Here is a 281,582-nt window from a genome sequence, read left to right on the forward strand (position 1 = left end):
ATCCCATCGAATAACAGCATCGTTTCAGGATGTATGATCCGCCCCCACCATCTGTATTCTGAAGAACATGCCTGTGCTAAGGGTCAACACTCCCCACTCATAACGATCAAAGTTCTGCATTCAACTGCACTCACTGTTAGGTCTCTCCAAAGCGGCAGACTCGGAGAATGTAGCAAGACCCGATGAATTCAGAACTCTGTTGAACTCAGAAAAGTGATTAGCAGTGGGAGAAGCAATGCATGAATGTGACTCCTTCAGTGGATAAGTGCTCTGATTTTAAAAAAAAGGGGAGGGAATGGAGGAGGTCTGGGAAGAGAAATCCTTCTTCAGAAATTCCCGAAACTTCAAGTCTGTTGACCAGTTTTTTTTTTAAATTGCATTCTTCCACTGAAGTACCAGTTAGAATTGATCACAGTTCTTAAAAGGTTTCCAAATGCGAACGGTTCCGCGAAAGTTCTCCCATGCAGTTAGTTACCTTATTCTATTACGTACAAGCTCATTTTTATCACTTTATTGACAGGACATTTTCACCTTGCAACTAATATTTGCACTTGTCATCGAACGAGAGCCTCTGCTGCTCTCAGAGAGCTTTATAGTGCTCACAGAGTCTAAAACGTGCTAAATTCTCTCCCCCCACATTGTAAATAGGTTTACAGCTTGGCCAAACACAAAGCCCCTTTCACAGAACACGGCTGGCTCTATCTTTGTGCCCCACAGCTGAATACAGCCCCAGTTAATTCTGGAATATCCAGCACTATGTTTAGAGCTGCCTGAACCGGCAGATCTGTCTGAAGCTACTAGAGATCACTTTGCTAATGTACAGTCCAAGGCGTCTCTTTCCACTCAGTAAACACATAACCCCTCCTCCAGCTGTCTGTGCCAGGGAACAGCCTTCATGTGCGAAGATATATCTCGATCTTGTGAAATGCACTCTCGAAAGAACTTGATTTCAAGAATTTTAATGGGCTTTTGCTATCTACGTTTCTGTGCGGAGGTGTCATTAGTGTGAGGAAGTGAAAAACTCTGTGCTACACTGTGACAGTTCCAGGATGAAACTGCAAACACACACCACGCTGAATAAGCAGTGCAAATCCACTAACGCCACAAGGTGTGAGTAACCTGTTGAAATCCACTTGTGATAAGGTTTGAGAGTTGCAATTATTATAGCTGCACTTTCCAACCAGGACTTTTCGTATGTAGTCTGAACTCATATAGTGTCAAGGAAAATTTACCCTGAAATGATTTAATTGTGGGATGTACTAACACAAGGCTAGTTAATTCCAATATTGCAGATGTAATGGTTGGTCTTTAATGCCCTTCCCTGATAGTACATTTGATTGGTGAGCATTTAATCAGCTGGGTGAATGGTAACCTCACCACCTCGATATCGGTGCCCACTTTATGTCTGAAGCAGGGATACTCATTGGTTGTGTTACACTTGAAGCCATTAGATTGGCTGATTTAATAACCTCCCCCTATGATTACTGGTCTTTATCCAGCAGAGGGTGAAGGTCTCACCAGGAAGGAGGCCAAAAAGAGATCAGAGAGGGAGGAGAGGGGAGCCCTCATTCTAAAGCACTGAGGGCCTGATCAAAGAACTAAGGAGTGGGAAGGGAGGGACTTTTGAAAGTCACTCACTCTTTTTTTTCAATTGTTCATGGAATTTTGGCATCACTGGCTGGGCCAGGAATTATTGTCTACCTGTCCTTGATACATGGACTCCCAGGAGCATTGGTTGTGGACAATGGGATATCATTGCAACTCAAGTAATTCCTAAAGTTGAATGACAACTCCATACCACTCATCGTCCAATGGTCTGGCGGAAAGTACAGTCCAAATCCTGAAGAATCAGTCTACAGCTTCACTAGATACCAAACTGTCTCACAGTTCCTGTTTGATTATTGGACCACCCCTCACGCAACTATAGGGATAGCTCCAGCGGAATTACTAATGGGAGAAAATTCCACACCAAGTTAAACCTAATATTCTCGGACCTGTTGAGGGTTGACACAGCAGCAGGAACACCAATGTGAGCCACATGCTTCCCGTAAGTGAGAGAGACAGTTTACTTCAGGGGATGAAGTTTAGTGTCGAAACCATGGAAATGACCTGAGGCAAGGTCAGCACAAGGTCAGGTCCCATGACATACAAAGTTTGGCTGGGTGACACTGCCCTGAACAAACATGTGGATCACCTGAAAGCTGCTACCTCACAAACAGGGCAGGAGCAAAACATTCCTGGTACCTCTGAAAAAGAAAACATGTCAGAAAATATAGTACTTCCACCTCAGACTAGAAATCTCCAAGATGGATGCCGCTTCAATATCATTAACGGCTAAAGAAGAGGAGGATACTCTCCCGAGACACTCTGGGTCTGAGAGACAAGCTATGGTCAGGTACACACTGCCTGGGTCTGATTCAGTGTCAGAGGAACCAGATGTGGGGTGAAAATGTCCCAGGAAAAGCTACAAGAAAAAGAGCATGTCTACAACCCGGACTTAGTAGGGGGAGGGATGGAGTGATTGGAACCAGGGCCAGGTGACTACACACTCCTTGCTTGGGGTTGTTAACTTGGGCTAATCAGGAAGCCCTGGCTGGCAGAGATAAGCATTGGAACTCAAGTAATTCCTTGTCATTATCGGATCTGGGTCTGAGCTAGCTGCTCAGAGCTTATGTAGTGTGCACATGTATATGAAGGGTGAGTTGCTGACTGAGTATCTGCCTTCTCAGAGTTATAGCTTCAAAAGTGGCAAGTAATACTTACGCCACCAGAGTGCCAGGAAATGACCAACACAAGAGAATCTAAACATCACCCCTTGTCATGCAATGGTAATACTATCACTGAATCCTCACTATCAACATCCTGTGGCTTACCAGAAACTGAACTGGGCTAGCCAAATAAATTCTGTGTCTATAACATCATGTCAGAGGTGAGAAATCCTGAAGCGAATAACTGATTTCCTGACTCCCCAGAGCCTGTCCACCATTTTCAAGGCAAGAGTTATGTGTGTGATGGAATATGCAGTTCCAACAACATTGGAAGCTGACACCATCCAGGACAAAGCAACCTGCTCACAGCTTTTCAATCATCATCCCCGAGTTTGCCGAGTGAACTCCATGCACGTGCAACCACTTTGATCCGGTGTGATCCGGTAGTGTGACAAATTTCTGTCCGCAAAGATATTGGTGGACCTTTATCACACCAAAGATGACTGCCAATCCTTCCTTCTCTATGTGGGCGCATTTGTGTTCAGCATCAGCTAAAGTCCTGGAAGCATACACTATCAGGCATTCCTCTCCATTGGGCCACTGGTGAGCCAAAACTACCCTGATACTGGACGAGGAGGCATCTCATCTCAGTAACACCTGTTATTGGGATTGTAGTGCCTGTTTGAAGTCCTGTTGGGCTTCAGCTAGTGGGCGCTTTGGCATAGTTACATCATTAATCCCACATACCAAATGGTTTCTCAGCATCTCATTCAGGGTTAACCCAAAATCACATGCCTCTCCTGGTCATTGTAACCTCATCAAATATCCTAACACAGAATCTCTTGGTTCTTGAACTGCTGAATAAAACTAAAAGCATCTCAGAATTAGAGGAAGGTTGGGTTTGTAATATTCCTTCGCTAAATCTGTCAATTCTTGAAAGGTTTTAGTATCCCGTGCCTCTAGGAATGTTCAGCTCCTAATAACCAAAAAAGCTGCAGGTCTGCAAGCAGTCAGTTGAGTAACTTATTTTCATCTGCCCCAATGTCATTTACCCAGAAAAATACTGCATTCTTTCCACATACCCAGGGCCTGTCTTCGAAGACAGGATCGAATGAGTCAAGCTTCCTGAATAACAGCATGATGCCAGAAATGCTTACCCTGACTCAAAGACAACTGTTGCGAGTGAATTTTCTTCAGGAGCACACTGTTTTCGCTCATCACCACTGAAATAACTCCAAGGAAGCAGGCATTCCGTGAGCATGTCACCCTTTATTTACACGTGCACAGTACATGGGCTCAGACCAGTCAGCTCTCAGCCAGTCTCTTGGATGAAGAAACTCTTGAATCTCCAGGGTTTTTGTTTTATTTGATGAAACCATACAAAATACAAACAGTTGACAATAAACAAAAAGCAGCAGTTTACAAAACAATATTATGTACAGGGGAAGGGGCAGGAAGGCCAAATCTCAAACCCCAACTGTTCAATCAATTAACAGGGAAATGAGGGCAAAACTCAATCCTCTCCTGGTTACATTGGCCAGCCAAGGCTCCCTGATTGGCCCAGGTTAACAACCTCATTCAAAGATTTCATACTCAATGAGATCCATTTGGCCCTGGTTCCAATCACTAGAAAGCCCAAGTCTGGATATTGTCCAAGAGATTGTTAGAGAATTTGACAGGCTAGACGTGTTAAGATTGTTTCCATCTGTGGGAGTATCTAGGTCCAGAGGCCAAGATCTCATTTAAGACACAGATGAGGAGGATCTTTTTCTTCTCTCAGAGGGTTGTGGATTCATTAGCACAGAGAACTGTTGAGGCTGGGTCATTAAGTATATTCATGGCTGAGATAGATTTTTTTTTTCTTTGGTTGAGGAATCTAGGCTCATGTGAAAAAGATGGCAAAGTAGAATTGAGGATGGTCAGATCAGCCACAATCTCATTGAATAGCAGAGCCGACACAATGGGCTGTATGGCCTACTTCTCCTCCTCCATCATATGGTCTTGCCATATTTGAAAATGGACTGGTTCAGTAACTGAGGAATTCCAAATGGTGCTGACATTGTGCAATCATCAGTGAACATCTGCTCTTCTGACCTTATGATGGATGGAAAATCATTGATGAAACAGCTGACGATGGTTGGGGACACTACCCTGAGAAATTCCTGCAGAGATGTCTTGGAGCTGAGATGACTGACCTCCAACAGCCACAATGATCTTGCTTTGTGCCAAGTATGACTCTAACTGAATTCAGCTCTTTTATCCATATTTAAACCAAGGCTGAGGTCCTGGAAGATTCTAGACTGGCCATCAGTGAGTAGGTTTTTGCTCAGCAAGTGCTATTACTGATAATAGGAAGTAGTCAGATCAGATGGCAATTGGCTGCATTGGAATTTTCCTGCTTGTGTGTACAGGATGTACGTAGTTGGGCAGGGCTGTTTTGCTGAGGTTGGGGTGGGGCCCATTTTGCTCAGGTCAAGTGTGTGACCAGGACAGGGGCTGGGGTGATAGGGTGAGTGGTCAAGGCTGTACTTGGCTGGGAGCAGTACCCTGGTCTGTGATTTCTGTCCTATCCTATTCTGTCAGGATTCCTTCCTGACTGAATATCAGTGTGCTGGCATCTCTGATGGGAGTGGCCTGCTGATGGGATAGGACATATGCAAACATAGTAATGGTCTCAGATATTGGCTGCAATGTTATGACTCCATTACAATGCTTACGTCAAGCATTTGCTTGACTTATACTGTGGGATAGCCCTCCAAACTTTGTAATGTTAGTTAGTAATATGCTTGGGAGACAAGAAATGAAGTAGATGCTAATAGGGTTAGATAAATTTGAGTTCAAAGAAGCTCATGGGAAACAGAGACACTAATATAGACCACTTGCACTGAATAGTCTATCTCTGTTTCAATTTCTATAGCACATCCACCAAAGCAATGGCTGATGGTCGGGAATTCTTGCAAAATTACCAAACATATAGGCCATATTTGTTACTTCTTTACGTTGAAACAGGAGGAAATCAATGCCAACTTGTGTTTACTTAGGACAGCACCCTGAACCCGACCCAAGTAGGGTCATGAGCTGAAATTTTGGGGTCACCAAATCTGCTAAGGATCTCTGCCCACCACTCACCCCACCCACCCCACCCCCAATGCTGCCACCACCTCCCCCTCACCCTGGTTTTTAAGGTCTTGTCCCTCACACACCCCGCTCTCCCAGGTCTTCTTCCACAACTCTCAGTTTTTACTGAGGCGTCACCGAAACTTTCAAGTCTTGGAGTGGGAAACATTTGGGAAATACTGGTGAAACTCATCTTGATGAAAGCCGTCCTGGGAGGTGGTGAATCAGCAGCAGTATTTTTCTTGACTCATATTGGAAATATAATTGTGAGGGACAGGATAACCTCTAAACCTCATCAAGCTCCCTAATGTCAGGAACTCTGGGTGAATTTCCCCTTCCTATCCTAATGACGGTTCAACCAAGTACAGCTACCTCAATACGAACTAAGGTTCCAATGTGTATGTTCTGGGATTGTATGATTCAGTGTTATTACTCCAGTGAGGCATCAGTTTAAAGTCAAGCTTCTTTACCACTTTATATTCTAGTTTACATTTTTGTTCAATGTCCCTTTTTCCCACTTGCATTTTCTCTTTTGTTGTCTCATTTTCTGATAAGTTTTTGTTCATTGTATTTATCCTTGTCTCTCACTCGTTTGATCTTATATCTTCTTTGTACTTTACTAATTTGGGACAATTACATCACATTTTACTTTGCTCTTCCTTTTAATCTCTAGCTTCCTTTCTTGTGGTCTGCTTTGTCTTTCTCGTTAGTTTGCTGAATCTTATCTTTTAATACTGCAGTTTTCTGACTCTTCTCCAAAATAACCCCTACTACCTCCTTCCCTTATTCCCCATTTCATTTCTCGGCAGTCCAGAGTTAGCTGAAAAACACTTTAACTGAAAGAGCAATACTGTGAGCTAAAGCAAACAAAAGATAGAGGCAAGTAGTTAGCTGGAGGAACCAATCAAATTCAGAGCAGCATTGTGCGGAGGCAGTAAAGGGCTTGAACTATATGCAGAGACAAATGGAAACAATTATACAGAGGCAAGAGCAGGGAGATTTACTATGTAGCTAGCTCAGTGAATATCAATGTGCTGTTAACATTTCAAAGTTTAACTTCTATATATAGAATTTTATTCACTGATTTGTGGTTACTTTTTGTCAAAGTCGTCAAGCATTTTGAATACATTTCATCCCTCTCCATCTTCCTCTACTCTCACCTCTCAATGTCCTTGATGTATTAGAAATGCTACCAACACACTTTCCCCTGAGGCAAATTTGAACCGATTCAATTTATTGTCTCGATCATGCAACTGAATAAATAGTGATCAGTTCATTATTCTTTTTACATAACACTGTAAACAGCAGAATTAGAGAAAGAAACTAAACATGATAAAATGTAATCAACTGAGGGGCATATGTATTAATGAATTAAACATTCAGAACCAAATGAGAGAGTTAGAAACATTTGTGGCTATGTGAATCTTATTTGCATAAGATGGAATTTAGTGTTCTTATTTATAATATTTTCGAGAGATGGATGGCAGTCTTTGTTAAGGATTGATTCACAACAGTAAAATTTAATACTTGTGCTAACACAGACTGCATATGGATAGAATTAATAACTAGGCAGGGAAATAGTTCAATTCTCATGTGCATTACAGACCAGCAAACATATGGAGATGAGCTAGAAGGGAAATCTGTAGACAGTAAAGAGCGATACGCAAAAACAACACACCAAAAATTTTGGTTATTCTAAATATTGCAAGAAGAAGGGTTTGGAGGGATATGGGCCAGGTGCTGGCAGGTGGGACTAGATTGGGTTGGGATATCTCATCAGCATGGACAAGTTGGACCAAAGGGTCTGTTTCCGTGCTGTACCTCTCTATGATTCTATGACTCTATAAATTGGAATAAAGGAACTTCCTGAGTCAAGGTGGGATTTACTTGTTCCAAAATTGCTTCTTGATTAGTGGAAAATAGTCAACTGTTGCTTGCACATTTCCTTTCCACAAACCAGGAAGCCAGCAGTTGAATGTTTGATCTAAATATTTTCCTAGCTGAGTTAATTTTCAGGCAGGCTTTTAAATGAATAGTCAACACATCCATTCAAAATATGTGGGAGACCAATTGGTTACATAGTCTGAGGTCCAATACCCATTGCTGGAGAGCATTAGGCAAAAAGAAATGAGAGATGGGAACACAGCTCATGCCTGTCCCATTTCTTTATCTGTTGAAAAGTCTCATTCACATGGGACCACTGGAGCTCTTACAAGGAATCTAAGGGCTTTCTTAGTTTTTTAATGACCTTGTTGAAGGCAGGAAGTGTACCAAAAAATGTTCTAGCTTGTTCTTGAATTGACACTCCAACTCACACCCCCCATTAGGTTTTATCTGCAAGTTTCAGAATGCACAGGGGCAAATAGTCAGTTCATGCAGCTCACCAATAAAATACTAGTCACGCCTGAACACAAAAGACCATCATGTCACCATATCTCACTACGTATTGGTCCCCGGTGCTTTCTCTATTACACCATTTTGATCTTAGATTTATCTATTCTCATTCATTAGATTTATATATTGGCCTCTACTTGGATTCTGAAAAGCTCTACACCCCAGCAATCCAACGTTTCCACTGCAGTCCCATCATCAACAACCCTATTTTCAGTCTTTTATCTTATTTTCTTCTAAAGTTTCAGACATTATATGCTTTATCTTACTATGCACCCAATAACCTCTACTGAAGAACATCAAGTACTGTTCCAGCCTTTTCCATGGCAAGTCAGGAATAACACTGGCATTCCTCATCTCCCTAGGCCTTGTCATTGCCTTTACTACCATCAAACACTTCATTTTCCCAAAATGTCTCTCCATGACAATCCATTCCTACACCACTGACCTTTAATGGTTCCTGGTATTACAAAGCTTTTACAAAACGACTTTTATTATTTTTTGTTGCTAGCTTGAATATTCATCTCTGCATTTGTATATTTCACATGCTCACTGTATCAAAGCAAATATGGGCCAGCAAATTGCTTGGTGCAAATTTGTTAATGGGTTATTTGTAATTAAGTGAATGTTAGAACTGATTAACTGCACAGTTGATTGAAGTTTACAATCACTAATTGGATCAGCTGGAATAATATAGTCAAAAGAATTGTGTCTTGTTTATAATTAGTATCTTCCTATAGGGGAAATGACCAATGTAATCAATGATTCTTTGAGAAGGAGGTCAGGTCATGCTGTAGGACTCACATTTTATGCTAAAGTAAAACTTTACGACCCACGTTTTTCAGATTCTGGGGTGGTATCTGAACATCTCCACAACAAGTCAGCAGGATCTCAGTAAACCTAGAGCACAGAGGGGCCTTGAATAGCCTGCAGAGAATGGGCGGATACATTTAAATGATATGGCCGTATTGACCATTTGATAGTATCCCCTCTGGGACTACCAGTTATATGAACCAAACAAACGGGGTGAGCATTGAAATGTTAAAGTGGTACCATGTGTCAGTGTATGCGTTAAGTTAATATTACTTAGGTAAGTGCAGGGTATGTGTGCAAAGGTACTATTCCTCGGTAAATGGAGGGTATTTGCGTAAATAGGAGTAAAAAAGTAACGGGGTGCTATCAGCTTCAAGAGATGTCTGATGCACTTGAGCTAAAAAAATTGAATCATGATGAAGAATGGAAGTTGGTGGGGATTAAAGGGGCTTTCTTAGTAGAACATATAAAGAAGGTTGAAGGAAGGATGATGAGAATCCCAAGTGGACTCCAGAATAGTAAAAGGAGTGATAGGACAAGCAGTTCAAAGGTTACAGATGAAAAGGCAATTGTGATATTATTATGTGTATGCCATCCTGCTTAGGACAAGTAGAGGTTAAAAGTTAACAAAAGAAAATAAAACATTGCAACCACATGACAAGCATCGAAGCAGAAAGCTTGCAAATACAGAGAGTGGCTGACGCTTTCCCTGGGGAGACTGGAGAGATGTTGATTAGGGTAATTTAGACAAAGAGGCCACCAAATATCAGAAATTTGGTGATGATATGCAGTTCAGGCAATTGTACAAGATTGTCTTTTGTCTTTATGCCTTTTGTTTTCTTTCTTTTTAAATTGTTAAATTGAACGAGTGTTGCAGAAATTGTGGTAAATATGAGGAAACTTCTGTTAATGTGGATGAATATGATAAAGGCTTTGGTGTGGACAATGTATGTGGATAAGTTTCTGTATGTTTTCTTCCCTAAAGGGCAGTTGTGCAACAAGGGTATCAGCACCTTATAAAAACGAACTTCACATCAAAGAATACGAGTTGGATTACAAGGAGAGTGCAATTACTTAAACAAACTAAATGTTTTAAGTTATAAGACTCAAGTTGTGATTCCTGGTCAAAAATCACAGCTTGATATAATTAGCTAAACATGTGGGAATTTTAACTCAGATATGCATTTACTCATGTGAGAACAGGGTAATTTTAAATGTTGGAAGTTCCTTATTGGAACTTGGGAAATAATTTGGGTCTGAAACAGTCTGAGTTTTAAGTTTAAATTGTTAAAAGGAAGTGTACTTGTCACAGAACCTTAAAAATAAGCTTAAAAACTTGAAATATTAGGGGAAAGTATTTTGAAACATTACTTTCACGTTTCCTCGAAAATTACTTGTTTAGATAATTGAAGTTGATGAACTAAAATAAATTAACTTGAGTTGGTATTCAAATCTGAAATTTTAAAAGATTCCAGGAAAGCTCTAAAACCATGCACATACACACACAATCTTAATGGTTTCTATGGGTACAAAAATAGAAAAGTTTCTGATTAAGAGAAATAAACTAAATATTGGACGGAATCTATTAGTTGAATAACAGTATTGAAAAGTGTGGTGCTGGGAAAGCACAACCAGTCAGGCAGCATCCAAGGAGCAGGAGAGCCAAAGTTTGAGCATGAGCTCTTCATCAGGAATAACATGGATGCTGCCTGACTGGCTGTGCTTTTCTAACACCACACTCTTCGACTCTGATCTGCAGTCCTCACTTTTTCCTAGCTGAATAACAGTGTTATTTAAAAATGAGATAACTTTGAATTTAAGAGTTATTTTTGAAGAAAAAAAATTGGGATAATCTAAGATACAGAACAAACAAGAAAAATGATATTACCTGATCAAATAGAAATATCTGACTTTTGTTTTGAAAGATATATTCATACTTTATTGGCCTATAAAATTTCCTCAAAACCAATGAGTGAGATAAAATGGTAATGAGTGAGATGTGTAAAACTTTATGAGAGGAAAATTATTGAGTTAACAAAAAACTCTCTGCTAGAAGGAGACTATAAAACATATTGCTGGAATTATAAAGTCATAGAGATGTATAGCATGGAAATAGACCCTTCGGGCCAACCTGTCCATGCCAACCAGATATCCCAACCCAATCTCATCCCACCTGCCAGGACCCAGCCCATATCCCTCCAAACCCTTCCTATTCATATACCCATCCAAATGCCTCTTAAATGTTGCAATTGTACCAGCCTCCACCACATCCTCTGGCAGCTCATTCCATACAAGTACCACCCTCTGCCTGAAACAGTTGACCCTTAGGTCTCTTTTATATCTATCCCCTCTCACCCTAAACCTATGCCCTCTCGTTCTGGACTCCCTGACCCCAGGGAAAAGACTTTGTCTATTTATCCTATCCATGCCCCTCATAATTTTGGAAACCTCTATAAAGTCACCTTTCAGCCTCCGACGCTCCAGGGAAAACAGCCCCAGCCTGTTCAGCCTCTTCCTATAGCTCAAATCGTCCAAGACTGGCAACATCCTTGTAAATCTTTTCTGAACCCTTACAAGTTTCACAACATCTTTCCGATAGGAAGGAGACCGGAATTGCACACAATATTCCAACAGTGGCCTAACCAATGTCCTGTACAGCCGCAACGTGACATCCCAACGCCTGTACTCAATACTCTGAACAATAAAGGAAAGCATACCAAACACCTTCTTCACTATCCTATCTACCTGCAACTCCACTTTCAAGGAGCAATGAACCTGCACTCCAAGGTCTCTTTGTTCAGCAACACTCCCTAGGACCCTACCATTAAGTGTATAAATCCTGCTAAGATTTGCTTTCCCAAAATGCAGCACCTCGCATTTATCTGAATTAAACTCCATCTGCCACTTCTCAGCCCATTGGCCCATCTGGTCCAGATCCTGTTGTAATCTGAGGTAACCCTCTTCACTGTCCACTACACCTCCAATTTTGGTGTCATCTGCAAACCTACTAACTGCACCTCTTATGCTCACATCCAAATCATTTATGTAAATAACAAAAAGGACCCAGCACCGATCCTTGTGGCACTCCACTGGTCACAGGCCTCCAGTCTGAAAAACAACCCACCACCATCACCCTCTGTCTTCTACCTTTGAGCCAGTTCTGTATCTAAATGGCTAGTTCTCCCTGTATTCCATGAGATCTAACCTTGCTAATCAGTCTCCCATGGGGAACCTTGTCGAATGCCTTACTGAAGTCCATATAGATCACATCTACTGCCCTGCCTTCATCAATTGATTCTCAAAACAAGGAGGAGTCACCTATGTGTGTATGAGGAGAGAAATCAGGAATTGAGCTGTTCAGAGATGAACTGCCTAAGAAGCTTACACCCCAAGACATGTGGATAGTAATGTGGAGTGCCCTTTATGAAGTGGAAGTACCTTTATGGGTTTTTAACAACTGTTTGGAAACATTGACTAAATCTGAAAGATCACTGTGTGTAAGCTTGGAGGGTTGTGCAGTTATAACCTGTACAGATAGACTTGACAAGGAAAAATATTAAAATGATGAGAATTATACTTTAATTTCCAGAAATGCTGCATTGCTCCCAATGGGCTCATGTCATGCTACAGGAATCACATGTTATCCCTGCCAAGAGGGAGGCCAGGAGCAGATCTCTTAATTGTCATATATCAGGTAAACCACAAAGCCAATGGCAACAGGAGGATAGCAGTGATGGTGAACACCTCCCTCATTTCTAAGGCACCCATCATGCACAGCAGCAGTGGCAGATATTTATATCCTGGGCAGTATAGGCTACTTAAAAAAGAAAAGGTGACAACTGCTAAAAACCCTGAGTGGTATTGGAATGGTTACAATTTCATTAAGATGCACCAATTCATCTCCACTCATGTACAAACTCGCACTAAAAGGGAAATACTGTCAAGAATTGTGTATTGAAATTATAACCCATTAGGATGCACTGATGTAAGATCTTTTAATTGAACAACATGTGGTTATTAGAAGATAATTCAATGTCCACTCCTGTTTGCCTCCCAAAGATGGCATGATAAGGATAGAGAACACAGAGCTGATTTTTCTGTAACTACATTAGGAGTGACCTATGATTTAAGTAGTTATAGACCATCTGCAATAACCACCCTGAGTCAATTGCTATGTGGAGAACAAATTGCCTCAGTCAATTGGCGACTAAAAATCATATAGCTCTTGGAGTACGCAAGTAAGAACAGAAAGAAATGGAGTGTGTTTTCAGTAGCACTCCTACGGGCAGAAACTCGTGGCAAATCTCATGGCAAATTATTGTGCTTCATGGTTAGCATAAGCAAGCACTAAATGCCTTCAATTTGTGGCCAAAGAAACAGAATATGAATTCACACTTGTAGATTTGCAAGAATCAGGGCTAGTCGAATGGGTGAACCCTATGTACAGATTCAAGACTTAAATAATAACATAGCATTGAACATTCTATTCAATTGAGAACTGCATCCACACATATAAACAGTGAGGAAGGAGGGGTGGTGTTTGAAAATCTCCTCAGCAGCACTGATACACAGAGCTCCATGCTAGGAATGGAACTTTACATAATCTACTCTCAGATGTTCCCAAAGAACGTGTTACATATCCAACTGTCTATCCTGAGTGAGATGTCCCTATGTTCACTTAAATTCTAGGCAAATTTATTCATTCCTGCAGCACTTTAATGCCTTTGATATGATTCCCACAATCTTTATAAGTATCCATTCAGGCTTAGGTAAGAGATAGAATAGTGGAATAGAATCCTTTACAGTGTGGAAGCAGACCATTCAGCTCATACCAACCCTTCAAAGAAAATCCTACCCCAACAACCCTGCATTTCCAATGGCTAATACACCTAACCTTCACATCTTTGGACTGTGGGGGGGAGAATGTGCAAACTCCACATAGACAGTTACCCAAAGCAGGAATTGAACCCAGGCCCCTAGCACTGTAAGGCAGCAGTGCTAACCAATGAGCCTCTCTGTTTCCCAGGACCTGAGAGTATTCCTTGATTCCATAGTAACATTTAATTCTCATATCTAATCTGTCAATTAGGCTAGCTATTCTTCATTAGTTTCCATCAGTCTTTCACCGTTGTTGGCTGAAACTCAACTCCTTTTCTTTCACATTTCTATCTGCCTTCCTGATTTCAACAGTCTCCTAAAAATCTTACCCTGTACCTTTGTCAACACACCCAAATCATCTTATTCAAAACAGATAATAACAGATCAGCAAACTCTTTCTAATCTTACCCAATTTTAATTTCAGTTGGAGTGATTATAAATGGAGATAGGTGAATACTGAGCTGCTGATTGTTGGCATCCAGTTTACACTGTCACACACAATGAAGATCAACTCTATGATCTTTCTTTTTCCCTCTTGTTCATTATCCATACTTTTCCTCTAACTTGTACAGAGATAGAAGCCATCTTTTTGCAAATAAAGAATACTCTTGAACCATAGTTTGTTATCAATAGCTATCCTTAAAAGACAGGGAAATCAACAAAGAAAAAACGGAGAATGAGTCAGTAATAATGGTGATAAACCAGGGACCTTATGCAAAGTATCTTTGAACACCTAGGTAAACTCAATTGTACTAACACTTCTGAAGTGCACTCCCTGGTGACCATGTTTTATTACATTCTGGGAAGTTATGCATCTATTGATTTAATCTAACTAAATAAAGTCATTACACAACAAAGCTATAGCATTATTTACAGAAGGTCATTGATCAACTAAGCCTTTGAGATAAGTGTAAAAGCGGAAAAGGGTAAAATTTATTGGATTTCTTTAATAATTCACAGAATTAAATTATGTCTTCTTCCCTGAGGTATTAACAAAGTTGAATATTGATGCAAAAATACAAATTACACCTATTCTACTTGAATCACTACAGGCCAGTTCAGTTATAAAGTGGGAAATGATTTTCCTTTAGAGCTTACATTCAGATAATACCAGGCAAAGTTACCCTGCTCAAATTCATCAACAGGAAGACTAATCGATTATGGTGATCAATCCTCATTTAAAGAAAATCAGCAAGCTGTCAGCAATTAATCAACACCAATGATTGAGAAATCCAGCAGCATTTCCTTGTGCTGAAGCATTTCATCCATCTTCAGCCAGAAGTGCCGAGTGCATATTCAATCTTAGCCTCCTCCTGAGATCCAAACATCACAGATTAACTAATTTAGTTCTCTCCATATGTTATCAAGAAAATAACTGAAGACACTGGATTCTGCAAAGGCTTTAGGCTCTGACCATCTGTGTCCTTGCCAACCTGTTGTAATGCAACTACAACAGGATCATCGAATCCCTACAGTGCGGAAAGGGGCCATTTGGACCATCGAGTCTGCACCGATTCTTCAGAGACTGTCCCACCCAAACCCAGCCCGTCCATTCCTGTAACCCCACATTTACATCCTGGCTAATCCACCTAGACTGCACATATCTGGACAATGGGATGAAAGCATAGCACCCAACAGAAACCAGAATCTTCAAACTCCACACAGTCACCCAAGACTGAAATTGAACCCAGATCCCTGGTGCTGTGAGGCTGTGCCACTGCAAGCCACTGTAATGCCCTGAACAGTGGCAACTACATGGATGTGTCCTGTCGACAGGAAGTGGAACAAACTCAACTCAGCCAGTTACTGCAGTATTGGTATTCATTAACAGCAAAATGATGGAAGTGGTTGTCGATAGTAGCATCAAGTCACACTTGTTTACTGACACTCGATTCTGCTTCTATGAAAGCCACTCAGTTCCTGACTTCACTAAAAGCTTGATCCAAATAGTGACACACAACTGATCTCAGGAAGGGGAAGTGAGAATGACTGCTTGAGACATCAAGGCATCATCAAGGAGCTATAGCAAAACTAGAGTCGATGAGAGTCAGAGAAGAAATCTGCACTGGTTAGAGTCATACTTAGCTTGAAGGAAGATAGTTGTGAATGTTGGATTTCAATAATCACAATCCCAGGACATCTCTACAGTAAATTCTGAAAGTAATGTCCAAGGCCTAACTATCTTCTGCTGCTTCACCAATAACTGTCCCTCCATCATCAGGGCTGAAGTGGAGATGTTCACTGATGATTTCACAATATCCAGCATCAAGCAGAACTCCTCAGATACTGAAGCAGTCTGTCTCCATGTGCAGCAGGATTTGGATCACATCCATTGTTTGGGCTAACAGGCAAGTAGCATTCACACCACAATCTTGCCAGACTACCAGCATATCCAACAAGAGAGACCACACCCCCTTGATGTTTGATTATCTCATAATCAATACTGAACTAGTTAGCATTGACAGAAAATTCAACCGGACCAGCAATGTAAATATTGTGACTACAAAAACAGGCCTTGTCTGGTCTGCTTGTGATCCCTGATCCATTATAATGTGGTTGACTCTTAACTGCCTGCTGAAATGGTCATGCAAACCTTTAAGATCAAAAGAAATAAGGGATAGCAACAAATGGGCAGTCCCATGCCACATCTCATGAATAAATTAATAAAAAAGAAAATTGCCTGGGTGAGTGTAGCTCCAACCATCATTAAAGCAGCTCAATGCTATTTAGACAAAACAGACATATCTGCCATCTTCAACATTTACCCATCACTACCAATGCACAGTGTGTACCATCAACTCTACAAAATACAATGCAGCAACTCATCCAGCTCCTTTGGCACTTTACAAACCCACCTTACTTTATCACCAGAATGACAAGGGAAGCAGATATTTGCGAGTCCTATAAGTATTCTCCAATTGCACACCGTCCTGCACTGGAACTATATTACCTTAAGTTCCCACTGACAGGGCCTTCATGGACTGTGTGCAGCAGAACCCTCCAGAAGCAGAGGTCAATGCAAGCAGCATGTGGGGACCCTCCAAGCCTATGTGAAGCTGTACAGCTTAGAGGAAACAGCGATATCATTGTACCTTCACTGTTGCTGGGTTAAAATCCTGAAACTCCATTCCAATACACTGCGGTTGTACTTCCAGCAAAAGGACTGCAATTGTTTAAGAAAGCAACATACTCTTACCTTCTCCAGGGCAACTGATGATGGGCAACAAATGCTCACTTAGTCAGCGATGCTCAAATCCCATTTGTTTGACAAATAGAAAAATGCAAAGTGCCACAGAGAGATTTAACAGCGAATCCAATAGCAGACAGGATAATAATCTGTAACATCTGGAGGAAATCAAAATTGTTAAAAAGAGAAACTTATCATGTTCTCTGAGGACCCTCCATGGTTCAAAATTGTTGCCTACTTGAAAATTGTAATAGTTAGGCCTCAGGTGAAAACATGTCCCTAAGTCTTTTTTTTCCTAATCTCCATCTCACTACTGCACTCATTCATACTGACAAACTAAGCAACAGTGAAATGAAAATTCTCTCCCAATGTCCATAGGAGACACTGCCATACTAATCAGTTGAAATAGTGACAAATGAAAGATGGCAAGCATTTTAGATATCTAAAAATTAAGATGGTTGATTAACGTGTTCTTTCACTCCACAGATGCTGTCTGGCCTCAACTGGCCTGCATGTGACTCCCATTGCACAGACCCACTGGGAAGTGGTTGACTCTTAACTGCCTTCTGAAATGGCCAAGCAAACCATTCAATTCAAGAGCATTACCTTTCCCCATTTTCCATTTTTGTTTTAGCAGATTAACTTTATTGTCTAAATCCAGTTAACCCATCATTGTTGTGTTTGCTATCTCTGAGTCCACCAATGTCCCAGCTGTAAAATTCTCATTCTCCTGATCAAATCTATCCGTAGTCTCACTCCTTCCTATCTCTGCAATCGCCTGCAGTGTAACAAACCTTTGTTTCCATCCCCACCCTCGGTGAATGCACCACTTCCTTCCACCCAGAACTGGTAGCGACATCTTCAACCATCTCAACGTAAGCATTGCAATTCCTTCCCAAAATCCTTCTGACTGACCACCTCATTCTCCTCCCTTTCACCAAAATTATTGTCACTAATGTATCCTGGTTTTGTTCAGTGAGTCAATTTTTGTTTGATTACATTCCCCAGTGAAGTGCTGTGTGAAGTACGTTAAAGGAATCACATAACCACTTGTTGGCTGAGCCACAAGTATTTCTGATATGTAGTTAATTTTCCACCACTCCACATTCTTACTGAAAATTCTCTCTCTGTCCTCTTAAAAAGAGCAGGTATCATGCTCAGACTGTGTCGCACCAGAAAGCAACTAGCTTCTCCATGTAGTCAGTCAAAGGGAAATGTGATTTGAGCATTTGAAAAGTGGCTGAGTTAGATGCCACTGTTTTGCTTTGCTCAAGTGAGAATGTTCCACAATCGTAGGTCATTCCTTATCACACCACGGTGAAGTTTCCACAAACAAAAATAAGGATGGGAAGGAAGGAAGCTTTGAATAGGAGTAGGCCTTTCAACCTACTGATGGTGCGAGTGACTGTCCTTGATGTCAAGGCAATACTTAACAAAGTATGGCACCTTGAGCCCTAGCAAAATTGAATTCAATGGGAATCAAGAGAAAGCACTTCGCTGGTTCCATCAGTTGTAGCACAAAGGAAGATGGTTGTTGGAAGCCAACCATCTCAGCCCCAGGACATCAGTGTCAGAGTTTTTCAGAGCAATATCCTGGGCCAGTTAGTTTTAAATATTTCATTAATGACTTGCCCTCTTTCACGAGGGCAGAAGTGAAATTGCTAGCTGTTGATTGCACTATGTTCATTCGCAGTCATAACTGCTCAGAACATGAAGCAGCCTATGCTCACATGTAGGTTAGGGCATGATAACTGACAAACAACATTTGCTCCATACAATTTTCAAGCAATGATTACTTCCATCAAGACAGGGTCTAACCAACTCCTACATAAATTTCATTGTATCACCATCTTCAAATTCCCCACCAACAACATTATGGGATCAATATTGGTCAGAAGCTTAACTGGACTGTCTATGTAAATGTAGAGGCTACAAGAGCAGGTCAGTAGATGGATATTCTGTGGTGAGTGACTCATCTCTAACTCCCCAAAACCTATCCATCGTTTACAAGATACAAGTGTGATGGAAAATGCTCCAATTGTCCAGTGAGTGCAACTCCAACATCCTGAAGAAGGACAAAACAACCGACTTGATTAGTTTCCCAACCACCAAATAAGCGCGGATTTTCTCCACTGTGACAGCAATGTGTACTACCTAAAAAAATCCACAACACCAGTCCTCTTCAACGGCATCTCCAAAACTGACAACCTCACTTACCTATAAATACAAGGTGCATGGAATGTTGTACATGATAAAAGTGATTGACAGAAGAATTTATAAATATTACAAATTTATTTAGTATTAATAGGTAAATTTAACAATCCTCACAGCACAAAAATGGTGTGTGTCAGAGTTACACCTTGTTTTACTAAGGGCTATGAATTTAATGTGCAATCTAGAGTTTACTACCACAAAATATGCATAAATATTAATCCAAAAGTCAACTTGCTTCAAATTATATTGATTTTGACTCTTTGAAATATTAAACCTGTTGAAAGCAACTGTATAAAGTCTATAAAATTGGCATTGAGTGATCATTTCCGGAGGAATGCTTCTCCAAGTTCCATCCCTTCTATTTTTAGCAACTGTTTTTTGTGTTGACAACAATGGGGCTGCAGTTGGGCAATGGTCTATGTGTTACGAGAAGAAGATGAAGCCACTGTTCAGGAATGTGTGTGTGTTTTTTTTTTCTTTTTTTCTGGGTTTAATTAACTCTTAAAAACATGAACCAGAGGAAGGTCAAAATTTTATATGAGCCAGGCAGCCTTACGCTCTCAGAAGACAAGCTGCTGAATTTCAACATTAGTAGCTTGGCTCATCATCCCTTTTTATTCAATGGGGAACATTCCTATTGTATGAAATGTTCACTTCAATCTCCACGTGGTCACTGAGTAGAAAAACATTGAGCAGTGAAAGTCAAGTGGGAGCAGGAAGGAATGAGATTACTTACTATTGTTCTAGCTATCTCTCCTTTTGATGTTAGGCTACCAAATATTAACATCAACGTGCAATGGAATTAAAGGAGTCCCACCAGGATGTGTTGCAACATTCTGAGATATTTCCAACCATGTCACAACACTGGTGCTGTTTATTCTGTGTAACTTAATCTTAACGGTTATGTTTTTTTAGCGTTCAAAAGTATTAATTTTTTTGGCACTATATTTTGATAAAATCTGTTCTTGGAAGGAAATCATCATGGGTTATTGTTTGGAAAACTTCTCGGAGATCAGGTCATGTTCAGTTGGTGAAAATGCAGTGGAAACTGTATTGGCACTTCAGGCAAAGTAAGGTCAAGTGAAATGTAACAGATCACCTGGCGACTCTTGTTTGGAATGAAGCATGGATTATTCTTACAGCAGCTGTGGCTCTGCGTCTGCAGCCCAAGGCTAAAGAAGGAGGTGGAAATAGAGCCAAATTCCTATCTCCTTATCGAGATCCTCTAATCTTTTCAGGAAATGCGTATGAATGGAAATCAGCTGAAAAAAATTGGATTTGACTTGCTGGCATCCATTTTAACCCTGGATGGGCATTATCGTGGCACCCACTTAATACCCTCCACATGAGGGTCCAGGCGCTTAATGGGCTGCTCCTCATTTCTACATTTAATGCAAGCTGTGATTGCTCTTGGTCACTGGTAGCTGCCAATCCAGGGGAATGGGGATGTGTGGGCTGGTGGGATAAGAGGCAGGACCTTCCATCAGACCTGACACAAAGGAACCCTGGAAATTTCATCCTGATGTTGGACAGGCTCGAGAGTGGGTACTTGAAAAGCACAGCAGGTCAGGCAGCACCCAAGGAGCAGGAGAATCGATGTTTTGGGCATAAGGCTAGCAACAGGCTACACAGTTCTAATAGGGAGGGGAGAGGGAAAAAAACTCGAATCACCCTCCAACATCAACTGGTTAAGCTCTCAATGCCAATTTAGAAATTGAGCTGGAGTCCTATGTACGTTATAGACCCTGATTAGCTTGTAACAATTAACAGGCCTCCTATCCAGGAGCCACAATGGAGGAAGCAACAAGTGAATTGCCATGATTTTTGTTATATGACCATTCAGTTCCCATTGAACAATAAAAGCTAAAATCAACACAGTGATACCGAACAGCCTTTCAGTGCCCCTTGTTCAGTCTACATTAAGATTGCCACTTATCAGAGTTTATCATATCCTGGTAATCTTCAGATTAAACATGTGATTTACACTGGTTATTCATTTGTGATGCACATCAATAAATAAAAAAATGATAGTTTGCAAAGAAATTTCAAACCAAGCACAAGGACTGGATAACATGCAATCAGATGACAAACCAGTGATTGTAGAATTATTCCTTGTTGACTCACATGCAAAACAGGATATTCCACAATTCATTTTCACATTCAACAAGGCAAAGTAATCAACTGTCATTTGCAGTAATGCGTAAACAGTCCAATCTGTGGAGGTGCGATATTATAATCGTTACAGCCTTGCCTAGATTTCTGGGAGGTATGACTGTAGGTTACTATACAACCACATTAGCTATTAAGACTAGACATGATTCAGTGCAAGGCCAGACTCACCCTCTGTCATTCATTTACCTAGATTTAGATAGTATGTCTTTTGGTGTTCAGACTCAGTAATGAGATATTCTGCATTTCTTGCAGAACATGCCAGCACTTGCACAAAGACACAGAAAACGAGATGATGTCAATGACAAAGCTAAACATATGATTCACCATTGATTTTCCATTAGATTTTTTGCTCTAAAAGAATTTCAAAATGCCTCGATCCAGTTTAACTTCCAATTAATTTCTGCTGTTACCCAACTGTTGTTTTGTTCAATTGCAAAGTTGATATATCCGTCCCACGGCAATTTCAATGAGATTTACAAACTCAGTCATGTTCTCAGGAAAATACGAACAAAACCCCAAATTCTCCTCTTTAGAAAGAAATGGGAAGATCAAACCATGCCTTATACAACACCTAGTGGCCACTTTGGCAAGGTTTGACAGGAAACAAAACATCAGTTTATTGTCTCAGTCTCGAGGTCAAGGAGACATTTTTAATGTTCCAGAAAGAAAAAAAAAGTAAGAAAAAACTTGAGAAAAAAAACATAGGAAATTTGATTTACAAAGCAAAATAAAAAGAGATGCTACCTGCATTGCAAATGCTCATTAGGAATGAAAAGTTTTGTATGTTTTGCACAAAGTGATTATCACATTGCATTAAACAGAAGTTAAAATAATTCACAGCCCAGATTCTTGTCTTGTTAGAATAGTGCTAATGACCTAAAACAAAAGAACAGAAAATGCTGGAGAAACTCAACAAGTTTGGCAGCATTTGTGGAGAGAGAACCAGAGTTAACATTTTGAGTCCAGTTCTTCAGAATTAATATTATGGCCTGGTGGATACGTTAATGATGGCAAGCTGGATTCCTAATCCCTTGAATATTCCTTCCTTAAGAAAGCCTTTAAAATATTTGTTTTTGTCACCATGTAAGTTTAATTGGGAAATTGTCACTGGCAAGGTGTGACGCCCATGTTCTTTCTGTATGTTTTAACCAATAATAATTCTAACAACTTTATATTTAATTATTTAATGGGTCTCTCCTACAAAAGGGGAATGCAGAGAGGTGTCAGTGTTCATAACAACTTTAATGGATAGCAAGGAAGAACAATATTTATGGAAAGTAACTGAGGCAGGGGTGACAATAGTGTGAGGGGCGGTGGTTCGGATGAGGGTGTGAGATGCCTGGAGAACAATAAATGAATGAAGCTGTGTTGTGTTGATCTGGAGTGTGCTGTGCAGAAGAATGCTGGAAAGTTTAGAGGCTTGGCATTAGGAAGTGTTATACCTCTCTCCTGTTATGCCCTACCGAAATTCTAGATCCTCTTGGTGCACTGCGTCCAGGTTGCTGCTGCTGATAAATGACGTCCTCAGCCACCTCCATCTCTGCATTTGATTGTCCAGGGAGGGTATAAAAGTGGAAGTGGTTTTACATTATTAATTAAGAAGCCAGTTACTGCAGTAAGGAGGGACAATATCTTGGAAGCATCTTTAACTTGGGCTTTATGGGTAGGCCTTAGGAACAAAAAGGGGGTAGACACATTGCTGGTAGTGTATGATAAGCACCCCAAACATTCAGCAATCAATAAATGACTAGTGTGTAGACAGTTCACAGAATAATAGGATAGTGATATAAGGTTATTTTAAATTGTGTAACACTAATTGGGGTAATTATTTTGTAAAGGATTTAGACAGGGCAGATTTCTTGAAATATATTCAGGAGAGGGTTTATGTCAACAGGTAGCTGATACAACAGGGACAATGTTGGAATTAATTCCTGGGTGCGAAGATGGACAGATGTTAAACTTGGCAACAGGACAGCATTTTAGTAATGTTGACCACATCTCTGTATGACTTACTGTTACAGAAAAGGAAAAAGATGATCAGTAATAAAGGGTTTTGGATTCAGCGGGGAGGCGGGTTTTATTAAACTAAGGCAGGATCTGGTCACAGAAGACTGGGAACAGCTACTTCTAGGAAATCCTACAGCAACCAATGGAGGCATTCAAAAAGTAATTAGGGACACTATATGCACAACATGTTCCCTTTAGAATGAAATGTAGGAGCAACACAACCAGAAAACCCTGAATACCTAAGGATATTCAGCACTGGATAAGTAATAAAGGAGAAATTCTAACAGATACAAAGTGAGCAAAGCAACAGAGGCTACTAATGGAGTATCATAAATGCATTAGGAAGTGTTATACCTCTCTCTAAGCATATTAATGGGAAGAGGATAATGAGAGAAGGAAGGCGGGCCCATTAGGGACCAAGCCGACAATCTGTGTGAGTGTGGAACTGGAGGACATTGGCAGGGAATTAAATGGATATTTCACATCTGCCTTCATCCAGGAAAAGAATAATGTAGATACAGAACTTGGAAAGATGGACTATGAGGTTCTTGAGTAGATTGACAGAAGGAGTGAGAAGGTACTGGAGCTTTTGTGAGGTTTAAATGTGGGCAAGTCCCCAGGTCCAGATGAGACATATCCCAGGCTGCTGTGGGATGTGAGGGAAGAAATTACTGTAGTTCTGACCCAAATTTTTAATTCTTCTCTGGCCACAGAAAAAGTGGCAGAGGGATGAAGGACAGCTAATGTGGTTTCTATTTTCAAGAAAATGTGTTGAGGTAAACTAGGGATTACAGACGAGTGACTATCTCATCAGAGATTTTCAAGGAGGTGGTCAGGTGTGTAGATGAGGTTAGTGTAGTTGATGTAGTTTTATATGGATTTCAACAAATCCTTTTGACAGGGTCCTACATGGAAGACTGTAAAAGAAGGTAAAAGCACATGGGATCCAGGGTAACTTAGTAAGTTATAACCAGAATTGGCTTTACGGTAGGAGACAGGTGGTGGTGGAAGAAGGCTGTTTGTGTGACTGGAGGCCAGTGTCCAGTATGTTGCCACAGAGATCAGTGCTGGCTCCCTTATTGTTTGTGATATATATTAAAAAATAATGTAGATGAGAATGTTGGGTGATGTTGACTACATTTGTCAAAGGTATAAAGATTGGTCAAGTGGTCATGAGTGAAGATGATGATCTTCAGTTACAGGAAGATACAGACAGGTTGGTCAGTTGTGTAAATCAGTGGCAGATAAAATTTAACCCTGAAATGTGTGAGATAATACACTTTGCAAGAAATAACAAGACAAGGGAGTACTCAATGAATGGTAGGAGACTCAGGAAGCTCAGAGCAACAGAAGAACCTTGGGAAGCTTGACCATAAATCCCTGAAGGCAGCAGGTCTGGTAAATAGAGTGGATAAGAAGACATTTGGGATGCTTGCTTTTATTGGTCATGGCATAGATTATAAGAGAAGGGAGTTATGTTGGGAGTTATGGTTAGGCCACAGCTGGAGTAATGTGTGCATTTCTGATAGCCTCAGAAGTGCTGGAGGGATTTCCAGAATGAATTCACCAGGATGTTGCCTGGTCTGATGAATTTTAGCTAGGAGGAGAAGTTGCTTAGGCTCAGCTTGTTTTCTTTGGAGTGGAGAAGGCTGAGGGGGTTACCTGACTGAGATATACAAGATTATGAGAGGCAAGGACAGGGTGGACAGAAAATAGCTGTTTTCCTCAGGGTCAATAAGGAGGGGATATAATTTTAATGTGAAGGAAGTTTGAGGAAAATCTTTTTCACCCAGAGGGTGGTGGGGGTCTGGAATGCTGTGCATGGGAGGGTAGGAAAGGCAGGAAACTTCACAATAACATTTGAGGCTAGCAGTCAAGTTGTGAAAGTGGGAAGAGTATAGATGGATCATACTTGATTGGCTGAAGACCCTCTTCTGTGCTACATTACTCTACCTCCCCCCATTTGGCAGAGTTCATCTCACTTCGATCCATTTGATCTCTCAGTACAACATCTATGTGGAAGTGAGAAAATCACGGAGCAGTCTTCCAAGATCTCCTCTCCATTCCTGTGATTAGTGCCACCTCTAAAATCCAAGAGTCCCCTTAATTATAAATCCCAGCCACCCTCCCTCCTGATTAACTAGGAAAGCAGGATGGTATCATTATGATGTTCACTCCTTCATAATTTGGCCAGGGAGCAAGTTGGGAAAATTATCTCAAGTTTTTGATCGGTAATATCAAGTTTCACTTTTTAAGTCTATAATAAACAATAAACTTTCAATAAACTGATAAGAAAGTTTATTACAGAACTACTAAAGATATGTTTTTAAAAGGTAATTAATGATGAAGTAAATAAAGTGGCAGAATTCTATTTTCTAAGATGTTGTCCAAAAGAAATTGTTGACAGACTGCAATGATATCAGTTTAGTCACAATTGCTTACTTTGATAGAAAAGATCATAGATAAATTTAGACAAGATAGAGCAACTATATTTAACATGTGCACAATTATTTTACAAACATTTATTTCCATCCAGTAATCAAGAAAATAAAATCAAGAAGTACACTCAGTCTGCATCTTGTCTTATTCATCAAGAAATGCGCTCGAAGGATATATGCAAATGTAATTTTAAGTGTCAGACATCCAGTAATCTGCATCTGGAGTCCCAATTAGCATCATCTAGTTAATGGCTAATATATTGGGCAGCAAGGTAAACAGTATCAAAGGAAAAATAATTTACATTTATATTGTACCTTTCATGCTCTGACAAGCCTCAAAGCACTTCATGGTCAATTAACTTAAAGTACAGGATCGTTGCCATGGAAGCAAGCAACAGGAGTGCAAATAACTACACTTTCAGATGCTATGAATGAATGTTAGCCTCCTATAATGGCTTAATGTTGGAAAAAGTGAAGATATCTGATTTAACTCACATCACAATGTATGTGTCTCTGGCTTTGATTCACTCTGTTTCCTTGATTACTTCCTCTAGTGAACAAGGTAGTACAAAATCTAATTGTTGTGGGTAGATTTAAACTGCCTGTGTCCACTCCATTTGTGGAAAATTGATCAGTATTAGCTGCTACCTGTCTTCCCACACTTTCTCTAATACTTTCTTTGCCAGCCTCCTTGTTCCGGTTTTCAAAAGACCTGGTAAGTCAGAGCTTACAATCACATGCTGATCTCAAAATTCATTGATTTCCTTAAGACCAATGAATTTAAAAAACTCCAAACAAGATTTAAAATTCCCAAAATCCACCATTTGTAGTTATTAAATCTATTCTGTCAAAGCATCTTTGGCTATGCTTTTGGATTCCGGTATGTTGCTATCTCCACTGCATTTTTCAGGCTTAGGCCAAACACCTCCGGCATAATCTTCCAAGGTCATTTGCATTGTTATCTTTGCGCCAATTAATTAAACTCCTCTCCTACTTCTTTAGTGTCATTCAAACTTCCTTTCCATGATGGTTTCAGACCATCTCTGAAACATAATATAAGACTGGAATACCACAAAAAAAATACATTTCATTGTTGTCATCGAATGGGACTTTTGATCTTCACTAGGATGGACAGCTGACCACATTTTCAACAAAAATGTTTTTGACAGGAGTGATTTGGTTGTGGCTACCTGGATTTTAGAATCCAAATTTGTAATTAATAATAACTTTTGTTTTGTTGCCTTTAAAGTAGTTCGGAGAATAGATCTTGAGTGGTTTTGGTTAAATCTTATGACTGAAGAATTTTATTCTGAATTCACTTCAGATATATTCACTGAGTATAATCAGTTAAATGAGCTGCAATATGACAGCTATAATTTGTCCAATTTTGATTCTCGAAGGAATGCCAACGCACTCGCAATTATGCAATTTTACTCAAATGACAGTATGAGGTGACTGTGGGATTCAACCTAAAGAGATCATTACCTCTTTGGGTACTTTTGAATAGTATTATTTACAATGCCAGACAAAAACAAGATAAAAATGTCTGAATCATAAATAATGAAGCAGAGTTGATACTGATGCTACAATGGTAAAGCTGCACTGTCCTCAGGAAGTCTCTGTACAAAGGTTCAGTTTTGGGTTCATGCATTTTTCTGAACAGTAATAAAATTTTATTGACTGAATCTAATGTCAAATCTACATCAGCATTTAAAAACAGTAAAAGATTCTCCAGAAGAGTTTTGACTTAAAAGACAAAGCTGTCTCTTCAAGTTATGATCATGCCATCGTGTAACCTTCAGCATTTGTTTTATTTCCAAAAAGCTGCCTTTTAACTTTTTTTTTTGCAGTTTCATTTTCAGAGACATTTTAATTGAATGGGGATTAGTGCTACCAAACAGAGTGGCAGTGAATGAAAGGGATTAAGTAAAGAGAAATAGGGAACTCATATTCAGCATAGGAGAGGCAATGGCCTAGTGGTATTTTTACTGGATTCTTAACCCAGAAACCCAGGTAATGTTCTGGGGACCCAGGTTTGAATCCTGCCACAGCAGATGGGGTGGCATGGTAGCTCAGTGGTTAGCACTGCTGCTTCACAGCACCAGGGACCCGGGCTCGGGTGACTGGGTGGAGTTCCTCCTGCAATCCAAAAATGTGCAGGTTAGGTGAATTGGCCATGCTAAAGTTGCCCATAGTGTTCAGGGATGTGTAGGTTACATGCATTAGTCAGGGTTAAATATTCTCACCAATCGAACTCTACTTATCTGGTCTGAGTTTAAACAATTAATTAAGATTGACAGTTAACAGTTCCCATTGCAACCCCATGACAAAAAAAAATCCTTAAGTGGTTAAAAGTGGTATCTGCTCCATTTTCATTTAGACGTCTGAAAATGGGTTACTCACAAAATATAAGCATTGATAATAAATATGTAGTCCCCAGTCTGTAAGTAACTGGATTTTAAATAATTGAAAATTACTTTTAAAAAGTAAACAGAAATATTACTTTGGCACTGGTTCTTAGTAAACGAAATATTTTTTAATATTTGAAAACTTCTAAATATTCCATGAATGTCTTTGAATCTAAATAAACAATCCACTTTGAAACACTTCCTCAAGCAGCTGCAGTTGGCAATCCTACTTAATCCTGGGATGTGGGTTCATAGCCAGTTTTGAGCCTGAGTCCCATCTCCCATGTCTGATGGCTTTTAATCAATGTGAAAAATTTTGGAAAATTGGTATATGCTCAACGAGTGCTTGAAACGTCATTTTTTGATAATGTTGATTTAGTTGATATCAGTTGAAGGAAAGCTGTAAATTCAGCCCTTTATACACATTAACTGACATACATTGGGTCTGGTCAGCAGTTGTCCCTCTTAAGGATGAATTCTACTCCAGGTCATGGGTTTCTGCCTTGGATCTTCATGTGACTGAGCAGAGCAATTTCTTCATTTACAGATCTCTGGGTGTTTGAGGTAGGACATCCCATGAAGTCGTGAGATCTGGAGTGGAAAATTTGTTTCTTTTCATTTCCTTCTCTACTACTCCTCTGAAAACTCTGTGTATATATCATATATGTTCATTGACATAGATATATGCATAAAGTATATATGAAGTACAATAGAAGCTATTTTAAACCATGACTTCAAAGTTCTACATATAATCTACTGAAGAGTTTGTGAATTATCAATAGAGTCTTTCAACAAACAGATGTGGCCTGACTGATTTCACACCAGTCCCTGGTTTGAGAATATTTCTGTATCCAACAACAAAAGACCACGCACACAAAGTGCTTCCTGGGACACAGGGGTCAGAATTTAATTTTTTTTTAGAAAGCATTGATGACTAAATGCCTGAGGATAGTCTTTGTGCCTTTTTTTTCTGTATGCATCAATCATTGTGGACCACCCACACACAGAATCATCTCTCTTATGCAATGAGATTTGTGTCTTTTTCTTCACAAGATCATTTCAGCAATCAGCTGCTGTTGCTTTTGGCTCAAGCTCGAAGCATTGGCTCGAGTATTAGATATTAATTTTTTTTCCCACTGGTGACATTAATCATACACATGATCATTTACTATTGAAGCCAATGAAGAATTGTCATGAGGGACTAAAATTCCTGCCTTGATTAAGTTTAACAAAATAATAGATGTGAGTATAAAGCAGTGGAACCTGCTTTTCATCCATGTCTGCTTCCTTTTAATGAAAGGAGCAAATCGATGAAATTTAAACGCAAATGTGCCTTTTATGTTCACCTGAGTGTGCAAGTGAGGCTACCTTTTAAATACCATTAACCCAGTTAATTATTATCCCCATTTTCAATAGAAAACAATTAAGGAATGTCTTGAAACTTTATCATGTGCCAGTACAGGTTAAAATCCCTATAAAACATAGTTAAGAGTCCTAAACTACTGTGCAGACCTCTGAAGTATAAAATATAACTCAATATACTGCAACAGGTCTGGGTATCTGCTGTTGTAGAAACTTATACAAATTGTTTTTCATTCTGTCGGGCTTTAGCAGAATTATAAGCAATACATTTCGAACATAATGTCAACAGATGTGCTTATAAGGAGTTGACATTCATTCAAAGTCTCTTTGACATCTTATACTTTAATTATATCATGAATTAATTAATTTTGATAGCATCTGCAAATTCCTTCCATTCGTTTAATTTAGTTTTGCTAGAACATTCAATGATAACTCCAAAGCATTTGAGGGGTTGAGTATTTTCAGTAAAATAAATGAAATCACAAAATATCCTGGATCTCTCTTCAGCAAAATTGAATATTTTGCTGAGGGTAATCCTGATAAATAGCAATGCTAACAACAGGTTGATCCAAAAAAAGCCACCCAGAAATGAATTAACATCTCATGATCTTGTGTATATTTGAACACTTCAAATTGATTTATGATATATTAATTGATTTAAAGACAACATCATTCATACAGTAAAAAAAATTAAAGGTCTAACCATTTTCTGTGTAAAGATAAGTGATTAGTTTAATTTTAGAAATGCATGTCCCTTTAAGGATCAACCGACAGCTCCACCACAGGGTGATATGATGGTCATTGGATTTGTGTTTGAGAGCTGAGTTCTGCGCCACAGGGACTGGAGTGCACTACATCTCCCTCTCCAACATTGTTTTGATTTAATCCTTCCCTTGTTATACCCACCTTTATGGTTATTTTGTTGTAGTGGCAATGGCCCTGGTGATCAATGCTTGTAATTTGTTTTTTTCAAAATTCTCAAATGTGATTAACTGAGATAGTGGATCTGCCGTGCTGAGATGGAATGGTAGAGCAGGCTCGAAGGGCTGAATGGCCTAATGTTGCTCCTTCTTTTTATATAATTCACCCTGAGGCCAGCTTCATGCAAAATGTTTACTCAACGTGTGTACATGATTGTGGGATCTTGAGCTACGCTGAAGGTAGTTTGTGCTGAAAGTTCTGTTGCCTTTTCTGCTAAGAAACACCTTTTTTCTGTGAGGGGTTACTCGGTCTAAGATGTGGTCTGCCCAGCACTCCGTTTTCTAGTAACTCTAAGTTAGATTACAAAGGCCCTGCATTGCGGGAGGAACATGCACATAATCCCTGTCACAAGTGACTGGCCAATAAAGACAATTAAAAAGTGCCCTTTAGCCAGAGGGGATCCAGAATTCAGAGCTCAGGTGGCACATGCATGTCATATCCAGGGCTTCATTCCAATTTGGAAAATGGTACCCAGAGGATGACACAGGAACATGTTGTCCACACACTAGCAAAGTGCAATGCTGATCCCTGGAGGTAGAAGGCAATGCTTGGTGTACTTAGACCAAAAGCAGGGGCCAGGGCAAAATTCGAGGGCTGTTCCAATTCTGCGATCCAGGGGATGAGGAGCAGGGGATGTGAATAGAGACCTGGATTAGGGAGATCAGTGGTGCAGGAGAGCGATAGCTTCGAGGGGTGGGTGTCCCTTTGGGCGCTACAATAATTCCAACAGGTGGATTGAAAGTTACTTCCCTCCTGGCTCAGCATTCTCTGAGCTTAGTGCAGCTGGTGAGTTTCACAAAGCTCAACAAACCTGACCAACCAAAGTCAAACTTTAAATGGTGAATAAGAATTAAGCATATAATATGTTTTAATAATTAAAGTGCCAACTCCTCTCCTTATAACGTATCTGTCACCTGCACCTTTCCACTAACTCCTCCACTGAAACTGGAGAGGGCTGATGTTGGGATTCAGGCTCTTCCCACCCACTCCAATATGACCGAACACATTTTTGGGATTAAAACTCCCCTCTGCTCATCCCTCGACCGATGACTGCAGAAGCAATTAATGATCCCAGCATTTTCTGAATTTATTTTTGATTCCCAGTATCCACTATGTAGATTTTTTAATAGTTTTTTCGTCTCAGTGCTGTAGATTAAACTTCTGTGATGGTGTTATGCTGACTTTGTTCTAGCAACAATAACGCAAATAAGGTGTGGACAACAGTTGAGGTGGAATATTATTGTGCTACGATTAGACTCATAGAGTCATACAGCATGGAAACAGACGCTTTGGTCCAACCAGTCCATGCCAAACATAATCCCAAACTAACCTAGTCCCACCTTCCTGCTCCTGGCCCAGGTCCCTCCAAACCTTTCCTATTCATGTTCTTATCTAAGCGTCTTTTAAATGTTGTAACTGTACCCACATCCACCACTTCCTCAGGAAGTCAATTCCACATGCAAACCATACATTGTGTAGACAATTTGCCCTTCATCTCGTTTTTAAATCTCTCTCCTCTCACCTTAAAAATATGCCCCCTAATCTTGAAATTGCCCATCCCAGGGAAGAGACACCCTCCATTAACCTTACCTATACCCTCATGATTTTTATAAACCTCTATAAGGCCACCTCTCAAGCTCCTCTGCTCCAGTGAAAATAGTCCCAGCCTATCCAGCCTTTCTTTATAACTCAAACCTTCCATACCTGACAACATTCTGGTATTATTGGAAAATGCTATCCTTCCATTATTTCTGGGAGGCTGATTTTGATAGAATTACCCAACAATTTCTTAACAAAACACCAAATTTTTATAATACTCAGTGGGTTTTGAAGTCAAATCAATTTCCACTTCAGACAGTTGAAATGGTTAATCAGTGACTCTTTATTTCCATTTTCTCCTCAGAGAACTAGTTGAGTTATTCTTTTCAGAGCTGCCACCCTTAAACTGTCACTGGGAGACCACCCAAGTTTCAACCTGCCTATGCATGAATTCATTGCTGTTTAAAAATTTACTGTGATCTCATGTTCAAATTAAAACATTATTTGGTGCAATGAAGATTAGGTAATGAAGAATCTCTATTTTGCTTTTGACACTATCATAATAAATAGATAACAAATGTGGAAGAACTGGTTCCAAAATGGGATGAGTCTAAATGTTGTGGTGCAAAGCACAGCAATATTAATATGTAAAATACCAGAAGAATATACTCTGTAAGAAATACCTCTAGATTATTACCATCTGTCAAATAAATTTAACATATCCCACAATAATTCAAGTAGCAAGTGATCAGAAAGGCATCTTTGCCTTGTAAAAAGTATTTGTCAATTTTATTCTTTGCCAAGTTCTTGCCTTTAATGCAATGGGGCAACCTGGTGGCTCAGTGGTTAGTACAGCTGCGTCACAGCACCAGGGACACAGGTTTGATTTCACTATAGGGTGACCGCCTGTGTGGAGTCTGCAGATTCTCCCTGTGTTTGTGTGGGTTTCCTCCAGTTTCCTCCCATAGGCCAAAGCTGTGCAGGTTAGGTGAATTGGCTATGCTAAATCACCCAAAATGTCCAGGGGTATGCAGGCTTATTGGGTTAGCCATGAGAAATGCAGGGTCACTGGGATAAGTTAGGGGTGTGGGCCTTGTTGGGCTTCTCTTCAGAGCATTGGTGTGAACCTAATGAGTCGAATGGCCTGCTTTCACAGTGCAGAGATTCTGTGAACAAATAGATTTTATTTTATTTTAGCTGTGTTTTTGCCAATCTTCTTTAGAAGCTATAACTCCTGATTGAAAGAACCCCTCAAGAAATCTCAGCAGAGATTTTAATTTATTAAAGCCTAATTTGACATTGTGAGTGATAAATGATTACTATTCTTGAAATTCTATTTCAAAACTTAACTTCTCATTCTCTCAAATCCAATCTGCTCGAACTATGACATTGATACGAAATCATCACAATTGGCAGTTAGGAGACAAAACTGAACAACTCACTTGTTACCCATTCCGACATCAAGGATATGCTCTGCTGGGGTCTTCCTTCTTCCTGCTCCAGTTTTGATTCAATAATCTTGAACATCACCAATATAAGGAATCATAGGAATGGGAGCAGGCTATTCAGCCTGTTGAACCTGTTTTACCACTTATCACAATCATGGCTGATTGAACACGTCAATGTTTTTTACTTATAGCATCCCCATAACCTTTTACCCCATTGATAATCAAAAACCAAACCGTGAGCTTCCAAGGAATCTGATGTAGATAATTCCAAAAGTTCACAACACTCTGAGTAAAACATTCTCTTCATTTCAATCTTAAGTATCTCCCACCATTTTAAAATTGTGGCCTCTGTACTAGGCTCTTCAACTAAGAGAAGCATTTAATCTTTATTTACTCTATCTATCCCTTCAAGTATCTTTCGGAGATGCCGGTGTTGGACTGGGGTGTACAAAGTTAAAAATCACACAACACCAGGTTATAGTCCAACAGGTTTAATTGGAAGCACACTAGCTTTCGGAGCAACGCTCCTTCATCAGGTGATTGTGGAGGGCTCGATCGTAACACAGAATTTATAGCAAAAATTTGCAGTGTGATGTAACTGAAATTATACAGAATTGATTGTCTGTTAAGCCTTTCATCTGTTAGAATACAGTGATAGTTTCACTTCTTTCATGTGTAAATCACAAAACCCTTTTTATTAAAGTTGCATTCTCGGGTTAGGCATTTGGTAAGGTTCCCCATGGTAGGCTCATTCAAAAGGTCAGGAGGAATGGGATACAGGGGAACTTAGCTGTCTGGATACAGAATTGGCTGGCCAACAGAAGACAGTGAGTGGTAGTAGAAGGAAAATATTCTGCCTGGAAGTCTGTGGTGAGTGGTGTTCCACAGGGCTTTGTCCTTGGGCCTCTACTGTTTGTAATTTTTATTAATGACTTGGATGAGGGGATTGAAGGATGGGTCAGCAAGTTTGCAGATGACACAAAGGTTGGAGGTATAGAGGGCTGTTGTAGGCTGCAGCAGGACATTGACAGGATGCAGAGATGGGCTGAGAGGTGGCAGATAGAGTTCAACCTGGATAAATGCGAGGTGATGCATTTTGGAAGGTCGAATTTGAAAGCTGAGTACAGGATTAAGGATAGGATTCTTGGCAGTGTGGAGGAAAAGAGGGATCTTGGTGTACAGATACATAGATCCCTTAAAATGGCCACCCAAGTGGACAAGGTTGTTAAGAAAGCATATGGTGTTTTGGCTTTCATTAACAGAGGGATTGAGTTTAAGAGTCGTGAGATCTTGTTGCAGCTCTATAACACTTTGGTTAGACCGCACTTGGAATACTGCGTCCAGTTCTGGTCGCCCTATTATCGGAAAGATTTGGATGCTTTGGAGAGGGTTCAGAGGAGGTTTACCAGGATGCTGCCTGGACTGGAGGGCTTATCTTATGAAGAGAGGTTGACTGAGCTCAGATTTTTTTCATTGGAGAAAAGGAGGAGAAGTGGGGACCTAATTGAGGTATACAAGATAATGAGATGCATAGATAGAGTCAATAGCCAGAGACTATTTACCAGGGCAGAAATGACTAACACGAGGGATCATAGTTTTAAGAGTTTGGAGGAAAGTATAGAGGGGATGTCAGAGGTGGTTCTTTACACAGAGTTGTGAGAGCATGGAATGCATTGCCAGCAGCAGTTGTGGAAGCAAGGTCATTGGGGATATTTAAGAGACTACTGGACATGCATATGGTCACAGAAATTTGAGGGTGCATACATGAGGATCAGTGGTCGCAACAACATTGTGGGCTGAAGGGCCTGTTCTGTCCTGTACTGTTCTATGTTCTAGAAATGAAATTCTATTTGGCTTAATTTCTCACAATGACATCTCAGAAACCTCCAGATGTTTGCTACCTGACCTCGAGCCTAGTTTCTCCACATCACTGGGTAGAGCAATATTTTATTAGATTGCGGCATTTGGTGAAAGGATTGATCATGCCTGATGAAGGGCCTCAATCCTGATGAAAGGCTTATGTCCGCAACGTCGATTCTCCTGCTCCTCGGATGCTGCCTGACTGGCTGTACTTTTCCAGGACCATACTCTTGAAAGGATGGATCAGTCTATTAGCCTTGCATCTCAGGTAGCATAATTCCAATCCCTATCCTTACACAGAGAAAGCACTTCTTTTTTTCAATAGACTCAACTTCACTCTCCTGTCCTACAGAAGAGCTTAAGGATTTTTATTTTCTGTAACCATGAACTTTGAGGCCAATTACTAATCTGAAATCTAAAGCCCTAATACTAAACCCTAATTCTAAAAGCATAATCTTAACTGTATAACTCTAATCCTAAAACCCACACACTAAAACTAAGTCTGTGGCATTAGCTCAGTATGAAGAGGATAAATTGACATGTTATAAAAAGTGGACAACATATTAAGCAACTGGAACAAAGCAGAACAAGCCTTGACCTAGTTCACTTAATAAGAACCAGAAGACAACATGAAATCATGCCTCACATGTATTTAGTACCAACCTTAACTGACACATGATTCGGAGATGCCGGTGTTGGACTGGGGTGTACAAAGTTAAAAATCACACAACACCAGGTTATAGTCCAACAGGTTTAATTGGAAGCACACTAGCTTTCGGAGCGACGCTCCTTCATCAGGTGATTCATGTATCCACAGCAATTTCCAATGGATGATTTTTATTCAAAGGAATCTAGGACACGAATGAGAATCTCCCAGATTTGGGGTGGAGCAACATTGAACTGATACTACATCGTACAACACAAAATAATTAGGGGGATTCTCTGCAAGCCAAGGCCTATTTAAGAAGAACTTGGCAGCAGTCTTGAGAAAAGAAAAGATATCAATTAACTAACAGTTCTAAGCTTAATATTAACCCAGAGTTTGAGAACTGTTTAACCACAATGAAGTTCTGATTGAGTTCAGCTCATTAAATTATGTAAAACTCTCCAAATATATGCTAGGTAATTAACAAATGTCATTGCCTCACCCAGAATGAAACCTATACTAAGCGCTCATGTGATGCAGTGGTGGTGCCCCTATCTCTGGTCCAGAAGGTCTGGCTCCTATGTTGTATATCATTACAAGTTGATGAAAATAACTTCCAGATCAAATAACTTAATCTATTCGTGATTTGAAGTCAATTCAAAATCCAGACATAACTACCATAAGGTGGCTTGCTGACTCATTTGTTTCAGGTCATCTGGAATTTAGAGGTTAGATCAAATGCAAAAATTACCTGAAAGAGACATTCCTGAGATGCATTTTGTTAAGTCTATGTCTGAAAATCACTACAATGGTATTGGTGAGTTGCTGGTACTACCTAGTCACCAACCATATAATTAAATGCAATTGTTAAATGCAACAAAAAAAGATCAACAGTGATCTTTTGAAAACAATGTAAATCTAAAGGGACTAGATTTCTATTGAAACATGGAAAATGTTCACCAATCTATATTGGGCTTGATTCACTCTGAATAGAGGAAGCAATTTTAAATATTTGATTACACTTCACACCAGAAATACTCTGCAATGTATTTATACTGAAACTGACTAGCCTTAAGACAGACAGAGACAGACACAGACACACATTTACCTCCCTTACAGCAAGGCATCCATGATGTATCCATGTCCACGCAACACCACTGTAAGAAAGACAGGACATTGGCTTTCTTTGTGTTCCAGTAGAAAACACAAAACTGACAATATGCTGTTTTTCCAATTATTCCTTAAGCCATCAGACTCATCACACCAGTAAGCAGGGATGAAATGTTTTGTCTCCTGGCTCACTCCTACAGGTTTTGTACATTATGGATAGATTTTCTCTCTCATTAGTGTAAATGTGAGCAATACCAAGTTGGGAAAACATAGAGAAAATTAAATGTTCAAAATCCCAAGTCTTAATTAAATTGCAAATTCTAAATAACACTATGTAGTTCCAACTACCTTATTTTCATGCATTTTAATGTTATTAAATCGGCAACTTGCTTTACTTAAATGCCACTTCCAATTCTCCTCTTCTTCCCCAAAAGAGACGTGCAAATTAATGACTCATAAATCAGTGGGAGTACCTGACTGCAGCTCACCAATTGCTTGGTCTGATCATCAACCGTTTCATCACCAGCACCTCCCTGTAAGCTCTACAGACATACCCTTGTTCACCCTTCATTCATGCAAACCACCAGCCTCACCTCATCATCATACACACCCTCCGAACAATTCAGCCTCTCAACACCTCACTCAACACTTCACGCTCAGGAACAGCTACAAATTGCAAGGTTGCATTGTTGCTTTGCATACACTCACCTCATGCACAGGATGCAACTTATGGCTCTTGCTTTCTTAGCACTCACTTACTTTGTGCCTACTTAGAGGTAGTCTCCATAGATTTCACATTGCTTTGTTAACATACACTCAATAACTTCAGCACTGACTTACAAGCTGTCAGCCTCTGTATACTTCCCATTGTTTTTTTAGTGCACAGGGTCTTTAGTGCTCAATTTGTGCTGCCAATCTGCATGTCTCCTGTTGTTGTTTAGTGAAGATGGACAGGCAGGCAACCTGTTACAGTGGGAAAGCACTGAGCAGTCACGAGGTAGACATGTAGATATGCCACACCATGCCACATCAACGTCACACTGGCAACTTGTCCTAACAACTATCACATTGCATGTGCTTCCATCAAATGGCCAGTCTGAAAGTGATAGGGGAGCGCAGTCCTTAGTCAGATCCAGGGCATTGGCCAAGATTACTCAGGCATTTAGTCCTACCAGTCCTAGGTAGGGCTGGGGCTGGGGATGAGGGTGGGGGTGGGGGGGATGCAGTAGAGGCATCAATCCAGGGGTGCACCAATTTTATTCCTGCAATGATTCAAAGGGAGGATTAAGTGTGTTGGAAGTGGGTAGGAGAGAACACAATGGTGATTCAGGAGCAGGAGGGGTGGTGTTCCGTCTCCAATGAGTGAGTGGGAAGTACAAAGGTCTGAAAGGATTAATAGTTTGGAAGGGATGAGCACTGTCGGGTGGACGTGCTACATGCAATAATGACAGTGGTAGTTTACGAGCTTTGGTGACAGGCTCATGCAGTGGCAGAGTGAGTGGTGCGATTTTTAAGGGTGAGGTCGCAAAAGGAAAATGGTAGCACCCCACATTGCAGAGAGCAGGAAATCATTGACATTCTTCCAGCACTGCTGGACATCCCACTTCACCCAGGATACAGGACTGATCTCAACTGCAACTGGGGTCCAGGTTGGCTTGGTTTGGTGGCTCGGGTGCCTGTGGCAGTCTGCAAGAAACGGCACTGCCTTCCGTCCCAGTACCCCATCCACCAAGATGTGCACATCCCTGTCTACGGAGTGGGGATTGAGCTTTCCTTTCCCTTCCCCTGGGCCATTACCTCACCAATAACCATCAAGCACCACGTGGTGAGGGGCATGTCCTGAAGTGGTGCAAAGCTGGGCTTTTATTTTGGTAAAAACAATGACTGCAGATGCTGGAAACCAGATTTTGGATTAGTGGTGCTGGAAGAGCACAGCAGTTCAGGCAGCATCCAAGGAGCAGCAAAATTGACGTTTCGGGCAAAAGCCCTTCATCAGGAATAAAGGCAGAGAGCCTGAAGCGTGGAGAGATAAGCTAGAGGAGGTGGGGGTGGGGAGAAAGTAGCATGGAGTACAATAGGTGAGTGGGGGAGGGGATGAAGGTGATAGGTCAGGGAGGAGGGTGAAGTGGATAGGTGGAAAAGAAGATAGGCAGGGGGACAGTGCTGAGCTGGAAGTTTGGAACTAGGGTGAGGTGGGGGAAGGGGAAATGAGGAAACTGTTGAAATCCACATTGATGCCCTGGGGTTTAAGTGTTCTGAGGCGGAAGATGAGGCGTTCTTCCTCCAGGCATCTGGTGGTGAGGGAGCGGCGGTGAAGGAGGCCCAGGACCTCCATGTCCTCGACAGAGTGGGAGGGGGAGTTGAAATGTTGGGCCACAGGGCAGTGTGGTTGATTGGTGCGGGTGTCCCGGAGATGTTCCCTAAAGCGCTCTGCTAAGAGGTGTCCAGTCTCCCCAATGTGGAGGAGACCGCTTCGGGAGCAACGGATGCAATAAATGATATTAGTGGATGTGCAGGTAAAACTTTGATGGATGTGGAAGGCTCCTTTAGGGCCTTGGATGGAGGTGAGGGAGGAGGTGTGGGCGCAGGTTTTGCAGTTCCTGCGGTGGCAGGGGAAATTGTCAGGATGGGAGGGTGGGTTGTAGGGGGGCGTGGACCTGACCAGGTAGTCACAGAGGGAACGGTCTTTGCGGAAGGCAGTAAGGGGTGGGGAGGGAAATATATTCCTGGTGGTGGGGTCCTTTTTGGAGGTGACGGAAATGTCGGCGGATAATTTGGTTTATGCGAAAGTTGGTAGGGTGGAAGGTGAGCACCAGGGGCGTTCTGTCCTTGTTATGGTTGGAGGGTTTATTTTGGTGCCAGCAGCATGCACTCAGGGATATTCCAGCTGTGCAAGCATTTGCACTTCTCCAGTCATCTGATTCCCTAAGAAAGGCCCCCTTTGTCCCAGTTGCTTAACTGATGACACAAAGAAAAGAGAGGGTTGTGTGAGAAAAGTCACCATGAGTCATGGTAGAATGTGCACTATGAATCCCACTCGATAACACTTTGACTGTCAATGAGAAAATCCATCCCATGAACCGACCTTCCAAGTTTGTATTTATCGTCACAAACAGAAACGCATTCAAAATATTAATACTGATAGTCACATGCGTTCATTCTAGCCTGAGTTGGAAGGTTGTGATTCAAGGTTGGAGTTAAGCACTTAATCTGAATATAAGCAATCCCACAATGCAGTAGGTAAAGCATTGACTTTTCATACAATAGCCTCGAATTCTCAACATTGTCAATGTGGGTGATTGATAAACGAAAAACTGATCACACTAATAATAGAGTGTTTGTGAGGTCAGGGATAAATCTGAAGTAAATTACCAGCCTGTGGTGGGTACTCAACCAGTAATACCACACAAATAATCCTTACTTTTTACTGTCTAATCATGCTTCTGGTAAGACGTTCAGATACATATGAAAGATCCAACAGTCCTCATTAACTACATGCATTTGATTCCCCTGGTCATGCTTAGAACTTGCAACATGACAACAAACACAAGTAAATTACCTTTCAGCTAATTTTGAAATTTATTGCGTGAAAATTGGCCACAGCATTTATTCAAACAACAATAACTCAAATGCAGTTACAAAGGTGGAATGTCATGAAAAGTATAAGCTACAGTATCAAATGCTGTTCAAGAATGAAAGTTCTGAATCTTAATCATCATAAACCAACAATTATAAGACAGTAGAAAAACTGACGCGAAAAGACAATGAACAAATTACTAACGTGCTTTCTGGTTTTCTATATGTTCGGCAGATAACATATACCATACAGAGTCAGCTTCTTATTAAGAAAGATGCCCTGATGTTTATTAAAAACACTAACTATTTACATGGCTACAATATCACAGACTGACACAAATATTCTGAGTTTTGTGAAGACTGATGTTGCTGCATGTTACATAGACATAGCTGACTGACTGAAGACACAATACTAACTCCAAGATACAGGGAGAGGTTTTGAAGATGAGACAGATACCTTCATAATGGAACATGACAAATGCAATATGAGTGTCTTAAAGGTACATGTCTGACTGATCTGGAATCTATATCATAATACACCATCCACCCCCATTCTCTTTAAAGAATGGGAACTTTTTTCCCAATAAGAAAGTGCAGAGATCCATGTTGATATAGTGTCTGCATAAATTAAGCTAACACCTTGGCAGACATACAACATGACCGGATCTAGTCTTTACAATATTTTCACAAGTATCACAATTTGACTTCAGTCAGTCTGTCATTGCAGGTAGATTTGTATAAATTGTCATCGTTACGTACTTGTCGTTGGTATAATATCTTGAGTAGATTTAACCCAGCTTTCAGAAAATCCTGGCAGACTGCTTTACATTTAATTAACATGCATTTCATGGTATCAATTGTTCATTCTGAAAGGCTGTTCAACTGAAAGGAGTGAAGAAAGTAGGTAATATATTGAATACTTGCACATGGCTAGGAAGGCTGCATTATAGAATCATCAAATCCATAGTATGGAAGTAGGCCATTCGGCCCATCGAGTCCGCATCAAATTCCAGACACTCACCATCCTCTGCTCAAAGAGCATCCCTCCCAAACTTACATCCTCCTGTCACCCCATGTTTCCCATGGCTAACTCACCTAGGCTCCACATCCAGTATGGGCAATTATGCATGGCCAATCCAGCGCGGGAATCTTTGGACTATGAGAAGAACCCAGAGCACCCAGAAAACACCCATGCAGACACTGAGGGAATATGAAAACTCCACACAGACAATCAGCCAAGGGTGGAATTGAACCTGGATCCCCGGCACTTTGAGGGAGCAGTGTTAATTACTGAGCCACCGTGCTACTTATTAATGCATTACTGAAGACTGTTGTTCAATGCAATTTGTTGAAGCATGTGAAATATAGTAAATTTTGTGATCAATGTGTTGACAACCATTGTACTGGTGGTATCTTTGTCATAGAAAGGAGAACTTTATATAATAATCAGTCACAGAATGTAATAGTGTCTGTGGACATGGAAAACATCAGCCTCAATCTTGCCCCACAGCTCGAAAGGAGTTTTCATTTGGAAGGACAGGTTCTCTCACTTGTTAAACTTGATGGAGTTGGCATATTTCACAGGCCTCGTTGATCCATGTCCTTACTAATAGAATGCCAGTATTACATCCCGGTGATCTTCCTGCTAAATTATGTATTTTTGTAGGGAAGGTCTTGAAGTTCGCAAAACTCGGATCACATGGGGATAGAATCTTACAGCAACCAGACACCTTTTTAAAGTCAGCTTTGTCTTGTAGTACAGGTATTGTATGTGAAACTTCTATTTCTGGCTCAAATGCAGATTTATGAGTAGGTTGATCCAAGGAAATTGATTTGGCTCATGTTGATCTGACAGTTTCACTGTTGAAAATAAATGCTACTGATATGAGCTGACAGAGATATGACTCCTGTTCATGTCTAGTTAGAACCATAGAAATATTATAGCACTGAAATGGGCCATTCAGCCCATCTTGTCATGCTGACACAAAGACACCCAGATGCCCTTTCTAATCCCATCTTCCTGCAGTTTACAGTACTTGAGATGGAGATCCAAATACTTTATTAAACAGTTTAGGTCTCTGTCTCCACTGCCACCAACTCAGAAAGCGAATTCCAGACACCCACCACCCTCTGCAGACAAACGCTTTTCCTCATATCTCCTTTAATCCTCCTGCCACTGAGCATGAATCTATGACCCCTGATTTTTAAACTCTCTACCTAATGAAACAGGTTAATCTTTGTCTACTCTATCTCAATCCCCACAATTCTATATACCTCTATCATGTCACCCCTCAGCCTTCTCTGTTCCAAGGAAAACAACTCCAATCTCTCCAATCTCTCCAATCACTCTTGTAGCCACACTTCTCCAGACCTGGCAAAATTCTAGCAAATGTTCTCTGCAGTCTATTTCCCTTCCACTAATGTGGTGACCAGAATTACACTCAATACTCCAGTTTTGGCCTCACCAGTATCTTATACAGTTTCATCATGATATCCCTACTCTTGTATTCTATACCTCAGCCAATGAAGGAGAGCATTCCGTATGACAATCTGCAGATAGTCAATGCAGGCAGTCAATCCACATAATATTTTGTAAATTTCACTTTGGAAATAGAACCAATCTGACTCACGATTGCGATACAGACAGACTCTGACCTCACACCTTTTATGCGTTGTCTGAGCTGAGATGTCACCTTTTGTCAGAAAACCTTAAGTTATCTCAAGAAGGCGACTTAAAAGAAGTTGTGGGATTTACATATTAATGAACTGAAGCCTGCAACCCACTCGAAAAGAGGAAAGACTTAACAACAATTCAGGTTTGTTCAATATATCATTTCAGTTTCATGGCATTGTAATCTTTTGCTGTAAATTCTGTGTTTTATGGTCCTGCTCCACAGCTACCTGCTGAAGGAGCAGCACTCCAAAAGCTAGTGCTTCCAAATAAACCTGTTGGGCTATAAGCTGGTGTTGTGCAATTTTTAACTTTGTCCACTGGTTCCTCAACATCATCTTATGGATCACGAGAACATGTAGATCTATACGTCCTGACAGACCAATAATAGGTGCTCCATCTGTTTCAGTGATGTGAAAGGTTTCACGTGTCTATCCCAAGGATTCATATTGGCGTTTAAGATGCATAATCTCATTGTTGGGATGTCGGCCCGCTGTAAACATTTAGCCTATTGTATGTCTACTGCACTATGACGTGTCAGTTTCATGAGTATGTCTCATATAATGTGTGCAATGTAATGATATTTACACATGCATCACTGTTGATTTTGACAGATAGTGCATGATGTCCATTGATATATTACTTAGATGGAGATGAAGGCTTTAGCTTTTCTGAAGACGTCCATGTGGTGTGGCAAGTTCACTGTATATACTGTCTGACTGGGGATTGTGAGCTGTAACATTGCAGGTACCTTTTGGATTTTGTTGACATGCTTCAGTGCCATGAACTTTGGAAAAATCTTTGACACTGATCCTCGGTTGGATTTCTTTCATCTATTCCTGTGGAGCACTGTGTGGTACTTGTGTTTCTCTGGCTGGGTTGTGCTAAAAGGTACAGGAAATCCAATGTCCTCTTGTAGAAAACAGCTTGCTTGTTTCACGAAATGCTGGACACTATCTTGGTGGATGAGACAAGCTACATTTCAAATGAGATTTGATTGTTTCACTGAAGCTGGTGATGGCAGCAATGGTTGTTCCGAAATCAAATACCTGCAGATGTTGCTAGCCTGTTTTGAAATTATATCCTTCTCCTAGCAGAGTGTTAATCATTTAAGAACATGAAAATATCAAATAATAAGACCAGAAGTAGGCCATCTGGCCCCTCCAGCCTGCTCCATCATTCAACAAGATCTTTTCGTGGCCTCAGCTCCACTTTCCCGCCTGCTCACCATAACCCTTAATTTCTTTACTGTTCAAACATCTATCTATCTTTACCTTAAAAACATTCAACTAGATAGCCTCAACTACTTCATAGATTCACAACCTTTAGGTAAGTAAGTTCCTCCTCAACTCAGTCCTTAATCTGTTCTCCCTTATTTTGAGGTTTTGCCCGCTAATTTCTAGTTTCACCCGCCAGAGGATATAACCTCTCTGCTTCTATTTTCTCTAATCTCTTTATAATTTTATATGTTCCAGTAAGATCTCTCCTCATTCTTCAAAATTCCAATGAGTGTATCCAAGTTTACTCAATGTCTCATCATAAACCAATCCTCTCAACTCTGGAATCAACCTAGTGAACCTCCTCTGCATCCCCTCCAGTTCCAGTACATCCTTTCTCAAGGAAGGAGATGAAAACTGCACGGTACTCTAAGTGTGGCCTCACCAGCATCCTATTCAACAGCAACGTGATCTATTTGTTGCTTAAGTTTACCCAGAAGTGTTTTTCTGAATTATTTGTTGTGTGTAAAGGCAATGACAGTATCCCTAACCTTTGCAGTTAAGTGAGCTTCAGTGAGCTCACATTCTGCAGTTTTGCGCCAACATTCATGTATGAACTGGTTGATTGTTGGGGTGGTGTCTATATGACGTGTTCTTTTGTTATTTTTGCACTATTTGAGAAAAAGAAGTTGGTGGAATCAACAGAGTGAGGACTTGATAATATCGAAAGCTTCCTGGTTCGGTGTTTTATTTTTGTATTTTGTTCCAAATTGCTTTCTCAGATAATGTTTTCTTTCAGTACTTCTAACTGCTCTTTTCCCTTAACGTGAGAAAGAGGTATGGCACTCATTTTTCTTCATACAGGACTGTAGCGTTTAGTTTTGATTGCAGTTCTATCTCCAGCTCTGAACTCGGGCAGATTAATTAAAGACATTCAAGAAAAAAAGATTTTTCATAACTGCCACATTGCTATTATCTCTTCAGCCAGTGTTGGCATTTCCTGCTGCAAACTAGCTGTCATAATTAGCTCTGAGGGCCCATTTACTGCCACAATCACTGCCAGCATGATATACTTTGTGCTTTTTAAAGTTATTCCACAGAGAATTGGGCTCTTGTTGAGATAGATGTCTTGAAGTTTCTTTTGGAAAGGTATCATTTTAATCCAAAATTTTTGCCAGGGAATATTCAACTTTTGGGAAAGAGTTTATGAACATTTAGAGAGCAAATATTGATTCGGGATAATTTTGTGCAAGGAAAATCATGTTTCACAAACTTGATTGAGTTTTTTTAGGGAGTTACCAAAAAGATTGATGATGGTAGTGCAGTAGATGTTGTTTATTTGGATTTTAGTCAGGCTTTTGACAAGGTTCCATTGGTAAACTAATTAGTAAAGTTATGTCACATGGGATTCAGGGTGAGCATGCCAATTGGATACATAATTGGCTTAATGGCAGGAGATAGACAGTAATAGTGGAGGGTTTCTTTTCAGACTTAGTAAGTTTGCGAATAACGCCAAAAGTGGTGGCATACTAAACAGTGAAGAAGGTTTTCTAAGATTACAGAGGGATCTTGATCAAATAGGTTAATGGGCTGAAAAATGGCAGCTGGAGTTCAATCTGGATAGCTGTGAGGCATTGCACCTTTGTACAACGTACAAGGATAGGCCTTATACAATTCATGGTTGACCCCGGGGTAGTGTAATGGAACAGAGGGATCTATGGGTGCAGGTACATAAATTTTTGAAGCTTGTATCATATACAGACTGGTTAAAAAGGCATCTGGCACCCTTGCCTTTATTGCTCAGTTCTTTGCGTATATGAGTTGGGAAATTATGTGGAGGTTGTACAGGACATTGGTGAGGCCTCTTCTGGAATACTATATCCAGTTTTGGTTGCTCAGTTATAGGAAGGATATTATCAAGCTGTAGAGGATTCAGAAGAGATTTACCAGGATGTTGGAGAGTATGGAAGGTTTGAGTTAAAAAGAAAGGCTGGGTAGGCTGGGACTTTCTTCATTGGATCATAGGAGGTTGAGAGACGACCTGATAGATGTTTATAAAATAATGAGAGGTGTAGATAGAGTTAATGGTGGCTGTCTTTTCCCTAGGGTGGGGGTGAGGGGTTCAAGACAAGGGGGCACATTTTTAAGATGAGAAGAGAGATTTAAAAAAGAAATGAGGGGCAATTTTTTACACAGAGGGTAGCTCGTGTGTGGAATGAATTTCCAGAGAAAGTGGTGGATGCAGATATAGTTACAGGACATTTGGATAGATACATGAATAGGAAAGGTTTGGAGGGATATGGGCCAGGAGCAGACAGGTGGGAGTACTTTAGTATGGGATTGCACTCAGCATGGAGTGGTTGAAGCAAAGAGACTGTTTCCGTGCTCCATAACTCTATGACTCTATGATTTTATGAGAAAGGACCTGTTTAAAATAATAGGTTGTTGATCCAAAACCAGAAAGGACAAAGCCTTTAAATTTCTAAACAAAAACCAAACACACTCCACAAAGACATTGAACACCTAATCTCTGACTCCACATTAGAGAACGGGACAATGGCATCCACTGGTCAGGACAGAGTCCATTGAAAGGCCATTGACACATTGCATAACGTTCAAGATCAGGAGTTCCCATTGTTTTGCAATACCTGCAATACAAGGAGTGGAAAAACGATAAGCATGCAAACCAAGTTTTCTGTCGAGTGGGCTAATCAGTTCCGGTTTGACTTTGCATCTGATGAGAACAGTCAGAAAACAATGTAACTGGGGCAGCCTCAGAAACGAAAGGATTGAACTGTGGAGAAAGGAAGGAAGAAGCACAGAGTGCACAACTCTACAAGGGTGGTACATCCAAGCAGTTTCTCTCTCTGTCCCCCTCTAGGCAATTGGGACCAAAGGAAGTTGCATACCCTGTAGACTGCAGATTACTCAACTCACTGCCAGAGAGTTTCCCTGCATCACCTGTCCAAACCTTAGATAATTTTGGAAGATTAACAACCTGCGATCCCAGAGGATTCAGTTAAGTCAAGTCCAAGGGGAAGTAATCTGTTTTATTATGAGTCATATAAGAACATTTAGCATTGGTTATGTCATATTGAAATTCTTTGTATGTATTAAACATAGTCTTATTATTCAGAATCTGAAACGTGCATCAAATACATTATTCATATCGTTTTATAAAGTTACGTACAGAGCTTCAAACATAAAAAAGTGAGTTTGATTGTGACCAGAGAGGCTGGATGACCCTCTCACGATTGGAAGCACCAGACAGTTTACAGCAGTAAGTGCACAGAGCTACAATATCTCAGACTCACATATCATCTGGGTTCTGTGCTTATTGGTATTGCTGTATATTACAGACACAAAAGCTAACTAACTGAACACTACACTGATTCCACAACACAGAGTAAGTGACCAGAAGGGAGGCCTTTATATTGGAACATGACCTGTTATCATAAAGTATAACTATCTTAACCTGTTTGGTCTGGAAGCTATGCCATAAAACAATTATGTACAACTAACACATACACCGTAGACACCACACCTTCCCACCACCCCAACCATTCACTTTTCATCACCATCCTGTATCCCATATTTTCAAAGACCCTGGATTAAAATAAATGCATGTGCCATATTCTCAAATAAGTACAGCAAGTGAATAAGACACTGGAGGAAGAATGGTTTTAAATTTTTGGAATGTTATTTAAGTTTTGGGTCAAGAGGAACAAAGCCAAGAAAGTACTCTCACTGAGCAGTTAGGTATTACTGTTAGGGAAGGTGCTGTTAGGGCATGGAGGAAGAAAACTAGAAAATAATGGAAAGGAACAGAGATTAGATCAGTGGATAGAGAGATATGAATGGAACAAAATTAGAAACATCCTAAAAATTCCGAGTACTGATTGAGGAAACTAGGAGAAGTGATAAATGTAGCATTGGATTGTGTGGGCATCATTCAAACGACAACTAATGAAGTTGATGAGTTGTAAGTACATGTTTCCATATGAGGTTTAGACATTGCTGCATATACAGACACATGCTCAAACAAAGACAGTAATGTGATCTTAACATTCATGGTACCAATTATTCATGAATCATAGGAAAAGAAAGAATTGAGGGGCCATTGTAGTCCTGATTAAGTATAATACTGCAGTCCTAAACAGAAATAAGATATTAAATGGTCTGATGATAGAATTTATTTGCTTTGAATTAAGCTCCAATCAGAGGAGGAGGTAGATGATTAAATCAGTTGGTATATTATACAATTCCATTTCACTAAACAAGTGCTCAATGCTATCTGGCATCCTTGCAGAGTCTCCCTGCTGCCTCACAGCTGTTCATGATATGAGTATACATCGAAGGCACCAAATACAGACTGGGCAACTGCTTAGCAGAACACCTCTGCTCATCACCCCAACCTTCCAGTTACTGGTCCTTTTAATTCTCCATCTTGCTCCTATGCTGATCTTTCTGTCCGTGGCCTGTTACTGTATTCCAGTGAAACTCAAAACAAAATTGAGAACACAACCTAACTGAAAAGTACAGTTCTTTACTCAGCAAACCACTCAGCAACCTACAGTCCTCCGGCTACAACACTGTGCTCAACATGTTTAGATCATAACTTCTATCTCTGTCTCCTTCCATGGGTTTCTTTTATTGCTTTTGCTTTTTTTCTGACTTGGTCTTGATTTTTATTTCTCTTTCACTTTACGATTCTTTAAAATGTTTTCATGTAACAATTCACACCTCATTTGGACACAACATTTGTTTATTCATTATATCTCTGACCACTCTATTGCTGTTGCATGATGTAATCTTTTTTCATTTAATCTCCCCGGTGTCCATCTTTTCACAGACCTTCCTCTTTGTTTTCCTGCTCCCTCATCTCCTTCACTTCAAAAATCGCTATCACTTCTGTCCTTCTTCAGTTCTGATGAAAGATCATTGACCTGAAGTATTAATTCTGATTGTCTCCATTGATACTGCCTGACTTGATGAGTGTTTTTCACCATTTAATGTTCTTATTCCTTGATTTCTTATTGCTCCTGCACTAAACCCTGTCAAAGTTTAGATTAGATTAGATTACTTACAGTGTGAAAACAGGCCCTTCAGCCCAACAAGTCCACACCGACCCACCGAAGCGCAACCCACCCAGACCCATTCTCCTACATTTACCCCTGCACCTAACACTACGGACAATTTAGCATGGCCAATTCACCTGACTTGCACATTTTTGGACTGTGGGAGGAAACCGGAGCACCCGGAGGAAACCCATGCAAACACGGGGAGAATTTGCAAACTCCACACAGACAGTCACCTGAGGCAGGAATTGAACCCAGGTCTCTGGCGCCGTGAGGCAGCAGTGCTAACCACTGTGCCACTGTGCCGCCCACTTGGCTATTTGAAAGGAAAAGGGAACATTTATGGTGTGGGGAGATCAGGGGAGCAAGAGAAGCATGATTGTGCCATCTACAGCTTGTAGCAAAGAAATTGTGAGATATGGATAATTCAAGAAAGAGAACAAGTATTAAGTGCTCTCATCTTTGAGGTTTTAGCACAATTGCTGACTATCGCCATAGTCAAGATCACTGCAATTTAACCTGCACTGTCTCCTTCTTCGGGGTTAGCTCCTTCAGCCCTGCCTGTTGCCCACTGGAAAGCTATAGCCTCTGGTTTTGCACCACATTCTGCAAACAAAAGGAATATGTTTGAGTGTGGCGCAACACGTGAGAGTGTGGCGCAGTATGTGAGGTGCATCAATCATAGCGGAATAGTTGGCAACGTCTGCAAGCTGTGAAATGTGGGTGTGAAGCTTGAAGATGTGCTAATTATGTGAGGCTGAGGTGAGATGAGGCTATGAAGATGAAGTATGGGATATCACATCTCAGGAGGAATCCCCAAACATCACTTTGCACGTTAAGTCATTGAACTTCTTTCAGCACTTCATCCTAATTTTTCAGGGCTACAACACCAGTATTGAGCTGCACAGCTCCTGTTGATCTCTCAAAGTTGTCTGGAGGGCTTTATAACCCTCTTGAATCCTGTTAATGTTAATCCACTTTTCAACGCAAAAAAGATTAACGAGGGAACTACAGGCCATGAGGTTAATATCGGTGCAAGCCTGACATAAAATAAATTTCCAATTAGAAAATCAAGGAGAGCCAGCATGGATTTGTTGAAGGCAAGTCATACCTATTTAAGTTATTCAAATCCTTTGATCAGGTAACAGAGAAGGTCAATCAAGATAGTGCAATAGTTGTTGTGCATAAGGACATTTGAAACACATTTGACAAAATGCCACACAAGAGACTTATTAAGACAATGCAGCCAGCTTGTTGCACCACATCCACAAATATTCATTCCCTCTATCACCAACACTCAGTAGCAGCAGTGTGTACCACCTACAAGGTGCACTGCATATATTCACCAAGGCTTCTTAGATAGTATCTTCCAAACCCATAACAACTATGATCTAGAAGGACAAGGGCATCAAATATAAGGGAACACCACCACCTGCAGGATCTCTTCCAAGCCACTGACCATCATCATTATACTACTGCTGGACAAGTCAGATCTCAGAAGGAATATTGCTTGATAAGTCATGGTTTGTTCCTTTTGCTAATTTAATGTGGCAGTCTTTCACTAAAACAATAGGCTCCAGATTTGGATATAACAATGAAATGGATGTTTATTATGCAAAAGACAGAAAAACAAACAAAATAATCCAAAATACCTACATACACCACAAGTTAAATAATTTCAAACAACCAACAAAATAAAATCCAGTCAACATCCTAATACCATTACGTTATAGTTAACTAAAATCCAGAGACATTTTCCTTTCCTGGCAATTTTGTATGTTGACTTAACTACTCCTTTTCAGAGTCCTGTGAGTTGGGAAAACTTTACTCTTATACAACTGAGATCTTAGACTTTCCCAGTCTTGAATAACCAATTGGGTAGCGTGGTGGCTCAGTGGTTAGCACAGTGTCTCACAGTGCTAGGTACCCAGGTTTAATTCCACTATTGGGCGACCATTTGTGGGGAGCTTGCACATTCTCCCCATATGCGGGTTTCCTCCGGGTCCTCTGCTTTCCTCCCAAAGTCCAAAGATATGCAGGTTAGGTGGATTGGCCATGGAAAATGCCGGGTTACAGAGATAAAGTGGGTCTGGGTAGGATGCACTTCAAAGGGTTGGTGTGGACTCGATGGGCCAAATGGGCTGCTTCCACACGGTAGGTGTGCAGGTTTCTAACCAAACACACCAGTCTGAAAGTTTTCACAAACTGAAACCCATATACTGCACCTTAACAGTCCCGTAAATGATCTGAATGAACCCCTTTCTTTAGGAGAAACATCTTACATCAAACTCCAGTCAGGTGTCATTTGAATTAAATTCAGAAGCTCCTTAACTAAATTGTTTTTTAAAACACTTGTTCATCCTACCTTCTGATAATCTGGTGCCTTACCTTTTTTCCTTCTCCTGTCATAAAACCCCCAACACAAATTAGTTTTCAAAAGTACACTCCAGGCACTCTGAAGATAACACTTCTGGTTAACTGTTCTCTGACACAAACTAGCTTAAAATATTGGTCCAAAAAGACTGAACTAGTTAATTATTAAACACCTTCCCATAAAAAAGGTTAGCAACCATATGCCAGTAGTTGAACCAAACTCTAAAACAAATGACGTTAATATACATATAAATTTTACATCTTTCATCACTCTTGCAAATACATCACCAGGCATCACCAGTCAAAATGCTAGATCCCTCTCCCTAATAACATTGTGTGTCTAGCTACAGTACAGGGACTGCAGTGGTTCAAGAGCAGCTCACCACTGCCTTTTCAAGGAATGGGCAATAAACGCTGGCTCAGCCAGTATAGCCTATGTTCCAAGAAGATGTTTTTAAAAACTAAAGGAAGCTGCATTATAAAATTTGAAGATGATGTGAAATGTGATGAGGGATGGGGATAATTGTAGATCTCCATCGGACCACATCCAAGAAAACTGTAAAGGCCTTAGAAATTATATAATGGTGGCATTCCAGGATATTACCAGGCATGTGGGATTTCAGTTTTGAGCAAAGGTTGAGAATGATAGAGCTGTTTTCCCTAGAGTAAGAAGTTTAGGAGGTGATTTTACTTAAAATTACATGTAACATGTAACATAGAAACAGGCTATTCAGTCCAAGCAACTTGTTGTGCCAGCATTTATAGTCCATTCAGGCCTCCTCTCAACCTTTTCTATGTAACTCAGTTTCTTCCTGCTTATGCTTCTTCTTCAATGTGTCTATACTTTGTGTCTTAATTATTCTCTAAGGTAGCAAGTTCCACATTCTTACCATCTTCTCGGTAAAAATGTTTCTACTGATTTCTTATTTGTTTACTTGGTGACTCCTCTTTCAAAAGAAAATGGACCCAGCCTATTTTTTCCTTTATATTTGATATAACCTCAAAGTTTTCGTACCATCCCTGTAAACCTTCTCCAGGACATTTATATCCTTTCGATAATATACCAAGTGTAGGGAAACTTTGCGGAGCAGCAACCTCTGGCCTAGAAGCTTCTGGTTTTGGGTCCATCACCAGAAATTGTTGGTCATGGAAGACTTATTTGGTAATGTGGCCAAAGGGGTGGGCAGGCAATAAGAGGGAGATACTTCTGGTCTACTGTTCTGCAGAAGGCAAAGACAAACCCTATACTATTCTGCTCATAAGCATTGACCAACACAGGGCAAGTTCCTGACCCAACACTAGAAACAAGGACAGTATAAAAGATAAATTGACAATATGATAACCAGAACTCTGTATAATACTCCAACTGGAGTTTGACAAAGTTTCAATGCAAATTTAACAGAACGATATTTCAATCTTAGCCCTCTCGAACCAGGCCAGAGTGCTTATTTTGCTTGTTCATTAATATTAATTTTAGTGGTGTGTACGTTTATGCTCACCAATGATCCCTTTGTTCCTACAAAGAACAAAGAAAATTTACAGCCCAGGAACAGGACTCCAAGCCTAAATCAATCCAAATCCACTGTCTAACCTATTGCCCAATTCCTAAGCATCTGTATCCCTTTGCTCCCCATCTACTCATGCATCTGTCCAGACGCATCTTAAATGAACCTACTGTACCTGCCTCTACTACCTCTGTTGCCAATGTATTCCAGGCATCTACCACCCTCTGTGTAAAGTACTTGCTGCGTGTATCCCCCTTAAACTTTTCGCCTCTCACCTTGAAAGTGTGACCTCTCATTATTGAATCCTTCACCCTGGGGAAAAAAAACTTCCCTTCATGATTTTGTAGACCTCAATCAGGTTCCCCCTCAGTCTCCTTTTTTCTAATTAAAACAATGTTAGCCGACTCAACCTCTCTTCATAGCTAGCACCTTCCAAACCAGGCAACTTCCTCGTAAACCTTCTCTGCATCCTCTCCAAAGCGTCCACATTCTTTTGGTAATGTGGTGACCAGAACTGTACACAGTAATCTAAATGCAACCCAACCATTGTCTTGTACAATTTTAATATGACCTGCCAGCTCAATGCCCCATCCAATGAAGGCAAGCATACTATATGCCTTCTTCACCACTCTATCCACTTGTGCAGCAACCTTCAGGGTACAATGGACCTGAACTCCCAGATCTCTCTGCTGATCAACTTTTCCCAAGACTCTTCTGTTTACTGTATAATTCACTGTGGAATTAGACTTCCCAAAATGCATCACCTCACATTTTCCTGAATTGAACTCCATCTGCCACTTCTCTGTCCAACTCTCCAGTCTATCTATATTCTCCTGTATTCTCTGACAGTCCCCTATGCTTTCTGCTACTCCACCAATCTTCATGTCATCTGCAAACTTGCTGTTCATACCAGCAGTGCCCTCTTCCAGATCATTTATGTCTGTCACAAACAACAGTAGGCCCAGCACTGATCCCTGTGGAACACCTCTGATCACCTTTCTCCATTTAGAGAAACTCCCTTCAACTACTACTCTCTGTCTCCTAATGCTCAACCAGTTCTTTATCCACCGAGCTAGAACACCCTGCACATCATGTGACTTCACTTTCTCCATTAGTTTATCATGGGGAACCTTATCAAACGACTTCCTAAAGTTCATGTATATGACATCTCCTCTGCCTCATTCAAAATCTTATTATCCAAATAGTACATACCATCCATACTCTTCTTACCAAAATGTAATATCTTACATTTATCACTGTTTAAGGTCAATTATATGCCAATATGCAAGTTTTTTAAAAAACTTTCTTGAAACATGTGTGGTCTTTGGAATTAGAGAAACATAAAATCCCTACAGTGTGGAAACTCCACAGATATATTTAGTCCCTCCGTCCAAATATCATCTGCAAATTTAAAGACTTGTGTATTTGATTTGGAAGTGTAAATCATGAATGTAAATTGAGAGCAACCATAGTCCCAGCACTGCTCCGAGTCTTTACCCTACCTGCCCTCTTTTGAAGAGATCTAGTTATTCATATTGCGTTTTGTCCATGACTCCACATGCTTTGACCTTACTCCTTGGTGCATTATATGGTATCCTAAACTTGTGAAAGGCCCTTGTGAAAGCTAGACACATTTTATTTACTGAAATACTCTTGACAATTCTATTTGTTACCTCTTCAAACTAATCAATGATGTTGAGTAAGTGAGATTCTCCATTTTAAAATCCAAGCTGACTATTTACTTATATTAGCAATTTTTGAGAATGACTTGTAGCTCAGGTTGATGATAAATCTATAAGTTAGCTCACTGAACTTGAAGGTTTGTTTTCAGATGTTTTGTCACCATACTAGGTAACATTCTCAGTGAGAGTCTCTGGTGAAGTGCTGGTGATGGGTGATGTCATTTCCGGTTATTTGTTTCAAGGGAAGGTAGATAGGATATAAGTCAATGCATTTATTGAGAGAGAGGTGGGACATAGCACCAGTGCATCACCAGAGATTCTCACTGATGATGTTACCTGGTATGGTGATGAAACATCTGAAAACAAACCTTCAAGCTCAGCGAGCTTACTTACAGATTTATTCATTTATATATTATTGGTTTTCTAGATGATACTTGTTTTCTTTCAACAGAGATTGTATTATCTTGGATGTAAGTTTGCTCGCTGAGCTAGAAGATTCGTTTTCAGAAGTTTCATCACCATCCTAGATAACGTCAGTGAGCCTCCAGGTGAAGCCATTCTATTATCTTTCCCACAATCTGACTAAGCTGACTGGTCTATCGTTCGGTGAACATGTTCTATCTTCTACCTTAAATATTGGTATAACAGCTTCCTGGTTGAGATTTCCAACTAACACACACACTCACATACATACACCCACACAGATACAGACAAATATTCACACATACACCCACACAGTAATTGATGTCCACAAATGTGCAAAATGTAATTCAAAACATGATGAACATAAAGAAACCATCCATGAGTATTAATGGAACAGATCGCAGGCTATTGTTTAGTCCAGATTATTCAACAAGACTAAAGCTCCCAGTCCAGATTTGAACACATTCCAAATTCGTGCTTAAAAATCCTAATGAACCTTCACGAGCTCAATATTTTCTAAGCATAATCAAAATTCTTGTGTAAATAAGGCAGAATTATATTTCATCAAACATATGTTTTGGTAACTGAGTCACATCCTCCAAATCAAATGCTGTATACATAAATTTAATATAAAGTGATGTGTTTGCTTGCCAATGACAGATAATGTTACAAGCCTGCAGATAACAACTCAAGGTGGCACTGAATAAAAGAATTTAGCAGCAAAATTGTACTTTAACCATTTAGTTCTGAAGAAGTTCATGACCTGAACCATTAAGCCAAACTTTACTACAGGAAGCAGTAAAGTCAAATTGGGGAATGTTATTAGCTGATAGATATGTCTCTTTTTTAAAAAGTTCCCACTCGCATGGTTTCATTCCAGGCAAGTGGAGGCAGGGTGGGTTTGGGCAGGATAACAGGTCAACAAGTCAACAGGATAAAACATCCACCTCCGATTACTGCCACATCAACTCAGCTTTAGGGATGAATATCAGTCTGCCAAACCCTTAACCCCCACTCCCCCAACTCATCTATAATCCCCAAGGTTGCTTGCTGCTTCCTCAGACCCTCCATGCCACCTCATACTGACCTAGTGATGGTAATCAAGAAGGCACAGGCCAATACCCTTGGCACACGGGTTCAAATACCACTATGGTGACTGGTGGAATTTAAATTCAATTAATAAAACTTGGAATGGAAGCTTGTCTCAGTAACAGTGAATATGAGTATAACCTTATTAGTCGTAAAGAGGTCTGTTTAATTACATGCTTTCAGCAAGGGAATCTACTATCCTTAATTAGTGTAGTTATGTGTGATGCTTAACATCTGCCTATGCACCCCACGAGCCCAGAGGACTCAACATTGAGTTCTCCAATTTCAAATAAGCTCCCTCCCCATCCCTCGACTTCCTTCCCAGCCTCTTCCCATCCCTTCCACTCCTCCCGCCACCAACTGGATTCATTCCTCCCATTGGCCAACCAGATGGGAACCTCTATGTGTCTTCATCTATCCCCACTTCACCTCCCCCTTGATCTGCTGCTCCCTCCACACCCATCCCAAGTTCTGAGAAATGTCAACTTCTCCACCTCCTGATGCTGCCTGACTTGCTGTGTTCTTCCTGCCTCCTGCCTGTCAACTTTGGATTCCAACATCTGCAGTTTATTTGTTTCTTAAATGGCCCAGCATGCGATTCAGTTCAAGGGTAAATAGGGATGGGCAACCAAATGCTGGATCTTGTTAATAATGTCCAAATCCATGAAAGAAAAAAAAAGTCTCACTTCCCTTCTCATGCCCTTCATTTCCCTCTATATCCTCATACACTCCATGCCCTCCCATAATCCCTATGTCTCCATTGCCACTTACCCAAAATATGTCATGGACAGACCTCAGGGATGTCTTTGAAATGAATATTAAAAATATACATTTTTAACAATCTAATAGTGCTCTCATTCAAACAGGAGAAATAATCTGTCCTGTAAAATAGCCAGTTATGCAAATAAATTATTTCAATAGCGATTGTAAAAATAAGAAATATTTTTGATGTGTAGGTGCTAGTGTTGGAATGGGGTGGACAAAGTCAAAAATCACAAAGCACTGGGTTATTGTCCAACAGGTTTATTTAAAACTGTAATAATCTTTTCAGAAACAGCCAATCATTTAATAATCTCCTGGAAGTGTGAGACAAACCATTGAATCAGCTTCCTCCTATGGTAAGTGATTTATTAACTTCTGAAAATCAGACAAGTATTCATAATATGCTCAATTGTAATAATCACCCTTGAACTTCTAAACAATGAACCTCACTGAAATTGCAAAAAGCACACATAACTAAGTTTTCTTTTTTAAATTATATAGCAAGTGGTCCAATAATCAAAGTAATCCACCTGTTTTCTTTTTTCTTCGAAGTGAAAAACACTTTTACAGGACTGATTATTTAAATCACTTCAGATGATAAGACTCAGAAGCTATTTTTTCTTCAGTACTGAATGTATATGAACATTTTTCCCAATGTGTCTTAACATTTACACAATGCTGGTGATTGTAATCATTGACTTATCTTAATAGTACAAAGCCCGATACCAATCAATGCAATGAAAACACTTCTCACTTACAATGCAGAACTGGCTACCGAAACAGATTTATATGTGTGTGTTACAAAGCCTGTTCATTCAGGACTGAGAGATCATGCACTACATATTCTTATAGAGTAAGTCAAACTCTTCAAAAATCATCCCTTATAATGGAGCTAGCAAGGACAGGTACATTGCATATGCCTTTACCCTATGTCAATAAACAGTGCTGGAAAAGGGAATGGATGCCACCTGTCATGTCTAAAAAGGCTCCTAAGTTGAAAGTTGAGGACATTAGCTCAATTATCCTCTCTTCAATAGCTGATTAACTTGCTAGCACATGGAGTATTTCACTTTATAAAATAATTTCAGCTTATGTTGTTATTATCACAAATGGTCGGACTTGCTTTATTTAAAAAAAAACTCTGTTTATTTTGAAAATAAAACTATCTGAACATGAATGCAGATTTGTTCTGAGCATCTACATTTGGTGCTACAGAGAAGGATTTGTTAAGATGTGTGCCTGTCATAGCTCAATAGTTGGAGGTATATGAAAGAAGCAAGAGGTGGGTGTGGGGCTGGCACTGTTGGGAAGGTATGTGAAGGGGAGTTGAGCATCTGGGTGTCAGGCATGTGTCCTGAGTGCCAGGAAGTCTTGTGATGAGAGTTGTAGTCGGTGCATTGAGCAACATGAAAGGTCTGCACTCTGTTAGGTGGGAGATGTCATATGGTGGTGCATTTGGTGACTTTGACCACTCAAGTTAAGTAATTAGACCCCTGTGATCCTGTTGCCAGGAACAAACTCCAGCGGTTGACATTCCATGGAATGCTGCCTTTTCAGCCTGGCCCTTAAAGGTTTCCTAGATTCTCATGGACGTATGGGATCCTCCTACTGTCCCGCACCAGTAACATTCAACCATTGGTGTACATCAACAAAGATCCCTCTGTCTGTCACAAAATTCTGTTTGCTACAACCTACAGCAGTATTTTTGTGCAGCTTCCCTTTAAGAGACAGTCATCCTTCCATAGCAACTGATGTCTGAAAACAGTACTACCAGGACCCCTGACAGTACGCACAGTTTAGCAGCAATGTTTCCTAACAGACAGTGATCCTGAAGGCACACCAGCTAACGTCACAATCACACAGTGTTGGGGACAGAAAGGGGTGTTGTCCACTTTAAACATACATGGGCAGGTGGCTAATTATGACTCTCAGTCCCTCCAAAAAACTAAGCTGTCCTATTTGTGACTTTAAAGTTGCAGTTCACAGGAACATTTGTGAAGAGAGTCATGCTTGCAAAGCTCCTGGTTATTAACTAAAGGAAAGATTTGCATTTATGTATCTTGCACAACTTCAAGACATCCCAAAAACACTTACAGACTGTGACGTGGTCTTATAGTGTAGCCATTGTTAACATGGAGGAGCTAATTTGAGCACAATAAGCTACCATTAACAGTCCACATGATAATGAAAGGTAATCTCTTTTGTGCTGCTAGTTGATGGATGAATTTGGGACATTGAAACAAGGGAGATGTTGCCTGCTCTTCTTGTTGTGTGATATTATGTGCATATCCAAGATGACAGACAGATCCTCATTTTAAAGTTTCATCTGAAAGACAGCAGCTTTGAGAGTCCAGTGTTCCCTGCTGATTCAGCCTTGGCACTCATAACCTTCAGCCTCAGAGGAGAGAGTGTGACGATTATATCATGCTTGATACCTTAGCTAGAGAGGAGAAAGTGAGGACTGCAGGTGCTGGAGATCAGAGTCAAGAGTGTGGCACTGGAAAAGCACAGCAGGTCAGGCAGCATCCGAGGAGCAATAGAATCGACGTTTTGGGCATAAGTCCTTCATCACGATAAAGGGCTTATGCCTGAAATGTCGATTCTTCTGCTCCTCAGATGCTGCCTGACCTGCTGTGCTTTCCCAGCACCACACTCTCACCTTAGCTAGAGGGCAAGTTAGTCTTATTTGTTGTTTTAACATAACAAGCAGAATACTTGGCCTTTCAACCACAGAACCATCCCAACAAGCAGAAAAGAAAGTACTTTGCCAAATAAGTAGTAAAGAAGTACAAACCAAAAGAACACATCCTAAACCTGTGACTCCATCCCCCCATTTGGCGAGATCTCAGCCATGGTTATTCCATCAATGGGAAGTGCTGAGAATAGGGTAATCCTTTGCAGTGGAAAGGAAAGAAAAATGAAGATGACCAGCCACCACCGACTTGTTTCACGCACTTTCACTCCTATGTTCCAATTATGCAGTATGTGTGCTGTGAGGTCACATGAAGGGAATGAGTATAAACAACATCCAGGACAAAAAGAAAATCATAATTAATAGAAGCTAAAGGGCTAAATGGAGAGTTATCTTATGGATTGCAATCCTTCTCATTGTGAACTTCAGCTTATACATGACAACAACAAATCACTGCAGCCTTTTTAAAGTGGTTCCTCTCTGGTAAGAATGATAAATCAGCAAGTTAACCTCAAAGGCTTTGCAGCTGGGAAAACAATAGCAGGATTTAGTGCCAATGAACTACATCCTGTATTTTTATCCATGGTTGGATTTGATCATATTAATGGAAGGGCAACAACAGCTGAAGAGAGATTGCAATGTCTACAAGCGTAGGCTTGTCTGTAGCTTGCTGGCTCTAAATCAGCAGATTTAATGACTTGAAAACAGTGGGAACCCATTTATAACAGCATTCCAATACATCCATTGAAATCTCCTGGCACTGTATAAGATCCTAAGATCTGTATGCAGTTATTGTCAATAAGAAAGAGCTCTATCTTCTTTGCCACCACACTACAGTGTTTTTTACAAATTCCATGAATAACAAATTCATGCAATAATGCCAAATTAATTGTTCCTCAGATGGCAAGCACAGTCTTAAGACCCATAGCTTTAATCTGCTGGTGCCTGTTTGAATTTTATTTTTCTTAATAACTTTCTGCATTGAGAGTTTGAATTTCAATCATGAACAATGCTGCTTAGAGTTCTTCATGTGTTACTGTTGCTTTTCTATGCTATTGTGGGTCAAAAGTAGAGAATGCTGAAAATCTTATAGATATACATGAACATATTTAAATATGCTTAACTTTTCAACAATTGAAATCCAGCAATACTGTTCCATTTTGTATTTTGCTTTAATTAATGTCCTAAAGATTGGGTGGCACAGTGTATTATTCACAAGTCTCTGTGAGAGAAAAATAAACTGCTTATCTCTGTCTTAAATGGGTGACCTCTGATTTTTAAATAGTTGCCTCTAATTCTTCTTCCTTCCATAAGAAGAATCATCTATTTGTAAAGACCGTCTCTTTTTGTTTTCCTGTATAACTGATTGTGAACTGAAACAGGAAAAAAGGCCTATACAAACCAAGGTTTGTAGAGGAATTGCTGCACTTGTAAAAAGCAACTTACTGACTGAGTCATGTTAGCACTGTTATTTTGTTCAAGCAGTGAGGATGTCTGTTTATAGATGGGCTAGCACCAGAAGGGCATGTACAAAGTGAAATACAACCTGCATCGGCTTGCTGATTGGTGTGTGAAGTTGTGATCAGTTGCAGATGACAAAGGCCATTAGTCTGACAATAACAATCTGATTAGCTCCTTGATAATTCAATTGTTATTATGGTGTGCACAATAACAGTAGAGGTTGCACTGGGCAGATTACACATCTTTCTCTCCAACAAAGTATCTAGTACCTGAAGAAAGCTGGTTTGTTTTTCCTCACCTGTTGCTACAAGCTATGCCTTTTATTAAAGTAACTCAGAGACTTTGCAGTTAATGTAACAATCGCCTGTGTCTCTTGCGAAGAAATGAAACAAACCTCAAAAATAGAGATTGAAGAACAGAAAATCCTGGCAAGCAAAAGGTTCATCTCACCGACCTTTAAGAACTGGAGCTATTCAACACCACCACACTTATTGGTTTCTCTCCTTTTATTTTGCTTAATTTTGTGTGTGTGTGTGTGTACACACGCGATGGGGGAGGTGGTGACCTATCAGACATATAAGACGGAAATGTGTTGCCGGAAAAGCGCAGCAGGTCAGGCAGCATCCAGGGAACAGGAGAATCGACGTTTCGGGCATAAGCCCTTCTTCAGAAATGGGGAAAGTTTGTCCAGCAGGCTAAGATAAAAGGTAGGGAGGAGGGACTTGGGAGAGGGGCGTCGGAAATGTGATAGGTGGAAAGAGGTCAAGGTGAGGGTGATAGGTCAGACTGGGGTGGGGACGGAGAGGTCGGGAAGAAGATCTCAGGTTAGGAAGGCGGTGCTGAATTTGATGGATTTGACTGAGACAGGGTGGGGGGAGGGGAAATGAGGAAACTGGTGAAATCCGAGTTCATCCCTTGTTGTTGGAGGGTTCCTAGCCGGAAGATGAGGCGTTCTTCCTCCAACCATCGTTTTGTTGTGGTCTGACGATGGAGGAGTCCAAAGACCTGCATATCCTTGGTGGAGTGGGAGGGGGAATTGAAATGTTGAGCTACAGGGTGGTTGGGTTGGTTGGTCCGGGTGTCCCAGAGGTGTTCTCTGAAATGCTCCGCAAGTAGCCGGCCTGTCTCCCCAATATAGAGGAGGCCACACCGGGTGCAGAGGATGCAATAGATGATATGTGTGGAGGTGCAGGTGAATCTGTGGCGGATATGGAAGTTTCCTTTGGGGCCTTGGAGGGAGGTGAGGGGGGAGGTGTGGGCGCAAGTCTTGCACCTCCTGCGGTTGCAGGGGAAGGTGCCGGGAGTGAAGGTTGGGTTGGTGGGGGGTGTGGATCTGACGAGGGAGTCACGGAGGGAGTGGTCTTTACGGAATGCTGATAGGGGAGGGGAGGGAAATATATCCTTGGTGGTGGGGTCCGTTTGGAGGTAGCGGAAATGACGGCGGATGATGCGCTGTACATGGAGATTGGTGGGGTGGTAGGTGAGGACCAGTGGGGTTCTGTCCTGGTGGCGGTTGGAGGGGCAGGGTTCAAGGGCGGAGGAGCGGGAAGTGGAAGAGATGCGGTAGAGGGCATCGTCGACCACGTCGGGGGGGAAATTGCGGTCCTTGAAGAAGGAGGCCATCTGGGTTGTGCGTTTTTGGAACTGGTCCTCCTGGGAGCAGATGCGGCGGAGTCGAAGGAATTGGGAGAACGGGATGGCGTTTTTACAGGGGGCAGGATGGGAGGAGGTGTAGTCCAGGTAGCTGTGGGAGTCGGTCGGTTTGTAGTAGATGTCCGTGTTGATTCGGTCGCCTGAGATGGAAATAGAAAGGTCGAGGAAGGGGAGGGAGGAATCTGAGACTGTCCAGGTGAATTTGAGGTCGGGGTGGAAGGTGTTGGTGAAGTGGATGAACTGTTCAACTTCCTCGTGGGAGCACGAGGCGGCGCCAATACAGTCACCGATGTAGCGGAGGAAAAGGTGGGGGGTGGGGCCAGTGTAGTTGCGGAAGATGGATTGTTCCACATATCCTACGAAGAGGCAGGCATAGCTGGGGCCCATGCGGGTGCCCATGGCTACTCCTTTCGTTTGGAGGAAGTGGGAGGATTGGAAGGAGAAGTTGTTCAGGGTGAGGACCAGTTCAGTCAGTCGAAGGAGGGTGTCAGTGGAAGGGTACTGGTCGGTACGGCGGGAAAGAATAATGTTATTAGAGAGACTGTTATTTTGGAGGAGTTCAAAAATTCACTTCCTGAACTAATGGGAAATCATGTGAAAGAGAGTTAAAACTCCAAGATTAGCTGAAATGGCCAATGATTATGAGTTGGTCCATAAATCAAACTTTAGTTTCTGACATAAACTTCAAGCTGTGAAAGATGGAATTTGGGAAAAGAAAAATCCTTAGGTGGTAAGGGAAGATAAGATCTCACCGAAGCTTGTAAAGATAGTTTACTTCAGGGTATAAAGGAAACCCATGAGGGGGAAAACGAAATAAATACCCTCAGATCTTTTGTAAATTCATATCACTTTAACACATGAAATCACAGTGTTGGTGGTTTAAGAACTGGGAAGACTGATATGGTAAAGTAAGACAAGCCAATAGGGTTTATTAAAGTGGTAAAGGAGATCTCAGTGGAAGCTAAAGAGCTGCAAAAGAATGTACAACCTGATCAAGGGTTGGTGAATAAGAAACTACCAGATCTCTTCAAATAAATTACCTGTGTGGGTAAGGTTTACTCATGTGTACAGGGAGGAGTAGGTTAAAAAAAAATGTTAAGAGATGCAGGAGCAAGTTAACCATTGAGGAGAGATGATGTATGTAACTCAGAAGGAGTATTGCCAGAAAAAGTGGTAATACGTGAGAATTCATTGTGAGAAGAGCAGTTCCATTATCCAAAATGAGGTTTGAGAGTCGAGTGAAAAGTGATGGTATGACTAATAGAGAAATTCTCAGTTCCAGAGATACAGATGCTGGGCTATGGTGGACATTGGAGAAAGAGTAGCAGAGATGTAGACGATGGTGACATTGAATGTGGCTAAGAACAGATAAGGTGAGTGATGTCCTGCTTAAACCATGACAAATATAGGAAGAAGAAATTGTATGTGCAAAGATGTGTCAGGGTACGTACTATGAGTGGTGTTGGTTTCTTGCTGCTGTGCCATTACATTCATGGTGATGGACAACGTCCAACTGCGAAAGTACGGCTAGGCCTTAAAGATGGCTCCAGCTCCAACATTCCCAGGATATCCTGGCAGTGGCAAGTACTTTGACACAAAGGAGGTGGAAGAATACAGCTAGCACCAAATATGAAGGTTTTCATAAACGTATGATAGGTAGTTCATGAGGCAGGTTTCGGACAATTCATTTATGTATTCCTAAGTCTAGCTTTATTGTTTTTCCAAGCCAGATGATTTACAGACAGCTTTCAACCTAGTAAGTGAAACCTCCAGAAAAATGTGAGTCAACATGGGGATATGGATGTGAGTTCCAGTAACTTTTAGTTTTTGGTTCAGACCGGTTCTTGCTTGTTGACAATTTCATGAGTTTAGCTCAATATAGTCAGGTGACTAAATTAAGCCAGTGTTTTCCTTTCAAAAAAACAACATTTTGGACTATGAAAGGCATAAAAATCAAAGGACGGACATTTAAAAATTGATCGTCCATGTTTACAATTATATAACAATGGTATACTCTTAGATGATGCTAATCCTTCTCTTATAAACCTTCTTAGTAAGAATGTTTGAAAAAGTGAAATTCTCCCAGTATTCCTCTTCTACCAGAAGCAACAAGGTGCAAGACTGAGGGAGGAATTTTCTCTTCCTGGGAAGGGCTGGGGGAAGATGGTGGGAAGATCATAAGATCAGGTGGGTTGGCATTGGAGAGACCTCCACTCCTTTCCAATACCTCAGAAATTAAATTCTGGGCAAGAAGGTTGACTTCACCAATTCAATGCCATTTAAGGGTCTTTATTGGCTAACTAATGACCACTTAAGGCCCTCACACTGCCTGGGCTGTAATTAATTTAATGTAGGCAGGATGAGCAAGAGCTGGTCTTTTGGACTGGTGACCCAGTGTGGGAAGACTGTTGGGGGAGAGGTACCTCAAATTGTATTAATTTATACAAGATCCAGGGATCCAACCTCAGCAGGGATGTGATCTCTGAGACCTACAGCCCCCCTGACTTCACTTCAAACTCTGCTGCCCCGTTCCCCATCCCCCAGAGAGGTGGGGTTTGGGGTGGGGTGGTGGGGTGGAACTGTATACGCACATCCCAAACAACACTGACCCTTCTCGCCACAGGTTCTCCAAAGGGGGCCTGGGGACCGCAGTCATGGCTACATCCACGGCTCTGGAGATACCAGCGTCTGATTGGGTGTCAGCTCCAGTTGGATGAGGCTTCCCAGTCCAGCCTTATCATTCCAGCAGAAAGCTGAGGCAGCTGCCTGATTGATGCCCCATCCACCCGGCCTTTAGAACCTGGCAGGCTACGGGTTTACCTCCACTGAACTTTCCTGTTGGCAAAATACCATCCCAGGTTTGTACAGACAGATTGCTAGATTACCAAATTCATGTGCTGGTACAAAAGAACAACTGCAGAAACAACCACTGATACTTTTCCAGTCTTGAAAACCCTTGTTTCTGCTTGTCTCAGCAGATCCTGGAAACAGCTGCATTTTCGAATTGACTGACAGTTTGACTTGCTTCGAGTGCTGTGCAAATATAAAAAGTAGGAAACTCCTCAGGATTGGAGTGCTACCAGCTGTCACAATAATACATGAAAATTGTGTTCACTCCAGGCTCAATGGATACAGCTCAAAAAGCAAAAGAGTAAAAACAAACCTAATCAATTAGATGACTATGTCTTCCTCTATGTATAAAGTATGATACTGTGGTGTCACCTGTTTAAATGAAGGTCGTGTCTGCGTTGTGAAGGGAAAGTCCAGTTTGAGATCTTTAAACATGAATCAGTCTTTGTTTTACGAGTGATCTAACATGCAAATACCACAATAAAGAACAATGAAGACCTTCCACATCATTTCATCCACAAGTTTAAACTAAAAGTTATTAATGTTTGGTATCAATTGAAGTCAATCCTCTGCTGCCAGCAAAGACTCTCCCTAGCATTGATCTCGTTTTAGATTTCATCCATCTGCTTATTATTTTGTCACGATTAACAACTCCTTTCATTTCCTTTTTTCTCTTTTTCATCAGAAGAACACAGACAGATCAACATGACTTTATTCAGGAAATCAGCAATTCAAGCAAAGCAGGTCAAACTCCTTTCAGACTGAATTGGTCCAAATTTGGGTTCAGTCAATATTTCCAGTCCATTGACATGACACAGCCAACTTTCATGTGGTAGGGATGTTAATTAACAGATAAACAGTAGAAATATTTTGAAACAATTTAACTTTATTGAGTTTAACTTAACAGACAGGTGGAATACATCACAAATGATGCCTAGATATCACAAACAGCTTCATGTCTGGATTTACTGATGCTGCAAAGAGCACTTTGTTTAATCATGGTATTTTGTCATGAACCTCTGCTTTCACATCACACTTTAAATTGAGATTTATTGCCACTGGCTATGTCTTTAGAAGCTTTGCCAATAAAACAAAAACAGAACATGACCCAGCCCATAAGATACAGCTATCTTTTAAAATTAAGCTTAACACAGTTGTCAAAAGATTTATCTAATTCTTGCTTCCATTTTGTCTTCTTTATTCATGATTTGCACCATTCAACATCTAGAGTAAGGTGGTAATGGAATTAATCTAAGGCAATCTTTGCACCAGCTTACAGTCAGTCTGCTACCCACAGTCCACCCTTCCTTTTCGCCATGACAAAGCTGAGTTAACATATTAAGCCTACCTGAGATTGGGAATGAAACAGATGAGCAACCGTAAATTAAGTATGTATTTTACTGTTTCATGATGAAAATGTTGAAGTCTGAGCACATCTACTAAATACAAAGGCATAAAAAATAGGTCCAGAAATAGAGTAGAGTAGAATGGGACTCTCGTTCCTCAAACCTGCTTCACCATTCAATACCTGATCTTCAACCTTAACTCCATTTTCCTAACTACTCTTCATATCACTGAATTCACTTAGAGATTAGAGATTTACCAGTCTTAAATATGTTCAATCATGTACATCCAGGACCCCTTGAGCAGAGAATTCCAAAGATTGACAACTGTCTGTGTGAAGAAATTCCCCTCAGCTCTATTCAAAATGATCAACCCCTTAACCTGACACGGATGTTCCTTCGAGATTAGAGTGGTGCTGGAAAAGCACAGCAGGTCAGGCAGCATCCAAGGAGCAGGAAAATCAACATTTTGGGCAAAACCCCTTCATCAGGAATGATGGCAGGGAGCCTCTAGGGTGTAGAGATAAATGGGAGGGGGGTGGGGCTGGGGAGAAGGTAGCAAAGAGTACAATAGGTGGATGGGGGTGGGGATGGAGGTGATAGGTCAGAGAGGAGGGTGGGGAAGGTAGCAAAGAATACAATGGGTGGATGTGGGTGGGGATGAAAGTGATAGGTCAGAGAGGAGGTGGAGCGGATAGGTGGGAAGGAAGATTGGTAGGTAGGACAGGTCATGAGGATGGTGCTGAGCTGGAAGGTTCTTTAAAGACTGTAATTTCCCTTCCCACGTGGTTGAAGATGCCCTCCAACGCATCTCATCCACATCCCCCACCTCCGCCCTCAAACCCCACCTCTCCAACCATAACAAGGACAGAACGCCCCTGGTCCTCACCTTCTATCCTACCAACCTCCGCATAAACCGTATCATCCGCCGACATTTCCGCCACCTCCAAATGGACCCCACCACCAGGGATATATTTCCCTCCACACCCCTTTCTGATTTCTGCAAAGACCGTTCCCTCCGTGACTATCTGGTCAGGTCCACGCCCCCCCCACCCTCCCGTCCTGGCACCTTCCCCTGCCACCACAGGATTTGCAAAACCTGCGCCCACACCTTCCCCCTCACCTCCATCCAAGGCCCCAAAGGAGCCTTCCACATCCATCAAAGTTTTACCTGCACATCCACCAATATCATTTATTGTATCCATTGCTCATGATGTGGTCTCCTCTACATTGGGGAGACTGGGCGCCTTCTCGCACAGCACTTTAGGAAAAATTTCTGGGACATCTGCATCAATCAACCTCACCACCCTGTGGCCCAACATTTCAACTCCCCCTCCCACTCTGCCGAAGACATGCAGGTCCTGGGCCTCCTCCACCGCCGTTCCCTCACCACCCGGCGCCTGGAGGAAGAACGCCGCATCTTCCACCTTGGAACACTTCAACCCCAGGGCATCAATGTGGACTTCACCAGTTTCCTCATTTTCCCTCCCCCACCTCCCCAGATCCAACCTTCCAGTTCAGCACCATCCTTATGACCTGTCCTACCTGCCAATCTTCCTTCCCACCTATTTGCTCCCCCTCCTCTCTGACCTATCACCTTCATCCCCACCCCCATCCACCTATTGTACTCTTTGCTACATTCTCGCCAGCCCCATCCTCCTCCCATTTATCTCTCTACCGGGATGGCTCCCTGCCTTAATTCCTGATGAAGGGCTTTTGCCTAAAACATCGATTTTCCTGCTCCTCGGATGCTGCCTGACCTGCTGTGCTTTTCCAGCACCACTCTAATCTAGACTCTGATTTCCAGCATCTGTCTACTATGTTCCTTCTGTTCAAGACACCTCAATAGGAGAAAGAACCTTATACAGTCCCTACAACATATTCGACCAACTTACTTAGCCTCATATCATAGGACAAATGTTTCATCCCAGGATCCACACAAGTGAATCTTTATTATATGGCACCAATGCAAGCAATTCCTTTCTTAATTTTCCAAGTGTGGTCGCACCAAAACTCCGTACAATTGTAGGCAAGACTCTGTGTTTATTGTACTACAAACCCCAATGAAGGCCAACATGACATTCGGCTGCATTGTTTGCTGTACCTTCATGATATTTGATCTAAGTGATATATTTCAAAATTCCTCAATCCCTCTGGTGAGGCACTCTGATTATTCACATCACACCTTATCCCCTCAATCCCCCAACACCAACTAACAAGAGTAATCACCCACCATCCCATGGTTGACCAACAACTATTCAACACCAGGAGCAAATTTAATTGTTTTTGAGTGGGAACTCCGCTTTAGAGAACTGTTTGTCAGTCCAACATTATCCAGAACACTAACACCAATCCACAGAACAGCAGACTGGACAGGACCAGTTGGTTAAACAGTGGACAGGGCACGTGCTACATTTAACAAACCTTTTGTCTTCAAAGCTGCCAAAAAGAGAAGAGTAAAATCGAGCCCACAGAGTGTGGCATTTCTACAAAATCTTCAAAAGGAACCTTCTAAAGATTTTCTTTATTATGTACTTAATGTTTCACTTCAACACTTTGTGTTAATATTTTTCACCAGGTCAGTTTGTTTCCAAGCGGCGCTCGATAGACAAATTGTGGAATGTTCTCAATTATAATTTCAAAAGGCATGTGTATGATCATTTAAATATAACCAGCTCATAAAAGCCACACAGAAAGGCATTTTGAATGTTTATTGATGCTCTGTATATTCCGGCTTGAAATGTTGCATTGCTTAATGCCACACTTGGCATTCAGATCAGGCAGAGCTGTGTCATTAACAGTAAAAATGTTCAGTGCAAGATTTCCTTTCATTAATGCTCCAGTCTAAATTGTAAACAGGTTCAGTGAAACTCTCTTTCCTTTGACATTTGATTCTACTTCATACTTTTGGTTTCTTCTTGCACAGTTGTATCCTACTTGGTAAAAATTCTTAGCCAGGGAACCAAAGATGAAAGTCCAAAAATAAGCAGCAATTCAGACAGATTCTGGGATTGTAAGTTCATTGGAAGTCCACGGGAACAGGCATATATCTAGTGTGGCCCTGACTATGCTTTTGTGATCCTCAATCTTCCTCTGCTATTTGCACTCAGGAACTCAGGTATATCCAAGACCATGGAGGATCTACACTGTCATCTGTCCAGCTGGGGTTTACTTACAGTCCAAATATTTATGGTCCTTCATTTATGGATCAGATCTTCAGCTACTCCACCAGCCACTCCCATGAAAGAGCCAACTGTAACAACAACTTCAATTTCAGCAGAGTCATTAACAGAGAAAAACATCCCCACTGCTCCTTTGGGGTCTGTCAGATAAAAGCGGATGCCAACCCGAGGAGAAGACGTTAGACAGAGGGAGTGAGGTGACCAAAAACCTGTTCAAACAGTATGTTTTAAAGCGGTCTTAAAGAGATGAAGGAAGAGAAGGGGCAGAGAAATTTGAGAAGGAATCTGATCTAATCGGAAGAAATTATGTAATGCACAAGAGAGAAAAACAGGGAATTTTGAATGGTGCTGTAAGATATTACAGAAGGAAGAGGTGAGAGATCATTAGGGATTTTAAACTCAAAAGTGAGCATTTCAAATTGGAGGAGCTGGAAGCTACTGAAGGACAGGGTATTAGCAAGTGAGATTTTGCACAGGGACAGCAGAGTTTTGGATGGATTGAACTTTATGGAGACTATAAAGCCAGCCAGGAGAGTAGAACATAGAACATAGAACATAGAAGAATACAGCGCAGTACAGGCCCTTGGGCCCTCGATGTTGCGCCGATCCAAGCCCACCTAAACTACACTAACCCACTATCCTCCATATACCTATCCAATGCCCTCTTAAATGCCCATAAAGAGGGAGAGTCCACCACTGTTACTGGCAGGGCATTCCATGAACTAACGACTCGCTGAGTGAAGAACCTACCCCTAACATCAGTCCTATATCTACCCCCCCTTAATTTAAAGCTATGCCCCCTTGTAATACCCGACTCAATACGCGGGAAAAGGTTCATACTGTCGACCCTATCTAACCCCCTAATCATCTTGTACACCTCAATCAAGTCACCCCTAAACCTTCTTTTCTCTAGTGAAAACAGCCCCAAGTGCCTCAGGTTTTCCTCATACGATTTTCCTTCCATACCAGGCAACATCCTGGTAAACCTCCTCTGCACCCGTTCCAATGCCTCCACATCCTTCCTATAGTATGGCGACCAAAACTGCACACAATATTCCAGATGCGGCCGTACCAGAGTCTTATACAACTGCATCATGACCTCAGGACTCCGGAACTCAATTCCTCTACCAATAAAAGCCAGTACGCCATATGCCTTCCTCACCGCACTATTTACCTGGGTGGCAACTTTCAGAGATCTGTGTACATGGACACCAAGATCCCTCTGCTCATCCACACTACCAAGTATCCGACCATTAGCCCAGTACCCCATCTTTTTGTTATTCTTCCCAAAGTGAATCACCTCGCACTTAGCTACATTGAATTCCATCTGCCACCTTTCTGCCCAGCTCTGCAGCTTCTCTATATCCTGCTGTAACCTGCCACATGCTTCCTCACTGTCAACAACTCCTCCGACTTTCGTATCATCCGCAAACTTGCTCACCCAACCTTCTAACCCCTCTTCCAGGTCATTTATAAAAATGACAAACAGCAATGGTCCCAAAACAGATCCTTGCGGAACACCGCTAGTGACGGCACTCCATGAAGAAACTTTGCCATCAACTACTACCCTCTGTCTTCTTCCATCCAGCCAATTCCTAATCCAAACCTCCAACTCACCCTCAATGCCATATCTCCGTATTTTCTGCAGTAGCCTACCATGGGGAACCTTATCAAACGCCTTACTAAAATCCATATATACCACATCTACCGCTTTCCCCTCATCAACCTCCTTCGTCACCTTTTCAAAGAATTCAATAAGGTTTGTGAGGCACGACTTGCCCTTCACAAAACCATGCTGACTATCCTTGATCACATTATTCCTATCCAGATGTGCATAAATCCTATCCCTTACAATTCTCTCTAAGACTTTGCCCACAACAGAAGTGAGACTCACCGGCCTATAGTTACTAGGGCTATCCCTACTCCCCTTTTTGAACAAGGGAACCACATTTGCTATCCTCCAGTCTTCTGGGACTACTCCTGTAGACAAAGAGGACATAAAAATCAAGGCCAATGGCTCTGCAATCTCCTCCCTTGCTTCCCAGAGAATCCTAGGATAAATGCCATCAGGCCCAGGGGACTTATCTATTTTCACCTTTTCCAGGATTTCCAACACCTCTTCTCTACATACCTCAAAGCCATCCATTCTACTTATTTGTGACTCAGTATTCTCATCGACAACAATGCCCTGTTCCTGAGTAAATACTGAAGAAAAGTATTCATTCAGTGTCTCCCCAATCTCTTCCGCCTCCACACGCAACTTCCCCCTACTATCCTTGACTGGACCTATTCCTACCCTAGTCATTCTTTTATTCCTAACATACCTATAGAAAGCCTTAGGGTTTTCCCTAATCCTATCGACTAAGGACCTTTCATGTCCCCTCCTTGCTGCTTTTAGCTCTCTCTTCAGGTCCTTCCTGGCTACCCTATAACTCTCAATCGCCCCAATTGAACCTTCACGTCTCATCTTGAGATAGGCCGCCCTCTTCCATTTAACAAGGGATTCCAATTCCTTATTAAACCACGGCTCCCTCGCACGACCCTTTCCTTCCTGCCTGACAGGTACATAATTATCAAGGACACTCAATAGTTGCCCCTTGAACAAGTTCCACATATCATTTACACTCTTGCCTTGGAGTCTACTTTTCCAAGCCACACATCCTAAGTCATGCCTCACCGCATCATAATTTCCCTTACCCCAGCTATAATTCTTGCCCTGTAGTACACACTTATCCCTCTCCATCACGAGTGTAAAAATCACCGAATTATGGTCACTATCCCCAAAGTGCTCACCTACCTCTAATTCTAACACCTGGCCTGGTTCGTTACCCAGAACCAAATCCAGTATGGCCTCACCTCTTGTTGGCCTGTCTACATATTGTGTCAGGAAACTCTCCTGCACACATTGAACAAACACTGACCCATCTAACGAACTTGAGCTATAGCTTTCCCAATCAATATCAGGAAAGTTAAAGTCCCCCATAACAACCACCCTATTACTGTCACTCATCTCCTGAATCACCTTCCCAATCCTTTCTTCAATGATTCTAGGACTATTAGGAGGCCTGTAAAAGACTCCTAACAGGGTGACCTCACCTTTCCTATTCCTAACCTCAGCCCAAACTACCTCAGATGGCAAGTCCTCATCCATTGTCCTTTCCACCGCTGTAATACTATCTTTGACAAGCAATGCCACACCTCCCCCTCTTTTACCCCCACCTCTGACCCTACTAAAACATTTAAATCCCGGAACCTGCAACAGCCAATCCTGTCCCTGTTCTAGCCATGTCTCCGTAATAGCCACAACATCGAAGTCCCAGGTACCAACCAACGCTGCAAGTTCACCTACCTTATTTCGTATACTTCTTGCATTGAAGTATACACACTTCAAGCCACTTCCCTGTTTACAGGCACCCTCCTTGGAAATTGATGCCATGTTCCTCACCTCCCTACACTCCAGGCCCTGCACCCTGAAGCTACAATCTGGGTTCCCATGCCCCTGCCGAGTTAGTTTAAACCCCCCCCAAGAGCACTAGCAAACCTCCCCCCAAGGATACTGGTTCCCCTCAGGTTCAGGTGTAGACCATCCTGTTTATAGAGGTCCCACCGTCCCCAGAAAGAACCCCAGTTATCCAAAAACTGGAACCCCTCCCTCCTGCACCATCCCTGAAGCCACGCATTTAATTGTTCTCTCTCCCTATTCCTCGAATCTCTATCACGTGGCACGGGTAACAAACCAGAGACAACAACTCTGTTTGTTCTAACTCCGAGCTTCCAACCTAGCTCCCTGAAAGCCTGTCTAACATCCTCAGCACTCCTCCTACCTATGTCGTTGGTGCCAATGTGGACCACGACTTCGGGTTGCTCCCCCTCCCCCTCCAGGACCCGGAAAACACGATCAGAGACATCACGTACCCTTGCACCTGGGAGGCAACATACCAAACGTGAGTCTCTCTCGTTCCCACAAAACCGCCTATCTGTGCCACGAACTATCGAGTCCCCAATTACTACTGCTCTGCTCTTTTTCACCCTTCCCTTCTGAGTAACGGGGACAGGCTCCGTGCCAGAGACCTGAGCCCCGTTACTTACCCCTGGTAAGTCATCCCCCCCACAAGTATCCAAAACGGTATACTTGTTCTTGAGGGGAATGGCCGCAGGAGGTCCCTGCACTGGCTGCTTCCTCCCAGTCCCCCTCACTGTAACCCATCTATCTGCCATCTTTGGAGTTACTACTTCCCTATAACTCTGATCTATGACCCCCTCTGCCTCCCGAATGATCCTAAGTTCATCCAACTCCAGCTCCAGTTCCCTAACACGGTCTTGGAGGAGCTGGAGATGGGTGCACTTCCTGCAAGTGTAATCGGCAGGGACGTCGATGGCATCCCTCACCTCATACATGTATTGAAATAATCAAATTTGGAGACGTGCAACAGTCATGTCAAATGTCCATAAAGCTTATAAAGAGGTGGACATTTCAATTTTAGAAAGCAACATGGAATACTGACGCTGCATAAAATGGACTCCTGAGAGACAGGTAACTTTGATTGTGGATTTGGTACAGAGACAAATATCAATGAACATATCACTGCAAATTTAAAAAAACCTCAAATGATCTTTCCCCATGCTAATTGACTACCCCTCACCATTTCAATGTAAGAGATTTAAAATGATAATGGCTGCTACATTCACACACCTGACAATTATGATATTTCAAATAAAATCAAGGATAATCATAGCTGGAATCAAACATTTCCTATTTGGATGTTTTAATATTCATTCAGGGAATGTGTGCATCACTGGCTGGGACAGCTTTTGTGGTCCATCTCCAGTTGCCCTTGTCTATATCAGTTTCAGCCCATTGTGAGGGAAACAGACTATGTATGGAAAATGGTGAAGTTGTCATTACTTGACTGAAACTAGTGAGGCAATACCTTGTGAATTCCCACTGTCAGTGCAGTGGTTGATCTGGTGTACAAGAGCAAGAAAGAAGCCAAATCTTGTCCAGCAGAAGTGAGCAATCTGGCTTAAAAGTCACCTTTGTCAGTGGAGAGAGTCTCATTCATTTTACCTGCAAGATTATATTTCTTCACTGCAGGACCTTAGTCACAATCTCATCTGAAATAGACAGTGATTTCCAAACTCCATTGTCTCAAACGAATCAACAGAGAGTCCATCAGGCTTGGAATATTTAAACCACCATTTTAAGGATTATGTGAACAAGGGATTTGTTTTGTTTCACACTGTTGATAATCTGGATACCTATTACCTCTTAAGTAACCTTCTTGAGTTCTATAGGGGTGTCTGTCAGGTTAACATTTTGAGTGTTGCTAAAGATTGACATTAATCCTTCATTTTGATTTAAACTTAAAGCTTTCTGTATCTGTTCTTTTAAATCATAGCGCTCGAGGAATTAAAATACTCTTTTCCTAAAAAACTCTTACTGTTGCAATCAGTGGGAGATGGGAAAAGGGGGAAGTTGTCCAATATTCCTTCCCACCCATACCAGGCAGCAAAGGTTTTGATAAAGGTGCCATCACAGAGGCAGAGACAGTTGAGATTGCAGACGTGGTAGCATGGTGTATTTATGAGAGAGAGGACATGGAAATGAACCCTTCCTTCAAAACAATATAATGCAGAATAACATAAGCTAATTTCTTTATTAATTCAATATTGCAGGGCTCCATCAGATTCATCCTTGCACCTGAAAAAGGACATGAGAATTTCAGGTGCGTATTCTGCAATGCAATTCCATCGCCAACACCTGAAGAGCTGTTTCTAAAGCACGCTTCTTCTCTAATGTGGCATAAGAACGCAACTATCACATTATAGAAGAACTAACTATGTATATATATTTAACAGAACATAATCAAATAAGGACATTGCCACCTACACCAGCTGCACATTAATAAAATTCCTTCACCTTTAATTTGTTGATTTCTCTCCTCTGCCACTCACAAGAAGTAGGAACAGGAATAGACAGTGTAGCTATTGAGCAGGAAAATCGACATTTTAGGCAAAAGCCCTTCATCAGGAATAGAGGCAGGGAACCTCCAGGGTGGAGAGATAAATTGGGTGGGGAGTGGAGGGGAGAAGTAGCAAAGAGTACAATAGATGAATGGGGGTGGGGATGGAGGTGATTGGTCAGAGGGAGGGTGGAGCAGATAGGTGAGAAGGGAGATTGGCAAGTAGGACAGGTCATGAGGGCAGTCCACTCCACACCCCCCCACCCCCTCCCCATTTATCTCTCCACCCTGGAGGCTCCCTGCCTCTATTCCTGATGAAGGGCTTTTGCCCGAAACGCCGATTTTCCTGCTCCTCGGATGCTGCCTGACCTGCTGTGCTTTTCCAGCACCACTCTGATCTAAACTCTGGTTTCCAGCATCTGCAGTCTTCACTTTTGCCTAGTGTAGCTATTGAGCCTGTTCCACCATTCATTCTGATCATTGCTAATCTTAGGCTTCATCCAACCCACTCTCCAGATCTCTTAATACCTGAGAGACTGGAAATCCATGAACTTCCATGAACTTCAAGTACAGAGAATTCACAACACTGCTGAAGAAATTTCTCCTCATCTCAGCTTTAAACATTTCTCCTCTTACCCCGAGACAGAGCCCCACGTTGAAGATTCCCCAGCTAAGGCAAGTAACATTTAAGTGTCGACCCTGCCAAACCCCTTCACAATCTTGTATGTTTTAATAAAATTACCTTTCATTTTTCTAAACTTCAGAGAATATAAATGCAACTTACTCAACATCTCATCATAGGACAATCCTCTCATTCCTTGTACCAATCTATTGAACTCTCACCTGCATTGCCTTCAGTGTAAGTATAGTCTTTTGTTAATGCAGAGATCAAAGGTATTGCAGGTGTGGTTTCATCAAAGCCCAGTACTAGTGTTGCAAGTCATCTTTATTCCTGATCTCCAATCCCTTTGCAAACAGGCCAGCATACTATTTATCTCCTAAATTGATTGCTGCACCTGCCTGCTAACTCTCCTCATAAATATACCCTGTCGGTGTGATCATCAATATTGAGAAATTTTGTGTCCAGAGTGTTGGAAAAGGTCAGGCAGCATCCAAGGAGCAGGACAATTGACATTTCGGGCATAAGCCCTTCATCAGGAATACTGAAGAAACACAGATTTATAGGTTATGTTTGCAGCATTTAATAAGTATAGAGCAGATTCTAGAATGTTAAAACGTAAGCTATGGGAGCAACAATAGGACATTTGGCCCATCAGATCTGCTCTACTGGTCAGTGAGATCATGCCTGTCTTCTAAGCCTTAACTCCACTTTCATTCCTTATATCTGTCGGGGTTCTAGTTTGCACCTTTTAAAAATATTGTGCTTTTCTATTTTTACAACCAAAGTGAATAACCTCACACTTCCCCATGTTATTATCCATCTGCCTTTTTTTTTATCCTTTAAGGGCTGAATCTTATATTGTTGTGGCAAAGTTATGCTAAGTTGTTGGGAGGTTGTTTTTCTCTGTGAGGTCCAGTGGGTTTTGTTGCCATAGGCTATCAAACCTGTTTCATTAACTCTGCACACGGCATGCCTCAGTTCCAATTCTATCTTCATGTTACCATGTGGCATTCCCAGAACATCTCACAGCTGCCAAGATATCCCAGGATCTGTGGTGCCTGTACCATCTTTACAAGACCATTGTACACCTGGACAAGCAGCATCAAAAAGAAGAAAGTGAGGACTGAGAATCAGTGTCAAAAAGGGTGGTGCTGAAAGAGCACAGCGAGTCAGGCAGCATCCGAAGAGTAGGAGAGTCAACGTTTCAGGCATCAGTCCAGGGCAGTCATACACAGTTTGTAGTATTTGCTCTGGCCATGGCAGTCCAGGGAAATTTAGCCCACACTTTGTAGACAGGGAGCTGGAGCTCATGTTGGATGACATGTGGCACAGGTGGGGTATCCTCTTTCCCCAGGAGCATTCGAGGAGGCCATGTTAGCAGAGTGTGCTGGATAGCAAGAAAATGAATTTGTAGAATGTCTACAAGATGGCTTTTTGGAGCAGCTTATGGTGGAGCCCACGAGGGAACAGGCAATACTGGATTTAGTGTTGTGCAATGAGGCAGACTTGATAAGGGAGCTTAAGGTGAAGGTACCTTTAGAAGGCAGTGACCATAATATAATTGAATTTATTTTGCAACTTGAGCGGGAGGAGCTGGAATCAGAGGTAACAGCGTTACAGTTGAATAACGACATCTACAGAGGCATGAGGGAGGACCTGTCCAGAATTGACTGGGAGAGGACATTAGCAGTAAAGACAGTGGAACAGCAATGGCAAAAGTAATCCAGGAGATACAGATCCATCCTGAGGAAAAGAAATATACTAAAGGAAGGATGAGGCAACCATGGCTGATCAGGGAAGTCAGGGACAGCATAAAAGCAAAAGAGAAAGCATATAATGTGGCAAAGGGCAGTGGGAAGCCAGAGGATTGGGAAGCTTACAAAGACCAACAAAGGACAATGAAGAAAGAAATAAGGAAAGAGAAGATTATGGGAGTAAGCTAGCCAGTAGTATTAATAAACTAAAGATTGCAAGAGTTTCTTTAGATAGATAAAGGGCAAAAGAGAGGCAAAAGTGGACATTGGGCTGCTGGAGAAGTAGTAATGGGGAACAAAGGAATGGCTGAGGATCTAAAGGAGTACTTTCCATCACGCCATTAAAAGTGGGAGGGGGGGCACAGTTGCAGAGGTGAGTATGATGGACATCACCAAGGAGAAGGTGCTAGAAAAACTGAAAGGTCTGAAATTGGATAAATCACCAGGACCAGATGGACAATGCACTGGAGTTCAGAAAGAGATAGCTGAAGAGATAGTGGAAATTTTAGTCATGATCTTTCAGAAATCATTAGAGTCAGGGAGGTCCCAGAGGACTGGAAAATCACTAATATAATGCCCCCGTTCAAGCAGGGAATAAGGAAAAAGGCAGGAAATTGTAGGCTGATTGGCCTGACCTCAGTCGTTGGTAAGATTTTGGAGTCCATTGTGAAGGATGAGATCTCTGAATACTTGGAAGTGCATGATAAAATAGGGCAGAGTCAGCATGACAACTGATAACTCTGTTTAATTTCTTTGAGGAGGTAATGAGTAGGTTAGACCATGCAGAGCCAATGGATATTATCTATCTGGACTTTCAGAAGGCCTTTGATAAAGTACCGCACAGGAGGTTACTGAATAAGGGCCCATGGTGTTCGAGGCAAGGTGCTAGTCTGGAAACTTGGCCATCTGGCAGAAAGCAGAGAGTGGGGATAAAAGGGTCCTTCTCAGGATGGAAGCCAGTGACTGGTTGTGTTCCACAAGGATCAGTTTTGGGACCACAGCTTTTCACTTTATACATTAATGATCTGGATAAAGGAACTGGGGTCATTCTGGCTAAGTCTGCAGATGATACAAAGATAAGTGGAAGGACAGGTACTAGTGAGAAGTCGGGAAGGCTGCAGAAAGACTTAGACAGGTTAGGAGAGTGGGCAATGAAATAGCAGACCAAATACAACGTGGGAAAGTGTGAGGTCGTGCACTTTGGAAGAAAGAATAGCGACATAGACTATTTTCTAAATGGGGAGAAAATTCATAAGTCTGGTGCTGATGGACTTGGGCATCCAAGGCCAAGTTTCTCTTAAAGTAAACTTGCAGGTTGAGACAGTAGTTGAGAAGGGAACTACAATGTTGTCATTCATCTCAAGAGGACAAGAATATAAAAGCAGGGATATACTTCTGAGGCTTTATAAAGCTCTGGTCACACAATATTTTGAGAATTGTGAGCAATTTTGGGCCTCATACCTCAGGAATGATGCTCTGGCCCTGGAGCGGGTCCAGAGGAGGTTCACGAGAATGATCACAGGAATGAAAAGCTTAACAAATGAGGACTGTTTGAGGACTCTGGGAGTATACTGGATGGAGTTTTGAAGGATGAGGGAGATCTGATTGAAACTTACAGAATACTGAACGGCCCGGACAGAGTGGACGTTGGGAAGATGTTTCCAATGGCTGGAGAGACGAGGACCCGAGGGCACCGCCTTAGTAAAAAGGGAAGATCCCTTAGAACAGCGATAAGGAGAAACTTCTTTAGCCAGAGTGGTGAATTTGTGGAATTCTTCGCCACAGAAGGCTGTGGAGGTCAGGTCACTGAGTAAATTTAAAACAGAGATAGAGAAGTTCTTGATTGCCAAAGGGATCAAAGATTGCGGGGAGAAAGTGGGAAAATTGGAATAAACGTATCAGCCATGATTGAATGGCAAAGCAGACTTGATGGGCCAAATGAGAGAACAGTTAAATGCGTGGCTACAGGGATGGTGCAGGAGGGAGGGAGGGATTCCGGTATCTGGATAACTAGGGTTCTTTCTGGGGAAGGTGGGACCTTTGTAAACAGGATGGTCTACACCTGAACCTGAGGGGCACCAGTATCCTTGGGGGGAGGTTTGCTAGTGCTCTTGGGGGGGGGGGTGTTTAAACTAACTCTGCAGGGGCATGGGAACCTAGACTGTAGCTTTAGGGTGCAGGACCTGGAGTGTAGGGAGGTTAGGAACATGGCATCAATCTCAAAGGAGGGTGTCTGTAAACAGGAAAGTGGCTTGAAGTGTGTATACTTCAATGCAAGAAGTATACGAAATAAGTTAGGTGAACTTGCAGCGTGGGTTGATACCTGGGATTTCGATGTTGTGGCTATTACGGAGACATGGGTAGAACAGGGACAGGATTGGCTGTTGCAGGTTCCAGGGTTTAAATGTTTTAGTAGGGTCAGAGGTGGGGGTAAAAGAGGGGGAGGTGTGGCATTGCTTGTCAAAGATAGTATTACAGCGGTGGAAAGGACGATGGATGAAGACTCGCCATCTGAGGTAGTTTGGGCTGAGGTTAGGAATAGGAAAGGTGAGGTCACCCTGTTAGGAGTTTTCTACAGGCCTCCTAATAGTCCTAGAGATGTAGAAGAAAGGATTGCGAGGTTGATTCAGGAGAAGAGTGAAAGTAATAGGGTGGTTGTTATGGGGACTTTAACTTTCTAGATATTGACTGGGAAAGCTATAGCTTGAGTTCGTTAGATGGGTCGGTGTTTGTCCAATGTGTGCAAGAGGGTTTCCTGACACAATATGTAGACAGACCAACAAGAGGTGAGGCCATACTGGAGTTGGTTCTGGGTAACGAACCAGGCCAGGTGTTAGAATTGGAGGGAGGTGAGCACTTTGGGGACAGAGTCCACAATTCGTTGACTTTTACTCTCGTGATGGAGAGGGATAAGTGTGCACTGCAGGGCAAGAGTTATAGCTGGGGGCAGGGAAATTATGATGCGGTGATGCACGACTTAGGATGCGTGGCTTGGAAAAGTAGGCTTCAAGGAAGGGCGCAATTGATATATGGAGCTTGTTCAAGGAGCAACTATTGAGTGTCCTTGATAAGTATGTACCTGTCAGGCAGGGAGGAAAGGGTCGTGTGAGGGAGCCGTGGTTTAATAAGGAATTGGAATCTCTTGTTAAAGGAAAGAGGGGCGGCCTATGTAAAGATGAGGCGTGAAGGTTCAATTGGGGCGATTGAGAGTTATAAGGTAGCCAGGAAGGATCTGAAGAGAGAGCTAAGAGCAGCAAGGAGGGGACATGAAAAGTCCTTAGTTGGTAGGATTAGGGAAAACCCAAAGGCTTTCTATAGGTATGTCAGGAATAAAAGAATGACTAGGGTAGGAATAGGTCCAGTCAAGGATAGTAGTGGGAAGTTGCATGTGGAGGCTGAAGAGATTGGGGAGACACTGAATGAATACTTTTCGTCAGTATTCACTCAGGAACAGGACATTGTTGCCGATGTGAATACTGAGTCACAATTAATTAGAATGGATGGCTTTGAGGTATGTAGGGAAGAGGTGTTGGAAATTCTGGAAAGGGTGAAAATAGATAAGTCCCCTGGGCATGATGGCATTTATCCTAGCATTCTCTGGGAAGCAAGGGAGGAGATTGCAGAGCCATTGGCCTTGATTTTTATGTCCTTCTTGTCTACAGGAATAGTGCCAGAAGACTGGAGGATAGCAAATGTGGTTCCCTTGTTCAAGAAGGGGAGTAGGGATAATCTTGTAACTATAGGCCGGTGAGTCGCACTTCTGTTGTGGGCAAAGTCTTAGAGAGAATTGTAAGGGATAGGATTTATGAACATCTGGATAGGAATAATGTGATCAAGGATAGTCAGCATGGTTTTGTGAAGGGCAGGTCGTGCCTCACAAACCTTATTGAATTCTTTGAGAAGGTGAATAAGGAGGTGGACGAGGGTAAAGCGGTAGATGTGGTGTATAAAGATTTTAGTAAGGCATTTGATAAGGTTCCCCATGGTAGGCTACTGCAAAAAATACAGAGGTGTGGCATTGAGGGTGAGTTGGAGGTTTGGATTAGGAATTGGCTGGCTGGAAGAAGACAGAGGGTAGTAGTTGATGGTAAAGGTTCATCTTGGAGTACAGTTACTAGCGGTGTTCCGCAAGGATCTGTTTTGGGACCATTGCTGTTTGTCATTTTTATAAATGACCTGGAAGAGGGGCTAGAAGGTTGAGTGAGCAAGTTTGCGGATGATACAAAAGTCGGTGGAGTTGTTGACAGTGAAGAAGGATGTGTCAGGTTACAGCGGGATATAGATAGCTGCAGAGCTGGGCAGAAAGGTGGCAAATGGAGTTCAATGTAGATAAGTGTGAGGTGATTCACTTTGGTAAGAGTAACAAAAAGATGGGGTACTGGGCTAATGGTCGGATACTTGGTAGTGTGGATGAGCAGAGGGATCTTGGTGTCCATGTACACAGATCTCTGAAAGTTGCCACCCAGGTAAATAGTGCGGTGAAGAAGGCATATGGCGTACTGGCTTTTATTGGTAGAGGAATTGAGTTCCGGAGTCCTGAGGTCATGTTGCAGTTATATAAGACTCTGGTGCTGCCGCATCTGGAGTATTGTGTGCAGTTTTGGTCGCCATACTATAGGAAGGATGTGGAGGCACTGAAATGGGTGCAGAGCAGGTTTACCAGGATGTTGCCTGGTATGGTAGGAAGATCGTATGAGGAAAGGCTGAGGCACTTGGGGCTGTTTTCATTGGAGAAAAGAAGGTTTAGGGTTGTCTTGATAGAGGTGTACAAGATGATTAGGGGTTTAGATAGGGTTGACCATGAGAACGTTTTTCCACATATGGAGTCAGCTATTACAAGGGGGCATAGCTTTAAATTAAGGGGTGGTAGGTATAGGACAGATGTTAGGGATAGATTCTTTACTCAGCGAGTCGTGAGTTCATGGAATGCCCTGCCAGTAGCAGTGGTGGACTCTCCCTCTTTATGGGCATTTAAACGGGCATTGGATAGGCATATGGAGAATAGTGGGCTAGTGTAGGTTAGGTGGGCTTGGATCGGCGCAACATCGAGGGCCAAAGGGCCTGTACTGCGCTGTATTTTTTCTATGTTTCTATGTTTTTCTATGTTTCTATGTTTCTATGGCCTAATTTCTCCTCCAATGCCTTATGGCACCAGTCTGGTCCAAGATTACCACTGGGTCAATGCCTTCTCAGTCATCTGAAGAAATGCCCAGCAAGGCAGCAAGAAGGTAAGTGACTTTCTCCACTCCACCAGCATTAGTACATTCATCTTCACTCTGACACTTTGCATTCACTCTTCCTCTGCTACTGTACCCATCTCCCAGCAAGATTCATGCTCTCACTCTTGCACAATCTTCCCTTACCTGTAGTCACTCACCCCAACCCTTGGATCCATCGACTCTCTATGCCCGCTGCGCTGCCCACTCACACATTGGGATACCTTATCATCTGTACCAAAGGTTACACTTGTGCTACCCACTTTCATCTCCTTTATAACCTGTTTCTCTCTCCCTCATTCCAGGTAGAAAACAGCCCACAATAGGGCAATTAGTTGCCTGACATTCAGCTTCTCACCATTCATGTGGAGGGCATTATGACTGACCAGCCCGAGCAGTTGACTGACGGTGTCCAAGTCCCTAAACTAACATCAGAGACTACCCTTGATATAGTGTGCTGACACCCTCAGAGTAAAAGTATCTCACTTCACTTGATGGAGCAGGTTGACCATGAAGACTGACAGAAAGTACTTGTTTAGTTCCTCAGCCATTCCTTTGTTTTCCATTACTACTTCTCCAGCATCATTTTCCAGCAGCCCAATGTCCACTTTTACCTCTCTTTTGCCTTTTATCTATGTAAAGTAACTCTTGCAATCTTTTTTAATACTGACAACTGTGCCAAGTTTCCTGGCTTTGTGTCTACACTAAATAACAGGACAAAAGATTAGTATGAACTTGATGTATCCAGTTAAGCAAAGAAAAGTGCAAAAAGGGAAAGTAAACAGTAGCCTGGCCCCAGTCCATGAGTAGTCAGTATGATTTTGAGTAGACAACGTCCTTACCGCACCATTACAATGATCATTTCTGGTGCAGTTTAAGGTGAAGCATTGACGTACAGAAGAATCCTGCACTTCAGAGTTAGATTAAATTAAAATAAGAGAGTTCTTCCACTCAAACAAATATCGGATGCCAGTGTTTCTGAATGTGGGGCACGTCGTCAGTGTTCAAGGAACTTGTCCTGAAATATTGGTACCCAATGTCCAACATGGAGGTCCTTTGGAACAAGTTGGCAGGTACCACTTGGAGTTCCACGTTGAGAATTGTCACCAATTGGGTTTATTTGGTGTGTTTGGTAAGCTAAGAAGCCAAATATTAATGAGGCAAGGTGCAGTATTAATATCTCCCCATTAATTGGAGCTTGTTATTGCCTAGTGAGAAACCTCCCTCGCCACCTGGCAGATGCACAAAAGGTGCAGCAGGTCTCTCCTGATATCAAAATAGTCCTTGCCAGACTTCTTGCACAATTCTGCTATAAATCAAGTCACAGTCATCATCAGTCAGGCTCCTGTAAGATTCTGCTCAATCTGTCTAGAGCATCTTGCAGCCTCTCCAAGTCTTCTTCAAAACTTACATTTCCACCCCGCATTGTGTCATCAGCAAATCTAAACACATGACTTTCCATATCTTCATTCGAGTCCTTAATATAGATTGTAAATACAAAGAATTCTTGCATAAATGAACTAATATTTGCATTACCTACTGTCTTCTTGTTCATGTATCTGTGAAAGCTCTTAGAGTCATAGAGATGTACGGCATGGAAACAAACCTTTCAGTCCAACCCGTCCATGCTGACCAGATATCCCAACCCAATCTAGTCCCACCTGCCAGCACCTGGCCCATATCCCTCCAAACCCTTCCTATTCATATACCCATCCAAATGCCTCTTAAATGTTGCAATTGTACTAGCCTCCATCACTTCCTCTGGCAGCTCATTCCATACATGTACCACCCTCTGTGTGAAAAAGTTGCCCCTTCGGTCTCTTTTATATCTTTCCCCTCTCACCCTAAACCTATGCCCTCTAGTTCTGGACTCACTGGCCCCAGGGGAAAGACATTATCTATCCTATCCATGCCCCTCATAATTTTGTAATTTTCTATAAGGTCACCCCTCAGCCTCCGACGCTCCAGGGAAAACAGCCCCAGCCTGTTCAGCCTCTCCCTACAGCTCAAATCCTCCAACCCTGGCAACATCCTTGTAAATCTTTTCTGAACCCTTTCAAGTTTCACAACATCTTTCCAATGGGAAGGAGACCAGAATTGCATGCAATATTCTAACAGTGGCCTAGCCAATGTCCTGTACAGCCGCAACATGACCTCCCAACTCCTGTACTCAATGGTCTCACCAATAAAGGAAAGTATACCAAGCGCCCTCTTCACTATCCTATCTACCTGCAACTCCACTTTCAAGGAGCAATGAACCTGCACTCCAAGGTCTCTTTGTTCAGCAACACTCCCTTGGACCTTACCATTAAGTGTATAAATCCTGCTAAGATTTGCTTTCTCAAAATGCAGCACCTCGCATTTATCTGAATTAAACTCCATCTGCCACTTCTCAGCCCATTGCCCCATCTGATCCCATTGTAATCTCAGGTCACCCTCTTCGCTGTCCACTCTACCTCCAATTTTGGTATCATCTGCAAACTTACTAACTGTACCTCTTATGCTCACATCCAACTCATTTATGTAAATGACAAAAAGTAGAGTTTAATACTGTCTTTAACTTCTTGAGTAACCTACAAAAAATCTTTCCCGATGAGCTTTCTTTGTTCGCTGCAATGTGTTTCGGTGAACGTTTGAGGACTTTAAATGTTTCCCACTGTTCATTTACAGTCATATCTTTTAGTCTATTTAACCAGCCAACAGTATTCACTTCTGCTCTCACAGCTATTTAAATTTGTTTAAGTTTGTGATTGGAGTATGTTGCTCTCAAACATAAAACAGAATTCAATTCTGTTGCGATCACTAGTTCTCAGTGATCGTTGTTATGTGAATGATTATGAAGAGGTAAAAGAAATTATGTTAATTTATAAAAGGTCTTTAATTACCTCAGGGTGCATTGATTTTACAGCCAATTAAATACGTTTGAAGAGTAGTTCCTATTGCAACGTAAGAAACATGGTAGAGAGTGTGCATGCAGTGAGACCTGGTAAGACAAAAACAAGAAGAGCAGTTTCAGCGATGTTGACTGAGGAATACTTGTTGGGTGGAAAATATTGGGGGAGTCGGGTTGGGGGGGGTGGGCTGTCTCCCTTACACTTTTTCAAATACTGCTGTGGGATCTTTGACATTGCCTTGGGACGACAGATGAGTTTTGGTTTAACATCTCAGAATAATGATCGCACTTCCAAATTTGCAGCACGCCTAAATTACTGCACTAGGTTGTCGCCCTAGATTTGATGCTGAAGTCTTTAAAATGGAGTGTGAAGCCACAAACATTAACTCTCAGCTACAGTGGAAACTAATGAAAGTAATAAGAATCCCTGTGCACATTCAAGAGGACAAATATACAAATACTTGCTATTTTGCACATAGCCTTTGTGGACAAGCCAGTAATTTGCTTCTTATAATGAGGCGTTTAAAATAGCAAGGTAATGACAGGGATGTTTTCCTGAAGATTTTTAGTTACTCAGTTGACAAAGAACATTTCCCAACAGCTGTTATTTTCTACCGTAATTCTTTGAATTTAGTAAAATTTTCACTGAGCCATATCTGCAACTTCAAAAGTGAAGGTTTCCCCAGGATCCCTGGTTTCTTTGGACACAAATGCTTCTATAACCCCCAAAATCCTATTCAATCCCTAAAAGCAAGTTCAACCCCTTTCATGCTGTCATGCTTCTTTTTGGGCAATGAGGTCTTCACCGAATACCATATCAACTCAAAATTTATCAAAGCACTTTACATTGAATTTCTTTTGGTGCACAGCAACTATTGAGTTAAGTCCAGGCATCTTGTTGGTTTTATTTATTCAGTTAGGAGAAAGTGAGGACTGCAGATGCTGATGATCAGAGCTGAAAAATGTGTTGCTGGAAAAGCACAGCAGGTCAGGCAGCATCAAAGGAGCAGGAGAATCGACATTTCGGGCAGAAGCCCTTCTTCTGCCCCTTAGGGCGGCACGGTGGCACAGTGGTTAGCACTACTGCCTCATAGCGCCAGAGACCCGGGTTCAATTCCCGCCTGAGGCGACTGACTGTGTGGAGTTTGCACGTTCTCCCCGTGTCTGCGTGGGTTTCCTCCGGGTGCTCCGGTTTCCTCCCACAGTCCAAAGATGTGCGGGTCAGGTGAATTGGCCATGCTAAATTGCCCGTAGTGTTAGGTAGGGTGTAAATGTAGGGGTATGGGTGGGTTGCACTTCGGCGGGGCGGTGTGGACTTGTTGGGCCGAAGGGCCTGTTTCCACACTGTAAGTAATCTAATCTAATCTAATCTTCAAGAATGAGGAGGGTGTGCCAAGCAGGCTAAGATAAAAGGTAGAGAGGAGGGACTTGGGGGAGGGGCATTGGGAATGCGATAGGTGGAAGGAGGTTAAGGTGAGGGTGACAGGCTGGGGAGGGGTTGGGGGCGGAGAGGTCAGGAAGAAGATTGCAGGTCAAGAAGGCGGTGCTGAGTCCGAGGGTTGGGACTGAGAAAAGGTGGGGGGAGGGCAAATGAGGAAGGTGGAGAAATCTGCATTCATCCCTTGTAATTGGAGGGTTCCTAAGTGGAAGATGAGGCGCTCTTCCTCCAGGTGTCATGTTGCCATGGTCTGGTGATCGAGGAGGCCAAAGACCTGCATGTCCTTGGCGGAATGGGAGGGGGAGTTAAAGTGTTCAGCCACGGGGTGGTTGGTTTGGTTGGTGCGGGTGTTCCAGAGGTGTTCTCTGAAACGTTCCGCAAGTAGGTGGCCTGTCTCCCCAATGTATAGGAGGCCACATCAGGTGCAGCGGATGCAGTAAATGATGTGTTGTAGGTGCAGGTGAATTTGTGATGGATATGGAAGGATCTCTTGGGGCCTTGGAGGGAAGCTTTATTTATTCAGTCAGAGGGTATGGGCTTTGCTGATGTAGCCAACATTTACTTCACACCAATAGTTGCCCTTGACAAGGTGGAGGAAAGCAGTCTTCTTAAACTATTGCAGTCCATCATTTCATTTTTTGATAATCTGAAATGGCATTTCAGTGGCCAGTTAAAAGTCAACAACATTGCTGAAGATCTGCAGCAAAAAGGCCAGAATGAGTGAGGATGGCAGGTTGGCTTTGCTAAAGGACATTAATAAACAATCTCGTAGTTTCATGGTTACCATCACAATTAATAACATTTTACTCCATTTATTTAATTCACTGAATTTAAACTCCCTAACTTGTGATGCAATTGAGATTATTACTTTTGATTATACGTCTGTCCCTCCAGATAAGTAGGTGACTAAAATAATCACAGTGTTACCATACCTGCTCCACAAGGCAGTCATGTTCACATAATTGTAACCATAATTAACCATAATTAATCATAAAATTATTGACTGGAATGGGTATTAATGGTATTTTTAACAGTCCATAAAACTAAGAAGCATAGTTCTGATGAACTGTTATCGTCATATCACAATAATGTAATTCCATAAGACCATAAGACATAGGAGCGGAAGTAAGGCCATTCAGCCCATCGAGTCCACTCCGCCATTCAATCATGGCTGATGGGCATTTCAACTCCAATTACCCGCATTCTCCCCATAACCCTTAATTCCTTGTGACATCAAGAATTTATCAATCTCTGCCTTGAAGACATTTAGCGTCCCAGCCTCCACTGCACTCTGCGGCAATGAATTCCACAGGCCCACCACTCTCAGTCTGAAGAAATGTCTCCGCATTTCTGTTCTGAATTTACCCCCTCTAATTCTAAGGCTGTGTCCACGGGTCCTAGTCTCCTCGCCTAACGGAAACAATTTCCTAGCGTTCACCCTCTCCAAGCCATGTATTATCTTGTAAGTTTCTATTCGATCTCCCCTTAATCTTCTAAACTCCAATGAATACAATCCCAGCATCCTCAGCCGTTCCTCATATGTTAGACCTACCATTCCAGGGATCATCCATGTGAATCTCCGCTGGACATGCTCCAATTCCAGTATGTCCTTCCTGAGGTGTGGGGACCAAAACTGGACACAGTACTCCAAATGGGGCCTAACCAGAGCTTTATAAAGTCTCAGTAGCACAACGGTGCTTTTATATTCCAACCCTCTTGAGATAAATGACAACTTGCATTCGCTTTCTTAATCACAGACTCAACCTGCATAGTTTACCTTTAGAGAATCCTCAACGAGCACTCCCAGATCCCTTTGTACTTTGGCTTTACGAATTTTCTCACCGTTTAGAAAGTAGTCTATGCTTGTATTCTTTTTTCCAAAGTGCAAGACCTCCCATTTGCTCACATTGAATTCCATCAGCCATTTCCTGGACCACGCTCCCAAACTGTCTAGATCCTTCGGCAGCCTCCCCACTTCCTCAGTACTACCTGCCTGTCCACCTAACTTTGTATCATCGGCAAACTTCGCTAGAATGCCCCCAGTCCCTTCATCCAGATCATTAATATATAATGTGAACAGCTGCGGCCCCAACACTGAACCCTGCGGGACACCGCTTGTCACCAGCTGCCATTCCGAAAAAGAGCCTTTTATCCCAACTCTCTGCCTTCTGTCAGATAGCCAATCCTCAATCCATACTAGTTGCTCACCTCGAACATCATGGGCCCTCACCTTGCTCAGCAGCCTCCCGTGTGGCACCTTATCAAAGGCCTTTTGGAGGTCTAGGTAGACCACATCCATTGGGTTTCCCTGGTCTAACATACTTGTCACCTCTTCATTCTTATTTAATTCTTAGTTAAAAAGTTCAACTCGCTCCCTTACAAAGAATCACATGGCATAGAAAAAGGTTATCTGACACATACTGCCAAAGGAGGACTTTTAAGGGCACTATTCAATTAGTCCCACTTCTCAGCTCTTTCCCCAATGCCATACATTTTCTGCATAGCTTTTAACCAACAGTCTCTATCCAAAGCAAACATTGCTGGAGAAACTCAGCAGGTCTGGTAGCAACTGTGCAGAGAAAACAGAGTTAATGTTTCACACCCCACGACCCTTTTAAAGAACAGAAAGGTCTCTATCCAACTTATTTTAAACATTACTTCATGGTATTTCTTTTTCTTCCTGCTGACTGTGTGAAGGCCAGCAAAATTTGTTTTGAAAAATCCCATAAAACTTGCAGGAAATGTATCAGTAAAACAGATGTATGTTTAGATATATGGAAACTGTCAAGTCAGTTTCAAAACTGCTCACACTCCACATATACCACTTAAAAGTAGCCACTCCATCATACCCAAACTATTTTCCCATGCAAGCTTATGAGGGATGTAAACAAAATAACCTGGCAGTGGACAAATATAGAAATTGAGCTTGTTAACTGCAAATTTTGGGGAGAAAAATGATTGGTTCCAGCTGTATGCAATTACACCGTTCCAACTCAAACACAGATTCAGTGAAAGCTTTTAATGGGGTTGGGACTGATGTAATTTCACTCCATCCCCAGCAATTGCAGCAGTAAATTCATAAAGAGATAAAGGGCTGAATTTTCCCATTTTCAAAGTGTTTCTCAATTATAATTCACGGTATCCGGTCTGCATAGTTCACAGCAATTTTTCTCATGCAGTTTTCCACTCTACTTTATTGATCACACATCCAGGCTCTTTGGTGTCCAGATTAGGGATTTGTGTGACAGGGGAGCTCACCATTGCTGGAGCCATGGGATGTTTAAGCCACTACTTCTGTACTTAAAGCCCAGCTTCAGGTATTGCAGGCTAGGAACTGCCTCTCACATTTGGACTGCTCAACTATGATCACTGATGACAGAAAGGAAAGCTCACTCACCACTTCACAAACAGGGATGTCAAAGGTATTGATGGACAGGGTGGCGGGGAAAAGGACTGTCCATTACCCTGCTGACGGCTGCAAGAAGTTATACCAACAGACAGAGCCAGCTGGACACAGATAGAGCCCCAGGCCAAATCCGTTTCCCAAATTCACAGGAACTCTGTAAAGTGCAGGATAAATTCACCAATCTCCTGTGCTCCATGATCATATGTGCCGCCATCTTCCATCTGTTACCTGACACTCACAAGGGCCACATGCACACTAACTCTGCTACACATCACTTATCAAAACTCAAGGACCACAACTCTCACTGTTACATGTAGCATGTCCATTCAACAGATCTCATTCAGCTCATCCTCCCAAACTCATAGCTCGTCCTGCCATCTATGATTTCTACTCACTCTCCAGGGACATTTCACCAACTTTCCTGCTCCAACATCAAATCAGCACTAATCACTCTTCCATCACTTCTATTGAGCCAAATACTCCATTTGTCCCAGTGCATGAAGAGCTAAGGCCTCTGCAGCACCCTGAATGATATACCTCAAACTCCCAGAATGTTTGCAATTGACCTAGCTGTTGTCCAGTCTGCAAGGTCATAGATCCGTGGAATCTGTTAAAACCAAGCTCATGACCAATGGTGTATAACTCCTCCAAACAAAATTCAGACAAGTGCTTTGACTGAGTGTGATGGTACCCCCTTCTGACCATAGACACCTTGACCCCACTGAGGACTGGTCCCTTGTGACTTTCAAACATGGCCATTTGATTGAAGCACATGCAGTGTGTTTCGAGAGTGTGGTGCTGGAAAAGCACAACAGGTCAGGGAGCATCCGAGAAGCAGGATTCCAAAGATTTTCATTCTCATGTTATTTTCCTGACTTCCTTGCCATTTCCCATACCACACACGAGAGAGGTAAGTTCCACCAAAAGCAGCTAAACAGAAACAGGTTTTTTAAAAAAACTAAAATAATGAAGGGCTGTGCAAGGAAGGAGCAAATTCAGCTGAGAAACACAACAAATTTTCCATTGCCGACACATGACTGCAATCTTCTCTGGGAAGCGAACAAACATTAACATCATCTTTAGAAAGGACAGAAAATTTTACTGGGTGTGGGGGGGAATAGCTATTAGTGAATAAAGATAATATTATTTCTATGGTAATAGATCACATGCTGAAAGGTAACTAGGCAATGGATATTTAACAGGTGGAATTAGGAAAGAGAGAAAGAATTAAGGTTGTCACAGGAGGTGTGCTTAAGGCCTCTGGTAGCAGCTGTGAAGAGGCAGAATGTATTAACACTGATTACATAAAGGCACAGTGGGTTAAAGAAGCAAATTTAACATCCATCTAAGTTAGAACAAGCAGACAAGCTTGATTTAGAAAGGTGTCAAATTTCTTGAAAGTGTTTAGCACTATTTTCTACAACAAGTTGTCCTGGATACAAGGCAACAGGTGACATTGGCCTGAATAAGTATAGGGCTGGATTGTTTGAAGAGTGGTAATTGCACAGATTCCATTCTGCTCCTTCTTTCTTACGTTAAGAAAAGGCTCCACATTTCTGACAGGAGGTTCTGATCAGGACTCCTTCAGAAATGTGAAGCATTCTTTAAATCTGAGAGGTCATCATAATGCAGGATAGTCAGAAAAGTGAAGCCTCACCCTCTTTGTTTTAGCAATAGCAGCCATATTCTGTGTTTTAAATAGCCAGCATCACAGATTGTCACTTTGACAGCTCATGTGAAAGAGTCGGTATGTAAGCTAAGGATGAGGTTAGGAGGATAGGGTGCTAGAGCACAAGGTGGGAAAGGGACCAAGAAAGTCATTGAGTGTTTAGGGTAGGTCATGGGAAGGGGGATATTGGGTCCAGTGGTGAGGGGGCTGGGGTTTGTTCAGTTGAGTTGCGGGTGGCTGTCAGGCCTCTGGTGTAGAAGGGATGTTAAGTCTAGTGGCATATGGTATCTGGTCCTGGGAGGTCATTAGGTTCTGGGAGGGCGCTGGAGAGAGGGTGGTTGGGTTGGGGTCTGTGAGTGTTAAGGGGAGGTACTGTTGCAAGGGGATATAGTAAATAGAGACAAATAGAGACTGACAACCCATAAGGCAGTGCTGAAGTCAGTGAGCATGTGCAAAGTAAGCAATGTAAAGTAGATAGAGGCTGGCAGCCTCCAAGTAAAGTAAGCGAGTTCTAAGAAAACAAGCTAAGAATCATAAGATGCAGGTGTTTAAGCTGCAGGGGTCTATTATTTAAATTACCTAAGAGTCAGTCTAGCTTTATCTATCATCTAATATTTCATGGATGACTATTTAACTAATTGCAGTGAAACCTCTAATTCTCTGATTTAAGTGGGAAGGCTGTGGCATCATGGCAATGACAGTGCACTCGTGTTTAAGAATGCTAGGATTTGAGGCATGGTTTCAAATCCCACCACTGTGGATGGTGAAATGTGCATTTAATAAAAACATGGAATAAAAATCCAACTTGATGGTGACCATGAAACCACTATCTATTTGCATAAAACACCATCTGATTCATGAATGTCCTTTAGCAAAGGAAATTTGCCACCTTGAGCTGGACTAGCCTACATGTGACTCCCAACCTACAGCAATGTGGTTGATTTCTAACTGGCAATTAGGGATGGACAATACATGCTGATCTAGCCAGCATCTCCCACATTCTATGAATGAATGTTTAAGAAAATATACTTTCAGAGTGCTCCAGACATATAGAAATTGCTCATTGGAATCTTCAATATCCTGAACAGTGCCCTCAGAATCTGTTACATTAGAGATTTGCAAAGTCCCAAAACTTAACTCCCAACTATACTGTTGCAAAGAATTGGAAAATCTGTGCTATTATTTATCTAATAGATGCCAAATATATGATTCACTTCAATCATGTGTTTGAAAGGGAAAAATGTGAAACACGTATGATGGTTCCAGATTAAGGGAAGGTCAACTTTAACAAGATGAGACAGAGTAAACTGAGCTAATCTGTCAATGAGTAGAAAGATTAGTGGGGAGATTCTAAAACAATTTAATACAATACAGAACCCTTCGGGCACAAAAAATTAACTTGCCAAATGAAACAAAGAGATAAGGAGCAACATAAAATGGAAAGAAAAAGTATATTGAGATACAAACGAAAAGCATAGATTCTGCAAACTGAAGCAATAGAAAAGACCTGAAAGAATTACAAAGCTGACTGGGGGAGCAGCAAAAAATAAATGTAAAAAACAAACTTGCAAGGTGTATCAAAATCATGGAAAGGTCTTTTGCACTTACATGAAGCAAATAGGTAGTGTAAGAGCAAAAAGAACAGATTATGCTGGAAATAAGTAGGTCAAGCAGCATCTGTGGATAGAGGAACACAATTAGCTTGTCAATTCAATGGTCTTGCATTAGAACTTAGAAGGCAGGGAGGATTAAATGACAAAGAGATGATGGTGCAAAGCAAAAGAAGATGGATATTGGCGAGGAAAAGAAACAAAAAATTATTCTCAATGAAGTGTAACAAATGGGGAAAACAGAATCATGGGCAGCAGCCGCTTTTCAACAAGTAAAAATGGGGACAAAGGTCATGATCTGAAATTGCTGAACTCGATGTTGATCCCACAAATTGTGAATTGGCTAAAGTAGCCTACGCGATTGGCACCACAATAAGCATTCACTCCACCACTAATGTACATAAGTAGAAGCATGCACTATCACTGAGTTGCACTGCAGCAACTCCAGCAACACCTTCCAAACCCTTTCAATGGCATCTACCATCAAAAAGGACAAGGGCAGCAGATTTATGATAATATCATCACCTACAACTTACCCTCCAAAGACTCATATTCCTGACTTGGAAATATATTGCCATTCCTTCCCTGTCATTTAATCGAAATCCTAGAGCTCCCTCACTAACAGCATTGTGGATTTACCTATATCAAATGAACCTTAGCAATTAAACAGATCTGCTCACCTTTGCCTTCACAGGGGAAATGAAGGATGGACAACAAATCCTGGTGTAGCCAGCAACCCCCTCGTCCCATGAAGAAATGAAATAAAATTCAATTTTCATCCCACTCAGGAATCGATTTGAAAATCACTTAGTTAACAAAAGTGATAGAGGAAACCAGGAAAATGTAGACATACAAATATAACTCTAAAGTCTTGATATAAATCTATATGGAGAAATTGCTAGAGTCAATAATGAAGGATGATATGTCTGAACATGTTGAAATTTTTCACCTGATCAGAGATCCAACTTGGATTCGTAAAGGATGCATTATGTCTGATGACCCAGATTCATTTTGTTTTTGAAGAGGCATTTTAAAGTAGTAAACAATGGAAAATCTACAGAATTTTTTAAATATATAGGTTTCTAAAAGGCATTCAGTGAAGTCCGTCATAAAATTGTAAGCTAAACATGATGCTCATGGAACTGAGGGTAAACTATTGACCTATTTGGGGATCTGACTGGCAGTAGTCAGAGAGTAGCAATAAATTATTGGTATTCTAATTAGCAGATTATTACTATTGCATTCAAAAAAGCACAATAGGTCAGGCAGCATCCAAGGAGCAAGAGAATCGATGTTTTTGGCATAAACCTGATAAAGGGCTTATGCCTGAAACGTCGATTCTCCTGCTCCTCGGATGCTGCCTGAAGTGTTATGCTTTTCCAGCTCCACACTTGTTGACTCTGGCTCTCCAGCATCTGCAGTCCTCATTTTCTCCTTATTACTATTGCAGTCCAGCGATTTGTGCTGGGGCCTTGCTCATTTAGTAAATTTATTCATGATTTAGAGGTAAAGAGTTACATAAACAGGTCTGCCGATTGCACAGAGATGGGTGGAATTGCAAGCATGTAGATGGGAAGCATAAATTATGAAGTGACATTAACTGAATGGTTACAACTGTGGGCAAACGGATTTCTATATAGAAAGGATCAAGTTTTGATTTGATTTATTTATTGTCACATTTTTTTTGTTACCACATACAGGGAAAAGTGTTGTATAGTGTTGCCACTCTTCGGCACCATCTTAAAACACAGAAAAATAAACCAAAACAAAGAATATAAAAGCAGAAGAATAAAGAAACAAAAAAAGGTGTTCAAATTTACAGTCCATCTTGTTAAGTGTTCCGCCATGGGCTGTGGGCCATAGGGCATGGGGCATGGCCCTGGTGGCCAGGCACAAGTCGCCTTCACCACATCATCACTGCTGGGATGAACATCATCACTCTACAGCACCATCTCGCCTCCAGCAACGCCCTCGCCACTATGAATCCTTGCTAGACCTCACCAATGCAGGCCCCACTGATGCTATCAGGGTAGCGCACCAGCCCAAACTGGACGTCGCTGTCACCATGAGTCAGCTTCAGGCCCACCTCGCCAATGCAGCCGCTGCCAATGCCACAGGGTGTTGTACTGAACTCAAACTTGCCTCTGTCACTGCCTCCATGAATCTGAGCTGGATGTAGACACTGCCTAGAACCCAAACTCTCTGCAATACAGCAGCCATGAGTCAGCGCTGGGCCCAATTGCCAACAATCACCTATCCACATTGGGCCTACTTACCACTGTCAATGCTGTCGCCACGACCGAGCTCTTCAACAAAAGTAAAATAAATGAGAAGAAAAGAAAAAACACAAAAGAAAATAGAGAAAAAATAAAGAAACAAAAAGATAAGCAGACGGAACAGATGAGCCCAGGCTCAGAAGCCCTACTCCACTGACATCTTACCGGAAATTCAAGGCTTTGAACATTGTAAAGTTATTCTAAAGTATTTTTAATTGATGAGAAGAAAGAAACAGTGAAAGTTCAAAAGGATATGGGGTCCATTGAAATACAATGGGCAAGTATAAAAATATAATGATAAATGCGAATGGAGTACTGGCCTTAATATCCAGAGAATTGGAATATAAGCAAGCCCTGTTTAGACCATACCTGGAGTAATGTGTTCAGTCTGTTACCACCCATGTGAGCTGAATAACCTACAAGTGTTCTTGGGTTTCAAAGTTCAAAGACACCCACTGTTAGTTGAATACAGAGTTGTACTTTACCTCAAACCTTCCTGCAGAAACAAAGTGGGTAAACTGTTGAGAGCATCAGGTAACCTACCCATCAACCCACTTCCCAAATCCTTCCCAGTTCCGATTTTTACTGACACCTATGGACAGGCCATTATCCTGCCTGTGTTCCACCCTGCAGATTTGGGTCCACAAAGATCTTGGACTCTGACCGTCATGTTACCTCTAACCTGAGCAGGAAGGCCAGGGCAGGTTTTCTATTACATTAAAACATGTCAAAAGAAGATTAAGAGCAGAAGAAATCATTGAGTGGCCACAAGGGAAGTTCAGACCATCCTGACTTATGAACCTATTTCACTTGTGTGTATTACTTGATTTCTGATTTCCGAAGTGCCTAGAACTGGGGACATAAAGTTCCATTAAATTAGATACTTAGTGGTGAGTTGGCACCAATAAAAGTTATGATGTCATAACAAGTTGATTTAAAAACATCCATTTTTTGAGAGTTTACGGCATCCTAAACTTTCAGTCTGATAGGCACACCTCACCAAGAGAGCTGCTGCTTACCATCTGTGGCTCACCAGCTTCACGGGAATGAGGTGGCAAAATGGCACCTCCTCTGGTACAGGAATTTCCAAGTTTTGTGAATTACAATCAATCATTTCCAACTTCAGCGCAACAATTCCCTTGGCTATTGAAGAATTATTAAGTACCCGAATATCACAGAAACTAATGTCCCCCTATACAATCTAGTTCACTCGCCTCTGCTATTTATTAAAGGATGACTGTTTAATTTGTAGCACTTATGGTCAGATTGTTCAAGTCCCACACCTGGACTGCTTTTTAACAGGGTATGGGGGAGAACTGCTTGTTCCTCCAGAACAGGCGTCAACTGGAAGTGACATTATCCAAAGAAGTCCACCCCACAGCCGTAAGTATGGACTAAATTGGTAGCGAATGGGACTACAACCTCTCAACAAGAGGAAATCTCATCCTCAGAGGTGTGCCCAATCTACACTTCACTTGGTCTCTGAAGCGGTTGCTATGGGGACTTAACAAAAAAACATGAAGGTGACCATGAAAGGGCCGTCGAGCTCAGGGAAGAACAAGAGAGGGGAGTAGGAGGGGCAGGTTTTCAAAATCAGCTGACCCACAAAGAAGAGGTTTTCGAGATCTTGGAGTGGGATGGGGGTAGGGGGTTGTTTTGCCCTTGATATGTGTAGTGCACCCTCTGTAAGATGTACCTCCTTATTTCCTAACCCTGTCCACCCAATCAATAAAAAAGAACTACCACTCTTGCCCAGCTGCCCATGCCAATCATAGTTATGCTGTGGGCAGCACAGTATCCAGGTCATTGGGGTAGGGTCATTGAGTATTGTTAAGGCAGAGGTAGGTAGATTCTTATGAGGAAAGTGATTCTAAGGTATTGTAGCTATTTAAAATCAAGGATTATCAAAGATTATTAGGTGGAAATGTGTAATTCATACATCAATAGGTTTACATAATTAGCCACTGTTTATTTAATGATACATAGCAGACAGACTGCCAACTTTGGCACTTGCCCTTCAAGTGTATAATGGCGCTAACTGAAGAGTACATGGGAAGTTATGTGGGCTAGCTCCCTGGTCCACAAATGTGACCATGAGGGACATCTCATATGGAGTTCCAGAGCTTCAACATGAAGCCTGCCACGCCACTGCAGTACTGCCAGATGTGTCATTTTTCAGCTGAGATGCTACACCTGAGTCTCACATTCCCCCAAAAGGTAGAGGTAAATGATCTTATAGCACTTTCTCAAAGAAGAGTAGTGGGGTTATCCTTATTGTCTTGGGTAATATTTAACCCTCAGCCAACATTGTAAAGCAGATTGTTTTCATTTTTGTTTAAGGAGCTTGTTGTGTGGAATTACACTTATTCCATTACAGCAGTGAACACATTTTAAAAGCATTTCACAAAGTGATTTCGGATATTCTTTAGTTCCTGTTCCTTCAATTGAAGGAATGAATGATTCAGAACTTTTTATGCTAATTCCAAGGCTTGGCATCTGCTTCCATCTGTACCTGATGAGCAATTAATATTGTGTTACATCGTCTAGTTAGATGTTTGCATTCAAATGTAGGCAAGACTGTATCTGATTGGAATCTGATCTGATGGTGAGAGAGTAGTGAGTCATGGGGCGCGGGAGCTCGGGGTCAGTAAAGAGCGCTGAGGGGTGGGTGTCAGTGTGTTACATCCCTTTCCAAAGTCCAGGCCCTCAGTGAGGCCCCAGTACCTACAATGAAGGGCACTCCCACACCTATTGCCTGAGTTGACGGGTTGCCTGTATGGTGCATACTGCGTGGTCAATAGCTGAATTATTCGCAGTAGCAGTGGGATGGTGCCCTTAGCTGGTCACTAATTGGATCAGCCCGCCCAGAATTTAATTCCGATGGAAGCAAAAGATGAGTTGTAGGGTTCAGTTAGCCACCATCCTCCCGAATCCACTTAATGAAATGCCTATTCTCCCCTTTGCTACCAACAAAAGCAGAAGATTCTTCACTTACTTTTAATGAGAACCTGGTATTGCGTTTTAAGCTTCAAACACAGGTGACGAGATGAGTATTGGACAGGCTGCAGTTAGATTAGCCTTAACAAAGAACAATTAATGCAAGCTGACCTTTTGCAGTTGCCTTATACATGTTCCAAACTTCAAGAGGTTACAGAGACAAGACTGAAAAGATAATAGAGATTAAACTGTTTCCATAGTGCCTAAGCAAAGATTAATTTCTGCAGAATTAGTAATTAGAACCATTGCAAATACAAAAGTATCCATTTTAAAACATATGCAGTGCAGTTAAAATAGAAGCAAAGATTGCCATTAAAGCAGTAAACACCAGCAACATGTTTTGTACTTACTGTTAAAACTCAGTTCATTTACACTACACTCCAAACTGTGCTTGCAGGACACACAGTGTTCAGAAACAACTCCACCGTGTCTCCAAATCTCATTCACTGTTCTGTCTGACAGGCTAGAACTAGGAACAAAAGACTGCAGGTGGGAGGGATCAGCATGGTCGGCACTCTGAAAGGTAAAGCTTAATCACCTTTTGCAGTTAAGAATGAGAATATGAGGCAGGCACAGTACTTCTGTCAAAAGGGGACTTTCCTCATTCTCTCCAGTGAGATAAGTCAACAGACATAAAAATCATCACTCTCTCATTTCATCAGAAAAGCAAAGTTTTGGCGCAATATAAGGTTAAATAGGAGATGCGTCTTCTTGAAGCTCATTACATTTCCTTTTAACATCCATGTTTTGTTTTAAGATTATGCCGTGTATCCTAAAAAAGTTTGAAACCAAGAAATAGAACCAATATTTTGAGAACTGGAATGGAGTCTCACATAAACTTCAATGATCCCACATTCATGATCAGTGTTAGTGAATGCATTTTCAAATGCGAGGTAACATTAGCTTTTTCAAGGCTTGTAGCTGCTCAGCAGTGAACTTATTTCTGGTTACACATTTAAATCAGCAGGCAGTACAAAGTTTGTGCACTGCCTACATTGAAAGCAATATGCAGAAGTTTAAGGTGCTTAGGCATTATGGAAACAGCTTAATCTTGATTATCTTTTCAGTCTTGTCTCTGTAACCTCTTGAAGTTTGGAACATGTATAAGGTAACTGCTTATTGAATGGCACAGACATTATCACCAGCTTCTTCAACTTTTATTTTCAGATTTTCCAACAGCTGCATTTCTTTTCATTTATAGCAGCAAGATGCATGGTCTGAGCCCTTTTCTGTTCTGCATTGAGTTAGCTAATCTTAGGCAGGCAGCACTTAAGATGCTATAGTTGACATAAGAGCTTTTGCATTAAAATGTTGAAAATCAAATAGAGTTCCTGCTCATGAACAAACAAGGCCTGATGATTGACACTAATGGTCTTTCATTTGGATAAAGGGAGAAGCAGGAACTGGTTTCTCTTTCACATTTGTTCATACTCCAACATAATTGTGCCCCATAAATCAGCCCCTCTTTGCCTGGCAGAAACCAGTCTATTTGTTTAAAATAAATCAAATAATCAAATAATGGAAAACCATAACTGCCCATCAGGGGCATGGTACTGATAATAAAAAAGCAAAAGAGCAAAACTAAGAGTAACTAAATCGAAATATCATGGCAGAGAGCAAATAATACATTCAGCCCCTATGGTGTTCACCTCTCCTGGAAAATTCCAAGGGAATCTGAGTACCGACACAATCATGATCCTTACTAGTCCAGCAACAATGCCATAATGTTATTGTCTTGCCGTAGAAACAGGCTTTTTTTGTGCTCCAATTAACGTCAGCTCCTAATCATACCTGCAGTGACTAACAATACCAGCAGGGAGTTAATCCTTCAATAAAGGACTGAATGAGAGAAACATCAATGCATAAAACTTTGGTCCACTTTCAGTTTTCTATTTCTAACATGATACACTCGCCCACACTCAGATCATGCAGAATAGGTCACACATTCAAGGTGAGAGAGGAAAAGTTTAAGGGGGATATGCGTGGAAAGTTCTATACGTAGAGGGTGGTGGATGACTGGAACACATTGCCAGCGGAGTTGGTAGGGGCAGGAACGATAGCGTCATTAAGATGTATCTAGCCAGATACATGAATAGGCAGGGAACAGAGGGATACAGATCCTGAGAAAATAGGTGACAGATTTGGATAGAGGATCTGGATCGGCTTAGAGGGCCGATGGGCCTGTTCCTTTGCTGTAATTGTCTTTGTTCTTTCGGTACTTGTGGTTTGCAGAACTCTGCCAAATGACCGTTAATGCTGCTCCATTTTTCACTCATTCCCACCTTTCCCTGATCTTCAATGATATGAGCATCACTGAACTCTTCACTACCAGCGTCCTAAGAGTTTAGCTGAGTCATCATAGCAACACTATGATTCCAAGACTAATGCAGAGGTTAAGTAATCTGTGACCAGTACCAAATTACTGACTGCTCAAAGTCTTGCAACAACTATAGAACAAGTAACAGAAGTGTACTCATCAGCAACAAGATGGGTGCAGCCACAACAACACTTTTTAAGATCTATCCTATCGATTTAAAACAGTGCACCTCATCAGCAGCTCTCACTAGAACTTAAATCCACCTCTTCCATTACCAATGGACTGTCAATAGAACGCACAGCAACATCTTGCCAATCTTACTTAAGAAAACACTTTGCAATCTGGTGACCTCGATCAACAACATTAACTTGTATTCATATAATGTTGTTAACATAATAAAATGTTTCAAGGTGTTTCATGGGAACATAATAATGCAAAATCTGATACAACCCACGGAAGACAAAATTACAACAGTTGACCAAATGGTTGCTCAGAGAGTTAGAACATCTTAAATGAGGCAAGTGCAGTAGAGACCTCAGGGGTTTGGGGGTACCAGAGCGCAGGCCACAGGCAACTGATGGCACAGTAACCAACAGTGGAGCGATGAATGTAAGGAAGGCCCAAGAAACAAGAGGAGTGCAGATATCTTGAGGACTGTCAGGCTGGAGGAGATTGCCGAGATGATGGAGAGATATGAAGCCAATGACAGAAGGTGTGCATGCGTTTGAAAACAAGGATGAATTTTTTTTAAATGGCTTTGTTTGGCTGCGAGATAATGAAAGCCAGCAAACACAGGAACAATGGGTGCAAGGACACAGGCTGCAGAGCTCGAGATGACCTCAAGTTTACAGAAGGCAAAATGGGGGAGGTCGGCCCTATCGCATTGAAAAAAAACAAGTCTAGAGATAGTGAGCAAATAGATAATATTTTCAGCAGTGAATGAGTTGAGGCAGATATACAGTCAGTTGCTGTAAACAGGCCGTCTTAGTGAAGGGTCGGTTAGGTAAAGCAATAGGTCATCTCTGGGTTAAATACTACACCAAAGTAGAAAATGAGTTGAGCTCAGTCAATTAATAGGGAGAAGGGTGGAGTCGGTGATTAGGAAGCAGGATTTGTATCACCAAGAAGCACAAATGGACAGTGACATTACCATCTGTGAGTTCCGCTCCAAATGCCATTCCTGACTTGGACATATAATTAATGTCTAGGATAAAGTGAGGACTGCAAATGCTGGAGCTCAGAGTCAAAATGTGTGGTGCTGGAAAAGCACAGCTGGTCAGGCAGCAACCGAGGACCAGCTGTGCTTTTCCAGTGCCACACTTTTTGACACATAATTAGTGTCTGTTCATCAATTTGTGTCAAAATCTTGGATTTCTGCAACTCCCACCATCAGAAAGACTGCAGTGATTTAAGGAACATCCACCACCAGCTTCTCAGGAAGGATGAGCAATATGTGCCGCTTTGTCTGATCTCAAGAACAAATTACCAAAAAGGTGGGGTGGAAGCAACTGCAGCGGGAGTTAAAATACTTTGTAAAGATAAGAATCCAGACTGCAATTCCTGTAATTATTTCAGTTAAGAACACAAGAGGGTCGTGTGATTATACAAAAAACGAGAAGAACAAGCCACAGCATGTCTGAAACCCAAATCACCAGGCAGAGTGTAACATAGAAAGGAACATTTGAAACCTTGGTATAAAACAGCACACAGACAATGCACTGCATACCAATCATTTGGATCAGACTCGTAAAAAATGTTGACAGAAATTATCATGTGGTACCTCTGGCTCAAGGCAGCCAGTGGGAGGGGAGGCAGTTATAAATGGTTGTGAACAAAACAGGAGAGACTTGTTGAAAGTAAGTCAACTGAATATAGCAAAATACTAATAGCAAAATACTGCATAAGGACATAAGACATAGGAGTAGGAGTGAACTATACATGTAGGCGAAAGTGAGGACTGCAGATGCTGGAGATTAGAGTCAAGAGTGTGGTGCTGGAAAAGCACAGCAGGTCAGGCAGCATTCAGGCAGCAGGAAAATCGATGTTTCAGGCAAAAGCTTTTCATCAGGAATGAGGCTGGGAGCCTCAGGGGGTGGAGCAATAAATGGGGGTGGTGGGGCTGGGGGGGGAGGGTAGCTGAGAGTGCAAGAGATGGATGGAGGTGGGTGACTCCTCCACTATTCAAAACTGTCATTGCTGATACTGCACTTCAATTCCACTCCCTATATCCCTGAATTTGTAAGAAACCAAACATCAGTCTGCCTCAGCCTTAAATATACTTACTGATAAAAGATCCACAAATCTCAAAGATAGAGAATTCCAGAGAATCATAACACTTCAAGTGAAGAAAACTTTCAGTTACTGGTCCCTTTTCCTGAAACCACAAACCCTATTCTAGATTCCCCAGTTAGGGGTGACAATGGACTGGATGTCGCATGCCCTTATCCTGTGTTTCTGGCGCTGGGGAATGTGGGCGGCACGGTGGCACAGTGGTTAGCACTGCTGCCTCACAGCGCCAGAGACCCGGGTTCATTTCCCGACTGACTGTGTGGAGTTTGCACATTCTCCCCGTGTCTGCGTGGGTTTCCTCCGGGTGCTCCAGTTTCCTCCCACAGTCCAAAGATGTGCAGGGTCAGGTGAATTGGCCATACTAAATTGCCCGTAGTGTTAGGTAAGGGGTAAATGTAGAACATACATTTCTACATTTCGCTTCGGCGGGTCGGTGTGGACTTGTTGGGCCGAAGGGCCTGTTTCCACACTCTAATCTAATCTAATCTAATCTAAAGTAGATTGAGTGGGTAGCCCATCTCATTCACACTCACCCCCAAACTCAGACCCAAAGTACAGATCGTGGGTGGGTGCTCAAATTAACAAACTGCCCACCAATATCAATAAATGATCTTGTTAACATACTGACCACAAAATTATTCTGCCCACGCCATAATATTTGGTATGGGAAAGTGGGCAAGTGTTTTAAAATGGCAGAAGAGAAGGAGGTTTGGAGGTTTTCCTTTGCTCATTGGTGGCACCCTTGAGAAGGTAGTGTCCCTCCTTCCTTCCTCCCTGTCTGTAGTTTGAAACACACCTCCGTCCATCTCTCCCTTAGGTGGGCAAATATTGACCGCACACTACCCCTGACTGACCTTACTCCAGGTTGCCACCCTTTATGTGGGCCTGCCTACAATCATTGAACTGCTCACTCCTGAACTCCAGCACCAGAGGGTGAAGAGGTGAGATTACTTGTGAGAGGTGAAAGCCCAGCTCTCCAATGCTTGAGATTGCCTGCAGCAAATAGATAGTTATGACTGCAGGATGGGCATTGTTCTAGTCCATCAGTTTACCCCGGAATGACCGTATCAGATTGAGGGATTGACGTCTACCCTGTCAGAATCGTGAATGTTTCAATGAGATCACATACCATTCTTTTAAACCTCTAAGAATATAGATCCAACTTACTTAGCCTTACCTCATAAGGCCCTGGGATGAGCGAGTTGTCATGCCTCGTAAATTCTAGCTACTGTCTGAGTGCAACTATATCCCTCTTAAAATTGGAGATCAAAATTGCACGCAGTATTCTAGGTGTTCCGTAGCAAGATTTGTCTATTCTTGTATTTCAATCCTCTTGCAATAAAGTCCGACATGCCACTTGCTAATTGCTTGCTATACCTGCATCCTAACTCTTGATGTTTCTCATACAAGTACATCCATGTTTCTCTGAACATCATAATTTATAAGGTTTACTCCTCTTAAAAGGTATTGTGGTTTTCTGTTCTTATAGCCAAAGTGTATATCCAAGCACCTCCGCTCATTACACTCCAACTGGCACCTTATTGCTCGCTCACTTGACTTGCCACTATCTCTTTGGTTCCTTCTTGCAGCTTGAATTCCCACCTCACTTTGGAGGAGCAACAAATACATCGCTCACTGTTTCTTTGCAAATGCTTCCATCGGAGCGAAGATTCAATAACTCGATAGATTGGATGAGACAGTTGTCCCCAGTGGGCAGATACTGAGTAAATTAACAGGAGTATAGAAGAATTGGATGTGATCTCATTGTTACAGCCAGAATTATGAAGAGGATTTATAGGAAATATAAAATGAGTCATTTCTCAGGGTTTAATTCATTTTGCACTAAGCATGATGAAACAAAAGGCAGATGTCTTTCATGGTGACTAATGTCCCTGTCCTTTTCCAGCCTCCATCAACGAGAAAACCTGCTGAATCAAGCTCTAGACAGGTACTTGATCTATAGATGTCACGCTAGGGAAGTCCTGCCCTAGCTGAAGCTTTGGGATAAACAGAGGTCAGCAGCTACTGGAAGCTGGAGAGAGTCAATGAGATCTAGGCTATGTAGCCACAAGTTTGGTATAAAATGTTACCTCTGTTTCTCTCACCACAGATTCTGCAAATCCTGCAGAGTTTCTCCAGTATTCACTGTGTGTTTGTTTCACTTTTTCCACCTACAAGAAAGACCGGCAATCAGGGCTAGTGGTAATTTCAAGTGATTGTTAATTGACAACTTAACACCCTTAATTGCTAGTGGGTCAGGACCTTATGCCCAGAACAGAATGGCTGAGGCAGCAGGAAGGGGACATGATCTATCTGCTGCTAACCTGTGCACTATTTGCTCCTCTCACCACTTGCCAAGTCACATTTAGAGAGGCGATATCCATTTTTTTCTGTAACTGGAGAATTCAAAGCATGGGCGGCACGGTGGCACAGTGGTTAGCACTGCTGCCTCACAGCGCTCGAGACCCGGGTTCGATTCCCGCCTCAGGCGACTGACTGTGTGGAGTTTGCACGTTCTCCCCGTGTCTGCGTGGGTTTCCTCCGGGTGCTCCGGTTTCCTCCCACAGTCCAAAAGATGTGCAGGTCAGGTGAATTGGACATGCTAAATTGCCCGTAGTGTTAGGTAAGGGGTAAATGTAGGGGTAGGGGTATGGGTGGGTTGCGCTTCGGCGGGGCGGTGTGGACTTGTTGGGCCGAAGGGCCTGTTTCCACACTGTAAGTAATCTAATCTAATCTAATTTCAGAATAAGGGACTAAATAACTATAGATTGGAAATAGTTGAGACCCATGCAATAATCCTTGCAATACAGCTTGCCAACTTAAAAATGTCTTAGTCAACCCTGCTCTTTGCTTCCTGTCTGTGAAATAACCCCCTATCCATGCTAATGTATCACCCCCAACACATGAGCCTTTAACTTGTGTACTAACATTTTGCATATCACCTGATCAAATATTGCAAATCCACAAATATCACATCTCCAGATTCATCTTTGTCAATCCAGTCTAGTCTAACAATCTGGTGTAATAGTTGCATTTTCAAAAACTCTATTCATGTTGGTAACAGGTTTCCATTTTGTCAGATTTCATTGAAGGTAGCCCCAGTTATGTTCTGCCTTTCCCAAAGCATTGCGAGAGCTTCTTTACTAATAGTTTCAGCATTAGTTACAATGAATTGGCACAAGGGTAGGGGAAGGAATGAGACAATCATGCATTTAAATCATAGACCAATTGGCAGAAATCAACACCAATTGGCCTAACATGCCTTTACCAGCAATTTAAGAGAATTATTCACCAAGCAAATTTTTGGTATACCTGAATTGTCTAATCACTTTTGAAAGTCAAAGTTAAAAGTATTTCCACCATCTTTTAGACAGCGAATTTCAGGTAATGTCAATGTGCTCTTGGCATCAGGTCAAACCTGGGCAAGGAAACATGATGCTGCTACTAAATCCCTCACTCCTTTGCATGCCCCCATGATGAATCTGTACACTTGCATGTTGGACAGAGCTTGGAAGAAACACAGAGGCTGGTAAGGGACAGAACATGTTTTGAGTGAGACACTTGAATGTCCAAGACCAACAATGGTTTAACAGCACTACTACTGACTAAACTGGGTGAAGCTGAAAGGACACAGCTGATAGAGTGGATGTGGGAATTAACAAATGAATAACAGACAAGAAAAAAATGAAGAACTTACTGAAGACATTGGACACTGGAAAGGCAGTGTCCATGACAATATTTCAGTACTAGTACTAAAGATCCGAGTGCCGGAACTAACTATGCCATGAGCAAAGCTGTAAAGGTACAGCTACAATATTGGCATCTGTCTGACAATGTTGAAAATTGCCCAGTTATAACCTGTGCACAAAAGCAGGTCACATCCAAACTGACAAAATACTGCCCTGTTATTCTACTCTCAATCATCCACAAAATAGTAGAAAGGGTCCCTGGCAGTGCTATCAAGTGCCACCTACCTAGAATAACCTGCTCACTGATGTTAATTTTGGATTGCACCAGGGCCAATTGGCTCCTGACTTCATCATAATCTTCGTCTAAACATGGACAAATGAACTGAACTCCGGAGGTGAGGTGGGAGTGTCTGTGCCTAACAGCCTTGACAAGCATGACATCATGGAACCCTAGCAAATTAAGTCAGTGGGAATCAGGAGAAAAACACCCCAGTGTTTGGAGTCAAACCAAATACAAGGAAACATGGTTGTAGTTCTTAGTCCAAGCACAACACCGCAGGAGTTCCTCAGGATAGTGTCCTAGACCCAAATATCTTCAGCTCCTTCATCAATGACCTTCTCTCATTATGTCAGAAAAGGGGATGTTTGCTGACAAATTTCACCATTATTTGTGACTCCTTAGATATTGAAGCAGCAAGAGTCCATGTGCACCAACATCTGGATAACATCCAGGCTTGGGCTGAGAAGTAGCAGGTTACATTTATGCCACACAAGTGCCAGGCAATGACTATCTCCAATAAGAGCAATTCTAAATATGTCCCCTTGATATTCAATAGAATTTCCAGTTCTAAATACCCCACTAACAATATCTGGCAGTTACCATTTACCAAAATCTGAACTGGACCACCAATTTACATGCTGCCCCAACAACAGGAGCTCATGGACTGGAAATTCAATAGCAATTAAACTATCTCCTGTCTCTCCAATGCTATCAGCTGCAAGACACATAGCAGGAGTATGATAGAAAACTACACATTTGTCTGGACAGTTGAATTTTCATTAACATGAGGTGCTTGACACCATCCAGAAAAAAGCAGCCCATTTGATTGGGACCACATCCATCACTTTGAACAGTCACTCCCTTCACCACCGATGCACTGACTGCAATGAGTACCTTTTACAAGACGCACTGCAATAAAACAGAAAGTTTCCTTCAAAACTACCTTCCTGATCCATGAACAGCTTCCATCTAGAAAGGCAAGGACAGCTGTTGCCTGGGAACATCTTCACTTGGAAGATCCCCTCTAAGCCTTATCCTGAATTAGAAATACATCACTGTTCCTTCAGTATCACTGGGGTCAAAATGCTGCAAATCCCCTACATACAGTATTGGCTTTGTAACCTACACCGAAAGGATTATGTCATTTGGGAAGGCAACATGAAAGGACAATTCGAGATTGACAAACCTGGGCTAGCCACATCCCTTCAATGAATAAAAAAAAACTTTTAAAATATGAACATAATTTAAATAGAGCAGTAAAAGAATCACCTGTTTGTTGTTCCTAAGATCAACTTTGAATCACGACTCTCTGGATCCATATATTAGGTTTCTTGTTGGCTTTGATTTATAGTTATTATTTTTCAACTGAATGTCAGGGATCTTCCTATTAAAGTTAAGCTTCTCAAATAATGAGAAACGTAAATAATTTGTGCACATTTTGTGGTCATAAGGATTGCCCTTGGAGCCCTAAAGTGGTGGCATATGCACACATTTTGGTGCAAATAATGATGAGAGGATTAGCCTGTGTGCTGTGAATAGCCACAGGAAACATACAGAACAAGCAGATCATTAAGTCAATCAGAGTACAGCACTGATTCAGTACAATTTTGGAGCTCAAAGTTCCAGTTGGTGTCCTCTCTTAACATCACACAGCTGAGCACGCATTGAGCAGCAGATGGAAGGTTCTCTCAACATTGTTATTTAAAGGGATTATCAACTACTTACTGGCTGCCTTTTGATTGATTTTTCTTTTTGTTGTTTCAACCTCACGACTGTTTATTGCTTTCTATAGTTGTTTAAAGTTGCAACAGTCAACAGGGAGTGGAACAGAAGCAGGAGGACAATTTCTGTACAATTGCTCAAACACATGAGTACAGTAGCAGACATTTTCCTTGGAATACAGTGTGAAATGGAAGATGAACAGACGTTACACTGGGGAGGAAGCTGCTGAAAAAGTGAGAGAAGGACGCTCAGCAGACTGCCATATTTGCTGCAGGGGTCTTTTCCCATATCCAAACCTGAACAGGGAATGACGTGTGAGACCTTTACACTTTGATCAGGATGTTGACACTGAAATCTGGCTTCTGCTTCAGCTATGACTGCAGCCTCAGATCCAGGCAAAGGCAACAATGCCAGTGGCTGTGAAGGTAAGTTCAGTGATGACTTTTATCCAATCTTCCAGGCTGGAGTTGGAGGTATTTGTGATATCTCACAATTTGTTGTGTGAGGGTGACAACTGGTGCTCACTATTCAAAGAGAATTAAATATATTCTCTCTTGTCAGACAGTGGTCAGATAAGGAAACACATTGCTTTGTTAAGACAGCAGACTTTCTCATTATATAGAGTGCTACTGACTATACACATGTCACTTTGTGGGTGCTGCATGCTATTTTCCTGGAGACAGGATACAGTTGGCAGCACTACCTTTGCTGCAGGCAACAGGTAGCTAACGAAGGCTCAGTAAAACCCATTGTCTGACGTGAACTGGATTTTCCATTTAATCATCAGACCTCTGGAGGCATTGGTGCACGAGTCTGGAGGCAGTTACACAATGGAAGGTCAATGCTCCAGGCAGGCTTAGAGGAATTCCCAGCCAGCTTGGCTTCAGCTACAGCAATGGCCACACTTCACAAGTGATATCCTCAACTGGATGTTCAGCTCACCCTTCAGGTACTAATTAGCCATTTCAAGGGATATCACTGCCGAGGACTGCTAGTCATCCAGTGCAGGCTTCTGATCCTCGCTTTGACCCTGATGTTAGATTTCAAAGCCCATAGGGAAACTCTGATATTATATTGCATATGAAAGTCAATAACCATCCATGTGCATTTTCTGTCTTCCATTACCTTGGTGTTCCAATTTAATGCTACCCCATTCACTGCAGCATGGCTAGCATAACACTGTCTTTCAGTGGATAAGACTGAAGCTGGTCTTACAACACAACATTGATTTGCTGTGCAATAGAAAAAAAGTGTCAATAATTACCATTCCTGCAACTTGGCTGCAATGAGGTGTGAGCACTGCACCCTCTGTTCAAGATGGTGCAGAGCAGACTCACCAGAATGCCAGCGAGGCTAAAAGACTTAAATATGGGATTGCTTTGACTAAGTTTGTATTTCCTCAGTTTTAGAATATAATTGGCCTGTTCAAGATAATTAAAGGAGTAGATGGACATTACCTCTGGAGGGGTAGTTGATAACAAAGGAAATGCCCTTAACGTTACACTTAGGCCATTCGGGGCAATGCTAGGAAACACTCAGAGGGAATCTAGTATTCTCCCAATGTAAAAGCTGTTGCATTTAAGTCAAATAAAAATTTCAATCAATATTTGTTAGTTATGGGTGTCAAGTTTTATGGGAATCATGGTGAATCAATGGATCTAAGTTAGAATAAAATACATGTTAACCATAATCTAATTGAATGGCAAAAAAAAAAGAATGACAGTCTGATGGTCTATTCATTTTGCTATATGCTTTTGAGCGAAACTCGAGTATTACCTTTCTTCACAAACACAAAAATAAAACTGGTTGACAGATTCAAAACCCAAGAAGGGCCACAGGATATTTATGTCTTCAAGCAAGATTGCCAACCCCACAATCTTACTGGGTCAGTTCAGTTTCACAAAATGGTTCTCCTTTGTTTTCAATGGACTTATAGTGGACCATGAGGTAGCCGTTTGGTGCAGTGGAGAACATACCTACCTCTTGATTTAAAGGTTCTGGATTCAAGTCCGTTCTAAGACTTGATGACCAAGGAGAGCGTATTTCACCTCACAGCCAAACAGGTTGAGTGTTAAATCTTTTCAATGACAGGCAGCAGGAATGGGCAGAACTCCTGGTCATTTATCTATGGGAGGTGAATGGAAAACCACTGCAATAACTTGCCAAACATACCCAGCACAAAAATCCATGATTGCCAATAGGATTTCGGGGGTGGTGGGGGGGTTGGGACCTGGTACCTAAAGATAGATTGCACTATGAAGAAATATGGTGGATTGTTGCCAAGACAGACATTGAAGGAGGATTGAAAAGGTTTATACCAGGCCATCACAAAATTAGCCCAAGACACAATTAAACACTATGGGCTTCTGTGCAATGATTCTATAGCGCTACTGACAGTCTAAATTTCTCACTGGCCTGAACAGAATATGGAAAAGCAACATCACCTCATGTATTTTATAATTAAGCATGTTATTGATTCTTTCAGCAATTGACTATTACTTTAAGTCGGAGTAAGTTACGACTTGAGTTCAACTAACTATACCATTTGCTGCTAACGCTGTTTGAATCCCCAAGCATTTTAATGGTACCTTGTGACCTTTTCCATTTTTTTGCATACTTGTGTCACCAGCACTGTCCCAACCATCACTTGACCCACACTGTTCCACCTCCAACCCACGGGGTAGGGCATTTTGGCTGCAGTTTCATTCTGTATTCCACGTGATAATGGGACTCAATCCTGATCGTTTTACTCAGAAGTTGCTCTGTTTCATCTTTCTCATTCAGATTCTTTCCTTAGCTTTCTATTACTAATACTTAGCACTTGGCAGTACTCATTCCTTTCATTCAGTGTTCCAGATTGATTTTAGAGTTATCTTGGTAATTACAATATTAATGCTTGCAATGCTGGCTGCCTGTTGTGGATTGTTAATAGTTTAATTATTTTGCTTCTGTTTGAATCCATAAATTGGTTCCAAATCATTGGTTTCGCACTGTCTGTAGCTGTTATTGTTTATATCAGCAAAAAGAACCTTAAAATAAGCATGTTTTTAAAAACAATGATTGATTCAAGGTGAAGGAAATTCAGTATCTTGTGGAAGATACTGAGAGTGGAGTCAAGCGAAATGGCAGACCTAATAACTACAGATGATAATGAGCTATGCCTAAACCTGCTAATTTAGTCACTCGGTGTTGAAGAATTCCGAAACTCCAATGTAAGATCTTTGGGAATGTCTAGAATGCTGATACAGTGAAGCTGCACAAAGGACTTTGTTGGCTGTCGAATGTAGAACTTAGTTTTCCGAATGTGGAGTTAGCAGTGATCTGGGAAAAAAAAATCTGGAGAGAGAAACAGCCAGAATTTAAGACAGCACATCAGAAGTTAAGACAGCGCACTAAAAGTAGACATCACGTACGTTGCTGAGTCAAGTGAGTGTTATGCATGAAACTAACAAAATAATCTTAATGACAACATTGCTTTGTTCTATTTACATTTCTGAAGAAAAGTTTTAATTGCTGTCTCCGTTTCCGCTTAGAAGTTGATCACTGAGACTTTGTGTTAGAAGCAGGTGGAAAATGAAATTTTAACAGGTGTTAAACAATGTATCCTCAAAGCTGCCTGGGTGTGTGACTTCTGACATGGAGTGTAATCCGCAGGGTCACACACAAGGGGCAGAGGGGATGCGAGAGAAACTTTTTTCACTCAGAGGGTAGTGGGAATCTGGAACTCCGCCTGTAAGAACAGTAGAGACAGAAACCTATTAAAATTTAAGTAGTGTTTATGTGTGCATTTGCGATGTCAAAACATACAAGGCTATGGGCCAAGTGCTGTAAAATGGGATTACAATTGTTGACTTGCTTGTTTCTAAAATAAAGTGTTTGTTTTAACTAGCACAGACTCAATGGGCCAAATGGCCATTTTCTGTCCTTTTGACCTCTGATGACTCTTTAATCACAAGGCTCCCTTTAAGTTTCAGGCAAGTGCAAATGTGTAGCAGTCTTTATGTATCTCACCGTTCAATAAAATGCCTGTACCAGTATAGAAAAGTTAGAGGAAATGCTGGTATTAACATTGATATACTTGCTTTGATTTTGACCCTAATTATTTCTGATAGTTACATCCTATCTTTTGCATTGGTTGGTATATAAGTAATGGATTTAAGTATGAAGGTTGCATTGCAGTGCTGCTAAGTTAAGCCCTGAATAGTGTAGTACATGTGTAGCAAATGGTGGGAAAGTGCCTTTTGTTTTTGGTGGTGATTTTGTTTTAAAGAAATCTATGCTACTTAATAACAGAACCCTGCTGACAAATGATTAACATTGCTATTGTTGATAAGCAGCCTGCAAATTTGCTATCTAATAGACCTTCAAAGATAAAAATAATTCTAAGCATTTTGCTGAATTGGTTTATAGGATACTGGAACTGGCTAGTAAGAATCCAAAATTTACTTACCGCTTCTGGGGTCAGGTAGCGTGATTGTTGTAATGTCAACGCATTAATAATTTAGAGGGAATAATGGCAACTTCCTGACCTGGCGCAGCAGCCTTCACCGATAGGGGCCCCCCAGCGTGACATGCCAACTTCTGGTTTCCTGCAGTGGCCTCCTCCCATCAGGGCTTCCTGGCCATGGCACAGCAACCTCCTGGCCTGGCACAGTGGCCTCCTGTAGCAGCCTCCCTGTGTGGCATGTCACTGGCGTGGTGTGATGCCAGGGCCTGATGCGGACTGGAAGCTAAGTGCCAGCATGGTTGCTGTAGTGAACTCTTTTCTGTAATGTTGGACATTTTCATGTCTGTAACAAATCTTGTAACAACAAAAGCTGTATCGAGGTACTTTGTATCTAAGTCAGTGCTATAATTGGCAACATATACATGTTTCACTATAATCATTGAGTATAAGTGACAACAAAGGCTATTCCAATTCTAATTCTAATTAAGGGGCAGACTCCATAAACGTCCCTGTCCTCAATGTTGGTACAAAAGACTTGTCTAAAGCAGTTGTGCCAAGAGATCATCCCTCTCTACTTCTTCATGAAGTTCCCGGAAATACAAATTTCAATCATCAAACAAATTGATTCACTTCACACGATATCAAGAAATTGCTGTAGACAGTGGATACTGCAAAAGACAATGGGCCCTCACAACATTTCAGCTGCAGTTCTGATGATGGAGTTCAAGACAAAGTTGTGTCTCTCGCTGTCCCAGCATGGCTACAACACTGACTTCTTCTCACCAATTAGGGAAAATGGCCTACAACACAGAAGGACAAATCCAACCCAGCCAATCCAATCAGACTACAACACAATAGAGGGTGTCGTCAACAGTGCTATCAAGTGGCTTTTACTCAGCAGTAACCCGCTGTCTGGTGCTCAGTTTGGGTTTTTGCCAAGGCCACACAGCTTCAGGCCCTGACCTCTCTACCACCCTGTTCCAAATAATGACAAAAGAACTCTGGTAAGTGTAACTGCCTTTGATATCAAGTCAGCATTTGAGTGCGAAATTAAGAAGCATTATTAAAACTGGAGTCAATGAGAATTAGGGAGAAAATTCTTTACTCATTTGCAGCTCTTCCCCTCAGCACTCCAAGTGGGGTGCTCCTACACTATATGGACTGCAGTGGTTCAAGAAGGCAGTTCAGTATCACCTTCTCAATGGCAACAAGGAAGGGGAAATTAATGCAGACCTCGACAATGAAGTCGATATCCTATGGAAGAGTATTACAAAATATACTGCTCCTTCACATTCAAATAATTGATCAACAACAATCTGATGCAAACCTGAATTTCCTGGTACAAGATATCAGATTGCCAACTAACCTCCAAAGAATTGATACAAAATCATTGTCCAATTGCCAAGCATGTCATTCTGGAGTGGCAAGGTCTCCAGTAAGTCATCTATCTTTTATATTTTCTTTTCTACTCACTCAGAATACATATGACGAGTTAGTCAGTAGATGGCATGGGCTGGATTTAAATTGGTGGAGAGGGCAGGAACAGTTCATAGATTCATAGAATCCCTACAGTGCAGAACGAGGTTCATTGAGTCTGCTCCGACCCGCCAAAGAGTTTTATGCATAAATTTGTAAATTGTGTTTGCGGAGATTGGCAGTGCATCAGATTGAACAAAGAACAAGGAACAGTCTAGCACAGGAACAGGCTCTTCGGCCCAACAAACCTGTGCAAACGCATGATTTTTTTCTGAACTAAGAGTGCTTTGCCTCTACATGGTCTGTATCCCTCTATTCCCTGTTTATTCATATCTGTCAAGATGCCTCTATTTCTACCCACCTCCTTAGGCAGTGCATTCCAAGCACTTACCACACTCTGGTGTTAAAAAAACACTTGCCTCTCATATCTCTTTGAAGCTTTTCCCCTTTCCCTATGTCCCATAGTAATTGACATTTCTACCCTTGGATAAAGAGTTCAACTGTCCATTCTATCCAAGTCTCTTTCATAATTAAAAGGCTTGACTGAGTGAGGTCGGGATTTTCGATCAGCAGACACGAGGTCCTGGCAGTGTTTGGACCATGATAGCATGCTCACTGCAGCGAGACTTGAGGGTTAGTGCAGGCATTCATCAAAGAAAGTTCTCTGCTGGTGTTCCAGGGAGCAGCCACAGGCCTGGCTGGGATCCTTCAACCGGTAACTCACCATGTCATCAGGCAGCTCATGGATTCCCTCCTCAAGAAGGTAATAAATACTTACATTTTGGAACAGAAATCCCAATGCAAGTGCAGAGGGCAATAGACTTTCCATTATCAATAAATTCTGCAGATGCAAGGGATTGTTAATTGAACTAATATAGCCATCCAGGCACCAACAGACTAGTCAGTCAGATTCCTGAAATATAAAACATTGACCACTCACTGAGTCTCCAGGTGATCTATGACCACCTCAAGTCTGCACGCGGTAACCAGGAATCCTTTATTTCGTGGCATCAGGGACTGGAGTTGCTTCATTGGGCAGGTCCTTCACCCAAGATTGAAAATTCAGCTTGTAAACTCTCATGTTAAATTCATTGAAACCTAAAGGGGGACTTCTCATCCTTACTGTCCCTAAGGAATTCAGACTATCAAATCACCAGCTGCATATCATTGCACTAGAAATGAACATAGGAGAAGTCATGTTGTAGCTGTACAGGACATTGGTTAGGCCACTTTTGGAATATTGTGTGCAATTCTGGTCTACCTCCTGTAGGAAGGATGTTGTGAAACTTGAAATGGTTTAGAAAAGATTTACAAGGATGTCGCCATGGTTGGAGGGTTTGAGCTATAGGGAGAGGCTGAATAGGCCGGGGCTGTTTTCCCTGGAGAGTCGGAGGCTGAAGGGTGACCTTATAGAGGTTTATAAAATCATGAGGGGCATGGATTGGATATATAGATAAGGTCTTTTCTGTGGGTTGGGGGAGTCCAGAACTAGAGGTGTAGGTTTACAGTGAGAGGGGAAGGATATAAAAGAGACCTCAGGGGCAACTTTTTCACGCAGAGGTGGTGTGTGTATGGAATGAGCTGCCAGAGGAAGTGGTGGAGACTGGTATAATTACAATATTTAAAAGGCATCTGGATGGGTATGTGAATAATAAGGGTTTTGAGGAATAAGGACTAAGTGCTGTCAAATGGGACGAGATTAATTTAGGATACTTGGTAGGCATGGACGAATTGGACTGAAGGATCTGTTTTCGTGTTGTACTCTATGACTCTATGACTCTAATTCAGGAATTTTAACTTCCCAATTTGAACCTGAACCAGACACAACCCTGACTGTTTAAGAGGCAGGCAGCACTATCTCATGATCACTAAAGTAACTCACTTTAATCTTTGTTGGACTGTTGGGCATCTTAGTGGAACTCAAAAGAAATTTGGCACAATTTTAATAAGATTGCAATTTACTGCTCGGATCAGGCAATTGATCCCACATGACAGAGAACTGAAGGTGGTCAGTGATAAACAATTTGATTAAGTTGAACTGAGATCAAAACCATTAAGTGATCTTGGCTCCATGGAAGGGTTCATCCAGAAAAAGAAAAATCCGATAACAAAACAAAGCTGAATCAAATGATCATTATTGCATTTAACTCGTAGTTCACAGGTTATGCTGTTTGAATGTAAAAAGTGATTTTGGGTGGGCATATGAACATAAGTAAAGGGAATAGCAGCAGACCATTGATTCATTGAGATTCCTCTGCTATTCAATATGACCTTGGCTGAATTTTTTACCTAAACTTTACTTTCTTGTTCTCTTGATTTCCTGAAGTCCAAAAGTCTGTCTACGCAAGCATTAAATGGATTTCAACAATGAAGCATCCATAATCATATATTTAGAGAATTCAAAAGATTCATATCCACCGAATAGAAGAAAACTATCTTCAGCTTAGTCCAAAAATCATCTATGCTGGGTCTGAGACAGTACCCCTACGTTCAGGGAAAGAAACTTCTTGGTTTCTGCTGAGTCAAGCTTCTTTAGAATCTTGCATGGCTCAATGAGATCATTTCTTATTCTTCTCAACACTAGGAAACAGGGACCAGATTTACTCAGTCTTTCTTCACAACCAACTTCACTGTTCTCATTCCAATATAAGCAGATCCTTCCTCAAGCATGAATGCTAAAGTATACTTGGTGCACAGCATTCTTGGTGCGAACTCGAAGCCCTCTATAATTGTAGCAAGACTTCCTTAATTGTACATTCTAATACCGTTGGCGGAAGCCATACACTACCAACTGTGTTAGCTACAGCAGCATTGCCAACTGTCTTCTCAACCAGTCTTGCCCAGTCACAGTTTCTATTTGTTGCCCAAAGCTCATGGTCCAGTTATGTAAAGAAATGTTCTGGTTCATAGTGAGTAAGATATTGTTAATAGGAGTTACTTTGACACTAAACAAGAAGAAAGTTAGACAAAGGTCCACTAACTTCTTTTCTTCCTTAGCTTACTATCAACAATCCCTAGGTCTGCCTAACCTTCTGTCTCTCTCTCTTTCTGGGCTCCATCTCCAGTTATTTGCTCACTCCTTCCACCCCACCGCACCCCATGTCCACCCCACCCCCCCAATCCCTGTCATCAGCAATAAATACCATCTTTTCCAATTTGCTATCAATTTCAACTAAGGGTACTGGACTCGAAATGTTAACACTGCTTTCTCTTCAGACATGCTACAAGACCTGCCGAGTTTCTCCAGCATTCTCTGGTTTGTTTGTTTCAGATTTCCAACATCTGCTGACCTTTGTTTTATTGTCCAAAAATATAAAACCTCATTATGAAGCCATTACCTCGGTTGCAATTTTCATGTTTGGTGTAGCAGCACTCAATGCCTCAGGAGCTTCCCCACCAGAGAATAGCACAGTGTACACTATGGAAGCAGAGTAAACAAGTTGTCAAACTTGGCACGTAAATGGGTTATGAGTACTGGGCACCAAATGATCAAACCAGAATTCCTCACCAGAAAGCTACATTAAATTAGAAAGACAACCTTTTAAAGACCCACCCTAGAGAATGCTGACAAACCTATAATACTGAGGTCTGATTCCTTTCTGAGATCCACCCAAAGAAACCAGAAATTTATTTTTTAATTAACATGCCTGGACATCTAAATATTACCCTAACATTTCATCAGTGTGTAATTTGATAGAACAACATTTGTGTAAACAGTGGAGGCATGTGAAACCATAACGTATGGTAATAAGTTTAGGGCCTTGTTTGTACTAGTAGGGTGTTGGAATTTTTCTTAAGTCCAGCATCTTGGTAACAACTAATAGAGAAACCATTCCCTTATTATGAGGGTATATTTAGAACTGTTGCTCTGTTATTCCTCTCTCAACAGACTGCCACTGCATTAAGGAGGAGCATTTGAACCATCAAACTTGGATTCCCTACAGTGTGGAAACAGGCCCTTCAGTCCAAACCAACCCTCCGAAGTGCAACCCACCCAGACCCATTCCCTTACATTTACACCTAACACTACAGGCAATTTAGTACGCTCAATTCACCTAACCTGCACATCTTTGGATTGTGGGAGGAAACCCACGCAGACACAGGGAAAATGTGCAAACTCCACTCAGACAGCTGCCCAAGACGGGAATTGAACCCAGGTCCCTGGTGCTGTGAGGCAGAAGTGCTAACCACTGAGCCATTGTGCCGTACCATGTGTGCATCAACTCTCCGAATGACCATTTCACTTAGTGCCATCCTCCTGCCTTATTCCTGTAGCCTCACACATAGACTTTGTTTCAACAGGATCAAATTCCCCTCTAAATGCCTCAATTGAATCTGCTTCCACTACACTCTCAAGCAGTGCATTCGACATTCCAGCCACTCATTGTGTGATAAAATCTTTTTCATTTTGACTTTGCTTCTTTTGCCAATTATTTTAAATCTAATTTTCAATCCTGTCACATGTGGGAACAGTTTCTCCCTATCTCCTTGTCCATTCGCCTCATGAGGTTGAATACCGATATCAGATTTCCATTCTGTTCACCAAGGAGCACTTCTTGCATTTCTCCTCTGTAGCCATTGTCGTTAGGTAATCACAAGAGGCAGTCAATGTTCACAGAGCATGATCCCACAAGCAAGAAATAAAAATCCAGCAAATCTATTTATGTTGCATTTGTGGACAGATGAATACTTAATAGAAAACCAGAAAAATTCTCTCCCTTTTTAATGAATAACGCTATTGCTTTTGTGTTAACATTGAAAGTGCAAGCAGACAAGGTTTAGTGTCTCATCTGAAGGTTACCATGACTGAAGCAGCACTTCCTCAGCACTGAGGTTTCAGCCTCGACAGTGTACTCAAGTCTTTGATTGGGTCTTGAGCCCACAAGCTTTGGAATGGTTCACTCCTAACTATGCTCAACTTTGTAAAAACACTGTGAAAGCATGGCTTATACATTTGTCTTAAAACTACTCCATGAGACAGTAGCCAGCTGAAAGAAATAATTAAGTACAGCAGTCACACTTCTCTACCATAGAGTGAAGCACACGCAATCGTTTAACAAGCAGTGAACTCCCAAACTGGATTTGAAAACAAGACTATTCATTAAAAAGTGTTCCAAACATTGCCTGCATTCAAGTTGTTCCAAAATGGGTCAATTCAGCAGTTTTCATACAATCCATTTTAATATTCTGTTAATGTAAAAACATTTTTTACATTAACAGAATATTAAAATCAAAATGAATATAAATCCAAGTGACACCAGAGATTTGCAATAATTAGTACAGCTTTCATTGCATGTTAAAACATTACTGCCATTTTCTAGGCATGTCTGGTATAAGTTACCTGAGAATTAGAGTCCAACATAATTGTTTTATCTTCATCTTTCAGACACACCTCATTTGTTGGCCATTACTCCTGACTTTTCAGAAGTATAGTTTTAATATTGTCAGAGACAAAACTAAATTGAGCATATTTTACTGACTCTTGACATATTTTGAATATTGTTGTGAGTAAATATTTTATCACATACTATATTTCAAACGTGCAAGGATTTTACATATTTGACAATTTGCAAACTAGGCACAAATAAATTAACTTATACCTTAATTCACACTTTTATCTTTGAACATTGACGTTAGATGAATTCCATTTGCTAAGTTTTTTTCAATGGCTGCTATCTTCAAAAGAGGTTTTGTTTGGACATTCCTGCTGGCTCAGTCTTCTCTCTCTCTGTAGCAGCACTCCAAAATTACAATTGTGCGAGGTCTGTAGACCATCAGCTAGAGATCACAGAAACTGTCTGAGAATATTGGTACAACTATCAGGACAGATGGTGAATGGCAACTGGGTGGTGGTTAATTTGCATGTAATCCACACCATTCCTAATACATCTCTCATATACATTCCAGTTGATTCTCTTTGTTTAACCCCCTTCTCATTGGCTTGTTAGAAACCTTCAGAACTGAAAGTACACAAAGACATATCCAACGAAGCCTAACCTTCTGACCTTAGCATAAGTTTGAGGTTTGTGCTCTCATTCCTATTTTAAAATAGAGAGGAAGGTCACCTCTTTGCTTGCATTCATCCAAATGCCATTTTACAATCTAGATTACACTGTTGAACTGTCAAGAACAAGTTCAGTACAGCTTTGTGCTGTCAAACATTATAACATTAATTGTGCCCCTCCCTCTCCCAATGCAGATGTTCAAAGCTAGACACTGGTACTGCCATGTGTGGCACCCATTTTTTGTGGCTGCAAAGCAGGCACAGCATTGACAAATTTAGTAGGAAAATGGCCAACGCCCAAAGGCGGACATGTAATCAGGATAAATTTGTCAGTCTAAATTTTCAAAGTCCTGGGAAACAATTGGAAACAATTCTGTGGTCCCTTGCATGTTTAATTACAAGCCTAACATGAGTTGAAAACTCCTCAAGAGAAAGTGCTCAGAATGAACACAAGAACTGATTGGCCTTCAGAATATTTCATTGGCTGCTATTTATGTTAGTTTTGTAAAATCTTCATATGGAACCAGGAGTAGCAGAACAGTTCTCAAGGCAGTTGTTGTAATTCCTTCTCCCGGTGTTGCCCACTTCAAACCCCTTTTCACCTGGAATTTGCCTCTAACAACATCCTTCCAATGGCAGGGAGACCAGAAATGCACACAATATTCCAAAAGTGGCCTTTTTCACGTGAAGGGTGGTGTATGTATGGAATGAGCTGCCAGGGAAAGTGGTGGGGACTGCTACAATGGACATTTTCTAATCTCTTTCTTGCATTGGTCAGAGCATTGAGTATAGGTGTTGGGAGGTCATGTTGCAGCTACACCACCTATTGGTTAGGCCACTTTTGGAAGATTGTGTCCATTTCTGGTCTCCCTGTTATAGGAAGGATGGTGTTAAACTTGAAAGGTTGCAGAAAAGGTTTAAAAGGACTTTGCCGGGGTTGGAGGGTTTTAGCTATAGGGAGAAGCTGACCAGACTGGGGCTGTTTTCTCTGGAGCGTTGGAGGCTGAGGGGTGGACCTTACAGAGGTTTATAAAATCATGAGAGGCATAAATAGGGTAAATAGACAAGGTCTTTTGCCCAGGCTAGGAGAGTCCAAAACTAGAGGGCATAGACTTAAAGTGAGAGGGATTAGATTTTAAAGGGACCTAAATGGCAACTTTTTCACATGAAGGATGGTGTGTGTATGGAATGAGCTGCCAGAGGAAGTGGTGGACACTGGTACAATTACAACATTGAAGTACCCTCTGGGTGGGTATATGAATAGGAAGAGTTTAGAGGCATGCGGGCCAAATGCTGGCAAATGGGATGAGATTAACTTAGGATAACTGGTCAACATGGGTGAGTTGGGTCTGTTTCCATGCTGTACAACTCTATGACTCTATAACGTGTTCAGAAATATGATTGCACACCTTTGGTGCAGGAAGGACTTGAACATGGACACTATCACTGTGCCACGAGAGTCCCCTGTGAACTGCTGTAGTACTGCCTGTGGGGGAACATTAGTGGCATCTGCAAGTCACACATAAATTATGAATAAATAGTGTTAATTTCCAGCCTCATTACCAAGATGCAAGCTACCCTTTCTCCACTGCTGCTATTTGTGTACACTAACATGTCAAGCAGTTATCAAATTGACTATGTATATTGTCCAAGCAAACAAAGGAAAATCACCAGTATTCATGTATTCCTCCAGTAGGGCTCTGTACAGTGGATAGTGAGGATGCCAGTAAAATAAAGTAGGTCACAAAGGAGGAAATTTTGACTAGCAAATCAGTGTTGTTCTCGAATGGAAAATATAATGAGGCAATACATCTTCAATGTTATTTACTGGAAGAACTCTCTCACTGAGGATGCACAGTACAAATTCTGTATATCTTAAAGGGGGAGAAAGTGAGGACTGCAGATGCTGGAGATCAGAGTTGAGAGTGTGGTGCTGGAAAAGCACAGCAGATCATGCGGCTTCCGAGGAGCAGGAGAATCGACGTCTCGGGCATAAGCTCTTCATCAGGACATCTGGAGAGTATCTTCAAGGGGCTCAATCTCAAATCCCAGACAATGTAATTCAACTGTACTCATCCAGAGGGTCCATCTTCCAAGCGTATTTTATCGCCATTAATAAAACAGCAATACTACTGCAGTTCTGGGCACTGCACAGTTATCCTGACTGATACTAATGAGAGCATAAATGGAAAGGAAAAAAGACTTGGAAACTGTAGTCTGGGAACAGGAGTGTGTACAGTGTTGAGGTACAAGGTCGGGAAGTGTGCCAGCGAGAAATAAAAATGAGAGAAAACCGTATTCCTTCTTGATTCATTTGGCTGACTTGCTGACAGGTTAGACAAGGATGACAGTACAGGGAATTATCAATAACCACCACTCTCTGCCCATTCCACAAAATCAACTGCATGGAGTTAAGCACTAGATTGGATGTTTAAATAAAGATATTTATTGCAGTTTCCTAATGGCCTCGGTGGATTTATTTATTTATCTATCTAGCATCCTTGCAATTCTTTGGTAATGTGTATCACTACACATCTGTGAAAGTCTGTGCCTTTCTTTATGAACATACAAACAGATAAATGGGAGAAATAGGTAATTCGACTGCTCAAGCCTGTTCCACCATTCAATAAATGCGTGACAGACTAGTTTGTGTTTTGAATTCCACGTTCTCATCTACCCCCAATAACTTTTGATGCCCTTGCTGTGCATATTTATGTCTACTTCTGCCTTACAAATATTCAATGAATCCCCTCCATTGCCTTCTGAGGCAATAAGTTCCAAAGTCAAACAACCTTCATGGAGGTAAAAAGTCCCAGATCCATTTAGAATGGACAGCCTCTAATTTTAAAACAGAGCCCCTAGTTCTGGACTGACCCACGTTGTCAAGGCCATTCAGGATTCTTTACACTTCGGTTAAGTTACCCCTCACTCTTCCAAACTCCAATGGAAATGAGCCCAACCTGAGCAAACTATCACTATCAAGTCACACACTCATTCCTGCTTCAACCTTGTGGATCTCATCTAAACCACCTCCAATGTGTTTCCATTCTTTCTTACATAAAGATGCCAAAATTGCACATAGTTTTCATGATGTGGTCTCGCCAAGGCCTTACATAACTGAAGCATAACATCATTACTTTTACATTCAATTCTTCTCATAACAAAGGGTAGCAACCCACTCACCTTCTTGATGACATGCTTTGCTGCACATTTTGTGACTCATGCAGCAGAACACCTGGATCCCTCTCTACCTCAGGATTTCAAACTCATTCTCCATTTAAGTAATATCCTGCTGTTTCATTCTCACATTTCTTTTGGCTAAGAGCAAACTGTATCAAAATGTTTGGCCGCTTTTCCCCACAAATCTTCCCAAACTCGCCTCATGAACTACCTACCTCCCAGTGGTGTCGATCACATCCAATTCCAGCCCATCTTACTGCATACAATTACCAGAAAAAAATTGCCACTGAGCTGATATCCATCAAAAGACCATCTTTGAAGGACCTCTGTGAGGAACCCTCATGGTGCAGTGGTAGTGTTCCTATCCCTAGACCAGGAGGCCTAGGTCCAAATCCCACCTGTGCCAGAGGTGAATAAATGCATCGCTGAACAGGTTAATTTGAAAAATAGGTTAAATTTTTTCAAATTTAAAATAAATTTCAAGGACCTCCATGCCCTCAGAAAACATTTGGCAATCCAGCATTGCTCCTTATTGGCAATGTCATGGCACATTGGCACATGGCCACAAAGCCATGCTACCCACAGTACATCAGCATGGCTGACACTCCCTCACAAATGCAGTCCATTCACTCATCGTGTCTACTGTCTAGCCAGCAGACCACACAGTCTACCTGTTTATAGCTAGATCCCATTTGAATGCCCACACTTTAGGTCACCACTTCTGACCCCTGTTCTCATGTGTGTCTGATCCCTGTTGCAATGTGTGTCTGCTGCTATACTGTGAGTCTGATCAGTGCTATAGTGCGTGCCGGATCCCTGTTTTAGTGTGGGTCTGAGCATTGTTATAGTATGAGTCTGATCCCTGTTATAGCGTGAGTCTGATCACTGTTTTAGTGTGGGCCTGACTGCTGTTGTAGTGTACCTAATCCCTGTTATGCTGTGTGTCTGATCCTTATGGTACTGTGTGTGTCTGATCCCTGTTATAGTTTGTGGCTGATCCCTGTTATCATGTACATTGATCCCTGATATAGCGTGGGTCTGATCCTTGTTATAGCGTGATTCTCATCCCTGTTGTAGTGTGATTCTGATCCCTGTTATACTGTGTGTCTGATCTCTGTTACAGTATGGGTCTGATCCCTGTTACAGTGTGGGCCTGATCCCTGTTATAGTGTGTGTCTTGATCCCTGTTATAGTGTGTGCCTGATCCCTGTTACAGTGTGGGCCTGATCCCTGTTATAGTGTGTGTCTTGATCCCTGTTATAGTGTGTGCCTGATCCCTGTTACAGTGTAGGCCTGATCCCTGTTATAGTGTGTGTCTTGATCCCTGTTATAGTGTGTGTCTGATCCCTGTTACAATATGGGCCTGAGCCCTATTATAGTAAGTATCTGATCCCTGTTATAGTGTGTGTCTTGATCCCTGTTATAGTGTGTGTCTGATCCCTGTTACAATATGGGCCTGAGCCCTATTATAGTAAGTATCTGATCCCTGTTATAGTGTGTGTCTTGATCCCTGTTATAGTGTGTGTTTGATCTCTGTTACAATATGGGCCTGAGCCCTGTTATAGTGTGTGTCTGATCTCTGTTACAATATGGGCCTGAGCCCTGTTATTGTGTATGTCTGATCCCCATTATAGTATGATTCTGATCCCTGTTACAATATGGGCCTGAGCCCTGTTATAGTGTGTGTCTGATCTCTGTTACAATATGGGCCTGAGCCCTGTTATTGTGTATGTCTGATCCCCGTTATAGTATGATTCTGATCCCTGTTATAATGTGTGCCTGATCCCTGTTATAGTGTGTGTCTGATCCCTGTTACAGTGTGTGTCTGATCCCTGTTACAGTGTGGGTCTGATCCCCGTTATAGTATGATTCTGATCCCTGTTATAATGTGTGCCTGATCCCTGTTATAGTGTGTGTCTGATCCCTGTTACAGTGTGTGTCTGATCCCTGTTAGAGTGTGGGTCTGATCCCTGTTATAGTGTGGGTCTGATCCCTGTCACAGTGTGGGTCTGATCCCTGTCACAGTGTGGGTCTGATCCCTGTTATAGTGTGTGTCTGATCTCTGTTACAATATGGGCCTGAGCCCTGTTATTGTGTATGTCTGATCCCCGTTATAGTATGATTCTGATCCCTGTTATAATGTGTGCCTGATCCCTGTTATAGTGTGTGTCTGATCCCTGTTACAGTGTGTGTCTGATCCCTGTTATAGTGTGTGTCTGATCCCTGTTACAGTGTGTGTCTGATCCCTGTTACAGTGTGTGTCTGATCCCTGTTACAGTGTGGGTCTGATCCCTGTTATAGTGTGGGTCTGATCCCTGTCACAGTGTGGGTCTGATCCCTGTTATAGTGTGGGTCTGATCCCTGTTATCATGTCGATCTGATTCCTGTTATTGTGTGTGTTTGATCCCAGTTACAGTGTGAGTCTTATCTCTATGGCACTGTGTGTATCTGATCCCTATTACAGTGTGTGTTTGATCCCCATTACAGCGTGGTTCTGATCCCTGTTATAGTGTGTGTCTGATCCCCATTACAGTGTGGTTCTGATCCCTGTTATAGTGTGTGTCTGATCCCTGTTACAATATGGGTCTGATCCCTGTTACAATATGGGTCTGATCCCCATTACAGTATGGGTCTGATCCCTGTTATAGAGTGTGTCTGATCCCTATGGCACTGTGTGTGTCTGATCCCTGTTATAGTGTGTGTCTGATCGCTGTTATAGTGTGTGCCTGATCCCTGTTACAGTATGGGTCTGATCCACATTACAGTAGGGTCTGATCCCTGTTATAGTGTGTGTCTGATCCCTGTTATAGTGTGGTTCTGATCCCTGTTATAGAGTGTGTCTGATCCCTGTGGCACTGTGTGGGCCTGATCCCTGTTACAGTATGGGTCTGATCCCTGTTACAGTGTGGGTCTGATCCCTGTTACAGTATGGGTCTGATCCCTGTTATAGTATGGGTCTGATCCCTGTTATAGTATGGGTCTGATCCCCGTTACAGTGTTTGTCTGATCCCTGTTATAGTGTGTGCCTGATCCCTGTTACAGTGCATGTCTGATCCCTGTTACAGTATGGGTCTGATCACTGTTACAGAATGTGTCTGATCCCTGTTACAGTGTATGTCTGATCCCTGTTACAGTATGGGTCTGATCCCTGTTATAGTGTATGTCTGATCCCTGTTATTGTGTGTGTCTGATCCCTGTTACAGTGTATGTCTGATCCCTGTTACAGTATGGGTCTGATCACTGTTACAGAATGTGTCTGATTCCTGTTACAGTATATGTCTGATCCCTGTTACAGTATGGGTCTGATCACTGTTACAGAATGTGTCTGATCCCTGTTACAGTATATGTCTGATCCATGTTATAGTGTGTGTCTGATCCCTTTTACAGTATGGGTCTGATCCCTGTTATAGTGTGTGTCTGATCCCTGTTACAGTGTGTGTCTGATCCCCATTACAGTATGAGCCTGATCCTCATTGCAGTGTGGGTCTGATCCCCGTTACAGTATGGGTCTAATCCCTGTCACAGTGTGGGTCTGATCCCTGTTATAGTGTGTGTCTGATCCCTGTTACAGTGTGGGTCTGATCCCTGTTACAAGTGTGGGTCTGATCCCCGTTACAGTATGGGTCTAATCCCTGTTACAGTGTGGGTCTGATCCCTGTTATAGTGTGTGTTTGATCCCTGTTTTTGTGTGGGTCTGATCCCCATTACGATATGGGTCTGATCCCTGTTATAGTGTGCGTCTGATCCTTGTTATAGTGTGACTCTGATCCCTGTTATAGTGTGTTTTTGATCCCTGTTACAGTGTATGTCTGATCCATGTTATAGCTTGTGTCTGATCCCTGTTACAGTGTATGTCTGATCCATGTTATAGTGTGTGCCTGATCCCTGTTATAGCTTGTGTCTGATCCCTGTTACAGTGTATGTCTGATCCATGTTATAGTGTGTGCCTGATCCCTGTTATAGCGTGTCTGATCCCTGTAACAGTGTATGTCTGATCCATGTTATAGTGTGTGCCTGATCCCTGTTATAGCGTGTGTCTGATCCCTGTAGCAGTATATGTCTGATCCATGTTATAGTGTGGGCCTGATCCCTGTGGTACTGTGTTTCTTGCTTTCTCGGAGTTTACTGTGAATCTGGGAGAAAGACAATTGTATTCTGACCTTGAAATTCAAGTTTAGTAAAATCGATTGCCTATATACAGCATGTGCATTTCATTGCTGTTCATGTGTGTCATGAAGGATGGAAGAACATTAAATTGGTTTGGAAGATTTCTATATTTAGAATGACAAAATAATCTTGTGGTCTTTATAAGTCATCCATTAAAACAGTATAGCTGCAATGATTCAGGTGGTCAGTGAGTCTCGTCCAAAGATAGGTACAATGAAATTCTAATTATGAACTTTAAGAGTGTTAGATCCTCTCATATCATATTTCTAATGTAGTTACATAACATACTGTTGTGCATTAGTTTAATCCTGATTGGTTGAAATTGTGAAGGAATTTAAACAAATCAATTAGCACCTTGATAGCAGATGAAAATCAAACCTTATCGTTAATAGATCGCAGTTTGCAAAAACCTAATCCAACTTGGTAAAATAATTGTTGAAATAACTGCTATGTAACTATAGATTTGAAATAAACTGCATTTAATGTGAGCATCATTTGAAGATTTCAACTCTGGACTGCCTACATGATAAAATTGATAAATACATAATCTAGCATGTGACATGAGCCAGTGATAAAAACGTTTAAAAGTTAAGGATTCAAAATAGTTATTTGTCTTTTTATCACTTAACTATATTGTAAGCTTATGAAGATGCATTTAAAACATTAATTATTCTGTCTGCAAAGACATTTCAAAAATATTTCTCACACAGTTAAATTTGGATTCTACTGACTGAACATTTTGAGTTTGCTTATGGAAGTATACAGCACAGAAAGCAAAGGATCAGCCAAACATTTATGTGCTGAATATTTGCAAATGAATGAAATTAGTCCAATTTTCTACTTCTTCTCAAATAGCATTGTAATGTTTTCCTTTTTAGCTACTGATCCAGTTTCATTTGAAAAGTTACTATGAATCTGCCTCATCAATTTGATGAATAAAAGTAAACATCATCTCTGCTCCAGTTCATTTACAAATTACCCCCAAAATGTTTTTTGGGTTCATTCAGAATCCTTTAGGTCTCCGAGAGTCTATTGATAAACACTGGTGTATTCAGTGCAGCTTAAGTGCACTTACTCTTTATCTCAACCTTCACTTGTGTTATATAATCAAACACCATGATACATACATGCAAAAATGACATCAAGAATTGCACTACACAAAGCTATGTAAGCTATGGGACCTCTTTATGTATGTTTTGCAGTCATTTAATAAAAGGCCTCTCTTTGAGAATTTCAGAAACATGAAAACTTCTCTTATTGAGAGATGCTTCTCTAACACCCTCATTTCAGAGCTCTCAGGACTCTGCATTACATGCTTACTGACACATTTTCTTTCAATTTTGCCAAGGAAGCATATGGCTAAATAAAATGAGAGTTAAAGATTAAAAACAGACTTACTTCACTACTTTGCCTGGCTGTGTTAAAGACCTTTACAATCAATTGATTATTGCAGAGAGCATGATTTATTTGACGGAATTGATAGACATTTTGTCCATGGCAATGTCCCATAAATGGATGAGGTGTGACTGAGGAAAACGTATTGGCTACAAATCTATGAAAACCTCACACAAGCAGCTATATCTTTGGTTTAACATAGACTTGCAGATATTTTCAGCATAGGAAGCTATCTAGCACATGTCTGTGCTGGTCAACAAAGATCTGACAACACTAATTCCATTTTCCAGCACATGTTTCATTGTCCTGAGGGTTATGCAAATGCAGTGCATCTGAGCTCATGTACAATATGAAATTTGAGTGCATGAGGAAATAAAGTAGGTTAGGTAGAATTGAGGCCAAATAAAAAACATAAACTTAATGGGCTGCGAGGTATTTTCCTATAAAAAAAAGTCCAACTTTAACTCACATCACAGGAATATACAGAATAGCAACTTTTGATAGCATAATTGTGCTATGAGATAATATGGCGATGATTTGAAGCACATCTCATGACACCATGTGTTTGCTCGATCTAGAAGTTACTCTTGTATTCTTATGTGAAAACAAAACAAACAGGCTACACCTCCCCACATCTAATTTGAACGATGCAGATTAATTCCTCAAATTCCTTTGGACTGATGTACTAGCTCCAGCCCCTGCAGCTTTCTGTCTGCTATTTTCCTTGCCTGACTCCAATATCAGCTATTAATTAAATTTATCTTGCCCCCCATATTGTACATGAGTAATTGACTTTATTTAAGTTCTATACTTTAGTTTAAGGTTTAATTATGCCTTTGTTAAACTCATTGTAACATTTTATTGTATTTTGATTACCTCGGAGTAATTTTTTTCATTGTTGAATGAGTGAGCCAAATGCATGTGAAATGATGTAGAGATTATCTGCATTGGTAGCAAAAAACAGGAAAGCAGATTATTATTTGAATGGCAATACATTAGGAAAGGGGGAGGTGCAATAAGACCTGGGTGGCCTTGTATACCAGTCACTGGAAGTAAACGTGCAGGTGCAATTGGTGGTGAAGGCAGCAAATGATACGTTGACCTTCATAGCGATAGGATTTGACTACAGGCGCAGGGGTGTCTACTGAAATTGTACAGGACCTCAATGAGACCGCAACTGTACTGTGTACTGTGTCCAGTTTTGGTCCCCTTATCTGAGGAAGGATGTAATGACTAGGAAGGGAGTCCAATAAAGGTTTACCAGACTAATTCCTCAGATGGCAGAACTGACGTATCAAGAGAGACTAAATTGATTGGGACTATATTTACTGACATTTAGAAGGTCAAGGGCTTCTGATAGAAATCTATAAAATTCTAATAGGACTAGAAAGGGTAAACATAGAAAGGATATTTGTGACAGCTTTCTGAGGAGTACAGAGCCAGAGGTTAAGGAGAAAGGGTAGACCATTTAGGGTTGAGACAAGGATAACAGGCTTCATCTACAGAGAAGCGAGTCTGTGGATTCTCCGCAACAGGAAGTAATGGACGCTAACACTGAAAGTTTTCAAGAGGGAGATAGATATTGTCCTTAGTGCTAAAGGCATCAAAGGGTATGGGAAGAAAGTGGGAATGGGGAACTGAATTGGATGATCAGCCATGAATGCTAGATCAGGCTCAAAAGGCCAAATGATCTACTCCTATTCTTATTTTCTATGTTTTGTCCCAGAGAATACATTATAATAAAATTCCTCATTATGCCCAGTCATATTACAAAAGACACGCTCTGAAATACCCATCTTCCTTGTTGGTTCAATGATTCAAAGATACTTCATTCTTGGAAACAGTGTTAAATGCCAGTTTGACTTGACAGGTCTACATGTAGATTGACACCCCTTGATTACTGCATTGCATTTAACCACATGTGCCATTTATCCTTGTGCTCTTGAATGTTCTGCAGGTTCTGTGAAAGAAACGTCAATGTTCTCTCTTGATTAAGTAACATCAATCAGATTTTGGAACTGTCATATTTCCATTGTCACATGCATTCTGGAGTGAAATCTGGCACAGGAATTTGGATGATTGGAAGACTGGCAGTCATGTAGAACTGTTGGGGAAAAGGGAGTGCCAAATCCTCACTCAATCATAACCACATATTTAGATTGTCAGTGTTAGAGATGAGACAGTATGCACCTGATAGGAAGGTGAATCATGCTTGGAACAGACTTAAAGATCTTACAGCTGTTAGAAAAGAATGCAGTGTCTGTTGGGATTAACAAGTTAATGCCACAATGTCTGGTTTTGGGCATGAGCTATGAACTAAGTTAAAACTTATATTGGGAAGAATCCTCATCTGGGAAGTTTGCAGAGATAAGGTTATGATAAATTTCCAGCCTTTTTAATCCAGTTGAAACCTCAGGTGTAAACATGTACAGTACACTATATTTCAACCCAACATGGCTTTTTTTAAAATGTCTTGCTCCTTTTTGTTTGGTCAGCTTGCCTCAACCAGGAAAGGAACAAAGTCACATACAAATTCTGACCTTGTTATTGTGGATCTTCCAGACATTCCTAAATTTCAAAAAGCCAAGATAATACCAGAGCCAAATTTCCACCTCTGAGCAGAAGCCAAAATTCCCCACCAGGCAGACATTGGCCGAGTCAGTAAGCCCATATGAAATTTCTTTGTATCATATGTTACCAAAGTAATTAACTGTTTGTTTTATGAATTGCTATTTTTTTTCCTCTGTGGTAATACTTCAAAATTTTGTTTAGCCCTCCCTCTGGGGCAGACTACATGTTTAGATTCAACAAAATGCTCCAGTTTATCAATCGTACCAAAACAGAATGCTAGTGTCAGTAAGTGTTCTTGAGCTGAATTTATTTTCACCAGAAATCTGCTGTGTATCATTGTTGACAAAATGGATGGTCTCTCTCCATGAGGTCAACTGGGCTTTCTCACATAATCATCCCAAACTTGCCTCATTAACCATGAACCATGCCCCTTTGGTGACCAGCACTTGCTTTATGCACCACCCCAAATAGGGGGACACTGCATCTATTTAATCATCATTGCCTTGTGAAGTGTTTCCCATCCATCAGGTGTGGATTCCATGGGTCAGGACAGAAAACAAAAGCACTGACTCTGCCCACTCCAGGTGATGTTCTGGAACACTACACAAGTCTGCTCATCATACTGAGTCACAGGCTTAGCCTGGCAATTAAGGTCTATAATCATCATGCCCCTTTTCTTCCCGACACTCAGTGATCAGCTCACCAATGTGTTTCCACACACCAGTTGGAATTACAATTTCAACTCTCATCATTACACCCTGAACTACAACTCTAGAGTTTAGTCTTGCCCTCCATCATACTCCACAACCCCCCTGCCAAGGTGACTATTGATAACACCCCTCCCCACCCCACGAAGCACAACTTGTTTCCCCCCCCCCATATGTCAAATTTCCTCCCTTTGCCATCATTTTCCCCCTTGCTTCCCAGGTTACTGCCTCCAGTACTGGGTTCCTCCAGTCGCCCAGCACAATAGTGACTGTGTCAAAACAAACCCACTCTGACTTTCAATCCACTGACCGCAGGACTGGCCATGTGACATGGCCAGTCAACTTCAATGGACAGCCCGACTGATGACCAAACAGATCCCGGTGCAGCTCCCAAACAATGAACTGGACAACCTCAAGCAGATAACTGGGAGAAAGTGAGGCCTACAGATGCTGGAGAGTCAGAGTCAAAAAGTGTGGCATTGGTAAAGCACAGCAGGTCAGGCACCATCCAAGGAGTCTATGTTTTGGGTATAAGCCTGTCATCAGGAATGGTGGGGGTTGTTGAGATATAAATAGGGTTTGGAGTTGGGGGTGGGGCTCGGGGGAAGGTAGCTGGGAAGGCAATAGGTGGATGCAGGTGGGGGGGTAATCATGCTAGGTCAGTGGGGAAGGGCATGCAAGTCCTGGGCCTCTTCCACTGCCAAATACAAACCACCCAACAACTGGAGGAAGAACATCTCATCTTCTGCCTTGGAACCCTTCAACTACATGGCATCAACATCAACTTCGCCAGTTTCAATACTTCCTCTTCCCCCATCTCATCCCAGTTCCAATCCTCTAACTCGGCTCCTCTTGACCTGCCCTACCTGTCCATCTTCCTTCCCACCTATCACTGTTACTCCCTACTGACATACACCTATCACCTTCCCAACTATCTTTTCCCCAGCCCCACCCCACCCCTGCATTTATCTCTCAGCCCAATACACCTCCACATTTCTGATGCAGGGCTTATGCCCGAAAGGTTGATTGTCTTGCTCCTCGAGAGCTGCCTGATCTGCTGTGCATTTCCAGCACCACACTGCTCGACTCGCAAGGAAACACCTGTCTGGACCCAAGCCCCTGGACTGTGATCACATGAGACCTTTGACTTACTGCACCAGGACCCCTGATTGATGGTAGGCCCCCTTGACTTGACTGAGTACTAATCTCCTCCAACTTTGAGCCACTTCAATTAGTACATGCAGCATGTTTACCACATAGGCTGCTGGCAAATCTTGTAGATGTGAGACTGATGTAGCACAATGCCTTATAGCTACATGTCCATCTCCATGACCAATGAATACGGACAACCATGAGAAGCTAGGAGAAAGTGAGGACTGCAGATGCTAGAGATCAGGATTCCTGATGAAGGGCTTTTGATCCTCCTGCTCCTCGGATGCTGCCTGATCTGCTGTGTTTTTCCAGCACCACACTCTCAACTATGAGAAGCTGCCTGGCTTTGAATCTGTACTGCAGTAAGTACTATGAGCATTTAAGATGTGGCTGAGATGGCAAAGCACTAACAAGCAAGTCAGAATAGAGATGTATAGACCATCGAAGCAGGCACAATATTCAGAGAGCAAGCAAGGATCCCAGTGATGCTGCCTGTTCCAATCCTTGAGATGGTGCTTGCCTGTGTCCACCAAGTGTCCAAAGGTAACATTGATATGGAGAACCATACTGTGCAAGTTGATCAAAGATGTGCCTTGATGACATGGTCAGGCCGGTATATGTCAGAGGCCTAGGTCTGTGGATATGGGATGCATTTACTGTCTATGGAGCTTGCCCTGTGATGTTGGTGACTGATCTCCAGGATAGAGTTCCAAAAAAAGAAGCAGTCAGTTGGAGTTACCAGGTAATTGCACTGACTTTCATGTCACAAATGTTTGGTGTAAAATTTCAGTCTAGTAGGTGGGAGAATAGGAAACTGTATATTAATGAGGTGGGAATAAGGGAATATGAGATTTTAATGCATCTTAATAGACCTCAAGCCCCTCATTGGCAAAAATCTCATCTCGCTGTTCAACACTTAGTTGGAAAATGGGACGGTTTGTTGTGGGTGTCCAGAGATTTGTTGTTAGCCATCACAACCAATTTTCCCAACTTTCTTGCTATGGCTCACATTATTCAGGGAGTGGAAAAATTCCACTCTTTGCCTTAGGATGGACACAAATTTATGACCTTCTGACCCACGCTTCCAATTGATAGCACAGGGGATTCTCAGCATAGTGTCAAATGCTGACAAATGGTGTATTGCTGGGTTTCTTTTGACAAGGAAGCACTTTTTATTCATGTACATTTTTCCTAAAGTTCCCACATCTGAATTGAAAACAGAAATTGCTGGCAAAACTCAGCAGGTCTGGCAGCATCTGTGGGAGAAAGCAGAGTTACCATTTTGAGTCTGGTGACTGTTCATTCAAACTCAGGTAGTATCAACCACAGTATTATCAGGCCCAGCTAGATTTTCACACACATGCTGTGTATTTATACTGAACATAATGCCATCATTGATAAACTGTACATAGGATGGTAAGAAAGGGATGATAAAGATCATCTGATGGACCAAGTGTGTGATGTTATGTAATAATGGTATCATTTACACTAAAATACAATTAATGTGGGCAAATGTTAAATAATACCAGCTGATGGGCAAAATCCATTTTTAACTTAATGAAGATTCAGTAAAATATTATTGTAAGTTGGATTAATGTCATGATTGTAAGATGCAATATGATGAAAGTTTTACAAAAACTCATTCTTCATACAAACAGGAAAAGTAGCAGCCATAAAAGTTAATTGCAGTCACTGTTATGTATAAGGAAACAACATTTCATAATGAGCAAAAGTTTACAAGCCAAAATGACAACTGATGACACCATGTTCAGGAATCACAATCATTTGGGACACAAATCAATCCCAGCTGAAGACAGTGTATGTCAATGGCAACGACATGAGCTGACTTACTGAAAGGTGACACTCTAGCTCCATCTGTCTGAATAAATAAGTGCTTCTCCAGAACCAATTGTGAATAGTTGTCATCCCCACACTAAAATAACTACAAACATGTAAGGGGACAAACTTCAAGTTCCATATTTTATCATTGATCTCAGAAGAAAGGTAATATTGGGAGTGACACATATGTGCAGGCAGACCATGCAAATCAACTAAAGTGAGTGGTCCTCTGTGCACTTTTAAGCATGACATGTCAAAACACATTCATTTTAAAGTGAACTGAGTTTGACACTTTAATGAATGACACTTAGTAACTCAACTCACTCTTAAATTCACCTAACGATTGTACATTGGAAATTCTGATTAAATTATTCCATCACTCTTAGGAATGTGTCCTTTCAATGTTGTGAAGCAAACTGAGATTTGATAGACAAAGATTGGTGACTTATAAAAACACACACATCCAAAGTAAAAAAAAAACAGAGAATGTCCTTCCAAACCCATGAGTTCAACCCTCAGGAAGGAAACGGCCAGGGGTTACATGTGAGCACCATTACTGTACATGCACGATCCCCTGCAAGCCACTCACGTTTCTGACTTGGAACTATATCATTGTTCCTTCATTGTCACGGGGTCAACATCATTGACCTCCTTTCCTAACAGCTCTGTGCTTTCACCTTAACCCTAATGACTGCAGCAATTCAACAAGACAGCTCACTACCAACTTCTGAAGGGTAAGGAAGGATGGGCAAGAAATTCTGACCCAGCCAGCAAAGATCACATCCCATGAGCAAATAAGAAAAATCAGATCGGAAGAGTTTGTGACTGACTTGCTGGAATTAGGAGTAGTAATGGTTATTATCTTCTTCTGAGCTGCATTCAAGTGTTCTTAAGGAAATAAACAATTCTGCAAAATCTTTTTGAAAGTCTGAGAATCAGTTTTCCTCATCAATATTAGAATATCCCGCTCATATTAAATTTTGAATGTCCAGTCTCTGAGCATAAATAACATGAAATAACTCTGAGGATTCACACCGGTGTGCCTCAAATGCTGACAAATAGTGTCATGCTGCTTTTTTCTTGACAAGGTAACACTTTTTACTTGTACATTTTTGCTAAAATTCCCCCATCTGAAACAAAAACAGAATTTGCTGGCAGGTCTGGCAGCATCTCTGGGAGAAAGCAGAGTTATTGTCTTGAGACAAAATGCCACTGTCCAGAGCTTTTTTATAATGTTTAGTATCCGTTCTTTTGGATGAAGTTGCTGCATATCTTATTTCTGATTTATCTCAGAGCAATGCAAAAGTTGTGCTGAATTCAAACTATTTATTCACAGAACTTTAAACATCTTAGAACTTCACCCAATTTTCAATTAGCACATCACGTTTGTAGGATTCCTAGGACTTCCAGAATGCTCTGGGCTGAATCATGTTTGGAAATCAGCTAAGAGTCATTTTTGGCAAGTTTCATATCAGATTTATTTCTGCAAATGTTTGTGCGCCATCGACCCAAAGGTCACCTCATTAATTCTGTATCATACTCCTATGGTGTCCCACTTGTCCCATTTTCTCACTCACCATAAGTGGAAGTAGTCATCACTGCTCGGATATCCCAGGTGCCATGCACCAGTCAAATATTGGTCGTCCCAAGTTGCTTCATTATGTATGCAGTAGAGCAGCAACCATAAACCAATACTTCTTGGAGCACATAAATGGCACAGTTGACACTTCATTGATCATATCAATGCACATTCCTACATCTATAATTTTTAAACACCAGGCCTAGAACTTACCTGTCTTTAGTCATATCCCATCTTACCAACCTATCCAGGTCAGTGGTACTCTATTCCCAATGCCCAATGTCAGTAGCATCTTAACATTGTTCCATCTGAGACCATCACAATAAGCATTGAAATGCTTCAATCCAGTCACTTTTCTTCACCAACAGCCAATGCAAAGGAAAAACAAACAAAAATAGGTGCATTTGCTTTTTTTGAACATAAGCGGACCTCTTGTCTTTCAAGCACCAACAGATTTACAGACAATGAATGATCACTGCATCTATCTCACATCCACTGGAACCAGAGCAATTAAGTGCTATCTGGCTTGTTGTGCGTGGCTTTGTTGCACTCGATCACACAGAAGGTGATGTTCCTCTTGTTCTTATCTTCTTCTTGTGAAGACTGCCCCCGGTGTCCCAGCTTTTCAGCTACCAATAAATCTTCCCTTTGCCTGCTCCAGTTCTGCAAAGCACAGCATGCTATGATTGTGCAGCACACACTGTCTGGAATATACTGTAAGGGCCCTCAAGATTGAGAGTTGAAAAGTGTGGTGCTGGAAAAGTACAGCAGGTCAGGCAGTTTCCAAGGACCAGGATGAGCAATTGCATTCCTGGACATCCCAGATGGCTTCCTATTTCAAGGACTGCAATTTCCCCTCCCTGTGATCAGCAATGCCTTTCAGTACATTTCCTTCACTTCCTGCATCACTGCTTTCGAACCCCACCCCTCCAACTGCAACAAGAATAGAATCCCCCAACTTTCTAACCCAACAAAATCCAGATACAGCACACTATCCTCTGCCATTTCCACCACCAAAGATATATTTTCCTCCCCATCAGCATTCCGCAGACCAATTGCCTCCGTGAGTCCCTCGTTAGGTCCACACCTCCCGCAACCCCCATTCTCCTCCCGCCAGCTTCCTTTGCTGCTACAGGCGGTGTAAAACCTGCACCCACACCTCCCGTCTCACCTCCATCCAAGGCCCTAAAGGATGTTTTCATATTTGGCAGAGATTTTCTTGCACATTCACCCACCTCATCTGCTGTATTTGTTGCTCCCGATGTGGTCTCCTCTACATTGGGGAGACAGGATGCCAACTCATGGAACATTTCAAGGAACATCTCTGGGACACATGCACCAAACAACACCACTGCCCTGTGGCCAACCACTTCATCTCTCCCTCCTACGCCCTCCCTCCTCCCCCCCTCCTTCCCCCCCCACCTCAAGAACATTCAAGTCCTGGGCCTCCTCCATCACCAAATACAAGTCACCTAACAACTGGAGGAAGAACACCTCATCTTCTGCTTTGGGACCCTCCAACCACACGGGATCAATGTCGATTTCACTAGTTTTCTTATCTCCCCTTCCCTCACCTCATCCCAGATCCAACCCCCCAACTCAGCACTGCCCTTTTGACCTCTCCTACCTGTCCATCTTCCTTCCCACATATCTCCTCCACGCTCTCCACCGACAAATCACAATTATCCTCTACCTGCATCCACCTATCACCTTCCCAGCTACCTTCCACTCAACTATTTATCTCTCAGTCCCCTTGCCCCTCCACATTCCTGATGAAGGGCTTATGCCCAAAATATCGACTCTCCTACTCCTCAGTTGCTGCCTGACCTGCTGTGCTTTTCCAGAAGCACACATTTCGACTCTGACTCTCAAGCATCTGCAGGCCTCACTTTCTCCTCCTCCCAGGATTGAGTCAAGCAATGGAACTGATCATCAGGAGACACCATGGTCCAGTTGAGAAGTGGGTTGCATTGTGTCAACACTCCATTGTGTTGACATTGGATTGTGTTACAGCATCATCAACCATGGTCACATTGTGTAGTCCTTGTCCCCTTGGAAAGGTATCTGACCACTCAAATTCAGCAAGAAGGTTAGAGTCCTCAATGACATGTGCATCATCGCAGCTCCCAGCTATGGTAAGATTACAGGAACCCAGATCACTTGCACATTGATGGAATAGGACTTGTTCTAATGACGGACTTAGTTGCATTCTGATATGGCCCTCTCTATGTGATGTGTGTACTTTCTATTACACCCTGCTTCCGGGGGAAACCAGCTACACTGTCATAGCCTACAGTCCAGACTGCAACACTGGCCTTGTCACAGAGAAATGAGATAAAGCAGTGTAATCAGACTCAAATGGTAAAAGATCTGATCCGTGGTTGATGAGGAGATCCCATAGAAGTCCCCAGTGGCTCCTTAGAAGAAACCAGTTGCATAAGAGTTCAAAACAGCTGTCACCTTGGTGGCAACCAATAGCACCAAGGTTCAGGACTCACTTCTCATTGTTAGAGCCTGAATCAAGACCTACACATTAGTCCTGCCCACTATCATGGTTGACAATCCCACTGTGCCTTTCATGCTGGTGCTAACTGTCAATAAGCCCTTATCTTGAAGTACCTCATGTCTTCCAATGCACTATGTCTCCCCCACATATGGTTTGGATTTCTGTCAGTCACCACCCTTCTCTTCCCTGCATCCCAGGTTGCTGCCTCCAGTCCCATGCATTGAGTTCCCCAAGACTTCCCTACTGCAGCAGTGTCCCCTGATAATGCCCCCATAGACTTTCATTCCTCCGACTCCCAGCTCTGACTGTGTCACACCCCTCTGACCAACATGGATGGACAGACCTTAACCAACATCTGACCGAATGCTCTCCATTCATCTCCCTGATGTACCAACAGCCCCTGACTTCTTGAATTAAGTCAGCAGACAGACAGACCTTCTGACCTGGATTACCTCATACAGGTAACTGACTACAACCAACCCTCTGGACTATGAGCAGAGGATGCCCTTGACTGACTGTACCTGGACTACCTGACTGTTGGCAACACTCCCTTCACTTGACTGAAGACAACCCCCCCTTCAACTTTGAGACATGGCCATTGGTTGAAGTACATATAGCGTTAGTGAGTTTTGGGAAGATTTTTAGCTCAGGTTGAGGTCCTGGATGTAAGTTTGCTCGCTAAGCTGTTAAGTTCATTTTCAGACAATTCATCACTATACTAGGTAACATCATCAGTGAGCCTCCAGTGAAGTGCTGGTGTTATGACTGGCTTTCTACATAAATAGGAAGCGGGTCATAACACCAGTGCTTCACTGCAGGCTTACTGATGTTATTACTTGGTATGGTCTGAAAACGAACCTTCCAGCGCAGCGAACAAACTTAGATCCTGTACATATAGCGTATTTGCTGCTTAGGCTGCTGGAATATGCAGTAGGTATGAGATTATGCAGTAGGTATAACTCTGTGTCACACAACAACACACTGACTCTTCAATTTGCTGACAAGTTGCCTGGCTTTATGTCCGTGCTGAGAACTACTGTGAATCTTTAAGATGTGGCTAAAGAGGTACAACACCAAAAGCCAAAGCAGGGATGCTGCGAGCATCAAAGTGGACACAAAGTGAGTGACCCTAGTCCACAGACTTATGCAACATATCAATGTACCAAAATTTCTGATCAGAATCGCACAATGAAAATAAATTATGAAAAATTACATCCTTTCCACCCCTTTAAAGAAAGTGTTTGTTTTCAATTCAATCAATCATTCTTAAACAACAAGCATATAGACATTGCGTAATTTCTTTGAGGTTGATATCTGATTTCATTTATTTTGACTCTGACATTCTCGTTAACTGATATAAATAGATTCAGACTGGACAATGGCATGTAAACGTTACGATTTGACATGCTTCATGTATTTATCTAGAGCACTCTTTGGAACAAAATGTGCCATGTTTGGAAACCTGACAAGGTGTTCCCATCTATGTGTCCTGCTAGAAGCTTTGCCACAATGAGGACACCAGTACACATCCACCAAATGCTCCCATGTATTAATCTATTGTTTTACCTTTTGTGATTGCATATACACATCATAACTCACTCTCAGGGATAGAAAACTATACCATGTGCCAAACAGATGAAATGTTCTTTGATGACCCCCCTGCACAAATGATTCACAGATTGATTCACAAATTGATTCCACTTTAAATGCAAGTGGCACTGCTTTCCTGAAGATGGTTATAGCATTATTAGTTTATAAACTGTTCTGAGGATATCTGCCCATGATGAAACAACATGCTTTTGAGATCATGGAGGTCTCCTTGCCCATAGCACTAGAGTTGGCTGACAGGCTGACTCTATGACTGAGTCTAAAGGTGCATTCCTGCGTGACCTCTTGGGATGTAGCATGGGATATTTGAATTGGATTGCCACGATCATGGCTGTTTCCAAGACTAAATCATTGACCTCTGATGTGGCATTCCTTAACTTGTGGAATGGAACTCTTTTCGATAAATTGGTCATGAAGTTCATTGTATCTGAGGAAGCTAATCGTTGCAGTGCTTACACCTACAATGTAATGGATTTACTAATTCCCTGGCCTCTCTGATTGAATATAAGAATACACTATCATTCAAGACCAACTATTTCAATATTTGGAACTTGACACCTACAAAAATAATAACAAAAATGATTATGCAACTCATGGTGAAAGTGAGGACTGCAGATGCTGGAGATTAGAGTCAAGATTAGAGTGGTGATGGAAATACACAGCAGGTCAGGCAGCAACAGAGCAGCAGGAAAACTGACATTTTGGGCAGGAGACCTTCCCTGAAGGGCTTCTGCTCGAAACATTGATTTTCCTGCTCATGGGATGCTGCCTGACTGGATGTGCATTTCCAGCACCACTCTAATCTTGACATCATGCACCTTATGTCAGGAATATTTAAAGCTACACCAAACTGGTCATAAAAACCAACGCAGAGCCTGAGATTAAAAATTAGGAGACAAAGTTTGCTTTGAAGAGATGAGTTTTAACAAGTCTTTCAAGGAGACTAAAAGGTTGGAAAGGGAATTCCAGAGAATAGGATTCTTTCACCTAATTGCTTTGTTGCTAATGATAAGCAAAGATTAGAGGGGCATGGGGGTGGATACACAAAGGTCAGAATCTGAGGAATAAGGTGTTCAAAGAAGTGAAGGCAGATATAAATATCGGGTTAGCAGAAATTGGGTGGACAAGGTAATGGACAGAATTAAAAAGAGAGTTAAAATCATTTATACTTGAAGCTTGTGAACAATTTTGGTCAACTGTTTTTTTTGTTGGAAAGGTTGCTTGCAGCAATGTTTTGGACAATGTGGAATTTATGAGGAATAGGAACATTTGACTAATCAAATAAAAATGGCTGTTTCAATACCAATGAGGTTCAGGTAGAAACAGAACAAATAATGTCTTTCAGGCAGCAGAAAACTCTGAGATAAAAATGACAGGGGTTTGACATGACATCAAGGTTAATAGAGAAGGGATGAAATTGGCTGCCAGGGAATGGTGTTTGCTTTGAAGATTAACAATGACTGCATGGTCCATCCCTGTGTTGTACAAAACTTGATTAGTCGCCAAATAATACGGAGGCAATTAAGGGGTTGAGAACTTGTGGAGAGGCAGAAATGTGGAATGTCAATAAAATGTAGTTTGCAATTAAGCAAGGTTTGGGAGCCTAGAGTACACCCTTGGAGGACTCCAGAGGTGATTCTGCATTTGGTGGAAAATATATTATTGTTAAAGTTGTCTGGCTGTGTTTAGAGAGATAGGAGCTGAACCATGCCTGGACATAGAATGTACTGGAAAGGATGAATTATTGGACTTGAATGTTGAGGAGAAGAGAAGGGATATAGTACATTCCTAGTCCCTAGTCAGAGAGAATGTCACATGTAACTGTTGGTCGGGTTGTTCAGTGCTGTAAATTAGGTTGAAGTTGGACTGAAGATATTTTTTATGGAAGTGATAGGAAGAGATTAGATTAGATTAGGAGCATGAAAAAACACAATTTGAAGGCATAAATGGGTAGAGGGAATATCTGATGTTTATTGCAAAATTGGTGGGATAAAAGCAATGCTATGGTGATGTATGTGAAGTGATGAATGATGATAATCGTTTTGAAGGGGAAAAGGCACTTAAGGAGAAGGATTTATTAATAGCATCAGGTATCATGGGCATGAGAAAGGTGGATAGATACTCAGCTGTTGTGTGAGAAAAGACCAGGGGAGATGGAGTTGATTCTCAGAAGCATGATGAGCTCAGAGAGACAAAGTGAGGTGGGGTGAGGCTGCAGGGAAATTTGACAGGGTTGGAGACTGTGAAGATAGAGGTGTTACAATTAAAGACTTTGAGAACTGAAAGGTTAATGTAGGTGTGGAAAGATAGAGCTGGATGGCAATGACTTAACTGTCAAAATGGCCCGCATGCATAGAGATGACCAGATGGAATACAACAAAATCCATGATCTTTGAAATGTGCACTGCTCCACAAGACAATCTCAAACGTTCTTCGCCAATTACATCCTGTGGATCGGGGGAGGGGTGCTCCTGTTGGCTTCACAAAAAAAATGTGGTTTGCTGCTTTCCAGGCTGAAAGGATGAGATCCTCTCTGTAGTTCATACTGACCAATAGGGGAACTAGCCCTTCATAAACTGATCAGCTACAGTCGAGTATCCTTTTGGAATCTCCAACTCATCATCTCCATTTAAATGAGCCACACGTCTGAAAATGGTTTAGTGCCTCTTGACATTTATTGAGGTCAAACAAAGCTAGGACTTCAGATTTATTTTTGACTATAGTCAAAACTCCCTGCATGATTATGGCAATTGTTGAAATTATATTTGCTTCCTTTTACCATGAATTTCATTTGTAAAATTAATTTATTGTTCCATGGTATGTTTTCATCCATGCTTGATTATGCTGGTCTGAACACTGATTTGATGGTTGATTGCTTAAGACGATGGATGGTGCTGGTTAGTCAAGTGGCTAAATTACAGGGTTATGGAAGACCTGAGGATCTTGCAAAGAATATGTATATATCGAAAGTTTTGTGAAATCCTACGATGTTTAAAGTTCAAAATAGAACTTATTATTTCACTGTTCTGAAGTAAATCAGATGGATAAGATACACAGAAATTTAATCCAAACAGAATACATGGCAATGAGGGTGTTGAAGAACAGTTTAAATGCACAGTACTTCATGCCCAAGACCTGTTTGCTTGCTATGGGAATGGATAGCCTAGATGGAGCACCAATTCAAAAGAAAGTGATATTTATACATTGTCTCAGAGCAGAAGGCCAGTGGATACTGAAACAGATCACAGAAGCCACATCTACATTTGATAAGGCATGGGTGCTCTCGGAAAGTACTTTGATCCAAATAAAGGCGTGATATATGTCAAAATCTAAAGATAAATTCAGCAGTCAAACCACATCAAAGCTTTGCATTGCCCCATTTAGTCAGGGACAATGATGGAATTGAGTTGGAGGCTATGGATTTTGACAAGAGCTAAACAAGATGGTTTTAGTCTTGAGGTTTAATTGGGGAGAGATTTGGCTCATTTATGAACTAAAGTGAAATTGGCAGTCCATCCATACAACAAGCTGTTACATATCTGTAAACAATCTGGGATACTCTTCAGCGAGTCAGTGTGGATTTGTTGGGACAAATGGCCTGTTTCCACATTGTAGGTATTCTATGATAACTAGGGGTGGTTCTGAGAGCTTAAGGTGAGTGTTATCAACTGGAAAAAGAAAATCGTCATAATTGAATAGATATTGCTGTTGGTTTTTCACATGTGTAATGTTGGATGATGCTAAACTGTAAATTTGGATCAAATGGATAATAACCATGAATTTGAAAATGGAGAAGCCTTTGTAAGTGATGGATTAGATCAGTTGGAAAGATAGAAATAGAGTCAGGAGAGAGGGATGCTGCAAAAGTAAACCACAAAGGAAAAGTGATGAAGGAATAATGAGCAATGGCAAATATTACAAAACACAAAGGTCTGCATAGAACAAAGAGGAGGAGAGTAACACAGTATATCAACAATCACTTTGCACAGGTTTTATTGTAGTCAGCTGGATGAAAGTTAAACTTATGTATTTGCATCTCACCCACATACTGCCAATCTGCACATATATGGTCCACAAAACCTATAAGGCAGAAGCTTGTAAATTGAGTTTCCTACTTTTCTCTGTTCCAGGTTCAATTCTATATGACAGCAGATAGTCCTGATCAGATGACATTGATCAAAATCTTTTGATCAGCATCGGAAACTCTTTTTCCAATGCTGACCAGTCAAAATGCTACTGAGTTCCACCGATCTTTCTGACCAAATGTCCAAGGGAGGATCTTACAAAACTCAATTAGTACAAAATCTTTGGAAGCATCGATGAAGGAAATTCACACAAAAGTCTCTTTCAAGCACCAGCTGCAGAATTCTGTGAAGTGAGAGCTGGAGTACCCTAAAGGCTTTTCCATGTGTTAAGGAGGGAGTGCATTGGGTGAGTGAAAGGGTAGGTGTGTAAGTGGGCCGGGTGGACACAGCAAGTAAGGGCAAAGGGTGAATGAGATACACAGGATGGTGGGTCAGGTAAAAGCTGACTAGGAGACGTCAGGTCAGTCTGAGCTGGAGGCGTTTGGAGGCAGGAGAGTGAAGGGTGGCTTATGGGGTCAGTTGCACAGTTACCCAGGAATTTTTCTGCTAAGGTATTCCTGCTTAGCTGAATGGTTATCCAGGAAATGTTATGTATGTCAGAATTTTTAAGTGTCCATCTCTAGCTGAGAGTTGGAGACTTTTATGGAAGATCCCAGAGAACAGAGGAATTGCCCATTCGAAGTTCAAAATTCAGCTACCCTGAAATCAGTAATTTCAAGATAATAATTTCCAATGTTCGAGTACGTAGAATACCAGATACATACAATCACTGGATATGGGGCATTCTTTTCTCATTTTATAATTTTTGGAATGTGGACATTGCTGGCTGTCTGGCATTTATTGCCCACCCCTAGTTGTCCTTGAGAAGGTGATGGTGAGCTGCTTCCTTGAACTGCTGCAATCTACCTGCTGTGGGTTGACCCACAATGCAACTAGGGAGGGAAATCCAGGAGTTTGACTCAGTGACAGTGAAGGAACAGCGATTCCGTACTCCTTTGCTCCAAGTGTAGAGAGATGCCCACAGGCTTAAGTGTAATGAGCAGTAAATTGCAGGTTATTACTTGACCATTTAAACTTAACAATTGTTAGATCAACAATTAAAGTCAGAGTAACCATGTTTTGTGGTTCCTTTTCCTGCTGAACTGGGAGATTATTGAATCAGGTTATTTTGCTGAAGATAACTCAAAGCAGTATTAACACTACCTCAAGAGAAGGGACATACAATGATGTAGATATGAATAACATCGACATCTAATTTATCATGCTCTCATACACAAATTTGAATGCATATAGAGGGAGGTTTTTGTCTTTACTATTCACTTGACAAAGCTTTGAGAATATTTGCATAAAGCTCTAAGACAGGAATGTAAAAACCAATATTACTACACATAATTAACTATTCAGAAAGCTAACACTTGATAGATTTTCATGACTAGAATAGCTTTATTTACATCATTATGCACCCTATTTATTTGCAAGATAAGCCAATGTACAATATATACTATTTACAAGGAGAATATTATGAACTCAATGCTTTAAAAAGAGAAGAAATATCTCTGTTAAACATATGATGCAAACTAGAAAATAGGCTTATGCAATTAATTTTAAAATATAGTTCTCCATTATTTTAATCACAAGGATAAAAATACCAAAATCAGCTCAAAAGTAGACCAGTAATAAGCTGGCCTCAAGCCAATCTGTAATGAGCACTGTGCAGACAAGCTCTAGGCTCAACAATTCTAATTAAAAACATTCAAGTTCTTGCAGAATTAGTTTGTGCCACATTTGGGAGAGTTTCTCTCTAAATACATCAAAACATTTAAAGTGAGATTTTTCTGAAATGTAAATATTACTTTAATTACCCAGAAATTTAATAAATTTATGTACTGCAGTCCTTCACACAAATAATAATCAATCTACTAAATCTCTCGCAAAGGAACAAATCTTTTTTCCAAACAACAGATTGTCCTTTAAGCTCAGATGTTTCAAGAGAAGCAATTGAGACAGTTCCATTAAAACTTGTATTTGTCGCAACGAAAGTGGCAGCACAGGAGTTCCACCAAAGTTTCCAGTAACATTCTTACATTTGATAGATGAAGGGATGTGAAGATATAAAAAGGAATTCACAATATACCTCATGAATTATGTACACATCATTCCCCTCCTAGCAAACCTCATTTACTGTCCTGTACAAACGTTCCTGGGCATGTCAGTGGGAAACTATCTCCAGCATCTTCTCTTCACAAACGCTATATGGTTGTGCCACCTCCTGAAGGTTGTTCCTCAGACAACTTAAAAGTCCTTCAGATAACTTGTGAACATGATGAAAGCAACTCTTTTAAGTCACAGTTCTCCCAAATCGCAACCAAGAACATGTACTGAAACTGCTACCTATAGGCATGTCAAGAAAGTAATAGTGTACAATATCTCCAAGAAGCATCCTGTTGCTTTCTCTGTCACAATAGCAAACTATACAGAATTTTCCCTGGATTGCAAACATTCAAAGAGTGCAGAATATCACAGACATTTTGCCAAAGACAATAAATCCAGTTAATAACTCTTGACAGGAAAGGTTCATTCTTTTCTATTGTCACCTGGAGCTTCAAGCATGGAGATTCTCCTCGCATGCAATGTCTTTTAACCAGTAAATATGTTTGACATGCACCAAATAAATGTTGCATTTTGTCATTTGCTCACAGTTATTGGGGGTGGCATTGTTAGCACAGCTGCCTCACAGCGCCAGGGACCTGGGTTCGATTCCAGTATCAAGTGACTGTGTCTAGTTTGCAAGTTCTCCCCGTGTCTGAATGTGTTTCTTCCCACAGTCCAAAGATGTGCAGGTTGGGTGTATTGGCCATGCTAAATTGCCCATAGTGTTCAGGAATGTATAGGTTAGGTGCATTAGTCAGGGGTACATGTAGAGTAATGGGGAATGGGTTTGGATGGGATATTCTTCAGAGGGTTGGTGTGGCCTTGTTGGGCCAAAGAGCCTGTTTTCATTGGGTGTAGGGATTCTATTTCCCAAACATTTGGTACACAGTTTTCAACCAAACTTGACATATTTATCCCTCAACCAATATTACTAAAACAGATTATTTGGTTGCTATCATATTGTTGTTCATGCAAGACAAGTGTCTTTTCTTGTTAACTCCTTGACTAGGTAAACCTAGCAGTAGTCTTGGAATCAGTACAAATTCCTTCAGTTTTTGCCACACAATTACCTGCAGACATTTGCAATTTACAAGAACAAGACAAACTACCACATATGTGTGAAATCAAACAACAGCCAGAAGAATTTAGTCTTCAACTAACATGTAAATTGTTGATAATCACTCTAAATACTGTTGAACGAGCCCTCCGTGATGCTGAATGTGTGTTCAGTAGTGCAAGGATATTGAAAGGATGCTGGCAGCATTGGTGTTAGATAACATTACATGCTGATTGATGACCTGCTTACTACGCATACTTGCGAAGAATAGTAATTGTGCACATGCCAGCTCTTTGCCAAGAGGTACATGATGGTAGTCATTCAATGCCCAATAAAGTGAGCCTTAATGAAATTAATTGATGATTGGTTATATGAATTTTAACTTTTAAACTCAAGGTTTCATGATGAAGTGGACTCGAGACCTTGTATTCTGCACTTTTTTTCTCCACGCAGTCAGTGTGAGTGCCATTAACCCTGGATTTAAAGGAAAAATTACCAGCAGAGGAATTAATTATGGTACGTAATCACAACATAACATTTAATAATTTATATTGATCATATGTGCATATAGGTTGAAGTGCATAGAATGTCACCGTTTTTCTAAGTTAAAAATCACATAATACCAGGTTATAGTCCAACAGGTTTAATTGGAAGCACTAGCTTTCGGAGTGCCACTCCTTCATCAGGTGGTTGTGGAGAACACAATTATAAGGCACAGAATTTATAGCAAAAGTTTACAGTGTGATGTAACTGAAATTATACATTGAAAAATACCTTGATTGTTTGTAGAGTCTCTCATCTGTTAGAATGACCATGACAGTTTCATGTCTTTCATATGTAAATCACAAGACTTTTTTTAAAAGTTACATTCTCAGGTTAACTGTAACAATTGGTGTCAGCCAGATAATATGTTGAAGGTGTTAGCCCCCTGTGTTCCCTGTCTGTGCCATTATGTTTAGACTGATTCTTGTCTAAAAAGTGAGTTAACAGAGTCTTACATGGATTCATGCAGTTTTTGAGCAAAGTACAATGTAACTCTGCAAGTATAAATTCACCCCACAAATGTATAAGTGTATGTGTGCATGTGAGTTTTTGTGTTTGTGTGTGTGTGTGGCTAGGGTGGGGAGTTGTGAGTGTGAGAAAGAGTGTATACGTGTGTGTGTGTGTAAAGTGTCTTAAGTCTGTGAGAGGATGCACATAAGAGTGTGTGTGTGTGTCTTAAGTCTGTGAGAGAGATTTCAGTTACGTCACACTGTAAAATTTTGCTATAAATTCTGTGTCTTACAATTGTGTCCTCCACAACCACCTGATGAAGGAGCAGCGCTCCAAAAGCTAGTGCTTCCAATTAAACCTGTTGGACTATAACCTGGTGTTGTGTGATTTTTAACTTTGTACACCCCGGTTCAACACCGGCATCTCCAAATCATAACGTTTTTCTAAAACATTTTATATCTGCTTTGTGTGAAGCTTGATAATCAGTTGCTCTGCAATCACCCCCATTTCTGGTATTCAAGTGGAAGATAACAATTTTGAAAAATGGAAATCAATGTGAAATCAGGTAAACCTGACTCTCCATTCCCTCAGCAATGTTAAACAAGATTTTCCAATGTGGTAGCTAAACATTTGTCCTCCTACATTTACATTGCACTTTCTAGAATTCTCTTCTGCAATAACCTCCACTTGTTCTCACGATAACAAGGGAGTTTGCAGAGGGAATATCATGCCACCTATAAACCAAAGTTTAATTTTAAGCAACTCACTTAAAGGAGTGTGGCATATGCCAGAGATGATCCACTGCTTTTGCAGGAAGCAACTTTAAGGATTACCTATCCTTTTTATAATCTTCATCTGTTCAGTGGGGAAAGGGGGTGGGGGCGGAGAAATGTTATGCTGTTCATATGTTTCAGGATGAACTACAAAATAGTATTTATTGCAGACATTTATTACGTTGCAGACATATATCATAAAGTGAAGTAGAAATACAAATAAATCAGCATGTAAAATAGAAATCTTGTCACGAAGCTGATAAGTGCTAAGCTCCTGCCACAACAGAGTACTAGGCATCAAAGAAAATTCATTTGTTGGACTATTAGCGTTGTTTGGGATCCTTTTCAAAGTCATTATAGCCTCCTAAATAATCCCAGAAAAACCACCTCCTAAATAACCCCATTATGATTAGATTAGATCACTTACAGTGTGGAAACAGGCCCTCCGGCCCAACAAGTCCACACCGACCTGTAACCCACCCATACCCCTACATTTACCCCTTCACCAAACACTACGGCAATTTAGCATGGCCAATTCACCTGACCTGCACATCTTTGGACTGTGGGAGGAAACCAGAGTACCCGAAGGAAACCCACGCAGACACGGGGAGAATGTGCAAACTCCACACAGTCAGTCGCCTAAGTCAGGAATTGAACCTAGGTCTCTGGCGCTGTGAGGCAGCAGTGCTAACCACAGTGCCACCGTGCCGCCCTCCACATCTCCACCTATACCATCTCCGCATCTAATTCCTGGACATTCCTTTGGTGAGATTACTTTGAGGATAGATGAACTAGGACATTGACAGAGTTTAGAGTGATGTGTGGAGCCTCTGCGCTGACCATCATCATTTGGCAGGAGGGAAATCAAGCCAATATTATTCCTCTCACTGCATGGACTGCATTTTGCCAGAATCAGCCAAATGCCATTTTCTTCAGTTTTCTTGGAAGGTTTCTGTCAGTGAATCTGAGCAAGTTTTCTTTTGCAATCATTGCAGACTTGCCTCATTAGCTAGGTGCCATGCCCTGTGGAACCCCTCTCATCTGATTCTCCCATTTGTTACAGCAGGAAGTCCATACCAGTATGGATATTCTGGGATCCTTGGTGCTGATCCCAACTTTTCAAGGCCACTGTTCACCAGAATGCTGGCAATCTAGAGCCATCCTTCACAGTTGGCGATATTTGCCCTATCCATGGTAGACAAAAGGAAATGGGTGCCCTGCTTTGCAGACAGGGACCTGCAGTTCCGGGAGATGTGATAATGTAGAGGACAAATGAGTTTGGTCCCCCAGGACCAGCAAAGGCAGTGACAACACTAGACCCTGCCAGTCTGGTCAGAGATTGTCAACCAGATCAATGCAGTCTCCATAGTCCAGTAACACCTACAGCATTACTGCTTTCCCTTTCATGATCTACTATTTCTTCCCTTCAAAATTGAGATGCCATCCCCTCTTCACTATTGTAATCCTCTCTACATCCCAGTATTCTGACTTAATCTGCACAATTATGTTCTCCAATCTGCCACGCACAGCAGCAACCCGGGATAACTCCTTGACTTTTATAGAAAGACTCTCAGGACTGACTGTGGCCCACCCTATTGACAGCCTTAGCCCCAAGTAATGGGTGACCAGACCCCTGTCTGATACCTATAAAGCTCTTCAGCTCTGATTCGTCGGCTAACCAGGGCCCACTCCCTGGACAGAAGAAATACAGACCCCTTGTCCATGACCGGCCTGAGTAGTTGAATGACCATGCCCAAGCCCCTGGATAAATATTGGAGGCTTCCCTTGACTACTGTAGTGAAAACCTCTGAAGGATGCCTGCCTGGACTTGGCTGAGCACTACTCCCCTTAGACTTTCCAGATATGGTTATTTGCTTGAAGCACATGTAGAGTCTTTGGCACACATGCAGCTGGTGCAGATGTAACACAGCCTGTGTTTCCATTTAGTCTCCCTCATTCCTCCCTGAATTTATGTACCAACAAAGTTCAGAACAATTGTTATGAACACCGAAATCAAACATGGTCATCAATTCCTACCTGTAACATCTAAGCCATGATGTGGAGGTGCTGGTGTTGGACTTGGGTGGGCAACATTACAAATTACACAATACCAGGTTATAGTCCAAAAGGTTTATTTGCAAGTACTAGCTTTCAGAGCGAATCTCCTTCATCAGGTAGCTGATAAAAGAACAGCGCTCCAAAAGCTAGTATTTGCAAATAAACCTATTGGACTATAACCTGGTGTTGTGTGATTTTTAACCTTGTAACAGCGAAATGCATGTTGTTTTACCTAAAAGGATGCATGCTACCTGGGGCTACAGGTTATATTTTGTAACTTTGACTTTGGGAACTATCTTTTTCAACTTGCTTTTCATAGGTTTCTAATTCCTCTCAAATGTCCATGTTTTGATATTGTCCTATATTATGATATCATGAATTTATAAATATTTTTGAGTTTTGGCATTGACTGAAATGCAGCGATCTGGAAGGGGATCATGGTATTTGAGGGTATGGAAGACATATGAAATTTGAAGGGTGGGGAGATAATTGAAGGGAGGAGAAGGGACCATTATTTTGGAACAAGTTTTTCAAACTCATTGCCATGCCGTTACTAAAACTGACTGCCATAATGGGCAAAAATCCATATTCTCACTCTACTCAGCTCAAATGCTTAAAAACTTCAACAGTCTTTTTACTTATAGACTTAGCTATTTCAACACACCGTTAACCAGCCGCTCTCATTCTTCCCTTTGTACTCTTGAACTAATACAACACATTTCCAACTCTTACAAAGTCCTATTAACTCTGTTATTAATGTGAGGTTTCATAAAATAATTATGTTTTAAATTGCCTCTTTAATTTATGTTAATATCATGTAATGAAGTGCTTTGCTATCAATTCTGACTGATGATTGGCCAGAACTAAAATTTTGTCTTAAATTTCCTTCAGGTCATTCACTGGAAATTCAAATTTAGATTAGATTAGATTAGATTACAGTGTGGAAACAGGCCCTTCGGCCCAACAGGTCCACACCGACCCGCCGAAGCGAAACCCACCCATACCCCTACATTTACCCCTTACTTAACACTACAGGCAATTTAGCATGGCCAATTCACCTGACCCTGCACATCTTTGGATGGTGGGAGGAAACCGGAGCACCCGGAGGAAACCCACGCAGACACGGGGAGAACGTGCAAACTCCACACACTCAGTCGCCTGAGGCGGGAATTGAACCCGGCTCTCTGGCGCTGTGAGGCAGCAGTGCTAACCACTGTGCCACCGTGCTGCCCTCAATATGTTCTCAAAATTTATCAGTGTCAATGGGAATTGACAATGGACTCATAGAGTCATAGACTTGCACGGAAACAGACTCTTCGATCTAACTCATCCACCTCGACCAGATATTTTAAACTGGTCTGGTCCCATTTAGGAGGAGAAAGTGAGGTCTGCAGATGCTGGAGATCAGAGCTGGAAATGTGTTGCTGGAAAAGCGCAGCAGGTCAGGCAGCATCCAGGGAACAGGAGAATGGACGTTTCGGGCATAAGCCTGAAGAAGGGCTTATGCCCGAAACGTCGATTCTCCTGTTCCCTGGATGCTGCCTGACCTGCTGCACTGGTCCCATTTAGCCAATATCCTTCTGAATCCTTCCTATTTATGTACCCATCTAGATGCCTTTTAAATGTTGTAATTGTACCTCCACCTCCACTGGAAGCTTGTTCCATACACGCACCACCCTCTGCATGAAAATATTACTCCTCAAATCCCTTTTAAATCTTTCTCTCTCTCCTTAAACGTATGCCCTCTAGATTTTAACTCCCATAACCTGGGAAAAAGACCTTGGATCTTATCCTTATCCATGCCCCTCATGATTTTATAAAGTTCTAAAAGGTCACCCCTCAACCTCCGCCACTCCAGGGAAGAAAAATCCAAACTGTTCAACCTCTCCCAATAGCTCAAACCTTCCAATCCCAGTAACATTCTTGTAAATCTTTTCTGATCTCCTTCAAGTTTAACAACATTTTTCCTATAGGAGGAGACCAAAATTGAATGTGGTATTCCAAAAGTGGCCTAACCAATGTCCTGTACAGCCACAACATGACGTCCCAAAGCCTAGACTCAGTGTTCTGATCAATGAAGTCAAACATGCCAAATGCCTTCTTCACACTGGCTGCCTGTGACTTGAATTTCAATGAACTATGCACCTGCACCCCTAGGTCTTTTTATTTGGCAAACTCCTCAGGGCCCTACTATTAACTGTATAGATCCTGCCCTGGTTTTCCTCACCAAAATGCAACACCTTTATCTAAATTAAACTTCACCTGCCACTCCTTGGCCCATTTGCCCATCTGATCACGGTCCCGTTGTACTCTGAGATAACTTTCGTTACTGACTCATTAATCTACAATGGCTCCCAGTTGAACAACATTTTAATTTTAAAATTCATATCCTTGCTTTCAATTTCTGCCGTGGTCTTGCCTTCCCCTATATCTGTGAGATCTTGCCCATCTCTACAACCCTCATAACTATTTACAAATCAGTTCCAACCTCTTGTACATTCTTGATTTTAATTTCTTCACAATCGGTGATTGGTCATTCAGGTGCTAAGGCCCTAAGCTTTTCTTAACCAGTCTGGTTACCTCCTTCAATATTGGCTTACACGGTCAGTGCCAAGGTTTGCTCATAATACAATCATGAAACGCCTTGGAAGATACTATCAATCTAACAGTTGAAATCAACAAAAGTCACTGCTGTTGTTGAGTGGAGGCCTGAGTAAACAAGGATCCTTAGGCCTAGAAGTGGGACATTGGAATTGCCAGGAAATTGGGAAGTTGAGGTCAAGAATCTCAGTGAAGACTTTAATTCACCTCTATCTGACCCAAATTTAAATATCCAATTTAGTTTAAAACTCTGCCCTGCATTTCAGTGAGAATTCTCCAATCTAGCTGGTTGAAGAGCTTTCCAATTTAGCTTCGCTCAAAAATGTCGCAGATTGTGGGCAACAGAGTGAATGGTGTTTGAAGTTTCTGCATCACTGACTGCAAAATCCGATATGTTTCCAAGCCCTTCTACAATGGTCATTGAATCAGAGACTAGTAGCAAAGGTTGGAATGTTACAATATAATAATATCCTTTGTGCCTGTTAGGGAAATTAGATCCCCACGTGATTCTGATAGGGAAGACTCAGGAAAATTGCTGAAGACTTTTGACGATCACAACACATCATGAAGATTAAAATCCACCCTAACATTTCAAATTACTTGAAAAAGATTGGTAACATTGTTTTTCAGGTTGTCAGATTGTAAAGTCTGTTTTGCAAAATCGGTTGCTCAATATGGAAATTCCAAACATTTCGGGCATCAAATACACCAATGTCTTACATCAACTTCAATACAACATAAATAGGTATGTTAATTATAGCTTCCTTGATAATAATTGTCTAAAGAGTGTGGGTGTATCTTATTATCATGCTGTTATTATATATTATTAGAGTCAGCTTACCTTAAGCATGCAACATCAAGAATGGCTATTATATAAAATAGCACGAGCGAGGAAATAGAATTTTCCAATAAAACAATAGTAAAGTCTACTTTACTTTTCTGACTCAACAACAATAATATAATTTATTTTAAGACGTTGGTACTTCAGATTTAAGAACTGAGTCAAGGCCACTACCTCCTAACTTATGTCGCGATATTAAAATGCTCATGTAGCAAAAGCTTTACATAACCCAGTTTCCAATTACCCCATCAAATGGAATGTAAATCATTTTTGACCATTTTGGATTTGTAATTCTTTTTCTCTGTTTGATACCCAATATTGCAAATATTATGTTAAATCAAACTGGTTGAAGTTAAAACGTTAAAATTCTAAGCAGCATTCTAATATTGTAATTGGTGCTGCCAGGGCTTATGATAAATGGGGTCCTTTCTCTCGTGTTGCAAGTAAATGGTGTCGGTTAATCAGATTGTTACCTCTATGTTGAATTAGACAGCAAACAATTTTCACAGATTTATAAGGGTTTTATTGTAAATCTATACTTTACAACACCAGTTTTCACCTTCCCACTGAAAGCACAGATTTTTTTTCTACCCAGAGACGTGTTTACACACCACCGAATGGTTCTTTTCTACGTTTTCCCGTGTCTTTAATAAGCAAAAAAATTTATAAGCGCTGTCCATTGGGACAGTGCAACAACAAAAGTGAGGCAACGTAGAGAGAGGGAGAAGGGACTAAATTAAAATGGAGTTAGAAGGGTGGGGGAATACCCAGCTTTTTTTTTAAGCCAACCTGTTCAGGCATATTATGGTCGAAAGCAGATAGGATTTGAACCCAGGCAAGTACAAAGAGTGGTCACCTGTTCTCAGGCAACTCTAGAGTTGTACAGGTTGAACTTTACCCCCTCCCCGCTCCCTCACCATTGATGGTCTTCATTGCACTTAACAGGTTTTTTTCACAGAATTGAAATCAATTGGAAAATATTGGTAAATTATTGCTGGTGATTACTAGGTGAAAGAAAACCATAGGCAATTTGGTGATAGGAAAAAAAACTGCTTAGTTGTGTGTGAGAACACTTACAAATATAAGAAAAATGCAGGTTGACCCTTGCATGTCAATACAGTACCTCCAACACAACGGCCACTTGTTTAGTGACAATGCTTTTACAGAATCCCTACTGTATAGAAGTAGGTCATTCAACCGATTTGAGTCAACATTAATCCTCTGAAGAGCTTCTGACCCAGACCAATTCCATCTCTGGAACACTGTATTATCATAGTTAATCCACTTGCACATCCCTAGGTTCTATGGGCAATTTAGCATGGTCAATCCACCTAACCTACACATCTTTAGACTGTGGGAGAAAACCCTCGCACACACGGGGAGAATGTGCAATCTCCACACTGACAGTCGTCGGTGGATGGAATCGAACCGGGGTCCCTGGCGCTGTGAGACATCAGGGCTAACTACTGAGCCACCTGCCACCCCACAGAGATGTCTTGTCAAATGCCTTGTGTTCTATTTGGATTTGCAGATCTATTGTTTCAGCTCAATCCACTCTGGTGGGGACTTCTCAAAAATCTGCAATAAATTCAGATTAGGGGCACTTATGGTTTATTGATAGAGCTCTATCTTTGAGCTCAGATGCCTGGATTCAAGTACTCCCTGGCCAAAAGATGTGTAATAACATCTCTGAACAGCTTGTTCAGAATATATCTTTAGGCCAACCCTCAAAGGCATCTGAATTGTTAACAGAGACAGTAGCTTCTGGCAAATTACCTCATAATGATAATGGGTATTGATTAAAGTCAAAGCTCCCAGATTCTGGGTGCAGTGTTATCAAATGGCCCTGTATGTTCCTGCACATCTTTAAACATCTTGACTTATAATTTGCATAACAGAACTTCGTCACCAGTAAAAGTCAATAAAATATGGAATTGGAAAAAGTACAGCAGGTCAAGCAGCATTGAAAGAGCAGGACAGCTTTTTCCAGCTCCACATTTAATGACCCTGACTTTCCAGCATTTGCAATCCTCACTATCACCCAGTGGCATCACCATTAAGAGACAACCTAACCACCACCCCTTGATATTCAATGGCGTTACCTTCACTGAATCCTCAACTATCAACATCCTCGGGGTTATCATTGACCAGAAACTCAACTGGACTCACAGTGGCTACAAGAGCAGATGAGAGGCAAGGAATAGTATGTCGAGTAACTCATCTCCTGACTCCCCAAAGCCTATCCCACATCTGCAACGCACAAGTCAGAATAATAGGCATTTCATACATAGCTGTTACACTCACCCCAGGCCATCCCATCACCAAAGGGTAGTTAAAATTCAATCCATTAACTCAGTTTCCTTCTCCACAGATGCTGCTTGACCTGCTTGTTAACTATTCCCAGCATTTTCCGTTTTCTGATTTCTGGCATGCTCAAATGTTTGCTTTTACATTATTAGTTACCTAAAATTAATCACATATTAGTCACCACCATAGGGTGGTATGGTGACCCAATGGTTGGCACTGCTGCTTCACCACGCCAGGGACCCGGGTGTGATTCCACCCTCCAACGACTGTCTGTGTGGACATTGCACATTCTCCCTATGTCTGTGTGGGTTTCTGTCGGTGCTCCAGTTTCTTCCCACAGTCCAAAGTTGTTCAGATTAGTTGGATTGGCCATGCTAAATTGTCCATAGTGTGCAGGCTAGGTGGATTAGCCATGGGAAATGCAGTGTTACAGGGATAGGGTAGATCTAGATTCTTGATGGTCGTTGGGCTGAATGGCCTGCTTCCACAATTGAGGGACTCTGTGATTCTAAAATAACTTCATTAAGTTAAACCTCCTTGCACACAGGTATCAAAACTTAAATTACAAATGTTGTTGAATGGATTAATTTGAACTGTATCATCTGAATGATGTAACACAGACAAAAAAAAACAATTGAAAAGAAACTAAAAGAGCACATCTGCTTGCAAATTTTCATACCAACCCTTTCGAGATACTTTACAAGAAAATACCAATGTCTAATTGCTGAGTCAAGGAAGAAAGACTAACAGAGGTCACTAAAGAACCAAAGAAGAGAAGGTTTTCCAAGATTTTGAAAGGAAACAAAGGTGGAAGATTTTATGGAGGGAAAGTGGGACTAAGTCAGTTAAAACCTTGCTTCTTCTGGTGGACTGAAGGGAGGAATTGTTGCATAGAAGACCAGAGTCCACGGATTGAAGAATGTAGGATTGTTTAAATAACTGGAGGAATTTGCATGGTTAGGAAGCTGTGAACTTATTATGTCAGAAAACCAAGTTAGAATGGAGAGTAGAAGAAACAGCACAGAAACAGAAGCTTTGTTTTGATAAGTTGGGACTGACAGCATTGATAGTGGAAGGTGATGGACTGATAATTTAAATCATTAGCATCAATAGTGGAAAGGGCTTTGTTGGAAAGCTTAAAGGTAAGATGGTTGCACCATTCCAATCATGTTTTGCTCAGAATTAGAGAGAAGCGAAAGCCGTTATTGGCATTGGAGTAAGGTTTATGTCAAGTGGCAATAACAATAGCTTATGTCTTCCCACTGTTCACCATAGCAACAAGCCAAGACTTAACTGACATAATTGACAACTCAATTTACGCAGTATATGAAAATGTACCACTCCAACTTGAGAATTTTTTTAATATATACACACATGAATCTGCATAATGTGGATCATAATTGCAATTTGTGAATCATTATTCATCCTCTTGCACAAAGATGTACATTATTTTCTTAGCTCATGCCACTGACGAACTGTAGCTTAAGTAGAAATCAAGACTGAGTACACTGCATACCCATATTGCTCAAATGATAAATACAATTCATTCAGAAGAATTTTTTTTTCCAGGATTACTATAAGTAATGTGAACTTACCAGATATGAGTATCATTCTGGTCCCTAACTTGGGACTGAAAGTTGATATGTCCAATGGCTACATTGAGACGAATGGTAACTGGCAGATCAAAGCAAATATTTTGTAAGTATTCTTTACCTCAAAAATAATTACAGTATTGTGATTTGGATCAGTTATGCTGGCTGACATCACTCTCATTTTGGACTACATTTGAGATACAACTGTTGCTTACTGAGCTACAATTGGCAGTTAATTTAAGAGACTTCCCATGGCCTGAGCAACTTTGATGTCACCAGTGTCAGCTGTCCCAGGTGAGCAATTATCCCACCCTTTTGTCAAATTGTGGTCATCACATCCCCTTTTTCTCAGGCCTTCAGTCCCAGTTTCCAGAAACAGTTTGATGAACCACAGAGAATTTAGACACAATAAGCTGTCATAATCCACAAATTTTCAGTCCATGGAATTTAAGCCTCCAGTTATAAATGAAAGCTGAAAAAACAGAGCTGTGACTTAATGCCAAGGGAATTCTTTTAATTTTTTGGCCAAGTCTTTGTAGTCCCAGGTAATCTGAGAGCACAATGATCCACATAACTTATAAGAAAGATATTAATGTCAGGATATTGCCATCTTTCTGCAAACCTAATTTCATGATTTATCCAACTGAGTAATTGAGTTTGTTTATTTTGTTTCCTGTTAACCAAGATTAATAGTTTGAGCATTCAGTTCCAGACTTAACATTTGACCTTTATAGAGCTTACTTTTTTTCACTGCAGCAGGACCTCTGGTACTATAAAGGCACAGATCAAGAGCATTGCCATCTCATTTTACCTTAAGTTTGGCAAAGATAATACAGGCAAGCCTATTGTATCAATGATGGACTGTGCAAGCTGCATCTCAAAACTCCAAGTTTATGCATCAGGAAGAGCTAGGTAACTGTGTTCTTTCTCTAACTTCTGCATGTGTCCTTCAGATGTCATTGGAAAAGTTTGCATTTGTATTATGATTTTCAAAGTTTTACCAGGCAGCTGAGTATGTCCAGCTTTTTATGTTTTTATAGCAAATTTCATGGTCAGTTTACTAATCAACACCTAATGTTGAAGCTGTAATAACCATTGAGCATGCATATGTTCTGTGAGGTTTGCATTATAAATCTTTGACAGCTCGGTAATCAAGAATAAACTTCAATCATGACTGCATGAGATTTTTGAAAGACCAATCCACAGTTCCCACCTCCATGTATGGATTAACCAATTCCTTTTCGAAATGCCTCATAAAACATTTTAGCTCACTGCAGACTTATTTGTCTTTGTGTGTTTTGTATAGAGCCAATATGCTCATGATCCTCCAAACTTTCTTCTATTCTTCCTAAATTCTAAACACATTTCTCAAGATGATAATTTCTTTGTTAAACTCTAATAATTGAAATAGAGACTATAGCATCACTTGGTCTCAAAAATCATTCCTTGCCAGATTTTTATTTAACTCTGGTATGCTCTCTATCTCACCCAGGTCTTCTCTACCATTTATCATCTACAGGAAGAGAAAATATAAGTTTGACTTCACCGAACTGTTACCCTTCTATTCATTCATAATATCCAAACTATTTGTCTTTTTTTTTAAGTTCTTCATCCGTGTTCTTAGTTTAATGAAAAACATCCCTTTTCTTACCATACTCCTCATACCTTCCTCGTTAAGAAGGTCAAAGTAACCAAAAGAATTAAAAAAGAAACAGACTTTTTTTCATCTTGGGAAAGATGAGAGCTGACTTCACTTGTCAAGAAATTGAGCCTGATTTTCTTGCAATCACTCTCCAAAGAAAACCAGGTTTCCCCTGTGTAAAAGTCAGGAAAATAAGATTAATGCCAAATGTAACACATCGTCCTCATTCCCTTTACTTATCCCTGAATTTCTTAAGAGTTACCCCCAAGGTGTTGGAGAGAGGCATGCATTATGAATAGATGATGCCATGGTAACAAGGCTGGAGAGTCATTCCTGCCTTCCCTTCAGTTTCCTGAGGTTGAGACTGATGGCACAACTATTTACAGTATTATCCCAAAATTGCTGGCAACAAACCTTAAGGCTGGACTTCAGTGAGAATATGGTACTGAGGAGGCCGGTCAGGCCTTAGAGATGGCTCTGTCCTCAGTTCATTCCTGAAGAAGGGCATGTGCCCGAAACGTCGAATCTTCTGTTCCCTAGATGCTGCCTGACCTGCTGTGCTGTTCCAGCAATAAAGTTTCAACTTTGATCTCCAGCGTCTGCAGACCTCACTTTCTCCTCTGTCCTCAGTTCCAAGTGTATGGCCTATCAGGCTGGGCCAATGTCCTTAAATAAGCAAATCATATCACTGGCCTGGTCCAAACACTCTGGACTCATGGAATGCTCCGAAATGAACTTCATTTTGTGAGGGAATTGAAAAAAAATCAGTCCATTATGTTTCTCCTTAAAGTTATACCTCTTGGCAACTACTTGAAAAGGTTTGTGAAACTCTTTCACACTGAAACCTTTCTAACACAGGTAACCAGCTTTGAGCAATTATTGCTGCAATATTCACCGAAACAATGACCCAAGGTTCCATTACTATCCATGAGGAGAGATAGTCTCTTTCTGCTGTAGTTGGACCAGGCTGGTGTCCAAACAGAGGGGAACAAGTCAAAGCTGGTGACAAAACTGGCATTTGACCCTTTCTGAAACCAGGTGATGAGGGAAGGAGCATTCAGCAAAGTCAGAATGTTGAAAGCCACTTGTCCTTCCCACAATCCAAAATACGGTACTGAATCCTCAAAGCTGGAGGCATTCCAATTGGGCATGATGGGAACTCCTACCAGATAGTATATCTACACGTGGAAAATATCAAACCAACCGGAAAACCTGAACATAAAAGTATCCAGGGAGGTTTAGTGTACTTCAGTTAACTGTAAGCATGCAGGGAAGGGAGTAAAATTGGAACTGTAACTTATTTAAGGTGCAGTTTTTTCACTGAGACAACTGTGTCCATGCCAACCATTAGCACCTGAGAATCCTGAGCAAAGGTAATATTTGTCAACACAAATCTGTAGTGATCGTAACAATGTCAGTCAGGTGGACCTCATAGAATAAGAGTTCCCTGATTGAGGTTGTTAACCTGGGCCAATCAGAGAGCCCTGTATGACAAAAATAAACAGGAGAGTCAGAGTCATAGAGATGCACAGCACAGAAGCAGACCCTCGGTCCAACCCATCCATGCCGACCAGATATCCGAACATAATCCAGTCTCATTTGCCTGTACTTGGCTCAGATCCCTTTAAATCTTTCCTATTCATGTATCCATCCAGATAACTTTTGAATTTTGTAATTGTACCAGCCTCCACCGCTTCCTCTGGCAGCTCATTCAATACATGCACCAAAAGTTGCCCCATAGCTCAAACCCTCCAACCCTGGCAAAATCCTTGTAAATCATTTCTGAACCCTTTCATGCTTCACAACATCCTACTGATAGGAGGGAGAACAGAATTGCACACAACATTCCAAAAGTGGCCTAACCAATATCCTGTACAGCTGTAACAGGACCACCCTATACTCCTATACTCAGTGCTCTGACCAATTCCTATACTCAGTGCTCTGACCAATAAAGGAAAGCATACCAAATGTTTTCTTCACTACGTGCAACTCTACTTTCAAGGAACTATGAACCTGCACTCCGAGGTCTGTTTGTTCAGCAACACTCGCAGGACCTTTATATTAAGGTATGTAAGTCCTGATCTGATTTGTCTTTCTAAAATGCAGCACTTCACAGTTACCTAAATTAAATTCCATCTGCCACTCCTCAGCCCATTGGCTCAGTTAATCAAGATCCCATTGTATACAGAGGGAACCTTCTTCGCTGTCCACTATACCTCTAAGTTTGGTGTCATCTACAAACTTGCTAACTATATCTCGTATGTTCACATTCAATCATTTATCATTTAGTGGTCACAGGCCTCCAGTATGAAAAACCACCACCCTCTGTCTTCTACCTTCAAGCCAGTTCTGTATCCAAATAGTTAGTTCTCCCTGTATTCCATGAGATTTAACCTTGCTAACTAGTCTACCATGATGAACCTTGTTAAATCCTCACTGAAGTCAATTTAAATCAAGTCCACCACTCTGCCCAAATCAATCCTCTTCGTTAAATCTTCAGAAAATGCACTCGAGTTCGTGAGACATGATTTCTCACACACAAAGCTATGTTAACTATCCATAATTCTGTTCATTCTGACAGTTGCATCACTGTCAAGGACTCTCCGGATGTAAATAAAGGATGAACTGGGTGATGAGTTACCGGCCTTTGTGTAATTATTTTAGTGGTGATGAGAGAAAACAACATTCCTAAAGAAACTCACTCACAACAGTTGTCTTTGAGTTGATTTCTGGCATCATGCCGTTATTTGGGCAGCTTGACTCATTCGATTCTGCTATCGAAGACTGGTCCCAGTCTGTGGAAAGAAGTTATTATTTTTTCTGGGTCAAGGACGTTGGGGAAGACAAAAAACAAAAAGTAATTCTCCGGACAGCTCGTGTACCCTCAGCTTTTTCAGTTAAGAACAAAGAACAAATAAAATTACAGCACAGGAACAAGCCCTTCGGCCCTCCAAGCCTGCACTGAGCCAGATCCTCTGTCTAAACCTGTTGCCTATTTTCTGAGGGTCTGTGTCTCTCTGCTCCCTGCCCATTCATGTATCTGCCCATTAAGATACATCTTAAATGATGTTACCATGTCTACCTCTACTACCTCCACTGGCAATGAATTCCAGGCCCCCACCACCCGCTGCATAAAGAACTTTCCATGCATATCTTCCCTAAACTTTTCCCTTCTCACTTTGAACTTGTGACCCCTAGTAATTGAGTCCTCCACTCTGTCTATACCTCTCATGATTTTGTAGACCTGAATCAGATCCCCCCTCTGACCTCCATCTTTCTAATGAGAATCATCCTCATCTATTCAACCTCTCTTCATAGTTAGCACCCTCCATACCAGGCAGCATCCTGGTGAACCTCCTCTGCACCCTCTCCAAAGCTTCCAAATTGTTTTGGTAATGTGGTGACCAGAACTGTATACAATATAACAAATGTGGCTGAACCAAAGTCTTATACAACTGTAACATGGCCTGCCAACTCTTATACTCAATACTTTGTCCAATGAAGGAAAGCTTGCCGTATGCCTTCTTGACCACTCTATAGACCTGCTTTGCCACCTTTAGGGAACAATGGACCTAAACACCCAGATCACTTTGTACATCAATTTTCCCCAGAACTTTTCCATTTACTGTATAGTTCGCTCTTGAATTGGATCTTCCAGAATGTATCACCTCGCATTTGTCCGAATTGAACTCCATCTGCCATTTCTCTGCCCAACTCTCCAAAATTCTGTTGCATTCTCTGACAGTCCCCTTCACTAGCTGGTACTCTAACAATCTTAATGCAATCTGAAAACTTGCTAGTCAGACCAGCTATACCTTCCTCCAGATCATTTATGTATATCACAAACAACAATGGTCTCAGCACAGATCCCAATGGAACACGACAGGTCACAGTTCTCCATTTTGAGAAGCTCCCTTCCACTACTACACTCTGTCTCCTGTTGCCCAGCTAGTTCTTTATTCATTAGCTAGTACATCCTGGACCCCATGCGACTTCACTTTCTCCATCAGCCTACCATGAGGAACCTTATCAAATGCCTTACTGAAGTCCATGTATAAGACACCTGCAGCCCTGCCCTCATCAACCAACTTTGTCACTTCCTCAAAGAATTCTAGTAAGTTGCTAAAACATGATTTCCCTGCATAAAACCATGTTGCCTATCACTGATAAGCTCATTTTCTTCCAAATGGGAATAGATCCTCAGTATCTTCTCCAGCAGCTTCCCTACCACTGACGTCAGGATCACCGATCTATAATTACCTGGATTATCCCTGCTACTCCTCTTAAACAAGGGGCCAACATTAGCAATTCTCCAGTTCTCCAGGACCTCACCTGTGTTCAAGGATGCTGCAAAGATATCTGTTAAAGCCCAGGTATTTCCTCTCTTGCTTCCTTCAGTAACCTGGGATAGATCCCATTTGGATCTGGGGACTTGTCCACCATAATAGAAAGCCTAACACTTCCTCCCTCCTTATGCTGACATCAAACATCTATCCCTAATCTCAATGTCCATCATGTCCCTCTCCTTGGTGAATACCGATGCAAAGTACTCGTTCAGAATCCTACCCATTTTCTGTGACTCCACGAATATCTTTCCTCCTTTGTCCTTGAGTGGGTCAAACCTTCTCTAGTTACCTTCTTGCTCCTTTTATATGAGTAAAAGTCTTTGGGATTTTCCTTAACCCTATTTGCTAAAGATATCTCATGACCCCTTTTCGCCTTCTTAATTCCTTGTTTCAGATTGATGCTACATTCCTGATATTCTTGCAAAGCTTCGTCTGTCTTCAGTCACCTAGACCTTATGAATGCTTCCTTTTTCCTCTTAGCTAGTCTCACAATTTCATCTGTCATCCATGGTTCCCTAATCTTGCCATTTCTAACCTTCATTTTCACAGGCACATGTCTCTCTTGAACTCTAATCAACCTCTCTTTAAAAGCCTCCCACATATCAAATGTGGATTTGCCCTCAAACAGCTGCTCCCAATCTACATTCCCCAGCCCCTGTTCAGTTTTGGTATAGTTGGCCTTCCCCTAATTTATCCCTCTTCCTTTAGGACCACTCTCATCTTTGTCCATGAGTATTCTAAAACTTATGGAACTGTGATCACTATTCCCAAAGTAATCCCCTACTGAAACTTCAACCACCTGACCGATGGTCCAAGTCCAGTATGGCCTCTTCCCGAGTTGGACTATTTACATGCTGCTCGAGAAAACTCTCCTGGATGCTCCCTACAAATTCTGCTCTATCTAGACCTCTAACACGAAGTGAATCCCAGTCAATGTTGGGAAAATTAAAATCACCTATTACCATCACCCTATTGCTCCTACATTTTTCCCTAATCTGTATACATATTTGTACCTCAATCTCATGTTCACTTTTGGGAGGCCTGTAGTACAGCCCCAACATTGTTACTGCACCCTGCCAATTTCTGAGCTCTGCCCATCTTGCCTCACTGCTCGAGTCCTCCATAGTGCCTTCCTTCAGCACAAATGGGATATCCTCTCTGACCAGTAATGCAACTCCTCCACCCCTTTTACCACCATCTCTATCCCACCAGAAGCATCTTTACCCTGGAATATTTAGTTGTCAATCATGCCCTTCCCTCAACCAAGTCTCAGTAATAGCAATAACATCATACTCCCAGGTACTCATCCAAACCCTAAGTTCATCTGCCTTCCCTCCTACACTTCTTGCATTAAAATAAATACACCTCAGACCACATATCACTCTGCGTTCATCATCTGCTCCCTTAGTCACACTGACTTCATTATCTAGTTCCTTACAGGCTTTAGTTACTACCTCCTTATTGTCCACTAACCTCCTCATTTGGCTCCCATCCCCCTGCCACATTTAAACCCTCCCCAATAGCATTAGCCAAAGCTCCTCCAGAACATTGGATCCACTCCTGCCCAGGTGTAGATCATTCGATTTGTAATAGTCCCACCGCCACCAGAACTAGTCCCAGTGTCACAAAAATCTGAACCCTTCTTCCTGAACCATCTCTCAAGCCATGCATTCATCCTGCCTATTCATTCATTTCTACTCTGTCTAGCAAGTGGCACTTGTAGCAATTCTGAGATTACTACCTCTAAGGCCCTACTTTTAAACTTGGCTCATAGCTCCCTAAATTCTGCTTATAGGACATCATCCCGTTTATTACCTATATATTGGTGCCTATATGCACCATGACAACTGGCTGTTCACCCTCCCCCTTGAGAATGTTCTGCAGCGGATCGGAGACATCCCTGACCCATGCACCTGGGAGGCAACATACCATTCGGAAGTCTCATTTTCAACCATAGGAATGCCTATCTACTCCCCTTACAATTGAATCCCTTTTGACTATAGCCCTTCCTCTTTTTTCCTGCCCTTCTGAACAGCAGAGCCAGCCACAGTGCCATGAACTTGGCTACTGCTGCCTTCCCTTGGTGAGCCATCTCCCCCAACAGTATCCAAAATGGTATACCTGTTTTGGAGGGAGATGACTGCAGGGGACACCTACACTGCCTTCCTGCTCTTTCTCTGTCTTTTGGTCACCCATTTCCTTTCTCCCTCATAATCTTAATCTGCGGTGTGACCAATTCACTAAAAGTGCTATCCACGACCTCCTCAGCATCATGGATGCTCCAACATGAGTCCATCCGCAGCTCCAGAGCCTTCATGTGATCTAACAAGACCTGCAGCTGGACACACTTCTTGCATGTGAAGGAGTCAGGGACATCAGCCGCATCCCTGAGCTCCCACATTGAACAAGAGGAGGATAACACAGATGTGAGATCTCCTGCCATTTTTAAGCTTAAGCTTCACTTAGATAAATGAAAAATGAAAGAAAGATTTTTAACAGTCACATGATTTAAAAAAAAAAGAAAAACGTTTACCTTATCACACACTACAGAGTCCATTGTTTTTTGGTCAAAGGAGGAGGGCGGGTGGCAGACACTACATGCTCCTCACTCTCACCGCTGCAAATGAAGGCCACTGGCACTCAAAGTAAGTCATTTTAAGAGGGAAAATTTACCTTCCTGGCAGCCTCCTGGTCTCTCTCTCTTGCTGCTCCTGAAAATGAAGTTATTAGAAGCCTAACTTTTCCTGAGGCACCAGATACGAAAACCTTTCAAGAGTTGACTGATTTAGTTAAGGAATATTATGACCCCAAACCTCCTTTCATTCACTATTGGTTTTACTCGGCAATTCAAGAACCAGAAAAATCCATATCAGTATTTTTGACTAGATTAGGATGACTGGCAGAGGCATATGCGTTTGGGTTACCCATTATGAGATGCTGACAAACCCCTTAGTAGGTGGGATTAATGATGTAACTATATAAAAGCACCTACTAGTTAAAACCTAACTGGACTTCAACCAGGCACTACAACTGGCTTTATCACTGGAAAATGCAGCTAGCAAGCTTTTCTGATGGAAGAGAACACCCTCACCAGTCTGACTGAGCTGGGGGTCACTGCTTGAGTGACGGCAATTGTATAGCCTCACTCAGGTCATATCATGAACAGAGAGACTCTAGGTCAGCCCACAGCAAAACTCCAAAACAAAACAAAGCCTCAGCCAAATGGTTAAAATATTCTTCTGGATCTGGGCCAGCAAGCATTTCAGTTGCTGCTGGTATTCAAACTTGAGATAGCAAAAGAGTAGCACTGGATCTAAATTGAGAAAGAGAACTCATAAGCCAGTATCCAGAATAGGGCACACCCTGCAAATTCCACCCATAACTAGTTTGGAACAATTAAATTGCTTAGCAACATCCAAATCAGAACCAATCAAAATAAATGTCTGGTTAAATAGTCACCCAGTTCTAATGGAGGTTGATACTGGCATGGCTATATCAGTGATTGCAGAACCAATCCTTAACAAAATTAGCTCTGGACTCCAACTCTTAAGGTTATGCAAAGCCTCGGTTAGACTGAGAACCTATACTGAGGAACCTTAACAAATTAAGGGTACTACTTCGGTTCTGGTGTCTTAAGAGAAGCAGCTGGTTCAGTGACCACTGATTGTAGAAGAAGGCTCAGGCCCAAGCTTGATGGGGAGAAATTCATTGAGAACGTTTCACATTGATTGGCTCAAAGTTTTTTGATTAGAAGGTGGCCGTCTGAGTGAAGTCCTAATTAAATACCTGAACGTTTTTCAGGAAGGTCTAAAGGCTATCAAAGGAGCCAAGGCAACCTTGCATGTTGACCAGGAAGCAATTCCACGATCCTGCAAGGCCCTTCCAGTGCCATTTACCTTAGGGGCAAAAAGACAGGCAGAAGTCAGAAGGCTGGAAAGTGAAGGTATCATCACATCAGTCAGTTTGCAGAATGAGCAGCACCGTTGTACCGATTGTGGAGCCCAATGGGTCAGTTCACTGATGTGGGAATTTTAAATAAATGATTAACTGTTTTTTGCAATTGGATGAATACCACTCCCTCACCTAGAAGATTTATATGCAAAGCTTGCAGGGTGTGCTGTCCTTCACAAAGCTGGACATAAGCCACGCATACTTGCAATTGTAATTAGATGAGGATTCCCTGAAGAATTTTTAAAATTCATTCATGGGATGAGGGTGTTGCTGTCTAGGCCTGAATTTATTATCTATCCCTTAGGGCAGTGAAGAATCAACCACATTACTGTGGATCTGGAGTCACATATAGTCCAGACCAAGTAAGGATGGCTGTTTCCTTCCATGAAGGATGTTAGTGAACTAGATGGGTTTTTCTCAAAAATTGACAACAGTTTCATGGTTATCATTAGACTCTTAATTCTAGATTTTTTATTGAATTCAAATTTCACCATCTGCTGTAGTGGGATTCAAACCTGGGTCCCCAAAACATAACGTGGATTAACAGTCCAGCAATATCATGAGGCAATCACTCTGAGGGAGCTGGATCAGTGTCAAGGACACTTCAATTGTAAATAAAGGGGGACTTGCTGACGGGATGTCGACCTCTGTTGAATTATTTCAAAACCTGGATTTTTATGACATCCTATATCCACCCCAATCCTTTGCTCCAGTTGTTGTCAGTGCTAAGGACATTTTCCTTGATATGCTAAAGGCAGAAACAAGCTTTCCAACATCAGATTTGCACTTCTGGTACATACAGACAACCATGAGGGCCATCACTGACAGAACAGAATGAGGCGAATGGAACTGTCCAATTTTGACATTCTAACAATGATAAAATTTTTAAAATACTTCATTGTCTATAAAGAACTTTAGGATATTTTGAGAATGGATCCTATAAATCCAAGTTTTTAATTCTTTTCTTTCTTCACTCATCAATGATCTTGACCTCAAGCATAGATTTTATCAAATGAACAGTAAATTAATGAATAAAAAATGATTTCAAAGTGCCTTAATATATAGCCTGGTCCTTATATTTAATGCTCTTAATAATAATTGCATTTCTTACTCAAAATTTTCAGGAGGCTGGGCTTAATATTTCATGCTTATATTTTTATATTCAGCTGGCTATACAACCTGATCATCAGATGGTATGAACCATCCTTAAGAAGATATCTGAATGATGAGGTATGATACAGCAATATATATGATTGGAGGTATCTCCAAAATCTCCGTCCATCATTATTATTTGCTCATAATATGTAACACAAATTTGAAGATTTTGTTACCAATGATTGTTTTGGTAAACCACTTACTTCATATTTCAATGTTACTTGCCATAAATTAAAGATAGTTAAACACGTTAAAAAGAAAGGAATACAAAGGCATGCTGATGGGGCTAGGTGAAATAGAATAGGTAGGAAGCTCACGTGGAGCATAAAAAATGGTTGGCTGAATGGCCTACTTCTGTATGGAAATACTGTGGTAAAATACCAAAAACTACCAGGTGGATGTTGTACAGCTGTCTGGCAGGCCCAAGGAATCTTTTCCACGCTGCTGCTATTTGATCAGCAGTAGGTCCACACTTGGTCCCTTCACATGGCATTCCTGATGAAGAGCTCCGGCCCGAAATGTCGATTTTCCTGCTCCTCTGATGATGCCTGACCTGCTGTGCTTTTCCAGCAACATACTCTCAACTTTGATCTCCAGCATCTGCAGACCTCACTGTCTCCCTTCACATGTCAGTCATCCCTATCCTGGAAATCTCCCTGCAGGTTCGGAGTGGCCACTTCTTTAGTCAAACTGTAATCCATACAGAATCCCTATGGCAGCAGCAGTAAACACGCTAAAAGATTGTGCTGACCCTCACAACCAAATCACTTCCTCTTGTCACTGTTGGCCAGCCTGATCCTGGCAACCCTCACAATGTCACCTTAATCTTGGGCCTCTTTCATCTGGCTCATCCAGACCTTGTGCAGTTCTGGTAATGGCCAAAATTCATGATGGTACTATGAGAACTAAAAAGCTGCTAGTCCGACCATTCATCAGCAAGCCTTGTGGAGGAGTGGTGTAAAGTGTGGAAGCCCCTTTCTGCAGGCAGTTAAAATCCATCTTCAGTTTGTTCTTTGCTGTAAATTTTATTTCAATAATTGTATGTAACTTGTTACAATAAGTCTGGCAATTCCTAGCAATTACATGGAGGAAAAGCGTAGAAGGGGGATCTTGTTCAATGCTACAAAAGGAAAGATTTCAAGTCAAGTTTTGATATTTGATTGATAAATGAAGGAAGATTTAATTTTATTATGCAAAAGTCAATATTATTTAAAATGATATTAGGTCATGCTGAATTGTTTCATTCCAGGATCAATGAGCATTATGCAAATAAATGTACCATGCAACTCTCAATAATACAACTTCACCAAAAGGTTTTGAAGAGGTTTTGTTTTAACATCACTGTCCCTAAGAAATCTTACACTTTTATATTTGTTTCTGAGTATCGTATCAAATTCAGGTCGGCAACTTATTCTCTTTTGGATCAAACCTTTATAGTTTTTCGAATAAATAGTTGCTTTTGTATTTCCTTTATTCAGAAAATATTCTGCTACTTATAAACCTAAGCACCAATAATCAAAATGAACAATAGAGACTTCTGAAGAGCTTCACAAAGAATTGGGAGCAGTATAACTAGAATAATTCATGTTTCTGTATCAAAGATTCCAAGCTGTAGACAACCGAAGTGGAACTGGGACCCTGCCCAGAAAAAAAACAGGGAAGAGTTCCCAAAAGGTAAAACTGATCAGGCAGTGATATAATAAGACTTGAAAAATTGTCCAAGGGTCTAATCAGGAAGACATGCTGAGCATCATTTTATAAACATAAAATTGGCATTTGTTCACAAGAGACTTGCTCAAACTTTCATAAACTTTGATGCTAATAAAACACACCCAATGGTAATAATATATTCATTCATAACTGTATTTTTAACATTTTGGGGGGACATGGGAGTTGCTGGCAATACCAGCATTTGTTACATTTCTCAAATCCTCCTTGAGAAAGTAATGGTGGGCCATCTTCTTGGACCTTGCCAGTCCATCTACTGCAGGGGCAAACCCAAAACACAGGAAACAACCATAGAGCTGAAAACCTACACAGTGTTTGACTTGAAGGGATGTCGTGAATTTGCTACATTGTTTACTAATTTACCAGCTTCGATTCAAGCAAAGGACAGTTTCCCCTTATCTTCATGGAAATAAACTAAATAAGTTGGCATTGGGCAAAACAACAGACACAATTCCAAATTTCCACCCAAGGCTTAACAAATAATTCTCTTTGGAATTCTGAAATTTATTTCTACGTTCTGAAATACATAATGCAATAAAACTTGATTTCCAGTCCTGTTAAACAGCATATTTAGCAAATGGTTCAGGATTTTCAAAAGACGTCACAGCAATTCATCGCTTAACAAAAGAATGGACACCAATGTACCCAAGTGTATATAACAATAGGGAGAATAAAGGGTGACTGCAGTATTCTATCCTTGGATTTAATACTTGGGCAGTTTCATTGTCCTGTATATACAGGGGACATCACAACGAAATAATTTGCAGAGGAATACAAGAGGACATCAACAGATGAACATAAGAAAAGCTGATGTTGAACTGAGAATAAAGCACAAATAAATGATCATTGTAAATAATTGTATCTTTATTAAATTGTCTAAGTTCACACACTTAGGTTGGGAAGAGAATTTGGTGCATTTTGACCATCATATGAATAATGCTATGTAATAAAATGTGAAATGTAAAGTTCTGTAATTGGAGAAATCATCTCTGTTTCTTTTGTAGATCTGTCTTGAATTGCAGAAAATCTTCACTGAAAAGATAAGTCCATTTCTCCAAACTGTGCCAGGTGGGAGAAACATGTTAAGTTCTCTGACTACAAGATTGTTGCATAACCAGCCAATCCGGTATAGCACTACTCATAATGACTTGTGTGATATTTCTGAGGAAATACGCTACATACAATCCTACCATGTAATACAGTGTAGCCCAAAACAACTGGCACCATTGTGGCAGATGAAAAGTCTTTATTAAATAAAAATAGTAATTATGAAATAATGAAATGAACATTATGTTGCAGAATAATGTTAAATCATGAAAAGGCATGTTTTCTTCAGTTAGAAATTTGATCATTACTATAGTCCTGTTGGAAAATTGGTCAATTTACTGACGAGCTTGGTAAAATGAAAATACCTCCTGCACCTAAACACTAGGGTCTTGAAACACTAGGGCTCTACAATCATAAATCCATGAGTGTCAGAGAAGAACCTTCAAGTGGAATAGGACTCAGATATACCATCCAGGTAGGTCTGGCCTTAAAGCCGGGGAGATGCAATTGTGATAGTTAGAACATAGGTAAGAATCTGACATAAAATAAATTCTGAATTTCGGAGTGTAGAGTAAAATGTCAAATTTGCCAATGATACCAAACTTGGAGGTATGGCAAACAGAGGATGATACTATGTGACTACAACAGGACATTGGTAGGTGAGCAGAATAGGCAGACAAGTACCAGATAACTGTACAGACATAGAAGTGTTTGTAAAGAGAAAAAGTCAGAAGAGGAAATAAAAGCTTGATACACAGTTCTAAAGAGTAATCAGCAGAGGCACTGGGAAGTCTATGTTCATAGATGGATGGAAAGCCATTGTCCTTCTTAGATGCATCTCAGGATCAAGCATAAAATGGGTCCAATACATTTTGATGAACTTTAAGATGGCTGATGAACCCAAAGCATGGCCTGCACACTCTTGTCGCTTGAGATGGTGCTTGAAGGTTCAGATAGCTATGTTGTTTGATAGTCTGCTTAGGTTATAACAACATGTTGACTTTACACCTGCATGTTCCAATGTGTTTGGAGCTTTCCAGAATGAATCTTCTCTGTTCTGCTCAGAAACAGGGCCGAGACTCCCATTTAAAACAAAACAAAGAACTGTGGGTACAGAGAGAATTCAGAGTTAACATTTCGAGTCCAAAAGGGTCATTGTTGCAATGTTGACTTTGCTTTCTCTCCAAGGGACTGCCAAATCTGCTGAGTTTCTCCAGCAACTTCTGTTTTTGTTTCAGAGACTGCCATGTGTTGGCTGGGATACTTCAACTCTTCAGGAAGGCCTTGTGAATATCCCTAAAGCATTTCCTCTTGCCTCCTGGTAGTTTATTACTGCAACCTATTCCAAAGGGAGCAGTTGCTTCAGGTGTCTAGTGTCAGGCATGCAAATGACAAGCCCTGGCCAGTGAAAGTAGTTTTTAAGTGATAAATGCCTCAATGCTTGATCATATTGCTTGGGACAGGACACAGCAGCTCCACCTTTCTTTCTGCTGAAGAATCATGCAAAGCCACCCCTGACAAGCTTCTCCGTGCTTTGAGGTGCCTATTGTAGGTTGTTGAACTCTCCAAGGCACATAAAGCACAGGGATAACTGGTGCTCGGTGAACCATTTCTTAGTCTTGGGCAGGATGCTTAGTATATGGTATCTTGTTTTTTTTTATAAATAGTTTTACTGAGTACAGATGTAGGGAATGTATACTGAAGCCTTATGGAATCATAAACTACCCCACAGTGTGGAAGCAGGTCATTCAGCCCATCAAGTCCACATCACCCCTCCAAAGAGCATCCCAGCTAGACCCACCCACCTATCCTGTAAACCTGCATTTCTCAAGGCTAGTCCATCCAACCTGCACATCTTTGGACTGTGGTAGGAAACCGGAGCACCCAGAGGAAACGCACGCAGACACAGGAAAAACGTGCAAACTCCTCACAGTCTGGAATCAAATCAAGTTGCTGGCACTGTGAGGCAACAGTGCTAACCACTGAGCCATCATGTCACCCTGGTTATAAAGCTCTAGTTTGGTTACATTATAAGTCATGGTCATCACACTTTAGGAAAGATGTTAAGGGCCTCAAGAGGGTGCAGAGGAGCTTTATCTGGATGGGTCTATGGAACAATTAATTATGCTGCAAAGGAAAACTTAGAGTTGTTCTCCTGAACTCAGAGGAAAAGTGATAGAAATGTACAATATTAATGACAACTTGATTAAGATAGACAAGAAAATATTGTTCCCATTAGCTGACAATACAAAGACCAGTGAACACACATTTATGGTTTTGAGCAAGATTTAAAAGTGTGTGTGTATATGTGTGTTGGGGGGAGGGGGGGGCGGTGCAGGGGATGTGAGGATGAATTTTTTTTAATGTAACAAGTGGTAATGAGCCAGAACTCTCTGTCTTAGAAGATTGTGGAAGCAGAGATGATCAATAATTTCAAAAAGGAAATTGGATGGAGGGAAATTTACAAGGTTATGGGGATAGTATGGGAGACTGGGACTGAGCAGATTGCTTTGCCAAGTGCTGGCATGGACTTGATATGCAGAGTGGGCTCCTTCTGTGCTGTAATGATTCTATGAATCTGTAAAGCTAAAGTTAACAGAGCAGTGGAACCTGAGGAGTTATTGCTTTTGTTTACGTACCTTACAATTAAGAGCAAGTATTTCAATTATTACAAACGTAAGTCAAATATTTAACTAATTAATCTGATTTCAAGGCTTAAAATTGTCAACATTGAAGGATTCAGAATATCATTCTATTAAAATCTAGTATACAAAAATAAATAATAATTCAAGAAATAATAAAACAAGCAAGTTAACAAATGGCTAATAAATCACAAATTAATCTGAAATTAAGGCAAGCCCTGATGTGGGATGGTATTTGATCATGGAAGGAAGGTTTGGTTTGTAGAAGTGTTATGGTCCCTTTCAGTGTTGATGCACATGGACAATCTGAGCTGCTGTACTCTATCAGTATATCTGGACATAGGGTTGGTCTAGCTCAGTTGGCTAGACAGTTGGTTTGCGAAGCAGTGTTATGCCAACAGTGTGGGTTTAATTTCCATCACTTGCTGAGGTTAGCATGAAGGACTCTCCTTCTCAACCTCTCTCCTCGCCTGACATATGGTGGCCCTCAGGATAAACCACCACCAGTCACCTCACTTTAATGAGAGAGCAGCTCTATGATCTGGTAAGACTATGGCAGCTCTCACACACACATATCTGGATATAAATAAAGTAATCTTGACTCTTTATTCTCGCTGTTGTTTATATGATACTACAGTCTAATGCTGAATGTTAGTTGTCTCTCAGTCTCCATTTTGACTGTCCTCTCTGAATGTTCTATGCTTCTGTCATGATTGTGAAATCAGTTACATCATTGACTAATTAATATGAACCCCTTACTCAACAAACACATCAACAATGCCTCACAGTGCCAGAGACCCAGGTTCGATACCCGCCTCAGGCAATTGTCTGTGTGGAGTTTGCACATTCTCCCTGTGCCTGCATGGGTTTCCTCCGGGTGCACCGGTTTCCTCCAACAGTCCAAAAATGTGCAGGCCAGGTGAATTGACCATGGTAAATTGCCCGTAGTGTTAGGTGAGGGGATAAATGTAGAGGAATATGTCTGGGTAGGGTTGGTGTGGACTTGTTGGGCCAAAGGGCCTGTTTCCACACTGTAAGTAATCTAAAAACATGATTGTACTGTATATAGAAATAAATGAGTACTAATAACTAAATATAAAACAACTGGGAGTACAAACTCTCTATCCAGACTGCAATCTTCCAAAGTATGTGGATATTGCCCCAGACTGCTGTAAATGTCTCTGGATAGAGACACCATGGCTCAATAGATCAATTAAAATCAGTATTGGAGATACTCTGACACATAGAGAAGTGGTTTAGCAAAGGGGACCTACAGTTAGTAATTTGAGTCAATTTCTCTAAAGCAAAGTCACACCTCAAAGATAAACTCAGGCGCAGAGAGGAGAGATTATGATACTTCGTGAACAAGAAAATGAAGCCAAAGAAACATAGAGAAGGAAATCCCAGAGTCAATGGTCTGCTCCAATAAATACAATATATTTATTGCCTGTGTAAATTGCCAGAATGCTAACTATACCAACATTTCTGCCACAGTCCAAAGATGCACAGGTTAGGTAGTTTGATCATGCTAAATTACCCATAGTGTTCAGGTATGTACTAGCTAGGTTGATTAGCCATGGGAAATTCAGGGATACAGGGAAGTGTGGGGTGTGGGGGGGGAAACGCTCTTCGGAGGGTGGATGTGGACTCAATGGGCTAAATGGCCATACTGTAGGGATTCTATCATTCTATGGACCAGCTAACACAAGAGGCGGAGGGTCTGGAAGGTAGGGGAGTTTTGGAGAAGGGGCAGAATAAAAAGAATCTGATCAGCAAGGATTGTGTTATTAGAAAGAAAGATTGAGTCCTCCAATAGTCTCACCCAGAAGCAAAAGTGTGTTTTGTCTACCCAGTGTGAAAGTAAACTACATTTCAGAACAAGTGGAGAGAAACTTGGAGATCTGGTTTAGATTCATTTGTGATCCATATTGGGACCAATGAGATAAGTGCAACATAAGATGTGAACACACAGATGGCCCAAAGATCATAAAGTAAGGATTCTTTATCCCACTGGATACAGGTCAGCACAAACATGAAGGGTAATTAAAGTTAAATAAGAAATTATTTACTGTACTTACAAAGGATAAGTCCAATTGGTTTGCATTGGGTTGAAGAATCCAATATCCGCCTGCTCCTTTTTTCCCATAAACTTTGCTTTTGCCAAACACTCACAGGGTCTGTTCGAGTGCACTCCTTCACTGTCGCCAACTGCTTCTGGAGATTCCATTATATTAGGGAAGAAAAGAGTATTGGAAGTTATGAATAAAAGAAACTCAAATGTATTATTGGGATTCCCACCTATTGATGTGTTAATTGACAAAGAGCTATCAAACTTAGGAAGGGGAATGTTTGGTGTGGTAAGGAGAAGTTTCATTTCATAAGATGATGGCAGCAAAATAACACGGGAAGGAGCAGTACCAGTGGTATAGGTTCCACCTGAACTGAAGTTGGAGCAGTGTCTTTACGGAAAGGATATGAAGTCCTGTTAATAGCAATTTAATCTGTTAAAATGAAGGAAAGAAAGTAAGTTAAATCTGTAAATAAAAACAGAGAATGAGAATTAAATCAGGTAATAAAGATGAGCTGTAATCAAATAACTAGTCATAAAACAGAAGTATAAAGGACTGTTGAAAATAAAATGAAAGGAACAACTGGTAAAGATGAATTAATCTGCCTGTTTATCAGTGTACACAAAGTCTGAAACAAATAGGGTAACTGAAGGCAGAAGTCCGTGAAGTGGAACCTGATATGATGAGGGTAGCTGAAACTTGGCTGCACAAAGAACTGGATTGCCAACTAAAAGTTCCACATTAAACATAACCAGAAAGGATAAGTAAAACAAAGGGGGCAGAAGAGCTGTACTAATTAGATATAAAATAATGGCTTCAGTAAAGCATCATAAATGAACAGACGGTTAGAAACAAAATCCACGTGGATTAAAATGAGAAATAAAAAGGATCAATCATACCTTCAGACCACCTACTAATAGAAATGAGGTGGTGATAGAACCATGTCAACAAATACGTGAAATCAGATCATTGATAATCCAATCAGACATGGAGAGATATAAACTGTGGCCTGGATGGGTGGTTTCCATGTGAAAGTGAGTACTGTAGATGCTGGAGATTAGAGCCAAGATTGTGATGCTGGAAAAGCACAGGAGGCCAGGCAGCATCCAAAGAGCAGGAAAATCGACATTTCGGGCAAAAGCCCTTCATCAGGTGGTTTCTATGTATAATGGATATAATTGAGAGGCATCAGATATGTATATAAAATAAAACATTGAAAAGGGAATAGTGTCAGGCAGGCAGCTAACATGGTTCCTAAGTAATTGAACAAATCCACGAAAGTATAGATCAAATGACCTAATGGTGGTGGTCAGAATTTCAGATCCAATGCTGATAAAATGCATCTATTACAACAGTTTGTAGCTATACAACATTAAAATGATTTTCTATTAACAAAGTGGCATTTTGCACTTAATTATGTGGTCAGATTAAATAAATTTGGATGAACTGAATTCAAATAAGTTGTCAGTGGTCTAATAGGAGATGTGGATTTGGGGAATCACAGTTTGATGATCTTTTCTTAGTCCACGCTATTCTGTTCTCATGTTTTACACTGAAGAGCACTCAAAGGTTTATCAACATTTTAATGTGTTTCTAACTTCTTTACTGTTTCAGTGACAAAGAAAATTGACAAATATGTTGGGATTGACTACTCTCTAACCAGTCTTCCAGAAGTGGCAAAAGATTCGCTAATTTTGCCTCTCAAGGTATGACGGAACACAACACAATACATATAGATCAAACAAGATTTTCTGATTAAAAAATATTAGCTGCTTCCCAAAGAAGATTTGCATAAAAAAGCTGTTTGGATGAAAATTATTAAAATATAAATGATGTTCATTTAAGATCTGGTGTTGTGTATTTAGAAGATATTTTCGGCTGAAAGTATATTGACGTCTCCTGGCATTACCTGTGTTGAGTCAGAAAATATGCTATTTAGAAGCACTATAATGTCTGATGTATAGTTTGTGATACAACACTTGAGCCGATTTCTGTGTGATACTTCATCGAAGTAAATGTGGCTGGTCCTGAAATTATCCATCTCATTATTTCCTATTCTTCATTCTTTCTGTGTTGCTTTCTACATCTTTCTACTTAGCCTTTGTGAGACAAAAGATTGTAGAATCCCAAACCAAGGGGACGCAAACTGTGCTGATACCCAATGCAACATTGAAGCAAAGCCACAACTGTGGAGATGCTTTCCAACTGATGTCTGCTCAGGCTGTGATATTGTTTAAAAAACAGCACTGGATTTTCTTGCTGTTCTGGTCAACTTTAGATTTTTAAATAATGTTGGGGAATAAAAAGCAGATTGACTGCTTCTTTATGGCATTGGTATGTATTATTGCTCCAGGACACCTGGTGTACTTGACTTGATAACAACGCTTGTTGCGTGTTATAAAGTCATTCATTGCATGAAGTGCTTCAAGATGTTTCAGTATGATATAGCACAACCAAGTACTTGTTTTTGTTTTAAGTTCTTTATAGTAGCCTTTTAGTTTTGAGTGTATGTGTGTCTGTGTGTGTGTGTGTTGTGCACATATTGAAAAGTAAATTGTCATGCTATAAAAATAAATTTAATGTGGTTTACTGATAAACTATTAATCATCAGAATAATACTAACCAAAATCTAATTTTAAACTAGGGAGAATTCTATAATCTTTTGCATCGTGCTGATGTCCCTTTTTCTGCTCCACCATTGGATTTTTTAGTGGACTATGACCGGATGCTTTATATTGGATTTTCTGAATATTTCTTTAACACTGCTGGTTATGTATTCAACTCAGTAGGCGATTTATCTATTAACATTACTGATGACATGGTGAGTAGAGCTTTAATCCAAACATATAATTACTGTGGACAGCTTCATATTTTAAATTGTGTCAAAGAGCTTCAGCCAGATTAAAACTGCAGGTTCTTACTTATCACCAGACTATATCTAGAAATCAATTCAGCAGTTACAGAGTCAGAGAGTCTTTGAGATGTATAGCACAGAAACAGACCTTTCAGTGCCCAGTGCAACATATCCTAAATTAATCTAGTCCCATTCCAATATTTTATAAATGAATGTCCTCACCCATTCCACCTCTCTCACTTTGCTTCACTTGACGCCTCATCAATGTCAATCTGTACCACTTATAGGCCTGAGCCATTAGCTCCAAACCCCATGCTCCCCGGCACCCCTTATACTTCCTATACCAACTGAGTGCTTACTTCCACCAATCACACTTTTTTTTGCCCACCATGTCAACTCAAATAGTGTCTACAAGGGAACCTCGCACATAGTAGGATAAAGAAAGTTCATTATTTAAAGCTTTATATTTGCAGTCTACACACAATTGAGAATAGCTTCCTCATTCATGAAAGCACTTTTTTAACGGGTTGATATTTCTTGACAGGACAGTTGGTCAGTTGGAAAGGGTTTAATCACCTTTTACACATGATTTTCCCATAGTGAATAAACCCATCTAAGACAACACAAGGATTGATGATCTTCACTCCTGGAGAATACTTGACCACAGACCCCCAAGTGCTAAAGGATCCATGGCCAGCAGCCCCAAGCTGATTCCCCGGGGGTAATATCCACAAAAGTACCTCAGCTCTCCAGTGGGATTTACGAACTAACGCACTGAGAGCAGACCTGCTCTTACCTGGTCTAATCTTTATACCCTGGGCTCCAGACACCAGGAGCTTCAAAATCAAATCTGAGTGAAGGCAACTGATCATTTATCAGGTCAACTGCCTCTGAAAATGTGCAAGTGCAGACTACTACCCACCCTTAATCCTGCCCCCTGAATCCTGCCCCCTGAAATTGAAAAAAAACAGGTTTGGGCAGGATTTAGAATTTTGTCATGGTGGAGATAGGATCATTCATTCTCATTCCAGAATCATACTTTGCTTGAAGCCTGTTAATTTTGCTGTGTTTTCTAACTCAACATTGATCTCCATAATTAAAATTTAGGGCACGTGTCCTGTCAAACGTCCTTTCCTTAATGTAATTGAGATTAGTTTCAAGCAATTCCCCTGTTAAATATACCCCAAAACTCTTGAAATAATGTTTTTTTTTGACCTACTTTAAATCCTTTCCTTCAACCCTCTTCTAAAATCCTTCCTGAAAAATATCACTTCAAATTTGGAAATCATCTAAAATCCTAAGTACAATAAAATGTGCAGCATACTGGCCCTGACTGGCCCATTTCAGCCGAAGTTCCAAAAAATATGTATTCTCGACCATTGTTGCTTCCACACTAAGGTTCATTAAATCACAAAGAGGTCCTTCATAGCTTACCATTGATGGGTTTATAGGTGAACAGAGGTACATTAGGATTGTCTGCCATTGAAGTTAAAAAAAATTAAAATTCCAATATAAGTGCCAGTTTCTTCTGAGAGCTGATTATTGTGAAATATAAATCACAATGCTTGTCTGTTTTGTTGGAATGCTGTTGTATTTATCCAGTGAGGGTTACTAATAAATTGCATTGGATATCTGCCTAGACTTTGACTGGAGCCCAGTTTCTCAAATACATTTCAGATGAAAGATGACTATCACTGAATCTGCAAATGAAGCATTTACATTTGGGTTTGGAATCAATGCACGAAAAAATCTTAGATATCGCCCATCATAAAAAAAATGAAACCATATTTAACTCCTCTCAGCCTTCAGTCCGTTTCCATTACAGGAAATTCATTTTCATTTCTTTGTTTATCTTTCCCCATTAGAAATGTAATTAGTTTCTTAAAGTCATTCTATCAACCTTAAAACATCCATTATGACTATTACATTGTGTACTAAAGATACAGCAACTAATAGAAAATGATAAATGAGTCCAGCTAGGATAGAAAGTCTTCCCTAACTCATAAACCCCTTTGATATCTGGAGGGGCTGTAGCAATTTAAGTAAAAATAACTCATTAATTAATGGTAAGGATAAATTCAACTATGACTGTTTTGCCAATGAGTTATGAAAATGTTCATGAAAATGATTCTGATCATTTAATGTAACTGATAATGGACTTTTTTTTCCTGCAGCTCCCAGAGAATTCACATATACACTTGGATACATTGACCATTGGAACCTTGATCCCACAGGTTCAAATGAATTTTTTACATAATATTAATATTGCTTCTGTAATAACTCGATGAAAAAATAAGTGATGTAATTCTACACTAGGCCTGATTGTAAAAATTATTATTGACTGTGAACATTCTTAAAGATTCTGAATGGAATTCAATACAACTCTAATTAACTAGACACAAACAAGTTGCCAATTATCCATCATACAATGTTTCCAGATGGGAGTTAGACTAGGAGGAACCAGAGATTGGATAGAGTGCTGCAATACTGCAGCCACAGTTTTCAGGTGCATGCTTAATAAAAGCAACCCACTGGAACCCAGGCACAGAATCATCCTTCATTAGTCAGATAACCAGGACATCTTTCAGAGCTCTGTGCAGTCTTTCCTTTGTCAAAACTGCTGCTTTCACTCTTTTGACCATTCAATTTGAAGTAGTGAGGTCGCTAATGTTATTTCAGCTGCTGTAGAAAATAGAGACAGAAGTTGGACATCTACGCTCATGCCTATTCAACTTTTCAAGATATATCATGGCTGATCTCTACTCCAACACCATGTACTCAGCTTAATTCCATATCTCTGAATTCCCTAACCTAATAAGATAAAAGCCCGAATTTTCCACTAGCCAAACATTCATTATTCCTGCGGAAATCAGATTGGGATATGAAGACCCTGTGGAATCTCCAGCATAGTGCATTCTGAAGGGAATGAATTTTCACTGGGAAATTTCTCTGCATTTAACTTCAAATTTAAAATATCCATTTAAAGGTGGAGCACTCAGAGGGATTCCTATGAAATTAATTAAAATAGCTACTTAGGCAAAGTTAGATGATGAAATACATTGTCTAATTCCTGACCTCATATTATCTCATGCACCTCAAGTACACTTTCCCCAGACCCCTTACAGCTCCCCAGACCCTGGTCTGACACACCCTCCCACTTCAGTGACCTAACACTCCGGCTCCCACATCTGAACACAACACCCCCTTGTCTCAGTACCTGATGTCCCATCTAAAATCTGACTTTCCACCTGGGATTCCCTGACACCTTCTCCCCCCGGGGACCCAACATGCCTATTCTAATCTACACCACAACCCATTAACTCCATCCCAATGTCATTGCCTGTGACGCAACTGCTGAATCCTTCAACCCCTACCCACTACTGCTGTCAGACCCAACTCCAGTCCCCATCCCAGCTTTTATCCAGTGTTTAACCCACTTCCACCTCTCTTCCAGGAATGCCTGCCCTGAAGAAGTTCTGCGAAAGCTTTTATCCAGTCCCCACCCCATCACCTGGCACAACTTCAACATTATCTCCATAGCCAAGCCCAACCTCCCAACCCCGCCATCAGCACTACCACACCAACTCTGATCTTACTCCTTCCTCCACTCAGTCACTGCTGTTGTGGGGAAAAACACTAGTCTCTGAGTCAGAATCAGGGTTCAATGACAGAGTTTATTGCACAAGGAAATACTGGAGCTCTGGGGAGAGAAAGACACCAATAGCACAGCGGTCACAGAAACTTTTATACATCTTGTGATATAATAGGTCAGTGATGAGGTTACTGTCTTTGTAACATGGTTTGTTTATGTCAATCATTGCAGAATCGTCGATAGTTCGATACAGTCTTTGTCAGTTCCAGCGCAGCCTTTGTTAATTTCTGCGTGGTCATTGTCAGTTTCTGTGTAGACATTGTAAGTTTCAATGTCTGCACGAAAATCCATTACTGTAGTAATGGGCGCTAATCGCTCTTCCTGAGAAGGACGATTACTGCAGCCCTGGCTATTAGCATTTTGTATTGAGTCTGTATGAAGTTGTTAGCATTTCTATAAGAGGTATTGGCTGGACCCAGACACTTCAGTAGGCAGTGTTTGTTACTCATATGCATTATCTTCCCCACCCACCTTAAACTAATCAACTGGGTTGTGAGTGCATTGTGCTGGCATTTTGGTGGGCCCAGGCATGTCTGTATCTGCTCTGCTGTTTCTCTCCATATTGTGATCCGGCAGCCATCTTGTGTGTCAAGTTGGCCAACTGATGGTTTAGCGGCTATCTTGTGTGCCCGTGTGTCTAGTGTAACCCTCCCCTGTGCTATTTTGCTCTTCACTGCCACCAAACCTAAGACCAGCTTCACACAGCCATCCACCCCACCAAACCTAGCCGAAACGTGCATCTCTGATCTGGCCCATTTGCACCATAGCACCCTACGTCTAACTATCTGGCATCAAACCCTCAGAAATTCTAACCTGACCTACCTGGCTCCCTACTCACCTGGCACTCTGGCACTCTACGAACCTGTCACTCTACTTACCTGGGACACTATTTACTGGCATCCTACCCCTACTTTCCCAGCATCCTAACACCACATTTACCTCATGGACATGGCTTTGCACATTAAAAATCACAGTCAACATAGTTTTTAACTTTCTTCACCCCAGTCCAACACCTGCACCTTCACATCTTGTCATTCCACAGCAGCTATTAAAATGGCTGTCGGGGCTTGTTAAGTTTCTGACTGTGTTGAAAAGGGAAATGCGATTTTCCTTCCTCTGATCGTTCTGCACCATGAAAGAATGGATACACAGCTCCACATTTCTGAGGGAGGTCTGAGCAGAATCGCCCCTCAGAAATGTAGAGCTCCAATCTCATAGTCATAGAGTCATAGAGATGCACAATCCTTTGGAATCAAGAGGTGGAGAAGAATCTAAGTTTGTGAGACTGCCACCCCTCAGAAAATCTGGCCCAATATCTTATTCCTTAATCATAATTCAATCATGTTTTGTGTAATAAAGTCAGACAAGTATAACATCTTTCACAACTTTGCACTGGCTTTCTGCTAAAGTGGATGGTGATGCTTTCACTGTCTGAACTGAGATATTAAGATCAAAGTTCTGAAGAAGAGTCATATCAGACTCAAAATGTTAACTTTGTTTCTCACTTCACAGGTGCTGCCAGCCTGACTGAGTTATTTTCGTTTTTTTTATTGTTATGAATGATAAAGGTCCCTGAAAACTAAGAAATGTAGGAAGGGGAAGGGGAAGGGGAGAGGAAAGGAGAGTATCAGTGAGAAATATTAGAACTGCTCCAGATCTGATCCTAAAACCACAACGACACATGAAGACACATTTCAGTAGATTTGTCAATCGAAAAACATGGTGGAGAGTGGAAAATACCGGATGTGCGGTCAAAACGATCAAAGCTAAGAACAAGTTATTTTGGCCAAAGCACATATGAATTCACTCAAAATAAATGGAAGTTTCTTAATGTTAATTCTTTTACAATAAGCTTTTCATTTTTCACAGCAAAAATCTGCTCATCCAGCACGTCCCAAAGTTTGGATTTTTGAAATATTTTTTTTATCAATGCAGCAATAGTGACCTCTCCTGGTCTGACCTAGTTATCAACAAATTCAATCAACCAAAAATTACAATTGACTCTAATATTGCTACAGTGCAACTCAAGGTAAAATTTTCAAAATAAATCTCACAAATACAAAATTATCATAAGAAGTTTTAATGGACAAAAAATCAAATTAAAATAACATTATAATATTCTGAATTAAATTCCCATTCTTAGACAACATTGACCCTATAGCTGCAGACTTTGTGCACAGTAGATTTACAGTTATAGGACTTGGTGTTCTGCTCACACCTGAAACTGCCCTGAACTACATGAAGGGATTATAGAGTCATTGAGTCAGCATGGAAACATGCGACACAGTGGCTCAGTGGTTAGCACTGCTGCCTCACAGCGCCAGGGACCCGGGTTTGATTCCAGCCTTGGGGCCTGACTGTGTGGAGTTTGCACATTCTCCCCGTATCTGTGTGGGTTTCCTCTGGATGTTGTGGTTTCCTCCCACAATCCAAAAATGTGCAGGTTAGGTGGATTGGCCATGTTAAATTGTCCATAAAGTTCAGGGATGTGTAGGTTATGGGGGAATTTTCAGGAGTAAATACAGGGAATGGGTCTGGGTGGCTTACTCTTCAGAGGGTCAGTTGGGCCGAAGGGCCTAGTTCCACATTTTAAGGGTTCTATGAAACAGACCCTTTGGTCCAACCAGTCTATGCTGACTGTAATCCCAAACTAACTTAGTCCTACCTGCCTGCATTTGGTCATATCCCTCCAAATATTTCTTATTCATGTTCTTATCCAAATATCTTTTCAACATTGTACCTGCATCCATTACTTCCCCTAGAGGCTCATTCCACACACAAACCACTCTCTGTGTAAAAATGTTGCCCCTCATGTCTTTTTAAAATCTTTTTCTTCACACCATAAAAATATGCCCCATGGTCTTGAAATCTGCCACCTCAGGGCAAGGACACTTGCCGCTCACCTTACCTATCCCTCATGATTTTATAAACCTTTATAAAGGTTTATACCCCTCAACCTCCTACACTCCAGCGAAAAAAAATCCCAGCCTATTCAGACTCTCCTTATAAATTTAGGGTGTAGGTTTGCTCGCTGAGCTCTAGGTTTGATATCCAGACGTTTCATTACCTGGCTAGGTAACATCATCAGTGGCGACCTCCAAGTGAAGCGAAGCTGATGTCTCCTGCTTTCTATTTATATCTTTCTCCTGGATGGGGTTCCTGGGGTTTGTGGTGATGTCATTTCCTGTTTGTTTTCTGAAGGGTTGATAGATGGCATCTAGATCTATGTGTTTGTTTATGGCGTTGTGGTTGGAGTGCCAGGCCTCTAGGAATTCTCTGGCATGTCTTTGCTTAGCCTGTCCCGGGATAGATGTGTTGTCCCAGTCAAAGTGGTGGTTTTTTTTCATCAGTGTGTAGGGCTATGAGGGAGAGAGGGTCGTGTCTTTTTGTGGCTAGCTAGTGTTCGTGTATCCTGGTGGCTAACTTTCTTCCTGTTTGTCCTACGTAGAGTTCTTGTGGCAGTCCTTGCATGGAATTTTGTAGATAGCGTTGGTTTTGTCCATGGGTTGTACTGGGTCTTTTAAGTTTGTTAGTTTTTGTTTGAGAGTGTTGGTGGGTTTGTGTGCTACTAGGATTCCAAGGGGTCTTAGTAGTCTGGCTGTCATTTCTGAAACTTCTTTGATGTATGGTAAGGTGGTTAGAGCCGAAAGAGGGAAGGAAACAAACTGAACACAGAAGAAAAGAAAGCCCTAGAAAACCTCAAAAAAGACAAAAACATTGTTATATTACCTGCAGACAAAGGTCGGCTCACAGTCATCCTGAACAGAAGGGACTACATCGAGAAAGCCAATGCACTACTCGCAGACACCAACACCTACCAACAGGTGGCGTTAGACCCGACCCCACAACTAGGAAACAAAATTACACATCTCCTAAGAAAATTATACAATTCCGGACAATTAAACAAGATGGAATTCCAGAAAATGAAACCCGATGGGACCAACACCCCACGATTCTACGGACTGCCAAAAATCCATAAACCAGGAGCCCCCCTCAGACCCATAGTCTCACTACCCAGAATACCAACTTACAGACTGGCCAAAGAACTACACGCAAGACTGAAATACCTTGTAGAAGAGTCACAGCAGTCCATCCACTCCACCCAGGAATTCCTATAAATCATCAAAAACACCAAAATTGAGGAAGACGAAATAATGATCTCATTTGACGTAACAGCACTGTTCACCTCCATCAACATCGACCTGGCAAAGGAAACACTTACCACACTTTTAGAAGAGACCATCACACACACCCCAACCACCATCAATCACATTACCAACGAAAACATCATGAAGCGAGTGCACCTGTGCTTCACCACCCACTTCACTTTCAACAACATAATCTACAAACAAACCAACGGCACACCCATGGGATCTCCATGGGAACCCATCAGGATTCATAGCTGAAGCGGTAATGCAAAGGCTAGAACATACAGCCCTACCAACCATCAAACCAAAAATCTGGGTCCGCTACGTAGATGACACCTTTGTCATCACAAAACGAAACAAGATAGAAGAGACATTTAACATCATCAACAACACCCTCACAGGCATAAAGTTCACCAAGGAGGAAGAAACCGACAACAAACTCGCATGCCTGGATGTCACAGTTGAAGGAAGGACAACAGAGAACTACAAACCTGCGTATACAGAAAACTGACAAACACTGACCAAATACTTAACTACACCAGCAACCATCCCAACACACACAAACGAAGCTGTATCAGAACACCATTCCAATGAGCCACCACACACTGCAGCACAGGCAAACCTCAGAAAACAGAGGAGGAACACCTATACAACGTATTCAAGAAGAACGGATACTCAAAAAATACAGTGCGCAGATTCCTCAAGAACAAACCACGACAAGCAGACCAAACACAGCCATAAACCCTAACCACCTTACTATACATCAAAGAAGTTTCAGAAATGACAGCCAGACTACTAAGACCCCTCGGAATCCGAGTAGCACACAAACCCACCAACACTCTCAAACTAAAACTAACAAACTTAAAAGAACCAGTACAACCCATGGACAAAACCAATGTCATCTACAAACTTCCATGCAAGGACTGCCACAAACACTACGTAGGACAAACAGGAAGAATGTTAGCCACCGGAATACACAAATACCAGCTAGCCACAAAAAGACATGACCCTCTCTCCCTCGTAGCTCTACACACGGATGAGAAAAACACCATTTTGACTGGGACAATACATCTATCCTGGGACCGGCTAAGCAAAGACATGCCAGAGAATTCCTAGAGGCCTGGCACTCCAACCACAACACCATAAACAAACACATAGATCTAGATGCCATCTATCAACCCCTCAGAAAACAAACAGGAAATGACATCACCACAAACCCCAGGAACCCCATCCAGGAGAAAGATATAAATAGAAAGCAGGAGACATCAGCTTCGCTTCACTTGGAGGTCGCCACTGATGATGTTACCTAGCCAGGTAATGAAATGTCTGGATATCAAACCTACAGCTCAATGAGCAAGCCTACACCCGAAACCTCAACCTGAGCTACAAACCTTGCAAAAATCTCCTTATAAATGGGCAGCACGGTGGCACAGTGGTTAGCACTGCTGCCTCACAGCGCCTGAGACCCGGGTTCAATTCCCGCCTCAAGCGACTGACTGTGTGGAGTTTGCACGTTCTCCCCGTGTCTGCGTGGGTTTCCTTCGGGTGCTCTGGTTTCCTCCCACAGTCCAAATATGTGCAGGTCAGGTGAATTGGCCACGCTAAATTGTCCATAGTGTTAGGTAAGGGGTAAATGTAGGGGTATGTGTGGGTTGCACTTCGGCGGGTCGGTGTGGACTGTTTTCACACTGTAATGTAATGTAATCTAATCTAAAAAAAATCATACCCTGCATTCCTGACAACATCCTGATAAATCTTTTCTGAACCCTCTCTAGTTTAATAATATATTTCCTAAAGCAGGGCAACCAGAAATGCACTTAGTACTCCAAAAGAGCCTCACCAACATCCTATACAAACTCACCATGCCATCTCAACTCCTGTACGCAAAGATCTGAGCAATGAAGGCAAGCATTCTAAATATCTTCATAACCACGCTGTCACCATGTCAAAGAATTATGTTACTGAACCCCTCGGCCTATGTTCCAGAAGACTACCCAGGGCCTATCATCAATTGTATAAGTCCTGCCCTTGTTTGTTTTACCAAAATGTAATACTTGCATTTATCCAAATTAAACTCCATCTGCCACGCCTCAGCCCATTGACCTAATTGACCAAGACCACCTTGTGATCTTAGATAATCTTCTTCAGTGCGAATTGTACTATCAATTTTGGTGTGCTCTGCAAACTTATTAACTCTGCCTCCTACATTCTCATCCAAATCATTTGTATAAATGACAAACAAAACTGATCTCTGTGGAACACAGATGGTCATAGGCCTCCAGTCCGACAAACAACCTCCACCACCACCCTCTGTCTCCTACCATCAAGCCAATTTTGGCTAGCTCACCCTGAATCCCATGTGATCTAACTTTACTAATTAGTATGCCATGCGAATCTTTATCAAAGGCTTTACTAAAGTCCAAGTAAACAAAATCTACCGCTCTGCCCTCATCAATCTTTTTGGTTATTTCCTCAAAAAACTCAATCAAGTTTGTGAGACATGGTTTCCCCTCCACAAAACCATGCTGACTATCCTTAATCATTTCTTGCTTTGCCAAATGCATATAAATCCTATCTTTTAGAATTGCCATCATCAACTTACCCAGCACTGATGTCAGGCTCACAGATCTAAAGTTCCCAGGCTTCTTCTCACAGCCTTTCTTCAAGTTGTCAAATTTTCAAGAGATGTTTCTTAAATTGTTATTTTTGGAAGATATTGCATATCACATTTGATTTGATGGGTCATATATTCACAATTTGGGGCAGCATGGTATCTCAGTGGTTAGCACTGCTACCTCACAGCATCAGGGACCTGGGTTTAATTCCATCCTTAGGTGACTGCATGGAGTTTGCACATTCTCCTGTGTCTTCATAGGTTTTGATCGGGTGCTCCTCTTTCCCCCCACAGGCCAAAGATGTGTAGGTTAGATGGACTGGTCATGCTAAATTGCCCTGTAGTGTCCAGGCATGTGTAGGCTAGGTGGGTTAGCCAAGGGAAATTAAGGGTTACAGAGTTAGGGTGGGGTGGAGGGGGTTCTGGTGGGATGCTCTTTGGAGGGATCCACATGGTAGAGATTCTGTGATTCTAATACTTACATTTAATCATTCCAGGTGAAAAAAATGTATCCAGTTATGAAAATGAAGCTTCACCTTGTAAGCGATTCTGCACCGGTTGTGACATTTTTGAACGGCAAAATCATCCTCACAACATCTGGTGACATCTTTGCTTTTGCTATCTTACCAAATTCAACACTAGTTGCACTCTTTAGTATAAAACTGGTGAGTTTTTGCCTTGACATAACTTGTAAATCTAATTAAATTTGCAAGTATTGTTGGAATCTGACAATTGAATATTTCCATTCACAGAATGCACAGATCACAACCACAATAGGTATAAAAGATGACAAGATTACTGGACAACTAACATTGGATAGGTAACATGTGTAATGTGATAGTAAAATAATTGAGAGAAGTTATTAATAAAGTAAGTTTAATTACTTGTGCTGTTCAACTGTTCTCAATCTGTGTTCGATGAGTATTCTAATTTCGAAGTTTGTGATCCTTCAGCACTCTTTTAAATGGACTCGTTCGCTGTCTCTGATTTCACTGCATTACTTGCTCAACAACGCATTCAGGAAGAACAAAAATTGCTTCCAATTAAAAATGAGGAAAATTGTCTTCAGTTGCTGCTACAAACTGTATTGGCCAGTCATCAGCTACACCTCTCAATCCAATACCTCAGCACCATCAAGACTGTGGACCTCCACATATTTTAAATATTCCTTCATGGGATGTGAACGTTAATGGGTAGACCAGAATTTATTGCCCATCCCTACTTGAGATTATGGTGATGAGCTCTCTTCTAGAACTGTTGCAGTCATTCCAACACCCACAGTGCTGTTAATAAGGATGTTCTAGAATTTTGATCCAGCAATACTGCAAGAATGGTGAAATGTTTCCAAGTCAGGATGGTGAGTGGCTTGGAGAGGAATTTGCAGGTGGAAGTGTTGCCATGTATCTGCTGCTCTGTTCCTTCTAGACAGTAGAGTTGTAGGTTTGGAAGGTGCTGTTCAAGGATATTGGTGGATTACTGCTTTGCATCTTGTTGATAAATAGCCTTATCACTGTACTTCAGCGATGAAGGGAGTGAAGGTTGCAGATGCTGGATGGGATGCCTATCAAGTGGGCTGCTTTGTCCTGGATTATGTTGAGCTTCTTGAGCATTGTTGGAGATGCACTCATCCAAGCAAGCCAAGAATATTCCATCAAATTCCTGGTTTATGCCTTTTAGATGGTGAACAGGCATTGGCCTGTTATTTACCAAATATTTCCGAACCTCTGACTCACATTTGTAAACACAGTATGATGATGGCAGGTCCAGTTCAGTTTCTAGTCAATGGTAAATTCTTGGGCATTGATAGTGGGGGATTAATGACATACTCATCAAATGCTGTCTTAATGTCAAGGGCAGCCACTCTCACCTCACCGCTGGAGTGCAGCATGATTGAATCAAGTGGTCAGGAGAGGAAAGACCCTGACAGAATTCAGATTGTCCGTAGGCAAGTTAATCCTTTGTAAATGCCATTTTATGGAACTAATGATGACCCCTTCAGTTACTTTGCTGAGGAACACACATGGACTGATAGGTCAGTATTGGCAGGATTATATTTGACCGCCTTTTTTGATTAGGACACAGCTGGGCAATTTTCCACATTGTTGGATAGATGCCAGTATTGTAGCTGTACTGGAATAGCTTGGCTTGGTGCTTTGCTGTTGAATGTTGTCAAGGTCTCTAGTCTTTGCTGTATTCAATGTGTTGATCCAATTCTTGATATCATGTGAAATTAATCAAATTGATTGAAGATTGACTTCTGCGCTACAGGGGCCTCCAGATGAGGTCAAGTTGGATCATCCACTCGACACTTCTGGCTGGACATGGTTACAAATGCTTCAGCCTTAGCTTTGCACTGATATGCTGATCGCCCCCACTAATGATGATGGGGATATTTGGAAAGCTTCCTCCCTCTCTGTAAGTTATTTAATTGTTCGCTACCATTCAGGACTGGATGTGGCAGGGTGGCAGAGCTTAGATCTGATCCGTTGATTAAGGGAATCACTTAGCTCTATCTCTTACATGTTGCTTCTAATGTTTGGCATATAAGTAGCCTTGTGTTGTAACTTTACCAAGTTGGCAGGTTGTGTTCTGGGATGCCTCGTGCTACATTGGCATGGCCTCCTCCATTCTGCATTAAATCAGCATTGACCTCCTCACTTGATGGCAATAGTAGCATGAGGCCTATACAAGGTCATGAGGTTACAGATTAAAGAATGCAAATCTGTTGCTGTCATTGAAGTTCCACCACACTTGCTAAATGCTTGATTTTGAGTCATTATGTTTTGAACGCATCCTACACTGCATGGTGGCAGTGCTACACACCATTATGCAGAATGTTTTCAGTGTGAAGTTGGAGCTTCACTCTGTGGTGATCAGTCATACAATGCAAACAGATGCATCTACACCGAATAGATTGATGAAGATAAATTCAAGAAATATTTTCCCTTTAACTGATGTATGGAATGAGCTGCCAGAGGATGTGGTGGAGGTTGGTCCAATTGCAACATTTAAGAGGCATTTGGATGGGTATATGATTAGGAAGGGTTTGGAGGGATGTGGGCCTGGTGCTGGCGGGTGGGACTAGATTGGGTTGGGATGTCTGGTCAGTATGGACAGGTTGGACCAAAGGGTCTGTTTCCATGCTGTACATCTCTATGACTATGACTATAAATTCAATTGTTTCCAACTCTTTTTTGATGGTCATATTGTTTCTTGAGCCAATTAATGTATGAGTAAAACAGAACAATAGAAAATAAAAATACTGTCTTTTAAATTGTTTGCCAGCAATTTACTGGCAGTTTTAGCTTAATAATTTTATATCAAAGTTGTGTCTGTCAAGATTTGCCTGAGAACTTGAATAAACTGAAGTTTTGTATTTGTCTCTTATGCGCAGTGTCCAGATTAATATTACAAATGATAACAGCAATAATAACCATCATGTTCAGAGGTGCTTCACAAGAGGATTACTGAGTAAAATTTGGCACCAAGCCCCACTGGGAGAAAGGAGATAAGATAAGGATCTTAAAGATAAAGAGGGACATGGAGATGAAGAGGTTTAAGGAGTGAATTAGAGAACTCAGAGCTAAGACAGCTAATGATATAACCTTCAATGGCAGTGCTATTAAAATCAGATGCATAAGAATCCAGATTTGGTGGAACACAGAGGAAGTAGGGTTTGTGTGGAGAACAAATGGAGATAGGGAGGGGAGAGATCGTGGAGGGATATGAAAACAAGAATGCGAATTATGGGTGGGGAGTCGATGTGGACCTGTGAGCAAGGTCAAATGGTGAATGGAGCGTAGTGCATATTAGGTCATGGGAAGTTGAATTTTAGATGAACTCACGCTTACCTAGAAATAACAAAAGCATGAAGTGAGGGATAAAGATAAAAAGTGATGGAAAAGCTCAGTAGGATTGGCAGCTTCTGTGGAGAGAGAAACAGAGTGAAATCAAAATGTCTCTTATTTGGGACATATGGAATGAGGCTTTTGACACCAGATTAACTGAGGAAGGGCACCAGTCGGGTGACTCAGAGGTGAATGAGACAGAGGCATAGTAGTAATTTTATTGGACAAATAATCCCAAATCTCAGGCTCATGTTCTGGGGATATGAGTTCAAATTCCATTGTAGCAGATGGTAAAACTTGAATTTAGTATTAGAACTCTAGAATTAAAAGACAGTCTAATAGCAAACATGTAACCAATTGTAATCAAATGTCAATTGCCATAAAAGCCCATCTGGTTCACTAATGGGTTGTCAGGAAGAAAATCTACCATCCTTCTAGGAAACATATGACTCTGGACCCACAGCAAAGCAGTTGATTTTTAACTTCTATCTAAAAACTTCTATCTCAGTTGTGTCAAATCACTACACATCCTAAATAAAGAAATTAAATTAGGTAGATTAATGGTTTTAACAACCTCTATTATTAGTAAAGAAAAGCTGATGTTCATTCATGATTAAACTTTGTTCCATTCGCCAGAGAAAGTCTAACCATATTCATTTCACATTGAATGGCACAGCCATCATAACATCCTGTACAGTCACTAGGTCAAAAGTCTGAACCTCTAATCCTAATAACACTGTGGATTACAGCAGATCATAAATTAGATTAAACAATGATGGGCAACAAGTGCTAGTGTTGCCAATGATGCCCACATTCTTTGAAAGCATAAAAATATTCTCAAAATTCTGGGGTCACCATTAACAAGAAGCATAACTGGAGTAGCCACATGCTGTAAATACTGTAACTGGATATTCTGTGGCAAATGAACCATCTCTAATTCCCCAGAGTTTTTCACAGTCAACAAAGCATATGTCAGAAGTGTAAGGAATGCTCTGCATTTGTCTGGATAAGTGCAGCTCAACAACATCCAAGAGGTTCAACATTATTAGGGACAAAGCAGCCCACTTGATCTGCATTCCCATCCACCATCTTAGATCTTGACTCCACAAAATACAATACCTACCAAACCTGTGATAGAAACCCTATCTCTTTCATCTAGAAAAAGGAAGTCAGCAATATGCATGGAAGTGCCACTGCTTTCAACTTCCCCCTCCAAATCACATGCCATTTTAATTTGGAAATACAGATCAGCTCCCTCATTGTTACAGGGTTAAATACACTCTGTACAGGCATACATAATTCACAACATGAACTGCTGTGGTTTGAGAAGGCATGCCACTGTCACTTCCTCAAGGGCAATCTGTGTTGGACACTTAATGTGAAGGAACAAAGTTTTCAACAGTTAAGCCGTAATGCTTTTTAAAAGACCACCTTTGACAGACACTAAACTGAAGTGTTTTATGCCTCTAATTAAACTAATAAGGTCACAGTAAGTTGAATCGGTGGGGTGGGGAGGTCTGTCCAGAAATTTGTATTAAGCAGAGTTTTGAGCTCTTGGCCAAAATATATCAAATGAAAACAGTGAGGCATTAAATGTGAATTTTTTTTCAAGTTATTCACACATTACAATGATCTCAACTTGACCAATAATGGGCTTGGAAAAATATTGGCTCTCAACTCTGGAAAATTCAGAGATCTTTTCCAATAGTTTGATGCTGTCTTTGGAGGGTACCACACAATCTGCCAATGCAGTCAAGCATTATTTCTGTATTTTCATGCTGAAATCCCAGAACATCTCTGCAGTTCTTTGTGATTTCAGCTAGGGAAACAGGTGGGTAAGTGGGCAGGCATTCATCCGAGCCTTCCTGCTCATCAGCGGAAGAACGTACTGCACCTATGATTGCTATGTCTGCCAATTATGTTGTACAGTGCACAGCGTCACCTATTTTGGCATAAGTTTCCATGTTTGGCTATGCTGGAATTTCCCTGCTTGCCTCCTGCAGGTGAGCAAAAAGAACCTTGTCATTGGACTGTTCAGCCTTTTTCCACTCCTCTTTAACCTCAGCTTTTTGAGCAGTTGTAACCTGTTTGAACTCCGTGTGGTGGGTACTGTTGGTGCTTGTGGCTTGCATCTTCCCTCATGAACACGGCTGTTTTTCTCAGGCTGCTGATCACCTTCTAACTGATTGGCTGGAGCTTGGCAATGGTGTTGAGTGACAGGAATGTCATCTTAAGGCCAATGATGTTCAGGTGCATGGGGCTGTTGTCTTAATAATGATAGTCTTCCTTATCTTAACGCTGATACACTTTGTCCACTTTCTTGATCTTTGCCTCAAAAATGCTGAAGGTCATCTTGGCTGTTTCATCAGCCTCATACAGCATGATTGGTGTCTTGAAATTTGCAAAGCAAAGTGCTTCTTCGACTTTTCTATCACAAGAAGTGTCAGCTTTTTAGTGGCATCAATGTCAACAATGACCCATTCCTCAACTGCTCTGCAGCCTTTAAACATTAGTGAGTGCTCTGGTAAAAATATTTAAATAGTTCAGGTTCATCCCCCATGTTAAAGATGTCCTTTGACACATACATATTCAGGATGTAATAGGACTGTTTTGAAGTCTGTCATCTTCCATTGTTGTCACAACTGCCACACCCTCACCACATACCATACAGGAGTTGCAGATATGCCTCATCTTGAATCAGTCCTGCGATCTATTGATGCAAGTGAACTTCTTGTGGCCCAGTCTCTTTGTCAAGGTAACACCCTGGAGGATTGAACTGGAGATGGGAATGTTCTCCACATCAGTTGCCTTGAACCACATTAGCAAATCTTCTTCAACATCGGGATAGCAAACCGTTCTCATCTGCTGTAGAGAATGCCCGCTTGTTAAACTATTCCATGATTTTTGCCTTGTGCTTTAAAATGGTGGAATTTTCCACTCCTTAATGATATCCATTTTTTGATTTGCACCACAGTTTTCCCCTTGCTGCATCAACCTCACTTTCCCTCCAACCAACATCTCCTTTACCTTTCTTATAAGTTGGTCCATAGTTGCATGGTTTCAGGGAGATCTATATGTTGAATAATGGTTTGCCCATCGTTTTGTGCTAAAGAGTGAACTAACTCCAACTGGTTGGCATGATCACTTTTCAAGTTTGCATGAATTCTGCTGCTCTGGAATTACCAATCGTAACTTCCCATTTATCATGGGCACCCTTTTATTGGATTTCCTGTTCTGCTCCTGATAACTTCAACTCAACCACAGTTTTGTTTTTTGCAATTTTGACTCATTGTGATTTGACAGTACATACAGAATATATCTCAGTCCCTTTCCACTTCAAATGATTTGATTATCTGACTAAAAATAGTTATGAGACAACTAATTAATACCAAATGCAACATTGGGTAGTACTAATGAATATCTATTGTTCCTCTTTAGGATACAATTGTCTCTAAAGAAGTCAAACATTGGTCCATTTCAAGTAAGTAGTTTCCAAAAATTATTTTCAGTTGCAAGAATTTCAAACTTCAACATCGATTCCCTCAGGTCATAATCCCATTCAGCCCTTGCCAAACAACTTTTAAAAAATGAACCCAATATCTGGGAAATTCAGTCAAGATCCATTATGGTGCTATAAAAATACCCAATGCACAATTTCTGTTCAAGCAGAGAGAAAGAAAATTTTGCTGAGCTACCTGTGTAGAAAGTGTATTTCTATGCAGATAGAAAAAGTAATGAAATTGAGTGAAATATGTGACTACACATTGGCTTTGAACGAGGTAGAGATATCAGACCAGGAGAGATAGATACCTAGAGACATAGAGATGTACAGCACAGATCAGACCCTTTGTCCAACTCGTCCATGCCAACCAGATATGATAAATTAATCTAGTCCCATTTTCCAGCACTTAGCCCATATCCCTCTAAACCCTTCCTACTAATATACCCATCCAGATGCCTTTTAAATGTTACAATTGTACCAACCTCCACCACATCCTCTGGCACATCATTCCATAGAGGCATCACCCTCTGCATGAAAATGTTACCCATTAGGTCCCTTTTAAATCTTTCCCCCTCACCCTCAACCAATGCCCACTAGTTTTGGACTCCTCCACCCCAGGGAAAAGACCTTGTCTATTTATCCTATCCATGCCCTTAATGGTTTTATAAACCTCGATAAAGTCACCCCTCAGCCTCCGATGCTCCAGGGAAAACAGCACCAGCCTACTCAGCCTCCCCCTATAACTCAAGCCCTCCAATCCTGGCAACATCCTTGTAAATCTTTTCTGAATCCTTTCAAGTTTTACAACATCCTTCCTATAGGAGAGAGATCAGAATTGCATGCAATATTGAAATAATCTTGAAATAGTCTTGAAATAATCGTAAACACATCATTAACATCATTGGCCCAATGTTCCCAGGTGCAAGAAAGTCAAAAGAAAATTGGTCTGTATAGGAATAAGTATTACATGCAAATTGAAAGATGTAATATTAGAACTGTGTTTGGCTTTGGTAAGAAAGCATGCATTGTATCATGTCAATTTCTGATCCATTTGTTTCAAAAAGGTTAACATTATTTGAGAAGTTCAGGAAATATACTATGATTATTCTAATATGAAAGGATTTTATAAGTTAGAAACAGATTATGTTTGTTTCCTAAGTAAGGCATTGCAGAATAAGTTAGGGCAATGATTTAAGAAAATAAAAAGATAAATAGGGAATTAAGCCAGACCAACTTTAATAACAGCATGGAAATGTTGTAGATCATTGAAAAACATCAAAAGATTTCAGAAAGGAAGGAGATAAATTTGTGTAATTTGAAGGATAATGGTTATTAATTTTTATAAATGAAACAAAAGATATCAAAGGAACAGTTACCTCATATAAAGACAAAGGAAAATATTAGCTATCTTAAATCTCAAATACATTAAAATGTGAGCTTCAACATGGAAGAAAATATTTTAAGGAAGGTTTTTGTAATGCATGCAGAAAGTAAAGTTTTCACTTAGCTCTCACAATTTTGTCAGGGTTGGTGTAATGAAAATGGGACTTTTTGATACAAAACGCATTCCACATCCATTGTCAGGAACTATTGTTATTTTATTATAAAGATATGTCAAAGTAAGATCCTAATGCAGAGATTCCCAAAGTGGTTGTTGAGGCCCCCAACTGAAATCATAAACTAAAAGTTTGGGGTCATGTGCTCTGAGGCAGCAATGGTACTCTGACTAAGTTTACAACAAGTGTGTTCCCTCTCTAACAGCTTCCCCCTATTCACTGAGGATCATAACAATTTTCAAGCCACAGTTAGGGTTACAGAGGCAGAAAAGTTTTGAGGTACATCCCAGTAATTAAAACAAAAAAAGGGATATTTTCATTCTACTGAATTGATATTTTACTTTAAGACGAGTAATTGAATTTTGGGAAATCATGTTTCCTTTAGGAAAAATTCAGTGAGTGCATGTGAAATTTTCTGACTTTCTCATTTGCAATTTTAATGTGATTGAAGGATTAGAAAATTGCTGTCAAACTTTACCTGTTTGAACTGCTTAGGTTATAGTTTAGGTTTGCTCAAAAATTCAAAGCATCTTGAGAACAATAAAGGATGGGCAATAAATGCCAGTCCAGCCAGCCATGTTCATATGCCATGAACAAATAAAATAAGCTAAAATTTTCCACGGCCCAGCAAAATTGATTAACATTAATAGAGTGTACCTGTTTCTCTCCACCAAAATAACTTATTTGATGTATTTGAAATTGGTAAGTTGATTTGTACTGAGTAATACAGCTGAAGATACTAGCTTATCAATTAAGAGAAGCATCTTGGTAACTGTGTCCAACTTTCCACCCATGAGTAAACTTGTATAAAATAACTAAAGAAGACCTTTTAAAAAAGCTATACTAAACTGTTTAATAATTTCATTGGTTTGCATACATCAATATCTTAGTAAACTATATTTATTTATGTCAGAAAGTTTTAAAATGTGTTAGTAAGTTTCTGACAACTTAAGAAAATGATTGTAATTTGAATAATTTTCCCCAACCTGATAAGATCAGTTGAAAATTCCATTTTAGAGACATGGTCAGTTTTCTGGGTAGCATCTATTTGATTACAGTGATTGTGACGATAAGCATGCCTCATTAGTATTGAAAAGTCCCTGATCATTTGCATGAGGCTGGTCAATTGCACTAACATCTAGGCTTAAAACTAGAGAAATTTTTCTCCATTATTTCTGCCTGTGATGGAGAAAACCTTTCATTTCTTTCATTCCACATTCATAAATACAGTCACTTTCACATAACTAACTGTTGTGCTGCTTTACTGAGATGGAACTTGCATTTCCTAATTCCTTTCAATGAAGAACTACAAAATTGGAGAATTGTAATGAACTGAAGAATATAATGATAATGATCTTTCAGAATGTGAAATTTAGATATTCGCAAAAATCTTATTCTCCATGTCTTTCTCTTACTTAGGTCATGGAACATAGTTAAAACATCACACAACACTAGGTTATAGTTCAACAGGTTTAATTGGAGGCTCTAGCTTTCGGAGCGCCGCTCCTTCATCAGGTGGTTGTGGAGAACACAATTGTAAGGCACAGAATTTATAGCAAAAGTTTACAGTGTGATGTAACTGAAATTATACATTGAAAAATACCTTGATTGTCTGTTGAGTCTCTCATCTGTTAGAATGACCATTGATAGCTTCACTTCTTTCATATGTAAATAACAAGCCTTTTTTTAAAAAGTTACATTCTCAGGTTAACTGTAACAATTGGTGTCAGCCCAGATAAGATGTTAAGATGTTGAAGGTATTAGCCCACTGTATTCCCTGTCTATGCCATAATGTTTGGACTGATTCTAATCAAAAAAGTGAGATAACAGAGTGTTACATGGATTCATATGTAAGACTCTGTTAACTCACTTTTTTGATTAGAATCAGTCTAAACATTATGGCATAGACAGGGAACAAAGGGGGCTAACACCTTCAACATCTTAACATCTTATCTGGGCTGACACCAATTGTTACAGTTAACCTGAGAATGTAACTTTTTAAAAAAGTCTTGTTATTTACATATGAAAGAAGTGAAGCTATCAATGGTCATTCTAACAGATGAGAGACTCAACAGACAATCAAGGTATTTTTCAATGTATAATTTCAGTTACATCACACTGTAAACTTTTGCTATAAATTCTGTGCCTTACAATTGTGTTCTCCACAACCACCTGATGAAGGAGCGGCTCTCCGAAAGCTAGAGCCTCCAATTAAATCTGTTGAACTATAACCTAGTGTTGTGTGATTTTTAACTTTGCACACCCTAGTCCAACATCGGCATCTCTAAGTCATGAAATATGTTTTTTTTTGTCTGGAATCATTAGAGCTATAATCAGCAAAGCCCTCAATACATTAAATTCTGTTTTTCATTCCAAAATACCACTTAATCAAGTTTCTTCCTTGGCATACTCACAAACAGTTAAGAAATTATTCAGAACTAATGAGCATATTTTATACATGTTTGAATATAACTCTTTTCACTGTATAATGTACTTTATTCTCACAGGTAAACTGTCTGCAAACTGCAATTGATTTCCTGGTCTCTATTGTCATTTTACCACGTGTTAATGGTAAGTGTTAACCTGGAAAGCAAAGCAAGACTTATTTTAACCTATGACAAATAATGACTAATAATTGAGTTTTATTGTATTAAAAATGACACCAGTTTCCAACGTAGAAAAATGAATTTTTGAAGGAGTTGCCAGGTCATGAAAAACAGGACAACAGGAAATTCACAGATTGATTCTATGATATTTTCTGCAGTAGCTGATTGCAGAGAGAGGAACCGTAGGAGTTAAGGAAACAAAAATGAATTTAGCTCCACATTCCATTTCTGATCACAATCTAGTAACACTTTGCTTGACAGACTAGGTTGGCATTTTAATGATGCTGAAACTTTATTGCTGGAACAGCACAGCAGGTCAGGCAGCATCTAGGGGACAGAAGATTCGACGTTTCGGGCACATGCCCTTCTTCAGGAATGAGCAGAGAGTGTTCAGCAGGAGAAGATAAAAGGTAGGGAGGAGGGACTTGGAGGAGGGGCGTTGGAAATGTGATAGGTGGAAAGAGGTCAAGGTGAGGGTGATAGGTCGGAGTAGGGTGGAGGCGGAGAGGTCAAGAAGAAGACTGCAGGTCAGGAAGGCGGTGCCGGGCTGGAGGGATTCGGCTGAGACAAGGTGGGGGGAGGGGGGATGAAGAAACTGGTGAAGTCCAAGTTCATCCCCTGTGGTTGGAGGGTTCCCAGTCGGAAGATAAGACGCTCCTCCTCCGACCGTCGCGTTGTTGTGGTTTGGCGGTGGATGAGTCCAATGACCTGCATATCCTCGGTGGAGTGGGAGGGGGAGTTGAAATGCTGTGCTACAGGGTGATTGGGTTGGTTCGTCCGGGTGGCCCAGAGGTGCTCTCTGAATCGCTCCGCAAGTAGGCGGCCTGTCTCCCCAATATAGAGGAGGCCACACCGGCTGCAGCGGATGCAGTAGATAATGTGGGTGGAGGTGCAGGTGAATCTGTGGCGGATATGGAAGTTTCCTTTGGGGCCTTGGAGAGAAGTGAGGGGGGAGGTGTGGGCGCAAGTGTTGCACCTCCTGCGGTTGCAAGGGAAGGTGCCGGGAGTGGAGGTTGGGTTGGTGGGGGGTATGGATCTGACAAGGGAGTCGCGGAGGGAGTGGTCTCTACGGAAAGCTGATAGAGGAGGGGAGGGAAATATATCCTTGGTGGTGGGGTCCGTTTGGAGGTGGCGGAAGTGACGGCGGATGATGCGCTGTACATGGAGATTGGTGGGGTGGTAGGTGAGGACCAGTGGGGTTCTGTCCTGGTGGCGGTTGGAGGGGCGGGGCTCAAGGGCGGAGGAGCGGGAAGTGGAGGAGATGCGGTGGAGGGCATCGTCGATCACGTCGGGGGGGAAATTGCAGTCCTTGAAGAAGGAGGCCGTCTGTGTTGTGCGTATTTTGAACTGGTCCTCCTGGGAGCAGATGCGGCAGAGACGAAGGAATTGGGAGAATGGGATGGCGTTTTTACAAGGGGCGGGGTGGGAGGAGGTGTAGTCCAGGTAGCTGTGGGAGTCGGTCGGTTTGTAGTAGATGTCCGTGTTGATTCGGTCGTCTGAGATAGAAACAGAAAGGTCTAGGAAGGGGAGGGAGGAGTCCGAGACTGTCCAGGTGAATTTGAGGTCGGGGTGGAAGGTGTTAGTGTAGTGGATGAACTGTTCAACCTTTCAGCAGGAGAAGATAAAAGGTAGGGAGGAGGGACTTGGAGGAGGGGCTTCAGCAGGAGAAGATAAAAGGTAGGTTTAATGATGGTCAAGTTGCCTGAAGTTCTGCAGACAATCAATGCTGCTAGGAGAGGAGAGTGCAAAAATATGGTGAAAGAAATAAACATTATTTACCTTTGGAAAATGAAAATGTAATAAACTATAATATCTTTCAGATGGTGTGGCTCCTCGCTGCTAACACATACTCATAAAATTACTCTCTATGTTTCAATACGGTATAAGGAAAAATGACAGATCTAACTTCTAAATTGTTTTGAGGCCAATAAAGCAGTTCCAGTCACAAACACTTAGAAAATGTACTGAGAATTGAAGAAGAAATTTCAACCCATTATGGTGCAAGAAGGCTGAAAGCACAAGGAATTAATAGAGGGCAGCAATGATGAGGGAGAAGGTGTAGGTATAAGATTGCAGACAAACCTCAGAGAAAAGGAGGAGTCAGTCTCAGATTTTTGGCGACTGGTATTGGGCTATGTTGTACAAGAAGGTTTAAAAGGAATGAGGGTGTTAACATGCGAGGCTTTTGTGCTCCATTATACAAATCATGCTGCACCAGGAAATCCTTCCACTGTAATACTTGCTTTGGATATATCAGAAGGATTTATGGATTCATTGTCAACCTGTTTTGCTATGATATGACACACCTTCCATGGCCATCAAGACCTGAGGTAGGACTTGTTCCCAGAGCTTCTGGCCCAGAAGTAGAGATGTTGCTACAAGACCAAAGAGATGGTCCCGTCCAGTATTACAAAAGTTGGAAAATATACTTCTGCTACTCGTACTGCTAGGAAAATGTTAAATTAACATCAATTTCCATAAAGACTCATGAGAACCTAAGCATCATCAGTAGAAAAATAATCAGAAATGGATTAAGACATGTATTTTGCTGTGACCTTTTGATGACATTGTGTTTGTCTCAGGTCAAAGATCAAACAAAATCACATTGCAAGTTAAAAACAGGCTTGAGGGACTGAATAATCTACTCCTTTTGCTGGAGGAACATTTTTGCCTGTTATGGGACGTCCACAAAAAGACCTTTAAGCAATTTGAGAAATGATCAGAAAACCTCTTCATGGAAAGGCTGATAAAAATATAGAACTCTCTCCCACAAAAAGGAAGAGATGCGAGTTCAATTTTTGGCTCCCTGAGATTAATGTTGAAAAATGTGGTGCTGGAAAAACACAGCAGGCCAGGCAGCATCCAAGGAGCAGGAGAATCGACGTTTTGGGCATAAGCCCTTCTTCAGGAATTCCTGAAGAAGGGTTTATGCCCGAAACATCGATTCTTCTGCTCCTCGGATGCTGCCTGGCCTGCTGTTTTTTTCCAGCACCACATTTTTCAACTCTGGTCTCCAGCATCTGCAGTCCTCACTTTCTCCTCCCTGAGATTAATATTTATTTTACTAGCCAAAATAATTAAAAGAGAAGTGGTATAATTGGAGTTAAGATAAAAATCAACAATTATGTCACCGAATGGCAGAACGTGCTTGAGGCAATGAATTGTCTACACCTAGTCCCATGAAGATTACTATTGAAGCTGTTTCTAACATCTTTTAGAGCAGACCATTCTGTTTTTCAACTCACTTTTCAAAATTCCCCACATTTCCCACCATGCCCCTACCAACCCAGAGCCAAGTATGAGACACTTTATTCTGCAATTAACCTGCGTACCTTACTCTGATACAGTATGACAAAATGGGAAACAGATTGGGAAACAAGATGGGAAACTAACTGACTTTCTCATCTTATTGACAACAAAACAAAAATAGCCTTCTTAAAAAGCTATTTGTGTGTATCGATCATGTAATTGTTGTTTTGCGGATGAATGTTTAATGTATACAAAAACTTCCATAACTGTACATTAAACTGAAATCATTAGATTTAAAATGGGAACATATATGAAAGAAAAAAATTAATAGGATCAAAAGAAGGTGCTCCAAATTGACAGAAAATCTTTTCAAAATGGTTATTGGACCCACAATGAACAATTTAACAAACTAATAGAATTAGGGATATTCCATGTCAGTAATGCCCATACAGTCTCGAACATGCCAGCGATAATAAAGCAGCCATATGTTAAACACATTCAACAATCAATTTGTTCTAAATGTTACTGTATTCCTGTTTGTTAACAATAGATGACCAGTAAAGGCCAACTGTTAATTTCTGAATTATGTCCATAATACACTTAAACTGACATGAAAACTGTTATCTTATGCAGCTGCCCTGGATAATGGATACCCACTTCCTTTAATCGACCATTTCACACTGTCGAACCTTATTGTACAACCTCACAAGGTAATGTTATTTAGCTATAGAGCTCTTTGTTGATGAACAACCTCCTGCTACTACAAAGAAATATACAGTACAGGTCATTCTGCTATAATGTGCATTTTATTAACGCGAATTCACTATAACACGATTGACGAACTGGGGACACTTTCTAAAGTGCGAACTTTTAAAGGATGTATTGTTTATAATGTGATTCCAGCTCCATTAGTTTAAATGGTGATGCAATTATGCGGTTTTCTTATAACATGGGGTTGCATGAGAATGGAACTATCGCATTTTAGCAGAACTAACTGTATGATATTTTAATTTTATATATAGATATATTGTAAACACATAAAAATAAGGTTCTACCAAAAAATACATATACAAATGCACCAAAATAAGGTATAATAAAGGGTACTCAACATAATATCGTTGCATATCAGGAATCAACAAAGCAGATAGAATACATCTGAAGTTGTAAGGTAAAGTTGGAGGGAGTCAGGCTTAAACTGTATCTGGGGTACCCTCTCTGTCATGCTCTGTTTACTAATGTGCCATGAAATACAATCTCCAATTCTGTGTGCGTATTTCATATTCAGTCATTCTTCTTTCAAACATCAAACATTTAGATACTTGAGGCTTCTCAGTCATAGAGTCATACAGCATGGAAAACAGACCCTTCAGTCCAACTTGTCTATGCCAACCATGTTTCCCAAACTAAACTAATCCAACTTGCCTGCATTTGACCCATATCCCCTTAAATCTTTCCAATTGTCCAAATGTCTTTTAAATGTTGCAGCTGCATCTACCACTTCATCTGGCAGTTCATTCCACATATGAACTACCCTATGTGTGAAAATGTCGCCTCTCAGGTTCCTTTTAAATCTTTCTCCTTTCACCTTTAAAATATGCCCACTAGTTTTAAACTCATCCACCCTAGGGAAAAGACTATTCACCTTATCTATGCTCCTTATGATTTTACAATCCTCTGAAAGGTCATCCCTCAACCTCCGAGACGCCAGTGAAAAGACTCCTTATTACTCCAACTCCCCAGTCAATAAAAGTCACCTTCGCACATTGTCAGCAACATTGGGCAAAATTTTCCCAACCTTTCAACGGCATGGGCAATTGTGGGAAATTTGGGAAAATACAGTAAGATTGAAGAAATCTGATTCTTGATGATGAGAAACAAAATTCGGATATTCCCTTTAATATTTAAATTGGAGGTACTAAATCTTGCTATTGAGTACCAATTACCTTACTTACATACATTTGCATCTCACTGTCAGCTAATTTCACCACATTCATAGGCAGTTTCTGATTCTCCCAAACACTGCTAAGAAGCTGGATGGTACCAATTCCCAACTTGAAAATCAGAACAGTTATCTAATGGATGCAGGTCACTACCTACTTCATCAAGCCTCCATCTCAATGTTTTTTCAACAAAATCTCATTACATGCTCCACGGGTAGTGACAATCTTCAGCTTTAATCTATAAAAGTTGGCATTGGCAAAATACCATTTCACTACAGTATCATGACCAATGTTGGAGCAACTGTTATTTTAGCTACAGGACCTGGTTAAGTGGCTACCATGTCATACATTCTAGGAAAAAGAAGTCATAATGGTGTTGCATTGTTTATCTTTGAGATGTTTGGGAAGTACCAATCCTTACAAGCATGAGTGGAGCCAAGACTTGGAACTACAATGAGCAGATCACTGAGGTCAAAGGTAATGTGAATGCCTTGTGACACAGCCTTGCCTACACTTGTGTTCCATACTTACAGCCACTTTGTGTGTGAGAGTCTGTGGCGTTCAGCATTTCACCATTGCACTGTGGAGCTCATAGACACCATATATTGCAATGCTCCTGCTAGATCACTCTGCATGCAATGATACACAATTGCGTTTTATGGCATTTAGTTTACTTTCTTAGCACGCTTTCACTTTGCGCTTATTTGGATGTGCACGGTATCTCTGGCTTGACTTACCTTTTGGCACGGACAGAAAAGAAAGCAGCATCTCATGATTGCTAGCACCAAACAATCAAGAGGTTGGACATATTGTTAAGAGGTACTTCAATGTCACACTGACAGCATGTATCAGCAGCTCATGCACTAAGTTTATTGCGTGTGTGCTTCAACCAAATGGTCATGCCTGAAAGTCAAAGAGAAAAGATCTTAGTGGAGTAAAGGGGGATCACAGTCAGTGAACTCAGTCCCGGGATTGGTCATAGTCAGTCAGGCATTTGGTGCAACAAGGGTCCAGAGACCTGTGTGGTCCTTATGGTCCAGGGATTGGGCCATGGTCTGTCTTGCAGGTCAAGTCCACCCGGTTCAGGGATTACAGAAATGGCAATGGGTGGTCTGTGGAAACAACATGCCAGGGCTGCACTATGCTTAATAAAGGCTGTTGTCAAACGTCAATGTTGAGAGTGGACCAAGGTAAGTCCTGTAGATGGAGCAGTAAGCGCATGCATTGGGGGAGGTGTTTAATCCATATGGTATATCAGTAAGTGGGGAAAGGAACTCAACTCTGGATCAGGAAACATTGTGTTGTGACACAGAGGACTTAATGACAGTGAAGGGTGGCAACTCCAAATATAGAAGGCGGAATCTGACACTGCAAAGGAGGCCATGGGTGGCTACAGCAGGACTGTTCCACAGGTCAACTGAATCCTGGCTTCAGGATTCAGTGGCTCACAATAGTAGGCAGGACAATGCAGTGAGCCAAGAGCTTCAGGAAAGGTTTGAGGCTTTTAAACATCAAATAAAGGGTTGAATGGGAATGTGGGGAGCATGGAAAAGCTGATAGAGTTGACATAAAAAAATATATATTTACAGATGTAAAGGTTTTTATTATCATTACAGTGGCTCAGTGGTTAGCACTGCTGCCTCACAGCGCTATGGACCCGGGTTCAATTCCAGCCTCGGATGACTGTCTGTTGTTTGTGGAGTTTGCACATTCTCCCCATGTCTGCATGGGTTTCCTCTGGGTGCTCCTGTTTCCTCCCACAATCCAAAGATGTGCAGGTTAGGTGAATTAGTCAGGGATAAATGTAGGATAATAGGATAGGGGAATAGGTCTGGGTGGGTTACTCTTCAGAGCGTGGACTTGTTGGACCGAAGGGCCTGTTTCCACACTGTAAGGATTCTATGATTCTATTGTTGATGTATATTTTGTTCCACAAATTCGAACAACACAAGTTTCAGTACAACAGTAGATGCTTTATTATCGGACAGCCGGCGAGAGATTCTCAATGTCCCCAAACATAGTCATGCATCTACTTGTGGTGACACTTCTCCACAAATCTCTGCTCTACACGCAAAAGCAGTACTTTTTATAGGAATAATACAAAAGGTCTGTAAGTCACCTGGTTGATTGTCGTTACATTGTTTAAAATGGGCAATTATAATTTCACAAGGCACAATGAGTGTTGATGTCCTGTGATAACAAGTCAATGGATTACAGGGATTGATTATTGTATTCTTCATGAGCATGTGTTGATGGGAAGATATTCAAACAGATATTCCTCACTGTCCTCTCTGCGACTCCACTCTCAAGGAGCTATGAACCTGCACTCCAAGGTCTCTTTGTTCAGCAACACTCCCTAGGACCTTACCATTAAGTGTATACGTCCTGCTAAGATTTGCTTTCCCAAAATGCAGCACCTCGCACTTATCTGAATTAAACTCCATCTGCCACTTCTCAGCCCATTGGCCCATCTAGTCAAGATCCCATTGTAATCTGTGGTAACCCTCTTCGCTATCCAGTACACCTCCAATTTTGGTGTCATCTGCAAACTTACTAACTGTACTTCTTATGCTCACATCCAAATCATTTATGTAAATGGCAAAAAGTAGAGGACCCAGCACTGATCCTTGTGGCACTTCACTGGTCACAGGCCTCCAGTTTGAAAAACTACCCTCCACCACCACCCTCTGTCTTCTACTTCTGAGACAGTTCTATATCCAAATGGCTAGTTCTCCCTGTATTCCATGAGATCTAACCTTGCTAATCAGTCTCCCATGGGGAACCTAGTCAAATGCCTTACTGAAATCCATATAGATCACATCTACTGCTCTGCCCTCATCAATCCTTTTTGTTACTTCTCCAAAAAACTCAATCAAGTTTGTGAGACATGATTTCCCATGCACAAAGCTATGTTGACTATCTCTAATCAGTCCTTGCCTTTCCAAATACATGTACTACATGTACATCCTGTCCCTCAGGATTCCCTCCAACAACTTGCCCACCACCGACGTCAGGCTCACCGGTCTATAGTTCCCTGGCTTGTCCTTACCACCCTTCTTCAAGAGTGGCACCATGTTAGCCAACTTCCAGTCTTCAGGCACCTCACCTGTGACTATCGATGATACAAATATCTCAGCAAGAGACCCAGCAATCACTTCTCTAGATTCCCACAGAGTTCTCGGGTACACCTGATCAGGTCCTGGGGATTTATCCACTTTTAACCTTTTCAAGACATCCAGCACTTCCTCCTCTGTAATCTGGGCATTTGGCAAGATGTCACCATCTATTTCCCTACAGTCTATATCTTCCATATCCTTTTCCACAGTAAATACAGACACAAAATACTCATTTAATATCTCCCCCTTTTTTTTGCTAAAGCTAATCTATTTGCTAAAGCTATCTCATGTCCCCTTTTGCCCTCTTGATTTCCCTTTTAAGTATACTCCTACTTCCTTTATACTCTTCTAAGGATTCACTCGATCTATCCTGTCTATACTTTACATATGCTACCTTCTTTTTCTTAACAAGACTCTCAATTTCTTTAGTCATCCAGCATGCCTTATACCTACCAGCCTTTCCTTTCACCCTAACAGGAATATACTGTCTCTGGACTCTCGTTATCTCATTTCTGTAGGCTTCCCATTTTCCAGCCGTCCCTTTACCTGCAAACATCTGCCCCCAATCAGCTTTTGAAAGTTCTTGCCTAATACCGTCAAAATTGGCCTTTCTCCAATTTAGAACTTCAAATTTTAGATCTGGTCTATCCTTTTCCATCACTATTTTAAATTTAACAGAATTATGGTCGCTGGCCCCAAAGTGCTCTCCCACTGTCACCTCAGTCACCTGCCCTGCCTTATTTCCAAAGAGTAGATCAAGCTTTGCACGTTCTCTAGTAGGTACATCCACATACTGAATCAGAAAATGTTCTTGTCCACACTTAACAAATTCCTCTCCATCTAAACCCTTAACACTATGGCAGTCCCAGTCTATGGTTTGGAAAGTTAAAATCCCCTACCATAATCACCCTATTATTCTTACAGATAGCTGAGATCTCCTTACAAATGTGTTTCTCAATTTCCCTCTGACTATTAGGAGGTCTATAATACAATCCCAATAAAGTGATCATCCCTTTCTTATTTCTCAGTTCCACCCAAATAGCTTCCCTGGATATATTTCCAGGAATATCATCCCTCAGCACAGCTGTAATGCTATCCCTTATCAAAAACACCACTCCCCCTCCTCTCTTGCCTCCCTTTCTATCCCTCCTGTAGCATTTGTATCCTGGAACATTAAGCTGCCAGTCCTGCCCATCCCTGAGCCATGTTTCTGTAATTGCTATGATATCCCAGTCCCATGTTCCTAACCATGCCCTGAGTTCATCTGCCTTCCCTGTTAGGCCCCTTGCATTGAAATAAATGCAGTTTAATTATCAGTCCTACCTTGTTCTCTGCTCTGTCCCTGCCTGCCCTGACTGTTTGACTCACTTTGTTCTCAACTGTTCAGTCTCAGATTGATCTCTTTCCTCACTATCTCCCTGGGCCCCACCCCACGCCTTACTAGTTTATATCCTCCCGAGCAGCTCCAGCAAATATCCCTGTCAGTATATTAGTCCCCTTCCAATTTAGGTGCAATCCGTCCTTCTTATATTGGTCACATCTACCCCGAAAGAGATTCCAATGATCCAAAAATGTGAATCCTCCTCCCATACACAAGCTTCTCAGCCATGCATTCATCTACTCTATCCTCCTATTCCTGCCCTCACTAGCTCGTTGCACCAGGAGTAATCCGGATATTACTACTCTTGAGTGGTTTTGTTTGCAAGATAATGTTGATCTGACACTTCAATTCTCAGTGAGGAAGGGAAATTGAAATAGAATAAAGCTACAAATGGCACTCCATACTGACAAAGGAGATGCAGCAGTTTTAACATTAGGTGGAGGTAAACCAGTCTGAAACGAAGTTTCAATTCAACCAGTATCATTTTCTGAGAACAATATCGTTGATTTGGTATATCCAGATTCACTTTTATACTCTGTTTTACAATTTTTTAATTAAACTATATAAAGTTTACTGTAATTCCTCCACTTAATGAACAAATGTTAAAGTCTGAGGTGATTTTCCTCAATGTCAGGTTTAGATTTTTTTGTTAAGAAATGAGCAGATAAGCTTCACAAATCGCCATCACTTTCCATTCAGACACTAGGATCCTGTTGAGTACTGGCATATATAACTTGTAGCCCAGTATTGAGAATTGTAACAGCCTGCCCCTGCATGGCCAGGAGCAACCAAATTAGCGACCTCATCCATCCAAGGGTCAGATTGCTCAGCACTAACGGTAACTTTGGGAGAATAGGGTGATGGGATGGTGGGAGTCTCCCGAAAGAGCCCTTGGGATGCTGTCTGCAACGTCTTCAATTTTAGAGGACTAATGCCCCCCAGCTACCTTCCCAAAGGCATCCAGGCATTGGATCACATGAATCTTACTCCACAAAGGGTCTCCTCACACACCCTCGACATTTCCTCTGCCCCCACTTTACTCATGCAACGGGGCACTTCTATGTTTTCCGTGAGACCGCAGAACGACGCTTGACCACCCTTCTCAGTGAGACAAGACTTACTTGTCCTGGGGACAGCCTTTCTCTGGCATTTTAGAGTTCAGCCCAGCATTCTGTAAATAAACAAACAAAAAACAAAGAACAAACAACAACACAAAACCCACACAGGCAGGACTAAACACTAGCACCCTGATCAATTGTTTTCATGCGATCGCAATTAAAAGGAGTAAGTCAAAGTTTTGGAATCAATTCACCATTCAAATGAAAGCTTTCACCACACATAACATCACAATCACCCAAAACTTCAAACTGGATATCCTTTAATTTGTATATAACAATTTACCAAATGCCAATCTCTCAGAGGGGCCTACAATCATTATAATCATTTTCCTAATCAATAGACAATAGGCAATAAGTGCAGGAGTAGGCCATTCTGCCCTTCGAGCCAGCACCACCATTCATTTATGATCATGGCTGATCATCCTCAATGAGTATCCTGTTCCTGCCTTATCCCCATAACCCTTGATTCCACTATCCTTAAGAGCTCTATCCAACTCTTTCTTAAAAGTATCCAGAGACTTGGCCTCCACAGCCTTCTAGGGCAGAGCATTCCACACACCCACCACTCTCTGGGTGAAGAGGTTTCTCCTCAACTCTGTTCTAAATGGCTGACCCCGTATTTTTAAACTGTCTCCTCTGGTTTGGGATTCACCCATCAGCTGAAACATGTTTCCTGCCTTCAGAGTGTCCAATCCTTTAATAATCTTATACGTCTCAATCAGATCCCCTCTCAGCCTTCTAAACTCAAGGGTATACAAGATTCTGGATTAGTGGTGCTGGAAGAGCACAGCAGTTCAGGCAGCATCCAAGGAGCAGTAAAATCAACGTTTTGGGCAAAAGTCCTTCATCAGGAATAAAGGCAGAGAGCCTGAAGGGTGGAGAGATAAGCTAGAGGAGGGTGGGGGTGGGGAGAAAGTAGCATTGAGTACAATAGGTGATTGGGGGAGGGGATGAAGGTGATAGGTCAGGGAGGAGGGTGGAGTGGATAGGTAGAAAAGGAGATAGGCAGGTAGGACGAGTCCAGACAAGTCATGGGGATAGTGCTGAACTGGAAGTTTGGAACTAGGGTGAGGTGGGGGAAGGGGAAATGAGAAAACTGTTAAAGTCCACATTGATGCCCTGGGATTGAAGTGTTCTGAGGCAGAAGATGAGGCATTCTTCCTCCAGGCGTCTGGTGGTGAGGGAGCGGCGGTGAAGGGGGCCCAGGACCTCCATGTCCTCGGCAGAGTGGGAAGGGGAGTTGAAATGTTGGGCCACAGGGCGGTGTGGTTTTTTTGGTGCGGGTGTCCCGGAGATGTTCCCTAAAGCTCTCTGCTAGGAGGTGTCTAGTCTCCCCAATGTAGAGGAGACCACATCGGGAGCAACGGATACAATAAATGATATTGGTGATTGTGCAGGTAAAACTTTGATGGATGTGGAAGGCTCCTTTAGGGCCTTGGATGGAGGTGAGGGAGGAGGTGTGGGTGCAGGTTTTGCAATTCCTGCGGTGGCAGGAGAAAGTGCCAGGATGGGAGGGTGGGTTGTAGGGGGGCGTGGACCTAACCAGGTAGGCACAGAGGGAACAGTCTTTGCGGAAGGTGGAAAGGGGTGGGGAGGGAAATATATCCCTGGTGGTGGGGTCTTTTTGGAGGTGGCGGAAATGTCGGCGGATGATTTGGTTTATGCGAAGGTTGGTAGGGTGGAAGGTGAGCACCAGGGGCGTTCTGTCCTTGTTAGGGTTGGAGGGATGGGGTCTGAGGGCAGAGGTGCGGGATGTGGACAAGATGCATTGGAGGGCATCTTTAACCACGTGGGAAGGGAAATTGCGGTCTCTAAAGAAGGAGGCCATCTGATGTGTTCTGTGGTGGAACTGGTCCTCCTGGGAGCAGATATGGCGGAGGCGGAGGAATTGGGAATACGGGATGGCATTTTTATCAGGTCCATGCCCCCCTACAACCCACCCTCCCATCCTGGCACCTTCCCCTGCCACCGCAGGAATTGCAAAACCTGCGCCGACACCTCCATCCAAGGCCCTAAAGAGCCTTCCACATCCATCAAAGTTTTACCTGCACATCCACAAATATCATTTATTGTATCCGTTGCTCCCGATGCAGTCTCCTCTACATTGGGGAGACTGGACGCCTCCTAGCAGAGCGCTTTAGGGAACATCTCCGGGACACCTGCACCAATCAATCACACTGCCCTGTGGCCCAACATTTCAATTCCCCCTCCCACTCTCCCGAGGACATGGAGGTCCTGGGCCTCCTTCACCGCCGCTCCCTCACCACCAGACGCCTGGAGGAAGAACGCCTCATCTTCCGCCTCGGAACACTTCCCCAGGGCATCAATGTGGACTTTAACAGTTTCCTCATTTCCCCTTCCCCCACCTCACCCTAGTTCCAAACTTCCAGCTCAGTACTGTCCCCATGACTTGTCCTACCTGCCTATCTCCTTTTCCACCTATCCACTCCACCCTCCTCCCTGACCTATCACCTTCATCCCCTCCCCCACTCACCTATTGTACTCTATGCTACTTTCTCCCCACCCCCACCCTCCTCTAGCTTATCTCTCCACCCTTCAGGCTCTCTGCCTTTATTCCTGATGAAGGACTTTTGCCCGAAACGTTGATTTTACTGCTCCTTGGATGCTGCCTGAACTGCTGTGCTTTTCCAGCACCACTAATCCAGAATCTGGTTTCCAGCATCTGCAGTCATTGTTTTTACCTCAAGGGTATACAAGCCCAGTCACTCCAATCTTTAAATGTAAGATAGTCCCGCCATTCCAGGAATTGACCTCATGAACCTACGCTGCACTCCCTCAATAGCCAGAATGTCTTTCGTCAAATTTGGAGACCAAAACTGCACACAATATTCCAGGTGCAGTCTCACCAGGGCCCTGTACAGCTGCAGAAGAACCTCTTTGCTTCTATACTTAATTCTTCCTGTTATGAAGGTCAGCATGCTATTAGCTTTCTTTACTGCCTGCTGTACCTGCATGCTTGCTTTCATTGACTGATGTACAAGAACACCTAGATCTCGTTGTACTGCCCCTTTACTTAACTTGACTCCATTTAGGTAGTAATCTGCCTTCCTGTTCTTGCCACCAAAGTGGATAACCACACATTTATCCACATTAAACTGCATCTGCCATGCATTTGTCCACTCACCTAGCCTGTCCAGGTCACTCTGTAATCTCCTAACATCCTCCTCACATTTCACCCTGGTACCCAGCTTTGTGTCATCAGCAAATTTGCTAATATTACTTTTAATACCATCATCTATATCATTAATGTATATTGTAAAAAGCTGCGGTCCCAGCACTGATCCCTGCGGTACCCCACTGGTCACCGCCTGCCATTCCGAAAGGGAGCCATTTATCATTACACTTTGTTTCCTGTCAGCCAACCAATTTTCAATCCAAGTCAGTATTTTGCCCCCAATACCATGAGCCCTAATGTTGCTCACTAACCTCCTATGTGGGACTTTATCAAAGGCCTTCTGAAAGTCCAGGTACACTACATCCACTGGATCTCCCTTGTCCATCTTCAGAGTTACATAGAACATAGAACATAGAAGAATACAGCGCAGTACAGGCCCTTCGGCCCTCGATGTTGCGCCGATCCAAGCCCACCTAACCTACACTAGCCCACTATCCTCCATATGCCTATCCAATGCCCGCTTAAATGCCCATAATGAGGGAGAGTCCACCACTGCTACTGGCAGGGCATTCCATGAACTCACGACTCGCTGAGTAAAGAACCTACCCCTAACATCTGTCCTATACCTACCCCTCCTTAATTTAAAGGTATGCCCCCTTGTAATAGCTGACTCCATACGTGGAAAAAGATTCTCACTGTCGACCCTATCTAAACCCCTAATCATCTTGTACACCTCTATCAAGTCACCCCTAAACCTTCTTTTCTCCAATGAAAACAACCCCAAGTGCCTCAGCCTTTCCTCATATGATCTTTCTACCATACCAGGCAACATCCTGGTAAACTTCCTCTGCACCCGTTCCAGTGCCTCCACATCCTTCCCATAGTATGGCGACCAAAACTGCACACAATACTCCAGATGCGGCCGCACCAGAGTCTTATACAACTGCAACATGACCTCAGTACTCCGGAACTCAATTCCTCTACCAATAAAAGCCAGTACGCCATATGCCTTCTTCACCGCACTATTTACCTGGGTGGCAACTTTCAAAGATTTGTGTACATGGACACCAAGATCCCTCTGCTCATCCACACTACCAAGTATCCGACCATTAGCCCAGTACCCCATCTTTTTATTACTCTTACCAAAGTGAATCACCTCACACTTAGCTACATTGAACTCCATTTGCCACCTTTCTGCCCAGTTCTGCAGCTTATCTATATCCCGCTGTAACCTGCCACATCCTTCCTCACTGTCTACAACTCCTCCGACTTTCGTATCATCCGCAAACTTGCTCACCCAACCTTCTAACCCCTCCTCCAGGTCATTTATAAAAATGACAAACAGCAATGGTCCCAAAACAGATCCTTGCAGAACACCGCTAGTGACGGCACTCCAAGATGAACCTTTGCCATCAACTACTACCCTCTGTCTTCTTCCAGCCAGCCAACTCCTAATCCAAACCTCCAACTCACCCTCAATGCCATACCTCCGTATTATTTGCAGTAGTCTACCATGGGGAACCTTATCAAACGCCTTACTAAAATCCATATACACCACATCTACTGCTTTCCCCTCGTCCACCTCCTTAGTCACCTTCTCAAAGAATTCAATAAGGTTTGTGAGGCATGACCTGCCCTTCACAAAACCATGCTGACTATCCTTGATCACATTATTCCTATCCAGATGTTCATAAATCCTATCCCTTACAATTCTCTCTAAGATTTTGCCCACAACAGAAGTGAGACTCACCGGCCTATAGTTACTAGGGTTATCCCTACTCCCCTTCTTGAACAAGGGAACCACATTTGCTAGCCTCCAATCTTCTGGCACTACTCCTGTAGACAACGAGGACATAAAAATCAAGGCCAATGGCTCTGCAATCTCCTCCCTTGCTTCCCAGAGAATCCTTGGATAAATGCCATCAGGCCCAGGGGACTTATCTATTTTTCATCCTCAAAAAATTCCAGAAGATTAGTCAAGCATGATTTCCCCTTCATAAATCCATGCTGACTCTGACCAATCCTGTTACTGCTATCCAGATGTGTCGTAATTTCATCCTTTAGAATTCACTCCAGCATCTTTCCCACCACTGAGGTCAGACTAACTGGTCTATCATTCCCTGATTTCTCTCTCCCTCCTTTCTTAAAAAGTGGTACAATATTAGCCACCCTCCAATCCGCAGGAACTGATCCTGAATCTATAGAACATTGAAAAATAATCACCAACGCATCCACGATTTCTACAGCCACCTCCTTCAGTACCCTGGGATGTAGACCGTCAGGCCCCGGGGACTTATCAGCCTTCAGACCTAACAGTCTCTCCAACACCATTTCCTGGCAAATATAAATTCCCTTCAGTTCAGGTCCTTCAGCCACTATTACCTCAGGGAGATTGCTTGTGTCTTCCCCAGTGAACACAGATCTGAAGTACCAATTCAATTCTTCTGCCATTTCTTTGTTCCCCGTAATATATTCACCTGTTTCTGTCTTCAAGGACCCAATTTTAGTCTTAACCATTTTTTTTCCTTTCACAAACTTAAAAAAGCTTTTACTATCTTCCTTTATATTTTTGCCAAGTTTACCTTCGTACCTCAATTTTTCTCTGCGTATTTCCTTCTTAGTTGTCCTCTGTTGTTCTTTAAAAGCTTCCCAATTCTCCTTTTTCCCACTCATCGTTGCTATGTTATACTTTTTCTCTTTTGACTTTATATGTTTCTTAACTTCCCTCATCACCCATGGCTACCCCTGCCTCCTCTTAGGATCTTTCTTCCTTTTTAGAATGAACTGATCCTGCATCTTCTGCATTATACCCAGAAATACCTGTCATTGTTGCTCCACTGCCATCCCTGCTAGGGTATTGCACCATTGAACTTTGGCCAGCTCCTCCCTCATAGCTCCATAGTTCCTTTTATTCAATCAGATATTTCCTCACAGAATATCCCCTTTCCCAACAACATAGAGGACTGTTCCATTTTATCTTATGACTCAAGTTCTGCTACAAACAATTTCCAACAGCCATATCAACACTACGGGGTGAGAAAGTTACTGAGCCTACCCTCTTTCCTTATTATATATTAATTTCCACCAGCCATATCCAAAAGAGGCAGCTCCCTAAACCGAATCCCTCAGGTAGTGATGAACACTTCCCTGACCAGAGTCCCCAGTACCAACCTTTTTCCTACAGGAACAATATAGAGTAGCCAATGTCGCCCCGAGGCAATTCAAAGCAATCTGACAAAACTTTCCTACCTTACAAGCTGGGTCCGGGTGGTTCGTTTGACCTCTTCAAGGTACCAGTTCCACTGGGCGAGGGACAGATTGTCTGGCTGATAACAAGGAGCAGTCTGGGGTAGAATACCCTGGGGTGCCCTTACCACTCTGTTCTGTTCAATTCAGACTTTTGTGTCACTTACTCAGCCCAGTGAGAGCTTCCCTATGTTGAGGTCCGAGTCACGGCACCAAATATTGATGTTATTTTGTTCGAAAAAGCCAGCCAACACAAATTTCACTACAACAGTAGATGCTTTATTATAAGACAGCTGGCGAGAGATTCTTAATGTCCCCAAAAGTAGTCGTGCGTTTACTTGTGGTGACACTTCTCCACGAATCTCTGCTCCATGTAAAGGCAGTATTTTTATAGTATTAATACAAAAGGTCTATAAGTCACATGGTTGATTGTTGTTACATTGTTTAAGATGGGCAATTATAATTTTACAAGGCCCCGTGAATGTTGATGTCCTGTGATAACAAGTGAATGGATTACAGGGATCAATTATTGAATCCTTCATGATCATGTTTTGATGGGAAGATATTCATAGAACATAGAACATAGAAAAATACAATGCAGTACAGGCCCTTTGGCCCTCGATGTTGCGCCGATCCAAGCCCACCTAACCTACACTAGCCCACTATCCTCCATACGCCTATCCAATGCCCGTTTAAATGCCCATAAAGAGGGAGAGTCCACCATTGCTACAGGCAGGGCATTCCATGAACTCACGACTCGCTGAGTAAAGAATCTACCTCTAACATCTGTCCTATACCTCCCACCCCTTAATTTAAAGCTATGCCCCCTCGTAATAGCTGACTCCATACGTGGAAAAAGGTTCTCATGGTCAACCCTATCTAAACCCCTAATCATCTTGTACACCTCTATCAAGTCACCCCTAAACCTTCTTTTCTCCAATGAAAACAGCCCCAAGTGCCTCAGCCTTTCCTCATACGATCTTCCTACCATACCAGGCAACATCCTGGTAAATCTCGTCTGCACCCGTTCCAGTGCCTCCACATCCTTCCTATAGTATGGCGACCAACACTGCACACAATACTCCAGATGCGGCCGCACCAGAGTCTTATACAACGGCAACATGACCTCAGGGCCCTGGAACTCAATTCCTCTACCAATAAAAGCCAGTACGCCATATGCCTTCTTCATCGCACTCTTTACCTGGGTGGCAACTTTCAGAGATCTGTGTACATGGACACCAATATCCCTCTGCTCATTCACACTACCAAGTATCTGACCATTAGCCCAGTACCTCGTCTTTTTGTTACTCTTACCAAAGTGAATCACCTCACACTTATCTACATTGAACTCCATTTGCCACCTTTCTGCCCAGCTCTGCAACTTATCTATATCCCGCTGTAACCTGACACATCCTTCCTCACTGTCAACAACTCCACTGACTTTCGTATCATCCGCAAACTTGCTCACCCAACCTTCTAACCCCTCCTCCAGGTCATTTATAAAAATGACAAACGGCAATGATCCCAAAACAGATCCTTGCAGAACACTGCTACTGGCAGGGCATTCCATGAACTCACGACTCGCTGAGTAAAGAATCTACCCCTAACATCTGTCCTATACCTACCACCCCTTAATTTAAAGCTATGCCCCCTTGTAATAGCTGACTCCATACGTGGAAAAAGGTTCTCATGGTCAACCCTATCTAAACCCCTAAACATCTTGTACACCTCTATCAAGTCACCCCTAAACCTTCTTTTTTCCAATGAAAACAGCCCTTCAAACAGAAGAGTTTTGCCTGTTCTCAATGGGGGATTCATATGCCTATGCTAATACGAAGGGGAAGCAAGATAATGGGAGCAGGAGGCAGTTTAACAGGGTTATGGCTAAGGTAAAAACAATGACTGCAGATGCTGGAAACCAGATTCTGGATTAGTGGTGCTGGAAGAGCACAGCAGTTCAGGCAGCATCCAAGGAGCTTCGAAATCGACGTTTCGGGCAAAAGCCCTTCATCAGGAATAAAGCTATCAGTCTTGTCTGAGGAGGACAAAAACCTGTGCCTGAGGCTGCAGAGGAATCGACATGTGTGGCTCCAATGGATTCCTTCTCTAAGATTCAGTCAGCCTCCTCCCTACAAAGATGTTCTGTCTATTCTGTAAGAAGACAAACATGCAATTGATACTGCAGTGCGTCTCTTTGGTAGTGGAATGTATAACCCTTGAGTCCCCAGTATGCCTTGAAAGAGAAGTATAACATGGAACTTGATCCCTTTGTGGCTTTCTAACTTTCTCACTATAATGATAATATGCTAACTCTGAGCCCTCACAGCATTACTTTTACATCAGAGGGCCCATAGCTGAGATGTAGGGAGCTTGCCCTGCAGGAAACTCTGTTGGCCAATAAGATTTGGAGAAATGACCCCAGCGACATTAGTGACAAGAGGACCCAGTCATTCTGAGAGACTCATGCCCAGATTCAGGTTCATTCTTCTTGGCAGCAATTTCTACGGAGTTGGAGATGATAGACAAGTTGGAGGTGGAGCACCCTGGAACTGCTGGACTGTTCTGTGTGGGAGCTGCTGGGGGACTGGGGGAGGCCTGTGCCGTTCCTTCTCTGTCAGGCTAACTGCTGGCATCACCCTGTCTCCTTGTGAAGAAGGGCCTTCTGGAGTAAGATCTGGATCCCTCGGCTCCCTCTTGCATTGTGCTGATGTTAGGCCTCAGCGGCTAAAGCAATGGAGTGCATAGCCGCGTGCACTTCCAGCAGCTACTGAGTGTTCTGATGGACTTGCCACAGCAGACGGCAACCTGTCCATGGAGACAGCCAGATGTGTACATGCTGGAGCCAGTACAATATTATGATAACATAATATGTGTTAGACCAACTCAACAGATCTGGCAGTACCTGATGAGAAAGATACAAAGTTAACATTTCAAGTCCAGTGAGACTCTTACACAGCACTGATAAGCTGGTGGATTCCTTCAAGTTTCAAGGCCATTTACTGGGTCATCAGACAAACCTCCTATACTGAGATTATCTTTCTAATAATAAAAAAGTGCATAATGCTGTAATCTCTGATCCTGACTCTATAATTGACCTACACATCTTCTGCCTGGACCTGAGCACTGCCTGGTCTCTGACAGTTCTCAGTGTCAGAGTCCTGGTGTGTTTCTTTCTCAACCAGCTGCAGAAGTATGCTAGTGATGTGCTCATAAGATTGTGCTCCCGAGTCTGATCCAGCTCGAGAACCCATTGAAGAGACAGCCTCTGAACTGCTGGAGGGTACAGGAGAAAGCTTTGCTAGTGCATCCTCTGAGGGATCGGTGGCTTCTTCCTCAGAGGTGGAGGAGGACCTGATGGCTGGACGGTCTGGCCTCTTCACGGTAGTACATGTGTGGCTGCTATTAGTGTCTGTAGCAGAGAAGAGAAGCCATTACTTCTGCAACAGGGGTAGAAGCTTGAGCTTATTAGTAAAAGTTACCAGTGGCGGTAATAGGAAAGCAACCCAGCAAGGCACCATTAAGCCTTCTGAGTTCCCTCGACAGGGAGATCTCGGTGTCCCCACATGAGCAGTGCTATCTTCTCAAGCCAGCTCCAGGATCTTCTTATGAGGAATCAAATATCAGTTGCATGTCTCTCTGCGTTGGTCCAATGTACCTACAATTAAACCAAAGGAGGGATTGAGTGACATGAAAGTAGATGGAAGAATCATTCAATCCCTACAATTCCGAAAGAGGCCATTTGGCCCATTAAGTCTGTCCTGACCCTCCAAAGAGCATCCCACCCAAACCAATTCCCCTACCCTATCCCAGTAGCCCTGCATTTCCTACCTAACATGCACCTCCCTGGACATTACAAACAATTCAATATGGTCAATCCACCAACCCTCCACACCTTTGGACTGTGGGAGGAAACCGGAGCACCTGGATGAAACCCACACAGATACGGGGCGAGCATGCAAACTCTACACTGACAGTCACCCGAAGGTGGAATTGGACCTAGGACCCTGGTGCTATAAGGCAGCAGTGCTAACCACTGATCCATCGTGCAGCCTCAGAATGGTGAATGATGATGCAGGAGCAGCAAACGTGCTGACCTGTCCTTAGTGAGTGAGTAAGGCAGGAAGGAGTAGTAGTTTAGAATGTTGAAGTAGGTGAGAGTCAAGCAGTGGAGGTGCTGCATTTATCGGTACAAATTATAGATACTTAGCTTTGTTGGTGGCAGAATCAGTGTGAGTACAAAGTGGCAAAGAAAGGATGATGGGATTTACCCTTGCAGATTGCAACCTTCCTCTGGTACTGTTGGGCATTTTTTGATGCAGAAAACAGCATTGACCTGAGGTGCCATCTGATTCCAGGATGGCTAGTTCTGGTACCATGGTCTCCTTTGTCAAACCAAGTAAAGAGGATGAACTCTTCTTTACCACTAGCAATACCTCCAGTCTGTTTTGCCAAGCCAGGGGTGTCAGTTTCCCTTTCTGGGAGATGTTCTTTCCAAAAATGGGCGAGAAGCAGAGATTGAAGGCCAATTCCTGGCTTGCAGGATTGAAGTGGTGCACAGTTGAGGTTTAAATATGGTATCACAGGGGAAACATTGCACAGTCCCAGTAGCAGCGAGCTACCTGATTTCATTTTTTTAACAAAAGAGTCAGTACCTCTGTCTCTGTCCAAATCAAGCTACTTCCTCCACAGTACACTGTCTGTGGCCAGCCAGCTCGGAGTCAGTCCTCAAGCCAGAGGAAGTGGAGAAGGCTGGGATAATTACAACATTTAAAAGGCATTTGGATGGGTACATGAATAGGAAGGTACCAGCTCGCAGATACCTCCTCCTACTGCCCCCTTGACCATGACCCCACCCCCCACCACCAAACCATCATCTCCCAGATCGTCCATAACCTCATCACCTCGGGGGATCTCCCATCCACCGCCTCCAACCTCATAGTCCCACAACCCCGCACCGCCCGCTTCTACCTCCTGCCCAAAATCCACAAACCTGACTGCCCCGGCTGACCCATTGTCTCCACCTGCTCCTGCCCCACCGAACTCATCTCCGCATACCTTGACACCGTCCTGTCCCCCTTAGTCCAAGAACTCCCCACCTACGTTCGGGACACCACCCATGCCCTCCACCTGCTCCATGATTTTCGCTTCCCCGGTCCCCAACGCCTTATTTTCACCAAGGGACATCCAGTCCCTGTACACCTCCATCCCCCATCACGAAGGACTCAAAGCCCTCCGCTTCTTTCTTTCCCGCCATACCGACCAGTACCCTTCCACTGACACCCTCCTTCGACTGACTGAACTGGTCCTCACCCTGAACAACTTCTCTTTCCAATCCTCCCAATTCCTCCAAACGAAAGGAGTAGCCATGGGCACTCGCATGGGCCCCAGCTATGCCAGCCTCTTCGTAGGATATGTGGAACAGTCCATCTTCCGCAACTACACTGGTCCCACCCCCCACCTTTTCCTCCGCTACATCGATGACTGTATCGGCGCTGCCTCGTGCTCCCACGAGGAGGTTGAACAGTTCATCCACTTCACCAACACCTTCCACCCCGACCTCAAATTCACCTGGACAGTCTCAGATTCCTCCCTCCCCTTCCTCGACCTTTCTATTTCTATCTCAGGCGACCGAATCAACACGGACATCTACTACAAACCGACCGACTCCCACAGCTACCTGGACTACACCTCCTCCCATCCTGCCCCCTGTAAAAACGCCATCCCATTCTCCCAATTCCTCCCTGGCCGCATCTGCTCCCAGGAGGACCAGTTCCAAAAACGCACAACACAGATGGCCTCCTTCTTCAAGGACCGCAATTTCCCCCGACGTGGTCGACGATGCCCTCCACCGCATCTCTTCCACTTCCCGCTCCTCCGCCCTTGAGCCCTGCCCCTCCAACCGCCACCAGGACAGAACCCCACTGGTCCTCATCTACCACCCCACCAATCTCCATGTACAGCGCATCATCCGCCGTCATTTCCGCTACCTCCAAACGGACCCCACCACCAAGGATATATTTCCCTCCCCTCCCCTATCAGCATTCCGTAAAGACCACTCCCTCCGTGACTCCCTCGTCAGATCCACACCCCCCACCAACCCAACCTCCACTCCCGGCACCTTCCCCTGCAACCGCAGGAGGTGCAAGACTTGCGCCCACACCTCCCCCCTCACCTCCCTCCAAGGCCCCAAAGGAAACTTCCATATCCACCACAGATTCACCTGCACCTCCACACACATCATCTATTGCATCCTCTGCACCCGATGTGGCCTCCTCTATATTGGGGAGACAGGCCGCCTACTTGCAGAGCGTTTCAGAGAACACCTCTGGGACACCCGGACCAACCAACCCAACCACCCTGTGGCTCAACATTTCAACTCCCCCTCCCACTCCACCAAGGATATGCAGGTCTTTGGACTCCTCCATCGCCAGACCACAACAAAACGACGGTTGGAGGAAGAGCGCCTCATCTTCCGCCTAGGAGCCCTCCAACCACAAGGGATGAACTTGGATTTCACCAGCTTCTTCATTTCCCCTCCCCCCACCTTGTCTCAGTCAAATCCATCGAATTCAGCAGCGCCTTCCGAACCTGCAATCTTCTTCCTGACCTCTCCGCCCCCACCCCAGTCTGACCTATCACCCTCACCTTGACCTCTTTCCACCTATCACATTTCCGACGCCCCTCCCCCAAGTCCCTCCTCCCTACCTTTTATCTTAGCCTGCTGGACAAACTTTCCTCATTCCTGAAGAAGGGCTTATGCCCAAAACGTCAATTCTCCTGTTCCCTGGATGCTGCCTGACCTGCTGCGCCTTTCCAGCAACACATTTTCAGCTCTGATCTCCAGAATCTGCAGACCTCACTTTCTCCTCATGAATAGGAAGGGTTTGGAGGGGTATGGGCCGGGTGCTGGCAGTGGGACTAAATTGGGTTGGGATATCTGGTTGGCATGGACGGTTGGACCGAAGGGTCTGTTTCTGTGCTGTACATCTCTATGACTCTATGAGTCTATAGCTGAGGAGGTTCCAATCTTCTAGTTATGTATTTGTTTATCACATCCTCCTACACTAACTGCTATACAGCAGTAGTACTTATTTTCCCCAGCACCCATGTTGTGGCTGTGTAGGTGCAAGACACCAGGTGTGTAGATAACTTTATTAATATTCCATCACCAGGAAAAACACCCAAGTGGGTAAGGAACCAGTGACAAGCAGAGCCCGGGAGGGGCGGCTACTGGATTTCATTAGACAGGCACCGTAAAGCCCGTATGTAATATTAATGAGGTGTTTAAGTTGCTGTAAATGCTCTAGATGACAGTGAACTCCTTCAATGCGCTCTTAGACTGCTCTCCTCTGACCTCTAAATCTCCCTCTTTTGGCCCAAGAAATTTGTCTGCTCTTTAATCTTTGCTGGTTTGGTTTCTTTGCTAACTGCTGGTCTGCGTATAATTGTTGTTGGGTTCTGGATACATTCTGCCCTTTTTTTTTCTATTTTGATAACTTATTAATTTTCATTGCTAACTGATGCTTTAGCTTCTGCCCCCTTTACTTTGGACTGTCTTATTGTTTCGCTTATATTCACCTCTATCTGCTGTTAGCAGAAAGTGAGGACTGCAGATGCTGGAGATCAGAGCTGAAAATGTGTTGCTGGAAAAGCGCAGCAGGAGTAGGAAGCATCCAAGGAACAGGAGAATCGACGTTTCAGGCATAAGCCCTTCTTCAGGAATCTGCTGTTACTTTTATTATCCTCAATAGGTTTCTCCCACTAGCTACAGCCTGACAATTGGAACTAACTGTACATTCTTACTTTCTGTTCATTAATCAATTTTCAGACAGTGCTTAATATAGTATCCTGAATCCTCAGAGTCCTAACTTTATGTAATAATGTCTTTTGCAGAAACTTATCAATTTTATTGTAAATCTAAATACACTACATGCATTCAAACCCAATTTACCATTTTATTACTTGCAATGAACTCTAACAGATTTCCAAATATAATTTTCATTTCATAAATCCATGATGACTCTACATAATTATTTTATAATTTTCTAAGTTCTTCGTTACTATACACCTAATAATAGTTAATTTACCTTCTTCTAATGTGTAATCCCTTGCAATTGCAAATAAATATTTCCTACTTACCTTTGTCCAGAGCCACAACAGCTGTTCTATTGTCGTTGTGTACAGCTGTTCTGAGGAAGGGTCATTCAACCTGAAATGTTAACTCTGATTTCTCTCCACATCTGCTGCCAGACCTGCTGAAATTTTTCAGCAATTTCTGGTTAAGTTTCTGATTTCCAGCATCTACACTTCTTTGGATCTTTATATTCTTTGTCCACTTTGATTTATAGACTCATAGAATCCCTAGTGCAGATAAAGGTCATTCAGTCCATTGAGTCTACTCTGACCTTCTAAAGAGCATTCCACCGAAACCCACCCTATCCCCATAACCACTCACAGCTAACCCATTAGCCTGCACATCCCTGCACACTATTTGTTTCCTTTCTTTATATAATTGCTTTTACAGAACAAGCAAGACCAAGAAAGTTATCAATGATTCTTATATGTACTTTTTCATAAAAATAGCTATATTTCAGAGTGGTAATGTAGTAGAATGTAACAGGTAGCATTATGTGTCACCCGAAGAAAGCTAAAGCTTCACGCATTTATCTCCACTAATATTGAGAAATTGTGTTATTGTTTGCAATGACTGCCAGACATTTCAATGGTGAATAAAATAGATTGTAATAAAAGTAAAGATAACGTCTATTGTTCCCGGTAATTGCTCAGGTTTTCCTTTGTTTATATTCTTTAGAATTTCCTACTGGTTGCCACTGATTTCACCTACACTTGAATGTCAAAGAATTGCACACCAAGGATGCAGTGATCAAAAACTGAAACGTCCAGGAAGAAATTTATTATACAAATCTTTCTCTCATTGATGTTTGCCTGAAGCAATTTTTCCTTGCACTATGTAATGCTTTACATGTAGACATATTACTGCTTTATAATATTTTACTGTAATTACCAAGGAAAAGTTTAACTATAAAATATGTCCATGCAAAAAATAGTTCCATTTTCTGAAATTACATAAAGGATACAAATAGTTGGGTCTAATTATTTAATATATTTGGTTACTTCAATTGATTCAGTAAATTGAATGTAATATCTTGTTGTCCTGTGTGCATGCTTCTTTTACTGCTAAACACTGCAGCTCCTGAAAATAGAATCATAGAGTCATAGAGATGTACAGCATGGAAACAGACCCTTCGGTCCAACCCGTCCATGCCGACCAGATATCCCAACCCAAACTAGTCTCACCTGCCAGCACCCGGCCCATATCCTTCCAAACCCTTCCTATTCATATACCCATCCAAATGCCTCTTAAATGTTGCAATTGTACCAGCCTCCACCACATCCTCTGGCAGCTCATTCCATACATGTACCACCCTCTGCACGATAAAGTTGCCTCTTAGGTCTCTTTTATATCTTTCCCCTCTCACCCTAAAACTATGCCCTCTAGTTCTGGACTCTGCGACCCCAGGGAAAAGACTTGGTCTATTTACTCTATCCATGCCCCTCATAATTTTGTAAACTTCTATGAGGTACCCCCTCATCCTCCAATGCTCCAGGGAAAACAGCCTCAGCCTGTTCAGCCTCTCCCTATAGCTCAGATCCTCCAACCCTGGCAACATCCTTATAACTCTTTTCTGAACCCTTTCAAGTTTCACAACATCTTTCTGATAAGAAGAAGACCAGAATTGCACGCAATATTCCAACAGTGGCCTAACCACTGTCCTGTACAGCCACAATATGACCTCCCAACTCCTGTACTCAATACTCTGACCAATAAAGGAAAGCATCCCAAACGCCTTCTTCACTATCCTATCGACCTGCGATTCCACTTTCAAGGAGCTATGAACCTGCACTCCAAAGTCTCTTTGTTCAGCAACACTCCCTAGGACCTTACCATTAAGTGTATAAGTCCTGCTAAGATTTGCTTTCCCAAAATGCAGCGCCTCGCATTTATCTGAATTAAACTCCATCTGCCACTTCTCAGCCCATTGGCCCATCTGGTCCATATCCTGTTGTGTAATGTTGAGATTCAGTTTTCGTCTTAGTTTATCTGTTCATATGTGTTGTTATTCTCCTCATCAACACATTATCCCATATGCTTTGTGGCAATTTAATTACATTGAGGAAATATAAATAAAGGTAATTAGAGAGATTTGGGTAGGACAGCTCGGCATTCCTCAATCCCCTATGCGAGCAAAATGGGTAACCTAGAGTCATAGAGGTATAAAGTTGTACAGCATGGCAACAACTTGTCCATGCTGACAGCTATCCTAAATTAATCTAGTCCCATGTGGCAGCATTTAGCCCATGTCACCTAAACTCTTCCTAATCATGTACGCATCGAGATGTCTTTTCAATGGTGAATTGTACCAGCCTCCACTATGTCCTCCGGGAGCTCACTCCATATACTCACCACCCTCTGCATGAAAATGTTACCCTTTAGATCCCTTTTGAATCTTTTCCCTCTCACCTTAAACTTATGCTGTGAATGCCCTTGCTTAGAGAGCCTTTGCCTGTACTGTTCATTAACAAAGCTTTTAGGCACACATGACTACAATAAATCAAAGCAATTCAAACCTCTCAGCCTCTGAAAATCTTTGGAAAATAGCCCCAGCCTATTCAGCCTCTCAGCTTAAAACCTGGCAACATCTATGTAAATCTTTTTTGGATCCTTTCAAAATTCACTCCATCTTTCCTTTAGCAGGGAGACCAGAATTGAATGCAGTATTCCAAAAGTGGCCTGTCCAGCTGCAACATGATCTCCCAACTCCTATACTCAATGCTCTGACCAATAAAGGCAAGTGTACCAAATGCCTTCTTCACTATCCTGTCTACCCGCAACTCCACTTTCAAGGAACTATGAACCCGCACCCCAAGGTTTCTTACTGACAGACTCTGAACACACCAGTCCTGCAACCATAACTCTTCGTAGATGGGATAATTGTGGATAGTGGTTCAGGTTTCTTGCAGTGATTCAGGTAGGAGAACTTTTCCATCAGTACCTTTGGGGAGAAATGGCCTCTTGCTGAGATTCCTTCTCCACCCTCATCTGACAGCACTTTGTTCTGATCTGCATTTCCTCTGTTCATTCTGCAGATCACGACTTTTTTTCCCCTAAGGTACTGCCATTCAGAGAGTGCAGCCATGCATGATTAGAAGCATCGATGTGCAGAAACTTTGATGATACCAATATCACCTTTACCAGTTGCCACAGTAAATTCCCTGTAGATGCCACAACTTGAAACAATTAACAAATAAACAGATAGCATAAGATGCATTTCAATGCCAAGACCTGCTCATCTTATACAGGTCTGCTATACAATGGTATCTATTTGTTTATTTATTGAATTACCCAGTATAATTCACACACCATTGTGTGTAGATGCCACTTTGAAGCTTTAATGGCAGATGAAGTGTTTAAACAGTGGATGCCAATAAGCCCAATTTCTCACCATCAAGTTATTTTGCACTTTGTTATCATGTATGTTTATTACATAAATGTGTCCAAGCATCACTTTTTGGAATAATACTAGTTTGGTTTGAAAACTTTGTATTTTTATGCTTTTTTAAAAATAACCTGCTCTATAGCTTTCAATAAATTTCCAAGCTTTGTATCATCTGAGGTAAACTTCAAGCCATTTATAGATTAGATTACTTACAGTGTGAAAACAGGCCCTTCGGCCCAACAAGTCCACACCGCCCCGCCGAAGCGCAACTCACCCATACCCCTACATACTCCCTTGTCAGATCCACACCCCCCACCGACCCAACCTCCACTCCCGGCACCTTCCCTTGCAACCGCAGGAGGTGCAACACTTGCGCCCACACCTCCCCCCTCACTTCTCTCCAAGGCCCCAAAGGAAACTTCCATATCCGCCACAGATTCACCTGCACCTCCACCCACATCATCTACTGCATCCGCTGCAGCCGGTGTGGCCTCCTCTATATTGGGGAGACAGGCCGCCTACTTGCGGAGCGATTCAGAGAGCACCTCTGGGCCACCCAGACGAACCAACCCAACCACCCTGTAGCACAGCATTTCAACTCCCCCTCCCACTCCACCGAGGATATGCAGGTCATTGGACTCATCCACCGCCAAACCACAACAACGCGACGGTCGGAGGAGGAGCGTCTTATCTTCCGACTGGGAACCCTCCAACCACAGGGGATGAACTTGGACTTCACCAGTTTCTTCATCCCCCCTCCCCCCACCTTGTCTCAGCCGAATCCCTCCAGCCCGGCACCGCCTTCCTGACCTGCAGTCTTCTTCTTGACCTCTCCGCCTCCATCCTACTCCGACCTATCACCCTCACCTTGACCTCTTTCCACCTATCACATTTCCAACGCCCCTCCTCCAAGTCCCTCCTCCCTACCTTTTATCTTCTCCTGCTGAACACTCTCTGCTCATTCCTGAAGAAGGGCCTGTGCCCGAAACGTCGAGTCTCCTGTTCCCTGGATGCTGCCTGACCTGCTGTGCTGTTCCAGCAATAAAGTTTCAACTTTGATCTCCAGCATCTGCAGACCTCACTTTCTCCCCTACATTTACCCCTTACCTAACACTACGGGCAATTTAGCATGGCCAATTCACCTGACCTGCACATTTTTGGACTGTGGGAGGAAACCCATGCAGACACAGAGAGAATGTGAAAACTCCACACAGTCAGTTGCCTGAGGCGGGAATTGAACCCAGGTCTCTGGCACTGTGAGGCCGCAGTGCTAACCACTGTGCCACCGTGCCGCCCATTTCTACCTTGAGCTATCACATGAAATTTTTTCTCCAACCATTTTGAACCAACTTTATTTGATTTTATGAACTGTTTAAGAACAGAAGCAAAAAAACCTGCAGAATCAAAGGTAGACAAGCAGGAGGCTGGAATAACAGAGCAAGCTAGGTTGCATCAGGAGGTGGAGAAGTCAACGTTTTGTTTGTATCTCTTCAGAACTGGGGGTGGGAGCAAGGTGACACGGCACTGTGGCAGTGAGAAAGGGAATAACTGAGTACACTTCTGAGGGAGGGTTAGAACTTCCTCAAAATGGGCATCCTTTGAAGAGACTTTGCAGTGGTACAAACTTAGTTTGAGACAAAAAAAGCTACAGGTGCAAGAATCTGCTGCAATTCATATGTTATGTAATTTTAGTGCACATTAAGGATTATTAAGCATTCCTTCAACAAAATGAAATTTTCCTTCCCTAATTATGGGGTGAGGCACTTTTCTTTACTAAAATGGCTGTGAGTTAAAGACTTGACGTATGTGTGGGTTCAGATAACTTACAAAGATAGCGACAGGTTGCCCATTTTCTTTCAAGGTAAAATTCACACAACACCAGGTTATTGTCCAAAAGGTTTATTTGGAAGTAGTAACTTTTGGAGTGCTGTTCCTTCTTCAGGTAGCTAAAGGGGCAGGATCATAAGACACAGAATTTATAGTACAAAATCATAGTGTCATGCAACTGATACAAACCTGGATTGCTGTTAAATCTTTCATCTTTTAGAATGGGTTGCAGGTTTCGACTCATTAATATGTAAATCAAAGAATTTCTTTCAAGTCACATTCCTGAGATTATTCCAGCCTCGGATGCCTGTCTGTGTGGAGTTTGCACATCCTCCCCATCTCTGCATGAGTTTCCTCCCATAGTCCAAAGATGTACAGGTTAGGTGAATTGACCATGCTAAAATTTTAAGGGGTGTGTAGGTTAGGTGCATTAGTCATGGGAAATGTAGAGTAATAGGGTAGGGGAATGGGTCTAGGTGGGATACTCTTTGGATGGTCAGTTGGGCTGAATGGCCTGTTTCCACACTGCGGGGATTTTATGATTCTATAATGACTTAAGTTTTTATAGAAAAAGGTGACATCTCAGCTCAGACAATGCATTAAAGGTGAGAGGCTAAAGTCTGCATGTATTCCAATCTTGAGTCAGACTGATTCTATTTCCAAAGTAGGAATTTATATAATGTCACATGGATTGACTGTTAGCATTGACTGCCTGCAGATTATGTGCTTTTTGAACAAAATAGAATTATCTGCAAATACAATTCTGCAATACTCTTTAGTATCTGTCTCATTCTTGGACACACGCAACTCCATCAAGGACAGGCACCTCAGTACCACACTCTACTGCAAACCACAGATAACCTCCCAATGCTGCACTTCTCTAGCTTCCACCCTAAACATATTAAAGCAGCAAAGCACAATGCATATACAGGATCTGTTAAGATGAGTAGGAATGCGACGGACACCTGAAGGTGCTGCAGGATGCTCTCATAAGAACAGGATACAATGCTCAACTCATCGATCTCAGGTTCAGACATACCACAGCAAGAAACCATGATAACCTCCTCAGGAGACAGACACAGAATGCAACTATAGGGTACCATTTGTTGTCCAGTACTTCCCTGGAACAGAGAAACTACACCATGTTCTTTGCCGCCTATAAAACGTTATCAGTGAGAATAAGGACCTCGCCAAGATCTGTCGTACACATACTCTCAGACACACACACATACACCCCCCACACTCACACGCATGTGCACATCATCTTACAGGCATATACTCCATCACACTCGCTCTCCCCCCCCCCCCCCCCCCCCCCCCCCCCACACACACACACACACACACACACACACACAAGTCCGTGGGGTGAATTTGCATTTGCAGACTTGTATTTGCAGATACATTCCATTTCGTTCAAAAAGCACACAATCTGTCGGCATTCAGTCCAGGTGACGTTTTATAAATTCCTACTTTGGAAATTGTGAGAAACAAAAGCTCACTCACTTTAATAATTTCAGTCCGAGACCAAATATCTGAAACAGAGTTGTTTATTTGTACACTTGCAAGTGGGTGCCATGTCTAATTGCCAGGTAAGGCAATGACAAATGCACAGTAAACCCCAACAAACTCTCGCAATTTATACAGTTTTTTCCCATATGTTTTCCTTATTCCATTGTTTGTTCCCTGCTTCGCTTACGTCACTCATATCCTTAAGACTGATCCCACAACTTCTGTTTATCCGGCCTTGTCAGTGACAAATGTCTATCTCTGCCTCCTATAAGGTTGTTTGACGTCATCCCATCCTCTGCTTACCATTATCTGCTCCCTCCATCTGCGCTGCCCCTCACAGCATCTTATCACTAAGCCCTTTTAATTGGGGTTTGTTCCTGTGTCTCTGTACAAGTGGGGAAACAGATGTTTTTCCTGTTTGCCCATACATCCACCATTGTTCTGTAATCACGTCTCATGCTAACATACCATTTTCTTTAACGGATTATATGTTTCCTCATTTTTGCTAAGTCAGCTCTCGTCCGAAACAATCCCAAACTAATGTAAATTCATTTACTCTGTATCAGAACTTATAACTGCAGAAATAACATTAATTCACCTATATCCCACAATTTCCCCTTTTTCTTTTGATTACCATTTGTTATCTTCTGCATTTTTGTCTCTTTTTTTACATTGTTCCCAAAATTCGCAAGCATCATTTCAGAGATTTCATCCATCTTGGTTTCACTCAACTCCTCATTATTTAGCCGATAAAGTTCCTCTGTCTGATTCCCTCTTAGGGGCATCTGTTTCATCAAGGCTGTTTCAATCAGTCTTCGGGTGAGCCCTCGTATGCAGGGTATGACACAACAGCCAATGGCCACCAATACCCCGACTACTACTATCAGGGAAGTAAGGATAGAAACCACCACCCCCTTCCATTTTCCAAACCAGGATTCAAGCCATCCCGTGAGAGATGTGTCTACTCCTGAATTCTCAGCCAGTTCCTCTGCTAAAGTAGTCAATCCCCGTAAGGCCCGAGTAATTGAACCATCAGGCGCATTATTATTAGGAATAAAGGTACAACAGCTTCCTCCTGACATCACACACACACCCCCTTTTCTGCTAAAATCATATCAAGGGCTATTCTGTTTTCCCATGCCATCCTACTTGTCCCATCAAGCTGTTCTGATATTCCTTTAACCGCCTCTCTTGTATAATTTATAAATCGCTGTTGAATATAGAAAATATAATTTATCCAATCTACATTTTTATTAATTGTTACCCACCAAAAGTGAGCTGACTCAAAGCCTGCTGCAATCTGGTTATGAGCTTTGAATTCAGGTACTCCCCTAGGGACTCCTACCGAATCAAGATAAATCCTGTCATCAAAAGAAGTATCTCACAGTAATCTCTTACCCCTTCCCTTTTTCCCTACTATCTTTTCCTTCTCAAATGCCAAGGTAAATGGAATTGCCAATTGTACAATTGCACATATCCCTCTCCAATCCGGAGGTAGTGTGGGTCTCAATATTTTTCCTCCACAGTACCACCACAGATCCGCTCGGGGAACCTTTAGTGCTGAGTAGTTCCCTCCCTTCTCCGTTTCGGTAACATTCTTAATCTCTGTACATAATTTCAGCTCCCCCAAATCTCTCGACCGACTTGTACCTTGCCTGCGCACACACGACGTATGATTTCCAACTGCGGCGGAAAATGTGGGGGGAGCTTTTACATCTTTCTTCTCCAAGGGAGGGAACATCAGAGATAGGGAGGTACAATTCCTATCGTTTCATGCAGTCTCATCCTGGTACAGGGCTATCATACATTTCATGCCCTTCCTGTCTTGCTTCCACTCGAGCGGAAAGGGAACCACCTGGGCCACTGGCCTACCGGAGGCACATGCATAGCAATTGCTTTTGTTCAGACTTTTTACAGTATACTTTACCCATTCAACCCAGGCATTTGCTTCCCCGTACCCAGTTTCTATCTCGATGGTCTGTTTCAAGTCTTTTACCTCTATAATTTTTACTACTTTAGGATCATCGGGAGGGGTGAAAGGTTGTATCTCATTACCCAGTAATTCTACCCGTTTTCCCTGTCCTACACTAATTCGAAAACAACAGCCCACGAACTCCTTCCCATTTGTTTTCATTTCAATCCCAAATGTTTCATTTAATTGTATCTCATAAGTGCCCCCTCCCCAAAATTGCTTCGTGACATGTGGTTTTCCTTATCGTTAGGTATATGGGGTTACACTTCTTATCGAGACAATCGCGAGCTGGTTGGAAGGGGGCCCGGTGTACTGTGACGAGACCATAATACCAAGTACCATCCCCGAGGCCATCCCCATAGGACTTAAGATGTATCTCTGAGCTGCGGTACTGTCTCTGATTAACTACATTCCCACAATTTACTAAGCTGCATGCATCAGTGTCTATTACTTGTGGATTATCAGACTCAGGAACCATTAATAATACATATGAAAATGATATTTGACAAAATCCTAATACCAAGAGGGCTAGCATCATAACTCTAAACATTCCCAGCATTCTAATCATGCTGAAGCACAAAAAGGCTTAATATACAATCTTACTGAAATAATCCCGCGCTCGCGTCGCCGCTGTATAGTCAGTTACTCAAAGTCTCTTTAGTCTGAGTTTCAGCCGGTCTTGCATTGATTCGGCTGTCCAGACTTCTTCCTCAACTGGAGGGTCCACAGGCCCTTTGAGTCCAGCCTTTTTCCGCAGTCCTTATTGCCGTTTCGGTAGTCAAAAGAGCCTGGTACGGCCCTTCCCAGTCCGGCTGCAATTTAGTCTCTGTCCATGATTTTACTAAGACCCAATCTCCTGGCCGGATGGGGTGAACAGCGAATTCAAGGGGCGGAGTCTGTGCCAATAGGCCCTGTTTTCTGAGGAAAGATAAAGAGGAGGACAAGCCCAGTATATACTTCTTTAAAAACAAATCTTTAGTTTCGGGAATTGGCAATTCTCCATTCGTTCCCAGATAAGGTAATCCAAATAAAATTTCATAGGGGGATAGTCCCAAATCTTTCCTCCGCCAAGGGACAAACCCAAAAGGCATCTTTTAAATCTATCACACTAAACCATCTGTAATCATGAGGGATCTTACTTAATAACGTGTAGGGGTTTGGCACCACTGGGTGCCTGATCTGTACTATTCGATTTAATGTTCTCAAATCCTGCACTAATCGATAAGTTCCATCAGATTTCCGCACTGGTAGAATTGGGGTATTATAAGGAGACATACATGGCTCCAACAGTCCATCTCTAATCAGTCCCTCAATTACTGGCTGCAGTCCTCATTTACCTTCTATGGAAATAGGGTATTGTCGTTCACAGACAACGTCCCCTTTCCGTTTTAAATTTATTAAAAGCGGGGGGATCTGTAGTTTTCCATGATTCCCTTCTCTAGCCCATACAATAGGGTCTATCTTTCTCTCTGCATCCTCTGTCAACATCGCCAGTTGTACAACTAATTCTTTTTCCTAAATTCCAATCTCCAGTCCTAAAAGGATAATTAAGTCTCTCCCCAGTAAGTTACTTCCTATATCAGGGATATACAGCAGTTCCCCTGTGACCCTATCCTTAGAACCTTCTATCATCATAGGTTCAAATACTGGAACAGTAAATCCTTCCCCTTTCACCCCTGAAACAGTAATTGACCGTGTCGACATCTCCCCTCTTTGGTTTAAAATTCAGCGATGACCGCGCTGCCCCCGTATCTACTAGGAAGACTGCATCCTCCCTACAGGGTCCCACCTTCAAGTTTATCAAGGGTTCCTGGTGGGCCACCGAGGGCAGGAACCCCTGACACCCCTTTTCTTCAACAAAATTCATAAGCGGAATTGCCCTTTCTTCCCTTTGTAGATCAGGACACTCCCGCTTAAAATGCCCTATCTTTCCACAATAATAGCATCCTGCCTGTGGAGACTTCCATCTCTGCCCTTGTCGCCCAAACCCTCTATCAAATGCTCCCCCTTGTCCTCTCCCTCTCCCCTTTCCTCTCTGTCATACATGCTGCCACCCGCCACTCCGGTCGCTCACTATTGGTTCCATTCTCCCCTTAGTTACCTCATCTACTGCAGCTACCATCATTTTCGCCTTCTGTTTTTGTCTCTCATCCTCCCTCTTTACAAACACTTTCTGTGCCTCTCTCAGCAATTCATCTAATGGTTTTTCGCTCCACCCTTCTATCTTCTGTATCTTTCTCTGTATGTCTGGCCATGCTTTTGTCACAAAATGTACTTTCAACAGATCCTGTGCCACTGGGTCCTCAGGGTTCATTCCAGAATATTTCCGCATTGAGTCCCTTAATCTTTGCAGGAAAGCTGAGGGAGTCTCATCTTTCTCCTGTCTAACTTCAAAGGCTTTAGTCAAATTCTGTGACTTTGGAACTGCCTCTTTTATTCCTTTTAGAATCAGGTCTTTCAATTCCCTCATTTCTTCTCTATGCTCCAGGTTTTGGTTTTTCCACTGGGGGTCTTTGAGGGGAAACTTCACCTCTCCCTGTCCAGCATCCCCATCTCCAATCGGGTGTTCCCTGTCCCATATTTTAATGGCAGCTCCCCGTATAAGTCCCCTTTCCTCCCCAGTAAATAGTATATTCAGAATAGATATTAATTCAGCCCAGGTATACAGACTGGGCCCCAGAAGTTGATCAATGTGTTCAGACAACCCCACCGGATCCTCAACCAGGACCTTCATTTCCTTTTTAAATGTTCTGACCTCCCCACTAGTGAGGGGGGGGCACTTACAAACCCAATCTCTTTGTCCCCTATGGGTACCTCCTGAAGGGGATAAGTCGTCACGTTCTTCCCCTTTTTCTTTCTTTAAAGAAATATTGCAATATTTCTTGCTCCCCATAACTTCAAACACCAATTCATCAATTCATGCTTGACTAACCTTTAAAGCCTGTTCCTAACTTATAAATATATTTATATATTTACGTTCATTTCTTCAGTATTTAATAGTTAAAATGCAAAATGCATACAGTTCCCAATTTTGCAATTCACTATAATTACCCAGTTTTAGTCCTTTAATTTAGATCCAAAATTTTCTTAAATAGTCCTGACCAATCATTGCTCAATTACAATACTATAGGTCGTAAAATAATCAGAGCTGCCTTAAAAGAATTTGTCTACTCAAGTTTTTAAAAAAACTTCTAATGCATGAACAATGGCTGAATCCAAGGTCACAGATATTAACCATAGAATTTTGCTTTTACTACAATCTAATGTTGAACTGAAACTTCAACTGTCCTCCATAAATCGCTTTTATGTAAAGAAAAAAGAGATTAGTTAGAAACTGATAGTAAGGCAGTCATGATCTGTAAAAAGAACAGAAGTTATCATTCTTTTTTCTTCTTCATAATCTCGATAGAATCCTTAACCTTAAAAGAAATCATGTTAAGTTTTCATAACAAAAATCAGATTCAAAACAGTCCTAGAACTCAAGCTCCAGGGAATAAAACACAAACATTCAATCACCAACAAACAAATGTTCACTCAAACCAAATCACAAAGGGTTAAACTTCCTACCAGCTGTACAGCTCTTTTCATTCTCTCTCTCTCTCTCGCACATTGACATATAAATTCAGATATTCACAAACCCAGTCTTCGTCCGATCTGTACTTTGGCCAGAAGACAGCGGGACGAAGAATGGATTCCTTAGTCCATATAAAGCAACAATATTTAATTATCTTTCTCCCTTGTACAAGTATTATTTTGCCAATTCCACAACATTCTGCCCAAAGGACCTTCTGGAGGTATGTTGTAAGGGACCCCGCCTCCATTTCCATTGCCTTTTCCTTCTTTTGTTTTCCCAGAGGCTTTTTCCTTACCCACAGCACAATCCATATTGAGTTCCTTCGTTAGTCCCTTATTAACTACTAAAAATCAATCCCGGCCACCAAGGCAATACTTAAAGTCAATTTTCTTACCTTGGTCTGTGCACAGAGTTGCCTGGCCCCTTTTTTCCGTATTGTCTATCAACCTCCTATCACTGTCTGATTCAGATGTCTCTCTTGTAGGATAAAACACCAGTCATCCAAGGGAGCAGACCAAACCGGGACACGAGACCGCTCCTCAATGGGGAACGGGACGCGTCTTCCCAGTGTCCAAGGCCAGCCACTCCCCCCGGTGATGGAAGAAAATCCTGGACGAGCCCCCAATTGTGAGAAACAAAATCTCACTCACTTTAATAATTTCAGTCCGAGACCAAATATCTGAAACAGAGTCGTTTATTTGTACACTTACAAGTGGGTGCCATGTCTAATTGCCAGGTAAGGCAATGACAAATGCACAGTAAACCCCAACAAACTCTCGCAATTTATACAGTTTTTTCCCATATGTTTTCCTTATTCCATTGTTTGTTCCCTGCTTCGCTTACGTCACTCATTTCCTTAAGACTGATCCCACAACTTCTGTTTATCCGGCCTTGTCAGTGACAAATGTCTATCTCTGCCTCCTATAAGGTTGTTTGACGTCATCCCATCCTTTGCTTACCATTATCTGCTCCCTCCATCTGCGCTGCCCCTCACAGCATCTTATCACTAAGCCCTTTTAATTGGGGTTTGTTCCTGTGTCTCTGTACAAGTGGGGAAACAGATGTTTTTGCTGTTTGCCCATACATCCACCATTGTTCTGTAATCACGTCTCATGCTAACATACCATTTTCTTTAACGGATTATATGTTTCCTCATTTTTGCTAAGTCAGCTCTCGTCCGAAACAATCCCAAACTAATGTAAATTCATTTACTCTGTATCAGAACTTATAATTGCAGAAATAACATTAATTCACCTATATCCCACAGAAATAGAACCAGTCGGACTCAAGGTTGGGATACAGACAGACTCTAAACTCACACCATTAATGCATTGTCTGAACTGTCACCTGTTTTTTTTACAAAACCTTGTAATCTCGGGAATGTGACTTGAAAGATGTCCTGCAATTTACATAATAATGAATTGAAACCTGCAACCCATTCTAATGATTAAGGACTTAACAGCACGGTGGCACAGTGGTTAGCACTGCTGCCTCACAGCGCTAGAGACCCGGGTTCAATTCCCGCCTCAGGCGACTGACTGTGTGGAGTTTGCACGTTCTCCCTGTGTCTGCGTGGGTTTCCTCCGGGTGCTCCGGTTTCCTCCCACAGTCCAAAAATGTGCAGGTGAATTGGCCATGCTAAATTGCCCGTAGTGTTAGGTAAGGGGTAAATGTAGGGGTATGGGTGGGTTGCGCTTCGGCGGGTCGGTGTGGACTTGTTGGGCCGAAGGGCCTGTTTCCACACTGTAAACTAATCTAATCTAAAGCAATCTAGGTATGTTCAATAGATTGAATCAGTTGTGTGACACTTTGATCTTTTACTATAAATTCAGTGTCCTATGATCCTGCCCCACTAGCTACCTGACGAAGGAGCAGTACTCCGAAATCTTGTACTTCCAAATAAACCTGTTGAACTATAACCTGGTGTTGTGTGATTTTAACCATTGTCTTTAACACAGGTAAGCCTCACTGCTCCTGTATAAAGATGGTGGCGCACCGCCTTCAAATTGCTTCTGCGCATGCGTCACAGACGCTGCCGTTGAAATCCCGTCGGTTGCCGACCCTCGCGATGTTGCTTTTTCCTGACCAGCGCACTGGCGCTGCCGCCGCCGCCGGCCATCATGAGGAGGTTCAGGGCCGTCAGGGGTCTCTTACCGTCTACCGTCCCCCGGGCTCATGGGCAGTTGGGGGCCGCCACCGTGGTCAGGCACAGGCAGGACGGGCCGGCGCGGCCTCCCAGCGCTGCGGGACTGGCGGGTGTGCCGACTCTGAGGGAGTTTCTGCGGGCGGTGCCCCAGGATAATGTGGGGAGCGGGCCGGGCGAGCAGGTGGAGGGTCCGCCGCCCTACCTGAGCGGGCCTGGAGTCTCCTGCAGCGGCCGGAGAGGTGGGTCCACCTGCCCATCTCGCTGCTTGCGATGCTGCAGTGTTTCAATCCGATTTCTCCGTTAGCAAACGCCGGAGCCTCAAAAAATCCAACGCTGCAGGTTTCCTAAGGCTCTCCTTATGAACATTAAATTTGTACAACAAGGCACAGTATTGGAGCATTTGCTAAAGCTCCTGTGATTTAAATTTAGGTATTTGGATAAATAGACAAGTTGACACTTGGAGGGATGTGCTGCTGCAAACTGAACGAATGTATCTGAGGATACAGTTTAGGAGCAGGAATAGGCCATTCAGTCCCTTGGACCATTTAGGAAGTTTGTGACTGATGTAATTGTAACTTTAAATCTGCATTCTGCCCACCCCGATAAAGTTTTATCACCTTGCTCAATAGACAGGAATCTATCTGTCATACCTTAAAAGTATTCAAAGACTGGCAATGGAGACAGTCCAGAGAATGTGGTTTCTGGGTTTGAAGGGACTGTCTTTAGAGGAGAGGATGCATAGTTTAGTCTGTACTCATTGCAGTTTAGAAGAATGAGAGGTGACCTTAGACATGTAAGGTTCTTTGGGAACTTGATAGCGTAGATGCGGAAAGGTGGTTTCCCCTTTTGGGATAGTCTTGGACCAGAGAGCATAATCTTAGAATTTGGGATTGTGGATTCAAGACTGGTAAGAAATTTCTTTTCCTGGAGCAGAATGAATCTGGAATTATTCACAGCAATAGCTTTGAAGGATAGGTTGTTAAGTATTCTGAAGGTTGAGAGACAGGTACAGGGAAAAGGCAGGAAAATGGAGCTGAGAATTTCCAGATCAGCTGTGATATCATTGAAAAACAGAGTAGATGTGAGCTAAATGATCAGCATCTGCACTGTTTAATAGATATGTGAATTCTGATTACAGTCTTTTCAGGAAGAGTTCCAAGACTCATGACCTTTGACAAAAGAACATCTCCAATCCATTTTAATTGAGCGACTCCTGATTTTTAAACAGTGTCACTTTGTTCTACATTCTGTTAAGAGGAAACATTCTCTTCACATCTACCCTGTCAAGGCCATTCAGTATGTTATATACTTAATCAAGTCGCCTTTTTACTCTAAACTTTCGTAGATACAAGCCTGGCATGTTCAACTTTTTCTCAAGATTTTTGTCCATTCCAACTTTTATTATAGTCTACTGAACCACCTTTGAACTGCCTCTTAACCATCTTCAACTTTAAAGTGATCAGTACTGTGCAGAGTCAACATATGTTATGACTGATTACTTAGTATCATTCTAACACAAATTGTGCACTTTATCTGGTAATGTTACTCTGCAGACTTATCTGACCACCTCACTACCAACTGTCTCATGTCCATTTGTTAGCTGTCAGATAGATGGAGGGTTGCACAATTTCATTGTGTAGATGTGGATTTGACTTACAGGACTAGGAGGAAATAAGAGCGTGGAACTATGGGTTTGCTCTTGTAGGGAGTTGAGAAAGATTGGTGGGCTGAGTGGCCTCCTTTGCTGCTACCATTATATGACGCTATGATTCTTGCCTTCTGATTCCTTGTGAAAACAGTTGGCTTTGAGGATTCACAAGGCTGGAGTTTTTTTTTGATGGAAGCCTTGCATAATTCTGAATAGTTTAATTGCCTCATACAATTGTATGTCTTTAAGTGGCAGTGTGCTTTCAGATTAATGCTTCCAACCACTTGTGTTTTGTGTGTATGGTTGGTGAATCTAGTTTTTGTCTGCAGCTTGCACCTTTTTTCATAAATGGGGTTAATCCTGCATACAAATAGTCAATACCTAGCTTGGGTAGAAGTTGAAAAGTCCACCATTATTTCATTATGTTCACGCAATTAATGTCTTATTTCTCTGACGTGAAAACATTGGTTATACTCTTGGCAAAAGAGTTTCAAGTGAGGGAGAAGGAAATCAACTGTTTCTGGTTATTTTGGCCAGTTTGGTTTTCAAATTTCTAAGTGACGAAACTACCTAAAACCGTGCCATCAGTGATAGACAGTACACAGAGGCAACTCGATTATCCAAATACCAATTATCTGAAAATCGGATTATCTGAAGGAGATCTCGAGTCCCGATAGAAACATTACATCAAAGACGTGTTTCCAACAGTGATCGCGTCTTTTGTTTACAGTGATTAAACAGGCACCATCTCTAAATGACTAACCTCCCGCCCTCCCTCTCTCTCCACACTTTCCCTGGAGTTCTACAGAGGGGTATATCCTAAGCCAGCCTCTTCCCCCCCCCCCCCCCCCCCCCCCCGCCATATCCGTTCCCAGGAATAATCTCTCCAATACTATCCTGTACATGGCAAACATGGAACCTGTCAAAAAATTGTAGTAAAATGTTGTGTTGGGGGCGGGGTCTCGCGCACTGTGTGCTGCTGTAGTCTCCTGCATAGGGAGCAGATTTCAAAAACTCCATGCCCCAGAGGAAAGACATTTAATCGATTTTCCAAATAATCGATTATCTGAACCGAAATATTGCCCGCCCATCACATTCAGATAATCGAGTTTCCACAGTATTGGGTAACATATTGTACATACAGTGTAACATAGCCATGTTTACAATAAAAGTAAAATTGTGACATTTTAACACAGCATTTTCTTATGTATAACCCGGGGGGGGGGGAGCTGTTTTTGGCAAAAAATGAAATGTCATAAATTGATAATCATACAAATGATAGTAATGAAATTGAATGCGTTATAACACTGTCATTATACTCATACTGCGTATAAAATAGGTGCTGAAGTTGTTCATGATTTATTGTATTCAGTTTTACTGAAGTAACTGGCATGCATCTGTTATTTTTAAAAAACCATGTTACATGATAACACACATTTATATACGATTCTTTTTAGTAAGAATGTAAGAATGTTCATTTGCCGAGTGTTGCTGTATTTAATTTACCAGTACCCACAATTTGTCTTGATTCTCATTTCTAGTATTTGATTTGTTTCAATTTTTGTCATTTTTAGTGTATTTTGAAACTTATGGGTGTCAAATGAACGTTAATGACACAGAAATTGCTTGGTCTATCCTCCAGAAAAATGGTTATGTGAAAAGTAGTAGCTGTGCAGAGGTAAATTATATCAGTATAATTATTGTTGATTTTTGCTTATGACCAGTATTTGATATGTTTACCACATAATAAATTGACAATAGATGTGGCAAATTCATGCTTTTCAAAATTGTAGCCATACCGTGTTGTATTAAAAATATTAAAGCAAGAAAGAGAATAACCCCTTTGTTTCCCATTCTCCATGGGTGCCTGTCAATGACTAGACATTTAAACTGCGGATCTGAAGAAGCATCGCAGTTGAATTTCTCAGTTTTCTTGGAATCTAGTGACACAGCTGCAATTTGAAAAAAGCTTGGTTTAATTTACTTGGTAGTTAGCAGTTTTCATAAAACAGTCAAGGTGCCTGAGCAATTGACATGTTAAAATTGCACCCTCATTAGCAATTTGGAACAGTGTAGTAGCATCCGAAGTATTCACCTTAATTTCAACAGATCTATTAAAATTTAACAACTGAAAGAATAAGGATACTACTAGAGTAAAAGATGAATGATTAAGAACAGAGGTCTATTAAATGTGCAGATACTGCTTGGAAATGTTAGGTGACATAGTACTGCGTTACTTGTAGACACAGAACTGTATTTTGAGCTATTTCTTTAAAAAAAGCTGTTAACAACTAAAATATTCATGCAACAAGATTTCTATTCTGTTCTTGGACTTTATCAGTCCTGAGGGCTCATTTATAAGAATGTAAAAATAGGAGCAGGAGTAAGACATCTAGTCCCTAGAGACTGCTCTGCATTCAAGAAAGTCAGAGCTGATCTTTTTGTGGACTCAGCTCCACTTACCCACCTGCTCACCATAACCCTTAATTCCTTTAGTGTTCAAAACTCTATCAATTCAACAATGATGTGGAGTTGCCACTGTAGAACTGGGTGTAATTTGACTTCTGACTTTGTGCACCCAAGTTATAGTCCAACAGGTTTATTTGAAATCACAAGCTTTCTGAGCACTGCTGCTTCAGGTGAAGTGACTTCACCTGACAAAGGAGCAACGCTCTGAAAGCTTGTGATTTCAAATGAACCTGTTGGACTATAACCTGGAGTTCCGTTAATTCTGACTCTATTTAACAAAGTAACCTCAACTGCATGGGGCAGGCAATTCCACAGATTCATAATCCTTTGGATGAAGAAGTTCCTCCTCAATTCAGTCCTTATTTTGAGGCTATGACCCCTAGTTCTAGTTTTGCCTGCCAGTGAAACAATCTCCCTGATTCTATTTTTTTCTATACCCTTCAAAGTTTTACATGCTTCTATAAGATACCTCAACCCCACCCCCATTCTCCTAAATTCCAGTGGGTATAGTCCCATTTTACTCCATCTCTCATTAGCTAACCCTCTCAACTCCAGAATCAACTTAGTGAACCTCCTCTGCAACCCCGCCAGTGCCAGTATGTCCTTTTTCGAGTAAGGAGACCAAAACTGTACACAGTACTCCAGATCAACACCCTATACAGCCACAGCATAACCCCTCTGCTAAAAGTATGGAGTTTAAAAACAAGAACAATATTCCATTTGCCGCCTTAATTATCAATTGCACATGTGAACTGACATTTTGAGACTCATGCGCAAGAAACCCAGGTTCCTCTGCGCAGCAGCATGCTGCAATTTTTCATCATTTAAATAATAGAATATTTTGCAGTTATTCCTACCAAAATGGATGACCTTGCATTTACCAAAATTGTACTCCAACTGCCAGACCCTCCAATCAGCCAGTATTCCACTGCCAACTTTGTGTCCTCTGCACACTTTGCTATCCTACTCGTCTTAAGTGTCATCTACAATCTTTGACACACTACACTTGGGCCCCAAATCATCTATGTAAATTGTAAACAATGCCAACCCAACACTGATCCCTGAGGTCCACTGCTAGCCACTGATCTCCCAACTAGAAAGCACCCATTTATCCTCAATCTTTGCTTTGTGTTAATTATCCAATCCTCTATCTACGCAGCAGCCTTTTGTGTGACACCGTGTCAAATGCCTTGTGGAAACCCTAGTATACCACATCCACCAGTTCCCAGTTGTCCACCTTGCTTGTTCCAGTAAATTAGTTGAACCTCTTTCATGAACCCATGCTGCATCTGCCTGATGGGATACTTGCTATTCAGATGTCTTGCTATTTCATCCTTGATGATATGTTTAAGCATTTTCCCCCAATGCAGAAGTTAAACTAACAGGCTTATTGTTGCCCGCCTCTTGTCTTTTTTTTAAACATTGGCGTCACACTGCTGTTTTCCAATCTGCTGGAACCACTCCAGAGTCCAGAGAACTTTGGTAAATTACCACGTGTGCGTTTACTGTTTCCACCACCACTTCCTTTTGTATTCTGGGATGCATTCCATCAGGGCCAGAAGACCTGTCTCCCTTTAGCCCCATTAGCTTGGCAACGCTACCTCTTCTGTGATAATTGTTTCTAGGACCTGACCTGCTGTACCTTCCCTGCCATGTTATTTGTGTTTTTCTTTTAATTTGACAATGTAAATCAGGATTTCTCAATATTTGGGTTATAATTTTTTTGACTATCGAATATGTGAAAACCCTCCAGTAGTTAAATTTTGTTTAATGGAGACAAGGGAAAAAAAAACTTGAGACAGAAATGGAACAAATGGCTCTCTGTATTGCAATTTGTCATATAGATTGCTCAATAGTATTGTGTGATGTTATGCAGTCCAATACTGTGATGTTTACATGCAGAATCATTGGATATCCTAGCAGTTTGGAATTAATATTTTTGAAGTGTGACTTTCTACTCCACTTTATATGAAAAAACTAGTTTAAAAACAGACAAAACTGCAGGAATGCAGCCACATCTTTATTTCTGCAGTGTATTGGTGTATATTCTATTTCAGTTAATTCTGTTCATTATCTCATTGTTTCAGCATTTTGCTCCAATACTATTGTTATCTCTAATTTAGTAAAATACACTTGAGTATGCATTTAGATTTCAGTGCATTTTTGATGTAATGACCATTTGAGAACAAATCTGACTTGTCTTTATTTTGATGCAGGCAGATGTGATCTTGCTAGTAACATGTTCAATCAGGTATTCTCTTTCTCTGTATCTTACGAAATTTATTTTAATCTGTATTCTTGTGTGTTTTTTGCAATTTTGTCAATTTAATTTCATTCACTTTTGTGGTGTAAATGTTCAGTCACCAGTTGCTGTCAGAGATCAGTTGTAAATCAGACCTCCCACCATTGATCTTGAAGTGGAAGTGAGGCATGCTGCCACTTTATGTATAGAATGAATGTTATATCATCCAACCAAAAAGAGTCAGCAACACCTATTAGCTGCTACCAAATTATTGGGTGAGGGAGGAGTATCACATTAAGACAAACCTGGGGAGCTACAAGTTACAGTATATCATAAGTAAATGTAAGCTGTGAGTGTATAAGGAAAAAAAAACTTTTAATTGCAGGGAGAAGGCAGAGCAAACGATCTGGAACAGGCTGAAGCAGCTTGCGTCCCTGAAATCCAAGCGAACAAAATCTCAAGTTCCACTTAAAATAGGAATTTTAGGTATGTTAGCTAAACTAATGTTTTTGATGCAGATATATGGCTAACCACAGAGGGAATCCATCTAACCAAGTTTTGCTAGTTTGAATGTCATCAGTCAGCAAGTTGAAACACATCAGTCATAGTGATTGTAGTTGTATGGAGCTCTTTGCTTTCGAAATGGCTAGCTTTTCCTCAACCAATACTCATAACTCTAGTATCAAAGTGAAATAAAAACACTGCACTTCAAAAAAACAAAAGATAGATATACTGAAGATATAGTGACCCAGTGATGGTATTTGAATATGGATTAATGGATGGATGTATTTAACATCATAATTCTGATATATCTCTGTTTGCCATTACTCCAGCTGATTATTATAATCATCCTTATGGATTCAGGGCCCACAGTTAACGAACACATGCATTTAATGATTTATAGACAGTTTTCAGATAGTTTTAATTTCAGATGCAGCAGATACAATACTTTATTAATTAGATAAGTTACACATCCTGTGACAGTCGAGGATTGTTCACTGAAACCAAAGGGTGAGCTCAGTGTGTGTGTTAATCTCATTAAAGTTGTTAAGGCAGCATCCTGCCTTTCCCTTGGTCTTAGACCAGAAGAGAGAGTCTATCTTGCTTCTGAAGAACATAGTTCCTTGCTGAGCTGTACCCCCTGATGAGGACTGGCCTCCGACCCTGATCAGTTGTTGATGTATCCTATTTTTAGGGCCTGCATCAATGTCCCATTTGAATCCTTTAGCCAGTGGACACTCATGCCAGAATACATGTAGCTCCTTGCTTATCCCCAAGCTTAAGGTCAGTTTACAAATGTGACAAAAGACCCTTCTGTTTTTATTACCTCAACAATTTGGGGCACCAAGTTTCAGTGGTCTACTAATATTTGTAACCTTTATCCTTCATCTGACTTCTGTCCATGTTTTTTAGATTGTTTATGTTTTGGATATATAAAAAGATTCAGAGCTGTCTCAGTGAAATTTATTACAAGTTCAATTTGGCAAAAAGAAAATTTGGCAGTTGCGATAGAATGCTTTGCAATCCATGAGGCACCTGCATCAACAACTGGTTCGAAGGGAACACCTCTTGTGCGATGCACCTCACGTGATCTGTGCCGAGGATCACTTTCCTAACTAGGGCTGTAGAGCAAAACTGAATAGATGGGGCGGGGTTCTGGATTGGGTATAAGTTGGCTTACAAAGCATATAGGCCTGACAGCATTGCAGGACGGCAATTTAGGTAATGATGCCCAGAGTGAGCTCGGAAAGGCAGGGTGTGCCAATTTTTATGAAACAATGAATAAGATCAAAGTGGAAAGAAAAAGCAAAATTACTGAAACTATATAAATGCATGTGTCATTTGTAACTAAGTCAGTCAATGGCACAAATAGTGATCTTATTGCCATTTTAGAGAAACGGTGACAAGGAGATCAAATCTGGGGCCATCAGTGTGTGTGACTTCTTGAAAGGACAAGTTGGAGGGAAAGGGTATGGCAGATGGGATGAATACGATAGCAAGAAATAGTCATGGACCCGATGATGTAGAATCATATGGGTGGTGATAAGAAATAACGAAGGAGAGGACACTGGAAATATTTAATAACAGTAACTGTACTGTAGGACAAAATAAATCAGGAGATAATGAAGGCATGTGAAAAAGGTAGTACATTAATTTTGTTGACTTTATCTTCTTGTCGATAAGGCAGGTTGGCAGGTGTGGTCACAAGGAAAAAATACATTAAATATTTTTGGGCAAATTTTCAGAATAACACATTGCAGATCCAACCAGGGGTTAGGATGGTTTGGATCATGTAATGTACAATAAGGCATGTTTAATAAATGATCTCGGAACAAATCCCGGAGGAAATAGTGACCAAGTAGAATTTAGCGTTCAGTTTGAGAGTCAGAAGCAATTTTGCTAAATTAAAGGGTAATTACAAAAAGTGGGGGCAGAATGGGTTCAAGGGGATTAGCAGGAAAGGCAGTCAGGGAACATTGGTGGACAATTTAGGCATTTGCTATCATAATCTACATAGTTCATACTTTCAAAAGTGAGGAAGAAGGATTCTCAGGGGATATACCAAGTATGGTTAACCAAGGAAGTTGAGGTTAGTATCACATTGGAAGAATAGAACAGTGATAAAGATTGGTAGTAAGACAGAAGATTAGGAAAGGCTTTAAAAGAAACAAAACTGCAAAAAAATGAGAACTTAAACTTAGATGATAAACTAGCAAGTAATGTCAAACCAGTATGAGTTTATTTAAATATACAAAAGGAAGTTGAGATGCTGAAGTTGAGAAAGAGCATCTGGGAAATAATGGGAAAATAGGAAGTGGCCAAGGAGCTGAATAAATATTTTACATCAGGTGGCATATTAGAAACTAATAATAACGTTCCAAACAATCCTAAATAATCAAGGAGCAAAATAAAAGGAGGAAATAAATACAGGAGCTATCGCTGGAGAAACTCCAGGTCGGTGCTTTCCCGATAGCTTGCTTCCTGGGATATTAATGGAAGTAGCTACAGAGTGGTAATTGCCCAAGATATTTTAGATTCTGGAAAAAGTCAGATGATTGGCAGTTGTCCCATGTAATGTGCTTATCAAAAATGGAGGAAGCTTAATAACATAACTAAGCCAGATGTTTTAATATCTGTCATTGGGAAAATTGAAGTCTATTCTAAAGAATGTAGAATGCATAATATAATCAAGCAGAATCAATATAACCTCATGACGAGTATATCATGCCTGACAAAGTTACTGTAGATCCTTGGAGAGATATCAAGCATGATAAATGAAGGTAAACCATTACATGCCATATATTTGGATTTCCAAAACTTGTTTGATAAAGCTATCAGCCATAAGACTAGTTCTTAATAAAGTAAGAGTCCATAGTAGTGCAGTAGTATTTAAGCATGGTTTGAGGATTAGGCTAACTAATAGACTCCTGAGATTAAGGGCGTTCACTTTCAGGATGCCATCTTTTAACTAGTGGTGTGCCATATAAATCCGTGCCGAAGCACCATTATTTGCAATATATAAATGTCTTAATGAGAAAAGTGAATGTATTATTCACAAGTTTGTGGATGACACATAAAAAGAAGGGAAGCCAAATGGTGAGGATGATACAGGGCTACACAGTAGTCAGCACTGCTGCATCCTGCCACAGTGCCAAGGACCTGGGTTTGAATCCATCCTCTAGCAAATATATCTGTGTGGAGTTTGTAAATTCACCCTGTGTTTGTGAATTTTGTTTGCGTATTCCAGTTTCCTCCCATAGTCCAAAGATGTGCAGGTTAGTTGGATTGACGATGCGAAATTGCCCATAGTGCCAAGGGATTTGCAAGCTGGATGGACTGGCATGGGAAATGCAGAATTACAAGAATAGGGTTGTGAGTTTGATCTGTGTGGGATGCTCTTCGAGGGTCGGTATAGATGGAATGAATGGCCTGCTTCCGCATTGTAGATTGTATGATTCTATGACACTGTTAGAAAGAGGTTTTCGGACAAGTTACGTGAATGGACAAAAGGTTGGCAGATAGGAATATAATATAGGAATTTGTGAGGTTATGCACTTTGAATGGAAGAATAGAGGGGTGGGGGTGGTGAGTTCTTCACATCAGTGATGAAAAGCTATGGTTTGAGTCACATTTTTAATCAGTAATACTTTTATGTATTGTTTTTAATAAAACAAGTTTTAATTAGTAAGGGAATCAATGGAGTTGTCAATTATCAACTCAGCTGAAAAATGTGTTGCTGGAAAAGCGCAGCAGGTCAGGCAGCATCATTCCTGAAGAAGGGCTTATGCCCGAAACGTCGATTCTCCTGCTCCTTTGATGCTGCCTGACCTGCTGCGCTTTTCCAGCAACACATTATCAACTCAGCTGAAAAATGTGTTGCTGGAAAAGCGCAGCAGGTCAGGCAGCATCAAAGGAGCAGGAGAATCGACGTTTCGGGCATAAGCCCTTCTTCAGGAATGATGCTGCCTGACCTGCTGCGCTTTTCCAGCAACACATTTTTCAGCTCTGATCTCCAGCATCTGCAGTCCTCACTTTCTCCTAATTACCAACTCAGCCATGATCTTATTGAATAACAGAGCAGATTTGATGGGCTGAATGGCCTACATTTGCTATTGTGTATCATGGTCTTAATTTATTGGCTGCATTTGCTGACAGCTACACATGCGCGTTATGCACTGCTTCAGACTGTGCATGTGCACATTTCAGGTGGATGGGTAGGGGAGAGAGGTGCTCAGGACTGAGGGTGGGAGGTGTGAAGGGATGAGGAGGACCAAGAAGAGGAAGGGCGATCGGGATCTAGGAAAGAACCAGGGAGATGGGCGACAAAGAAGATCCAGAAGGTAGGAGTGGCATATAAGGGAGACAGGGCTTCACAGCCCCTGCGCTCTTCTTATTGACCCTCTTGCCCCAACTGCTGGGCTGTCCTTTGTCCCATTTCAGGCATTCCCCCACCCACTGATTATTGTGACTACAGTGTACAGCATTTTCTCAGGGTCCTGTAAGGTTAATGCTGGACTTGATTTTGAATAAGGCTAACTCTACTGATGATTCAATATTTTAAACTCTTAGCATTTTTAAATTGGATATTGATGTTTACAAGTGATCAAATAGTGGCACTAATATGAAAACAGAATTTAATAGTTCTGTCCAACATCCTTTAACTTTAAAGCATTTTAATGGAAATGTTTGCTGTAGGTGAATTGGGATATGCTAGACTGTTAAAATATGTAATAAGTCTGCAGTGTTAAATAATCTGTTTCCCTGCTTGTTTAAAGTCATTCTGATGAAAATGATATAATTAAAAAACTCAGGTCAATGTAAATTCTTTATAAATTGGAAGTTTATTAACTGAAATGTAGTGATTTTTTTTCTGGGTTATAATGATAGGATGCATGGCTGAGAGACTTAAAGAGGAGATCCTGGAAAAGGAGCAACTTGTCGATGTAATTGCTGGACCAGATTCCTACCGTGATCTTCCGAGACTCCTAACAGTGGCTGAAGCAGGCCAAAAGGCTGTGAATGTTTTATTGTCATTGGATGAAACCTATGCAGATGTCATGCCAGTTCAAGTCAATACCATGACAAAGTCTGCATTTGTGTAAGTGTAATCTCTATTTACTAACTTACAGTTTGGGTTGGGAGTGTAATCTTTCAATTGAAGGATATGCTGTTTGTTGACCTCCAATCTGTACTCATTTCTATTCAATCTGTTAAGAAGCAAACAAAGGCCTTGGGGATTTGCAGAGAAAGCACAATATCAGCAAATGCATGTTGAATTCAGGAATTTCACTTTGGAACAAAAAATTTTGTGAATTTTCCATCTTCTGAAATTGCAGGTGCAGAACTGAACCCAATAGTGTCAATGGTGGGTTAGTTGGTAGCTCAGTTGGAAAGATAAGGTTTGGTCACAAATTTGCTTTGGCAAATGGAAGTCATGCCTGACCAATTTGATTACATTGGAGGTGATCAGGTGTGTAGAAGAGGGTAGTGCCGTTGACGAGGCCTCACACAGGAGGTAAAAGCACGCAGAGTCCAGGGTAATTTGGCAAGATGGTTCCAAAGTTGGCGTATTGGTAGTAGACAGAGTGGTGGTACAAGAATATTTGTGTCTCTGGAGGCTGGTATCTGTGGTGTACCACGGATACGTGCTGGATCCCTTTACTGTTCATGATATATGTGTAAAAATATAGGTAAGAATGTAGGGGTGTGATAAGTTTGTAGATGATGCAAAGGCTGGCCAAGTGGTTAATAGTGAGGAAGAAGGTCTTGGGTATTTAGAAGATACAGAAAGGTTGGTTAAATACGCAGATCAGTGACAGAGGAAATTTAACCCTGAAAGGTAAGGTGATGCTCTTTGGAAGAAGTAACAAGATAAGGGAGTACTCAGTAAATGGCACCTCAAAGGAACAAAAGGATCTTGGGGTGCTTGTCCACAGAACCCCGATGAGAGTTAGTTAATAGGGTGGTTAAGGCATGCAGGGAATTCACCTTTATTAGTTGTGGAATAGATTGTAAAAGCAGGGATGTTACGTTGGAGGTGTACAAAACTTTGGTAAGGAGGTAGCTTGGGTTCAGTGTGCAGTTCCAATTGCCATTCTATTGGAAAGATGTGATTGCAAAGGAAATTCATCAGGATATTGCCTGGGTTTGGAGCATTTTCGCTATGAAGCAAGACTGGATTGGCTGGGTTTGTTTTCTTTAGAGCAGAGAAAGCTGGGTAGGGACCTGGCTGAGGTGTAAAAGACTGAGCGGCTTGGCCAGGATGCAGCTGTTCCCTTCAGCTGAAGAGTCAATAATGGGGAAATTTTAAGGTCAAGGGCAAGAGGTTTAGAGGGGTTTTAAGTGTTAAGTCTTTTTATCCAGAGGGTGGTGAGAATCTGCCTAGGGAGGTGGTTGAACCAGGAAGACACTCCATCTTTAAAAAGTATATGGATGAGAACATCCAAGGCTTTGGATCAAGTGCTGGAAAGTGGGATTAGTGCAGATGAGCCAATGCATACAAGCCATCAATAGTTGTCATTTGGAACAAATAGCCTTGGCATGCATTTCTAATCCATGTTGCTATATCCAGTCAGCCTTCACCTGTCACAGTTTGGTCCTCGTAATTGTCCAGCATATGTTTACATGAAATACATGGTGCCTCTTCATTTTCTACGACTTGTACACAGTGTGCAAGTATGTAATTAGTGTCAGTTAACTGAGGAATATATCTAACATTTAAATTGCTCTGCTGTAAAGTTGTTTTTCTATCCCTGCCTATGAGCTAAACTGACCATTTCCGCTGTTTCTGCCCTACTGGTTCAGAATACAGAGGAACCTCGATTACCTAGCATTCGATTATCCAAATTTCAGATTATCCGTACAAGATCGCAGGGTCACAATGCTTGGCTAAACTATATTATCCAGCATTCGATTATCCGAATAGAATACTCCCCACCCGCGTCATTTGGATAATCGAGGTTCCTCTGTAGACTCTTTCCACAGTTTAAAGTTTATTTTTGTCCTATCTCAGCTTTCTGAGAATATTGCTTTTTCAGGTATATACAAGGACTTCTGGAAGAGCGCCTTCATGTGATTTATTTATCACTCCCTAATAAGAGTGTCTACCTTTGGAATGTTGTTAATCTCTGTAGTGAGTTCTGTGTCTCCCTACTTTGTCAAACTGTTGTGGAGAATTATTTTTTGGTGCTTGTTTTTCATTCAGTTAAATATTCAGCAGTACAGTATGTTGTTACATCAACGTGTCGCTATTGTTGTTGTTTTCCACGAACAGTTGCCAGGTCTGAATTATTTTGGCTAATGCTGAGGAAAGTCTGACTGAAAGAAACTATTTCTCTTGCTGTAGCTCTGTCATGCGTGGATGCAACAACATGTGTAGCTATTGCATTGTTCCTTTTACCCGTGGACGGGAACGAAGCAGACCAATTTCTTCAATTTTAAAAGAAGTCAAAATGCTTTCAGATCAGGTAATTAGCAATATTCCAATAGCTTTTGATATTCAGATATCAATCCACCATCCTGCAACTACATCTTTGCAATGGCTACCAAATCGTACTTATTTCAGTTTGCAGTCTTAATTCATTTATTTTGTTTCAAAGTTACATGAAAAAAAATCTTTAGTTTTATCCTTTCTCATATAATCTCCAGCCTTATTTGTTGATCAACTTTAATTTTTACTTTAGTACTCTCTATTCCTTCCTGTCGCAGTGTGGTTTCTTACCTTCTTATCTTGCCTTACCCCTACTTTATGATTCACCACAACTTACCAGATTTGATGCCTTGCTCTCACTTTTCAGTTTAAAATCCTCTCTACCTCCCAACTTGTGTTGCTTATAAGAATGCCAGTTCCAGAACAGTTCAGATGGAGACTGTACCCACAAAGCTGCCCAGTGTCATAAGGACCGGAACCGATTTCCCCCACAGCAATCTTTGAGACACTTGCTCATCTCGCTAATCTGATTTGCATTTGCATCCAGAGATTATGAACTTTTGAGTTTCTCTTTCTTAATATAGTGCCCAATTCCTTACTCGGATTCTGCAGAACTTCCTCCTTTGTCCTGCCTGTTGTAAACTGCACTCCATTAACCACCTAACTCCAGCACTCTATTCAGTTCTGAAGAAGGGTCATTGGACCCAAAACATTAATTCTGCTTTCTCTCCACAAGTGCTGCCAGACCTGAGATTTTCCAGCTATCTCTTTGTTCCAGCATTCCAAAGTAACTTGCAATAAGTTGACTAGTTTCATATGTTTCTCACATGAATGGCCTGTCTGCCCCAGTTAGGGAGAAACCAGGTTTTGCTGCTTTAATTAGCTAAGACCAGTTGCTTTTCTATAATCCTGCTTAGGGTTGGGAAGATTAGAGTGTGATTTAAATTTCAGTTAAACGATAGCTAGAAACAAAATTGGATTGGTACAAAGATTAAATTATTTTTACCCACTGGCTGCCACCATTCAGTCCTAGGTCTCTGCACAACAAATTCTTTGTTTGGCATTGACAGAATTTTCAGTGACCTTGCATGTTCTGACTCCTGGGTAACAAATTTTAACATGGAAGATTGACCTGATCTCTCGGAGAGGAGATCATTCACTGGGACTTAATGGAGTCATTCTAGGATTGGGTGAAAATCAGTGTGAAAAAGCAAGATAGAATTCTGAGTAATTGGTATATGCTGGATGTTATTCAGTGTCTTCTTCAATGGAGTTTTGCCTCTGATTTCAGGGAGTGAAGGAGGTTATGTTACTAGGACAGAATGTGAACAGTTACTGTGATACATCAGAGGTTTCACTTCATATGAAGGAACCTACACATCTGAGCCGTGGATTTAATACCATATACAAGAATAAACTTAGAGGCTTGCGTTTTGCTGACTTACTGGATCAGGTCTCGAGAATCGACCCTGAGATGAGAATCCGTTTCACATCTCCTCACCCCAAGGATTTCCCAGATGAGGTAAAATGGTGTCCGTTCTCTTCTGTTCAAATGGCTGTAATAAAGTTTATCTGCTATACTGGTCCTATATGCAGTCCTGCATAAATAAATTTTGGCAGTGTGTCAGCAATTTAATGTTCTTCAGAGAATCTATTTTGAAACGGATGCACATGCTCAAATCTCTGTGGGAGGCATGTGCTTTGGTGCAAAGGGGAAGAAATCCAAGAAGAAATTGTACTTTTAAAATTCTAAGATTGATGCATTCATTTGAGAACATTCAACAGATTTTGAAATATTAACCCTAACTCTAACCCATTTCTACAAAATTCCCTCTATTGCAGTATTTGACAGGCTGTTAAAAGCTGGGAAAATGTGATTGCATTATGTTTCTATTTTAGTTTAATTACTCTTCACATTTTGATTATATTTTCTCACAATTAACAAAATGTAATCTGTGCAACATTATGCCATTTATAGAAAGAATTCTACAAATGTACTGTTGCTATCTAGCTGGATAACTATTCATTTAAAATCTTTACTTTTCTTCCTTTGGTTCAATGTTGAGAGTGTACTAATGTGAAAACAGTGATTTTTTTTTTCTCCTCCATTTTCACCTTCACAGGTTTTGTGCCTTATACAGGAAAGAGCCAACATTTGCAAACATATCCATTTGCCTGCGCAAAGCGGAAGCACTGCTGTACTTAAAGCTATGAGACGAGGGTAAAGTATTTTCTGCTAAGAATTTGTTCAAAGTCATTATGGTACAGAAAGAAACTATTATAGACTGGGCAATTACAGAGAATTTACTTCAGTGAATCAGGCCATTCAGCTCAAGTAGTGGGTACTGATGTTTATACTCAATAATGGGGATTATTACAGTTTTGGGGTGGGTTTTTTAGATCCATAACTGTATCATAGATTAAAACCAGTTCTCTGCTCTGCATGGCTGAAACTTCTGATACTGAATAGGGATTAGCATCACCGACTCCTCCACTAGCAGCATTTTGGGTATCAGCATTGACCAAAAACTTAACAGGACCAGCCACATAATGTAACAGTTATAGTAGCAGGTCAGAGATTGGAAATTCTGTGATAGCTACCTCATCTCCTGCCTCCCCTATATCTTTTCGTCATTTGCAGGCACAAGCCACAAGCATGATGAAATACTCCCTATCTGTCTGGATATGCAAAATTCAACAGCATTTCGGGCAAAACACACTTATTAGAGATCCACCATCATTCATCTCTTCCTTCATTGGCACACTGTAATTACAGTCATTACCATCTGGAAAATGCACTGCAGCAATTTGCAAAGGCTTTTCTAATGACATCCCAAACCATGCACCTCTACCATTGGGAACAAGAGTAGCAGAGGTATAAGAATGCCACCGTCTCTAAGTCACAAGCCTTTCTAACCTGGAAATTTATCAACGTTTATTCAGTGTCATTGGATCGAAATTCTGGAAGTCCAGAAGGCCTTTGACAAGGTGCCACAAAAGAGACTGCAAAATAAGATAAGAGCCTGTGGTGTTCGGGGCAAGCTAAAAGTGTGGATAGAGGATTGAGATAACTGACAGAATGTCAAGACTGGCAATAAAGAGCTGTTTTTCAGGATGACAGCCAGTGACTAATGGAGTTTCACAGGGGTCAGTGTTGGGACCACAACTATTCATGTTATGCAATAATGATCTGGATGAAGGAACTGAGGGCATTGTTGCTAAGTTTGCAGATGACACAAAAGGTGGTAAATGGAGGGGCAGGTAGTGTTGAGCAATTGGAAAGGCTGTAGAAGAACATGGCAAGATTGAGAGTGGGCAAAGAACTAATAGATGGAATATAATGTGGATAAGTGTAAGGTTATGTACTTGGGTAGGAAGAATAGACTATTTTCTAAACTGGGCAAGGCTTCAGAAATCTGAAGCACAAAGGGACTTCTGGTTCAGGATTCTTTTAATCTTAACATGTAGGTTCAGTTGGCGCTTTGGAAGACAAATATAATATTTGTATTCATTCCAAGAGGGCTGGAATACAAGAGCAGTGATGTACTGCTGAGGCTGGTCAGACTGCATTTGGAATATTGTGTGGTTTTGGACCCCATATCTAGTGCTGACCTTTAAAGGGGTCCAGAGGAGATCCAGAAGAATGATCCCAGGGATGAAGAGTTGCTCACATGACCAGTTGAGAACTCTGGATCTGTATTCAGTTAGAAGAATGAGGGAGGATATCATTGAAACTTATAGAATACGGAGAGGCCTGAGATGTGGCGAAGATTAGATTAGATTCCCTACAGCGTGAAAACGGGCCCTTTGGCCCAACAAGTCCACACCGACCCTCCAAAGAGTAACCCACCCAGTCCCATTTCCCTCTAACCAAAGCACCTAACACTACGGGCAATTTAGCATGGCCAATTCACCTGACCTGCACATTTTTGGACTGTGGGAGGAAACCGGAGCACCTGGAGGAAACCCACGCAGACACGAGGAGAATGTCAGTGTGGAATTTGCACAGTCACCCAAGGCTGAAATCGAACCTGGGACCCTGGTGCTGTGAGGCTGCAGTGCTAACCACTGAGCCACCGTGCTGCCACGTATCCATTAGTCAGAGGCACTAGCACCTAAGAGCACTTGCTTCAGAGTTTGTTCCTTAATTGTCTTCAGAGCTGTAAAGGAACTACCCTTTAGAACTGAAGTCATGATTTTTTCAGCCGGAGGTTGGTTAATCAATGGAACTCATTGCTGCAGAAGGCTTTTGAGTGTATTTAAGATAGAGATAGGTAGTGTCTTGATTAGTAAAGGGATCGACAGTTATGGGGACAAAGCAGGAGAATGGGGCTTAGAAACAGATTAGCCATGATTGAATTGCAGAATAAAATTGATGGGTCGACTGGACTAATTCTGCTCCTGTAGCCAAGTCCCTGCCTAACAACAGCATTTTCGGAATTCTTACGATCTGCAACACTCCAAGAAGGTGACTGACCATCACCTTCAAGTATACCAACTAGCTTGTATCCTCTGTTTCTTTTGCCTTTATTATAGCTCCTGTTACATTCAGTTACATAACAACTCCTCCAACTTAATCTCTTTCCATCTTGAAAACCTCTTCTTGTACAAACTCGGAATGTTGAGCATTGATTTAACAGTCAAAATAAGTCTCTGCCATGACGTGGAGAGCTAAGTGGCATAAAGGCTGACTTTCCTAAGAATCAGGACCCGGGGGTATAAATCCTACCTGCCAAGAGCTGCAGGCCACCATGAGATTGTGTTGTTGCTGGTAAAACTCTCACCCGGGATTTCATGTGATTGCTCAATCCCAGGCCACAGGTAAGTGACGGCCGAAGGGACCTTGCTAGTTGGAGTTCATGAGCAAGGGATTGTCAGCAAAGGTGGTGGTTGGCTTTCACCAACCTGCATCCCCATCCCAATACTGTGTCGCTTGATCAGGTACAGCATGACTTTGAACGAGTTCCACAAAGTCCTGCACATGTTTGCTTGTGTACCTTGTATGGGTAACCTTCTGCCTGCCTTTGGATTAGTACTAGCAGCAATGATATTGGAGCTGGATGGAAAAGTTCACAGATCCTTTTGCAATTCTTTAACTTGATCAGATTGGAGGTAGGAAGGTGATAAAATCCCCATAAGCATCTTTCCACCCAATTAAATCGATCCACGATCACTCCACCACTAACCTCACTACAGGGGTGACAATTAATTTCCATCTGAATATTTGATCAAACCTGCAGTCACATTCTTTGTTGTGCTGATTTGTGGATTTGTATCCTTCTGAAGTTCCAAATATTAAATGTGTTAAATGTTAGTCTTTTTGGTAGTCTTTGTTCCTTAATTGTCGTGTTTTCATTGCAGATATACAAGAGAAGCTTATTTGGAACTTGTTGAACACATACGTAGGATCATCCCAGGTAACGTTACCTTATTGATTTTCTGTATGATATAGTAATTTGCAGGTTGTTTGTCAGTGGAAAACTGATTTAATTTTATGTGACTGCAGATCCATAGGGCAAACATGTTTTTCTGATGGTCACATGTAGATTTTGTATTCTGAAGGTTAGTTAGAGTACAGTAGTTTTGTGCTCAAGTTGATAGTTGAATTTATGATCCCTGAAAAGGTCATTATTTTTGCTTGTTGGTTGCTATCAGATACAAAGAATTATTGAGGTCACGTGTCAAACAATGGACATTTTTAATGTAAAATATTCTAAATGCTTAATTACCTAACCATGAAAAATAATTGTCATTTTGAAATTTGCTCTTGGAATATGAGCAGAATTGTAATTGTAATTAATAGCTTCAGATGATGCAAACAGGGGATCTGAGGTAAGGACCACTCATCCAATGACTATTATAAGGAGCTAGTAGGAAATGTTGGGGTTTAGAATTGTCAGACGGTGGCTCGGATAAAACAAGAAATTCAATGACTTTGGGGGATACCTTTAAACTAAGACATTCACCAGCAAAAGGAGAGATTACAATTGCCAAATGAATGTGACCAGTTCATGCTGAACGTTAGGGAAGTGATTGAGAGGCAATAAACTTGCTGTGGGAGGGGCTGAGTGTCAAACAATTGCGGTGCCAGAGGAAAATTTCATAGAATTTGTGGAGTGGACTAAAGTAGGGCTCTGTATTGAGTGGTGATGGGCTGCAGTTATGTCTTGTCGGTGTTGGGTCTAATCCTATGAACTCAGTTGTCCATATAATGTTGCACTTCTCAGGCCACCCACAAATGCAGTACTATTCAATTTCTGAGGCTGTTAACTTTTTAAAATTTATTATAACAGGTTAAGTGTTACTGTGTTAATGTCATTTACATTTTTCTATAATTGTCTTTCTGAAACCAGGTATAAGCTTAAGTAGTGACATCATTGCTGGATTTTGTGGAGAGACTGAGGATGATCATCTGCAGACCATTTCACTTCTTAGAGAAGTGAGGTATAACATTGGATATCTTTTTGCTTACAGCATGAGAAAGGTGAGCTACACAGGATTATCAGTCTTCAAGATATATTTGAAAGAGATGGATAAAGCAGACCATTATATTTTGTGATCTCATAGACCCATTGCTATCATTCTTTTCATTTGAAAGCTGCTTATTTACTTTTGCTTTAGTTTAAGCAATTAACAAAAAATAGGTGACTTAGAGATACGCAGTTTCTACAACTTTTGGATTGTTTGCTAACTGTACCCTATTTCAAAACCAGGTTGCCAAAACTGGCAATTGTTTAAAATGCCTGAAGTTGCTCATTCTTTTATCTCAAATCATTCCTGAGCACATCATGCTCCCATACTCTGGCACTTATTGATTAAACCATTTGGAAGAGACAGCTTAAATTTCCCAGACAATCAGAGGTTAATTTTCTGAATTTACAATTCAAGCTGATTGTAAAGCCAAATGAGAACAAGCTTTAAATAGCAGTTATTTTTATGCTTCACAAAGATCCATTTCCATTCCCTTGTCTTGTCAAATTTACATCCAAACAAAGTGCTATACTTCGGAAAGTGGTTAGTGTGATGTACAATTTGCTGCATTTTCTATCTTATTGTAAACCTGTTAAGTATGGATCCTCTCTACTGTAAGATCAGGCACAAAAGTCTGAAATATTGTAATATTGATCGTTTCTAGAAGACACACTCTTACCACAGACTTCAGGACAGCGTTCCTGCAATTGTGAAACAGCGTCGTTTGGAAGAACTTATCACTGTGTTCCGAGAGGAGGCAGCTAAACTCAACTCTGATCTTGTTGGAAGTGAGCAACTCGTGTTAGTTGAAGGGGTATGTAGAATTAATATTAAGGATGTTTAAAGTGTAAGTTTGTCTTGTGACAAATTTAATCAATAAATACTGAAATAGTAATGTAGTCCAGATCAAAATATGCGTTGTCCAAAGATCCACAATGAGATCAGGGTCAATTATGAAGTCTTTGGCCAGTAGTAATTGGTTATAGAAGAATACAGCGCAGTACAGGCCCTTTGGCCCTCGATGTTGCGCCGATCCAAGCCCACCTAACCTATACTAACCCACTATCCTCCATATACCTATCCAATGCCCGCTTAAATGCCCATAAAGAGGGAGAGTCCACCACTGCTACTGGCAGGGCATTCCATGAACTTACGACTCGCTGAGTGAAGAACCTACCCCTAACTTCAGTCCTATATCTACCCCCCCTTAATTTAAAGCTATGCCCCCTTGTAATACCTGACTCCATACGTGGGAAAAGGTTCACACTGTCAACCCTATCTAACCCCCTAATCATCTTGTACACCTCAATCAAGTCACCCCTAAACCTTCTTTTCTCTAATGAAAACAGCCCCAAGTGTCTCAGTCTTTCCTCATACGATCTTCCTTCCATACCAGGCAACATCCTGGTAAACCTCCTCTGCACCCGTTCCAGTGCCTCCACATCCTTCATATAGTATGGCGACCAAAACTGCACACAATATTCCAGATGCGGCCGCACCAGAGTCTTATACAACTGCATCATGACCTCAGGACTCCGGAACTCAATTCCTCTACCAATAAAAGCCAGTACGCCATATGCCTTCCTCACCGCACTATTTACCTGGGTGGCAACTTTCAGAGATCTGTGTATATGGACACCAAGATCCCTCTGCTCATCCACACTACCAAGTATCCGACCATTAGCCCAGTACCCCATCTTTTTGTTATTCTTCCCAAAGTGAATCACCTCACACTTAGCTACATTGAATTCCATTTGCCACCTTTCTGCCCAGTTCTGCAGCTTATCTATATCCTGCTGTAACCTGTCACATCCTTCCTCACTCTCAGGTTATGTCAGGTTTTTCCACGTATGCACAAATGTAACATGAATGACAAACTTTTCAGGTTGAGTGACCCTGCCTTGGCACTGGTGCTGAGTAACGGGCACTCGACCCAAAACGTTAACCCTGATTTCTCTCCACAGGGGCTGCCAGAGCTGCTGAGCTTTCCCAACAATTTGTTTTTGTTTCTGATTTACAGCATCTGCAGTTCTCTTGGCCTTTATTTGGTGAAGAAGGTGTTTGATACACTTACCTTCATTGGTCAGTGCATTGAATATTGGAGTTGGGATATCATGTTGCAGCTGTACAGGACGCTGTTAGGAATTGTTTTGGAATACTGTGTTCATAGAGTCCTAGAGATGTACAGCATGGACACAGACCCTTCAGTCCAACCGTCCATGCCGACCAGATATCCCAACCCAATCCAGTCCCACTTGCCAGCACCCAGCGCATATCCCTCCAAACCCTTCCTATTCATATACCCATCCAAATGCCTCTTAAATGTTGCAATTGTACCAGCCTCCACCACTTCCTCTGGCAGCTCATTCCATACACGCACCACCCTCTGCATGAAAATGTTGCCCCTTAGGTCTCTCTTATATCTTTCCCCTCTCACCCGAAACCTATGTCCTCTAGTTCTGGACTCTCCAACTCCAGGGAAAAGACTTAGTCTATTTATCCTATCCATGCCCTTCATAATTTTGTAAACCTCTTTCAATTCTAGCCTCCTGCTATAGGAAGGATGTTGTGAAACCTGAAAGGGTTCAGAAAAGATTCACAAGAATGTTGCAGATGTTCGAGAGTTTGAGCTATAGGGAGAGGCTGAATCGGTTGGGGCTATTTTCCCTGAATCGTCAGAGGCTGAGGGATGACCTTAAAGGTTTATAAAGTCATGAGGGGTGTGGTACGGTGAATGGTCAAAGTCTTCTCCCCAGGGTAGGGGAGTCCAAAACTTGAGGGCATAGGTTTAAGCTCCGAGGGCTAGGATTTAAAAATGACATAAGGGACTACCTTTTCACAGAGAGAGTGGTAAATGTTTGGAATGAACTGCCAGAGGAACTGGTCAAGGCTGGGACAGTTAAAACATTTAAAAGACATCTGGATGAGTGTATGAATAGGAAACGTTTGGAGGGATATAGGCCAAACATGGCAAACGGGACTAGATTAATTTAAGATAAATGTTCGGCCATAGATGAGTTGGACTGAAGGGTCTGCTTCCTTGCGTATAATTTTGACTTCCCAAAGATGCTGAAATGCTGAGGTAACTTTGATACCAATACGTTTATCTACATTTTTGTTTGTAATTAAATGAAAACAAGGGCATGCTAATGTTTCTATCCACTTTAGTCTAATAATCCCATTCATTTGAACTGGCCGAGAAGCATTTGCATTTTGCTACAGATCATAAAACTCCTATAAATTACATAATTCCTTGGCAGAAAACCAATTCAGGTCGTTGTGGTTTAAGTCACTAATTTTGAGCTGGAATCATTCTAGTAAATCTCTTCTGCACTGTTCCATATGTTCATCCTTTCCAAAACGTGTGGTACCCAGAATTTCTGCCTTTGTTCATTCTCATTTCTGCACTGTCGCAACAGAATAATATATTGGGTTAATTAATTGTATTACTTCATGCTTTATTTCTCATTAAACTGTATGTCTTCAGACTTATCCTGAGCAATACAGGAGAAATCCACTGATAGTGTACAGGTTGTAAAACCAGTGCCTGTGGTGCCCGATAGCACAATAACCCGAGGAAGATTATCTCTACACTACTCAAATAGCCATTGGAAAGTTGCTGGTAATATCATCAGCATAATTAGTGTATGTTTTGCTTATCAGATTTTATTCACTTGTTTAAACACTATTCATACAAGAGGCAAAATCTGACCTGGAGAATAGGAAACTTGTGAATCGTTAAGTGCAGAAACTAGTCCCTGAACTAACAATTGGGAATTATTAATGAATGAAAGCATCCTCGTCCTAATTTGCCAGTCAGAAGAACTTACAGATAGACCAATGAACCCAGCAAAGTTGTGGTTATTTAAATAAATTGATCTTCTAGTGTAATATTTGTTTATAACATGTAATTTGAACACAATCACAGAATTGTTACTGTGCTGCAGCAGACCATTTGACCAATCATATCTGCACTGGCTCAATGACCATTTACTAGCGCCAATCTCCTACCTTTTCCCCATTATTTAGTGAAATGCTTTAAATCTGTGCTCTGGTTCTTGATCCTTTTACAATTGGGAGCACTTTTTCATTATCTGCTCCATCCATGATTCTTGATTTTGGAAACTCCTATCAGATCTTCTCTTAACCTCTCGTGACTGAGGAAAACAATTCCACCTTCACTAATATATCCTCCTCATTGATTCCAGCAATGCACAACATCATTCTAGTAAATCTCTTCTACACTCTCCTGAAGAATCTTGTATGCTTTATTAGCTGCTCTTTTTACCTACCCTGCCAATTCTGCATGTGGTCACCCTTTAGAATAGACCTTTTGTTTTGTGCTGTCTTCATGTTCTTTGTACCAAAAATGTATCATCTCGGAATCCTGGCATAGAACTTCATCTATCACCTGTCCACTCATGCCACCAACTTGTTGGTGTCCAGTTGAGGTTCTGTACTATACTTTGCATATTTTTCAGTGTCCCCAAGTTTTGTATTGCCTGCAAACTTTGAATTTGCTCCCAGGTCTCCAAAATCCAGATCATTTATATATACTAATGCTGACCCTGGGGAACTCCTTCCACAGTACAAACTCACTTTAATTTTATTTTAAAATTCAGTAATTCTAAATGAAATGATTATTTTTGGTTTCAAGAGAACCCACACTTTTTTTTAAAATTCACTATTGGGACGTAGGTAAAAGTAAAATTAGCTAATAACCCACAGACACACATCAACATGTAAACTTACCTTGCTTTTGTTCTGATTTATTAGGGGCTGTTCTCTGACACCTGCTCAGGAGCAAGGTTCTCTAAGTCAGTAGGAATGTTAATGTGCCCTGAATCTCCTGCATGCTGCCACTCCCACCACCATTTTCTTCCCCCATGTCTGCTTCTACTGCCTCCCACACCCTGAGCTCTGTTTAGCTTTATTTTGCCAAACTTCAAATGACGCTGTTTTCAAAGAGGTAGTGTAGTTTCCAACAATCTGTCATTTTAGACAATACACATCCCAGTAAATTACTCTCCAGCTGGTATCAGAATTTTCCAGTCAATATACTCCACAAAGGCTTGCACATTGGTTTGAAGTTCCTGCTATTTGTCATAAAGCTACAAACAGGATTATTGTTCTTAATTAATAATTGGGGTCGGGGGTGGGGGTAGTTGTGGAGGGATAGCACAGCTTTATTCAAAGGTTGATATAGTGAAATGTTCAAAATTGAAACACCAGTAAATTTTTAGCAAATGACAAACTAAAAATACTGACTTTGGTGTTTCTTCCTGCAGTAAATATCTGGCATTTATAAATATGCACTGAGAACATATTGTTTAATCCTTACAACAATTGAGTTGATTTTCGTGGTATTTTATTCCACATTGGTCCAATGCCTAGGGAAAACATTCTGGTTTTTTTGCTTTGTGCCTCCATATTTAATGAGTTGGGATAGTTCCCCAGAATGTACAGTTAGAGAATGAAGGACTACGTTAACTTGATGTAGAAAATGTAACATGCACCTATTGCAAGTGTAATCCATAATGTAGGACTGGTATCTTATGCCTGCAACTCTTTTTGTCATAGTTTTAAAAACTCCATACAAAAACCCATTACCAGTTATTTCCTTTTTGTTTTACATTCTCAGACCAGTAAGCGATCTAAGATGGAATTGTGTGGAAGAAGTGATGGTAATATTAAAGTAAATTTTCCCAGCGTGGAGATATCTTGTGACTGGTCATCTGGAATGCTTGCTTCTATTAAACCTGGAGACTATATATTGGTGCAAGTAAGTGAATAATTAAGGTGTTTTTTTTTTAGGAATGCTTCTGATGTGTGATGCACATTTGAAATGGTGCCATTTCATGCAGAATTCAATATGTAAATATCAAGTGTGACTTGTATAATAATGGGTTTTGTAAGTCACAGATTGCTGCTTCAAAATCATAGTTAAGCAGTCTGTGTATCTCCCTTCACTAAACTTCAGTGGAAAACATTACGTAAGCACTGTCGACTAATTCTCTGACTGCTTAGGAAGAAACTTTTTAAACAATGGTGATTTTTTTTTTAAAAGAAGTTTTTTGCATTTTAATTGGAGACCAGAAACTCTTATCTTTAAAAAAAAAAGATACTATTGTGTATCTGTATTAAACTGGTTACAGCAACAAATAATTTATGTATCCTATGCTGCAGCTATCAGTGTAGTAATAAAGGACTGGCACAGTGCTGTGCAAGGGCAGATACTGCTATAACCATATTCTTAATGGAAATTTTAAAATGGCTGTGCAGTGCAGTGCTATTGACCTCTAGCATCACTGGGGCAACATGTAGGCTGGAACGAGCAAGGAGGAATGATAGATCCATTGGGCACTGCGGTGCATAAGTTGCAGGAATGGAAACTGAAACTATTGCAGGTGCTTTCTTTGACAATGTCCAAATGAATAAGAATGAAATCCGATGAGGGCAGCCCCAACCAGCTGGACAATAAAATAAAATGCATTGGAGCAGGATGGTGTGGTTAACTTTCAAAGGCTGTATACAGATTGAGGAGGAGTAGTTTCTCACTGTCCTCATATGAGTTAGGACAAATTTCCTGACTCGGACTTTAATAATGGATGATTGAAATAATTCTCAGCAAGCAACGAAAACCCTAGGGTTGACTTTTATTTCCGAAGTTCTTAAGTAAAAATGAATGGCGTTTGACTGAAATTGTGAGCCTTTGACCCAGCCTGCTCTAAGATTCTAGCTGTACTGTCACCTAGGAGGTGCTTTAGAGCAGCTCAGGTTCATATGGTTACAAGTATATTTTTCTAAACTTTCTATCACTTGCAAAAAATATTGCATTCATGTAACCTATTATAAATTGCTTGCAATCATGGTTTTCATAAAATAAATACATTTCATAGATATTTAATTCACTACTTGTGCCTAAATTTTCAGATAACATCTGCCAGTTCTCAGAGTTTAAAGGGTACCCCAATCTGTCATACAACACTGAATAATTCAACAACGATGACATCTGAAAACAGGAAAACTGTTAGTTATGGACAATAACGTATACCCGGGATTGGAAATGTACTGCAAGATGATTTGAAGAAAGTATCATAGTTGTGCTCCTGCACTAGGAGTATTATTGAGAATTGCAAAGTTAGGACTTATACATTCTTTCACCACACAAGACATAGAGATAACCAATGCATTCATCTTTTTAAACTTCTGATCCTGACAATGAGTTAAAATCTGTTATGTGATTTTTAAATGTCAGATGCTTGGTATTACAATATCAAAGTATTGGCATGGAAGAAATGTAACAAATTGTTCTGTCAATGAGAGATGAATCATTGTAAAAGTGTTGCATATGTATTTGGCGATTAAAGAAAGTTTTCAAATTTTTGTATGTCGTTTTCTTTCACCAAGGGCCAGGCATTTTGCATCTAGCACTACATGATTGAGAAGAAATTGAAATTAGCGAGTTTGAAAAACTTTGTAGCTCAGGTTGAGGTTCTGGATGTGCGTTTGCTTGCTGAGCTGGAAGATTCGGTTTCAGATGTTTTGTCGCTTTACTAAATAACATCATCCGTGAGCCTCCTGTGAAGCGCTGGTGTTAGTGGGTGGCACAGTGGTTAGCACTGCTGCCTCACCGCGCCAGAGACCCGGGTTCAATTCCCGCCTCAGGCGACTGACTGTGTGGAGTTTGCACGTTCTCCCCGTGTCTGCGTGGGTTTCCTCTGGGTGCTCCGGTTTCCTCCCACAGTCCCAAGATGTGCAGGTCAGGTGAATTGGCCATGCTAAATTGCCCGTAGTGTTAGGTAAGGGGTAAATGTAGGGGTATGGGTGGGTTGCGCTTCGGCGGGGCGGTGTGGACTTGTTGGGCCGAAGGGCCTGTTTCCACACTGTAAGTAATCTAATCTAATGTCCTGCTTTCTATTTAAGTGTTCCGGTTTCTTTGGGTTGGTGATGTCATTTCCGGTTCTTTTTCTGACAGGATAGTAGCTGAGGTCCAAATCAATGTGTTCGACGCATTTCTTTATAAAGTATTATACTACACTTGCACCTAATGAGTCAGCTGCAGTCATTTCTGACTCATTTCAGTTGAGGATCAACTCCATGTGACACCAATACCTTACCGCTTTCTTTGGTGCCATCTCTACATGTTCCAGCTCTTCCCCTGCATTTTTTTGTCAACTGTGCTTGTTCCCCAGTCCCTCTCACAGCTTCCGTAATTGCAGTACTTCCTGCTTTGCTGCATAGATCTCATCCTGCGCCTTCTGCTCACAAATTGACTTCCTCCACCTTGACCAATCAATACTCCTGTGCCTTCAGCATCCTTTCCTGCAGGTTGTGTAGACTCCGCTCCACTTTCTGCAACCCTTCTGGATCCTTCCTCATTTTCTTCATGTGCTCCTTGGAATAACAGCTCTGAAATGTAAGCAAACCAGCATCCATCCACACCAATCACTGAGAAATGCTTGAGCTGGTTGTGGTCAGTCAGAAGGGGTAGTCTGCAGAGTAGAGTGTCCAGGGCCTTCAACAAACTCATCCTTCACTTAACAAGTCAAAACCTTTGCTCAATGGTTACACTCTTGTCTCTGGGTTCGCACACATGTAAGGTAACCCTGGTAGCTTCAAAAAGCAGCAGGTTCTCCTGATCAGTATGTATGTCTCAGATTAGCCCAGATTAGCTATTTTATACTATTTGGGGTTTATGACATTTGCTATAAGCATAATATTGGTTGCTGAATTGCCATATATATTACAAGCATGACGACTTCAAATTTGCTAGATTAACTGTACTTGTGAAGTGTGGAGGAAGGTGCACTCTTGTTAATGCAAGTTTTTCTTGACTTTTCTAATCTCTCTACATAGTCCTTCTGTCTGTCTTGCCTAAGTCAAGAGCTGTACTTTCTGAGCACTTTGACATCCTTGTGGTCTAAATGACTCTCTGCTGTCATCTTGCACCCCTGGTGGAGAAAGAAAATTTCTCACAAACTCTAATCTCCTCTTAACTCCAATTGACCTTTTATTGAAGCTTCTGTCGATCTAATTTACAGATGTGAGAAATGCTGCAACGATCAGTTATTTAATATCTCGGTACTTAAGGTTAAGCTAGCCCAAATGAGCATGTTCTGTGACTGACCATCAGGCCTACTCTTTCTGACTAATTATATTTTTTATGGTGTGTACCAAGTTTTATTAAGAGTGGTGAGAATGTGGAACTCAATACTTCAGCGAGTGGTTGAAGTGAATAATATAAATGCTTTTAAATGGAAGCTAGACAGGCATACCACAGGTGATGGGATGAGATTACAATGATAAACTTAGAGGCTTGAGGAGAGCACAATTCAGCACAAACTGCTTGGGCTGAATTGTTTCTGTAGTGTGCATTATGTAATGCCTGGCACTGGTGATAACTCCTAAAAGCAGAATCAAGCTTTATGAAACTAGAATGTAATTTTGTAGGCAAATTTACAGAACAGACCATTGTCGGGGAAAAATAAAATCCGATGCTAAATTAATCTATTATTGGGTAGGCAAGTTCTTACTTCATACCATTCTGACTTTGTAGTTGGTATTTAACTGAACTCTACATTTTAAATTCTGTTAGTTACTAAGCTTCTGACAGGATCTCCAATGGAGGTGTTGGACTTAATTAAGCTAAAACTGGATTCTCATTAAAAGAGGTAATGGGATTTTTTTAGGAGCGCATAGAACTCGCAAATTTAGTGTAATTTACAATAGATTACCAGAGTAAGAGAAAATTTAGGGTTGCGAAGAAAGGAGTTCTTTTGCTTTTGCATTTCCTAAACTACTTTGCCCTTAGGAACTGACTTATTCTGAAGCTAGTTATTTGGTGAATACGTGGTACATGACTAATGTTTATTCGGTTTCTAAGGTTTATCGTACAGCAATTGGTGACAAGGTTGACAAAATATATAATAAAGTAGTAAATGTATAATTGAATAAGTAGTTCTTAAAACACTTTAAGCGTAATAGAATACTGTTATTGAGTTGTAGGTGTGTACTCTAACTTTGAGAGTGAAAGCTGGCAAGGACTTAACAAGCGCAGAGTATGCTGAAAAATTTAAAAGATGTAATGTGGCTGTGAAACAAACAGCTGGAGCTGAGTTGCCATGGTACACAACAAAATTGAGTTTGGCCTATCGGTTTAAATTCTGCTGCAAGATACTAGAATCGAATCAAATTTGAATTTTAATGTTTTTGATAACATCAAACCAATGAGATGATCCAATGTTTTGGGGTATAAAAATCGAGCATTTTGAACAGTTAGCCAGAGTGGCAAAGAGCACCATACTGTCTGCAGACCCCCTCTCTAAAAATTAAATTGTCTGCAGGCTGCTCTCTGAAAAGGTACCTTTTCATATGAAACCTGTGCAGCAGAAGACCAAAGAAAAAAGGCAGGAAGATACCAAGGAAAAAGTGACACCCAGCTGGTTTTGAAATTTGATTTATTTTGTAAAACTTAATTCGGAGTGTTATTGGATCAGTATATTGTAGAGCGGGTAGTAGATAAATCAATCAGACAAAGGCTTACAGTGTAGATAGTTGTTTAACGTTCTCTTTTTATTTCTTGGAGTTAAAGAATAAATTGTTAATTTTTCTTCAAATTGTGGGATATGGTAATTCTGTGTCACATAATTTAACAGATTACAAGTCAAGGTGCGCTTTTCTGTGTGTTTGGTTTAATTTATCAGAAAGGTTTACCCTATGTCGTAACAGTTTGGAGGCTCAGGTCTGTGATTGAACATGTTTAGACAGATCCAGTCTGAGATTTGGACAAATTTGAATAGAGTTGGGTACAAAAAAGCCCAGTAAATTTAAACACTTGTAGGTTAGTGTCCTAAATCTGTAAATAAAATGTAGGTGAGACAATTGGTCTAATTTTGGTTAATTGCGGTTGGTTAAATTAAATGTGAGCGAAACAGCTCTTAAAATTGCGAAAGAGCGTTTGGCTTTTGAAGATGATTTCCAAATTTGCCAAGAAAGTTTAGAAGGAAAGAAAAAGACCTTTTTTAGAATTAGCAACTAGGTTAGCATTGGGTTTAACCAAGGACAAAAGTAAAGCTGAAATTGTAATTGAATTGCTTAAACATGTCAGAGAAACAGACAAGTGCAGAAGCATTAGAAAAATTTAAATTACAATTGTGGAAAATGGAGTTAGAAGATAAAGGGAGAGAGAGGAAAAATGGAAGGTTCTGAGGTGAGCAAAGAGAAAGAGAATTTGAACTTGTTGCGACTTAATCAGCAACGTCAAGTTAACAGGATGGAGATTAAAAGAGAAGGTAGCGATAAATACAAAGTGTTAAAACTCTGCCATATTTTGATGAGAAAGATGTTGAAATCATTATTTCATTTGAAAATTGACTAGGCAGCTGGAGTGGTCCGAGTAATGCTAGTTCAGACTAAACTGGTAGGCAGAGCTAGTGAGGTATTTGCCGCACTGTCAGATGAGGGGTCAAGAGATAATGATGAGGTCAAACAGGCTATGTTAAGTGATTATGAATTAGTACCAGAAGTGGATAGATAGCACTTCAGAAACATAAAGAAGGAGCCAGGTCAGATGTATGTTGAGTTCGAAAGTATTAAACATAGTAATTTTGATAGATGGATGCGGGCCTTAAAAATAGATAAGACATACGAGGCTCTAGGAGAGATTATTCTTTGGAGGGGTTAAAAAACTCACTTCCACAGATGATCAGAATTCACGTGGATGAACAGAACATTCAGAAAATAAGAGCAACAGAGTTAGCAGATGGATACATGTTGATGCATAAGACAAGCTTCCGGCAAGAATTCCATCCTGTGAGGGTTAGAAATTAGGAGAAGGGGAGATCTGACACTGAAACAAAGAGTAGAGAACAATGGTAAGTCTTTTCCACAGCTTAAAAAAGCAGCCCAAGAGGGTGGAAAGGAGGTGATAGGCCTCAGGTGTTTCCACTGTGGCAAAGTAGGACTCTTAAAGGCGCAGTGCTGGTCATTCAAGAAAGGTGCTGTGGGAAAAGATGTGGTAAAAGAAGCCAAGCCAGTGGCATTACCGAGAGAAGTAAAGGGAACCCCAAGAGGAGAGTGCACAACCTAGGCAGGGGCTGATTATGAAGTTAGTGCCTGATCTCTATAAAGAATTTGCCTCTGTGGGTAAAGTTTACTGAAAAAGAACAGGGGGAGAAGGGCAAGAAGTTATAATTGAGAGATCCAGGATCTAATCAGTCTCTAATAGATTTGCACTCTTTCTGACCTGTTACCCAAGACAGTGTAATTTGTGGGACAGATGGACAGAAATTTAGCGTTCCCCTATGCAAGATCAGGTTGGGGTACCAACTCAAGACTAGGGAAGTAACAGTGGGAGTGATAGACAGAATGTCATTTCCAGGAATCCAGTTTGTTCTTGGGAATGATTTAGCAGCGTCCAAGGTGGGATTGACACCCCTTGTTGTCGAGAAGCACAAGGAAGACCAGGAAATTGAGGAGTTAAAAGAAAAACATCCTGGTGTTTTCCTAGACTATGTAGTAACAAGATTTCACTATCATAAGTCATAGCACAAAACAAAAACTAGAGAAAGATGAAGGAGTTGAGGTTCAATTATTAGACACTCATGTTGATGTAGTGGTGCAGGAAAAATCTCAACAGGCAGAGGGTCAGACAGAAGTGTTTAGTCCTGAAAGGCTAAGGGACTTGCAACAGAAAGACAAGACAATAAAAGATATATATGTTGATGTGTACTCCGAAAAGGAGGCGGAGGATATTCCTGAGGATTATTATCTGAAAGAACTGGAGAAATGAGTGTTAGTTACTGCTCCACATGAATCAAATCCAGGTGTGGAATTTGATGTGCCTCAAAATATGTTAAACGATGAAGAAATCCTTGAGGAGTGAGGTAGGTTAGTAAATTATTTGTCTCGGGAGGAAAGAACCCAGTTGAAAGGTTTGTTACAGCAGTACGAGGACATATGTAGGAATAAGATGGGGAGAACTAATGCTATTTGTATGAGGTAGACATAGGGAATGCTGTTCCAACAAAACAACACCCCTATCGGCTTAATCCTTTCAAAGCCAACAGGTCCAAAAGGAAGTGGAGGCCATGCTCAACGAAGATATTAGATTCGATTCCCTACAGTGTGGAAACAGGCCCTTCGGCCCAACCAGTCCACACCGACCCTCCAAAGAGTGACCCACCCACATCCCTTTCCCTCCGGCTAATGCACCTAATACTATGGGCAATTTAGCATGGCCAATCCACCTGACCTGCACATCTTTGGACTGTGGGAGGAAACAGGAACACCCGGAGGAAACCCACGCAGACACTGGGAGAATGTGCAAACTCCACACAGACAGTTGCCCGAGGCTGGAATTGAACCTGGGACCTTGGTGCTATGAGATAGCAGTGCTAATCACTGAGCCATCGCACCGCCCAAGTCATTGCGAGTGGAGTTTGCCAATAGTCTTAGTTCCCAAACCTGATGGGCCTCAACGATTTTGGGTGGATTATGGAAGGTCACCACAGTAACAAAGTCTAATTCCTACCCAATACTGAGATTGGAGATCTGTATCAAGAAAGTAGGACAAGTCAGTTACATCGCTAAGTTGGATTTACTGCGTGGTTACTGGCAGGTACCTTTATCAGAGAAGGTGAAATAAATTTCTGTGTTTGTAACCCACATGGTCTATATCAATTCAAAGTGATGCCCTTTAAAATGGAGAATGCACCCGCCACATTCCAAAGACTCATGAATAGAGTTGTGGCTGGGTTAACAAACTCTGCAGTCTATTTGGACAATGTAGTGATCTTTAGTGAGTCCTGGGAAGATCACATGGTACAGTTCTGTGACCAATTCAGAGAAGCAAAACTGGTAATAAGCAAACAAAACTGAATTTGCAAATGCAGAGGTGGCGTTCTTGGGAGGCTTGACCCCAAGGAACACAAGAATAAAAGCCATTGAGGAATTTCCACCATCAACCTTGAAGAAAGAGGTACTTCTTTTGGGACTAAGCGTATTCTATTGGAAGTTTGTTTCGACTGACAGCAGTGTAATGGCACCGTTAACAGATTTTCTGAAGAACACAACATTTCGGTGGATCGAACAATGCCAGGAGGCATTTGACAATTTAAAAGCAATATTAACTACAGCACCAGTTTTAGCTACACCAAACCTTTTGAAACCCTTCTAAGTTGCCATCAATGTTAGTGACATAGGAGTTGGAGCTGTATTGCTACAGGAAGATGATGATGGAGTTGAACTGTCAGTTGGTTACTTTTCAAAGAAACCCAACACCCACTAGAGAAAATACTATCGAGAAAGAACTATTGAGTTTGACACTGGACTTACAACATTTTAATGTTTATGTCACGACCAATGTGTTGGAGATTGTTGTGTTTGCTGATCACAATCCTCTTACATTCTAGGAACACTTTAAAGGCAAGAATATAACATTATTTTGTTGCAGTCTTCTGTTACAGACTTTTAATTTACAAATTGTACATGTTCCGGGTCGTAAGAATGTAATAGGAAATGTGTTACCACGGATTTAACTAATAAAGTATAGATGAGATCAGTATCTATTCAATATTATGTATGTGGGAAGAAGTTAATATGAACTCAGATTAAAGTCATATGTATGTCATTGGTAATGTGGTTGAAGAATAGAAAAAAAAGCCATCTTTTCATTATGATGGTTCTTTTTTTTTCTGAAAGGCGGAGGTTTTTTTCAGAAGTAGAATCTCTACAGTGTGGAAACAGACCCTTCGGCCCAACAAGTCCACACTAACCTCCAAAGAGTAACCACCAGACCCATTCTCCTACCCTATATTTATCCCTCACTAATGCACCTAGCCTACACATCCCTGAACCCAATAGGCAATTTAGCATAGCCAATTCACCTAACCTGCACATCTTTGGATTGTGGGAGGAAACCCACGCAGACACGGGGAGAATGTGCAAACTCCACACCGTCACCCGAGACTGGCATCGAACTTTGGTCCCTGGCACTGTGAAGCAGCAGTGCTAACCACTGAGACATCATGCATGCTTTTAAGATGAAGACCAGGGCAAATTGTTTGGAGTATTTTTTCCATCGAGGCTTGTGGGGGACAGATGGGAGAGTGGACTTGTGGCCAATCAGATCAGTTGTAATATGAGTAATGGGGCAGATTTGAGGGGCACCTTGGCCTACTCCTGATCTGAAGTCTTATGCTCCCACAATTTCTTTAACTGGCTTTTCTGAACAGGGCTACAGCAGGGAAAATAGTAAAATATTGTTAAAGCTACTGTATCTGGATACATGAAGAGGTCATAAATTACTTAATGGCAGAAAAAGAAATGAAAGTTTAATGTTCTCATAATTGAGATGTAGTTTTGTGTCCAATGTTGCAACCTACATATTCCGAGATATGGCATTTGTAGAATCGGTAACAAAAGTGGGAATGAAGATGTATGAGCACTGATCATAAAAAAAATGTGATGAAGGTAACAGAAGAATACTAATCTGGAAAATCAGGTTCTCAAGCCATGAGGGTAGGAAATACTTTGCAAGTTAGTTATCAATTGCCTAGCAGTAATCACATTGTTGGACAAAGTATATAGTACATCAGGCAATTGGAGGAGCATGTAGTAAGAGTCATGGAGTTGTTGGGGCTTTAATCTTATTAAATGTTC

General features: G+C 41.5%; 2 protein-coding genes and 2 long non-coding RNA genes across 8 annotated transcripts; all 4 read left to right on the forward strand.

The window, feature by feature from the left end:
• Positions 1-938: 938 nt before the first annotated feature.
• LOC148147660 (uncharacterized) lies at positions 939-68,074 on the forward strand. Of its 3 annotated transcripts, none has more exons than XR_015759490.1 (5): positions 939-1,110; positions 55,833-55,929; positions 57,945-58,011; positions 64,738-64,834; positions 66,440-68,074. It is a non-coding gene; the product is annotated as an uncharacterized LOC148147660 (long non-coding RNA). The 3 variants fall into 3 exon arrangements; XR_015759491.1 differs by lacking the exon at positions 939-1,110 and adding an exon at positions 45,445-45,580; XR_015759492.1 differs by lacking the exon at positions 64,738-64,834.
• A 2,897-nt stretch (positions 68,075-70,971) lies between these two features.
• Positions 70,972-98,565, forward strand: LOC148147661 (uncharacterized). The gene is made up of 3 exons (XR_015759493.1): positions 70,972-71,033; positions 76,513-76,562; positions 97,108-98,565. It is a non-coding gene; the product is annotated as an uncharacterized LOC148147661 (long non-coding RNA).
• A 12,681-nt stretch (positions 98,566-111,246) lies between these two features.
• On the forward strand, positions 111,247-231,777 carry LOC122560022 (bactericidal permeability-increasing protein-like). Of its 3 annotated transcripts, none has more exons than XM_087994956.1 (16): positions 111,247-111,402; positions 151,298-151,417; positions 157,957-158,071; positions 162,044-162,172; positions 162,823-162,978; positions 173,172-173,235; positions 175,893-175,956; positions 182,261-182,352; positions 183,291-183,467; positions 185,675-185,734; positions 194,412-194,579; positions 194,667-194,734; positions 201,201-201,243; positions 205,328-205,391; positions 209,309-209,385; positions 231,425-231,777. In XM_087994956.1, exons 1-16 carry the CDS (start codon positions 111,351-111,353, stop codon positions 231,461-231,463), a joined length of 1,488 nt encoding a protein of 495 aa, XP_087851082.1. In that variant the 5' UTR covers positions 111,247-111,350; the 3' UTR covers positions 231,464-231,777. The 3 variants fall into 3 exon arrangements, with proteins under 3 accessions (XP_087851082.1, XP_087851083.1, XP_087851084.1); XM_087994957.1 differs by lacking the exon at positions 111,247-111,402 and adding an exon at positions 114,277-114,403; XM_087994958.1 differs by lacking the exon at positions 111,247-111,402 and adding an exon at positions 114,301-114,403 and having other exon boundaries at positions 151,355-151,417.
• Positions 231,778-245,100: 13,323 nt separating this feature from the next.
• Positions 245,101-273,305, forward strand: cdk5rap1 (CDK5 regulatory subunit associated protein 1). Its single transcript, XM_043710176.2, has 13 exons — positions 245,101-245,398; positions 248,382-248,485; positions 251,493-251,527; positions 251,904-252,004; positions 256,907-257,117; positions 259,365-259,485; positions 260,740-260,970; positions 261,572-261,669; positions 264,810-264,865; positions 265,802-265,932; positions 266,584-266,733; positions 271,561-271,701; positions 272,853-273,305. The coding sequence occupies exons 1-13, from the start codon at positions 245,134-245,136 to the stop codon at positions 272,964-272,966; spliced, it is 1,758 nt and encodes a 585-aa protein (XP_043566111.2). The 5' UTR covers positions 245,101-245,133; the 3' UTR covers positions 272,967-273,305.
• Positions 273,306-281,582: the final 8,277 nt, after the last annotated feature.

The sequence above is a fragment of the Chiloscyllium plagiosum genome, unplaced genomic scaffold (genome assembly GCF_037043375.1).
Source record: "Chiloscyllium plagiosum isolate Xiang-an unplaced genomic scaffold, Cpla_swu_hap1 HiC_scaffold_15, whole genome shotgun sequence".
In the NCBI taxonomy this organism is placed as follows: Eukaryota; Metazoa; Chordata; class Chondrichthyes; order Orectolobiformes; family Hemiscylliidae; genus Chiloscyllium; species Chiloscyllium plagiosum.

What these genes read in the sequence shown, in the direction of transcription:
- cdk5rap1 (XM_043710176.2), top strand. Translation starts at nt 245,134, where the DNA reads ATGAGGAGGTTCAGGGCCGTCAGGGGTCTCTTACCGTCTACCGTCCCC. An exon ending in CTAGTAACATGTTCAATCAG is followed by an intron (nt 251,528 to 251,903) that starts GTATTCTCTTTC and finishes TTTTAATTGCAG; the next exon opens with GGAGAAGGCAGAGCAAACGA. An exon ending in TCAAAATGCTTTCAGATCAG is followed by an intron (nt 259,486 to 260,739) that starts GTAATTAGCAAT and finishes CTCTGATTTCAG; the next exon opens with GGAGTGAAGGAGGTTATGTT.
- LOC122560022 (XM_087994956.1), top strand. Translation starts at nt 111,351, where the DNA reads ATGACTGCAGCCTCAGATCCAGGCAAAGGCAACAATGCCAGTGGCTGT. An exon ending in CTTCAATACAACATAAATAG is followed by an intron (nt 158,072 to 162,043) that starts GTATGTTAATTA and finishes TTTTTTTTCCAG; the next exon opens with GATTACTATAAGTAATGTGA. An exon ending in TATGCATCAGGAAGAGCTAG is followed by an intron (nt 162,979 to 173,171) that starts GTAACTGTGTTC and finishes TTTTATATTCAG; the next exon opens with CTGGCTATACAACCTGATCA.